This window comes from Hypanus sabinus, chromosome 27 (genome assembly GCF_030144855.1).
Source record: "Hypanus sabinus isolate sHypSab1 chromosome 27, sHypSab1.hap1, whole genome shotgun sequence".
In the NCBI taxonomy this organism is placed as follows: Eukaryota; Metazoa; Chordata; class Chondrichthyes; order Myliobatiformes; family Dasyatidae; genus Hypanus; species Hypanus sabinus.
The window spans coordinates 27,399,625-27,665,300 of record NC_082732.1 but is presented as its reverse complement, the minus strand read 5'-3'; the positions used below and the strand labels follow the sequence as shown (position 1 = coordinate 27,665,300).

The window sequence follows — 265,676 nt, the reverse complement described above, 5'->3', positions numbered from 1 at the left end:
GGGCAGCTTTTTGCCTCTCTCCACCCCACGGCACAAGGCTGTTGAAATCAGTCCCCCCAAAAGACCTACCCCTCAAAATGAAAGTGATCAAAGTCTTTCAAATCAGATAAAATTCTGGAAGTGCAGAACATCTTCATCAATACCTCCTAACAAATAAACAATGGTTCTGTGCACCTTTTCACCACCAACTGCCACCACCAATCGTCAAAGAGTTTAGAATGACAGGGTCATAGGCATGGGGAAGTTCCTTTGGCTTTCAGTGGCTTTTACATATAGCATGGTAACTTTTTTTTCCATTCTCCCCACATTTCTACCAATTTACTACTCACCCCACCCTCCTATCCACCAATCCTGCCAATCACTTGCACACTAGGACAAATTTACAATGGGATCGGTTGCATGCTGTTTTTAACTATTTAGCAAGCATATAGTTAGTATAGTGTTGTGGTTTTGAGATTTTTGGCAAAGCTCCTAGAATGCTGATGTGTACTCTAAAGCAGGATTGAGCCTCTGACTCGACAGAAATTTGAATGATGTTGTGCCATGCCACAGGGCTACAGATTATAGTTACCTACACTCCGCTGCTACAGACGATTTAGTAGCAGCCCGAGAATGTTCAGTTCTGAGCTGCCATATGCATTTTGAATTTATCCCATTTAGCATGATTGTGCATTGTCATAAAACAAGATGAACGTTTGTTTTCAGGAGTTGTGCAGTGGCAATTTCTACCAATACTGTTGTTGACAAATAACCTTTGCCAGAAATGAAATGCAGAGGATGAAATCAACATTATCCTTTGTCTTGGTTCATCTGGTTCCCCGGATGCTTTTAATGTATTATTTCAATTAACCAGAAACAGCCTTAAATTGATGAGTAAGTACAATAATTCAGGGCTTTGTTAACTGGTCTTGCTTGAATTAAAATAAGGTGAATGAGCAGACGAATAATTCAAAAATTATCTTTTGTTAAGGAATGCAAGACTCTTGTCAACTTGAAGACAGCACACAGACTTTAAAGGATTGGTATCTTTCCTAAATTGCCAAGATGTCAAGTGCTGGACTAGCAGCACAGGAGATCCGTAGTCCGCTGAGTAACTGCTTCATGCATAGTCCTCATGGTGTCATCGGCAACAAGAGCTGCTGGAATCAGTCAAGTACCTTGGACAAGTGAGTAGAGTAACGGTGTGCCACTTGGTTTGGGTGTTGGTATCTTCACTGATAGGGGAGGTAATATGGTCTAATTTTGCCAGCAAACATTTCTCAGAAAATAATGAGATGTTGGCAAACGAGTCATTATCAGCACAGGTAAAATCCCAGTGTGGTGGTGTGGGTTTATATTTAGGAATACATCTGGGTTGATTGAGAGAGGATGACATTCACTGCAGCCGTTATAAACGGTGTTATAAATGGGAAGCGAGACATTCCACAAAAAAAGGCAAAACTTAGCCATAGGGAAGATGGAGAGCTTGAGGGTTGATTCATCAATAATACAATAAACATGTCAGTTAAGTAATATTGTTATGGAAGTTGACCTGATATTATGAATGACCCTGGTCAGGGTTCAGACAGCTAAATTAAGATCTTGATACACCTGCACCAATATGAGATTTTCCTGTGCAGAGTAAGATCTGATCCCTGGGATTAAGTGGGATTAGCTGTGAAGGTGCTTTTGGATTTTCAAACCCCTGAAGTGTTTACTTAACATCCTGAGAGATAAACCTGATCAACACCATTAGATATCCCAGGACTCATTTGAGGAACGATTTGGATTTCATAATGGGAAGAGTGAGATGGGGTCTGCTGTCCTTGAAGGATGGGATCAGAAGAGATGGAAAGCCTTTGTGTTCTAGGGACAGACTCTTCACTCAAACAGTCTTGATAAATGTTTTTCTGTTGCTTGTGTTTTTAGCCTCTACTTTGCTGAAGCCACAGCCGTGACCTGTGCTTTGAATGCTGCTCCCCACAAACAGTCCTACATTGTACCTTCAACCAACAGTACGTATCTCACCTCAAAGGGACAAAAATGTCAAAGTTTTTACTTGTTTTGTAGATAAATTGATTTTGGTAAATTACTTGCTCATGGGGTGTGGGTGCCATTGGTAATGCCAACATTGATTGTCCACTTCCAAACATCACTGCAGTTGAGAGTCAACCTCATTGTTATAAAATCATAAATTTGTCTTGGGAGTTCCTGATTTTGAATCGGACACAAATTAGATTCCTTTACTACATTTTAAATTAGTTGGCTCTGAGCTGTGTTTTGAATGGCCCGATAAACCACTTTATCACAGTATAATACCACTGGTTGAAGAAGGCTCATTATGACAGCCAGGGATGGATAGGTTCGGGTTAGAAGTGCCTGATTTATGGGTACTCTGCACATATGAATAAGCATTTTAGATACTGGCAAGATGAATGGAGATGACTTACCAGCCTTTGTGGGGCTGCAGAAATCATTATTTCCATGTGCTTCCTCTTCCCATCAACACCACCTACTTTTCTATTTCCGCCCGCACCGCACGTTCAGGTCTGGGTTGAGCTGGGCATGCTGAGCAGACTTGGTCACTCATTGAGTCAGCAAGACTGCTCTTCACGTGGCCGCCTGTCATAACTACCTCTCTGGGTCCTCTCCCACACACTGCTTTTGTTCACATCTAACTTGGGAATGGAACCTGGGGGCTGCCTGTCTGATTTGTTACTCTGTGTATCAGTTTGGTAAACTCTTTCCCTATCTGTTCTAATTCTGTTTTCATGTAGTCTGATGCCATCTTAACTCTGTCCTGAGACAACTTATTTCCTTTAGGTAGGTCCGCTTGCTTATGGCTGTTGCCTAGTCCCTTGAATCTTGTTCAATTACAATCATTCTTAGTTGGTCTCATAGGCACCTTGAATGAGGTACTGAGGTGACCAATGGCTCGAGAGCAAGAGCTTGGCAAGAGACGAGGCTTTGGAAAGGGGAGGGAGAAAACTGAGATAGACATTTAACATTTGTTTTAAACAGAATACTCCTTCCCTCTCTTTGAACAGGACAAGAAGCAGGGCCACTTGGACTGAATAGAGACTGCTGTTTTGGAAGCTGCCTCAGATCATCCTTCCACAAGGTACAGCATCCACCTCTGAAAATGCAAAACTGCGAGGAGTCTTTAGTACAGTTGGAGAAGGGTCAGCTGTTGTCTCAGTTTAATAAACTCTCAGTGAACAGTAATATGCTGCCACAACCTCAGACACCAGTAAGGGGAGCAACTGCACCAATTAACATCGGATGCTCCAGTGACCGAAGCTCTAAGCCACTTCCGCCGCTGCCTTTCTCGGGCGATGTGTCCTTCGATGACGTGGACAGTGAGGTCGAGTCCATCACGAACTCAGAAACTGACTTGCTCCTGCAGGACTACAGACCACTAAGCTTCAGGTACGGGGCTCCAAGCAGAAGGAGCTTCCGTGGGTGCGGGCAAACCAACTATGCTTACTCTGAGAGCGTTGGTCAGAGTCGAGTGCCAGAGAGTTCCCACGTTATAAAGGACACTAAAATGGAAAATAAAGAGGTCACTGAACATCGTGCTCGCCCCCACCGCAAATTGCGACGTTCGCATTCGGGCCCAGCTGGATCCTACAACAAGCCCACCATATTGAAAAATGCAAACTGCCTATCAAGTTCCTCGCCAGATTCCACTGAAGTGAAGCCTGAGATCCCCCCTCGAGTGCCCATACCCCCACGCCCGGTGAATCATGACTACAGGAGATGGTCTGCTGAGGTGATGCACTGCGACGAGGACAAACCGCCAAAAGTTCCACCACGAGAGCCCTTGTCCAGAAGCAATTCGCGCACCCCAAGCCCCAAAAGTCTCCCAGCCTACCTCAATGGGGTGATGCCCCCAACACGAAGCTTTGCACCCGATCCCAAATACGTCAGCAACAAAGTCCTCCAGAGGCAGGCGAGTGACGGGGCAACCTTGCGGGTACCGTGCATTTTACCGATCATTGAAGATGGGAAGAAGGTGAGCTCCACGCATTACTACCTGCTTCCCGAGAGACAAATTTCAGAAGTAATTTGTGGAAGCCCAGGCCTCTGAGGGATCAACTGATTGCACAACGCAACGCTTCAAGACATTTGCAGTCACCAAACCGGAGATGGGAAAGCAGAAACTTGTTTCCAATGTAAACTCTTCTTAGTTGCAACAAAGAAAAAGTGGCAAAGAATAATCCCAGTCTTATTGAGGCTCCTGGCTTGCAGGATCCACAGGAAAAACTAACATCATTGCGGAATGTGATCCCAAAACCTCAGCTAAATTCCATACATTACATAAGTATATGTGGAATATGACTTAACTATTATCTATAAAATGGAAGACCTTGAACAATCCACAGTGAACAGGATGCCTACTTTGGTTTTTGCTTTTAGACTTTTGTGACCTTTTCATCAGGATGTCTCTGTTGTTTTTATTGCACTTTATCTACTTCTGGAACTTTGCAATGAACAGTGAACTAGACTTTGGGCATGGCCACAATGCCCTTTGATATTCTGGCAGGTGCATTGTCTGTATTGGCCCATCATTAACCAGGAACCTTGCAGAAAACTAATACAGAAAATATTAGTTTCTCTGGCCAAAACTTCTTTACATAACTGTTCGGAGACCCTTTTGGTTGAGAAACTGGCAATTGTTACAGGGCAGTGTACAAGCAATTATGCTTGGTGTCAATTCAGCTCAGGGATGCTTAATGAAGGTCACCTCTTACTTAATGGCTATTTAAGTGAAAAAGTATTATGTTCAAGTGAAGGGAAAGAATTAAAAGACTTCTTAAAAACACACAACTGCCACAAATTAATGTTTCTGCCTCTCTTTCCCCATCCATTCAGTGATTTGCAGCATTGTGTTAAATGATAGAGAATCCCAAAGTTCGGAACGAGGGGAGTGGGTATTCCATTTTTCCCAGAAGGTTAGCAATCTGCGTGCTGCTGTTTCTCCTCCGTTCCCTCCTAATTTTTTTTTAAAGTGACCTCAAATGAGGTTGGGGGAAGGAAGGAGGGTATGTTGAGGGTGGGGGCTGCTGGTGGGAAGGTTTTCTACACATCATTCATCATTCTCTGCATATCAACACTGGAAGCTTGCCTGTTCTACCACGTTCAAGTACAATGCACAATCTGATTTTTCACTTACTTTTTTAAAGTGTAGATGACCAATGGCAGTTAACAGGAGCTGTTGTAGTCAAGACCCTGTTGGCAATAAGACTACAGAGGTGTAGTTTTGACCAGCTCCCCTCTGATATCATGTATGAATACCCTTTCTTGGTGATGATGTAAAATTAATCATGAAAGGCATGAGTACTGCCCAAACCTGCCACTTTATACATCGTGTGTCTGTGTTCAAACACTGGATTTCAAGCCAGACCCTCAAAGGTCCATGACAGCCACCTTCCAGGGGCTCTTGCTACCCAAAATGTTTATGGAGAGACACAATTTCTATCAGTATGCCCCTTAGTGATTCAAGCCTTGGACCATTACAATCTGGTACTTCGCATCACTTTATCGCCTGGATTTGGGGGGTGGGGGGGGGGTGGGAGGATGAAGGAGAAGCAAGAAAACTCTCTGGCTGACAGAGCCTTCCTATCTCGACACACCTCCCTGCTGAAAACCAGTGAGAAGAAAGGAAACTTCAATTGGAGTTTAAAAGAACATTCTCCCTCCTCCCCATGTATGACTATGAGCATATTGAGGGAAATGGTGGCAAAAAAACAGCTTGTGTTTTAAACTTATAGACTGAGTAAAGGGAGGCATAGTAAGAGGTTCAGTACTAACCTACAAGCTAGTTTACATGGTTTTGGACTGGACTAGGAACCTATATGAAGAATCATGCAGGTACTCGTTTGGAAAGTTTTTTGTCAGAAATCAATTAACTGTATGTAACATAAATGAAGGTCTATATTTCTGCTCTTGTATATTCACTGGCTGTAACATATTTTGTTTCTATAATATTTGTTGGAAAGCTCCAGAACAATGTTTCTGTGGGTCTGTGCAGTATTATTATATATATTTAAACAAAAAAAAAATCTCAGCTGTCTTTATTTTAGAGTGTGTGGTTTGCTCATGGTTTTTGATTGGTACATCCGCTCTCTCGACAGAATTTGGTGATAAAGTTGCTACTGTGACAACCTAATGTAAATTCAGTCCACAATCAGCAGTGCACCTCCACATTTTTCAAACTCTGACTTTGACCTGTAAATGATTCATGAAAAGTATCTCCCTTAAGGCGTGTTAAAGACTTTCTGTTCTCTTGTAGTTTAATTGGAGGCAAGAGCTCTGAGAGCGATGAATTACAGATGTGCTAGGGTGGGCTTTTTAAAACAAGCCAGCTGCACAGGAGTCAATTGTTCCCTCTTGCTCGGTGTCTGCAGATGTACAGGAAATGAATCAAATGCGTACACGTGAGCTAAACGTTGTGAAAGAGAATAATTCATTCCTTCTAAGTGTGTATTGGGGCAGAAGAGAAAACACACTTGCAGAAACAGTGCTGTTCACTGTTCCAAAGTACTTTACAATCCATTTGAAATGTATTTGCTAGTTTATGGTGGAAGCAAATTTGTGCAGAGAAAATTCTTCACGACAGTAATGTGAAGAAGTGACTCGATAATTGCTCAAGGTTCTGGTCGCCCCACAAGAGGAAGGATGCTGAGGTTTTGGAGAGGGTGCAGAAGAGGTGTACCCAGATGCTGCCTGAGTTAGAGGGCTTGTGTTATCATGAGAGGCTGGATAAACTTGGGCTGTTTTCTCTGAAGCGCCGGAGGCTGAGGGGAGATCTGATAGAGGTTTACAAGAATATCAGAGGCATAGATAAGAGTAGACAGGGAGTATCTGTTTCCCTGGGTTGAAAGTTCTAATGTCAGAGGGCATGCATTGAAGGTGAGGGGGAGGGGTAGGTTCAAAGGGGGAGGTGAGGGGTAACTTTTTTATTCAGAGTTGTGAATGCCTGGTATGGTGGTAGAGGCAAATACATTGGAGGCTTTTAAAAGGTGTTTGGATAGGCACATGGACGTAAGGGAGATAGAGGGATAGGGACATTGTGTAGATAGGAGGAATTAGTGTTTGGGTGTTTTTGATCTGCTTTTCAGCTGGTTTGGTACAACATTGCAGGCTGAATGGCCTGTTCCTGTGCTGTGTGTTTTTTGATGCCCTCCCAGTGTCCAATTCCAGCTTTCATTCTCTTCCCATCTCACAATGGGATTTGGAAAGCTCCAGCAAGAGCTCAATGAGTTCTGAAAATGGCTTAATTCAGGAGGTCAGAACTCCCAGCTGAGTAGACCTCTTCTGATACATCATTCAACTCTAGTATCACAGCAGAACTGACTCTTCACCCAATAATTCATCAGAGATTACATCATGCCATTTGCTGATGTTCTCTAAGTATTGAATTTCCAATCTGGCAGTATGCTGGATCATAACTGTACTAAGCTCTGTGTACAACTTCAAGTGAATGTCCAAGTCAGGAATGTAGTGAGTACAATAAAATTCCAATGTTCCAGTTAAAGTCTGGCACCCATAGGACATTTGAAAGTGGACTGAAACATTTTTGGGACATTATTAACCAAACATATGTTTATTTCATTATTTTTAAATGATACACAGTAGCACAATAAATTTTCCAGTGAATCCAACCAATCTGAAGGAAATAGAAGACTAATGTGTGAGCCAGATGTTCATCTATACAGATGGATTTCTGAATAAGCAGATACCAGATTATCAGCGTTTTACCACGTGGACAGTTCTATTAGAAGCTGTTCTTTGCAACTACATTCGGAAAGCTGTGTTGCCTACCCAGCATCAGGGTGACGGTGATCATGTCAGGATTAAGGAAAGATTTGGAGAACCACTTGTTGATGCCTATATGGGTGACACAAAAAAAAAATTCTATGACAGATTTAAGTCCGTAAGCAGAGTTACAAAACATCTGTGGATCAATCTTACATCTACATGTAAAATGGTAGAGGAGTCAAACTAAACCAGTGTGAATGCACAGTTCAAAGGGTGATTTGGGGAAAAAGGAATTTCAGTTTCTGGGCACTGGTACCTATACTGAGAAAGAGGAAGCTGTCCTATTGGAACTGGCTTTACTTTGAGACCAGAGTTACGGTGAATAGAATCATGAAGCTGAACAGAATTGGGGGAGAAAAAGCCCCTCGACCCAACTTGACAATGCTGGCCAAGTTGTTTAACGGAGCTGTTCCCATTTGCCTGTGTTTGGCTCTTGTCCCTATTTATATACCTGCAGATATAATAATTGCCATATCTCTGGAGGTTCATTCTATATAGGGACTATGCTTAGAAAAAGTTGCCTTTTGGGTCTCTTTTCCCTTTCACTTCAAACCTATGCCCTTGTTTTGAATTCCCCCACCCAGGGGTAAAGATTGTGGTTATTCATCTTACCTACATCCCTCATGATTTTATAAGCTTCTCAACTTCTTTGCTCCAGGGAGAAATTCCTAACCAGCCTCTCCTTACAACTCAAAATCTCCAGTCTTGGTAACATGCTTGCAAATCTTTTTGGCACCCTTTTCCACTTTAGTAACATCCTTCCACTAGTGGGGCAATCAGAACTGTACACAATACTCCCAGTGTGGCCTTACCAATGTCTTGTCCAGCTGAAACATGGAATTCCAATTCCTATAGTCAATTTTCTCAACAATGAAGGCAAACATGCCTAATGCTTTCTTCACCATCCTGCCCAGCTCTGCCACTGCTTTCAAGGAACTATGTACCTGCACTCCTAGATTTGTTCTTCGATGCTCCCCAGGGTCCTACCATGTACTGTATAAATCCTGCCCTGCTGTGTTTTACCAAAATGCAACTCTTCACATTTGTCTGATTTGAATAACATATGCTGCAGATTGGGATTTAAATAGATCAGAATCAGATATATCATCACTGATTTAAGTGATGTGAAATGTGGGGCGTGGGAGGGTTAATTTGAGAAGGGGAAATTCTGAAAGTTAAACAGAAAGGGAGAAAGTGACAGCTGCATTGAAATGGGTACTAATAAACAGAGAATAACATGGAGGGGCAAAGCACAGGAAGATGAGTAGATAATCTACATCATGGCCTGGTGTGAAAACGCCAATGTCCTTGAATAGTGGATACTGTCTAGTCCATCACGGGTAAAGCCCTCCCCACCACTGAGCACATCTACATGAAATGTTGCAGCAGGAAAGCAGCATCCATCATCAGGGACTCCCACCACTCAGGACACGCTCTCTTCTCGCTGCTGCCATCAGGAAGGAAGTACAGGAGCCTCAGGATTCACACCACCGGGTTCAGGAACAGTTACTATCTCTCAACCATCGGGCTCTTGAACTAAAGGGGATAACTTCACTTACCCCATCATTGAAATGTTCCCACAAACTACAGACTCACTTTCAACGACTCTGCATTTCATGTTCTCAATATCGCTTGCTTGCTTATTTATTTATTTATTTATTTATTTATTTGTATTTCCACAGTCTATTGTCCTTTGTACACTGGTTGAATGCCCAAGTTGGTGCGGTCCTTCATTGTTTCTGTTATGGTTATTATTCTATAAATTACATTGAGAATGGCTGCAAGCTAATGAATCTCAGGGTTGTATATGGTGACATATATGTACTTCGATAATAAATTTGCTTTGAACTTTGAATTTATTTTGATATGCAGGTCCTTCCCAATTAATAAATATCTGACGTCTGTATAGCCCATCTTCTGCCTTGTGAGGTGAAGGTTTGAGGGCACGTTTCCAATGTTCAGGTTGCAACAGTTCACAGGAACGGAACTCCGCTGTAACCTGGGGAAGAGTTCGTGTCAAAGCAAAGAGAACTGGCAAAAAGTCAAAGTTCTTTTTTATTTTAGGTGACCAAGGCTGGGAATAGAGTATTCCAGGAAATCTGAAGCTACAATAATAACCCCAATTCTAACCAAATGCTCTGATAATAGAGGATGTTATTAGGATTATAGTAATAGATTGTCTTAGCTCAGAAAATGAGCATATAGTGTAGGTAATTAGTCTAACAAAGGAAAGAATTCACTAGTGGAAGTAATCTTAAATTACTTAAATCACCTTATTGGACACCAACCGTTTTAGAGATTTTGTTAAGAATTTTGACCAAATTACAATGTAGATTTACTTAATAAAATCTTGGTGAAATGACAGACTTTTAATCAAATAATGATGTCAGGGACAGTAACATAAAATCAATCAAGGGTTTTCAAAATAAAGATAATGCAAAACTTGTGAATGACTTTACACAAAAAACTATTCCCAAAATTGTAGAGCAGATTGCAACTGTGGGGTGAGTAGTGTTAACATTTCAGGGTTACTGACCTTTCAAAGGAAATGGGGAAGGTTAGAAAACCTCAGCTCTGCTGAATGAATTCTCTCTCTACAGTAGCTACCTGGCTTACCTGCGGAGTATTTCCAAATTCCTACAGATGCACCACGGAGAGTGTCCTAACTGGCTGCATCACAGTCTGGTAAGTGGGCTGGTGGTGACGGGGGGGACTGGAGAGGGCTACCGTACACGATCGAAGTGAGATGCAGAGAGCTGTGAACTTAGCTCTATCATGGGCACTAATCTCCGTAGTATCCAGGATATCTTCAAGGAGCGGTGCCTTAAAGAGGGGGCATCCATCATTAAGGACTCCCATAACCCAGGTCACACTTTGTTCTCATTGCTACCATCAGGAAGAAGCACGAAGGTGCACATTCAACAATTCAGGAGCAACTTCTTCCCCTCTGCCATCTGATTTCTGAATGGACATTGAAACCTGAACACTACCTCACTACTTTTTAACATCTTTATTTCTATTTTTGCACTACTTATTTTATTTAAGTATTTTATGTGTGTTTTTTCTCTTTTATTATGTGTTACAATGTACTGCTGTCACAAAGACAACTTTCACAATGCATGCCAGTGATACTAAACCTGATTCTGATTCTGATTATTTCTTTAGTTTTATTTCAGCATTCCAGCATCTAAAGTTTCTGATATTTTAATCTTCACATGTATTAGGAAGGGTAGTCTTGAGGTTGATTTCTTAAAACTCATTCAAGATAGTTTCCTAGAACAGTGCATTGTGGCTCCATACAGAGGACAGATTATTTTAGACTTGGTCATAGATCATGAGATGGGATGAAGTGATGATCTCATAGTAGTTTATGGGAAGAGGTTAAATTTGAAATATTATGTCTCATACTAGGATCTTCAGTTTAAATAAAGACAATTATCTAGGAAAATGGCAGACATTTGGCACCTGTCTTCCTGGTTCACAAAAAGCAAACAAAAAAATAATAAATAATGTGAAAAAAGAAGGAACCTAAAACAAAAAGGTCAGTAGTTAAATAGGTAAATTAGTGGGGAAAAGAGCACACATCTTGCAAGCTATGTTTTAGAAAGGACCCAGTCGATTGAGGAACTGAAAATGGCTATAATTTAGAAAAGAAAATGAGCGAGGAGCTTAATATGCTGTTATGAAAATACTAGTGTCCATTTTTAAGGAAATAGTAATTAGGAAACCCCCATTTCCTTCCTGCTCTGCCTTACCCTTCAACTGTAACCTGTTTCTGTATGTCATTGTGACTGTAGTCCTAAAGTATCCAGCCAGTATCACACGATTATAAATCATGTCACCCACAATCCTCTGTCAACCCCACCCCAACTTATCTATAAATAGATGAACCAAAGCTCCCTCTGGATGCCAGTAACCTTGCTCTACCCTTTCAATTTCAGTCATTTACAATGAACAGGAACCCTGACTGACAAGTGTTCCTTCAAGAAACAAGCAGATCTGGTGTGTAGATAGATTGTGGCTTGTTGCTTCCCCCAGTCATTTTGCTGAGTGATTTTCCTGCTGCTAAGCAAGTACTGCAAAGAGGTCACGTCATGCCAGCAAGGAGCTGCATAAGTATATCTGCGGACCCCAACGTATTTCACTTACATAAATATACCTGTGCTATGCTATCAGAATGTCACAGTTGCTGTTAATACTTCTCTGCGTCTTCAGGGAAAGGACCTTGTTTAATATGTAAAAGGTGTTACTATTGAATTCACCTTCAGTCTTTTTCACTCCAGAAATAGGTTTCAGTCTATCCGATCTCATTACTCTAGACGTCCAGTCCAGAATTTGATGAGTTTGATCCAACTGTTTCTCAGAAACCTGTTGACCAAGAATCAGAGTTAAGTATTTTGAGGTCATTGATGCTCTAAAAACAAAACAAAAACAAAAGAAATAGATACATTGGTTGAGAATGATTGAGGGTGGGAGGTGCGTAGGGTTCTGAGGTGGAGCCCAGAGTATAAAGGCTGGTGAAAGGGTGGTAATCAGCAATATCTTATTGTAATTGGACACCAAGCAGTGAAACTTTAAGGAGTAAAGATGCATTTACAGAAGCCACTGATACTAATGAACAAAGTAATCATCCAGAACAAATCTTGTCTTTGAATAGACCCCTATGCTCTAAATTCCTCACAACTTTTCCCATTCTTCCAACATCCAGTCCCTGTTTTCTTCACCACCTCTCTGCATCAGCATCAGTAGATGTGGAAAGGATGTTTCCCATGGTGTGAGAGTCTAGGGCAGGAGGGTACAGCCTCAGGACAGAGGGGCACCCTTTCAAAACAGAGATGTGGAAGAATTTCTTTAGCCAAAGAGTGGTGAAGTTGTGGAATTTGTTGCCACATGCAGCTGTGGAGGCCAGGTTGTTGGGTGTATTTAAGGCAGAGATTGATAGGTTCTTGATTGAACATGGCATCAAAGGAGAAGGCCGGGATCTGGAGTTGAGGAGGAGAGAAAAAAGAAGGATCAGCCATGATTGAAACGGAGCAGACTCGACGAGCCAGATGGCCTAATTCTGAATTCCGCTCCTATGTCTTACGGTCTAATTGTCCATTACCTGTACCGTGACATCCAAATAGAACCTAGTATCCATTAACTACATAGTAACCTAAGTCAGCATTCATTACTGCTGAGCAAGTCCATCTACTTAACTTTAAAGTGACTTCCAATTACCAAGCAGAAGAGTAACTAGCAAAAAAGGAGGGAAGTAACATTCAAACAGGGATATTAGGAAGGATTTTGTTTACATTTATTTGTTGGCAATGTGTGGGCGTTGGTGGTGGTGACCACATTTATTGCCTCTAAGAGGAATAAATCCCTTACTGCCTCTGAGAGGAAATAGTTGCGAGTCAATGTTTCCTGCATCCGCAGGCTAATTTACACCATGCTGGATTTCACAGATTTGCTCCCTGCAATGATCTTGGTGAGCCAGATGGCCTTTAACAACAATCTGAAAGCTCCATTGTTCCCATTTCTCAAGCTAACTCTTTACAATTCCAGGTGTGCTTAGTTACTTCAGCTACACTGAAATTCAAACTTATGCCTCTAAATCAGAAATCCATGAATCAAGTCTAGTAACTTGGGCATTAAGCTATTAAAATGACAAATGTATTTCAAAGTTCAAAATAAATTTATTATCAAGTATACATATGTCATCGTATACAACCCTCAGATACATTTCCTTGCAGGCATACTTAATAAATACAAGAAACACGACAGAATCAATGAAAAGCTACACCCAACAGGACGGACAAACAACTAATATGCAAAAGACAACAAATTTTGCAGATACAATAGAAAAATAAAGAGATAATAATAATAAATAAACAATAAATATTCGAGAACATGAGGTGAGAGGTCCTTAAGGGTGAGTGCACAAGTTGTGGGAACAGTTCAGTGATAGTGGGAGTGAAGTTGAGTGAAGTTATCCATTCTCATTCAGGAGCATGATGGTTAAGGGGTAATAACTGTTCCTGAACCTGATAGTGTGTCTCCTGAAGCCTGTGTGGCATGTGGCCAAGTGGTTAAGGCATTGGTCTAGTGATCTGAAGGTTGCTAGTTCAAGCCTCAGCTAAGGCAGTGTGTTGTGTCCTTGAGCAAGGCACTTAACCACACATTGCTCTGCGATGACACCAGCGCCAAGCCGTATCAGCCCTTGCCCTTCCCTTGGACAACATCAGTGGCGTGGAGAGGGGAGACTTGCAGCTTGGACAACTGCCAGTCTCCCATACAACCCTGCTTAGACCTGTGCCCTGGAAACTTTCCAAGGCGCGAATCCATGGTCTCTTGAGACTAATGGATGCCTATTTTGAGGCTCTGTACCTTCAGTGAGAAGAGAGCATGGCCTGGATGGCGGGGTTCCTCGATGATGGATTTTGCTTTCCTGTGACAGTGCTTCCTGTGGATGTGTGCAATGGTGGGAAGGACATAACCCCTGATGGATTGAACTGTGTCCATTACTTTTTGTAGGACTTTCTGTTCAAGGGTATTGATCCTCTGAAATGATAACACTGAGGAATTTAAAGTTGATGACCCCTTGATGAGGGTGGCTCATGGCACATGGATCTCTGGTTTCCCCCTCCTGAGGTCAATAATCTGCTCCTTGTTGGTCTTGCTGACATTGAATAAGAGGTTGTTGTTGGCACCACTCAGCCAGATTTTCAATCTCCCTCCTACATGCTGATTTGTCACCACCTTTGATTTAGCCAATGACAGCGGTGTCATCAGCAAACTTAAATATGGCATTGAAGCTATGCTTAAGTATAAAGCAAGTAGAGCTGGGCGCTAAGCACACAGCCTTGGGACGCACTTCTGCTGATGGTAATTGTGAAGGAGATGTTGGTGCCGGTCCGAATTGACTGGGGTCTGCAGGTATTAAAATCAAGGATCCAATTTCACAAGGAAGAATTGAAGACAAGGTTAGTTTTGAGAGGATGATAGTATTCAACACTGAGCTATCGTCAATGAAGAGCATCTTGATATATGCACCTTTGCTGTCCAGATGTTTCAGGCTTGAGTGAAGAACCAATGAGATGGCATCTGCTGTGGACTGTTTTGCCAATGGTAAATTGGAGTACATCCAAGTTGCTTCTCAGGCAGGAGTCAATACCTTTCAACACCAACCTCTCAAAGCGCTTCATCACGGTGGATGCAAGTGCTACCAGGTGATAGTCATTGAATTAGGTTACCATGTTCTTCTTAGACACCGGAATAATTGAAGCCTGCTTAAAGCAGGTGGGTTATCTCAGACTGCCAAAGCGAGAAGTTAAAGATATTGGTGAACATGCCAGCCAGTCAATCAACACAGTTCTTCAGCACTTGGCCAAGAATACTCTCACATCAGCCTCAGAGAGTGATATCACAGGGCCATTGCGGGCTGTGGGAGCTTGTGAAGGTCTTCCGTGTTTTGATGGTCAAAGCCAACATAGAAGACATTGAGCTCATCTGGGATCTTCACTGAAGTATTTGCAAAATACAAATCCGGATAGTTTCATAAAGGGAACTGTAGAGTATTTTCCCACTTTGTGATATTGCAGCATCCCCTAGTGTCCAGTATCTGAACCATGACCACAAGTGAAGACGCAAGAGAGGCTGCAGGCACTGAAAATCTGGAGCAAACACACAAAATGCTGAAGGAGCTCCAACGGGTCAGGCAGCATTTATGGAAGAAAATGGACAGTTGATATTTCAGGTCGACTCACTTCACCAAGACTCTGATGAAAGATCTCTACCCAAAATGTCAACAGTCCATTCCCCTCCATAGATGCTACCTAGCCCTCTGAGTTCCTACAGCATTTTTTTTGTGTGTTTGCTCTATGACCTCAACTGATATCTTTACAAAATCTTATTACATTAAAAGTATGCAGACACACTATACACAGTGAAAAATAAAAATAATTCGATCAAACATAGCTCCAATGCAATTGACTACAAAGCTAATTTTTACAACTCAAAACAAAGGCTATGTCCTCTTAGTCTGATTGTACAGCAATGGAAGCATGGAGTGTACTACACGGTGGAGATCAGACTCGCATGCAGACCAAGTTCCAGATTATTCCGGTTCCTGACACCAACTTTCAAATTCATGTACTAGGAGTTATTTGATCCAAGAACTTGAACTGTATTGTGATTGTGCACATAAAGCAGTTGGACCCAGCTGCAGATTCCCCAATGCTCCCAAAAGAGCCTATTTTGGTGAGCACATCTATCATATACTTGCATGCAAGGAATGCACGACAATGTTGCCAGAGATCCAGAGCAAATCTGTACCCACTGGTAATAATCTTAGAATCATAAGTCAGCAATTAAAAATAAGAATGGTCACTGATTTCTGAGAGCTCTCTCTCTGACCTTTCTACATCTTAATGAGAGAGATGATATGAGTCATATGCTACCCATTAGCATGCATTCAGATATGCTAAACATATCCCCTTACTCTTCAGCATGGCCCACACAGTCCAGTTCCCCACAGACAAGCCCAACTTCCTTTTGGTTGTCCTACACTTCTTAAATGACTGGGTGGTCTTTGTTACTTCTTCAGAGTTAACAACCAAACCACATGGTCCATTATGGGGGCCACTATGTGGAATGAAAGGACTGCAAAACTATTTAGTTTTTGAACTCCATGCTATACTACCTGGTATAAAGCATCCTCAATGTGCTCTTCTGTGTAGATGTCAATGAGGTGTTGTACCTATTGAGCAGAACATTATTATGGTGTTCTATGTTTAAATGATTAGAGGCCAAGTCTTACTCTTTTACATTAACAAGTTGCTCTCTCAGTAGCCACTGTGCTACTCTTAACATCCAGGTGTTGGTTGGCCCTCCTTATTTGTATTCCTTTCCCAGTTAACTGAAGTGGAGGTGCCTCTTCCCAAGAAAGAGATAGCATAGGCAAGATGGGCTGAACAGTCTTGCCTGGCACGTGCATGTATACACTAAAGTCACCAATTTATTGTGCACATACAGAGAATTTCTTTTGCAGTGGATTTGGACTTGGCTTATTGTTTGGGAGGTTTGAATGTTATACTGCACATGATGCACAATCGACCTTTCCTCTAGAACTCCTACCTTTGTAGCGAATGGATATCATTAAGGAAACACACCAGAAGCAAGGTTTGTGCATTAAAGGGTGCTTGCAAACGGTTTCATTAGAAGAGTGGACTGAGGGAGCAAGTTTGCTCTTGGAGGCAAAGGAGTCAAATGGGTGATCGAGAAGGAGCAAGATTTGGACAGCATTGATACATGTAATTAATACATTTAAAGACTTTTCACCAGAGTACAAAGAGATAACATGGAACTTTGAACATGTGGAATATCTAAGAAATTAAAAAATGGCCAAATATGTACATTGTTATCTGAAACAATGATGAAAAATGTTAAAACTTTAACTGGATACTTTGACATGAAATACTAAAGCACTGCATAAAAAAATGGTCTCCCACTTCACCAGCAGTTGAGATTATGACCACCATCAAATATAAGACTATCAGATCACATGGCATAGGAGCAGAATTAGGCCATTTGGCCTATCGAATATGCTCTACCATTTAACCATGGCTGAGTTGTTATTCCTTTCAACCTTTGACGCCCTTACTAATCAAGAATCTATCAATCTCTGCTTTAAATATACCCAGCAACCCGGGCTCCACAGCCATCTGTGGCAATGAATTCTGCAGGTTTACCACTCTCTGGCTAAAAAAATTCTTCCTCATTTCTCTCCTTTTTTTCTGAAGCTGTGCCCTCCGGTCCTAAACTCAATAGGTCCTATGTTCAATAGGTTTCAATGAGATCCACCCCCCACCATTCTTCTAAACTACAGTGAATACAGGCCCAGAGCCATCAAACGCATCTCATACATTAACCCTATCATTCCCAAAACCATTCTCCAGAACCTCCTCTGGACTCTTTCTAATTCCTTTAGATAATGGGCCCAAAATTGCTCACAATATTCCAAGTGCACTCTGATAAATGCCTTATAAAGCTTCAGTATTACATCTTTGCTTTTATATTCTAGTCCTCATGAAATTAATGTTAACATCGCATTTGTCTTCCTCACCACTGACTCAACCTGCAAGATAACTTTTAGGGAATCCTTTACAAGGACTCCCAAGTCCCTTTGTACCTTGATTCCTGAAATTTCGCCCCCATTTAGAAAATAGAATATGTCTTTATTCCTTCTATCAATATCCCAATTAATCCCACTTAGGATCATCAGAGTTGGCAGCATATATTAAGTCGATCAGATTCATGAAGAACCTTCTTTACAAAAATATAATTTACTCGTAAAATTTACATACTTAATATAATTCACATATTGTTACTCGCAGTGTAAGGCAAATAACACTTGTTTGTACATGATATGATAGAGTCGTAGATTCGTAGAGACATATGTCACAGAAATGAGCCTCCAGACCCACAATGTCCATGCTAATCTTATCCAGGAGAAGAAAAATGTAACAAAGCTTGCACAAATATGAACATGGTTCATTCTCCCCCTCTGTACTATGGTAACCAGGTTTATCTCTGTGACAAGAAAGTAAAAACTAACCTCAACTAGATACTTCAAATATCTTGTACATTGTGTTGAAAAGGGTAGGTATAACTTGCAACTTTTGTCAATGCAATTAAATTTCCGCAGTTGAAAAAAAGACTGCCAGCAATAAAGTGTCAATAATAATTGGGCTTTTATCACAATTTGAGGGATCGAAACAAGATTTTTATCGAATATTTGGACAGTGGATCGTAGCAATTGATATTACACTTAAAAAAAGTCAAAAATATGCTTTTTTGTGCATACTTTGCACTTCTCTAAAGTGCACCAAAGAAATTGATAGATTTACCTTACATCTAACTGACCCCAAATCAATTCTTACAGATTCACAGTCCTGTGCACCATGCTTCAATTTTTTTAGGTGTAATTGGGTTCTGCATATGTTCCCTCCATGTAAGTGGTTCCTAAATTAGGTCACGGAGTGCGAGCAATCTCTTCGTCTGGTTCTTTGATGCGTTTCCTTGACTCGGTTTCTCAGTTTAAATCAGGGGTGCATAAATTCAGGTCATGGGGGCAGATTATTTATTTCTGATGCTTATTCACAAGATACAGTTTACTTGTACAAGCCATTGAACAAAATATATAACAGGTTTTTTTTTCAAAGTCTAATTGTTCAGACGTTCTCCTTAGAAGGGAGACATTTTCCCATCCAACTAGATCAGGAAGCTGAACACATTGATCTGGATAGGTTACATGTTAAAATGGTAGATCAGCAAAAATCTCATAAGCTCGCAGCTAGTGAGGGAGGGAGATGAACTATCCTCAACTAATTTGGAAGTTAGGGATGGTGTCAAATTTAATGAATCATATACCTCTTTGTGTCCGTGCCAACATTTTGAAGGAGCTCTTTGAAACTACAGTTTATGCAACTAAGCATGTTCAATTTGATTCAATTCAAATTTAATTGTCATTCAACTATACATGAATACCCATGAATACAACCAAACAAGACAGTGTTACTCCAGGATCAAGGTGCAAACCACGGTACCAACAATCACACGCAGTAAGCACACACAAGATCACAATCGTGTAATAAGAGTCCCAAGCCTCCACTCCTCGTCTCCCCACCCCGTGGCTTGATGAATACATCTCCCCACCCAGCTACGTCAGGAAGCTGAACACATTGATCTGGATAGATTACATCTTAAAATGGGAGGTCAGCAAAAATCTCATAACTCTCAGCAATGGTAGTGAGGAAGGGAGATTTCAAAAGAAAGATGAACTATCCTCAGCTAATTAGGAAGTTAGGGATGGTATCAAATTGAATGGTTCATATACCACTTTGTGTCTGTGCCAACATGTTAAAAGAGCTCTTTGAAATTACAGTTTATGCAATGTTGTGTACAACACCACTGTATCCCTCTGCTAAAAAATGAAACAACCATGCACACACAAGTATTGTAATCAGTGTCAAGATGGCTGTATCACAGCCCAGCATTGCCCTGTGCTACAAGATTCACCATGATTCTTGAGCATTTGGTCTTTGGTCCAAGGCCTGATTTAGGTAGGCCCCGGACTCAGACCTGATAGTCGCCGAATCAATCGGGTGGTTGTGCTCTACCTCTGGTTTACAATTGCAGCCAAATCATTTGCTCCTGGCGGTTTGTTATTCATCACTGAGCTAGACTGACTAAGGCGCTCAGTGTAAGTGATCGTGATCTGGTTAAGATCCTTGCGGTCCTCACCACCTTATTGTAGGCCACTTCATTCAACAACTCTTGATTATTTTCTCACCTCTTTATTCCACCTCTGGTGCTTTTCCTATAGATCAAATTCTCCTTTACTGTATCCATAATCACTTGGAAGGCCAGCAACTTTGCTCATTCCTTATTTCCCTTTTAAAGGCAATGGTCAGCTGATTTCCTGAATCCCCCCCAATCTGTTTGTTGTTGCATAGGAATTTCCAGGATTTACATCCAGTTCACAAATAAGTGACGCTATCTTTCCAAGTCTGGATAGAGTGTGACCTGTTGGGAACTTAAAGCTGCTGGGCATGCGGAAGCACCTGCTGCTCTTTGCCCTTTTAAATGAAGATATCGTGGGGTTTGAAGGTCTAGTTGATGAGCAATAGGCATTTTCTGCAATACGTTTTGTAAATGTACATTTACGCCGTGTTGCGTTGGTGGGATTGAATGCATAGATTGCCAGTCTGAAAGGCTGTTACATCCTGGATGACTTCTTGAGATTGTTGGCATTGTTTTATCTGAAGATAAATATGACGTGCTTTATTTCAATCTTAATATACCATGTAAATAGTAGAAAGAATTCTGCTCTCAGGAAGCGATTCACTTTCCATTCTCTGCTTTTAAATATCATTAGAAGTTTGCTGTTGAGAATTTCCCAATAAATGGTGACTCCCCAGGATGCTGATTGGTGTCCATAAAACGGTGTTAAGACCAAGTGGTAAGATTCCTGGAGAAAGTCACTGATCTGCTTTGTAACTTCAGAAACTATGAAAGAAAAACACAGGCTCCGGGATATATTTTGTCTTTAGTTTTTCTTTAGTGAGGCACCCACATATGATGTGCTGGTGTGATGACATCTGCCAGACACATACTTCTTACATAGAACTCATAACGAATTATGTAAACAACAAAGAATAATTAATCAAACAATGTATTTACAATATTACTCAGATACTAAATATACTGCACTCCTTCCTGATTACCTATAAACTCCAACTCAATATAGAATGCATCTGAACTCAAATATGTAACACAATGTTCACAAGTTTTATATATAAACTCTGACAGTTCTATTCTTCTCTAACAATAGACTCTGCTCCTCTCCACTGTTCGATGTGTCGTCTCCAGACGATATCAGATGCAATCTCCACTGAATGTGAGAGTGTGTCCACTTTTGATCACTTCTGCAGACCCTTGCCATAACTGCTTGCCCAGGAATGAAACATCAAACCTCCTTGGTTGAGAAGCCCTCAATTTGTCTCAGCTGTTTGTCCTGCATACTCCTTCTGAGACTGGGTTTGAGGAGACCGAAGCAGGAGCACAAGGGACAACCCAGGAACAGGTGAGTTGTTGGTTGTGGAGTGTGCGGCATTCCGATATGCAAGGAGGAGATTGGCGAGCTTCTGATTCAGTGTCAGTGTGGTGCGTTCTTTAGACTCTGAACTGACCTTTCTGTTAAGCCATTTGTAGCTGGATGGCACAGTTCAGATGTTCCACAACAAACTATGGTCTGCTGTCATTGACTAAGTTTTGGGGAATACCAGTCCTTGAGAAGAGGCTTCTCAACATGTCAACAGTGCGCGAGGAGTGGAGGCCATTGGGAACACTTCTGGCCACTTGGCAGCTGCATCCACTACTAAGAAGAAACTTGTGCCCATGAACGGTCCAGCAAAGTCCACATGAATCCTCTGCCAAGGCAGTGCCCAGGGATGGGGAGGTGCTGCTCTTGGCATCTTCTTGAGGTGTTGGCATCCCGAATCGTGCATGGCAGGCTGCTCGATGTGCTGATCTATCCCAGGCCACCAGAGAAAACCTTGAGCCAACGCTTTCACTTTGACGCATGTAGATGACCGACTCCTCTAACTCTTTAGTTCTCAGCTTAGATGGTACAGCTCTCGATCCCCACATAAGGCAGCCTGGGTTAAGCACAAGATCATCCTGCTATTGGTAAAAATGGGGGAACTGGAGTTTCTACTGCACATTAAAGCCATTTTGAGTTGCTATGTAGATATGAGACAGTGTGGGTTTTCTCTGGTTTCTCTTTGTATCTCTATCTCTATCTCTACTGTAATAGGGAGACTTTCAATTTGCAATATGGACAGTACGTCAAGAGGAATGTCCTCTTTTGTAAGTTTTTCAGGTGTTTCCTTTTCCCAGGGTAAATGAGACAATCCATCAGCATTTCCATGATTAGTTGTCCTCTTGAATTTGATTTTGTAATTGTGTCCTCCAAGAAACAGAGCCCATTTCTGCATTTATGCTGCTGCTGTTAGTGGAACTAGTGGTTGATGATCAGTAATGAGGGTAAACTCTCTCCCATACAAATACTAGTTGAAACGCTTTACCTCAAACCAGACTCAAGGCCTCTGTGCATATTTTTCTCTGTAGCAGTAAGGGAGTATGTTACAAAGACTACACTTACATCGCTCATACCATGTGACATGACTCACCTGTACCATAAGGAGAGGCATCAGAGGCAGGTTACACTGCACGATGTGCATCACCATGTGTGAGTATAGTGCGAGTCACCATTTCCTTCATCTTTTGGAAAGCCACCTCACACTGCTTTGTCCGTTGTTATTTCTCCCCGATCTGTAGTTATGAGTTCAAGGAGTGGGACTCAGTAGCCAAGTTTGGCAGGAACCTGTTATAGTAATTGACAAACCCTAAAACGGACCACAGCTGTGACATGTCCTTTGGGGCATCCGCCACTGAATGAATTTTCTCAGCACACTTGTGTAAGCTGGTGCATCAGTGGTCAATTGTGTGACCACAGTAAGTGATGCTTGGATTAAAGAATTCACACTTGTTGCGACATGCTCTGAGGCCCTAATCTTCTAATCTTTTTAACACTGTCTTGAGATTTTGGAGATGTTCCTTCACATCCTCACCGATAACAACGATGCCATCCAGGTACACTGAGTACCTGGTCCATAGCTTTCTGCCAGAGTGCAGATGCAAAGGCTTTACAATAAAAAAAAACCCTATTATAGTGATAAAGCCCTTTATGAGCATTTATGACAGGAATCACTTTGGACTTTTCCTCCATCTCCATCCATAGGCAAGCCTCAGCAACCTCCGCTTTGCTGAACCATTTCTCTCCAGAAAGGTTTACAGAGATACCTTCTATCCTGGGTTGAGGGTATTGATCTACTTTCAGTGCTGGGTTGATGGTGACCTTAAAATCATCACAGATCCTGACAAACTCATTTTTTTCTTTGCTGCTGGACCACCGACACTGCCCATGGGCTCCACTCAACCCTGGAAATGATTCCTTTAGCCTCCATGTGATTTAGCTCACTGGCTATTTTATCACAGATGGTATGAGGTACCAAATGGGCTTTGCAAAACTTGGATGTGGCATTTTCACTTAATGCTGTCTTACCCTTGATATGTTGGAGTTTTCCAATGCCATCCTTAAACACTGCTGTGGCACACATCCAGTAGCTTTCTTAATTTGCTTTCTGTTGAATCTTTTGCACAGGATGTGGCATACAAATGGTGGATGGATCTCCAATGAAGTTGTAGTTGTCTCAGCCCATCTGTTTTTACCACATGCAGGCCCAGTGTGGCTTGTTGGTTGTTGTAATTCACTGTTAAAATTAACTTCCCATAGGAGTTATCTTTTCTCCAGTTTAAGTTCTTAGCTGGATACCTGCAGGCTTCAGTTCAATATTTTTGAAATGCTTTTCAAACTCATTTTATGTAATGACTGAAACAGCTGAGCCAACTTCCAAGTTCATTTTAATTACTGTTCACTTGTGGTGTAAGCCATATTGCTGGCCTCTTGTTAGTTTTCACATTGTATATCTCAAAGCTACTCAGTCATGCGTCCCTCTCATCATTATCAGATTTTTCATCAACGGCATGCAGATTAGCGCTATTTTTGAAACTGCATCTTGACTTTGCCCTGAGCAGTCCTTTTATTTTTGCCTGCCTGATGTGCTCTTTGTACGTGTGCTACTTCCTTACATTTTCTGCAAGTTTTGCCTTTAAACTTGCATTGGTCTGGTGTATGCCAGCCTTTGCCACATTGCTAACACAATTTATTTCACCAGGCAGGTTTCTGTTTTGACCTTGCAATTTTGTTCACACTCACTTTCATTTCAGACTGCAACTCAATTGTGTCTCTGGATGCTGTTTCCATTGATACAGCAATTTTAACTATTCTTTTGAATTTGAGTTTTGCTTCAGTTAGGCGTCATACTTGAATGCTTCCTTGTAAGATTCCACAAGCTAAATGATTTCTTAGTCTATCCTTAAGCCCATTATCGAACTGACATACTGTAGCTCAGGCAAATTCTTCAATTCAGCCACATAAACTGAAGTGGATGCTCCTTCCTTTTGACTCCACTTATGAAACCTAAAGTGTTCTACAATCAAGAATGGTTTTGGTTCTAAATATTCCTGCATTATATTCACAATATCAGCAAAGTTCATTTTGACCAATTTTAGTTGGAGCTGTCAGACTTCCGTGCAAACTTTCTTTTTCCACTGATTACATTCAGCAACACTGGCGCTCATTTCTTATCAGCTATTCCATTTGCTTTAAAATACTGTTCAATTCATTCAGTATACATCATCCAATTATCTGTCATGCAATTGAACACATTTACCTTTCTAATGTAGCCAGTCAGTTCTGTGTTTTAAAAACTCATTGTTTAGGAGCTCATGGGTATACCCACTGCTTATTAATTTTGTCTATTTTCTGCCTTTTTTAAAACTCAATTGTCTCTCTCCCCTTCTGAAGAAAATAACATATCGCGCTTCAACAGGTAAGTCGTCATCTTGGGTTGTTTTTAAAATTTCCTCATCGCCACTATTATGTTTTATAACTTCAGAAACTAGTAGTGGTGGAAAAACACAGGAGCCGGGTATGTTTTGTCTTCTTAGTTTCTCTTGGTGAGGCACTCACGTAGGACACGGTGGTGTCATGATATATGCCATTCATTACTTATTACCGGTAACCCATAATGAAATATGTAAACAACAAAGAATAATTAATCAAACAATATATTTACAATATTACTCAAATATTACTGAGACATTAAATACACTAGAGTCACTGCCCATAACTTAAGTATTGCAAACATTTCTTGTCACTTTCCAGCAAATGCCTAAATGTATCGATAAGTCAGCTCTGTCCTGTATTGACATCTAAATCTGGTTTAAAACGATACCTTTACATAGCATGAAGTTCAGCCCGTAGCGCAAATGAAACCTGGTACAGCCAGAAGCAGTTTAAAGCTCAGCCGTTATAATGCGAGAGGCCAAAAGGCAGGAAAAGCAGAGGCTGGGGTTGGACAACCAGTGATGGCGTGCATGAGTGCAGGATCAGCCGTCGAATCAAGGTGCATTTTATTGTCAAAGTATGCATTCTGATATCTGTCTTCTCCAGATAGCTATGAAATACATATGAAAAAGATGTATTTTCTCCCCGCAAAAAAAGAACGACAATAACAATCTCCAACCCCTCCTCTGCAGAAAAAAACATGAATCCAATCCAGAACCCCTCCCCACAGAAAATAAACAACAGCAATACAATCCCCAACCACCCTGCAGAAAAAACAGCAACAATAACAATCCCAACCCCCTCCCCCACAGAAGAAACAGCAACAGTACAATTTACGAACCCCTCACTTGCAGGAAGAAAGACAACGACAATAAGAACACGTCCCCACCCACAGAAACAAACAGCAACCAACCCATTCACTTGCAAAAAAAGTAGAGACAATAGCATCAAAAAACCCCTACCCCCCACCACTGACATATGAAGAACTTACAGATCACCCACCCACCAATCGGCCACAAGAACGAAAACACCGAAAAACTGAAGTAGACCAATATAAAGTTCAGTCAAATCACATAAACCTCAGAACATCGAACAGTTCTTCCATGACTCAAAACACACGCCCGATCTGAATGGTGGCCTCCATTGGGAGTGATCACTGACCCTCTGGCCCCGTTGGGAGTGATTGCTGATCGAGCTGAATGCCATCGTCCTGGTGGCCTCAGTCCGGTCACTCACTGACTGGGTTCAAACACCTTCACCTCAATGGTTCAATCTTCATCTCCGCTTCAAGATGCAGTTGCTCATGACCCTGCCTTTGTTTTTTTTTCCACAATCCAGCTTGTGTTCTCGGCCCTGATCTCTGATCTCCACGAGTCAGCTCTCCGGACAGAGCATAGCACTAGGTCCTTCAATTGAGATGCAAACTGTACATCACAGACACCAACACTTTACGTAACAAAAGCAATACAAAAAGAACAAGCAGAAGGTGTAGAAAAAGTGAAATAATTCAGAAGATTTCCCACCTGGAAGATGTCGCCGATTGGAATCATTAATCCAGCACAACACTGCGGCCTGGCCAATGGGATGGGCTGGGGTGGAATGGGCTGTCCTCAGACATGTTTCTATTCTCATCATATCTGGGCATCGCGTGTTTCTATTCGAGCATGTTTGACTAAGAATGGGCTGGTTTTGCCCATTCTTACTCATGATCATAATGTTTAAACAATCATTCCCTTACATACAATTAATCTCTTTGCTATTCTCATGGATGTTTTCTATAATGATTCTCTTTCCTGGAACCTGACGTGGGTGACAGTGTGGGGATGCACGTTACACTGCTGTGGCAGCTTACCCCCCCAATGATCCCGGTTTCTGTGACTGGAATTTGCACTTTCTTCCTGCGACTGCATGGGTTTTCCAGGGTTCTCTGGCTAACTCCCACAGTCCAGTGAAGTGCAGTAGGTCACCAAGCTGCTGTAAATGATCCTTTGTTTGGATAACTCATAGAAGAAGATCGGGAATGCAGGGACTGATGAACACGGAACACGAAAAGTTCTCAGTGCTTTCCGCATTGGTCGGGTCACAAGGGTGCCAGACATGAGTTTCAATCTGTACGGCAAAAATACTCTGCGCTGTTGGGGTCTCTCATAGATGAGTTAAATAACAGTTAGCTTCACAAACTTCAATAATTTTATTGCCACCACCTCTTCTTCCACCTTTTTATTCCACGTGAATAAGCCCTAAATTTTCAGTTTGCTGTTCAGATAGATGACTTCTCATTTCTAGTGTCATTTACATCGAGTTTCACTGTACTTTAAGAAGGTGCAGGCTGAGCTTTCCTCGCGGCCTCCTCCTCTGTGTAGAAAATTAGGAGCACCAAGTTTCTGGGAGTGCACACAATGGGCAATTTCGCCTGGTCCTTCAAACCACCTCTTTGGTCAAGCAAGCACAGCTGGGTCCCCATTTCCTGAGGAGATCAGGCAAGAGAGGTTCCCCCACACCCATTTTCTTTCTTTATCGATCTTTTTATTAGTTAAATAAAAAATACATATATATATATATATATAAACAAGAGGAGATATCTCACAAATATCTATATCAATAACAGTTCAAATAAAAGGAAAACTAAACATTATCAAGATCAAAGTATTCATCTAATAGTATATAACAAAGAGAAAGGTAATTGATTCTCCTCTTATACATAAAAAGAAAAAAAGATAAAGAAACTTTTATAATTGACATATACAGAAAAAAACCCAAAATACAAAAAAAAAGGAAAAAAGGAAAAAAGAACTGGGCAGCTCAAACTGACAGTGAAAGCCAAAAAAACAAGGGAAAACTTTCTGATCAAGTCGAAAACTTCAAAAAGGTAACTGGAAGGGCCACCACACCCATTTTAACCAATTTTTACAGGCGCACCCTTGAGAGCATCCTGATCAGCTGCAATACCATCTGGTACAGGAATTGCATGGCATCTGGTTACAAGCCCCTACAAAGGGTTGCAAGGATTTCTGAGAGAATCATTGGGGTCTCTCTTCTACCCATCAGAGATACTTACACAGAAAATTTAGCATTGTCAATGAACCCTCCCAACTGGCTAACAATCTCTTTGCCCCCACCCCCCCCCCCCACCACCACCAGGAAGGAAGTACCCTAGTGTTCCGACAAGAACAGCTTTTACCCCCAGGCTGTAAGTCAACTGAACTCCCTGTGACCACGTATGAATCTCATCATGTGGTCTCATCACGAATGAAGCACCAGTAGTGTTATACTGTTTACTTTTTAACCTGTATCATACATGTACTTTATTATTATTTATCACTAATAATGTGTATTATTTGTGGTAATAATACTTTATGTGTTATATGTGTGAGTTATAGGTACTGTGTTATGCACCTTGATCCAGAGGAACATTGTTTCATTTGACAGCATACATGTATACAATTGAATGACAATAAACTGAATTTGAACTTGAAGTTATAGGGAATCATGGAATTGCAGTGAGCTGGTTTAGTCTTGATGGGTTGAATGCCTTCCGAGGTTGAATGGAAACATGAGTAACTTGCCCTTGGACACAGCTGTGTAAAGTGCAATAAAGTTCCAGTGGTTAATTCCTGGGAAATAGAATTATGGTTAACATATCAATATATATTGCATGTGTTTATAGATACTGATTAACCACTGAGCAAACAAGGCCAAGTACATCTTCAGTGTTATGAGCAACTTACCACTTCTTAATTTGCAGCTAATTCCAGATAAAATTTAACACACAAATGATGACATTGTCACTAAACCTTAAAGCCTGAATGCCTGCCAGTCCTTTCCATTTCAGATCACACACTCATATTGATGGGTTCCTCGGTGGGCACTGACCCTTGCTGGGTTTCAGATTTCCTCTCCTGGTTGTCAATTCTCACTAGGATTGGTTTCTGTGGTGTTTGGTTATTCTCCAATATCCTCTCACTATGCTAGAGCTATAGACTTCTATTGCATCAAAACAGGCCATTTCTCTAAAGTTCCCTCTCATTTTTTACAGCTGCGCGGACCAACCATCACTCTGAGGAGGAAATTTTTACATGGCCTGAAAACTACATGGCAGTTTTTTTTGTAATATGCATGCCATGAATATTTAGAATTCAAAGATGACTTACCGTAATGTCAGAATATAGTGTTTTTTCACACCAAACACAAACCACAGTTTACAACACAAGGGAATGATATCAAGCAATCAAAACCAACTGACAGGCACAATGGCAAAAGTAAAATGCTTTGACTAGACGGTGTTGGTGTTGAGCAGGCCAGCAGTTTGTTAACAACGAGCCACCGACTTCCATTCTGTTACAACTAGTAACAGTATTGTAACTTGAAACACTGGCAATGTAAATACGTTGAAGCTCTAAAATGTTTCGAAGTAGATGTTTATTATTTATAAAAACGTATCGATTACATTCATTAACACATAATTAATTATAGGATATTTCACAATTATATTAGCCTATATTTCTGAATTGTACAGCATATAAATAATTACAAATTTATACTAACATTGTATGAAAGAAAACAAGCTGTATGGCAACAAAGGCTAGGTGTGCGGGGGCATTTCTGCTATTGTGCAGCTGTGCACCCCTGCAGATTAGAGGGAACAGTGCCTTCATCTCTCCAAGTCTATGCCAATCACATGACTTTCTATACTAATGCCATGCCTTCATTAATTCCATATCTTTCTATGCCTCGTTCTTTCACATGCCTTTCAAATGTCATTACTGTTCCTGCTGCCACCACCTTCTCATTCATAATACAAACTAAAAGTTCAAAGTACAAAGTAAATTTTATTATCAGAGTACATATATGTCATCACTTACAACCCTGAGATTCATTTATCTGCAGGCACACTCAGCAAATCTATAGAATAGTAACTGTAACAGGATTAATGAAAGATCAACCAGAGTGCAGAAGACAACAAACTGTGCAAATGCAAATATACATAAATAGCAATGAATAATAAGAACATAAAATAACAAGATAAAGAGTCCTTAAAGTGAGATCATTGGTTGTAGGACCATCTCAATGGATGGGCAGATGAGTGTAGTTATCCCCTTTTGTTCAAGAGCCTGACGGGTGAAGGATTGTCACTGTTCCTGATCCTGGTGGTGTGAGCCCTGAGGCTCTTGTACCTTCTACCTGATGACAGCAGTGAGAGAGGAGCACGGCCAGGATGGTGAGCATCTCTCACTGACAGGTGCTGCTTTCTTACTACAGCGTTTCATATAGATGCGCTCAATGGCGGACAGGGCTTTAACCTGTGATGTACTGGGCTGAATCCACTATCTTTTGTAGGAATTTTCCGTTCAAAGGCATTGATGTTTCCATACCCGGCTGTGATGCAGCCAGTCAATACACTCTCCACTACACATCCGTAGAAGTTTATCAAAGGTTTTGATGACAGGCCAAATCTCCGAAGACTCTGAAGGAAGTGGGGGCACTGTGTGCTTTCTTTGCAAATGCATACTCATTGTGTGAAAAATTTGCCCTTCAAATCACCTTTAAACCTATTCCCTCTCACCTTAAGGCTGTGGTCTCATGTTTTAGCTACATTTCTTATGGTAAAGAAACGCTGGCTATCTACCCTATCCATGCCTCTCATAGTTTTATACCCCTTTATCATTTCACCCCTTAGCCCCTTCTGCTCCAGCGAAAACAAACACTCTCTCCTGGGAACTCAAGTCATCCAGTTCAGGGGGTTCTTGTGTGAAACCTAGACGGTGAATAGAAGGAAGAGATTTATCGGCATATCCACAGTACCTATAATTTCAAAGCAGATTAGATACAGAGTAATGCTTGCTGTTTCCTGTTTGTTTTACTGTTTGCCGAGTATTTCTAGCAACTTTTAGCCAACAGATGTTGTAAATTGGTGATCCAGATTCAGGGTCGCGACATGGCCATTACTTTAGATAACTTAACTGAAATTCTGAAGGGAAGGCTGGGGAGTTCATTGATGCTTAGTACTTGTCAAATAAATGACTTCATTTCTTTCTCTTGACTTTGTGTACTTATTTAGTTCCACTGTGTACTTAATCTTTGACTTCTGCAAGTCAAAACTGAAGTAATTTAAGAGCTCAGAATGATAGGAGTCAGGGAGCGCTCACCATGTTGGATGATTCACCCACAGCCGGTGATAGACAGTTGATAGTACAATGGATTCTGGTTAATTGGGACACAACCAGACCAGTACATTTTGGCCCAACTAAGTATCTGCCCCAATTAGCCATAGTTGCTCAAAATAGTCAAATAGTTATTAAAATAGTTAAATAGGCATAAAAAAGACAAACTACTGTTTAACTGAGTAACAAATTATGTATTGAAATGAAGTTCAGAACAATTTAGAATACCAGCAATACTATAAAACTGAGCATTATTTCCAAATCGTTATAGATGGAGGGCTTCACCAGGTGTATGTCGCTGTGTTTTTTTATTTACACCTTGTGCAGATGGTTGTTCGTCGTATCTGTCAATGACAGGAGAGCTGGGCGACAGAGTTCTTTAAAGTGGAGAAGCCATTACACCGGGGCAGTTCCACTCTCTTGGACTCGGAAGTCTGAGCCAGCGTACAAGTAGTTGACACGACCTGGGGATTTCCTTAGTTGCGGTGGATGATCATGAATTCTGTGCCTTTCCATCCCTTCGCTCTCCCCAAAGCGGTGCAGAGTCTTCCTGTTGATCCCATCTGCCCTCTCGGCTGCAGTTGACACAGCGTGCTAGTTCAAGCATGTCCCTGTCTCACTGGCTTCCCCTTGCCTCGTTTAGCTTGCCTGCTGAAGGGCTGCACTGGGGAGTAGCTGCTGTTGCATGCAAACAGCTACTTGGACCCACAGGTCTGAGCTGTGCATCTGCTGGGGAGCAGATATGAGTGAACTGCCCCAGGGTGGACACTACGAGCCCCTTCACCAAAGGTGCTACCCCTCCCAGGACTGATAATAGGTTGTCTTCATACAATGTGTTTGATGTTTGCATCTGCAAATTCTTCATTTTCATTGTAACATTCAGTATGATTGTTAATACCTTCAAATTACTCATAGTTCCTAACTTATTGAAGTAGTGAAATCATTCCATTTTCACTCTTGTCTGTTTCTGGCATCTCCAAGCCAGAATGCATAAAACCAGTGCTTGTCTCCACTAACTATCAGTGACAAAAATCACTGCTTTTTGATCAGAAACACGTGCAACTGATGCTATTTAAAACTGGTCTGGTTTAAGCATGGTGTAATGTCTAACAGTCAAAACAAATGCACATGACTGACGCTAGTTAGAAACTGGCAATAGTCTTCTGCCCCAATTAAGCAGCATAGTGTCCCAAATAAACTTAGGGAATCCTGGCTATTTTCTCAATTAGTTTTTTTTTCTTTAAGAATTGTTCCAAATAAGTGGCTGCCCCAATAGCTGATGGCTCATTTAATTGGATTTCAGTGTATTACCATACCACCAAACTAAAAAAACTACTTTCCCCAAGCAGTAAAGCTGATCAACACCTCCACCACTTTATTATTTCTTGTCAATCTCTTTATATGCAGCCTAGTGTCATACAATCAATGTATATTATATATTTATATTTATTGTGTTTTTACTACTGTTGTGTTCGTTATCTTATTGTGTTTATTTTTGTGTTGCATCAAATCCAAAGTAACAATTATTTCATACTCCTTACACTTGTTTACAGGAAATTACCTTAAACAATCTTGAACCTTGAATCGTGAATAAACAGATCTCACTGATAACCTGTTTCCAAAATCATTGTAGGGTGGTTGGGGCATTCGATCTGAAATGGTAGGCTGACTGCAGTAACCAGATTCATAATGATTAGCAAGAATAACAAGCATCAATAAAGGAAGATTTTCTTAACAGAAATGTGGCAGAAGCAGCTTTAGTCGCAACTTTTAGAAGGAACTGGATAAACATATGAGAAGAAATCAGCAGCAGGGCAATGAACAAAAAATATGGGTTAATTGAATTTAACTTCAGTTAGTTCTGGGATAAGAACAAGACTGACCAGATCTGCATTTATACCACATTCCTAGCTGTTCTGAACTTGTGCTGCTGCATTGCATTTTGCCCTGATTGAGGAATTCCCACTTTGCTGCTAGGAGGTAGCTCCAGGTTATAGAGCCAGTGATGATGAAGGACTTTTGATACATTCCCAAGTCAGGTTAGTGTGCTACATGGATGGGAACTAGCGTTAGTGATGTTCCCTTAGGGAAGGGCATCACATCCCTTTAAAGTCTTGGTGGTAGAAGTCATATGTTCAGAAGCTGAAAATAAGGACTCCAGAACTATATAACCTTGAGACCCTACATCCCCATTGATCAGTTATTTTCGTGTGTGCTGCTTTCTTCAATCCAGAATGTTACAGAGCAGAAATTGATAGAAGTCACACTTGTTTTACAATGGGAGAATGGCCTATGCAAAGTACCTTAACTGGCACTGATGTTCATGAGGATCAGATTTAATTTGCCTTTAATTTGGAAATTAGAGAGCTTTTGTCTATTACACAAACAGCATCACAAATTGGACCCTCATCACCAGGGCAATTACTGAGCCAGGGTATTGTGGTTCTGTGACCCAAGATCTTGTCGGCTATGAATCAGTACATTGTAGAATTTTACTGGTGTGATTCTGCATCCTGAAAAACTGGAAATCCTGACACTACCCAAAGGCACGTAACCACTGAGACTGACACACCTAGGTACAAGTCAGCTCTGTCAACTCTGGCTTCAACCAAGGCATTGCCACAGCATCCTGTGGCAAAGGATTTTTCAAACCTGAAAGTGTGTTTGTTTTTGATGTCTGAAATTGATTTAGGCCTCAACATTCTTGGGAGTCCCAGTTTACTCCACCTTCTTAAAACGAGTTGCCATTTATCTCATCAGGCAAAATAGTTTGTGGACCAGGAAGAACACTCGAGTGTCCATGGCTGCAGACTTGAGGTACTAGGACTTGACATCTGCTACAGTCATTTGGTCTGTGGGGTCAGTAGTAAGACCTAGAACCCAGTGCCAGGTCCAGATCTGCAGAATCCAACTAGTGCTGTCAAATTCCCATCCAGTGCAGACCTCAGGTTCCACTTGAAGTAAGGCCTGGGGCTCACCCGATGGCGGGCATCGATCGGGAGCTCATTTGCAGCTGGGACCGGAGATCTGTCTGGGCCTAAGACTCGGACCCAGGAAAGGTAATACTCAAAGCTCAGAAGCTTATAGGGCTTGGCAGAGCCCAGCCTTTCTGGAGCTACTTACGAGAGAACCCCTTAGAACTTAAACCCTGTGAGATAATCCCTTGAGACAATACCCCGTAAAACTATATCTCGCGGCACCGTAGATGTGAGATTCTGTAAATACAGGATTTCATCTGTTCTGATTATTCTATTTGAAACCATGCCCTATAAGGGCCAAATGACTCCACTGGGTGGACTTACTTAACTTCATCCATACTGCAATGATGCAGGACTTGCTCAGGGCAATACATTTTAACTGCCTCTGTTCTCTGTTCTTTAGCATCCATTCCCCGGGTTCTGATTTCCAGAAAGAAACATAGAAACATAGAAAATAGGTGCAGGAGTAGGCCATTCAGCCCTTCGAGCCTGCACCACCATTCAGTATGATCATGTCTGATCATCCAACTCAGAATCCTGTACCTGCTTTCTCTCCATACCCCCGATCCCTTTAGCCACAAGGGCCATATCTAATTTCCTCTTAAATATAGCCAATGAACCGGCCTCAACTGTTTCCTGCGGCAGAGAATTCCCCAGATTCACCATTCTCTGTGTGAAGAAGTTTCTCCTCATCTTGGTCCTAAAAGGCTTCCCCTTTATCCTTAAACTGTGACCCCTCGTTCTGGACTTCCCCAACATTGGGAACAATCTTCCTGCATCTAGCCTGTCCAATCCCTTTAGAATTGTATACATTTCAATAAGATCCCCCCTCAATCTTCTAAATTACAGCGAGTATAAGCCCAGTCGATCCAGTCTTTCTTCATATGAAAGTCCTGCCATCCCAGGAATCAATCTGGTGAACCTTCTTTGTACTCCCTCTATGGCAAGAATGTCTTTCCTCAGATTAGGGGACCAAAACTGCACACAATACTCCAGGTGTGGTCTCACCAAGGCCTTGTACAACTGCAGTAGAACCTCCCTGCTCCTATACTCGAATCCTCTTGCTATAAATGCCAACATACCATTCGCCTTTTTCACTGCCTGCTGTACCTGCATGCCCACCTTCAATGACTGGTGTACAATGACACCCAGGTCTTGTTGCACCTCCCCTTTTCCTAATCGGCCACCATTCAGATAATAATCTGTTTTCCTTTTCTTGCCACCGAAGTGGATAATCTCACATTTATCCACATTAAATTGCATCTGCCATGAATTTGCCCACTCACCTACCCTATCCAAGTCACCCTGCATCCTCTTAACATCCTCCAAAGAAGTAGCATCCAAACAAGTAGCCCCTTATATGAGAAAATGCAATACAAATCCCATATCACGTATCTAGTTTTATTTTTGACATGTATTTTCCATACACCGCAGAGTTCCAACACAATGTGAAAGTATTGATCATTTTGAGAAGAGAAATCAGACTTCACTGCATGTGAGGCAAAGGAGAATCTAGGCAAGGTAACACAGAGGTGTAATCTGATTATCAAGGTATCACAAACATCCTTGGCAGGACAGTGCAGACCAGGATTTGAAGCCTATTTCCAGCAACCACATATCTTGCAATTGAACAACTGTTGAGCCAAAAAAAGAGAGCAAGGTATTTTACTTGAATTTTATCTGACAATTACAAATACTGGACAAATTATTTGATCAAACCAACAGGAACTTGGCTAAAGGGGTAGAATTTTAAGCATTGATTTAAAGAAGGGCATCCTCTCTGAGGACATATGAAATCTTTTGAGGAGATGACAAGGAGGTTGCTAAAGGTATTGCATTTAATGCAGCACACGTGGATTTTAGCAGGGTGCTCTACGTGGCAAATTAAGAAGATCCCAGTAGGATCCAAGGAAAAATGATATGTTGGGTTAAAAGTTTGTCCCTCGAGTAGAAAATTCTGTTTTCTCACTGAGATTCTCCTCCATTTAGTTGTGTGAAACATCTGTAATTTCATGTTTCAGCATATTGCTCATCCTACCATTGCTATCAAGGTGGTAGATCAGCTGTGTTTCAATAGGGGCCTGCCCAGCTCAGTATCAGCCATACACCAAATGAGGCTGAACCTGTAATACAGCACCAGAGCACACACTAGATGAAGCTAAATAGATAAAGCCCGCAACCAATAGATAGGATAATGGATGAATCTGCAGTTCTTCCAAATCTTGTCATGAGATGTTCTGAAAAATTAAACAACTAATAAGAGAAGCAGCAATAAGAACACCACCCACCCCCAGTCTACCACGTGAGTACTAAAGATGAAGCCAAAGTATTTGCAAATATATTCTTACAGAAATGCTCAACAGGTGATCAACTCTTCAACAAAGCCAGTCTTCAGCCACATTAATTCACCCTACGATATCAGTGGCTAAGAGCACTAGGTACAACAAAGACTGTGGGACCCAGCAAAGATCTGGGTTGTTATCATTGGAGTTGCACTCCAGGAACTGACCACATTGTCAGCATCTATCTCACATTGCAGACAAGTGCCCTGTTCACAAAAAAAAACAGGCAAATCTGTTCTGACTCCACACCACACAGTCAGCTTTCAATCATAGGTAATGTAATGAAAGGTGTCATAAATGGTGAAATTAAGCACCTACATGCCAATAACATGCTCACCAATGCATAGTTTGGGTTTCTCCAGGGCCACTTGGCCTCACATCTTATCATATTCTTGGTTCAAATATGAACTACAGAGGTGAATTGCAGAAGTGAGGCGAGGATGAATATCTTTGACATCAAGTCTGAAGTTGACTAACTGGTCATGAGTGCATTGTAGAAATACTATAACCAATGAGAGTCAAGGAGAAAACATTCCAGTGATTGGTGCTCTACCTCACATTAAGGAAGCACTTGTAGGAGGTCAACCACTCCAGCCACAGTCCATCACTGCTGGTGTCCCAGAGAGCATGATGTTCAATTACACTTGCTAATCCTCATCATTGGAAACAGTCCACCCCTGCTTGCAGTAAGATGTAGACAACATTCAAGTATGTGCTTTTAAGTCCCACGTAATGTTTTCATCACAGAGGTGGTTCATACTAATCTTGCCCAGTATGGGAGCCTTTCCTTGGCAGTCAGTACACTCACTATTGCCAAGTACCCATTATCAACATCCTCGGGATCACCATTGACCAGAACGTTAACTTTACCAGCCACAGAAATATCCTGGCTGCAAGATTGCATCCGACGTTGGGTATCCTGAAGTGATTAACTCACCTCCTGACACTGCAGAGTTGTAGAGTCAAGAAACCCGGGTAGGTAGGGAGGAGTGAGGCAATTGAGGCATTTGTCACTTTCAATTTTAGATACATCATCATATTTATTGTTGTGTAAAATAACTAGCATGATTTTAAGGAAAATAACACGATATTTCAAAATAAAGGAAGACAACCACCGAAGTCCTCTGACTCGTATTTATCACACCAACAACAATTAGGTGATCTCATCCTTGTTTCTTTTCAGCTTGTGGAAGCTTGCTGTGTATAAAGTTGCTGCTACATCGTCTACACTGCCAATGTAAGTCCTTTATAAGATTATACAAGGTAGCAAAAACTGCTATATAAATGCAAGACTTCTTTCTGCCACTCTGCAAACCTAAAAGATAAAGTATCATGTGAGCAAGGGGCTCAAGCAATCTAATTTGCTTCATTCTGCTTCTTTGTGTAATCCTGAATGCAAGATTGGAAATAGACCATGGTGTTATTCTGTGGCATAAACAAAATGATGTAGCATTTTGGAATAAAATATCCCAGAGCAATACTAAAGGCACTAGTGACAGTTAGAAAAGTCTGTATGAAAGAAATGTACCTCTCCTGATTGGGGGTGACCATTGATGTCATGAACAGGATGTAATATACAAAGCAGATCATCATACTGAAGGCGATGAACTTAGCCTCATTGTAGTTTTTTGGTAGGTCTCTTCCCATGTAAGCAAAGAGAAAACATGCTACAGTGAGAAAGACAGTGTAAAGTAAACTGAGAGAGAAGGCAACAATATTCCCAGTGTTGCAGTCTAGGACGATTGCTCCCTCGATGATGTGGCCGTGAGGTCTGGGTGGGTCTGTGATTAGCCACACAGTAGAAATGATGATTTGGATGAGAGTGCTTAAGAAGATGAATATGTACTGCCCATTATACTTAACCCAATATTCATGGGCCTTAGGCAGCTTGGCGGCCATCTTGAATATGCAGACAATTTGGAAAGACCTGACTAAAATACAGGACAGGCAGATGGTGAAGTTCACCGTGAAGAATGGCTGTCTTATTTGGCAGAAAACTTTACTTGGTTTATCAATGTAGAAAAACACACAGGAAAAGCTACAAAGCATTGATGTAAGCATGAGAAAACACATTCTACCACCAGAAGACCTGACAACTGGAGTATTGTAATTCAGTATAAAGATGATTGCTATGATAATAGTCAATACAAGCCCACCGTTTGTCAAAACTAATAGGAATATCGAGAAGGCGCTTTGCCATTCCAGATACTTCAAATCCCGTTCCAGGCAGCGATGGCTCTTTGGAGATGACCATTGGTGCCAGGGACAATCCACACAACAGTAGGGATCTGCAAAAAAAATGTTAAATGTGATTAAACCACTAGGAAAGCAAAAATAGCATATTAAAGAAACTGGACTGTACAAGTTGGATATGACAAAGAACTTACAATGAGTAGTGTGTTAATTAAGTTAAGTGTTATTAATGGTGGGGAATGCAGGAGCTTCCATTTCAGTCCCTAATTATCAATAACTGTCTTACCCAGGGCAGGTACTTCATGAGTAGATACAAAGCTCCCTTTATATCACTCCATCATACACTAGCAAGTACAATATTAGTTAGTTATAAAGTAAAGCTCTTCCACCAAGCAATTCTATTGCAAGTACAACCTGATCTAAATACCAAGTGAAGCAACTTCTATACTTTTTCAGCATACACTCCTAAGGGAGGTCCATCAGAGTTTAAAAATTGAGGAAATCTCTGATTTTTTTTATCAAAGACTCCTGAAGTTGATATAGCATGGATTAGATATGAAATCTCTCTCTACACTGGCCCATGATACACTCCAAGGATTAGCATAGGTTAGATACAGGATAAAGCTCCATCTACCCTGCCCATTGTGCACATCCAGGATACAGATATCATAAGTTAGCACCAAGAAAGAGGAGCAGGAGAACCATATGAGGCTTGATCCTACTCCACCATTTCAGAAGACCATGGCTGAACTCTAATTTTCCATGGAACATATTCAGATCCCCTAGGGTCAGGAATTTCAATGGGTTAAAATAAAACACTCTCCTGGTTCTCTAAGCTTGGAGTTACGTCCCTTAGTTCTAAACTCCCCAGTCTTGATAGGATCTACACTACCTAGATCTCAGACACTATTAGCATGTGAGATCTCTTTTCATCTGAACTCAGAGAATCTAATTTATTGAATTCTATCACGGGAATCAGTCTAGGGAGCCTTCTTTTGACAACCTCTAGAAGATAGGTCACTAGGTGTCAAGATATGGGGTAGAAATTGGATTGCACTAGAATATGTACACCGAGATTGCGGTACATAATTGCAAGGGATGCTGTAATCATTTGAAGCTAGCTCAAGTCGTTTGTTTTCTAAATAAAAGATAGTCATTGCCCGAAGCCACCAGTGGAATTTTAAGGTTGGAGGAAGCCTTGGCAGAGTGTGGACAAGAACAGGAACCCTGGTTTTATGACGTTCTGCTACAATCACAGATGAGATGGAGACAAGGAGAAATATATTCTACATGTATGGGTTCAAGATGCTTTTTAGGTTCAAATTGAAATAGAATTGAAAGGGAATCAAAGCATTATGTAGTTTCATTAAATAGAAATTCCTTTGCTTCAATAATGTTGATTCTGACTAATAATTTTATACATTACCAACTGCTCCAATCATAATAATAAATTTAAACTCTGTTCCTAGTATTGACTTCAGATTAATTTGCTAATTATTCCCTATTTAGCCCCATCCTTTTTGAAACAGTAGAATTATATTCGTTAATTTTCATTCAAAACAGATCAAATAGAATTTGAGGAATTCTGAAGAATTAATTCAAGGTGCCTTTGCATTCACCTTCATGTACTGAGCATGAGTTTTCCAGATTTTTTTGTTAATGTTAATTTCTTCAAGTTTGTCACTCTCATTAGTTTAGAGTTTAGATGAAAAGACATCCTGAATTTCCCACACTTTCTAGTAGAAAGTGTCCTTGAGTGTCTTCACCTATGTATATAATACACTTAGTATACTTTAATACACTCAATATACCTTTAGCGTTTCCATGTTCCTCATTAAATGTTCTTTTGTTCCTACTCTCTGAGGGGTCCAGGTTTATTTGTGGCATTTCCTTTCTATTTAGGTTTCTGACTAGCTTATTATTGTGTTCTGTTTTCTTTCATTTTCAAAATGCTTCCACTTCTAACCAATCTTTTAATAACATTGTTCATCCCTTTCTTTAAATTGAATACATTAATGATATTTCATTAATATGACAATAACAATGAGTAATATAATAATGATAATAATTAGTAATATCTATACAACTGGTATCATCCCAAAGGCATTACACAATAGCATTAAACATTTCGAGCTGTTCACAGTGTTCACAAATGTTCACAGTGTCTTCAACCAGCCAACCAGATCACAATGTCTAATCAATATCCACTTGGACCCTGGAGGAGTATAAAAGCAAGCGTTCTGAGGAGACAACATCCTCATCTGCGCACTGGTGAAGGCTTCTCGATTGGAGCCGGAGTATCTGCAAACATCTTGCCAAATTCGGAGAGCAACCAGACTTCCACAACTAGGGCTCCCCTGCAATATCTATGTAAATCTTCAGAAAGCCACAATACTAAACACCAGAACAATAAGTAAACTCTTCTCAGTCTTCCTGCCAGGTACAGGTATCGACTATAACAGACGTTTCGATGACAAACTCTGCCATCTTCTTCGGGGATGGTGCCTGGGCATGTCTAGCCTGCTGGTATTTAGACAGGCCCAGGCTTCTTCCCTGAAGAAGATGGTGGAGTTTGTCATAGAAACATAGAAAACCTACAGCACAATGCAGGCCCTTCGGCCAACAAAGTTGTGTCGAACATATCCCTACCTCAGAAATTACTAGGCTTACCCACAGCCCACTATTTTACTAAGCTCCATGTACCTATCCAAAAGTCTTTTAAAAGACCCTATCGTATCCACCTCCACCACCGTTGCCGGCAGCCCATTCCACGTACTCACCACTCTCTGAGTAAAAAACTTGCCCCAGACATCTCCTCTGTACCTACTCCCCAGCACCTTAAACCTGTGTCCTCTTGTGGCAACCATTTCAGCCCTGGGAAAAAGCCTCTGACTATCCACACGATCAATGCCTCTCATCATCTTGTACACCTCTATCAGGTCACCTCTCATCCTCCTTCACTCCAAGGAGAAAAGGCCGAGTTCACTCAACCTATTCTCATAAGGCATACTCCTCAATCCAGGCAACATCCTTGTAAGTCTCTGCACCCTTTCTATGGTTTCCACATCCTTCCTGTAGTGAGGTAACCAGAACTGAGCACAGTACTCCAAGTGGGGTCTGACCAGGGTCCTATATAGCTGCAACATTACCTCTCGGTTCCTAAATTCAATTCCACAATTGATGAAGACCAATACACCGTACACCATTGTCATGAAAACATTGGTTACAATCAGGAGGTGATGAAGGGCCTGGGCGCAAGCATCTTTTCCATGGATGCTGCCTGGCCTGCTGAGTTATTCCAGGGTGTGTGTGTGTGTGTGTGTGTGTGTGTGAGTGTGTGTGTGTGTGTGTGTGTGTGTGTGTGTGTGTGTGTGTGTGTGTGAGTGTATGTGTGTGTGAGTGTATGTGTGTGTGTGTGTGTGTGTGTGTGTGTGTGAGTGTGTGTGTGTGTGTGTGCATGTATGTGTGTGTGTGAGTGTATGTGTGTGTGTGTGTGTGTGTGTGTGTGAGTGTGTGTGTGTGTGTGTGCATGTATGTATGTGTGTGCGTGTATGTGTGAGTGTGTGTGTCTGTGAGTGTGTGTGTGTGTGTGTGTGTGTGCTGTGTGTGTGTGTGTGCGCGCGCGTATGTGTGTGTGTGCGTGTATGCGTGAGTGTGTGTGTGTCTGTGAGTGTGTGTGTGTGTGTGTGCTGTGTGTGTGTGTGTGTCTGTGAGTGTGTGTGTGTGTGTGTGTGAGTGTGTGTGTGTGTGTGTGCTGTATGTGTGAGTGTGTGTGTGTGTGTGAGTGTGTGTGTGTGTGTGAGTGTGTGTGTGTGTGTGCTGTGTGAGTGTGTGTGTGTGTGCTGTGTGTGTGTGAGTGTGTGTGTGTGTATGTGTGTGAGTGTGTGTGTGTGTGTGTGCTGTGTGTGTGTGTGTGTGTGTGTGCTGTGTGAGTGTGTGTGTGTGTGCTGTGTGTGTGTGAGTGTGTGTGTGTGTGTGCGCTGTGTGTGTGTGTGTGTGTGTGTGTGTGAGTGTGTGTGTCTGTGTGTGTGTGTGTGTGTGTGTGTGAGTGTGTGTGTGTGTGTGTGTGTGTCTGTGTGTGTGTGTGTGTGTGAGTGTGTGTGTGTGTGTGCTGTGTGTGTGTGTGTGTGTGTGTGTGTGTGTGTGTGTGTGTGTGTGTGTGTGTGTGTGTGTGTGCTGTGACTGCTCTGTCATCAGATGAGCATGTAGGCCTTCACTGAAGGTGGTCACTATACTTGGTGTTCACCATGGCTGCCCACAAAATACTTGAAAAATCAGTCAGTCCTGTGCCAGATCTCATATTTCCATATGTTCCTGGCCAACAAGATGGTTTGCAAACTCCCAATTGAGAGTGTGTTTGTATTTTTATGCAGTCATTTTGGGGACTTAATAAGCCACATGTCCACTGCTAAACAATGGAACATAAACCGTAATGTAGGCTTCGCAATTACAAATGAGTTATCTTTAACTTTCAGCTCGTGTAACGAAGCTGAAAGGGTGGTAATCTCTGGATTGCTGCCTGTGCCATGCACTGTGCAGGAGAGTACTCCAGTTACCCCTGTAGTCCCTCACTGGGACTGCTTGACCGGGAGTGAAACATAAACCTCCTTGTCTGAGGAGCCCTCAATTTGACTCAGCTGTTCCACCTGCGATTAGGTTTGAGGAAATCCGAGTGTGAACAGTAGGGGTGACCCAGGAGCAGCATAGCTGGGGAGTTGCTGTTTGTGGAGCATGTTGTATTGCAGAGTGCAAGGAGGAAATTGGTGAGCTTCTGATTCAGTGTTGGTGTAGTGTGTTCTGATGACAACCTTTCCACCAAGCTACTTGCAGCAGCGTGTTATGGTGCAGATGTAATAATGCATGTCTTATCCCATTCAGTTTTAGGAATGACTGAAACTTTTTGGCAACAAGCTCTGGTCCATTGTCACAGATTCAGTTTTCTGGAACACCAGTCCTTGAGAAGAGGGTTCTCAACACCTTAACAAGGTGGCAGGCTGCAGTGCAGATCATTGGGAACACTTCAGGCCTCTCTGTAGCTGCATCCACTTCTACCAAGAAATTTGTGCCCATGAATGGTCTGGCAAAGTCCACATCAATCCTGTGCCAGGGCATTGCAGGCCATTCCTGGGATGGAGAGGCACTGCTCTTGGCATCTTCTGGATGTGTTGGCATCCCGAACTGGGCATGGTAAGCTGCCTGGTTTGCTCGTCTATCCCAGGTCACCAGGTGGAGCTTTGAGCCAACGCTTTCGTTTTCATCACGCCAAGGTGACCAGCACGTAGAACACCTCAGCTCTCAGCCTGGGTAGTACAACAGTACTCAATCCTCACGTAAGGCAAACCCCTTCAAGGGTGAGTTCATCCCAGTGCTGGTAAAAATGAAGGAGCTGGTATTTCTGCTGCACATTCCAGCCATTTTGAGTGGAGCGTGGTCTTTTCTAGTTTTCTTTTAGATTACCTCTGTTATAAAAGGGAGACTTTTGATCTGCATTAGGTTAAAAACATCAAAAGGAATGTCCTCTTTCATAAATTTTTCAGGTATTTGCTTTTCCAAGGGCAAATGGCACAATTCATCAGCATTGCTATGATTAGTTGAATTTGATCTTGTCCTCCAAGAAGCAGAGTCCATCCCTGCATTTGTGCTGCTGCTATTAGTGGCAAGATATGTTTACAAGATTGCTCAAATATTAAATACACAGCGTTCCTTCTCTAGATTGAAAATGGACACTATTGGTTGACGGTAGGTAATGAGGTTAATCTGTCTCCCATACTATTTGAAATGTTTTACACCCCAAACCAGACTCAAGGCCTCTCTGACAACCTGTGTGTAATTTTTCTTTGCAGCAGGAAGGGCGCGTGATGCAAGGGCTGAGTGTTCACTTCTATCATTCATGGCATGTGACATGACTGCTCCTATACCACAAGGCGAGGTGTCACAGGCAAGCTTCACTGGACAATGTGGATCATTATGCGTGAGTACAGTGTGAGTCACCATTTCCTTTACCTTCTGGAAAGCCACCTCATACTTTGACAATTGTCATTCCTTCCCGATCTGAACTAATGAGTTCAAGGGGTGGAGCACAGTAGCCAGGTTGGGAAGGAACCTGTTATAGTAATTGACAAATCATACATAAAAAGACAACATAACAAGACAGCACTGGGCAAACCTGCAGCAACTGAACCATAGCTTTTTGCCAAAATGAAGATGCAGATGCTACTCCAAAAATAAGCCTATTATAATGATAATGTCCTGTGTGACTCTTCTTCCATCTCCATCTCTAGATAGGTATCAGCGAAGTCCACTTTGCATAAGTTTTCCCCCCAAGGAAGGTCTGCAAAGATGTCCTCTATCCTGGGCAGAGGATATTGATCTACTTTCAGTACTGGGTTGATGGTGACCTTCAGATTCCAGATCCTGACGGACACATTCTTCTTGGCTGCTGGGACACTGGCATTGCCCATTGGCTCCACTCAATCTTAGAAAGAATTCTTTCAGCCTCCATGCAATCTAGCTCACTGGCTGTTTTATCTTGGTTAGTATAAGGAACCGGATGGGCTTTGCTAAACTTAGGTGTGGCATTTTTATTTAACACTATTTTAAACTTGATATGTTTGAGTTTTCCAGTGTCATCCTTGAACACTGCTGAGGCATCGTCCAATAGCTTTCATATGTATCACTTCAGGTTGACTCAATTGCAGAGGATGTGGCTGGATATTGTCACTCCTGTTATGTTCTGTAACTCCAAAACATAAAACTAATTGAAAGGGAATATGGTGCTGGGAATTTGTGACTTTTTACTTTCAGTGAGGCATGCACGTATGCCATGGTGGCGTGATGACATATGCCATTCACATACTAATATAACCCATAATGAAATACTTAAATGAACAAGAAAAATTAATCAAACAATGTATTTACAATATTACTCAGATATTACTGAAATATTAAATACACCAGGGCAGCAAGTCCACAGAAGGACTTAGACAAATTGGGAGAATGGGCAAAGAAGTGGCAGATGGACTAGAGTGTAGGGAAGTGTATGGTAAGACACTTTGATTGAAGGAATAAAGGCATAGACTATTTTCTAAATGGGGAGAAATTTCAAAAATCAGAGGTGCAAAGCAACTTGGGAGACTCACATAGGATTCCCTTCAGGATTTACCAAGCACCTATGCTCCATCTACCAGAAGAAGCTGGACCTCCCTGTGGCCACCCATTCAATTCCACTTTTCCTTTCCCATTCCGATGTGTCAGCACATGGCTTTCTCTACTGCTACGATGAGACCTCACTCAGCTTGGAGGAGCAACACCTTATATTCCATCTGCGTAGCCTCCAACCTGAGGGCGTGAACATCGATTTCTCAAACTTCCAGTAATTGCCCCCACGTTCATCTTTCCCCATTCCTATTTCTCGCTCTCACCTTATCTCCTTACTTGCTCATCACCTCCCTCTGGTACTCTCCCCCTTCCCTTTCTTCCATTGTCTTCTAACTTCTCCTGTCTTATTCCTCCTCCTCCAGCCCTTTATCTCTTTCACCAATCAACTTCTCAGCTCTTAGCTTCACCCCTCCCAGTTTCACCTATCACCTATCAGCAACCACCTTGTACTGCTTCCTACCTATCCCACCTGCTTACTCTGACTTCTCCCCCCTTCCTTTCCAGTCCTGATGAAGTGTCCTGGCCTGAAGCGTCAACAGTTCACTCTTCTCCATAGATGCTGCCTGGCCTGCTGAGTTCCTCCAGCATTTTGTGTGTTGCTTTGGATTTCCAGCATCTGCAGATTTTCACCTGTTTGGGTTACCCTAAAGGATAACCTGCAGGTTAAGTTGGTGGTGCCAAAGGCAAATTCACTGTTAGCATTTATTTTGAGAAGACTAGAATATAAAAGCAAGGATGTAATGCTGAGGCTTTCTGAGACATTGGTCAGACCACATTTGTTTTGTGAGCACTTTCAGGCTCCTTATCTAAGAAAAGCTGCGATAGCATTGGAGAGGGTCAAGGAATGAAAGAATTAACATATCAGGAATGTTTGATGGCTCTGGGCCAGTACTCACTGCAGCTTAGAAGAATGAGGAGGGATCTCATTGAAACCTATTGAATATTGAAAAGCCTAGGTAGTGAGGAGGTGGGGAGGATGTTTCCTCTAGTGGGGGAGCATAGGACAAGAGTGCACAGCCTCAGAATAGAGGGATGTCCATTTAGAACTGAGATGAGGACAAATTTCTTTAGCCAGAGGGCAGTGAATCTGTGGAATTCATTGCCACAGGTGAGTCTGCAGGCCAAGTCGTTAGGAGCACTTAAAGCAGAGGTTGATAAGTCTTGCTTAGTCAGGACATCAAAGGTTATGGAGAAAAGCCAGGAGAATGGGATTGAGAGTTAACTGCCAAAGCAGATTGTTTGGCTGAATGGCCTAATTCTGCTCCTATTCCTTATGGTCTCATCCAGTTTCAGAATGTGAGGGAATCTCCTGCCAAACAGTTCTAAAATGCATTTCTCTCGGATTGCATTCCAGAGGTAGTTTTGTAACAATCTTTGCAAGTTTGGTGATGAATTGTTTTGACCCCAATTTAATATCTAACATCTCCCCTTGCCCCCTCTCCTCATATGCTGAGTTATTAAGGCAGGTCTTCTCCAGAAAGAAAAGGAATTCTCGCTGAATAAAGACCCCAGGCTTCTTTAGTTGACTGGTCCAATAAGATAAGAGTGGAAAAGCAATATATTTTTAACATATTTTCTCGTTAGATGTTTGGAACTGCAGATAGTGTGATACATCAAAATCCAATGAGATAAAAAAATAATAATAATCTGAGGGATATTGGGTGCTTACTTACCACTTTGATTTAGGTATGTTCCAGAGGGGCAATCTTCACAGCTGAAGCAGCAAGGAAAAATCCCTCTTGGGACCTTCTTCTGTCCTAGATCACATTTTGCTGAACAATTAGAAAATGGGATCTGTTGGAAGAAGAACACAAGATCTCATTATAAGCTTTGCAAGGGGACCTAGTTAATATCCTTAGGGATGAATTATACTGTGGGGTGTGGTGGGAAGGGATGGGAAAGATGGATTTAGTATTACGTTTGATTTTTGTAACTCAGCAGGACAACTGTTTGGAAAATAAGGCAAAAACTTTGTTGTTTTTGTGGAATTTCCACGTATCTCCACAAAAACAATTTGGAAATTCGCTCGCAACAGATTTCTCCCCTCAGCTTCTTGTTTTAGTGTGATGGTATTACTTACTGAGTGCTGGGAATCCCCTGGCATTCCCTCATACCGATAGTTTTCATTATCCAATCTAAAAATAAGCGTGAACTCTGAGCTACTTCCCACTGCAAATATGAAAGAGTTTTTGCCTAGAATTTGAGTGGCAATGATTTGATCTAGGTGCCATGCGCAGTGGGCAACTAAAGCATTGTTGGGTGCTCACATTGCAAAATTCAGAAATGTGTTTTGCCCAAGTCTTCATGTGTTACCGATTTGACCTTACTCATGGAACAATTTTTCAGGTAACTCCAGATGCCGATTGTAATTCAATTTGCAAGGGATAGAGGCTTGAGAAGGGGCTAAGGCTGGCAAATGATAGAAGAACAATCAGCAGTGCAAGAGTTAGTTAGGGTTTCGGGTGAAGAGTGAAAGAGGAGAACGAGAGAAGAGAGATTAGATGATGAAGGGACGGAGCAAAAGTCAGTGTGTGAGGCTGGGGTGAAGAGAGGAAATGGTAGGACATGGGGTGAAGTTAAGTCAGCCGGTAGTGTAATGGCATTTGCACTGGGCTTTGAGGCAAGTGGTCCTGGGTTCGAATCCGGTCAGCACCTTAGACACTTTACATCCGTGCTGGGTTGAGCATTGAGCTAGCAACTCGGTCTCGTAAAAAAACAAATGCTAAAGAAATGGCAAGGTTTCCACCCGTTGTACCACAAGGCACAGTGAGGAACATCATGGGGTGAAGTTAAGCTGTGTGGGGTGGCATGTTACTCCAGCAAAACACTTTACAGTGCCCCCAATCAGAAGATCAGGATTTAATTCCCACTGTTGTCTGTAAAGAGCTTGTGTGTTCTCCCCACGACTGTGTGGGTTTCTTCTGGGTGCTCCGGTTCCCTCCCACATTCCAAAGCTGGACAGGATTAGTAAACTGTGGGATTGCTATGTTGGCACTGGAAGCGTAGCAACACTTGCGAGCTGTCCCCAGCACATCCTCAGAATGTGTTGGTCATTAATGGAAACAACGCATTGCACAGTGTTATATATGTGACAGGTAAAGCTGATCTTTTATCTTGCAATGTGAGATGTGACCAGCAACGGCTGTGGTTGGGCTGCCAAGGTGGACCATCGTATTGGTAAGAATATTACTCAAAATGGGCCAAGCTGAATTGTGTTCCCAGCACCAGACTCCTCAGCCTGGGTTTTGTTCAGATAGGTCTCTATAAGCAATGACAAAAAAGGCTTTACAATTTGCTCATCGTGCACTACCCCTAAATGTATCTATATGGTTGTGTCTAAACGTACCTAAAAGGGTATACAGTATGTATCTAAATTTACCTAAATGTATCTAAATGGATGCCATTCAATTTCTAGACCACAACTTTTTTATATTCTTGGTGGAAGTAGCTCAGACTGGTAGTTACTTTTTAATTGGGTAATAAATACTACTCAGGCCTACTTCAGTATGACTTACATACTTGGATTTCTGAATACCAATCAATTCATTGTAGTGGAAAATCAAAAACTGCTCTGATCCTGGAAAAACAAAACAAAAATCACTACACACTGGAAACACTCAGCTGAACCTGGCAGCATCTGTAGAAAGAGAAATAAAGATGTTCCCTCTGTTCTATTCATCTTTCCTCCACCTCTCTGCAGCTTAAAGCTAATTTCTTTGCTTGCTTTCCCAGTTCTGTCGAAGGGCTGTCAGCCTGAAATGTTAACCTCCCATTTAAAGATCTTTCAAAGAGGTTGCCTGCTCTGCTTTCTCCAGCATTTTCTATTTTTCATATTGTAGTTCCTGCTTCCCTGCTCTTCAAATAGACTGCGTTTTCTGACAAATTGATCTTTGCTACACAATAAATAATTTTCTGTGAGTCATACACCCCAGGGTTTGATATAGTGTACTAAAACCTTCAGGATTCCTTACTGCCGAGGCAGTGCTTTCAAAGTCTTATCACTTGTTATATGGGAAAGTACAGCAGTACATTTTCAAAGAGCAAGGCTCTAAAACCGTTGGGAGGTACATGATCTGTTCATCTGTTATTCTGCTTTTGGCTAAAGGATGTAGTAACTCCATTGCACTTCTCTCAAGGGCACCCAAAGACTCACCAGAGAGGGCAGACAGCTCCTCACCTTCAGTGTAATACCATGCTATAAGTCTGAATTATATACTCAATTTCTTGAACCTTAGCTTGAATCCCTGCTGACTCAGAGGACTTCTGAGCCCATGTTAATGCATCTTATTAGTATACAAGTGCAAGCCTTTTTGACAAGCAAAAGAATGAATTTTTAACTGAATTCTCACCAAGTTATCTTCCCAATTCCAGTGGATCAAGGATGGATCGATGCTGATCTTTCTAGCAGATGGCATGTATGAACCAATAGACTTGAAGTGGACTCCTGCTCCTGTCCATTCCCATGAAACAATGTCATAGCCAGCTGGTGGGTCTCCATTCTCATCAAAGTAGAGAGTGTAATCGTGAAGCTTAAATTTCACTGTCTTTAATCTGCTGAGCAACTGACAGACAAATTTTAAACTGACTGAATGCAAGGAGATGACATCAAAATTGGACTTGGGAAGTTTAACCAAGATGATCGAAGTGGCCGAGTGGACTCGATGGGCTGAATGGCCTCATTCTGCTCCTATGTCTTAATGGTCTTATGATTGATAATGTTTGTAATTATGCTCTCTTCATTACTAGAACTGTAAACATCATCTCTTTTTGGTTCACATTCTTTAATTCTTCTTGCCCAGTTTTACTTACACAGTATCTGGTATTGTTTTCTGTCTTGTTTTTTTTCCCATGGGTTCTTTCTCTTTATGCTAAATTAGTTGCTGAAGGCTAAGGATTTGGAAGTTAAGTTTATTCGTTAGGATAAGGTTTTCAGGATAGCTTAAGGCAATATCTGAGGTTTAGTGATTTCTTTTTAAAAGCCAGATCTTACCTACCATCGAGCCAATTTTTAATCCAGTTGGCTACCTCATGCTGGATTCCATGTAACCAAACTTTCAGGTCTAGCCTACCATGCAGGAACTGATGGAAGGCTTTGCCAAAGTCCATGTAGACGATGGTGACTGCCCTCCCCTCAGCAATTGGACACGTCTTGATATGGAGGGTATTTGATTGTCAGTATTGACATGGTGAACCATTGTGTGCTGTATGACACAATGGTTCCATTATTGTTAGGTTAGGGTTAGACTTCGGGTGAGGAAGAAAACAGGCAATTAATTTTGTGTGAATAAGTGATTAGGTAAACTTTAGAATTTTTTCAGGGTTTATATATCAGTGTCACCCAGCTGATTAAGTACATCTTTTGATATCAAACTGAATTACTGCACCTCTGCTCAATGTTGAATTAACACAGAACCAAACGAGAGCACAGATTGTTTCATTTTTTCCAGGCTGGAAAGTAAGTAACCACAATCAGACTTTAATCCTGCCTGGTGAAGTGGTGATATACATTTATGATATCAGGCAGGGTTTGTGAAAACACATCCCTTAATGTTCAGTAGGCTGCTAGCAATCACATACGTAGGATCAGAGTTCTGATGAAGTGGGTTCACTGAAGGTCACACACTGGCTAGAATTAGCAAAGGAAGCAGTAATAAACCTTTACTGAGAGCACACTTAAAGCCAAGGAACTGTGAAAAGTTACTTGAAGATAGATTTTATATTGGTAAGATGATAGATGATAGGTAAGATGTTAAACTGATAATTCAGTGTGCATTTGAAAACTGGCATGAGATGGTATGGTAGAGGTTAAGCAAATGGAATGGAATTAAAGGATGCTTGAGGAAGCAGATAAATGAAATTGAGGAAGAAGGTGGATTGATAACTCCATCACTGATCAAGCTGGCTGAGTCTTTTAGTTCACCAGGAGGTTACGTGGATTGTCAGCCAGGTTGGCATTTCACGTCCACAAGTCAAGGCCGATACGAGCTTGAACTCTGGTTCTACTGAATTATTTAACCTTTCTTCATGAACTCTGCAGTCCTTGAGGCTGTGAGGTGTGGAGTTCTACAACTTTCCCTCAGAAGCAATGACAGAATGGTGAAATAGTCCCAAGGCAATATTATGTGTGACATGGAATTTAGAGCCGAGGCTGTTCCCATACACCAGCTTCCTTTGTCCCTCTGTGTAATGAGAGTTCTTGTTTTGGTGGGTGCTTCTAAAGAAGATTCAGTGTATTTTGCAGATGGTACATATCATAGCCAGAGTGAACAAGTTAACTATTCAGGGTTTTGGATGGGGTATAAATTTAAATGCTATTGACTGGAGGCTGGGAAAGATCGTCAAAGTGAGATACTAACCTAATGGCCTCATCCTTAACAATCTACCTACTGTCAATACATGACTATTTTGCTAGATGGGACACTGCCCAACTCCCATCCATATTTATGATACTCCAATGTCTTTCTGAGCCCAGCCGGTGGCGCAGTGACATCACCGCCAGACTCTGGAGCGTAGGTTCCCGAGCTCGAATCCAGTCGGGCCGCTCCCAGACACGCTTTCCGTCTGTGTCGGGTTGAGTGTCGAGCTCGCAACTCAGCCTCGTAAAAAAAAACACTGTGCTTTGAGAAAGACGTGGGGGACCACTCACAAAATCTTTCCTCCAAGACAACCACTTGAAAAAAATAAGTGGTGGCCGAGGCTCTGGCAGAGAATGGCACACAAAGAAAAAGTCTTTTCAAAACAGACAGATTCATGACAGACCTGGGAGATCAGAATTGAGTGCCAATAAGGCACAGTGGACTATTAGTAAAGGAACTGAGTTTTGTCACAGAACGGCGGGTCCTTGATTCTCCACTGCCACCAGACCAAGAGAACAAGAGAGTAAAAAGTGTGGAAGAGCATTGTAGGAGCAGCATTGGTAAAACAGTGAAGCTACAACATATAACTAGACAGCTGCTATATAGACAGTGGCAGCAGCATGATACAGACTGACACGCATACTCAGAAATAAAGGGCTAGAATCTCTAAAGTCCTGCCAGATCCAGGCGTGACTGGTGAATGAAAAGAACGCACAGAAATAGAAATAAGAACAGGAACAGGCCTCACGACCTCCACCTCATCAAAGTTACTCCTCCATTCAATACGATCATGGCTGATTGAAGCCGCCCTCAACTCCATTTCTGTGCCAAACCCCTGTAAACGTCAATACCCTGACCTTTCAGAAATGTATCTACCTCCACGTTAAACATGCCGAATACGCTAGCCTCTACAACTCTCTGGGTAGGGAATTCCATAGATTCACTGCCATCTGCAAGAAAAATCATTTCCTCTCTTAAAGAAACTTTAAAATGCTAGCTTCATTCTCTTGAGGTCCAACACCTACCTTACTCCTCTAAAGGTCCCAAACCTACTCTTTTCACTTTCTTTCTATTTTTATATCCATAGCAACACTTACTGATATTATGCACAGGCTTTCATGCAAAATCAATTTTCTTCCTTCTTCTGAGTTTTCTTTTACTCCTGGATCCTCAAAATTTCTCAGACCTCTGACCTGCCACCAGCCCTCGCCACTCAATTTAACCTTATTCTCAACTTCCTTTGTTAAGCACAGATTGTGCCTCTTTCTGACAGGGATAAGTTCCCGCATAGTGTTACAGACCAGCTGCTTGGATGCCTATGACTGTTCATCTCCTGACCTATTTTCTATTTTCCTAGTGCACTTTAAACAATTCTGCCTTCATGCCATTATAATTCCCCGTAGTTAAGCTGAAGAAGGTCGCCTTGATCCCCCAAAACACTTCCAATGTGCAACTATGGAGACCAAAAGGCTGCGGATTCCTGAACCTGGAGGAGCTGGAGGAACTCAACAACTCTCTAACTGCTGAGTTCCTCCAGCATCTTGCTTGCTGTTTCGATTTCTATCATACTGTAGTCACTATTTCCTAAGTGATCGTTAACCGCAATATCTCTTATTAATCCTTCCTAATTACTCATGACCAATCCCAAATAACTTGTTTTTGGATAGGTTCCATCACATACTGTTCAAAAAAAGGGATCCCAGAATTACTCCACAAAAATGCTTTTTCTACAAAAACCTTGCAGGTTTGGTTTGTCCAATCTAAGTAGATTAAATTTCCCATGACAGTTGCAGTTCCCTTCAAACATATCTGAGGTATTTCTCCATTTATGCTACACCAGATCAAGAGATCATGTTTTGGGAGGCCTATAGACTTCTCCCACCCTTGCCTTGTTTCCTTTGTTATTTAAGATTTTAGTTCATACTCATATGCTCAGTCTATGCTTTCGACTGCTCGAATTTGCAAATGCTGCATGCATTCAAATAAAAGCAGAAGCTTTGAATTTTTTACAGTGTTTGCTAATTCCGTGCTCCTACTTTCGATAACTTTTTCTGCCCCAGCTTTGACTCTCCCCCTCACTCTCCTATTCTTTGATTTCCTCTAGATTTAGTAAACGTCCTGCTCTTGGAACCCTGTCACCTCCTGTTTCGTTTGAAACTGTCTCCACAATACGACCGGTGCAATTTGCCAAGATACCTGTCCCAGCAGAATTCAGGTGAAGCCCATTCTAACAGAGTAGCTCTCCCCTTCCCCAGTGTCTGTGTCCCATAAATCCAAAACTATTTCCACCACACCACACTTTGAACAGTCCATCTACCTCTCTGATCTCATTTACCCTTTGCCAATTTACACATGCTTCAGGTAATAAGAGGGGTGATTGATAAGTTTGTGGCCTATGGTAGAAGGAGTCAACTTTAGAAAACCTAGCACATTTTTTTTCCATATAGTCCCCTCTTACATTTACACACTTAGTCCAGCGATCGTGGAGCATACAGATCCCTTCTTTGTAGGTCAGCATCTTGGACCTCCAGAAAGTGGTCCACAGCAGGGGTGATTAATAAATCCGTGGCCTAAGCTAAAAGGAGATGAGTTATACAGCTCTCATTACACACACTTGCAGTTCAACTCTGAGTGATTATGCAGAAAGTTTGAAGTTAATAACTTCTGTGGTATTTCTATTTCAGATCATTGAAAACTGCAAGTAAGCACTGTCTGAGAAAATGGACATCGGCCTTCGTGCTGTCGTCCGCTACCTCAGTCTCAAGGGCCTATCACCCAAGGAGGTCCACTAGGGGAGGGTGAAAAATTCACTCCTTCTACCTTAGGCCATAAACTTATCAATCACCCCCCCCCCCCCCGTATTCCAAAGATTATCACCCTCGTGGTTTTGCTTTTCAATTTTGCCCCAAAATCTTCATTATTGCTGAGTAGAACTTCCTTCCTTGTCCTAGCTATGAGGATAGTCCTATGTGGACCATGACAACTAGATCCTGCTCCCCACACCCCCACCATATCCCACACCATGTTCTTCTCCAGACTGAACAGATATCATTAATCCTAGCATCAGCCAGGCATACAGCATTTGGGACTCTCTGTGTTTGCAGCAGAGAACAATGTCTGTTCACCAATGCCATTTTCTATGACCATTATTCTCTTTTATCCTCCCATTTCAACAGCTCCCTGTACCTTGGCACCCTGAACTATTTACACTTCCTCTGTATGACCCCAACACTTGTCCAGACAGGGAGTGTGGGCCTTGTAACTACTGGACAAAATTAGGGGCTGAGTTTTCTCTGGAACTACCCCAGGGATCCCTTTGCCTCTTTCTTCTGCAGTTACACTGTTCTGTCCCTGACCATTCATCAATTTAGAGGTAAATAATCTAAGAGGTGTCATTCCCTCTCCTTCTGTCAAAGTGTCTGGAGCTTGGACTCCAGCTCATCAACTCTAAGCTGAAGGTCCTCAAACGGCCAACACTTGCTGTAGATATGGTCACTGTTTCATTGTTTACCAAAATAGAGTCTATTAGGTCATTTATGTTGCAACTACAATGGATTGCTTGCCCTGCCACCTGTGCTATTAATTCATTGAAACATTGGACCAATCAGAATAAGCAAGCTGAAAATAAAAGATAAATACCCATTAGTCACCTACATGGAGGCTCCTGGTAGGTGACTACTTGTTTGGGATACAGTACTTAAAATTTGCACGCCACAATTAACTTTGTCCAGCCAAGATATTTCAGCAATGGCCATAATACTGGCATCACTGTATCAGCTGAGTGATGGAAACCATTATCAACACTTCCAGCAACTGGCACACTTCTCAACAATAATTTGATCACCAATGCATAGCTCGGATTCCACCAGCTCTGGACTTCAGTGCATCTGAACGAGGACAGAAGTGCAGAATTCCAGTTAATTTATTTACTGAGATCCAGCTTTCCGCCTCTTCGAGCTGAACCACCCAGCATCCCCTGATTTAATCTTAGCCTAATCACGGGACAACTTACGGTGACCAATTATCCTATGTCTTTGGTTTCTGGGAGGAAACCAGAGCACCTGGAGGAAACCCATGTGGTTATGGGGGGAACAAATAACCTTTTTTACAGGCAGCAATGGGAACTGAACCCGGGTCGCCGGTGCAGTGAAGCATTGTGCTAACCACTACTCTACTGAGCCATTCCTTTCAGTTCACCCTTCATTTCAAGTCAGTGTTTAACAAAGTGTGGCATCAAGGAACTGAGCAGCAATCATGTCAATGGGGATTAATGGGAAAACCTTTCTACTGGTGAATCATTTGTCATTTCACAGACGATTGCTGTAGTTGTTGCTCTAGTGCACTGCCGAAGAGTCCCTCAGGACAGTGTTCAGTTCCAAATGACCTTTCATTGCTCCAGTAAAAGAATACACTATTATAACAGAAGTGTGTCATTTGCTGATGATTGTATGATTTTCTTTTCCACACCCAGCTCCTCAGATAATGTCATAATTAGCAATGCTGTGCAAAACGAACAAGAGGCTTGGGTTCCCATGTGTCAAACAAACACGCCTGCCACCAAAGTGCCCGATTTCCCCCATGTGAATGCCTAAACCACTGAGAGTTAACAGAATTGAATTCACCTCTGACCAGAGTTCTAAATGGAAATACTGTGACTACAAGCACGTTAGAAACAGGGCATTCCATCTGTATAATTCTTCTCCTGGTTCCCTGAAGCCTTTCCGCCATTTCAAGTCAAGAGTGTGATGGAATGCTCTGTACTTGCTTGGAAGGGGGCAGGTCCAATAATATTCAGGAAGTCTAGTATCATTCAGGACAAAGCAGACCACTTGAATAACACCAAATCTACCAACTTAAACATTCACCCTCTCCATGATCATGATCAATAAACCTGGCTTTGACTTAGACCGTTAAAAAAATGTGAGATTGAGAGGAATAAAGAATAATAGCAATCGACTACAGAATGAGAAATTGAGTTTGAAGGATATGACAAGGTTGGGCTGAATAATATAAAGGGCAAATGACATTGAAGGAGAAAGGAAATAGGTGCGATTTAGACAATAGACAATAGACAGTAGGTGCAGAAGTAGACCATTCGGCCCCTCGAGTCTGCACCGCCATTCTGAGATCATGGCTGATCATTCTCTATCAATACCCAGTCCCTACCTTGTCGCCATATCCCTTGATTCCCCTATCCATCAGATATCTATCTAGCTCCTTCTTGAAAACATCCAGAGAATTGGCCTCCACCGTCTTCCGAGGCAGTGCATTCCACACCTCCACAACTCTGTGGGAGAAGAAGTTTTTCCTCAACTCTGTTTTAAATAACTGACCTCTTATTCTCAATCCATGCCCTCTGGTACTGGAAGAATGTGACTTAGGGAAGAATGCTGGATTAAGAAGACTGAGAAGATTAAGAAGATTGAGAGCTAAGTTAAGAAAGTGGACGGTATTGAAGAATGGTTTCGTAGATAGAGTAAAGATATGTCAAATTTGACCGAACTCTTGCTCTGTAGAGAGCATTCTGATTAGTTGCATCCCAGCCTGGAATGGAGTCTGCAATGTACAAGGTCACAAGAGGCTGCAGAAAGTTGTCTACTCGGCCAACTTCATTCCAAGAGCAACGCTCCCCACCATCAACGAAATCCTTCCTGAGGCACGGTCATTAAGGAACCTCACCACATGGAACATGCCCTCTTCTCATTACTATTGCCATGGATAAGGTACAGGATCCTAAAGACCTACACTCAGTGATTCAGGGATAGCTTCTTTACTGCCGTCATTAGATTTCTGAATGGCCCACAAACCCATGAACACTACCTCCTTGCAACAGACACACAAAATGCTAAAGGAACTCAGCAGGCCAGGCAGCATCTATGGAAAAAAGTACAGCTGATGTTTTGGGCTCAACCCCTTCGGCAGGACTGCAGAGAAAAAGGCTGCCTACCCTGAAGAACTTAAAATCATTCCTTCAACGGGAGTTCAGTAAAACCCTCCCTCACTGCTCCCCCTCTATGATCCCTGCTGCTCTCTTTCTTCATAGATGCTGCCTGGCCTGCTGAGTTCCTCCAGCACTTTGCGTGTGTTGCTTGGATTTCCAGCATCTGCAGATTTTCTCTTGTGATTTGAACACTACCTCTTCATTCCTTTTTTAGAACTGTTTATTTAATTTATAATTTATAGTAATTTTAATTCTTTGCACTATGCTGCAGACACAGAATTCACCGTCATATAAGACCATGTTAACAAACGTGATTCTGATGTTGAAACAGATGGTGTTGGAGATTTAGGACAAGGACTAAGAGGAGGAGGTAAAATGGAGAGATATGATGTGAGGTTAAGGTGAGGAATGAGGTTGAGGGAACACTGAGTGTGGATGGGATCGAGGCCTCCATCGGTCAGATCGACCATGGATGCTGCATCCTATCTCAGTACGCTAGCCGGGGCAGTACAGTAGGGAGAGCAAGCTGTTGGCCATGCAGCAGGCTCCCCCTATCCCTGCAGTTGATGGTTCAAAAGGATTGGCAGAAACCAATACAAATTGGCATCAGTGGCTTCACGGGGGGTTGCAGTCACGTTGAACTCAACATTGGACTGTCTTCAGGACTCCAGCTTTGGATTTTCCTCGGGTTTATTCCTGAAGCCTTCATCACGAGTTTTGAGGCTGGAGTTTTCCTTCTCATAGATGAGCTGCCAACCCCTAAGCAATTGGTTTTAAGGTGCTAGGATCCTGCCTTTGCCCCTTCTCTTATCAGTAGAAATGGTTCCACCGGGCTTAGTCGCTAAGCCACCATTTCAAGGCCAGGAGCTGGACTTGAGTTGTCAGAGGCTACTCAAGACACACACCAATGGGAGCATTTAATAGGCTGTAGGAGCTTATCCCCACAGTACCCTCACCATTCCCCTCCTCCAGACCAACTTCAAGGAACTGTGGATGGGATGGATGTGTTAAAACTAGGACAGGTTTGTTGTATTTAACAAACTTCTCATGCTTCTAACAATGTTTGAGCTCTCATACCTCTGTGTAGGTGAGGACCACACCTTACCTGCCACGGGAGGACACTCTGAGTTTTATCGCAGTGTGTTGTGTTACATTGGAGCAGACTATGCAAACCATAGGCGACAGCATATACAGCTGAGTATACGTTGTATGAGATTCTCTTCTCCACATTGTACGATGAAGAGTTTAAGTACTTAGTCCACTGCCAATGACTTTCACTACATCCTTGGTCACAGGTGCTTCTGGTGCTGACACACTCCCCCAGCTCCAGGTCTGGCATGATCCATGAATTAATCTCGTTCCGAGGTTTGTCTAGGAACTCCTTAAAGTGTGTCATTTTCCCTTCCTGAACAGCAATGCCTATAACAGTCCCAATCGTCTCAATATTTGGTATGTTTGCTATCTCCTCCGATGATGAAATAGATTCACTTACGATCCATACTTTGGGAGTAAGTTTTCGAACCACAACAATACTGAAAAATACATGTGCTATTAAGCTACTGGAAAAGAGGATAGTAACGTTAACCGTGGTACTGATATTGTTGATGGCTTGGATGATGATCTCGGGGGAAGTGGTGATGATACCCTGATATGCAATGCAGATCCCCAGTGCTGAGGCCATTTCCACCACCTTGCTGACCCCTTTGTGACCATATTCATTATCGCTACCAATGACAGCAACCCAGTTCCAGCGGAATTCCTGGATCAGTAAAGTCATGGCTTCTGCTTGATTTTTGTCACTTGGAATGGTCCGCATAAATGATGGGAAACGTATTTTATCACTCAGAATCTCACCTGATGCCAGGTAACTAATCTGCAGAAGCAAAGAGAATACCTGTATTAATGCGGCATTTCACCAACAACGAAGCCTTCACTGTGTCAGCTTATCTTGCTGCAAGTCAGAAACAGAGAAGGCGCATAAATCTGTTTCATAAACACCAAAGATTCTGCAGATGCTGGAAATCCAGAGCAACACACACACAAAATACTGGAGGGTCTCAGCAGGTCAGGCAGCATCACGTCGACTGTTTACTCTTTTCCATAGGTGCTGCCTGGCCTATTGAGTTGCTCAGGCATTTTGGGTGTGTCACTTTGGATTTCCAGCATCTACAGACTTTCTTGTGTTTGACGTTTCAGAGGAACTTTACAGGCCAGGGAGCATCTATTGGAGAGGAGTAAGCAGTTGTTGTTTCAGGCTGAGACCATTCATCAGGACCAAATGGCCGGCCCAAGCAATCTTTTTTGGCAGCTGCTTAAGTTTTACACAATCTGGTTTACAGCAATAAGGCAACAAATGCTAAAGAGGATTGCCTAGCTCAGTCAAAGGCAGAAGCCATGAGATGGGTAGATGTAGCGGAGAAAGTATGAAATTTGTAATGAGGGTTGAAGACAATATCTTCAGTTTTATGAATGCTGGAAGGATTTACAAATTGTTCAAGATTAAATGTCGATAGAGTACTTTGACAGCATAGAAGAAGTGGTGGAATTATAAGAGGTGGTACAGGCTAGAAATTGGGTGTAATGTAGCAGAATGTATTGCACAGTACATTTCAGACATGCCAGCAGATGTCACTGTGAAGGGGCAATGTGTTTCATTTCTAGTCTGAGTTGTATTTGCTGAACTTCAGCTAGGTGGTGGGCACAGGAAAATCAATAATGTCTTGACCTAATGTCCTCCCCTCCAAAAGGACCACAACCTTGTCATTGGGTTTGGAGGCTTGCGTGCTTTAATGACCCAGGGAGCTATATTGGTTGGAGTCAAGGCTTTACACTTTAGCTCTTGGTAGGGTCACCCATGCCAAAAGGTCAAAGGGTAGAGGCCAGACTATGAGCGAGCCACTGGTCCTCCAGGTTCGGGGGTTCACCTCAGGGCTAACAACCCTGACTGGTCAAACAAAGTTGTTATAGAAACAGAAATAAAGGAACATTTTATATCTGAGTGCGATGGCATTTCTTAGTCTCCACCAGGACTTGCAAGATTGACAGTAGAGAAAACAGACAGAAAGCTACTGACATGATGAAGGAATCCCTGAACACCATCAGAGATGCAGAATCTTCAATTCTGCCCTGAACACCTGTGGTGTAACAGGCTGTAAACACCTAATGTTTTCCAAGGATGCTCATGGTCATCAAAAGCAATTGGGTAAAATGCTCCAACAAATATCTAATTTCTTTAACATAACTAATGGATGCTTGTGTGACAATACAGAGGGCTTAGACATCTTCAGGAAGAAAGGGTCTTGACCACTTGGGAAAAACGTCACCATAAATAGTTCAGAGGGCAAACTAAAGCAGGGACTTTAAATGAGGGAATGATTATACAGTTCATCCAAACTTCATGGTAATATTGGGGCTGCAAACTTTGACTACTGCAGTCCAAATATTAACAAGCATCATGCTTAAACTCACCTGAGGAATGAGGAAGAAGCCTAACACTCTAGCAATGATAATAGCTGTATCTGTCGTTGGTGGTCCAATAACAGCAATCACTCTGGGCTGATAAGATGTATAATTGTTTAATATCTCCACTTCAGTTCCTTCTTTGGCTGACAGGAATCTGAACATGGCTTGGACGTCCACAACCTCTAGGCAGCTGTCAGCAACATCGTAGCCCAGGGTAACACCTGGTAACAGTTCAGTTGAGTTATTAATTTCCTCAATGGCATATCTCATCGCTTGGAAAGAGACAAACATCTCTGCCTTGAAAGTAGACCTAAAAGGACATGATCCGTTTCAGTTAAGCTGTGATTGGTAGGAAACATGGAACAGAGAACAAACCTTTTGACCCACAATATCTGTGCCAACCATACCAATTTAACTAATCCTATCCTATGGTTTACATGTAGTACTGTCTGGGACTGAGCTATAGCTGGAATTATTCCATTGTCATAGTCTAATAAATTCACGGGAATTGGCAAAAAATTGCATGTTACAAACCAATGAATTCCACAGTGAGTCGTCCATGGTCTATCTCTCTCCATTCCTTGACTATTCATGTGCCTGTCTAAAAGCCTCTTAAATGTTATTATTGCACCTGCTTCCATGCCTTCCCTGGCAGATTCTGGGTACCTATTGTTCTCTGTGTAAAGAAACCTGCCTCCTAAATCTCCTTTGATCTATCCCCCTCTTAAAATAAGCTTCTAGTATTTGACTTTTCCACCTTGAGAGAAAGGATCTGACTATCTACCCCATCTGTGTCCCTCATTCTTTCACATATTTCTATTCGGTCACCACCTCAGCATCTGACACTCTAGAGAAAACAGTCCAAATTTGCCCAGTCTCTCTTTATATCTAATTGCTATCTGGTTCCTGGGAAATAATTTCCACAAGTGTCAGCCATTCGGTCAGGTACTGGGACATGAAAATTGCACGGCCCTAGTCTGTCCACCTATTGATCATAAACAAAAATGATGTGGGCAATTGATCACTACCAATGTGTCTAACAAACACAGGCTTGAGGGGAGAAAAACACCCAGCGTTGATGGGTTTTGGGAACCAAAGACCCAAAGTCACCTGCTTTTCATAGACACACAGCATTCACTACGTGTCTCAAGTTATCAAGCATTTTCCTGCGTTGCTAGAACAATGAGTATCTCCATAAAAAATCTGACCCAGTTTTAACCTGAGGTGCAAACCTCCAGCAGCTGGATAGTAATGTTACAACAGTCATTGAGATTTTATGGCAAGGATCCAAGGATATGTTCAGCTGCACAAAACAACATCATTCAGGTGGGCTGTAGCTGCTGTTATCACTGATCTAAGCAAACTCAGTGTTGTGAGTCTGCCACCTGCCTGGCTAATGTTCAACTTTGAAAAAAACCTGCCCGGTGATGTCGAAACATGACGAAACTCCAGGCTGCGATCGGAATGTTCTGTCTCCTGCTGGGGTCTTCAGCTCTGCCGTGGGAAACCGATACCAAGTTCAGGTAGAGTGGCGGAGACTCCGCAGGTGTCAAACCAAACGGTGAAATAAAGGCGCATGTTGCCTGAAGTGTTATTGCTACTAGAGTCAGCAACAGTTGGACAATTCATGGTGGAATTTATGGGTTTGAAACGTGCAACTTGTTGCCAATTCCCATTAATTTATTAAGACTGACAATGGAATAGTCCCAGAGAAAGCTCAGTCTTGGATAGTGCTACATGTAAACCATCCAGCTTTTCCAAATAGAATGCAATCGTTCGTAGATAATGTGTATCAAAATCTACCCACGCCCTTCACTTGGATTATAACTAAGTCTCTAACTTACTTGATTTCTGTTATGCATTCATGCCATTGCAGTTATAGTATCTTTCCAAAGATTAGTTCCACATTAGGATATAAATTTATTCAGCTGTTACTTACTTCCCACAGCTGGGCACAACTGGCTCCGATCGATCAACATCGTTAAATGGGAGTGTGTGAATCGGAAACAAGCCCCCAATCACATATTCTCCTGGTGCGGTTAATATCCTCGTGCATCCTTCTGGGATGACGCTGACGGGCCCCAGTGTTGTGGAGTAGACAAGCAGGGTAAGAAGGAGGTACATTTTTTCTGAGAGAGAGAAAGAGAGGAAGCTGACGTTTGCCATTTGAACTTTTAAAGAATACTGCACAATGGGTGGCGAGAGAGCCAGGTGATTGTTTGCATGGATTTGCCTAGTACTTGCTGTTTACTTAAGTTGGGTGCAATGCAGATGCGTCTCCGCCTCATCATTAACACCCCCATCACTGACCTTTAGCTGGCCCTATGGCTACTCAGGGTTGCCGTATTAATGTGGAGCACTCAGGCACAAATTAAAATCACACCCCCACTAGGCATCCCACTCCACTGATCTCCCACAAGACCATAACACATAGGAGCAGAATTAAGCCATTTTGGCCCATGAAGTCCGCTCTGCCATTTCATCATGGCCGATCCATTTCCCTCCCAACCCGATTCTCCTGCCTTCGCCCTGTTCAAGAACCTATCAATCTCCACCTTAAATAAACCCAATGGCCTGGCCTCCACAGCCGCCTGTGGCAATGAATTCCACAGATTCACCACCCTCTGGCTAAAGAAATTCCACCTCATTGCCGTTCTAAACGGTCATCCTTCTATTCTGATGCTATGTCCCCGATCATGAGTATTACAGAAATTTTGTTTAAAATATAGTATTAATAAAGGAATGATAAGGGTCTAGACACATTTAAAAGTGTTTTGTACATCCCTTTCTCCTGTAAGTTATGGGCTTGAATGATGGATGGACCAATGAGGACAAAGAATTCCCTGGAACAGTTGATTCAACCCATAACCTTCTAACTTGTCTACTGAAACCAGATTCAATTCATTTAGCTTCCAGAATCTAAAGCACCAAGGACAGCTGGCCACCTCACTTCTTTCCTTGGCCACTACAATTCCAGCTAAAGTCATGAAGTGGTGACATATTGGGAATGACAGAAGTCTATGTGAGAAATGACATTGTGCCAAAAGCTACAGATGTTCCAGAATTACAATCAAATCTAATCTTCCCCTCACTTCACACCCATCACCTGATAGTCAAAACAATGAGCAGGCAGCCTGGTTGTTTGAAATCCACACAACTCAATATCCGAATCCAACCAAAAATCAACAAGACTACACAGGTCTGCTCATTCAACACATACCTGATACATCTAATATATATGGATTTCAGCAAGGCATTTGATGAAGTACCCCGTGCAAGGCTTATTGAGAAAGTAAGGAGGCATGGGATCCAAGGGGACATTGCTTTCTGGATCCAGAACTAGCTTGCCCACAGAAGGCAAAGAGTGGTTGTAGATGAGTCATATTCTGCATGGAGGTTGGTCACCAGTGGTGTGCCTCAGGAATCTGTTCTGGGACCCTTATTCTTCATGATTTTTATAAATGACCTGGATGAGGAAGTGGAGGAATGGGTTAGTAAGTTTGCTGATGACACAAAGGTTGGGGGTGGTGTGGTTAGTGTGGGGCTGTCAGAGGTTACAGCGGGACATTGATAGGATGCAAAATGGGCTGAGAAGTGGCAGATGGAGTTCAACCCAGATAAGTGATTCATTTTGATGGCAGAGTATAGTATTAATGGTAAGACTCTTGGCAGTGTGGAGGATCAGAGAGATCTTGGGATCAGAGTCCATAGGACACTCAAAGCAGCTGCACAGGTTGACTCTGTGGTTAAAAAGACGTATGGTGTGTAAAGGGGGTTTCTTCTTTTTTCTTTGTTACTGTTGGGAAAGGGTTTCTTTGTTCTGTTAAAAGCAGGAATGTTTCTTTGTTGCAAGAGAGTGCTGGGAGAATTGTATTCCTTTGTAAACCAAATGGGGATTAATGTTCTTTCTTCTGAGTCTGTAAGCTTTTGTTGACGGGCTTTTGGACAGATCGGCGCGAGGGGGTCGAGAGAGAGGATGCAATGCTGTAAGCTGGGTGAGGAACGGACCCCAAGTGGGGGTCCAAGGCCCGGAGGTACTCCGAGGAGGGGGGATGAAGCTAGATGTGCTTGGTTGACCACTCGGAGGGTCCTGAGCTGTGAGTCGAGGAGTTCGGAGGGGATCGAATGGTGGCCAGAAGACTTCAGAAATTGAGCTCCAACAGTTGTGCACGAAGTGGTTTGGACTTTGATAAGTTTGGCGCCTTTTCTTTATTTTTTTCTCTTCATATATACTGTATCATTATTAATCACTTAGTTATAGTAACCTTTATAAATCGTACTCATTTAATCGCATATGGTGTACTGTCTGTTTTTGGGCGAGGTGGGGACATCACACAGCATCCACACCAGCTGATTACCCAGTTTGGTGGGGCCAAAGGCTGCTCCCCCTAGACGAGAACAAGTGTGAGTGAGCCTGAGGTGACCCAGGGGGTTACAGGTGGATTGGCCTTCATCAATCGTGGAATTGAATTTCGGAGCCGAGAGGTAATGTTGCAGCTATATAGGACACTGGTCAGACCCCACTTGGACCCCACTGTGCTCAGTTCTGGTCACCTCACTACATGAAGAATGTGGAACGCATAGAAAGGGTGCAGAGGAGATTTACAAATATGTTGCCTGGATTGGGGAACATACCTTTTGAGAATAGGTTGAGTGAACTCGGCCTTTTCTCTTTGGAGCGACGGAGGATGAGAGGTGACCTGATAGAGGTGTATAAGATGACGAGAGGCACTGATTTTGTGGATAGTCAGAGGCATTTTCCCAGGGCTGAAATGGTTGCCACAAGAGGAGACAGGTTTAAGGTGCTGGGGAGTAGGTACAGAGGAGATGTCAGGGGTAATTTTTTTTACTCAGAGAGTGGTGAGTGCGTGGAATGGGCTGCCGGCAATGGTGGTGGAGGCGGATACGATAGAGTCTTTTAAGAGTCTTTTAGATAGGTACATGGAGCTTAGTAAAATAGAGGGCTATAGGTAAGCCTAGTAATTTCTAAGGTAGGGACATGTTTGGCACAACTTTGTGGGCCGAAGGGCCTGTATTGTGCTGTAGGTTTTCTATGTTTCTATGAAATCCTTCCAGTAGAAGGCTAAAAGGAGAAGCCAAACCAGGCTGTAAAGCATGTAGATGATACAGACCAGCGTGTTAAACTGCAGAAAGGCACCAATCAGACTGAATAATACTGCCATTGCATCATATTAAGTATGGGACAATTAACACTGCATCTACAACAGACCATCCTCTACCTGTTTCTAAGTTGAAGCACGTTATTCCCCAGAAATTCAAAGTTCAAAGCACATTTATTATCCAATAATTTGCACTATACACAACTTTGAGATTTGTCTCCTTCCAGGCAGCCACAAAGCAAAGAAACCCAATAGAACCCATTCAAAAATTGTCAAATACCCAAAACATACCACATTGCATAAACAGTAGAAAGCAAATACCACTCAGAACAGAAGCTCACAAAAGTGAGTCCACAGCCATGAAGCCAATCATCACTGCAGCCGATTCAGGAGCCCACTTGTTGCAGGATGCAGCCTCAGCTCAGCCCAGAGACGAGTAACCCTCACAGAGCAGCCATCCCTTGCCTCCGGCCCCAAATTCCTGACCTTCTCGATCTGGCTCGGCGATAAGCCGTCCAAACCTCGTGTCATTCCTCGCCCTCAGACCCGGGCCCCGTTGCTTCGGTAGTCTCTCGGGTTCAGGCCCCACCGCCTTGACTCTGTCTCGCCTCAGTTCTGACACATCGAATTGGCTCCAAGCCTGCTCCAGCAATGGCCAAAGATTGGCTCCCTCCCCACTACTAAGAAGGCAACATTAGCAGCTAACTGTAATAATAGATTATCTTCTCCATTTGCAGAATGTGCCTGCAGTTATAGATTAAGTGTGAAAGTCTTTTTAACCTATCCCAAGGCACACTAAGACCCACAATTTTAAGTCCCCTTTGCTCCTTCCATATCAGGATTATGTTACCATTCTGTCTTCTGATGCAGCAAACCCATGGTTGATGTGAAACTACTGTACACTTTCGGCTGTTAACCCAAGGACTGACGTAATGCTCTTCAGCTCAGGCTAATTTTAAGAGCGACTATGCTTTGCCTTCAGCATCCCCCTCCCCTTCAAATGTTTGAGCTGACAAGAATGGGTATGGTATAGAATTAGCAAAATGATAGGTAACACTCACACAAAAATGGTGGAGAAACACAGCAGTCTTGATGAAGAGTCTCACCCAAAATGTTGACTGTTGATTCCCCTCTTTAGACGCTGCCTGACCTGCTCGGTTTCCCTGGCGTTTTGTGTGTGTTGATTAGGATTTCCAGCATTTGCAGACTTGCTTGTGTATATGGCTAAATATGTTTTTCTGATAACTTCAGTAGTTTCATGGCAACCATGACCAGTCATAAACTTCTTCGACAAAAACTACACATATTATTTTTTTTAAGTGTACCCACCAAGTGGGTTTCAAATTCATGTCTCTGGGCTCATAGATTCTACTCCTGTACTTTAAATACTCTCTCTCCGAAGCCCTCAATTAGACCAGCTCATCATTCTGAAGAAGACGTGTACAGGACAATAATAAAAGAGCCATGAGCAGGCCAAATTGTCAATAAGCATGAATGTATCTTTGGACAACTACCAGACGTGTAGACCTCCTGATGACCCATTGTCTTGGACCTGTGAATCAGCAGCGAATGAATGAAACCAACCAAAGCTTGAAGGTCAGCTTCTGATAAGAGTTTGCAGCCATGAGGGACTGAATAGTTGTTGGGAAATGTATGAAAATGCATTTTGGCAAAAGGAACAATAGTGCAAGATATTATCTAACTGGGGAGAAAATTCAAACATCGTAAGTGCAGAGGGACTTAGTGCACCTTGTGCAAGACTCCCAGAGGATTAATTCACAGGTTGAGTCTGTGGTCAAGAAGGCAAATGCAACGTAGGCATTTCTTTCAAAGGAAACAGAATATAAAAGCGAGGAGATAATGCTGAGGCTTTATAAGACATAAGTCAGGATGCACGGAGTATTGTCAATAGTTTGGGGCCCCATGTCAGAAAGGATGTATTGTCATTGGATAGAGTCCAGAGAAGGTTCATGTGGATGATTCTGGGAATGAAGGGGTTAACATATAAGGAGGATTTGGCAGCTTTAGGAATTTAGAAGAATGTGGGAGGGATCTCATTGAAACCTACTGAATTTTGAAAGTACTAGATAAGGTGGATGTGGAGAGAATGTTTCCTATGGTGGGGCTATCTAGAACTAGAGGGAACAGCCTCAAAACTGAGGGATGGCCTTTTAGAATGGAGATGAGGAGGAATTTTTTTTTAGACAGAGTAGTGAATCTCCGCTACAGACTGCAGTGGAGGCCAAGTCTGTGGGTATATTTAAAGCAGAAGTTAATAGTTTCTTGATTGGTCAGGGCAACAAGGGATATGGTGAGAAGGCAGGTTTTAATTCAATAAGCATCATGAACAAAGCAGATGACTTTAATGCAAGAAGCATCATGAACGAAGCAGATGAGCTTAGAGCATGGATCAGTACTTGGAGCTGTGATGTTGTGGCCATTACAGAGACTTGGATGGTGCAGGTACAGGAATAGTTACTTAGAGTGCCAGGCTTTAGATGTTTCAGAAAGGAGGCAAAAGAGGTGGAGGAGTGACACTGCCGATCAGAGATAGTGTCACAGCTGCAGAAAAGGAGGAGGTCATGGAGTGATTGTCTACTGAGTCTCTGTGGGTGGAAGTTAGGAACAGGAAGGGGTCAATAACTCTACTGGGTGTTTTTTATAGACCACCCAATAGTAATAGGGATATTGAGGAACAGATAGGGAGACAGATTCTGGAAAGGTGTAATAATAACAGGGTTGTCATGGTGGGAGATATTAATTTCCCAAATGTTGATTGGCATCTTCCTAGACCGAGGGGTTTAGATGGTGTGGAGTTTGTTAGGTATGTTCAGGAAGATCTCTTGACACAATATGTAGATAAGCCTACAAGAGGAGAGGCTGTACTTGATCTGGTATTGGGAATTGAACCTGGTCGGGTGTCAGGTCTCTCAGTGGGAGAGCATTTTGGAGATAGTGATCACAATTCTATCTTCTTTACCATAGCATTGGAGAGGGATAGGAACAGACAAGTTAGGGAAGTGTTTAATTGAAGTAAGGGGAAATATAAAGCTATCAGGCAGGAAATTAGAAATATAAATTGGGAACAGATGCTCTCAGGGAAATGTACAGCAGAAATATGGCAAATGCTCAGGGGATAATTGAATGGTGTTCTGCATAGGTATGTTCCAATGAGACAGGAAAAGTATAGGAACCATGGTGTACAAAGGCTGTTGAAGATCTAGTCAAGAAGAAAAGAGAAGTTTATGAAAGGCTTATTGAGAAAGTAAGGAGGCATGGGATCCAAGGGGAGCTTGCTTTGTGGATCCAGAATTTGCTTGCTCACAGAAGACAAAGAGTGGTTGTAGACGAGTCATATTCAGCATGGAGGTTGGTGACCAGTGGTGTGCCTCAGGGATCTGTTCATGGACCCCTTCTCTTTGTGATTTTTATAAATGACCTGGATGAGGAAGTGGAGGGATGGATTAGTAAATTTGCTGATGACACAAAGGTTGCAGGTGTTGTGGATAGTGTGGAGAGCTGTCAGAGGTTACAGTGGGACATCGATAGGATGCAAAATGGGGCTGAAAGGTGGCAGATGAAGTTCAACCCAGATAAGTGTGAAGTGTTTCATTTTGGTAGGTCAAATATAATGGCAGAATATAGTATTAATAGTCAGACTCTTGGCAGTGTGGAGGATCAGCGGAATCTTGGGGTCCGAGTTCATAGGACACTCAAAGCTGCTGCGCAGGTTGACTCTGTGGTTAAGAAAGCATACGGTGCATTGGCCTTCATCAATCATGGGATTGAACTTAAGAGCTGAGAGGTAATGTTGCAGCTATATAGGACCCTGGTCAGACCCAACTTAGAGTACTGAGCTCATTTCTGGTCACCTCACTACAGGAAGGTGACCTGTAGTGTATAGAAAGGGTGCAAAGGAGACTTACAAGGATATTGCCTGGATTGGGGAGCATACCTTATGAGAATAGGTTGAATGAACTCGGCCTTTTCTCCTTGGAGCATCAGAGGATGAGAGGTGACCGGATAGAGGTGTACAAGATGATTGTGTGGATAGACAGAGGCTTTTTCCCAGGGCTAAAATGGCTAACACGAGAGGCCACAATTTTAAGGTGCTTGGAAGCAGGTACAGAGGAGATGTCAGTGGTAAGTTTTTTACTCAGAGAGTGGTGAGTGCGTGGAATGGGCTGCCAGCAACAGTGCTGAAGGCAGATATGATAGGGTCTTTTAAGAGACTCCTGGATAGGTGCATGGAGCTTGGAAAAACAGAGGGCAATGGGTAACCCTAGGTAATTTCTAAAGTAAATGCATGTTTGGCACAGCATTGTGGGCCAAAGGGCCTGTATTGTGCTGTAGAATTTCTATGTTTCTGTGTCTCTGGGGTTGAGTGGGATCCGCGATCAGCCATGATGGAATGGCGGAGCAGACTCGATGGGCTGAATGGCTTAATTCAGCTCTTATGTCTTATGGTCTCCTCAAGGTTCTATGATTTTTATTCATTCACTATGTTTCTCCTGTTACCTGCCATCTTTTACTATTTTTTGCTTCCATTCCTGGTTCCTCAGTGTGTACATCACATGCCTATGAGTTATCATCAAGAAGTCCTCAGACCTAACTCATTAACTCACTGAGGTGATTGGAGTCAATATAAAATTGCCTATTTTTTTTTAACAAAGTTAAGGTAGCATTTCAATGGCAAGAAGCTGATCTTCAAGCGTTGGTCTATTTTCACTCATTTGCTCCCGATTCACAGGTCCAAGTTAATGAGTCTTCAGGAGGTCTACATGTCTGGTACTTGTCCAAAGATACATTTACACTTAATGAAGGCTTGATTTTTAGCCTGTTTATCAAACACAGATTTGCCTGACTTGTTGAGGGAAACTTTCAAAGCTCACTTTAGGGAAATGATAAGATGGACAAGTAGATTAAATGGATTTGGTGATTAGGTTGAAGGATTAGATGTTAAGGTGATAGTTGGGATATGTGGGTTTAATCTTTGCCAAAGGGACCATTTTGACTATTTGTTCCTATGTTTGTATCAAACAGAAGACTTTGAAAACAATCTGAAGTACACAACAATTGGCTTTCCCCTTTGTTTGAACTAGGTTCATACAAAACACTGACCTTGAATTATTTTTAACCAGAAATATCATCCCATGGCTAGCTCACTTTGAAATGTCATTCAGCATGTCTAAGAAATGCAAATATCCTCAAATAAGCTAACCTAGTTATTTGATTACAAAGAAAACAGATTAAAATGTTCACAAATAAATCAGTAGATTTTTTAGCTGCACAGCAGTAAAAATCCTATTAATGCGGAGACAATTATTGTGGATTGAAATGACTAGCTACATTGTGCAATTGGTTTTCTATTTATTGCTGGGCTTGGCTTCTGTAACTCAGGCACCAGGACCTCAAGGAATCAATACACAGTACATGCAGCCCGGAGACTACATCATTGGAGCTCTGTTCCCTTTCCATGAGTTCACTACTGGCCTGGCTCATCGATTGAAGCCTGAGGGGGTGACTTGTGACAGGTAAGAGATTGTAATCTTTGAATTCTCTGAAGATGCTGACACCCGCTGAGGTGAATGAAGGTCTATATGTGCTCTGAAGGTGCTTTCCAGAAAAGTCCCCCTCACCACTGTAACCACGCCCAAAGCTATTGTTTCCCTGATTTTGCTGACACTCCAAGTGGCTAGACATGTGTAATTTCTTTTCCTTTCAAACACTCATCCTGTTCCCTTTTGTTACGAACCCCGTAACTGGGTCACTTACCAGCAAAGATAGAGAGGCCCATTGAAGTCTGATGGTACAATTTTTAAAAGTATTTATTGAAAAAGGGGCACAAAAGTAAGATTAATGCAAACATACAGATAATATACGTCGTCAATACTAAATCTAAAAGCGCGGGTATAATAACAATCAATAAGAAATAGCTCTATCATTGTCTAGGGGATAATGTATTGTCCGATGGAAATATAAAAGTCACGGTTAGTTCGTTCAAGCTGCAGCATTTTGGGTTTAAGAGAGAGACGGTTTAAACTTGCCCAGTTCTTTTATGATGCCAATCCGTTGAGTCGGGGGAGTTGGTTTCCCCGTTGTTAGCTAAAAGCCGTTTTCCGTGTTCCAAGCCACCAGTCCCAGGCAACGGAACTGAACGCACGTGGCCTCCTTCAAAATGGCTTCCCCGATTATGGGAGCACTAACGTTTCTTCTGGTGCGTCTGAGGGGCTGTTCCCACTCTTTTATCCTGACTTGCAGGGTCGCAGATGTCAATCAGGTTGGGGGTGATGCAATCCCTCCCTCAACCAGCCCATTTTGCCTGAGGGCGTCCACGTAGCACAGTATCTTCAATCCACAAATTCATCTTCCAGGGACAATGGCCGTGTCCCGTAGCTTTACATCGCCGGGGGAACGAGACATTCCGCACGTCTCTCTCTCATTTCCTGGGCCCCCTGACCCAACCCAACAGTGATCTTGTGATTCTCACAAAGGAGGGGGCTGCAGGCATAACACTTTCCAAATCCAATCTGAATCGACCTCCACTACTGCCCCCCCCAGCTTTCCATTACAGTCCCTAACCACTCACTATATTAAAAATGGGCTTCTTTTTATATCACGTTTGGTTTCTTTGACAATCCTATTTGTTCTCTGATTGGTATCGTGGTGAAATGATTATGTTTCTGGACTAGCAGCCAGAAGTCTGGACCTTTGATCCAGAAGAATTGATTCCCAACATGGCACCCAGGACATTAAGTTAAAATTATTTAATAAATCTGGCATTTTTTAAAAGCCAGATTTATTGTGGTTACTTGGTTACAGTGACCACAAAAGTAACGGATTCTCCTGTAAACCAATTAGGTTTACTAATGCAGCACTGACAAAATGCTGGAGGATCTCTGCAAGTCGGGCAGCATCTGTGGAGGGGAATTAACATCAACATTTTGGGCCAAGACCCTTCATTGGGACTGGAAATGAAGGGGGCAGAACAAAGAGGTGGAGGGAGGGGAACAATTATGAACTGGCAGATGATAGGTGAGATCAGATGAGGGGAAAGGTGGGTGAGTGGTAGATGAAGTAAGAAGCTGGGAGGTGATAGGTTGAAGAGGGAGAGGGCTGAAGAAGGCAGCAGCTTATAGGAGAGGAGAATGGATCATGCAAGAAGGGTTGGAGGTCAGGAGCCAGAGGGAGGTGATGGGCAGGTGAGGAGAAGAGGAGGGCTGAGAGGGGGAACCAGAAAGGGGACTGGAAAAAAAGCGAGAAAAGTTAAAGAAATCAATATTCATGCTATCAGGTTGGAAGCTACCCAGATGAAATTTGGGATGTTGCATCTCCAACTTGAGCATGGCATTTACTCATATCTGTCCTTACCTGGCCTGGCCTACATGTGGCTCCTGAACCATCGATAAGGTTGATGCCTAGCAACTTGCTCAATTCAGGGATGGATAAGGATGCTGGATAAATACTGGCACTGGCTGTGATGTCCACATCCCGTGAATAAATAAATTAAAAGTCGTCTAGTCCATGATCTTCCTGTCATGACCTGCAGATGAGATGCAAAACACCATCAAATATTCAGAAACAGCAAGTCAACAAAACACGACAACTTTATACAATAATCAGTATGCTTACTGATGGAGACCCATCAGTAGCTGGGGGGGGGGGGGGCAATAGTGGCGGTTGATTCTGATTGGACTTGGAAAGGGAACAGGATGAGTGTTTGAAAGGAAAAGAAATTACACATGTCTAACCACATGGAGTGTCAGCAAAATCAGGGAAACAATAGCTTTGGGCGTGGTTACAGTGGTGAGGGGGACTTTTCTGGAAAGGTCCTTCAGAGCACATATAGACCTTCATTCACCTCAGCGGAGACCCATGAAGCATAACTGTTGAGTGAGGTCACCCCAGCCCTGGGGAGCGGGCTCAGGAACTATTCCTTCCACTTCGCCGGATCCTCTTAATTTTGCTTTGCTTCTCCCCTCTCTTTCCCACTGCCAAGGTTTTTGGGGCTGTTATCCACAGAGCATTAAACTTTGTTTTCTCTGTTTAAGCTTTTACCCTCAAGGTTACGGACTGTTTCTGGCAATGACATTTGCGATTGACGAAATAAATAACTCCACCTCACTTTTGCCGGGAATACGCCTGGGTTATGAAGTCCACGACGACTGTTTCGAGACTGTGGCCTCCATCCTGCCGAGCCTTCTCTTCTTGTCTAACAGCAAAGGGAGTGGGGTCGACGTGCTCTGCAACTACACCGAGTACAGGAGCCGGGCAATCGCTCTGCTGGGACCATGGACATCAGAACAGGCAATAATCATAGCCAAGTTGTTCGGGTTGTTTTTGTTTCCACAGGTAAGTCCCTTGCGGTCTTCTATTTGCTATGGTTGGAGCCAAAGCAAGCAGCGGTGAATTGGCATTCAATTTTGTATTCTGCTGGAATCCGGGGAAAAGGAAGCCAGGCCCTGTCTAAAATCTGCTGCCAAACTATAATCACACATCTTGCACTGTCGCCGAGCCGAATTTCTGTCACTCAGTTCCTTACTGATGAGCTCAGTCCAAGGATTTGCATCAATTGCTGCTGAGGTGGTTGATTTCAACTGGCAGTCAAGCTTCAGTTAACAAAAATGATTGAGTGATCGCCACTCACACTCATAGGGTGGAGAGCAGGGAAGTTAGTCCGTTTTTCAACCACCCAATCTCTGCCAAATGCCCTGTCCTGACTGAAAGCAGGTTTGATTTAATGACAGGGGAATTGGCAGCAATATCTTCGGCTTCAGTCGATAGAAGTTCTGAATGAAGGTGTAGACTCTCAAGGCATACACAAGATCTATGATAACAGTGGTCACCAGGAAGTCTTCAGTTTTCCCCAAGGATCTAGGGACAGACACATAGTGCAGGGTTTGCTCAGTGCCCACACAATGACATTAGAACAGAGAGCAGAAGTAGTCAAGAAGAAAAGGATTTGCCCTTCATGCCTCAGTTTCATTAGGAATAAATCCCAGAAATCACAGAGCGAAGTCACAAACTTAAATTTAACCATTCTAGTTTCCTTCTATTCTGAGGAACTAAATGTTCCCTGGGAACAAGGGATAGGAAGATGCTCCCTAGTACCTCATACCAAGCTTCACAGGTGCATGAATTACTGGAGAAAGTATGCAGCCACATTGGTTTAGGCATCAGCAGTCTGTGGAGAACCGTACAAGTAGATGGTCAATTAGTCACTTTGTTTTTGCTTTGCTCTTCCACGTTGAAAGATCAAATATTGGGCCAAGCCTGAAAGTACAAAGTAAACAAAAAACAAAAATTAAAACCGAGGAAACTGTAAACTCTCCAGATTACAAAAGGAGGGCAATAAGAAATGATCCAACAATCTTCACTTCAAAAGCAGAGACAGGACTATTGTGCAAAATGGTGTATTTATTGGAAAAGGGAGATTGGCGTTTGGGTAAGATTTAATGTGTGAAGATACAATTACGGATTCTCTCCCTTTCTTAGGTTAGTTATGGATCCTCCAGTGCCAAACTAAGCAACAAGAAGGTCTTTCCGTCATTCCTGAGGACAATGCCAAGTGACAATAACCAAGCAATAGCCATTGTCTCTATTATCAGGAAGTTCAAATGGAACTGGATTGCTGGCATTGGGAGTGATGATGAATATGGGCGACAGGGGATAGAACTGGTCCAGAGGTATGCTTCACTCCAAGGTATCTGTGTAGGCTTCATTGAGATAATCCCCATCCACCTCAGCCTGTCCAGTACCAAGCAAAAAATCTCAGAGATCATCGACCATATCAGCCAAGTGAACGTTAACATTATCATCCTCTTCTCCAGTGAAGGACCTGTTCAGGAACTGATGAAAGAGGTGATTCAGAGAAATATCACCAGGAAGGTCTGGATTGCAAGCGAAGCTTGGGTTAAATCCGGCGTTGTTATTAACATACCAGGTATTGAGCGCATTGGCACAGTGATTGGTACAGTCATTAACAGTGGCAGCATGCCAGGGTTTGAGGATTACATTTTAAACCATCTTACCAACATCAGGAGTTCAAAGCGACAGCGATGTGATGCAGAGTACTGCGGTAACCATATCTTTCCTTTTTGGCCGTATCCCACCTCACAGCAGCTCCTCAGCGACGTTCAACTTCTGTCACCTGAAAACCTGTCCGTTGTGTTGGACCAGCCAGTGAGACGGGACACGTTCAGTGTGTACACAGCTGTGTACAGTATCGCATACGCACTACATACCCTGCTAAAGTGCCACACTGGGGGATGTGAAACCGCAACAGTATGGTACAACTGGCAGGTACAAAAAAGTTTCAATGTTTACACCCAGAGTCAAAAGTTGCATGCAGATCTAATTTATGTTTCTGGATTGTGCACCATCTGACTATAGGTTCCAGCTACTAGATTCCTGTGACCAGGTCCTATGATCTTAGGAGTTATTAAGGGGTGGCATGGTAGTGCAGTGATTAGCACACTTTGCGCTATATGCGACCTGGGTTCAATTCCCACCGCTGCCTGCAAGGAGTTTGTACATTCTCCCCGTGACCGCGTGGGGTTGCTCTGGTGCTCTGGCTAAATCCCACACTCCAAAGATGTACCATTAATTAGTCATTGTAAATTGTCCCGTGATTAGATTGGGATTAAATAGGTGGGGTTGGCGGGCGGCAAGGCTCAAAGGGGCAGAAGGGCCGATTCCGCGCTGTACCTCAATAAATAAAAAGATAATAAAAAATCAATGGTGATCATCCCCTTGATCTTCATCTGCGGTGGAAATAATTAATCTCTAGCACCAGACTGCCGTGTCCCTCTTGAGCTTTAGATCAGTGACAAATGTTGTTTAATTCTCTGCACTGAATTTAGTCCTGGGCTCAGTGAGAAAGAGTTGGGGGTGTCCATGATGCATAAGAGCTCGTAACCAGAGATGGCTGACTCCATTAGAGCAGGACAGCTAGTGAGGTGGACACTTAGTGCTCCAAGTTTAAGAATCATAAATCTCACAGCTCATTCATCTGTCGCTGATGCTGGGGTCCACAGGAATACAGTAAAGGGAAGTTTATGGACTACCAGTAAAAACATTTGCTGGAAGAATGCCCCCGAATGAAAAGGTCGAAAATACCTCTGCTACATATAGATGCTCAAAGAGAATGCTTTCTGCTGAGAATGTGAAAAATAACCACCAAATGCATTTATTTTCCGGAGAATTAATGAGCTGCTGCTTGTCTTCAATAGATCTGGCAGGAAAGAGAAATGCGGGAGCAGGGTCAAAAGACTTAAATGAGAAAGGTCAAAGAGTGAAAGCACAGCTGGGTGCCCATTTCTACTTAAATCTCACTTCACACTCTGTCACGTTCACGAGGTGGGAATTAGGCCCTAAGTACCTTTCAATCTCTTCCTGCTGCTCTTAAACTACTTAAAGCCCTGAGGCACATTCCTTGCTGTGCTAAAACTGGAATTTTCCAGCTGTATCAGTGAATCTCCGGAACTCCCAGTATGGCAGGCAGGAAATGCGTGCAGAATTCTGGTTTGAACTGAAACGGTCTAATCTGTGGGCAGCACAAGCAAAGCAGCTGCCCACAGATAACATGATAAGAGGTGCTTTGCGTCACTGAAGTGTGCCTTCTTACAATGATTGGATTAATACTGTATGTTGTTGGATCCTGGTGATTCTTCAGAAGTCAAGAATGAGGCACAACACGTGGTGGTTACGGGCGTTTGTTATGTGTAATAAGAGCTAAGAACAAAACAATGAAAAAATACAAAGGAAAAAGAAGTCTAGCAGGTCTTATACTAAAACCTAACTCAAACTATAAAGATAACAAAACATTTCAAAGTAGCAAATCACCTATTAAGGAAACAGATTTCAAATGATGTGACACCTGCTGCAGAGAAACTGTTAGAAAAATACAAGATCAACTATACTACGATGAATGAAAAGTTCACTGAAAAATTAAACACGAGTTTTATATAAGAATACAAGAAAGCATAGGAAAGGTTAAACTATGGGAGAAATAACGATTTTACGCTCTAATCCAACAAGGCCAACAATCCTTGCCGTCTCTAACCTTGACTGAATTTCCTTTGACAGCTGCTGGAAGTGTTAAAACAAGTTAAGTTCACTGTCAACGGCATTGGCGTTTCCTTCGATGCTGAAGGAAACCCACAGCAAGGTTACGACATCATTACCTGGACGCAGCATGCAGGACAACTCCAGCTTCCAGTGATTGGCAGCTACAAAGATCACTTGACCATCGATGCTTCTCTGATTCAGTGGAAGACAGACAATAATGAGGTAAATTATGATGACATTTATACTTAATGCTCTCCATTCACCTTTCTCTGTAGTCCCACAGCAGCCTGGGCCCTATGCTTTGAAATTACTTCCTAAAATCTCTCCATTTTATCTTAAAGACCCTCCTTAATACAAAGTTATTAGTTATCTGTACTAATGACTCTTTTTAGGCTCAGTGTTAATGTTTTTCTTTAATTATGTTGCTGTAAATACACTAGAATGCTTTATTACTGTTATTAAACTATTACATAAATGCAAACAATTATCCATCATACACTGGTCATTATTCTTGATCCCCAGGTTTTGTTGCCTTAAGTGCACATGTGTACCAGATGTCTGATTTACCAGTCGCTGCCTGATCTGGCTGAGCAACAACTGAATCCTGTTCTAATCAAGAGAAAGTCTGCAGACGCTGGAAATCCGAGCAAAACACACAAAATGCTGGAGGAACTCAGCAGGCCAGGCAGCATCGATGGAAATTAGTACAGTTGTTGTTTCGCAAGGGTCTCAGCCCAAAACGTCGACTGTACTCTTTTCCGTCGATGCTGCCTGGCCTGCTGAGTTCCTCCAGCATTTTGTGTGTGTTGCTCCTCTACTTCCCAGCCAATTCTTCCCACTCCTTTTTGGATTGGACCTTTATTCATCTTTCTTGAATTTTCTCCTCTGTCACTTCCACTCTCACCTCCAACGACAAATATGAAGGATTCATGAAATTCTTTGCTATTGAGACATTGAAATATTCCCTCACGAAATCCCTTTGGGCTTTGTCTTGTCCTAGTCCTGAACACATATTTTTTTTTTAAAAATCGCCTCCATAACCTCCTCTGTCTATTGTCTAAAGGCACTTAAGCATAGTCTAAGTCAGAGGATTGTGAGAGTGTGCAACGAGCTGCCAGCTCAAATTTACTGTTTAAGTGAAGTTTGGATAGGTACATGTATAGTAGGGGTATGGAGGACTATGGTCCCGGTGCAGATCAATGGAAGTAGTTTAAATGGATCAGCACGGACTAGGTGGGCTGAAGAGCCTGTTTCTGTGCTGTATATTTCTATGACTATTCCACGAACCATTCTAAAATGCTTCTCTATCTACAAAATGTTACACATTGGAAGTTAGTGTATTGTTGCATTAGTCATAATGTATTTATTTTCCAAGTAACAGGTTGCTTTCTAGCTCCAGCAGGAGCTTGTTAGCTGAAACATAATTATTACTCCGACAGCAGTGATCAGGGATATCATCTTTTACTGATGCACAAGTGTTTATGATACCCACAGCCCATACCAACAAATTACTTGTATGATAACACAGATCTTCGAGCCAGGGTTCAATAGCTCCTTGCTTCAAGTTTTATTTCGATTTCTTGAATTCTGAAACGTGAATGGTGAAATATTTTCAACTTGGAATTTAAACATTTGCATTAATTTAGACTCCAGTCAATAACTTATGGTTGGGAATTTGTATTCCATTTCTACACCACTAGAACAGCCCAGTTAGAATCCAAGTACAGACTGGAATTTTTTCAAAGTGTTCAGGGCTTCCTATAGAATACAGACATATCGAAATGTAGATATTGATCAGAGCAGGCTTCAGGGACCAACCAGCCTGCTCCTGCTCCTATCACTTTGTATCAAAGTGTTGATTACATGCAGACATCCAATCCAGAATTTTGGAAGGTTTCCACAGGGTTGTTTGATGTTGGATGCAGATCCTGCATTCTAACTCCCTAACAAGAACATTACCCACGGGATCAAAGACCCACTTCAGTTTCTGAGTTAATTTCAGCAGCCCTTTTAACCATTGTTTGGTTCTTGGACCCAAACTGTCCAATCAGCGAAGCAGATCCATGACAGATGTCACTTAAACAGCTGACAGAGCCATTCGCTATTGGTCCTCAGTTCCCTGTCCACTGAGAACCCATCAGCCCAGGAGCATCCTCCCGCTCGTTAGGGTCAGCAACTCACAAGTATGTTACTGCATTCACAGGTACCTCTGTCCCACTGTTCCAAGAGCTGTGGCCTGGGCCAAAAGAAACTTGTCATCAGTCTTTACTCCTGCTGCTTTGAATGTGAAGACTGCCCAAGTGGAACCTTCCAGAACTCAACTGGTGAGCCTGAATATTTCTATTTCAAAATGTATCTGACCACATTAGGATAGAGGAATTGGAACAGATTGTTCTCTGAAACATCTTACTGACAGCAACTTATCTATTTTGTAGCTATAGAGTACAAATATAGAATAAAAAAAGTTATAGGCCTGTGTCCAGTTGAGAAATTTGGACAGATATTAATAAACATTCAAATTCTAGACATATAACATGACTGACACCTGAGAGTGAATTGTAGCTGGAATATAATTTAGGGCTTTGAGACCTGATTAATGGAGTAAGATTTACCAAGAGTGAGTTACAAGCTGGAATTCAATCAAGGAGTTTAGAGATTCATATGCAAGGTAAGACATTCCTGGCAGTAAAGTTTAGGCTAGAATATAACTCAAGTTTTTTATAAATGGAATAGCACAGAACTGGTTTTGGTTTAATTAATAAAATATCTGGATTATGCATTAGAAGTTCAGGTGGTTTCATGTTACAGAAAATGGGAGTATTGTAAGGAAGGAAAGTAAGGAAGATGAGGCCTCATTTGGAGAATTTTGAGCAGTTTAGGGACCCTAATCTAAGGAAGGATGTGCCGACGTTTGAGAGGGTTCAAAGATTCACAAAGATGATTCTGGGATCGAAAGGCTTGAGATATGAGGAGTGTTTGATGGTTCTGTACCTCTGTTGGCTGGAATTCAGAGAATGAGGGTGACCTCATTGAAACCTATCGACTGTTGAAAGGCCTCAACAGAGTGAATATGGAGAGGATGTTTTCTATGATGGGAAAGTCTAAGACCAGAGGACACAGCCTCAGGACAGAGGGGCGTCCTTTTAGAACTGAGATGAAGAGGATTGTTTTTTTAGCCAGAGAGTGGTAAATCTGTAGAATATCATTGCTATAGGCAGCTGTGGAGGCCAAGTTATTGGGTACTGGGTATATTTAAAGCAGAGGTTGATAGATCTTTGATTGCTCAGGGCATGAAGGGATACAGGGAGAAGGCAGGAGATTGGGGCTGAGAGGGAAAATGGACCGGCCATGATGAAATGGAGGAGCAGACTTGATGAGCCAAAAGGCCTAATTCTGCTGCTTTATCTTATGGTCTTATCAGCTAAAGGGCTCAGGTGATTTGACTACAGGATGATAGACTGTCAGGCTAGAGTCTAATTAAGTATAGCAATTTATAAACAGACAAATTGGAATGTGCTTAAGGTTGAAATATCATTTGTTGTAATATGTGCAGAACTGTGTCATTCAAATGCTTCATAAGCATTATTAGATGTTTTGTACGTGACAATTTAATTTTGCTGTTCCAGATGGGTTTTCCTGTTATCTTTGCCAACCAGATGAATGGTCTCTGCCAAAAAGCTCTTCCTGCTTCAAGAGAACTCTGCAGTACCTGTCTGTGTCCTCACCTCTTGGCGTGACTCTGCTGCTGTTCATGGTGCTTGAGCTCACACTAATATTGGCTGTCATAGTCATCTTCCTGGTGAACTCTGGTGCTCCGATTGTGGAAGGTACCGGTGGGAAAATGAACATAGTCATCCTAACCTCACTGGCTCTGTTATGCTGCAGCTCATTGCTTTTCCTTGGAGAACCTACTGAACTTACCTGCAAGTTACGCCAGCCGGTAACTACTCTCAGCCTCACCATCTGCACATCAATTCTGCTTATCAATTCAGTACAGATACTGCTCACCATAGAGTTCACCAGTTTAAGCAAGCCTTTCCTCTGCAAATACCAATGCTGTGGAAGGTACGCTATCCTCTGTGCCAGTCTTGGGGGCCAAGGAGCCATTTGTTACCTGTGGCTGAAGACCCACGGTGACTTTCTGATGATGACCACGGGCGATTCTGAAGGTGCCCTTTCCCTCTTCTGCAAGAGTGATTCAGAGCTAGTGTTCTGGCTGATGTTGGGATATAGTGGTCTCCTGGCACTGGCCTGCTTCATGTCTACCTTTCTGATCCAAACACCGGCTCAAACATACAATCTAGCCCGGGAGATTACTGTTTCCATGCTCTTCTTTATATCTGTCTGGATTTGCTTCATCCCAACCTACACAGCTGTAAAAAAGAGGTACACACCCGCTGTACAGATCACAGCCATGCTCCTCAGTTCCATGGCAATACTTGGTGCCTATTTTATCCCCAAATGTTTTGTGCTTTGGTTTAAGCCACAATACAACACCAGAGATTACTTCCAAGTTTATAATCTTAAAATTTCAGGAAAGAAGGAGCATCAATGATATAAAGTGTCTGAATCTGCTTAAGAGATAATTCAGATAGTTAGAGGAAGGAATTCACATAGATGGAAAATCACAGATAGAGAGCGTGTCGAGGGGGGGAAGGGGGAGGAAAATGGATTGTAAAAAGCATTTGGCTAGAGGGACGGGGTCAATTGGGGAAGGACATGGATTAATGAACAGATATAACAAGGAAAATGTCACATCAAAACAAATTCATGATCTCACTGATCATTTCTCATTTGGGTGCCCTGGTCCTCATTCTTAGCTACATTCTATCTGTGTCCTCTGGTCTTCGGCTCTCCCATCGTAGGAAACATCCTCTCCACATCCACTCTATCAAGGCCTTTCACCATTTTATAGGTCTCAACGAGGTCACCCCTCATTCTTCTGAATTCTAGTGAAAACAGTCCCAGAGCCATCAAATGCTCTTCACATGACAAGCCATTCAAACCTGGAATAATTTTCATGAACCTCCTTTGCACCCTCTGCAGTTTCAGCACATCCTTTCTAAGATAAAGTGCCCAAACCTGCCCACAATACTTCAAGTGATGCCTCACCAGTGCTTTATAAAGTTTCAACATTACATCCTTGCTTTTATATTCTAGTCCTCTTGAAATAAATGCCAACATTGCAGTTGCCTTCCTCACCACAGACTCAACCCTTAGGGAATCCTGCATAAGGACTCCCAAGTCCCTTTGCACCTCACAAAATAATTAACCCTTTAATTTCTTCTACCAAAATGCATGACCATACACTTCCAACACTGTACAGTATTCCATCTGCCATTTCTTTGCCCATTCTCCCAATCTGTCTGTCCTTCTGTGCCTACTCTGCTTCCTCAAAACTACCTGTCCCTCACCTATCATTTGCAAACTTTGCAACAAAGCCATCAATTCCATCATCCAAATTATTGACACATAACGTAAAAAGAATCAGTCCCAACACAGACTCCTGTGGAACACCACTAGTCACTGGCAGTCAACCAGAAAACGCTCCCTTTTGTTTCACTGTTTGTCTCCTGCCAATCAGCCTCTGCTTTATCCATGCTAGAAACTTCCTGTAATATTATTTTTTACTTACAGAGCACAGCCACCCCCTCTGCCTTTCTGCCTGTCCCTTCAATACAATGTGTATCCTTGGACATTATGCTCCCAGCTATAATCTTCCAGCCATGAATCAGTGGTGGCTATAACATCAAACCTGCCAATCTGGAACTGTGCTGCAAGTTCATCTGCTTTATTCCGTATACTGTGCACACTCAGATACACCTTCAGTCCTGTGTTCACCCTTTTTGTATTTTCTCGCTCCACGCTCAACCTTTTGATTCCTAAATTTGTCTGAGGTCTTACCAACATTTGCCTCCACAATCTCTCCACTAACTGTTCTGGCTCTCTGTTTCCCATCCCCCTGCAACTTTAGTTTATATCTCACCGTGCAGCATTAACAAACCTTCCCTCTAGGATATTAGTCCCCCTCCAGTTCAGGGGCAAACCGTCCCTTCTTCCCTGGAAGAGAGCCCAATGATCCAGAACTCTTATGCCCTCCCTCCTTTGTCACATATTGAACTGTATAGTCTTCCTAGTTCTGGCCTCACTAACACGTGGCACAGGTAGCAATCCTGAGATCACAACCCTGGAAGTCCAGCCTTTTAACTTAGCACCTAATTCCCTGATCTCACTTTGCAGAACCTCGTCACTCATCCTACTCATTGGTACCTACATGGACCACAACTTCTGTCTGTTCATCCTCCCACTTAAGAATGTTGTGTACTCGATCCGAGATATCCCAGACCTTGACAGCCCAGAGGCATCATACCATCTGGGAATCTTATTCTCACCCACAGAACCTTCTCTCTGTTTCCCTGACTAATTAATCCCTGATCACCACAGCATGCCTCTTCTTCTCCCTTCCCTTCTGAGTCACAGAGACAGAGTCAGTGCCAGAGACTTGACCACAGCGACTTTTCTTTGTTATGTCTTCCACCCTGACAGTATCCAAAGTGATATACCTGTTGTTGAGGGGAATGGCTACAGGGGTACTCTGCACTGACTCCTTAACCCCTTTCCCTTTCCTGACTGTCACCCAGTTTCCAGTGTCCTGCACCCTGGGTTTAACTGCCTCCCTATATGTCTTCTCTATCATTCCTTCAGCCTCCCAAATGATCTGGAGTTCATTCAGTTCCAGGTCCATCTCCTTAACGTGATTGTTAGAAGCTGCAGCTGGATGCACTTCTTGCGGTTGTTGTCATGGTCAGGGATACTGGACGCCTCCCTGCCTTCCCACATCCTGCAAGAGGAGCATTGTATTATCCTGCTTGGCATCTCTACTGTCCTAATTGAGCAGATATAAAGAAGAGAAGGGGAAAAGATTAGCTTTTTTCCCCTCTGCTTTCTCTGAATGAAGCCTCAAAGAGCTAAAGCCTTAAGATCACCACTCTGACTACGTCCACTCAGTTGATGGCCGCTGCACTTGTCCCTGCCTTCCTTTAGTTTGCTCTTACTAATCAATCCCAAATACCGATTGGCCGCAGGTCAAAGCTCTATTATACTGCTGCCAAATGCTGCCTTTTATCCTCAGCAAGTGGACCTGCTTGAAGTCCCCTTCTCTCCAAACCTCCAAAGTCCAATTGGTGGCTGGTCAAAGTTCCCTCGTTTTTATGTTGACTCTGACTTCCTTTGTCAGTCATTGTTGTGTCATCCTGCCTTTAGAATACGACTTTTTCTTCGGGATGTAACTATCTGGCATCTTCTGAATTTCTCCCGGAAACTTCAGCATTTGCTGCTCTGCTAGTGTCCCTTCCAATCAACTTTGGCCAGCTGCTCTCTCATGCCTCTGTAATTTCCTTTACTCCACAGTAATACTCATATACTTGACATTAGCTTTTCCCTTTCAAGTTGCAGGGTGAATTCTATCATAGTATCATCACTGTCTCCAAGGGGGTTCCTTTACTGAGCCACAACTCAGTGATGCCCACAATGTCCTACCTGCCAATCTCCAACTGTGCTAAAAAAATTATCTAACTTATTCTGTACATTTCTGCGTGCATTCAAATATAATACTTTCGTTCCTGTATTCATCATCCTTTTTGATTTTGTCCCCCTTTTACCCTGCAACTCATCCCACTGACTGAATTTTACCCTATCATCTGCCTGTCCTTCCTGACAATCTCACTACACTCTGCCTCTGCTTGTAAACCAACTGCCCCATCTCCAGCCTGTCAGTCAGTTTTCCATTCTCCTGCAAAACTAGCTTAAACCCTCTCCAACAGCTATAGCAAATCTGCCCGAAGGGATGTTGATTCCCCTTGGTTCCCAGGTAGACTGTCCCTTTTGTACAGGTCATATAGTGGTGCTAGAAAGTTTGTGAACCCTGTAGAATTTTTCTATTTCTGCATAAATATGACCTAAAATGTGATCAGATCTTCACATGATCTTCACTGGATAAGGAGAATCCAATTAAATAAATAACACAAAAACATTATACTTGTTCATTAATTTATTGAGAAAAATCATCCAGTATTATACGTAAGAAACACACACAAAATGCTGGAGGAACTCGGCAGGCTGGGCAGCATCTATGGAAAAGAGTACAGTCAACAGTTCAGGCCGAGACCCTTCATCAGGACCGGAGAAAAAAGGTGAGGAGTCAGAATTAGAAGGCGGGGGAGGGGTGGGGGGAAACACGGGGTGATGGGTGAAACCGGGAGGAGGGGAAGGGTGAAGTAAAGAGCTGGGATGTTGATTGGTGAAAGAAGGCAGGAGAAGGGGAATCTGATAGGAGAGGACTGAAGGCCATCCAAGAAAGAAAAGACAGGAGGAGCACCAGAGGGAGGCGATGGGCAGGTAAGGAGATAAGGTGAGAGAGGGGAAAGGCAATGGGGAATGGTGAAGGAGGAGGGGTGTAATTATCAGAAGTTCGAGAAATTGATGTTCATGCCAAAAAGTTGGAGGATGCCCAGACAGAACATGAGGTGTTGCTCATCCAATCTGAGTGTGGCCTCATCACAGCAGTAGAGGAAACCATGGATTGACATGTCGAGATGGGAATGGGAAGTGCAATTAAAACAGGTGGCCATGGGGAGATCCCACTTTTCCTGGCAGGCTGAGCGTAGGTGCTTGGCAAAGTTGTTTCCCAGTCTACCGATATACAGGAGGCCACACTGGGAGCACTGGCTGCAGTAGATGACCCCACAGACTCGCAGGTGAAGTGTCACCTCACCCGGAAGGGCAGTTCGTGGCCCTGAATGGTAGTGAGGGAGGAGGTGTAGGGGTTGGTGTAGCACTTGCTGCGCTTGCAAGGGTAAGTGCCAGGGGGGAGATCAGTGGGGACGGACGAATGGACAAGGGAGTCACGTAGGGAGTGATCCCTGCAGAAAGCAGAAAGTGGGGGGCAGGGGAGGGAAAGATGTGCTGGGTGGTGGGATCCCATTGGAGATGGCAGAAATAACAGAGAATTATGTGCTGGATGCGGAGGCTGGTAGGGTGGTAGGTGAGGATAAGAGGAACTCTATCCCTGGTGGGGTGGTAGGAGGATAGGATGAGGGCAGATGTGCATGTATTTGTTGGAAAAAGTATGTGAACCTTGGGGTTATACCTTCTACAAAAGCTATTTGGAGTCCGGTGTCCCAATCAATGAAATGAGAGTGGAGGTGTGGGTTGTAGAGGTGCCCTGCCCTATAAAAAAGACATACAAAGTTAGGTTACTGTTAAAGCCTGCTTTTCTCAAGAAAGATCTGTTTATGTGCACCATGCCTCAATCAAAACAACTTTCAGGGGATCTTAGTAGAACTACGGAGATGCATGAAGCTGGGAAAGGCTACAAAAGCATTTCTAAACACCTGAGTGTTCATCAGTCCACAGGTGGAGAAATTGTCTACAAATGGAGGAAACTCAGTACTATTGCTATTCTCCCTAGGACTGGGCATCCTGCAAAGATCACACCAAAAGCATAATGTGCAATGCTGAAGGAGGTGAATAAAAATCCACGGGTAACAGCAAGAGACCTGCAGAAATCTGTAGAACTTGCTAAAGACTCTGTTCATGTGTCCACTATAAGAAAGACATTGAACAAGAATGGTGTTCATGAAAGGACACCATAGAGGAAACCACAGCTCTCCAAAAAAAAAAACATTGCTGCACATCTCAAGTTTGCAGACCACCTGGATGTTCTACAACACTTCTGGGACAATGTTCTATGGGCAGATGAGACAAAAGTTGAACTTTTTGGCAGAAATGCACATTGCTATATTTGAAGGAAAAAGGGCACTGCACACCAACACTAAAACCTCAACCCAACTGTGAAGCATGGTGGAAGGAGCATCATGGTTTGGGCTGCTTTGCTGCCTCAGAGCCTGGACAGCTTGCAATCATTGAGAGAACAATGAATTCAAAATTGTATCAAGACATTTTACAGGAGAATGTCAGGGTTGCAGTCCATCACCAGAAGCTTAATAAAATTTGGATAATGCCACAAGGCAATGATCCAAAAGTCAAAAGTAAATCAACAACAGAATGGTTTAAAAAAGAAAATTTGTGTTTTGGAATGGCTGAGTCAAAGTCATGACCTTAATCCTATAGAAATGTTGTGGAAGGATCTGAAGTAAACAGTTCATGCAAGGAAACCCACCAACATCCCAGAGTTGATGCAGTTTTGTAAGGAAGAATGGCCTAAAATTCCTCCAAGCTGATATGTAGGACTGATCAACAGTTACCGGAAATGCCCGGTTGAAGTTATTGCTGTTCAGGGAGGTCACACCAGTTACTGAAAGCAAAGCTTCACGTACTTTTTCCAATAAATACATGTAATATTGGATCATTTTTCTCAATAAACAAATGAACAAGTGTAACGTTTAATTTAATTGGCTTCTTTTTATCAAGTTTTAGGGCTTAAGTGAAGACCTGATCACATGGTAGGTCAAATTTATGCAGAAATAGAGAAAATTCTACAGGGTCCACAAACTTTCTAGCACCACTGTACCTTCCCCAGAAGAGTTCCCAGTGATCCAGAAATCTGAAACTTGCCCCCCACCTCCTGCCGCACAGGGTCCTCAGCCACACATTCACTTGCCAAATCATCCTATTCTTACACTCACTGCTGCATGGTGCAGGCAGCAATCCAGAGATTACTCTCCCAGAGGTCCTGCTTTTCAGCATTCTACCTAGCTCCCTAAATTCTCTCTTCAGGATCTTCTCTCTTTTGCTTGTCTATGTCTTTGGTGCAAGAATGTGCCAAAACTTCTGGCTACTCACCCTCCCCTTTTACCCAATCTGAGACATCCCCAACCCTGACAACTGAGAGGCTACATACCATTCACGTGTCTCCATCGCATCCACAGAATCTCATGTCTACTCCTCTAGCTGTGGAATCCCCTGTCACTACTGCAGTCCCCTTTTCTCCTCTTCCTTTCTGAGCCACAGCACCAGACACCCAGTCACTATGGCTCCCCCTGGTAGGTCGTCCCCCTCAACAGTATCCAAAGCAGCACTCTTATTACTGAGGAGAACCGCCACAGGTGTACTCTGCACTGGCTGCCCATTTCCTTTCCCTTTCCTGACGGTCAAGGTACCTGCTTCCTGCAATGTTGGGGTGACTACCTCTGTGTAGTTCCCATCTATCACCTCCTCAGTTTCCCGTATGAGCCAAAGGTCATCAAGCTGCAGCTCCAGTTCCTTGACATGTTCTCTGAGGAAATGCAGCTTGCTGCGCTTGGTGAAGATGTGGTTATCCAGGAAGCTGGAGATCTCCCAGAATTCCTATAATTCTCACAAAGAACACAATACTGTCCTTGGAGCCATAATTGGTGCTCTAACTATGTACTAGTGAAGAAGAAACTTACCACATATGTACTTTGCCCAAGCCTGATGAGCCAAAGCCTCCCCACTCTAACACTGGACCCCTCACACAATGGCCACTCCTCATTTCCCTGCCTTATTTTTATTTGCCCTTGCTAACAAATCACTATTTGACGGGGCTGCTGGAAAATGCAGAAAACCCACAAATGCTCCTTTTTAAATCTCACTCATGGACCTGTGAGTTGCTTCCTTTCTCATTCCCGATTAGATTGGACCGCCAGAAGAATGGCGAAAGCCTGCGAATGCTCCTTTTTAAATTTTCACTCGTGGACCCATGTGTTGTCTCCTCTCTTGCTCTCGATTCGACTGGGCTGCTGAAATATGACAGCAGAAAAATCTGAAATTGAAAGACTGTGAAAGCATCAACTTTAACCACTCAAACTTTGGACCAGAGGATTAAATTACTTCTCTTAACCAATTATTTTCCAAGACCCTCCTATATCTAATTATTACTTAACTATCCTGTTTTAATAGCACTTTCTGCATGCTTTGTATCAATAGATAGGAATTCTCACCATTTTGTTGCAAACTCCTGTGTGAATATCTGAACGATTCCCTTCATTTTGAGGAACTGTTTTACAATGGAAGTAACTGTCAAATATGATTACAACATTTTGTTTGAACTAGCTATAATGTTCGCTTGGGGAAATATTTAAATAACTTTACAAATGTAAACTTTGAGCTCAAAATAAAATGAATTATTCTAAGCATTCAATAAATGATTTATTCTTTAAACATGCTGGGGCAATGGCATCAAGTCTGGTGATCCCAACAGGCTCAATAAACTGATTAAAAAGGCTGGCTCTGTCATAGGAGTGAAACTAGACACCGTGGAGGCTGGGGTAGAACAAAGGACCCCATGGAAAATCCTGGCAATTCTGGACAACTTTTCTCACCTTCTGCGTGCAACCTTGGCTGAACAGAGGAGCTCTTTTAGTAATAGACTAAGACAACAATGTTGCTCCAAAGAGGTCATTCTTACCCTTGGCCATTAGGCTCTATAATGAGTCAACCTATAGCCGGGGAAAGGTTGAACAAGTTAAGTCTTTAGGAGCGTAGAAGGTTGAAGGGGGACTTGATAGAGGTATTTAAAATAATGAGGGAGATAGATAGAGTTGACGTGGATAGGCTTTTTCCATTGAGAGTAGGGGAGATTCAAACAAGAGGACATGAGTTGAGAGTTAGGGGGCAAAAGTTTAAGGGTAACATGAGGGGGAATGTCTTTACTCAGAGAGTGGTAGCTGTGTGGAACGAGCTTCCAGTAGAAGTGGTAGAGGCAGGTTCGGTATTGTCATTTAAAGTAAAATTGGATAGTTACATGGACAGGAAAGGAATGGAGGGTTATGGCCTGAGTGCAGGCCAGTGGGACTAGGTGAGAGTAAACGCTCGGCATGGACTAGAAGGGCCGAGATGACCTGCTTCCGTGCTGTAATTGTTATATGGTTACATGGAAGTGATGACCCTCTCCCGTTAGACGTCTGAGGTAACTGTTTTTTTTAATTCTTATTTACTTTTCTTCTAATATTTGTATATTTGTGCACTTGTAATGCTACTGTAACTCTGTAATTTCCTTTGGGATCAAAAAAGTATCATCTGTCTATTGCTCAGTTTACTTATTTATATCTTTGAATTTTGAGTGAAGATTCTTTGTTTATTTGCGAAAAGATACATTTAATGTGATTCATGCTCCTTTGCTTTCCTGCATGTAGGCTCCCACTGGTGGAGTTCTCAGACACCCTGCTCATGTACGGGTATAGGTCTGAGCCTGGATAATACATTAATAGTGTAAAAGTCTTGTGAGTCTTCACTCTCTCTAAGATAGATCACTTCCGCCCAGAGGCTGGTATCGGAGGTTTCCGAAAGATCTTAAGTTCAAAGAGACAAAATAGCATATTTATTTTGACTGCCTGCTTATCTGGGTTTCTGAATTGGGCAAGGTTAAAATTGACCCCAGTCTTTTCTGTGATATGAACTTGAACCTGCAGAGAGAAGACATTTAAATTGATGCTCAGCTAAGATCAAGTACGCTGCGTTCTCAAGAACGCAGTGTTGCTTCCTGCCACTCCCTCAAGCTGTGAACTGGTGTTAATTACTGACATAGTGATGAGTTCTCAGTTGCTGATCGGGGACCAGTCAAACACCTTAATCCAGCAACAGTGGCTTTTCTGTCAAAGCAGCTAAATGAGGTTTTCCGTGGCCTTCAAGGGTGAAAGGGAGTGAAGCACCACAGTTATTTCTGACAGCAGAGGCTTTGTGACACGTAGGGACCAGACTGCAATGGTGTACATGTACACTGCTCACGTTCTGATTGAGGGTCACCCAATCTTCCTTAACAGATATGCTGAAACAGCAAAATCGACATCTGTGAGATCACTTTCAGAATCCTGGAATGAAAAGTTGACAAGGATCGAAAAGAAGAGACATTTCAGATCCATCAAACAACACAGAAGGTGGTACTTCAAGTGGAAAGGAAGCCATCATCAGCCACAATCCAGTTTCACAAATGGAAGAACCTGTGGCTACCTGGTGCACACTAGACAACCCAAGGGCTACAACACCTCCAACAAATCTGGACACACTGCACTAAATGCCAATTCAAAGGCCATCAGGCTAGAGAACGTGTGTTGCAGCCTGTTTAGGGGAGGTGGACCTCCTCCACAGAGTGTGTTCCGAATGCCCCTTCAACCATGTGCAAGCATCTGGCAGTAAGTCCTCTGCTGGGGACAACCTCCCAAAATGACGTGGCTGCAGTGAATTGTCCAGCCCCAGCTGTTAGTCCCCGGCTTGGAGAAGGCAGCTGGAGGGGAGGAGCAAGGTGTTACAGAGGAGAAGAGCAGCTGACAAAGGTGAAAATTAATTTTAAAAAAGTCTCTGAAAGGTAGCATAGCAGCTCATGACGTGCGAGAAAAACCAACAAGGAAGTGCTGACAGCTGTTCTCCACCCGATGGCAAAGCAACAAAGACATCAGCACAACCAGCAAGATGGAAGAGGCACTCAGGCTACAAATCTCGTCAGGGGGAGCAAAGAGCCTGGTGGCCCTCATCTCTGGAAAGCTCCGCGCAATGGGATTTCTTTGCACCCCCACCGAACATTGAAGCACCTCGAAGTCTGATCCACAGCAGTCCGAGAACATAGGAACAGCAATCTGGAAGAGTAGAATGGTAAGATGATGGCAGATCAGATCAAGGACTGAACAAGTGTTCCACTCAAGTGATTGATTTGATCAGGATTGCCACTCCTCCAACGCTGGGGATCTGCTGCAGGGAGACACCTTTACCATCAGTTATGTCAAAGACGTAGCTGGTGACAGTCTCCAGATGGCAGATGCTGTTTTATGCCCCAGCTCTGAAGAATAAAGGGCTGGCCACAATACAGGAGCCCCCACTACTGCTCGTAACATCCCAGCTATGGTTCCGGGTGGTGACTTCAGTTGTATCCAGTGGAGCTGACAGATTTACCAGGCACATCCAGACCCCTGATTGAAGCAGTAAAATCTTCAGCACCCAGCAGATGAAGCATTGAAGATGGGAGCAGATCTGTCAGCCCAGTCCTGGGTGGATGTCCTGCCCGTGCACCAAAGCCCATGGTCAGATAATAACACACTGTTGTTATTCTTGTCCCTCACCTCAAGGAAGACCAAAAGACTATCAGGGGATGTGGAAGATGAAGCTGAAACTGGTTACCCCAGAAATTTTAAATTTTAAAGTGATTTGAAGGACTCGAGAACCTTCTTTGATACCTTAATGCACTGGTGGCAAACAGTGACCAAATTTGATTCAGCTTCAAAATTATCCAGAAGGTGAGGCAGTTAGAGGTAAATGTGTCAATGAAAGGAAAGTAGAATCAACTCCTACTGTACTCGGTGAGGAGGACGTTGAGGAGCTCAAAGAAGTGAAGGGCCAATATGCTGTGTTTCATGCCTTGGAGCCCACCAAGAGCATCTTCCAGTCCGGAGACCACTCTATGAAGCAGGATGAGAGACATTTATACTTATTTTTCTGAAAGTATCCCTGAGGAAGTTCTGTGAACAGAAGCCTCAAGGAAGATTGCAGATCGTAACAAGTTCGTGGCCTGGCTCATCAGAAATCTGCAAATTCTTGTGCAGCAGACATTATGAGTTAGAGGCCACAGGCAGCAGAGTTTCTCAAATCTTCCTATCCTCCGCCTTCAGATGTGATGAAATGACTGGGTCTGTCGAGATGAATAAAGCAGCTTAACAGCACTATGCTTGTGCCTAGCATCAGTTTGGAGAGGGGATTCACAATTGGATAAAACTGCTCTACACAGACCCATGGAATAGTTCTCTCCAAAGATTGATAAATGGAGAGCGACCTGATCAAATCTAGAATTGGGTAAGTTGTTTGTGTGTTTTATCAAGACTTTAGCCAAGTTCATCAGGCAGGATGTGGGGTGGAAGTATAATTCTAGGCAGTGGAGGCATTCCAGCCACAATTTCCCTATACATGGATAACTTCTCAACTGTTCTCCCTCTTACATACATAATATAAATAGCCTGTTTGCTGGCAAGGGTAGGTCAGTTATTGATACCAGTGCCAGTGACATATCTAAGGTATGGCAGGTATGGCACGTGCCCTGGGCGCCACTTGAAGGGGGATGCCACTGAGCAGTTTCTATTAAAGTCAGACAAGCCATCCTCCAAGAGTGAAAAAAGAATTTTCTTCAGATGTATGATCTGTCTTTGATTACCAGGGGTGAGAAGCGCTAGGGTGGCCTTATTTCAGAGCATTGTGTAAGAAGACCATGAAACGTTTCTTCACAAAGAAGAAGGAAAGTGGAGCTGAAAGATGGTAGAGACGAAAGTTGGAGTCGGAAGAGGCCAAGAAGTGGAGCAAGTTCTTCATCCCTTTCTTTGAAAAGCCCGGAACAAGTAGTTGGACACGTTCCATGGAGTCGCCTGCACCTGCTACAAGTTTGTTAGAATCCGAAGGTGGATCAAGCACAAAAGCGTCACAAGCAGAGGAGGAAGTCAAGTCAGATAAATCCGAGTCTGACGAGATTAAGAGTGAGGCTGCCACAGAGAACGTGGATGTGACAGGAGGGGAAGACGATGGTGGTGGTGGGGATATTAAGTTTATTGACGAGATTGAACCTGACCGTACGACACTGAACCTGGTGAACTGGATGGTGTCAAAGAGCCTCGAACTGTCATACCAGAAGTGTTTGAACAGCATGACACTGGACTTCTGAAGTTCGACAAGGATACTGGAAAAGCAATTCTGCCTAACATGTTGAGAACAGAAATAATAAAGCTGGGTTTTCCAGAACAGTGAGGGGCCTTTCCTACCAACAAATAAACATTCAATGAACAAAATTTGGTTCAAGAGGAAATTGGAAAATGGTCGTGGTGAGGGAAATGACTCGCTCATGGCTGGTCTATTCCCCTACTAAAAAGACCGCATTTTGTATCTGTTGTCTTCTCTATTCCCAGTCAGACCATCAATCCTCATTGGAGCAGGAAAGTGGATTCAACCAGAGGAAGGCACCTGAAAGGATTAGTGTTTATGAAAATGCCAAGAATCATCGGGAATGCTTCACACAGTGGAAAGAAATGGAAAGGAATTTAGCTGGAAACAGAGGAGTTATTGACGTGGTACTTCAGTCACAGATTGAGAAGGAAAAACAGAAGTGGCATGATATCTTGACGAGAATCCTTCACTGCATAAAATTCCTTGCGACTCAGAACCTGGCTTTGCTAGGACACAGGGAGTCACTTCAGCTAGACGATGACTCCAATGTGGGAAATTTCTTTGGCTTAGTGAAACTACTGGCCATCTTTGACCCTGTCATAAAAGAACACCTCACTCATTTGTAAAGTCATCCTGAATCCATGTCTTATCTTTCACCAGGTGTCCAGAACGAATTCATCCACATGATGGCATCCACTGTTCACCAGAGTTTACTGAGAAGCATTCGTAAAGCCAAGTACTATGGTCTCATGTTTGACTCAACTCATGATCAAGCACACCGTGAACAGACGTCAGAAGTAGTGAGGTATGTGGAAGTTGATTTTGAGAGGAAAACAGCCCGTGTGAAAATCCTTCCTTGGTTTTATTCAGATAAGCCAGAAGAATACTGAGAGCTTGGTTGAAGACAACTTAAAACAGCTAGAGAAGGACAAAATGGAGCTACAAGATTGTCGGTCACAGTGCTATGACAATGCTCCTGTGATGGCTGGACACAGAAGTGGTGTTCATCAAAGAATAAGCGAGGAAAACAAACTGGTAGTGTTTGTGACAATCACTCACTCAACTTGGTGGGTGTACATGCAGCCAAGCAGGATACAATGATGGTCACGTTATTTGGAACCATCAAAATTCTCTACGTGTTTTTCTCTCGTTCAATACAGTGCTGGGAAAAACTCAAAAATCGCTGTGCCTGTGGTTGTTAAGTCAGAGTCTGAAACCAGCTGAAGTGCAAGGACAGAAGCAGTGAAGCCCCTCAACAAGTACCTTGAGGAGATAATTCAAGTTCTCCAGGACATGATAGACAATGAAAACGAGACCAGTGAAACGAGAAGTGATGCAAGTACAATGGCATGTTGAGTTACAATTTTCTGATTTAGCTAGGATTTGGAACAAAGTACTCATTCGCATTGACTGTATTCAAAAGAGGCTGCAGGATCCTAGCATGAACTCCCACAATGCTGCCCTGGATTTGAAAGCCCTCCAAGATAATTTTTATGATGGAAGAGAAGTGTTGGTCAGTGAGTCACTCGAAGAAGGAGTCGGTCTCTGTCAAGAATGGAATATTGATGTCGAAAGATGTTAAAGACGAAAGAAACGAATGGCTGATGAGAACTCGAGAGACGCTGTGTTAACAGCTAAGGAGGAAATGGAAAGAGTCATGAAGGGAACGCTCGATCATCTTCACAGAGAAATGGACGAAAGGATTGTTCATTTGCACGATACTGATGCCAAGTTTGGGTTCCTTCTTGATGTCAAGGGATTGTGTTATGGTGCCGATAGTAACAACCTAAAGAAGACGTGTGAAAATTTGGGTGAATTGTACAGCTCTGATGTTGATGGACAGTAGCTATATGAAGAAATTTTGGATTGCAGAATGTTGCCATCAAGGTAGGTCCACACGAAAATATCAAGACCTGAAGAGCTTCTTGAATTTATTGTTCAGTATGGAGATGAGAGCAGTCTGGACATTCCCCAGTCTTCACATTACTATTCAGATATTGCTAACCATCGCAGTTTCCATCGCCAGCTGTGAGAGATCATTCAGCAAATTAAAACTAATACTGTACCTTCGAATTTGAGAGCCTCCATGGGTCAAGGCAGACTCTGTGATCTTGCTCTGCTGAGTGTAGAAAGAGAAGAAACTGAAAAAACTGACTTTGATCATATCATAGACCAATTTGCATCAGTGAAAGCAAGGAAGGTGCAGTTATAATTTTCTTGTAGTGCCATAATTTGTTAATTAAAAGATTAATGAGTTTGACGTATTTTTGAGCTGATATTATGGTAACTTTATCTAAAAGATGAGTGTCAGATGTTTGGACAAGGGTGCAATTTCAGTGCTTGCCATAGGTGCTATTTTCTGTGCCCCTGACAGGTGTCCATGTCCACAAACATATTGCATTGCCGGCCCCCTGACAATGCTGTTGTGTACACCGGCAGATCACCAGGCTGGCAGTGGGGGCCGCTGCCACATCTTTTTCTGACCTAGAAGCCATCTTCACCAGCTCTATGATCTGATCAACAGACAGATTGGTCAGAATGGGTGCTGATGGGGTGAGAGATTGCCTGTCTGCAGTGACTTTCATCTGTTCTCCTTTCCTCTTTTTTGGACACAGCCTCCAACCATGTCCCAAATAGCCACACCTGCAGCATATCGAAGAATGCTGTCGCATCTATTCCAGCAGTCCCTGGCCGCCGGCAATAAAACAAACTCTCTGGAACATCACAGCAGCTGCATCCACTACAGCCACTTTACGATTTCTCTTGCACTTTCTGCAGTCTATCTCACTGGCCCATGAAACTATTGCGGAGTAGTTCGACCCCACCGTTATCTCTAAATCTAAAACTTCCTGGTGGGCTGAGTTCAGGCCTTCCTTCAGCAGTTTCAGGAAAGCTTGGTCGTCTTGTCCCTGGTTTATCCAACCCGGAATACTCCTCATACGCTCGATATTTACGTTCTGCATACTCCATGGCTGTCTCATCAGCTCCTTGAATCACTGACATTTTCGCTCCCCAGTGACTCTCACCTCCTCCCAGTCGCTGCCTCACTTCCCCTTTAAAAGAGCAATATCCTTTATTGCTGGCATTCCCGGTAGTGCCCAGGTACCATCCCGCACCCCCGGGACATACTGTCCCCACAGTCTCAGGGCACTTTGCTTTTTCCAACTCATGTATATATATCTTTAGGGTGTATCCGGCGAATTTCAACCATTTCATCGAGCTTGCGCCAGAATTCTGAATTCCCACATGCAACTTTAAGTAAGGGCAACTCTGACAAAATGCTCTGTCTCTCCTTTTGGGGGTGAAGGGTTTATAAATGTATATTTATAAGCTGACCCTGTAATCAGAGTCACGGGCTGGCTCAGATCATCAGGATTCTCGGCCTGACGTTGCCTGACCTCAATAGGTGCCACCCTGACAGATATATCTGGATAAAACCACTCCCTGAAATATCTCCACACTAATTCCTACACTACACAAAATATAAATGATGGGTACCAGTTAAACAGCACATACTTAAAAATCGCAGAGTATGTACTCCACAATCTGCCACTTTTGAGCACCTAAACTCATGATTCCTTTGTATCACACTCGCAAAATGTGCATGCAGAACGAGTATACAGGACCCCACTATGGCATCCTGAACCGTCGGTAACCACCCTTTGCAACTGGTGGCTCCATTTCACCAAATTGACGGCTTTGTCTTTTACATAAACACACATGCACACGTACCCACCACTTTCATATCCACCAGCTCAGCTCTCCGCGTTCGTGATGCCTCACATTCCCGTGAACTACCAACCTGAGCAGATCCAAGTGTGGGTGCTGTTTTTATAAAATACTCACCCAGTTAGACTGCTAAGATCGCTGGCCACATGATGGGTCACGAAGGGATCCCTCTCCTGACACCAACTGTTGTATGAATGAAGTCACCGGAGAAAATTACTGGTAGATACAAAGCAGCTTCTTTATTCGACCAAACGTGGTACAGCAGGCATCATATGGAGATGCTTTTGGTGGAAGGGTCTCACTGGCCCAACGTTGTGCTCAGTATTTTATGTGGTAAATATCAAATGAAAACTCCATATTTACAACGCATCTATAATGCTTTCTTTGAAACTACACACAGAGATCACACATCCCAACTTGCACGCACACCACAGACATTCAAATGAATTTTAATCAGCATTGTCTGGTCTGGGAATTGCTGTTAGGAACCCATTGTTCAGAGCTGCACTCCAAATTAAATCCATAATACATATTCAGACATGAAGACTGGTAGCAAAATTAATTTGCTAAATGTAAATGTGCTAAGCCAAAAAAATTGTTCTAATGCCATCAATTCCATCATCCAAACATTGACATATAACGTAAAAAGAATCAGTCCCAACACAGACTCCTGTGGAACACCACAAGTCACTGGTAGTCAGCCAGACAAGGCTCTCTTTATTCCCACTCTTTGCAGCCTCATGTGTGGCATCTTGTCAAAAGCCTTCTGAAAATCCAAGTACACAACATCAACTGATTCTCCTTTGTCTATTCTATTTCTTATTTCTTCAAAGAATTTCAACAGATTTGTCAGGCAAGATTTTCACTTGAAGAAACCATGCTGTCTATGGCCTGTTTTATCCTATGGCTCCAAGAGACCTTATCCTTAATAATCGACTCCAACATCTTCCCAACAACTGAGGTCAGACTAACTAGCCTATAGTTTCCATTCTTCTGCCTCTCTTTCTTCTTGAAGAGTGGAGTGACATTTGCAATTTTCCAGTATTCAGGCCTCATTTCAGAATCTAGTGATTCTTGAAAGATCATTACTAATGTCTCCACGATCTATTCAGCCACCTCTTTCAGAACTCTGGGGTGTACACCATCTGATCTTCAGACCTTCCAGTTTCCCAAGAACTTTCTCTTTAGTGATGGCAACTTCACACACTTCATGATCCCAGACACCTAGAACTTCCACCATACTGTTAGTGTCTTCCACAGGGGAGACTGATGCAAAATACTTAATCAGTTCATCCACCATTTCATTGCCCCTAATATGACCACTCCAGCACCGTTTTCGAGCAGTTCGATATCCACTCTCACCTCTCTTTTGCACTTTATGTATCTGAAGAAACTTTTGGTATCCTCTTTAATATTATTGGCTTGCTGACTTTCATATTTCATCTTTACCTTCTTAATGATGTTTTAGTTGTCTTCATTTGGTTTTTAAAAGCTTCCCAATCCTCTAACTAATTTTTGTTGCATTATATGCCCTCTCTTTGGCTTTTTTGTTGGCTTTGACTTCTATGTTAGCCACAGTTGTGTCATCTTTCCTTCGAATACTTCTTCTTCATTGGGACGTATGTATCCTTTGCCTTCTGAATTGCTTCCAGAAATTCCAGCCATTGCTGCTCTGCTGTCATCCCTGCCAGTGTTCTTTTCCAATCAATACTGGCCAACTCCTCTCCCATGCTTCTGTAATTCCCTTTACTCCATTGTAATACTGATACAGTATTTTTGGCTTTCACTTCTCCTCACACTTCAGGGTGAATTTGATTATTATAACCCTCCCTCGAGGGTTCTTTTTACCATAAGCTCTCTAATCAATTCTGGTTCATTGCACAACTCCCAATCCAGAATAGCTGATCCTCTGATCCTGTAGTGGGCTCAACCACAAGCTACTCAAATAAACCATCTCAAAAAAGTAGGCGCTCTAGAAGTTCCCCCTCCTGTAATTCAGCACCAACATGATTTTCCCAATCTACCTGTATATTGAAGTCCTCTGTGACTATTGTAACATTCCCCCTTTGGCATGCATTTTCTAAGCCCCATTGTAATTTGTAGGCCACATCATTAATACTGTTTGGAGGTCTGTATACAACTCCCAACAGTCTTCTCACCCTTGCAGTTCCTTTGCTCTATCCACAATAATTCAACGTCTTCCAACCATATGTCACCTCTTTCTAATGATTTGATTTAATTTTTTACCAACAGAGCAAGCCTTGTTGCCTATCCCTTCAATACAATGTGTGTTCTTGGACATTAAGCTCACAGCTATAATTATTCAGCCATGATTCAGTGATGCCTACAACATCATATCTGCCAACCTGCAAATGTGCTGCAAGTTCATCTACCTTATTCCGTATACTGTGTGCATTCGGATACAATACCTTCAGACCTGTATTCACCCTTTTTGATTTTGTCCGCCTTTTATGTTGCGACTCATCTTGTTGACTGCAATTTTGCCCTATCAACAACCTCTGCCTCTGTTTGTAAACCAGCTGCCTCATCTTCAGCACTATTGTCCATCTTTCCTACAATACTTCTCACATTGATATATTGGCAGCTCAAGACACTAGTCGCTCCACGCTCAACCTTCTGATTCCTAACTTTGTCTGAGGTCTTACCAACATTAGCCTCTACAATCTCTCCACTAAATGTTCTGGCAATCTGGTTCCCAGCCCCCCCCCCTCCCCCCACTCTCCGCAACTCTAGTTTAAAGCCCACTGTGCAGCATTAACAAATTTTCCTGCTAGGATATTAGACCCCCTCCAGTTCAGGTGCAAACCAACTCTTCTGTACAGGTCTTACTTTCCCTAGAAGAGAACCCAATGATCCAAAACCCTTATGCCCTCCCTCCTACACCTGCTCCTTAGCCACATATTAAAGTGTAGAATCTTCCTGGTTCTAGCCTCACTAGCATGTAGCATGGGTAGGAATCCTGAGATTATAACCCTGGAGGCCCTGCCCTTTAACTTAGTACCTAACTCCCTGAACTCCCTACGCAGAACCTTGTCACTCATACTACCCACATCACTGGTACCTACATGGACCACAACTTCTGGTTGTTCACCCTTCCATTTAAGAATGTTGTGTACTCGATCCGAGATATCCCAGACCTTGGCAGCCCTGAGGCATCATACCATCTGGGAAACTTATTCTCATCCGCAGAACTTTCTGTCTGTTCCCCTAATTGATGAATCCCCTGTCACCATAGCGTGTTTCTTCTTTTCCCTTCCCTTCTGAGTCACAGAGGAAGACTCAGTACCAGAGACCTGACCACTGTGACTTTCCTCTGTTAGGTCATTCCCCCCATCACTATCCAAAGTGATATACCTGTTGTGGAGGAGATGGCTACAGGGGTACTCTGCACTGACTCCTTAACCCCTTTCCCCTTCCTGACTGTCACCCAGTTTCCTGTGTCTTGCACCTTGGGTGTCACTACCCCTCCACACATCCTGCCAAACACCCCTCCAGCCTGCCGAGTGATTCAGAGTCCATCCAGTTTCAGCTTAAAGCGACTTGTTAGGAGCTGCAGCCGGATGCACTTCTCGTGGTTGTAGTTGTCGGGGATGCTGGAGGCCTCTCTGCCTTCCCACATCCCACAAGAAGAGCATTTCACTATCCTGCCTGTCTTCCCTACTGTCCATAGCCGAGCAGATATGAAGAGAACGAAAAAGCTTAAGCTTTTTCCTCAGATGTCCTTGGTTCTGATCATCTGCCAAGTGGCAGAGGAGACTCAATGAGCTGAATAGCCTAATTCTGTTCCTACGCTTTATGGCCTTATTTAATCTATATGACTTCCTTTATCTTTCAGCCAAAACATATACTTTCATCTTCCCCATTAATTTTAGTTACATTTTCTGCCAGCCTCTATGTGGTGCTGTGGTCTTAGACACTACCCCAACCCCCACCAACCCCCACAGAAGAACACTACTATCCTGCACCCTCCAGTCTGAAAAGCAACCAGTCCTTCGGTCAATTTCTTATCCGTGTTGCCTTTAACTCTTTATTCCATGGGCCTGGGTTCGTTAACTAGCCTTTTATGTGAGACTTTGTCAAACAAGTGTGTCCTGAAAATCCATAGAGACGGCATCCACTGCATTAAGCTCCTCATTAAAAAATTCAATCAGATTAGTCAAATGCTGCATATTCTTTAACAAATTTGAACAAACCACACTAAACGTAATGTGTCTGAAGGCTCTCTCAAATACTACAAAGAATCGAGGTACATAATGTGTTGCTCTCCGTGAAGGAGTCAGTGCTATCACAAGATACATTACAGAGGGAGTGCACAGAATATAAGGTATTATCCAGAGATTCTGTAAGGTACAGAATACAACCTGTCAAGTAGCAAAAGATTATTTCTTTATCTGTGCTCTCACTGTATCACATCCCATCTGGAGGTGCCAGATTACATTGACTAACTACTCCCTGTTAAACAATACAAATATTCCTTTGACTGTTCAGTCAATCAAAAATTTATTAATATAAATGTCAGAGATGAATCAATTTGTAGAAATTATTAACGTCGGGAAGAAAACAATCAAGTCTGTAATTCTAGATAAGATATTTCTCACAGTTTCCAGCTAATTGAGATACAAAATATAAAATTACTGAAAATTACCGTTTGAGGTCCTGAATTGTGTCTTGCTATTAAGCCTGTGATTATCATGTGCTCTTTGTGTAACGTTCCCAGTAGATGGCAGTATTGTATTGCATTCTCTCTACTCCTATTGGCTCAAGGGTGTCACTCATGGGGCCTGTAACATATTGTTCCAATTTAGCAGAACAGCAGCAATAGTCATGACAAGTTAATTCCAAACTGGCAACTATTATTACAGGAACCTTTTGATTCTTTTTAAATTGCATTAAATTGACATCTTCTGCTTACTTAGTAATTCTGCAGAATCCTAACCTAATCCAAGCCATCTCAACATTGACATCTGTCCTATTATTTTATGATTACAATGTACAATTTTTCCCTAGCTGCCAAGACCCAGTTGATAACCATAAGAATAAACCCACCATCTCTGCGCTAGAGTTCACCCATGATGAATATTCACTTAGGTAAGAATTGTGTCTCATAAATGTTCGCACCTCACCTGTCTGTGGAACCACTCTGAATTTTTTTTTGTTGAAATAAGGAGTGGAATAGGCTAATCCAGCCCTTCGAACCAGGCTGTCCAGCAATTCCCTGATTTAACTCTAGCCTCATCACAGGACAATTTACAATGACCAACTGGTACGTCTTTGGACAGTGGGAGGAAAGCGGAGCACCTGGAGGAAACCCACATGGTTACAGGGAGAGCATACAAACTCAAACCCGGGTCGCCTGTACTGTAAGGCTGTGCTGATCACAATTTATTTTAAATAGGGTATATATCAGGCATTTAAATCTGATATTACCATCTTTGTTAGGTTTCATTTTCAACTTACTTGATATAAATTATGATTTAGAGATAAATCTAAAGATCGGTATGATCTGTGTGCTAAAATCTTACACCCAACAATCATAATAATTGGAATTTATTTATATCTTTTAGGACGACAATGTAAGTGTAGAGTGTAACAAATTGTTTCCAAGAACAGTCTCTGCCCAGCAGCCCTTTCTGTGTTAAGAGAAATCCGATGCTCATTTTCAGTGCTCAAGCTCGCTGACTCTCATTGTAATCTTTCTGGTGAATTCTGGTGTTTTGATTGTGGTAGGCACTCAAGGGAAGATGAACATAGTCATCTTAGTCTCATTAGGTCTCTTGTACTGCATCTCATTGTCATTTCTTAGAGAACCCACTAAACTGACCAGTAAATGACACTGGCCAGTCATTATCCACAGCCTCACCATCTACATCCCTAAAAAGAAACAAAATATCTCATGAACATTAGGTCTATATACTGTCAGACAGAAGGCAAGATAGGGTTAACCTAATTCAGTTTGATTTGCAAAGCAAATATGCATTTTTAATATTCTTTAGCTTGCACAAAAACAGGATGACATACATGCAAATAGAGCAACTTGGTACAGGGCCAATGTTCACAGGTGTTCAAAATAAATTTGTCTTCTTTTATGCTATGGTTCATTGAAGAATGGTGGGTCTGAAAATAAACTATTCTTTCATAACTACTTCTGCTTACGGGGGACCCTCAACATCCATGGATTGTTGGTCTTCATCCAAAGACAATTGGAATAAGTTTTGTAGACTCCATTTGATTTCTCTCCACATGTTCAGTTTTAGGCAGTGAGCCTGAAAGAGGATATATCATTCTTGTTCCTGATGAGGCTCACAGTCACCCTATTTTACCAGAGACTTATATACTATGTGATGTAGGAATTTGGATAGTATTCTCTTGAGATCAGAAGGCTGAATTGACTGTTAAAAGATATCCGAAATTATAAGAGAAAGAGCTGGAAACGTTCAGTAGATCCAGTGTCTGAATGGGGAAAGCAGAGAACAAGTTATAGAGAAAGTTGAAGGTTATGTCTAGGACAAAGAGAATATCTCTGATTTGTTGGGGCCAAGATTGCTGTGTGTATAAACCTGAAGATGAAGGTGTTAGGCTAATGGGGAGAAATGAAGAGAAGGACTGAAGGCAGATAGAAGAATCATAGGGAGCACCCAGCAGATCAAACCATGTTAGTGAAGAGAATAAAAATAAAACTAAGTGAATATTATAAATGGAAAACTTAAAATCAATTGGCCATTTCTGATTGCAACAGAGTAAGCAAGTTACTTGAAACTGTAGAATCTAGAAGGCTGCAATATGCCCAAATCAAGCTTAGCTTGTGTCACATTATAATCAACTAGAAGGTTGCAGATAGATAGAACAGAGGAAATGGGATGAAGAAGGAAGGTGGCAGTCCAGAGCAAATTCAGGTCAGCCACATGAGCTCCATTTGTGTGCAACACAACCATCCAGTAAATATCTCCCTTCTCCAAGGTAGAGGACATCACATTGTGAGTACCAGATGCAGTACCCAAGGTTGGAAGAAGTGCAAGTGATTCTTTGCTTCATCTGGAAGGACCTTTGGTTCCCTGGGTGGTGAGAAAGGGGGAGGTAGAGGCATAGGAGCTGTATCTTCTGTAATTGCATGGAACATGTATTGGAAAAGAGCATCACTGGTGGGGATGGAAGAGCAGATGAAGGATCGTGAAGGGAATCGTTTCCTTGAGAATAGCGAGTGGGATGTAGAGAAACACCTACTTGGTAATGGAAGTTCATTGAAGCTAGCAGAAATTTAAACAGAGGACCCATTAAATGTTGATGATGGTGGGGTGGAAAGATACTCTGTTCAAGAGATTAAAAGCAGAGGTGTGGGAGATAAACAAGATTGTAGCCAAGAGCTCTGTCAACTACAGGAGAAAAATTCCCTGGCCTTCAGCAAGCTACTGGCTTGAGTTCATTTATGTCTTTCCATACGATCAATTGGTTAAACAACTCACCTGGGAGATTTGATGGCTGCTGATACTGTAATTCAGCAGTCCCTCACTACCACTTTAAACGATCAGTCTGGAATACAACTCCAATCACTGCAGCGCAACTCAAATCAAGCCCTATCTGTCCGAGGTGAGAGTGCCACTGACTGCTGACACTAACCTTGGCCACACTTGCACAATTCGCTGCTGGGTTTAACTGGCCGTTTCTGTTCACAGGACACATTTGCAGCTCTGAAACATGATGAAGCATAGTCAGAAATTTATGAATTATACTCATTTGTTCTTGATTTATTGTAAACAAAAATTAATTTTTAATCAACGCTTTAAAGAAGGTCAAACCAGAAAAATTTCAAAAGCACTGAATGTGTTATTAAATATTGAAAGGCCGAGATAGAGTGGACTTCTATAATAGGAACATCTAGGACCAGAAAGGAGACTCAGAATAGAGGGATGTTCACTTAGAACAGAGATAAGGAGGGATTTCTTTAGCCAGGTGGTGAATCTGTGGAATTCATTGCCGCAGATGGCTGTGGAGGCCATGTGACTATTTAAAGCAGAGGAGATTGATAGGTTTTTGATTAATTAGGGTGTCAAAGGTTACAGGGAGAAAGCAGGACAAGGAGGTGAGAGGAATAATAGATCAGCCATGATGGAATGGCAGAGCACTCCATGGATTGAATGGTCTAATTCTGCTCACATGTCTTATGGTTTTATGGTACTAGTAATCAGCTGCCTCTTAGAAGTTCTAATCTGCCTCTGGAGAAAATTTTACAAGAAACCCATTATAACCACCCTACGTCCCACTAATTAATTTTGGTATACCAATCATATTTACATTTTTTATAACCCCTTTAAACTTCCTTACCAAATCCATTGTAATCTTGAACTTTGTTGCAGATCTATCACAAACAAAATCTCCCAACTCTGTGTAAAGTATGGAGTTGTATTAATCAGGTTCTACTATCTTCAATAGACTATTTCTGGTCATTCATTCTAGACGCTCAACTCTGTAAGCAGTAATTTGTAACAAAATGAGTTGAAGAATTTTAAGTCATGAGGACATCTGCAGATGCTTGAAATCCAAAACAACACACACACAAAATGCTGGAGGAACTCAGCAAGTCAGGCAGCATCTATGGAAAAGAGTAAACAGTTGACTTTACAGGCTGAGACCCTTCTTCAGGACGGGGAAGGAAGGGGAGAAGTCGGAGTAAGAAGGTGGGGAAGAGGGGAGGAAGAAGAACAAGCTGGCAAGTGATAGGTGAAATCAGGAGATGGGTGGGGTGAAGTAAAGAGCTGAGCAGTTGATTGGTGGAATAGATAAAGGACTGGAGAAGGGGAGAGCTGAAAGGAGAGGGTAGAAGACCATGGAAGAAAGAAGAGCACCAGGGGGAGCTGATGGGGTGGTAAGGAGATGAGGTGAGAGGGGATCAGGAATGAGGAATGGTGAAGGAGAAGAGGTGGGGTCTGCCACAAAAAGCGGAATATTGCAGTGGCCATCCATTTCGGTTCTACTTCCCATTCCCATTCTGACATGTCAACCCATGACCTCCTCTACTGCCAGAACGAGGCCACGCTCAGGTTGGTGGAGAAACCTGAAGGCATAAACATCGATCTCTTGAAGCTGCAGTAATGTTCCCCCACCTCCTGTCTTCACCATTCTCCATTCCTTTTTCCCTCTCTCACCTTATCACCTCATCACCTCCCTCTGGTACTGCTCCACTTCTCTTTCTTTCATGATCTTCTGAACTCTTCTGTCAGGTTCCTCCTTCTCCAGCTCTTTCTCTCTTTCACCAATCAAAATCAACTTCCCAGCTCTTTACTTCACCCCCTCACCCTCTCCTGGTGGTACCTATTACCTGCCATCTCGTATTTCTTTCTTCCCGCCCCCACCTTCTTTCTCTGGACTTCTCTCCTTCCTTTCTGGTTCTGAAGAAGGGTCTCTGTATGAAATATTGACTGTTTACTCTTTTCCATATAAGTTACCTGACCTGCTGAGTTTCTCCAGAACTTTGTGTGTGTTGCTAGGAATTTCAAGTCTTCCTTTAGGAAAGCCTATTTTATGATATCATGCGGTATCCCAATGAAACTGTGATGAACACATCACAATTGTCTCTGCATCCTAATAGTATTGTGGAACTAAAGCCTTATTATACCCATTCACTGCCCCAACTTGATGTGTATTTCTTGTGATAAAATCTATAGCCAGATTGAGCTTTGCCCATCTTGGGCTTCTATGAAATAAAGCCTCTGCATGAGTTCTATGCCATCCCTGAAGTCCACAAATTACAATTTCACAGGAAAAGGCCTCCCACTATTGAGTACATCCACCGAGAGCACTGCAACAAGAAAGCAGCACCTATCAGGGACCCCCCACCATCCAGTCTATGTTCTCTTCTCCTTATTGCCGTCAGGAAGGAGGTACAGGAGCCTCAGGACCCACATCACCAGGTTCAGAAAGTTCCATGGTGAATATCCAATGTGGATAGCCAAAGTTACCCAATGTGGATAACTTCACTCACCTCAACACTAAACTAATTGCACAACCTGTGGACTCACATTCAAGGACTCTACAACTCATGGTTCTCGATCTTTATTGCTTATTCATTATTATTTACTTATTCATTTACTTATTGTTATTATTTGTTTTTGTATTTGTACAGTTTGTTGTCTTTTGCACATTAGTTGCACTTTGTGTGTAGTTTATGGTGACCTAGACGTACTTTGATAATAAATTTACTTTTAATGATTCTTGAAAGACGCAAGATGTGGGATGAGTGTAACAGAAGAGAAGTTGGGATGATGGGGGGAGGTGGGGAGAGAGGGAATGGGGAATAGACTGAGGAATAAGGACATAATAAATGCCGATTGACAATGGGATTGTAAGTGGAAAGGATGTAACATTATGTACCGGTAATCAGTAAACCTACAACACTAGCTCAGACATCAGTATACTCATAACATTCCTTAGTCATACATACCCAAGCCATTTCTGATTAAATAATGTGCAAGGATCACATATAAGGTTCAAAATATTGGAGATTTTTGAGAATAAAAGAGATCACAAATAGACTCAGAGACTGGTATTTGGATAGGAACTGTAAATCAGATATGCAACCTGCCACACAGGTATTTAATGCCCCTATAATTCATACACAGTGGTGGTGACTTCTGATGCAAATACTGAGTGCTGAGTGAGTGAAATCTGCAGCTTGTGCCTGCATCATTGACACTGAAAGTGTTGGATTTATATTCTGATTTGTTCCATTTTCTCAGCTACTCTTTAACATGCTTTTCTTTCACTGCTGGCCAGTTTTCTTTTTCTTGATGAACGTCCCTTGTGGTACTGTGGTGTCTGGAGACCTGGGAGAGACACTGAACCAGTTTCAGGCTGATGGGGATTATATCCTTGGAGGTCTCTTTCCACTTTACTCTGCTAACATGAATAGAGCTAAGAGAGCAAGTTCAGAATCTCACAAGTGTGAAAGGTAAGACATACTATTTGTTTTGTATTTCAGTTTGATACTCCAGTCTGTTGTGGGAATGGCTCACACAGTATGCATTTCCAGCCTCGTTCCCTGAAGAGTTTGTTTTGCAACGATACATGCTTATGGAGATTTTCAGAATAATAAAGGTTCTATAGCAATTCATGGAAGCATTATCAGAAAAAAAATTGTCCAAGGAGCCACATACGGAGGTATTAGCTCAGTTGAAGGAAAGCTTTCTCCCAAGGAATAGGATTTAAGGAGTGCTTTAAAGACCAGTGAGAAATAGAGGTAAAATTTAAAGAAACTGCAGTCAAATTCTAAGACTGCCCATGAGCGTGACGAAAATCATAAACGTTCAACGTATAAACCATCTTGCAGGGTTAAACCTGGAGGAGATTACTGGCCTCAGGAAGGGTGATATAATAAAAGGTTTGATTTGAACAGTGGAAGGAAAATATTAAAATCAGTGCATTAATGGCTGGGAACAAGAGAGCCTGTGATGGATAATGCAGTACTTGATGGGGGATGGAATACAAATTTGGGATAAGCTCCTCTCTGGAGTTTAAAGCTTGAAATGATTAGGAGGCAATGAGAAACCAATGCCTAGTGTATTAAAATTTGAGCTAGAACAATTAAAAGAGCAGCAGAGCTGGTGAACAGAGGTAGATGTCTGCTGATAGGTATGACATTTATCCACCATGCTTGTAAAATTGTTAATAATAGGAAGAGCAACTCCTGGTCCCAACACCTCACGTCATTGACTGATCCTTTACTGCAGTTAATACTTCACTGCCCCCTCAGTAACCCTTCCTTTCTGAATGGAAGCCTCTCTGCTCAGACTGAATTCAACTAGTGGTTTTGTTTGACATTTACTCTAACTCTTCTTCACACAGAATCCAACTTGATGGTTTCCTCTGGGCTCAAGCAATGATATTTGCTATTGAAGAAATCAATAACTCTAGCACTCTCCTACCAAATGTGATGCTGGGATATGACATCCGGGACACCTGTCTCATGCCCTCAGTTGCAATGCGCTCGGCCATTTCCTTCTTAACCGTGGAAGGTGGAACTACATTTGAAGTTAAGTGTGATTACACAAATCATAGCTCCCGAGTGCTTGCCACCCTTGGTCCTTCTACATCCGAACTCTCCAGAATCACTGCTCGACTTTTCAGCTTCCTCCTCATTCCACAGGTATGACGTAGGGACCCAGCACAGATGGGAATAGATACACTAATTTAGCACGCAGTGCTTAACAGAATACAATCTAAGCACAATGTTCAGTTTCTGACTGCATTTCTTACTTGGCAAGCAGTGCAGTGGGGAGATACTGCACTGTATAACACCTACAGATCAAGTCAGATAATAGTAAGAGGACAACACGTATCTGAAGTGATGGGTCAGTGCAGGGAATATTAACCAATGCCCTTGCTCCCGATTACTATCTGCAGACTTTTTCTCAGAAGTGCAGGATGTGTTAAGACCATTAAACTCTACAACAAAAAAAATAACCTGTATGTTCCATGGCGACTGTGTCAGTTTTTAAAAGTCTTTCCATGACAGTCAGTCCATGCTCTTAACCCTGCAAAGGTTCCTTATCCAATCCTCTTTCTGAAGTTGAATACAGTTCCATTGCCCTTTCAGAAAGAACATTGTTGATTACACCAATTCCCTGAATAATAATACTTTGCTTCATTTTGCTCTTTTGGTAGTGAAGGAATATTTGGGCTCAGTTGAAGTTATCTCTATGATCAAATAGCCCAGTAACACTCAGAGTCAAATCAGGAAAAGCAGCGTGTGATTATCCTGTCCCTCAGTGAGAGTCAGGAACCTCTGAGGAACAGAGGATACTGCAAATAGGAGTTTTCCTTACTTAAATGCTGAAATTCATTTTAGCATTTTAATGACAAATATATTAGGTCAGGCAAACGCATCTTGTAACAAATTAATTTTCATGGGGGAAATTGCTAAAACACCTGAATTTAACTCTATATTAATTAATTTCCTCACCCATTACTCAGTAACTCATCCCACAGCTGTTCATATTACTGACTGAATCATGACTTAAGCTAATTAAACTTCCCTAGTCTATCACTCAGTGAACAGGCTGGGAACTTTTGCTTTTAGAAAAACACAAAACACTTGAGACATGGGCCACAGCTGCATCAACAACTACTTACATTGTTACAGTACCTTCATAACCTCAGGGTAAATCTGGAGAGTTGCTAGATTAAGTTGACTGTGATTAACAAATGATAGTGCTCACAAACATAATTGATGTGATTTTAGCACACATACCTGGAATTATGATTTCACCTCCTCAGTATTCTGATAAAATCTAGCTTTGCATAAGGAATGTTACAACCAAGAGATAATAAGGAAAATATTGCTGTTAATCATCATACATAAGAATATCGGCCTCTGCCTGCACTCATCTCTGTACGGTTGATTCCATTTGAATTTGATGCCTTGCCCACCTGAAGTGTTTTTAAGGATTTAAAGGTTTACAGGTAAATCTGAAAGAGGTATTGCTTTTAAAGGGAAATGTGAAACCTGAACAACTTGCATCAGAACAGAGAAATCTGCAAGTTGCTGTTAGTAGATCCTGAATTGGAAGTGGGGGGGGGGGGGGGGGTTAGTGGGATGGAGGGGTTGGGAAGTGTGTTGTACGTGCTGGGAAGTTGCACAGAATCTCATCACTTGCAGTGGGGAGCAAGTTGGAGATGGCACCGAGAGTGCTTCCTATTCAAATTTAATGATGGAAAAAAACTGCAAAGGGCTTTGATAAGGTTTTGTTAATTAAAAAGCATTTGTACACATTTTAACAATCATTTTATTTTTTAACCCATTTTACTATTGTTAATGATCTTTGATTATTTTTAATGCAAAATGAATTGAAAAATATTGCCCTTCTGGCTGTCGGGGCTTTGCTTTTTGTGAAATTTTCTTTTTTGTTGGGGTGAGGGGGCAACACTTTATTTGCCTCACATGACACTTTACAAGGCTGAAGATTCTGTCACCATGATTTGCCATAAAGACCAAGTCCTTGCATATTGCACATTCAGATGGAGACCGAACATAAAGCTTTTTACTCAAGTAGAAGGATGTAAAAAATAAAGTCAATTTAATTCTAGATTTTCCTTGCAGTTTCCTGTGTATAGTGTGTACTTACTTGGCAAGTCAGTGCAAAGTATTAAGGGTCTTTGCTGACTGCAAGTTCTATTTTATTTACTATTAAAATATTTATGAAATATACTAACAGTATAATAACAGAGACTTAGAAGTAAAATCAAGAACATGCAGGAAACAGCCTTCACTGTTGCTTTTCACAAGGTCCAATGAGGGGTGGCTGAAGTCCTACATAAAGGCAGGTATTGTGACAAACGTCTCTCACTGCCTCAGAACCTGTGTGGCCCTACAGCTGAGAAGGGCAACCCCCCCCCCAGACACGGAGTTCACCCAGCAGTCCCGCAGCTTTTCACCAACTGCCGGAGACTTGAGGTTAAATCTAATGAAATTTTTGTGCACCCACTTCTCCCACATGACATAGAAATGGACTATTTTTCATGTTCAAATCCACTTCACTCATACTATAACACAATAAATGCTCCCCCTGGACTGCACGTTATCAACATTGTTCTTATTGGTATATCCTGTCTGTATAAACATTTATTTTTGTTACAGATTAGCTATTTTGCTTCAAGCAATTTATTTAATGATAAAAATAACTTCCCATCGTTCTTCCGGACAATTCCCACGGATGAAGTCCAGGCTGCAGCTGTGGTATCAATTGTGGAAACATTTCACTGGAACTGGATAGCAGTGATCGGGACAGACAACACATATGGTCGAAGAGCAATGCAGCATTTCATAAAACTCGTCTCCAAAACTGAGATTTGCATCGCATTTGAGGAACTGATTCCTGTGCATCTACGTGACCTTAAACTGCAGAAGAAAATGGCATCGATCATCTCATACATTGTTCTCTCACAGGCTAATGTCACAGTAGTGTTTGCGGAGGATGTTTATGCTGAGGTATTGCTGACGGTGGCCCTGGAGCAGAATATGACAGAGAAGGTATGGATTGCCAGTGAGAGTTGGGTTACCTCTGAAGCAGTTGCCAGCATCCCAAATATCTCAAGCATTGGGACCATCCTGGGTGCAAGCATTAAAAATGTTAAAATCCCTGGGTTTGAATGTTATGTTTCCACTGCACTGGCTCTCAACCACATGCCCAAACTGAAATCTGAAAGCTGTAACAGGAATGAGCGCCATCCGGAGATGAAAAATGAAGAAGCATCTGTGGTTATTGGTGAAGACTTAGAACGTATTTCATTCAGTGTTTACTCGGCAGCTTACACAGTAGCTCATGCTCTCCATAGCCTGCTCCGCTGTGATAGAGGACCCTGCAACAAGGGCAACATTTACCCATGGCAGGTGAGAGTTGGAGGCACTGGAATTAGATAAGGGAGGCAGGCTCCTAATTGATAATTAAATACTAGAAAAAAGTTTGCATTTGAAATTAAGCTTGGGGAAGTATCTTATGACAGCATTGCGGTTGGTGTAAAGTTATCACAGCACTAACAATCCAGGTTCAATTCTGCTGCTATCTGTAAAGAACTTGTATGTTCTTATCTTCATGCAGGTTTCCTCTTGGTGCTCTGGTTTCCTCCCAAATTCCAAAAACATATGGGTCACATGGGTGGCATAGGCTTGTTGGGCCAGAAGGACCTGTTACTGTGCTGTATCTCAAAACCGAATAAAAGTAATAAATGTGCAAGATTTTCCGCAATAATAACCAATTCATAAGTTTTCTGTGCTGTTGACTTAGGGTTAACTATTGGCCATGATGGTACCAAGAAATTCTGTGCTTATCAACTGGTGTAATTTAACATGGGTAAGAGGAGAAATAAATCTCATTTGAAATGTTTTACGCCATTATTCCCTTGAAGCATTCCTTTACAAATGCAACTATCAATCTAAAATTTCTCAACTCCCTGGGACAGGACATAAATCCACAGCTTCCTGAGTTTCCTCCTGAAGGGGTTGACTTCCACTGAGTTTCATGTCCCTCCTCTTGCTCATTTTTTTTTGTGATTTGGTTTTCCTCACTGAATATAATTCTCAATTTTCATCCAGCTACTTATAGCAGTCAGAGAAGTTAACTTCACCCTCCACAACCAAGCTATTTTCTTTGATGAAGAAGGAAACCCGCCAACAGGATACGACATCATTAACTGGCAATGGAAAGGCGGGAATCTGATTCCAGAATTCAGAGTGATTGGTGAATACAGAGCTCAGGATAAAGAACTTATAATAAATGCATCCCTGATTGACTGGAACACCCTGCAGAATAAGGTAAGGGGCCTTGAACCTCATTCTCCTTCCATGCACCCTCACCCCTCCATCAATATAGATGCATTAAGAATCCTTCTCAAAGATGCAATGGTCTGTGTCTCTTTCATTCCACAACAAGCTATTCCATGAGACAACAACTATTTGGTAAAGAGAAATCTCTTCAAATTTGGATCAATTCCATTCTCAGGAACAATTTTACCTTGGCGGCTCCTTGCACAACTCCCTTTCTCCAAATTAAAATGAATAGCTTGTCCCTGCCCCATTAAGTCTGAGTTACAAAGCATCTTACTTCTACTTTTAAACATGAGGAAGTCTGCAGATGCTGGAAATCCAAAGCAACACACACAAAATGCTGGAGGAACACAGCAGGTCAGGCAGCATCTATGTAAATAAATAATAATTGACGCTTTGGACAAGGAGTCCTGAAGAGGGTCTAGACCCGAAACATCAACCATCTATTCACTTCCATGGATGCTGCCTGACCTGCTGAGTTCTTCCAGCATTTTGTGTGTGTTAATTTTACTTTTGTATTTTTCTGCTCCATTGTGAATAATCTAACTCATTTCTCAATCTCAATTACAACTCCTCATTCACATCCCCATGTCTCACTCCTGTTAATCTACACACAAAACTTTCTGTTGTTTTATTTTACTGGATCTTTTACATTATCACATTTAACACCTTGAACAGTAGGAGTAAGAAGTAGCAGAAGGTGAACACTGAAAATGTTATAGGTGTCACACACATACACAGATCCAGGCCAGATCTGTTAACTGCTAAAAGACAGACAGACATACTTTATTGATCCCGAGGGAAATTGGGTTTCGTTAAAGCATGAGCAGAAGAAGATTAAGATTGAAAATTGTAATGATGGAATTCTGGATAAGATGGAGCAAGCAGAAATTGACCTACTGAATACATAGGATTCCATAAAGGTAACAGTAGAATGGCAGGTTGGAAAGGATCTCAACTTTTTCTTATCTGGACCACTCCAGTCCACATGGCTTAACATAGACTGCCTGTTTCCTTAACTTCTGCTTTAACTTCTCTAGTAAATTATTTTTTTGTTTCATATTCCAGCATCTGCAGTCTCATGTCTTCTGTGTGTTCATCTTCTTTTGCCCAAATTTGTTCAACAACAAAATAAACTTATCCTTAAAAAGTAATGTTAATACTTCTCTTACTTTTAGATTCCTGACTCCAACTGCTCAACTTCCTGTGAATCTGGGCAAGTGAAAATAGTGAAGGGGCATCTTTCTTGCTGTTACCAGTGTGTGGACTGTCCAGCAGGAACGTTTCTGAGTGATGGTAAGCACAGGTGCTTTCTCTGCTTCCAAACACAAGAACAGGCAACTCAGCGACCATCACCAAAATCCTAATAGACACCGTGTCCGTGCTTTGGCAGTCAACCCTAAGAGACCTCAATCTTTATACCCACAACATACCCAGTCAATCAACACACGATTCAAGTGTCCAAGAAACACTTTGGGAACTTTGTACTGGGTTGATTGGCTTAGCTTTGCCTGGGGAGCATAAACTGATGTAAATATTGTAGATGATTTGAGGAATTTGCTGCCATGCAATATCACTGAGCAGTGTCAAACTGGCTTTCAAGGCCTGACCATCCAGGGTCTAATCTTTAAGTGCTTGGCCATTCAGCAACTGAGTGTTCAGGATCAAAATGCCCATTACCTTCCAGCCCCACGGGCTGACCCCCCCCCCCCACCCAGCTGATGACAGATCAGAGCCAGGTCACTCAGACCCAGACTGGTAACTGCAGTTGACTATTCTGGCTTTTATAAACCTGACCATCCAACTCTAAATCAAGTGACCCGATTTCCAGATCATCCAAACACAGAGAATTTCCTGGGCTGGAGGTATAAGCTTGGGAATAACTAACTCATTATAAAGTTGTGAACTAAGAGGGAAGAATGGATTGTTTCACACACAAATCTCTCCACTATTTAAAAAAAAATTCCCCTCCTCCACAGACGAACAGTGCATTCCGTGCCAGAAAGATGAGTGGTCTCCACCAAGAAGTGTGAAATGTGAAAAGAAAGTGATCGAGTTCTTCCGATGGACGGACACTCTGGCTGGCTTGCTAGCCACACTGGCGGCTGTAGGCCTCTCCATCATCATGGCAGTGATTATCATTTTCATCCCCAATCTCAACAGCCCCTTGGTCCAGCTGGCAGGAGGGACAACCTGCCTGGCGATGCTGATATTCACTGCCACAACGTGCTGCAGCATTTACTTTTTCCTGGGGAGGCCAAACTGGTTTCTATGTAGAGTTCGGCAGCCCCTTTTCTCAATTGGCTTTGCTGGTTGTTTATCAGCCATGCTGGTGAAGTCATTTCAAGTGAGTGGCCTGCCTAGGGTAACCAGATGCATCCCACAATGTTTCCCTGCTTTCCTATGGCACAATGGCAAGTGGCTGATCATCTCTTTCTTCCTCTTGATTCAGTGTGCTCTGTGTGCAACCTGGCAGTCCAGGTCTCCGCCATTTGTCTTTGCAAACTACAATATCTCTGTCACAGAAATATTCATGGAATGTAATGAGGGCTCTTTAACTGGCTTTGGGTTACTTCTGATCTATAATAACCTGCTTGCCCTTGCGTGTTTTCTGTGTACTTTCATGGGCCGAAGTACAGACAAAACCTACAATCTAGGCCGGCACATTACCTTTGCTATGCTCATTTACCTCACCGTTTGGGTCTTCTTCATCCCAGCCTACACTACTACCAAGGGCAAGTTTGTCTCCTTCTTGGAACCATTTGCAGGATTGGTGAGTGTGTATGGAATCATCATAGTCTACTTTCTACCCAAATGCTACATCATTCTCTTTAAACCAGAGTACAACACCCAGTCTTACTGTCAGGAGCCTACAGACAATCCTCCGTCCAACATGGAAGGCCAGTGACATGCCATCCTAGTTCATCGGTAGAACTCCCTAGCGACAGCATTTATTAATCTGACTCCTTCGCTATCATGTTCGGAGCCTTTGCCTGTGTGCCTATACTTTATATGAACTCCAAAATGTTTGCATTTGGCTCCATCAGAGTGAGTTGGGAAAGGAAAGGGGGTGGTGTGGTTTGGGAACTGATCTCAGCAAATGTTCATTTTCATTCTTTTGCTCCCCATGACTCTATCTCGGTCTACCCAGGTATCTCCTTTTTTTCCAGTACACTATTGACTGAATCACACTCAATCCTGTTCACACCTGAATTGGAAAATGCCACACCCCTTGTTACCAATTTCCAACAACTTTCATATGGCCTGATTCTATACTTCTTGATTTCCATAACCAAAGCTACCTTAAGTACACTTACTCCAATCCGTCTTCTCTAAATTTGCTGCATCTGTTCTGGCACTGACAACATAATTAGGGACTCAGATGCCAGTCCTTTCTTAATCCACTGAAGCCCATTTCCTGTCTGATGTAAATACCATCAAGATGATGAGTAAATTTTTATTTCCCCACACAACTTCAAAAGCTAAACGGTACTGTACCCAAATATTGGGATAACCTTAAGTGCAACCACTTTGCATTTTTGGGTGTTTTTATGCCCATCAGAAAATAGAATTATAAAGTAATACAGGATGGAAGCAGGCCCTTCTCCAACCTCAATCCATGCCACTCATTAAATATCTATTTACTCTAATCCTACAATAAATCCATTTACTTTATCCAATTAAGCTGCTCCTTATCCTTATCATTTTTCCTCAGTCCTGCCGAAGGGTCTCGGCCCGAAATGTGGACTGTACTCTTTTCCATAGATGCTGCCTGGCCTGTTGAATTCCTCCAACATTTTGTGTGTATTGCTTGGATTTCCAGCATTTGCAGATTTTCTCCTGCTTGTGATTTGATCCCAGCCCATTCCCATCTGTTCACTGACAACACCTGGTGGCTGGAAAGGTGCTGCCTACACTGGGATCCCCTTTTAAAAGCTGTCTGCAAAGATCACACACCCAATACTACATTGTAACTTCTGAGAAAACATGCAAAACTGATGGCAAACACCGCTGAAAGTAACAATTTAGTGTGGCATCACAGAAACTTAAAACATTTTCTCTGAACCTCATCTTTCAAATTTTGGTCTTTTTGTGACTTTCACAAATACAGTTAGGATGGTGTACAACAGTTTTAATGTCAAAATAGTGCACAGTAATTTCCAGGCCAATGTTTACATAGCTCTGAACTTTCCAAATAAACAACATTAATGAGCCATGTTGATTATTAAGTTACCCACGCCACTCATTAACGGATCAGAATGCAGAATGACAGAGTATGCATGTACTTCCAAATAAATGCCATTGCTGAAACAAGAGAATGCCTTGTTTTCGTTGCTAGTAACAAATCAAAGCTAACCTATAGTTACCAGGCAGGTAATCAGGAGACACAAGTTCAAATTGCAACGTAACTCCAAAGAAAATCAAATTCCATTTAAAAACCCTGAAACAATCTCCTCTTCAGTAAATCTGGAGACTTATTCCAAAAATTGGAAAAACTATTACATGGAAAAGTCAGGTTTAACTAGAATCCTTAAAAACATCCAAGCAGGATAGGAAAAGATTGGCTAACAGAGCCACCGTCTCAGAGTGCCAGTTTCAGTTCTGACCTTGGGTGCTGTCTGTGTGGAGTCAGCACGCTCTCTGTGACTGCATGGATTTCCTCCAGTTTCCTCCTACATCCTAAAGTAGTCCGATTGGCCATTGTAAATTTCCCCGTGTATTGATGAAGTAGTGGAATCTGGGGGATGTTTTGAAATGGTAGAAAATATACACGTTGGAGAATCCGGTGGATAAAAATTCCGCAGCCCACCTCCAGCAGCACTGTAGAAAAACCCTTAACACGTAGATTGAAATGCTGCAGTCAACCTTTGTGAGAGCAGTTAAAGATGGGCACTAGATGTTGGTTTTGGCAGTGACACATTTCATGAAAGAATACTAAAACATAACTTAGTTATCCAACCTATAACCTAACCTTTGGCTATTTGGCTTTAATTGATAGCATCTGTTATTTTCTCCTCCCAGCCTCCTGGCGAAGAGCAGACGAGAAACCAGTTCCAACAATAACTATGGCAGGATGCTCATCCCTAATTGCTCGCACTCTTACACATGCCAGCCAGGCTGCCAGAATACTTTATTAAACTGCAGGTGCTTTATTTCCATTTAACTATGGAGCATAACTTATTCAAATGGATGCACTTCAGTGCCCTGAAGAGTGTAATTGCTCTAGGTGACATGCAGTTCAGTGACCGTGAAGTTTACATTAATACACAAGATGGATGCAAAGAGAAATTAGTCAACAATACAAATAATATCAAAATTGAATAATCAAGAAGATAACAATGTGTCTGTTCAATTTGCCCCGAGCTCCTCCACAGGTGTCATAGGACAGTGTGTGTTTTGTTCTTAACCTGGTTAATAGTGTACCTAACTAGGAAATATTTGAAGGAAGTGTTTATAAGGAGCTGTATTCGGTATCCAGTCCATTCTGTCCCTACTCTCAGCATATATAACAGAACAGTGCAAAAAGAAACTACTCCAAACATAATGCATTGTGTATCAATATTAACATAATCAACACCTCCATTATCATCCACCCCTTGACAATATGATCCCAAGGGTGAGATAAACTGTCATTAACATGGAATACTGCTGTTGAGTTTGCAAGATAGGTTTCAATCTCACGGAGCTGGACTCTCATGATCCTATCAAATATTCTTTCCAAAAGCAGTAAAATAAAACTGACAACACAACAACTGAGGGAAAAAAACACAAAAACAAAGTAAGACAAGAAAAATGTGATTTTTAGTGTTTAAAATAGCTTTACACCAAGGCAGTGATATATTAACTATTGAGACACAGGAACTGAATACAGTATCTACAACACTGGTACACATAATGACAGCTTCCAAAAACTGAAAGGTTGGGCAGAACCTTTCATTGAGTTGGAGCTACAGAATAGTTACAATAATTAATTTAATAAAATTTAATCTTCTACTGTACATTTTTTACATTTCCTCACTTAATTTTGATTACTATTCTTGAACTCTTCAATATATCTGCATCATTTTCATTATTACAATCCAAAGTCTAAGTGCTGGATCAACTTGTGCCAATGTTCAAAGACTGGGCTTTGTTTTCTGCCGACCTTGCTTGATCTTTCATTCCTCCGAGCTCTTGCCTCGAGATGCCCACAGGATGGCCTTAAATGAAGCAATGCTTGAAGCTGCTTCTGTGTGACTAGATGCTAAGATTGAAATCTTAACAAGCTTTGATATATTTATTTTCTTCAAAGAATGTTTCAGAGTCCTGGAATGTTGCTGTTTGTGCAAATGTAACAGCATTCACACTCACCTGTGCACTGATGTGTGCCAAGGAATAGGGCTACAACCAGAATATAAGATTAATCCAGTTCCCTTCACACTTTGATGCTCTGACTGAGGCTGTATTTAGACCTGATGGAATTGAATATGACTCTCTGCACTGCACCATTTCCTCATTCTCTGAAATAAAAGGAAACTATCATTACACACAAAACCCCTGGCTTTTATGCCTGTTTTTTCAGGTTTCCCATTCTAGTATTATTCCCTTAGAAAGAGGGATACATTCCCCAGTGTAGTGCATTTGCATGCATTCTCGCTTTAAGAAGAGGTATTGAGAAAGCTGGGCAGGTTAGGGAGAGGGTGTTATGGCAGGATTGGCAAAGAATGGCAGAATTGTAGAATATAAAAATTCATTGTATAGACTGATGACTACTTGGTTAATAGAGGTGCAGCAGAGATCTGTGTTAGAGCCTCAGCTTTTTGTGTTTACAGTTTATATAAATGACTTAGATGAAGGCACCAAAGGTACATGTTAAATTTGCTGATGACACAAAGATAAGGAGGAAAGTAAGCGAGAGAAGGCATAAGGAGGCTGCCAGTATAGATAGGTTAAGCGAGTCAATAAGGATTTGGCAAATGGAATATAATGTGCAAAAATATGAAACTATCCTTTAGAGTCAGAGTTCTACAGCATAGGATAGGCCCTTAGGCCTATTGTGTATATGCCGAGCATCTGTACCAATCCCATTTGCTCCTATCTCCGCCACAACCTTCTCTAGCAGCTCTTTCCAGATACCAAACTACTTTTTTTGTCTTAAAGCTGTTTTCTAGTTTTGAATATCCCCACTATAGAAAACAGATACTTGGCTCCTAGCCCATTGATGCCTCTCACAGACCTTTTATACTTCTTTGTTCCAGAGAGAACAGACCAAGCTTATTCTGTTATTCCTTACAACTCCAACCCTCCAGTCCAGGCAATATCCTTATGAAGCTTAATTACATCCTCTTAATAGGAAAAATCAAACAAAATTGTCATTGGAGACTCTATAGTCAGGGGAGCAGACAGGAGATTTTGTGGACGTGAGAAGGAAACCTGTATGGTTTGTTGCCTCCCGGGTGCCAGGGTCTGGGATATCTCTGACCGGGTGCATGACATCCTGGTCCGAGAGGGAAAGCAACCAGAAGTTGTGATACATGTTGGGACCAACGACGTAGGCAGGAAGAGGGATGAGGTCCTGAAGTGTGAGTTTCGGGAACTAGGTAGAAGGCTGAAGACCAGGACCTCAAGGGTGGCGTTCTCAGGATTGCTGCCAGTACTACGTGATAGTGATAGTAAGAATTGGAGGAGATGGCAGTTGAATGTGTGGCTGAGGAGTTGGTGCAGGGGGCAAGGTTTTAGATTTTTGGACCATTGGGATGTCTTCTGGGGAAGGTGGGACCTGTACAGATTAGATGGGTTGCACCTGAACTCGAGGGGGAGCAATATCCTTGCTGGTAGGTTTGCTAGCATGGTTCGGGAGGGTTTAAACTAATTTGCAAGTGGGATGGGACCCAGAGTGATAGAGCAGTGAAAGAAGTGCATGGAGTAAAGCCAGATCCAATAAATAGAGAGGCTTTGAGGAAAGAGAAGCAGAATAAAGAGTGTAAAGGTAGTAAGGCAGAAGGGCTAAAGTGTGTGTACTTCAATGCAAGAAGCATCAGGAACAAAGGTGATGAACTGAGAGCTTGGATACATACATGGAATTATGATGTAGTGGCCATTACGGAGACTTGGCTGGCACCAGGGCAGGAATGGATTCTCAATATTCCTGGATTTCAGTGCTTTAAAAGGGATAGAGAGGGGGGAAAAAGGGGAGGAGGGGTGGCATTACTGGTCAGGGATACTATTACAGCTGCAGAAAGGGTGGGTAATGTAGCAGGATCCTCTTTTGAGTCAGTATGGATGGAAGTCAGGAACAGGAAGGGAGCAGTTACTCTACTGGGGGTATTCTATAGGCCCCCTGGTAGCGGCACAGATACCGAGGAGCAGATTGGGAGGCAGATTTTGGAAAGGTGCAAAAATAACAGGGTTGTTACCATGGGTAACTTTAACTTCCCTGCTATTGATTGGCACTTGATTAGTTCCAAGGGTTTAGATGGGGCAGAGTTTATTAAGTGTGTCCAGGATGGATTCCTGTCATAGTATGTTGACAGGCCGACTAGGAGGAATGCCATACTAGATCTAGTATTAGGTAACGAACCGGGTCAGGTCACAGATTAGTCAGTGGGTGAGCATCTGGGAGACAGTGATCACCGCTCCCTGGCCTTTAGCATTATCGTGAAAAAGGATAGAATCAGAGAGGACAGGAAAATTTTTAATTGGGGAAGGGCAAATTATGAGGCTATAAGGCTAGAACTTGCAGGTGTGAATTGGGATGATGTTTTTGCAGGGAAATGTACTATGGACATGTGGTTGATGTTTAGGGATATCTTGCAGGATGTTAGGGATAAATTTGTCCCAGTGAGGAAGATAAAGAATGGTAGGGTGAAGGAACCATGGGTGACAAGTGAGGTGGAAAATCTAGTCAGGTGGAAGAAGGCAGCATACACGAGGTTTAGGAAGCAAGGATCAGATGGGTCTATTGAGGAATATAGGGTAGTAAGAAAGGAGCTTAAGAAGGGGCTGAGAAAAGCAAGAAGGGGGCATGAGAAGGCCTTGGCGAGTAGGGTAAAGGAAAACCCCTTCTTCAATTATGTGAAGAACAAAAGGATGACAGGAGTGGACGTAGGACCGATTGAGATAAAAGTGGGAAGATATGGCTGGAGGCTGTGGAAGTGAGTGAGGTCCTCAATGAATACTTCTCTTTGGTATTCACCACTGAGAGGGAACTTGATGACGGTGAGGACAATATGAGTGAGGTTGATGTTCTGGAGCATGTTAATATTAAGGGAGAGGAGGGGTTGGAGTTGTTAAAATACATTAGGACCGATAAGTCCCCGAGGCCTGACGGAATATTCCCCAGGCTGCTCCACGAGGCAAGCAAAGAGATTGCTGAACCTCTGGCTAGGATCTTTATGTCCTTGTTGTCCACGGGAATGGTACCGGAGGATTGGAGGGAGGCAAATGTGGTCCCCTTGTTCAAAAAAGGTAGTAGGATAGTCCAGGTAATTATAGACCAGTGAGCCTTACGTCTGTGGTGGGAAAGCTGTTGGTAAAGATTCTTAGAGATAGGATCTATGAGCATTTAGAGAATCATGGTCAGATCAGGGACAGTCAGCATGGCTTTGTGAAGGGCAGATCATGCCTAACAAGCCTCAGAGTTCTTTGAGGAGGTGACCAGGCATATAAATGAGGGTAGTGCAGTGGATGTGATCTACATGGATTTTACTAAGGCATTTGACAAGGTTCCACATGGTAGGCTTATTCAGAAAGTCAGAGAGCATGGGATCCAGGGAAGTTTGGCCAGGTGGATTCAGAATTGGCTTGCCTGCAGAAGGCAGAGGGTCATGGTGGAGGGAGTACGTTCAGATTGGAGGGTTGTGACTAGTGGTGTCCCACAAGGATCTGTTCTGGGACCTCTACTTTTTGTGATTTTTATTAACGACCTGGATGTGGGGGTAGAAGGGTGGGTTGACAAGTTTGCAGACGACACAAAGGTTGGTGGTGTTGTAGATAGTGTAGAGGATTGTCGAAGATTGCAGAGAGACATTGATAGGATGCAGAAGTGGGCTGAGAAGTGGCAGATGGAGTTCAACCCAGAGAAGTGTGAGGTGGTACACTTTGGAAGGACAAACTCCAAGGCAGAGTACAAAGTAAATGGCAGGATACCTGGTAGTGTGGAGGAGCAGAGGGATCGGGGGGTACATGTCCACAGATCCCTGAAAGTTGCCTCACAGGTAGATAGGGTAGTTAAGAAAGCTTATGGGGTGTTAGCTTTCATAAGTCGAGGGATAGAGTTTAAGCGTCGTGATGTAATGATGCAGCTGTATAAAACTCTAGTTAGGCCACACTTGGAGTACTGTGTCCACTTCTGGTCGCCTCACTATAGGAAGGATGTGGAAGCATTGGAAAGGGTACAGAGGAGATTTATCAGGATGCTGCCTGGTTTAGAGAGTATGGATTATGATCAGAGATTAAGGGAGCTAGGGCTTTACTCTTTGGAGAGAAGAAGGATGAAAGGAGACATGATAGAGGTGTACAAGATATTAAGAGGAATAGACAGAATGGACAGCCAGTGCCTCTTCCCCAGGGCAACACTGCTCAGTACAAGAGGACATGGCTTTAAGGTAAGGGGAGGGAAGTTCAAGGGGGATATTAGAGGAAGGTTTTTCACTCAGAGAGTGGTTGGTGCGTGGAATGCACTGCCTGAGTCAGTGGTGGAAGCAGATACACTAGTGAAGTTTAAGAGACTACTAGACAGGTATATAGAGGAATTTAAGGTGGGGGGGGATTATATGGGAGGCAGGGTTTGAAGATCGGCACAACATTGTGGGCCAAAGGGCCTGTAATGTGCTGTACTATTCTATGTTCTATAAAATCTAATTGGTGAGGGGCTACATGTGTCCTTGTACATGATGTGCAAAGACAAGTATGAAAGGGTAACAAACAATTAGGAAAGCTAACAACACAATGCTATTGCTTAAGGGTAGAGAAATTGAATACTAAAGTAAGGAGGTTATACCTCAGTAAAACAAAGGCATTGATAAAACCACAAATGTCTCCCTGTTAAAGGAAAGATGTGAATTTGTTGGAAGGAGTTCATTAAAAAATGTGACCATTCACATCATTAGGGAAGGATTATTAGACCTTGAGTGGGCAAGTTTTCTTATAAAGAAAGATTCAGGAGAGATGTTTGGGTCTGAGTAAAGGTCAGCATTTTCAAAAGAGAAGGGAAGGTCAGTATTTAGAAATGTGAGAGCAGACTTGATTGAAACAGAGTGCAAGTGAAGAGGATTTTTCCTTTTGTGAGATGATTTAAATGATGGATCATTGTTTAAAGAGAGTCACTAATTTACAACAGAGTTAGGGGAAAAACATTTCTAGTCCTATTCCTAATCTGCATGTTCGTATGTTCACATGTAAAATGCCAAGAGCAAGATTTTGAAACTTATCTCGCTAGCCATGCTGGTGGGGGTGGGAGGTGTCTAGCAATTGGAGAGCAGGAATGTGATTCTTCCTTTAAAGAATCCGCTGACACTCTCTGTACCTGAAGGATAGTCACATAAAAGGCAGATGTGCACATCAGGAACAGCCAGTCTCTGAGAGAAAATGAGGGCCATAATCCAGCATGAGTCACCAGGAGAAGAAATGACTGAATCTCAGTAAGAACAACATTTTCAAAGGAGAAGGGGAATTTGGAGGTGGGGGGAGGGAAGAAACAACCAAAACATCTCACAATTGCAGTTTGGTTTCTGACAGTCTCATTGTTGGGAGTGGCAAACCCCCCCCCCCCAAAAAAAAGAATCATTTATAATAAGCAGCTGTTCTGGACAGAACATAAATCTTTCAAAAACCGATTAAATGGCAATGAGACCATGTGTAATTCAGGATCAAAATTCCAAAGTCTGTGAAACAATCTGGAGATGTCCAAAATACATCACATGCACAAGGTATATTAGCTCAGGGGGGACAGTTTCCCTTAAAACTGCAGCAGAAATAGTTGCAGAGTGCAAGGGCTGCTTAAACGTCAAGTCCTGCATTTTAATCTGTTTGAAATTTCTCATGGCACTTTTTGAAAGGCTGCTATCTTGTGCACCACGAAGCTGGAAAAGGAGACATGCGCGTATGTGCTGTGTCGTTTCTTTACAATGAAAAAGTGCTTGCTAAAGGGATAAGACAAAGTACATTGAGAAGCCAGGGAGCACATTAACATGGAGTACCTGTCACTAAAGAGATGAGTGGGTGGTGAGAACCTATGTGAGAGAGGGGCCAAAATAGTCCTATTAACATCTGTCTAGATCAGGAGAACCTCATCATCTCTTTACAGTGTACAGAGAAGCTGATGACGGAACACACCAACGTGGAACACACCAACACAAAGCAGTGCTTGGCACCATTATCTGCCAAAACCAACAAATTCAAACTTCTATTAACAAGGACAGATGAGAAATTGAATCATGGTGAGAAATAGAAGCCTGGGATTCCTGAAACATTAGAGATGAGTCACAAACAGTGCTGTGTGCAAAAGATTTCAGTGTTGTTTTGTGCGAGAAGACGGTGCTGTCACATGATGTCAATGAAGAACTCACATGGATTACCCATGGCCTTTTGGAAGGACTGCCTGCTACCGATTAGCTCAGGGGGGACAGATGCTAGATCCCGGACAGGAGGTGCTCCGGGAGGCCCAGTTGATTTTTGGATTGTGGGCTGGTAGATTGGTGGGACACCTGGAGGTCCATGAGAGCAGTGGCTGTGGTGACTGAGCTGGCTTGCTGGCCGCTCACAGAGCACGATGCTTCCAGTGATGCGGTCTGGTTCGCTCTCAACCCCCACCATCTTGGACTCGGTTTTCTGCTCCTTTTCCTTCCCCATTGAGCCTCTTCTCTCACCTACTGCCCGACTGGATCCACTGCTTTTGCTGCCTGCAAAAATTACAAAAAAAATACCAATAACCTCACATGGTAAATGTTACAAGTTAAGAAGTTGTGGGCAGTGCTACTTTCTCTGGGTTGTTGAATAGCCAGCAGTTAAATCTCATCACAATTAGGACCCTCTTGCTGTTGCAAGTAGAAGAAAATGAAAAAGATCCAATTAACAACAAATTCAGAAAAACAAAGAATGTCTACAGATGTCTGTTTACTTTGGTCGGTTTCACTGGTTTCTGAGGACTTGGTGAACAGGGGTGTAACATTTTATGAAGATTAACTTGTCAACTTTACTTATTTCCTTTTGAAGCAAACTCGTTTTTCCAAAGGTTTTTTTCCTGACCATGTTCAGTAAGACGTTTGCTGTCTCTCTCTCTCTCCCTACAGGGTCTGGGAGTCAATGTCCACACAGGGTCAGTGAAGGGAGGATTTTATGATCATTGGAAATTTGAAAACTTGACAGAAGCAAACTGATAATAATTTTCAATAACTGATAAGCACTTGAAAACCTGCTTAATAATTTTTTAAAAAACCTTTATTGTGTGGTTGTTAATTAGGCCACTCAGCCCATTAGTCTGCTCTGCCATTCTGTCATGGCTGATTCACTATTCCTCTCAACTCCACTGTCCTGCCTGACTTAGCCTCCTCACCCATCTGTGGCAATGAATTCCACAGATTCACCCCCCACCCCCCCGCCCCGGCTAAAGAAATTTCTCTTCACCTCCATTTTAAATGGACATCCCTCTATTCTGAGGCTGTGCCCTCTAGTCCTAGACTCTCCCACTTCAGGAAACATTCCCTCCACTTCCACTCTATGTCGGCCTTTCAATAATCAATAGGTTTCAATCATGCGTGCTGTTACCAAAATAGTGGGATTCCTCCCTCCTTCCTTTGTCACCGCATTTTGTTCTTCCACCCCATCAGTCACACACCCTACACTTCCCATCCCCTCAAAACCCCTCAGCACCAACCTACTGACCCCTCCTGCCATCCCCCACCTCCTCCATTGTCGTCCTCTTCTGTGATTTTGTGCAGAGGTTTTCTATGTTCAAGGGTGCTGACAAACAGTATTAATCATTGGTATTTCTCACTCCTTCCAAATCTTATTATGACTGCAGAATGGAAGTGTTACTGGAACTGAAATCTATGTAAAATTGCTCAATCTATCAAATTACGAGCATCAGTCACATGGAGCAACACAGTCACCAGTTGGTTCATGAGAGGGAAAAGTTCATACAGTAACAATCTCTGAACCTTCTTGTGGAATGATATTTAGCAGTGGTTAAGTCTGCGTCAACCCTACCTTCACTCTGCTGGCTTCCAGCGCTGCCATTTCCAAAGCTCAGGGAAGAGTCTTGGCAGGTGGGAGGATAATATGACTGAGGCAGTGGATACTGATATGGGAATCCCTGAGCCAGCTGCCAGGGACAAGCTGGATGTGGGAGAGGTGCAAGAGTGTCATGCTCTGATGTTCCACTGGAACCTTCATTTAAGCTCAAGCCAGCCATATCTACCAACAAAGGAAAAGATTACAGAGAAATTAGACAAATTCCTTCATAAGTCATAAAATTTTGACACTGATATCAACACACCCAGATTCTAACCGCTGTCATTTTTTAAAGGAGGAAATGAAGAGGCAATGGGTCTAAGGGTCTGTTTCCCTGCTTATTGATTCTATATAATGATGGAAGCAGATTTGTTTTGCCACATTTTGTTTCTTCACTTATTTCAACGGCATTCATTTTAGCCATCTCTTCTGATTTTACATTTACATTTAGAAATATAGGCCCTTCTAGCCCAACGAGCCCACATCACCCAATTACACCCATTTGACCAACTGACCTCTTAACCCTTATGTCTGTGGATACTTTATGAATATTAGACTCCTGTGGAAGTTTAAGGTTTTTACTGGGGGTGGGGATGGGGCTTACTCTTTGGTTAAATGACAAAGCTTTTTCAATGACTTCATCTCACACTGTAGCAACATTAAATTCCAACGAGGCAGACTTCTTTTATGCATTACAAGCACTGTAGAGGGAGTGCAGCAAAGATTCATTCAATAAATTCTGCAACCGGCAAATTTGCCCTACATGAAGAGATTGAGTAGATTGGATTCTATACTTGAATTCTGAAGGGTGAGAGGAAATTTTATCAAAATATAAAAAGTATCTTAAGGGGTCTGACAAGCTAGATGCTTCTCCTGACTGAGGAACTAGAACTGGGGGTAGGCAAAGGGGTTAGGATGTGTAGGAATGGCATGCAGCAATTGTTTCCCCACTAAGAGGCTTTGGTGAAATTTTGAAATTCTCCACCTTGAGGGCTGTGAAGGCTCAGTCGAAATATTGTTGGATAGATTACTGGATATTAACAAATCAAGGGCCATAAGGATAGTGCGAGAACATGGGAATTAAGCAGAAGTTCAGTCATGAATGTAATGAAGGCTAGAGCAGGTCTGAAGGGCTGGATGCCCTGCTCTTAGTCCTATTTCTTTTGCATAGGGCTTGATCCTGCTGTTCAGATCATATTTCCCAGATTATGGTATATATTCATAATTGTGTAGCTGCGGATTAATTTAACAAGGGAGCTGTCAAATGAACAAACCATGACAGATGAAGCACACCCTGCAAGCTTCCACCTTGTGCAAACTACTCAAGTGTAAATGTATGATCCACTGTTTCATCTTGTATAAGTAAGTCTGTAAGCTACCAATCATAAAATGTGATTGACATGAGTTATGCCTCCCTTTAGTACCATAGTATTTAAAAAATATCCTGCTTCACAAATAAATTCCCAGTCTCTTTGCTTTCAAGTTCACAGGTTCAATAGTATCAGAGTTAATTGCTTCTATTTCTTCACATAGTGCCAATAATGATTTTGCCGTTGCCGTTACACCTGGCCTGGATTTGTGCTTTGTTTGTTTACTTGTTCCAGTTACCATATCTATTACCTTACACCATCATCCTCTTTGTCGTTTCATTTCTCTTGCAAAGACCCCTCATTTAGTTCTTCTTCTCTCTCCTTTTCCTAGTGTTTCACTTGCTTAAAATCTATTACACCTCTAGATTTTTTAAAGCAACCAGTCTGAAACATGCACAGTGCTTCAGCATGACTGAGTACACATGCTGTTTAAAACAAGCGTCAATGGGAATTCTATTTTAACTCTTGCTGCATCTGTCTTTTATGGTCAAAACACCATTCCCCTGGAAAACTTATGGACACAGATCGAACTTACTGGCACTGAGGTCTCCAAAGACATAGTAACATTGCTCAGAGAATGTAATTTTATTGACTGTATGCCTAAGGTAGCCATGCTTCAGCATACTGCTTGCGTATTTCCTTGCTTCGCGGCGATCTTTAAATCCCTGCACACGTGAGTAAAGCCAGTCAACCACATCAGCTCCTGAAGGAAAACAAGAGATGTCCATTGGAAGCAGGGGAGGAGATTTTATCATATCATACAAAATTATGAAGACGTCTGACAGACTGGACACATGCACGAGGGTCCTGCTGAAGGGTCTCAGGCTGAAGAGTCAACTGCACTCTTTTCCATATATGCCTCCTGGCCTGCTGAGTTCCTCCAGCATTTTGTGTGTGTTGCTTGGACACATGTATGCTGTTTCCCCTGGCTGAAGATTGCGAGACAGGTGGTAGGCGTAGAGGGGCCGTGGAGGAAAAGAGATCAAGAGTTTCAGAATAAGGGGTAGACCATTTAGGAAAGAAATGAGAAGTTTCTTCACTTAGGGGCTGAAGAAGCTTTTGAATTCTCTATCTTGGAGGGCTGTGCATGCTTAATCATGTTTATTTAACAGGTAAATAGATATTTGGATAAATCCAACCAAAAGCAAAGGACATAACATCCTGTGTGCAGGACATGAGTCAGCTTGACTAGAGAGGCCTTCAAAGAACCAATTGCTGTGGCTGTCAGTACAAACCAAGCCAAGGACTGCAGATCACAACTTCCATCCTGAGCAAGTGGTAGCTGTGCTTGTGTTAGCCTACTAGATATTCTTGAAAAACAAAATAAGGACTAGAAATATGCAAGGAAGACAGGTTTCTTTCACTAAAATATCTTAGTAAACTGGTTGGGTTTTGACCTCAATGCATTAATTGTTTGGGCTTCTGAAATAATGTAAACACTGCACAAGACACAGGTAGGTTAAGCGAACAGAGATCTGGCATGTGACATATGATTTCTGAATATGCAAAATTGCCTATCTTGGCAAGAAAAAGAAGACAGCATGTCATGAAAATTCTGAGAGAGCCCAGAGCTCTGAGATGCAGTAGGATCTGGGTGCCCAATAATGTGCTTTACAAAAGATGTCCTGTGGGTGTAATATGGAAGTAGGAAAATTAACAGAACATCATTGTTCATTGCTAGAGAAATTGAATACAAAATTAGAATCGTTATGCTTCAGCTATACAGATAGTATAACTGATGCAACCAATCTAGAGTATTGTGTACAGGATTAGTTTCCTTGTTTGAGTAAAAATACTTTATTAATACATTAGAAACAATTTAAAATTAGTTTAGTCTAATCCCTTGAATGAGGAACGACTAGCTTGTATTCTCTGCAACTCAGATGTCTAACAGAACTTGACTGAAACACGAGACCCTGAGGTGGAAATGATGCTGTTCTTGTGAGAGGATCTAAAATGAGATGCCACTGTTTAAGAACTAAGGGCTGCCCACTTTAAACAGGGATGAAGTAATTTTTTTTTTAAGTCATTAGATTTTAATTTCTTTCTTGAAAGGCGGTTAAAGCAGGATGTTTGAGTAACTTCAAGGCAGCGATAGAGAGATACATGGTAAGTATGGAAGTAAATGATTATCACAAGTAGACCAGAACACAAACCTGATTATTAGGCTTCAGGGGCTGAGTAGCCCTATTCATGCTTCTAATTCATAATAGCAAACCCTTTAGATACTAAATGAATTATAGTTAGTAGGATTAGAAAGGGTAGAATTCCTAACAGAATAGGCGAGCAAGAAATAGGATTCATGAGAAGAAATATAGGGAATGAATAATTCTAATTTGATTAGAAAATTCTTAGAACTACAGAAAACTCAGTAAAGACAAAGACACACAATTCCTTAGGAATGATTATTGAAATCAAGATCCTTCAAATTGTAAAGAGTGGGAATGGCCCCACAGGTGGTGACACTCACCAATGACTGCATTTGAAATTGTGATCTTCAACCATAGCCTGTTACGGATCTCCAGTCCCGAGTCAGATAACTGCATTGCCTTGACAATGACTGGCATTTCACTTTTAACTGTTAGTGGCCAATCTTCAAACTCTAAACAAACAAACAGGTAATAAAGGATTAATCAACAAAATACCAAGATACCTGCTCTAGTCTAGCCTATGCTTTCTGAGCAGCAAGAGTAGTGGAATGTAGGGAGAAAGAAATGGGTTTAAAGATGACAAGGAGTTACTATGTATATTCTCACTTTAAGAACTTTTTGTTCTGTCTTTGAATTAGATCACGGTTGATCTTTATCTTGACTTCATCTCCTGATATTGATTCTTGCCTAAAATGAGGACTATTGTACATGGAAAAGTAATGATCTGACAACCCACTTTGGCATGAAATCTAGGACAAGCTACATGGAGCCAAACCAAAGGAAGGCAAGGTGACTAAAAGTCCAAGTAAAACTTTAACTTTTATACATTTTTGAATAAAATTTATACATTATTGAATATATTTTTATGAACTATGAACTGCTCTGGAGCCCCAGGTATCGATAGGCTCTCTTGCATTCCTGCTTCCTTTAATGCAGAAGTCAGCTTCTTTGGGTCCCTTTGTCAAACAAAGCTGTCAATGTATTTCCTAAAACAAACCTGTTTTCTTGCCCTCTGTTTTTTTAATATATTATCCTCACCTGTTCTGTGTACAAACAGTGCAAACTGTGGTTCCAAAATGATCTAAAGTTCAAAGCAAATTTATTATTAAAGTACATATATGTCACCATATACAACCCTGAGATTTGTTTTCTTCCAGGCCCGAGGCTCATGGAAGCACACACAAAAAGCAGGAGGAACTCAGCAGGTCAGGCAGCATCTATGGAGAGGAATAAAGAGTTGATGTTTCAGGCCAAGAATCTTGCGATGGACTGGCGTCCTATCCAGGGGGCGGGGGGGGGGGGGTGGAGGGGGAAGTCTTGTACTCCAGTCGCTTCACGACACGGAAACCAGCATAAGCACTGACCTGATGAGCCTATAAGGCTTGGGACAGACTTTAACTATCTTTCAGGCCAAGACCCTTCATCAGGACTCATCCTCTCCATAGTTGCTGCCTGACCTGCTGAGTTCCTCCTGCATTTTGTGTGTGTTACTCTGGATTTTCAGCATCTGTAAAATCACTTATATTTATACTGAAGCTCAGGGAAGTGCCTTACCTCCCAGAGTGAAAAACAAGTCTTTAGGAAAATGTACAAAGGCAGGACAAGAGGGTTCGACAATCCCATAACAATGTTACCTTGATACACTGCGTCAAAAACCTTCACACTCAACTTCCTACAATATCTATCGTACCAACATAAGACTTAGCAAATCCTCCCCTCTACCTTGAGCAGCCTCACACCTCTGCTCAGCTCACCCTGCAACTCCTGAACATAGAATGAGCTAGCTTGAGATTTAAGGGATACACAAGATGCAACTTACTTTCTGAGTCTGGAATGGAGCTGGTTAGTGAAGAGCTGGTGGAGGTGATGGCACTGGTGGTGGGACTCATACCATAGCGGGGGAATGTTCCCGTCATGGCAGTGGTATGGGTAATCCAGGCTGCTGGGTCAATAGGTCTCACGGGTTCTGCTACAAGTACAAGTGGAAGAGAAGAGAGACAAAATCAAATACTTGAGGACTTGCAAGTGTCAGAGAAAGGCTTAATGAGAGAAAAGTTGGGGCTCCCTTCTAAACTTGTCTGGCTTTTCTTACCTACCGTGTATTACTGCAGTCACCGTTTTAGTTGCAGAAAGGAGAGGTGGATATTTGTGAAAGACAAATGCCAGTCTCCAGTCATCATTTGGACAATTTTTGCATTCAGGCACAAACATTTGCATCAAGCAGAAGATTACAATTTGACAAAACTATGAGCAGAGTAGATTCTTGTGCAACAGGGCCTGAAGGAAAATTCAGCAGAGCTTGAAATGCTCATTTCTAATGACACTTTTCAGCTACTGTTCAGATTCCAGAGTTCAAATTACAAGTCAGGGCCATGATGCAAGGATAAATGTCATTGCATTGCTTCAGCTCCAGGGGAAGCTGTTGGGATAGTCAGAGGCAGGTGGCTTATTGCTTTTCCTAAATAGTTACACATTTCATATATCTTGGGAAATAGGCAGTATTGCCATCCCATTGCTATTCATTGCTGCTGTAGTATAGAAGCAAGGGCGGAGGCTAAGGGAGGCAAGGACAGAAGGTAAGGGAGGCAAGAATGGAGGTGCATGGGAGGGAAGAAAAGAAAATGAAAATGGGAAGGATTGGCATGCACAAACAAACTTGCATTGAAAAGAAAGGGAGTATAGAATGCAAATCAAATTTCAATATTTTTATGTTAAATGAAAAGTGGTATCTTTATAAAATTTAGATACTTCTTAAAATAAAAATAACAAAATAGAAGTTAAAAGCTAATTCTACCTCACTGTGAGCACAGTCAAAGACCCAGAGAAAGTGGAATAAATGCAGATCTGAGACACATCCAACAGTATGACTCGGGTCAATAAATACTCCATAATGATGAAGGCGATACTTACTTCTTGGAATAGTGAAATAATTCCTGGGGGTGGGGTCCCAGCACTTGGCTACTGTTAAGCTGATGGGTCTGGAAAGGCAAACATAATGGAACAATTACCAGGCAATGCCAAAATTAGGCAAACAAAGGGTAACCAACAATGGCCCAGAAACTGAGTTAGTAATTTCAAAATCCCTTCTAGATCAGGGTAGAGAAAGAACAAACAGAACAGCGAGCACTGACAGGGCTTTTCACAGAATTCTACATGGAACCAGGAAAATGTGGGACTGAGCTTAGATGTCAACTACAGTAACATATTTAGATGAATCTGCTGTATCCACGGTGGGAACTTGTCAGCCATTAGCTCTCTGTCCTATATTGGCTTGTTCTATACTTTTCTCTGAAGTATACACTCATACACACAGAGGGCACACATAGAAATAGCAACATGCACGTCCATACAGATAAGAAGAGTGTACTCATGGACATAGAAGCATGTTTGCACATACATGGAGAAGCATTCTTTTTACTAGGCGGCACTAGATTATGAATTGCAATCATATTCTTGGTTAATTTTCTCTTACAAGGATCACTTGCAGCCTTTATACCAATATTCTTCAAATTAGTCAATTTAATACAGACTCATGTTGCTTTCATCCAAAACCCTGGATCAGGCTTTAATCAAAACTTCACCAAAAGCTAATCGCTCTTTTGCTAATCAAAACTTCCTATGTATTCTGTCTTGAGTCAGTGGCACAGAAGGCAAATGCAATGTTGGTTGAGTCGGTTGTGAAGAAGGCGAATGCAATGTTGGCATTAATTTCTAGAGGTACAGAATGTAAGAGCAGGGATGTGATGTTGAAGCTCTATAAGGCGCTCGTGAGCCCATACTTGGAGTATTGTGTGCAGTTTTGGGCTCCTTATTTTAGAAAGGATACACCGACATTGAGAGGATTCAGAGAAGATTCACGAGAAGGATTCCAGGAATGAAGGGTTGCTGTATGAGGAATGCCTGGCAGCTCTTGGGCTGTATTCCCTGGAGTTCAGGAGAATGGGGGGGTGGGGGGGGAGGGAATCTCATAAACATTCCATATGTTAAAAGGCCTGAACAGATTAGATATGGCAAAGTTATTTCCCATGGTAGGGGAATCTAGGACAAGAGGGCACGACTTCAGGATCGAAGGACGTCCATTTAGAACAAAGATGTGGAAAAATTACTTTAGTTAGAGGGTGGTAAATCAGTGGAATTTGTTGCTCGAGTGGCTGTGGAGGCCAAGTCACTGGGCGTATTTAAGAAAGAGATAGATAGGTTCTTGATAAGCCAGGGCATCAAAGGGTATGGGGAGAAGGCAGGGGAGTGGGGATGACTGGAAGAATTGGATCAGCCCATGACTGAACGGCAGAGCAGACTTGGTGGGCTGAACGGCCTTCTTCTGCTCCTATATCTTATGGTCTTCTCTCACAATCGTACAGTATCCATAACTTCCTGTCTACATGCTCTGCTTTCTCTCACTATGATTAAAAAACCCATAATTCCTTCCCCAATTCTTGGTCAGAATCCACACAGGATTATGTCCTGGTGCCAGGATACACAGTGATGGGCAATGAGCTGGCAGATGCTCACTCAGTCCCAATCTGAGATGATGAGGCATTAAGCAGGAACAAAACCTCATAAATCAAAGTTTGTCCATTTCCCACTTGCATAAAAGTACAGACATACAGTGGAGACCATTCTGACTGGTTACATCACCGTCTGGTATGGAGGGGCCAATGCACAGGATTGGAGAAAAAGCTGCAGAGGGTTGCAAAATTAGCCAGTTCCATCGTGGGCACCAGTCTCCTCAGCATTGAGGACATCTTCAAAAGGCGATGTTTCAAAAAGGCGATATCCATCATTATGGAACATCTCCCAGGCTATGCTCGCTTCTCATTACTACCATCAGAAAAAGTACAGCAGACTGATGGCACACACTCAAGATTTTACCCACCTAACTAATTAGCTTGCTTATTTTGGCTTTTTTCTTAAAGATGTGCTGGGTGCATTCCGGCTACCGCTGTCATCAGAGTTCATGAACGGACAATGAACCAAAACATAAACACTATCAAACCATGTTTGCACTATTAATTTAATTTAATTTTTAGTATATACTATATATCTTATCGTAATTTATAGGTTTTTTATGTAGTGCACTGTACCACTGCCACAAAACAACAAATTTCACAACATACATCAGTAATAATAAACCTGATTCTGAAGTAAACCATGGGGCTTACTCTTCAGCTAGGGTGGTGCTGATTCACCAACATGAGTGAGCTCCAGGCAGATACTATAAGTGTGCTACTCAGGGAGAATTGCACTGTTGAAGTATCAGTGCTGAAATTAGCTTTCCAGTAGAAACACTGGTATCGTAGACAAGCTGTACTATTAAAGTGAAATGCAAGGCATTGAGAAACACAGTCAGAGGTGTAGAACTACAGAACCTCAGTTTTCCTGGAGTGGGTAAGCAACAGTGTTCTCTTTAGATCCTGTGCCACTATATGAAACTGCTGATTGCAATACGCCAGTTGTTTTGCTGGGTTTTCTACATTACAAGTACGGTTCTGCTTTATTGGATGTAAAGCACCATAGAACATCTAAATAACACAACTATGTAAATCCAATTACTTTTTGTCTCTGAGACACAAGTTGGTTAAATATCTCACATACCCAGGCTTTGAGACGATTTCCCGGAGAATCCTTACAGCGTCATCATTACTCATGTTTTCAAAGTTGACATCATTGACCTAGAGAGTGGAGCAGAATGAAAGGTCAAGGAAAGGATCCAGCACTAGCGAAGGAATGTGGGACTGATACAATTAACTGGGAGAAATGTGGGGCAGGCAGGTTTCAGATAATGTCACAATCAAGATTAAAATAAGCCAGCTTAATCATCAGATGTGAAAGCTGCCTTGAAGTCACCTCCCCAGACTATCTCATCTCAAGCTGATCTTTTAGTAAACTTTTTTTTTAAATGAACAGCTGATGCTGTACTCCATGCCACCAATCTTTCACAGTTACACTGAGGAAACATTGGCTGTATCATCACAAGTGCAAGGTTATTGGACATCTGTAACCAAATAATGAAAAGAGAGCCAGAGGAGATATATTCTGGTTCTGTCTAACAGAAAGTGGTGAGAATAGATGTTCAGGCCGCAGTTGATCGTCATGTTATAGGAAGAATGTGACTGTAATGGAGAGGGTATTGGCAATGAATTATGCGACAGAGAACTTCTGCTGTGAGGGGAGACCGGATAAGTTCCATGTGTTTTCTTAAGAGCAGAAAAGGTTGCAAAATGACCTGACCGATTTAAACAAATTAAGAGGGGTGTAGAAATGGAAGATAGTGAGAAGCTTTGACCAGCAGCCAATCTGGACATTGGAAGTTTGGCGAGGAGGGGACTTCAAACAGGTCAATTGCACAAGGATAAAAGGCAAGGGCAGTTCGCAGCAGCATAATAGAGCTTTGACCAGCGGCCAATCGGTATTTGGGATTGATTAGTAAGAGCAAATTAAAGGAAGGCAGGGACAAGCCATCAATTGAGTGGACGTAATCAGAGTTGTGATCTTAAGGCTTTAGCTCTTTGAGGCTTCAGCGGAGAGAGGTTTCACTCAGAGAAAGCAAAGAAAAGAAAAGCTCGTTTTCCTTTCCTTCTTTATCTGCTCAGCTAGGACAGTGGAAACGCCAGGCAGAATAGTACAATGCTCCTCTTGCGGGATGTGTGAAGGCAGGGAGACCTCCAGTATCCCCGACCATGACAACAACCGCGAGAAGTGCATCCAGCTGTGGCTTCTAACAAACCGCGTTAAGGAGTTGGAGCTGGAACAGGATGAACTCCAGGTCATTCAGGAGTCTGAAGGGTTATTAGATAAGATATATAGAGAGTTAGTTATACCCAAAGTGCAGGACACAGGAAACTGGGTGACGGTCAGGAAAGGGAAAAGGGTTAAGGAGTCAGTGCAGAGTACCCCTGTGGCCATTCCACTCAACAACAGGTATATCACTTTGGATACTGTCGGGGGAGGGGGGAGGAATGACCTGACAGAGGGAAGTCACAGTGGTTGGGTCTCCTTTCTGAGTCTGCCACTGTGACTGAGAAGGGAATGGGGGAGAAAAGGCATGCTGTAGTGATTAGGGATTCATTAGCTAGGGGAATGGATAGGAGGTTCTGTGGGCGAGAACGAGGTTCCTGGATGGTATGTTGCCTCCTGAACTTCAGGGTCCAGGTATCTCGGATCGAGTCCTCAGCATTCTTAAATGGGAGGGTGAGCAGCCAGTTGTGGTCCATGTAGGTACTAATTATATGGGTAAGATGAATGACGAGGTTCTGCGTAGGGAGTTCTGGGAGTTAGGTGCTAAGTTAAATGGCAGGACCTCCAGGGTTGTGATCTCAGGATTGCTACCCATGTCATGAGCTAGTATGCTAGAACTAGGAAGACTATACAGATAATATGTGGCAAAGGAGTTGGTGTTGGAGGGATAGTATAACATTTTTGGATCATTGGGCTCTCTTTCAGGGAAGGTGGGACTTGTACAGAAGGGAAAGTTTGCCCCTGAACTGTAGGGGAACTAATATCCTAGTGGGAAGGTTTGTAAATGCTGCATGGTGGGGTTTAAACTAGAATTGCAGGGGGATGGGAACCAGATTGCCAGAACAGTTAGTGGAGAGGTTGTGGAGACAAATGTTGGTAAGACCTCAGACAAAGTTAAAATTCAAAAGGTGTGATGAAATTGAAAAGGGTGAATACAGGACCAAAAGTGTTGTATCCGAATGCACACAGCACATGGAATAAGGTAGATGAACTTGCAGCACAGTTGCGGATTGGCAGGTATGATGTTGTAGGCATCACTGAATCATGACTGAAATAGCTGCGAGCTTAATATCCAAGGATACACATTGTATTGAAGGGATAGGCAGGAAAGCAGAGAGGGTGATGTTGCTTTGTTGGTAAAAATTGAAACCAAATCATTAGAAAGACGTGACATAGGGTCAGAAGATGTTGAATCATTGTGGATCGAGCTAAGGAACTGCAAGGGTAACAAGACCCTGATGGGAAGGAGTTGTATACAGACCCCCTAAAAAGTAGTACGCATGTGGCCTACAAATCACAATGGGTGATAGAACTTTGCATGCCAAAAGGGCAATGATAGAGTAGTCATGGGGGAATTCAATATGTGGGTAGATTGGGAAAATCATGTTGATGCTGGACTTCAGAAGGCAGAATTTCTAGAGTGCTTATGAGATGGCTTTTTAGAGCAGCTCATGGCTGAAGGCGTATTAATAGAGCAAAAATTAGTGGGAAGCTAGAGTATGGGGAAGCTTTTAAAAACTAACAGAAGGCAACTAAAAAAGTCATTAGGAAGGTAAAGATAGAAAACGAAAGTAAGTTAGCCAATGATATACCAAAAGATATCTTTAGATGCATAAGGTGAGAGGTGAGAGTGGATATTGGACTGCTAGATGATGATGCTGGAGAGTTAGTAATGGGGGATAATGAAATAGCAGACAAACTGAATAAGTATTTTGCATCAGTCTTCCCTATGGAAGACACTAGCAGTATGCTGGAAGTTCCAGGTGTCAGGGGGCTTGAAGTGTGTGAAGTTACCATAACTAGTTAGAAGGTTCTTGGGAAACTGAAAGGTCTGAAGGTAGGTAAGTCACCTGGATCAGATGGTGCACAACCCAGAGTTCTGAAAGAGGTGTCTGAAGAGATCCTGCAGGCATTAGTGATCTTTCAAGAATTACTGCATTCTGGAATGGTTCCTTAAGACTAGAAAATTGCAGAAGTCACTCCACTCTTCAAGAAGGGAGAGAAGCCGAAGAAAAGAAACTATAGTCTGACCTCAGTGGTTGCGGAGATGTTGGAGTAGATTATTAAGGATAAAGTCTCAGGGTACTTGGAGACACATGATAAAATAGGTCATAGTCAGCATGATTTCCTTAAGGGAAAATCTTGCCTGACAAATCTGTTGGAATTCTTTGAAGAAATTACAAGCAGGATAAACAAAGGAGAATCACTTGATGTTGTGTACTTGGATTTTCAGAAGGCCTTTGACAATGTGCGACACGAGGCTGCTTAACAAGCTATCAGCCCATGGTATTACAGGAAAGATTCTAGCATGGATAAAACAGTGGCTGACTGGCAGGAGGCAAAGAGTGGGAATGAAGGGAGCCTTTTTCTGGCTGGCTGCCAGTGACTCATGGTGTTCCACAATGGTCTGTGTTGGGATCGATTCTTTTTATGTTAAATGTTAATGATTTAGATGATGGAACTGATGGTTTTGTTGCAAAGTTTGCAGACAATATGAAGACAGGTGGAGGGACAGGTAGCTTTGAAGAATTAGAGAGGCTATAGAAAGACTTAGACAGATTAGGAGAATGGGCAAAGAAAGGGCAGATGGAAAACAGTGTTAGGAAATATATGGTTATTCACTTGGTAGGAGAAATGACAGGGTTGACTATTTTCTAAAAGGAGAGAAAATACAAAAAAAACTGAGGTGCAAAGCAACTTGGGAGTCCTTGTGCAGGATTCCCTAAAGGTTCATTTGCAGCTTGAGTCTGTGGTGAGGAAGGTAAATGCAATGTTAGCATTCATTTTAAGAGGACGAGAATATAAAAGCAAGGATGTAGTGTTGAGACTTTATAAAGCACTGGTGAGGCCTAAGTTGGAGTACTGAGAGTAGTTTTGGGCCCTTTATCTTAGAATGGATGTGAAGAAACTTGAGATGGTTCAAACGAGGTTCACAAAAATGATTCCACAGTTGAATGGCTTGTCATATGAAGAGCACTTGATGGCTCTGGGCCCTTATTCTCTAGAATTCAGAAAAATGAGGGGTGACTCATTAAAACCTATCAAATAAGTGAAAGGCCTTGATGTAGTGGATGTGGAGAGGACACTGGTTCAGAACAGAGGGTCGTCCTCTTAGAATGCCAATGAGGAGGAATTCCTTTAGCCAGAGAGAGTTGAATCTCTGGAATTCTTTGCCACAGACAGCTGTGAAGGCCAAGTTATGTATATTTAAGGCAGAGGTTGATAGATTCTTGATTGGTCAAGGCATGAAGGGATACAGAGTGAAGGCAGAAGATTGGGGCTGACACAAAAAATGGATCAACTATGATAAAACTGCCGTGCAGATGCAGTGGGCCAAATGGCCCAATTCTGCTGCTACATTTTATTTCCCCTAGTAAAGGTGTTCCTAACCGGAGAATGTGAATTTGATCTAAGGGACAGGAGACGTATAGGGGTTTTGAGGAATTCTTCCACTCTGAGGGTGGTTCAGATCTCAAACACATTGCTTGAGGGGATGGAGGGGATAGATACTGTCACAAGATTTAAGCTGCATTTACAGGAGCACTTGAACTGGCATGGTATAGAAGGCTGCAAGAGAAGTTCTGAAATCTAAGATTTATGCAAATAGGTACTTGCTGCCCAGTATGGACATGGTGAGGGTGTGTTGAGAGGGGTGGAAAGGTCAATTACTGTGCTGCATGACTCTAAGATTTACCAGAATGCTTCAAACACTGTCTATAACAGTGGTCCCCAACCTCTGGGCCGTGGACCGATACCGGGCCGCGGAGCATGCAGGGGTGCAGCGGTAGTCGGTGCACACTCAGCACATCTTTAAGAAAAATGCTGAAATAAACAAGCTAATTAATTAGGTGCCGCCCGGATCAAATCAGATCTGGGCCAACATTTACATGCCGGGCAGCACCTAACTAATTAGCTTGCTTATTTTGGCTTTTTTCTTAAAGATGTGCTGGGTGCGTTCCGGCTACCGCTGCAACCCTGCATGCTTTGCAGCCCGGTATTGGTCCGCGGCCCGGAGGTTGGGGACCACTGATCTATAATATAACCTTAATGCCTTTGTAGATAGAGGCAGAAACTTGCTGTTGCACCACATAAATTAAAACAATACCGATATTCCTCTTATAATACATTATCTATAGACGACATGTGAAATAAAAATAGTATTTTTATTAATGATGCTTTACAGTATACAACCTGGAAACTATATGCACTCAGAGAAAATTATTCACCTTTTTATGGACTGGCTGAAGACTGACTTTTGTGATGCTAAGGATCTGAAGAGGAGCCAAGATTTGTTATCTATTCTAGCTGAAGAGCTATCATCATTCCCCCGAAGAGGAATGTGTGTTCATTAGCTCATCAGCTTTTTCTGTGTCACTGCTGATGCCATGAGAATTCATGGAAACTTAATGAATGGTTGAGGACTTCTAGTGCAATTCTCTACTGCTTATCTAATCTGGTGGTCCTTTCTTGCCAATGGAACAATGTCCAGGTATTAAGAACCACATTGTACATAGGATGTGATTCCGTAAGCAATTGAATGCTATTGCTTGGCCATTCAATGACACAGCTCTCTTGGGTTAGATAATAGCTCATCAGAAGAACTATGCAACGTCAACTGAGCTGAGTGACTTTGCAGCAACTGAGTAACTTTGCCTGAATTCAGTGTTTAGGTTAATGCTGAATGATCTATCTGGTTTTATTTCTCCTCTGTTTCAATGTAGGCAAAATGGACAACAGAGTGTTTTGCTGAGCCATTGGACAAGAGAGATCTAAGAGTTAAAACACATTGGTGGGTCTGAAGTCACAACAAGGGCGTATTGTGTACACTCAGTGGCCAGTTTATTAGGTACGTCTTGTACGTCTTCATGGTCTCCTGCTACCACAGCCCTTCTGCTTCAAGGTTTGATACATTGTGCATTCAGAGATGCTCTTCTGCGCACAACTGTTGTAATGCACAGTTATTTGACTTACTGTCGCCTTCCTGTCAGCTTGAACCAATCTGGCCATTCATCTCTGACCTCTCTCATTAACAAGATGTTTTTGACCACAGTACTGCTGCTCACTGGATATATACTTTTTTTTGGTTTTTGCACCATTCTCTATAAACTCCAGAGACTGTTGTGTGCAAAATTCCAGGAGATCAGCAGTTTCTGAGGTACTCCGTCTGGCCAAGTTGAAAGTGGCGACAAATCAGCATATAGGAGGGAGATGGAAAACCTGGCTGAGTGGAGTCACAACAACAACCTCTCACTCCATGTCAGCAAGAGCAAGGAACTGATTATTGACTTCAGGAAGAGGAAATCAGATGTCCATGAGCCAATCCTCATCAGGGGATCAGAGGTGGAGAGGGTCAGCAACTTTAAATTAACTGGTGTTATCATTTCAGAGAATATGCCTTAGTCTAGCACATATGTGCCATCACAAAGAAAGCATGGCAGCACCTTTACTTTCTTAGAAGTTTGTGAAGATTCGGCACGTTATCTAAAACTGTGACAAATTTCTATAGGTGTGGTGGAAAATATATTGACTGGTTGCATCAAAGCCTGGTATGGAAACACCAATGTCTTTGAATGAAAAAGCCTACAAAAAGAAGTGGATATGATCCAGTCTATCACAGATAAAGCCCTCCCACCGTTGAGCACATCTACATGGAGTGCTGTCGCAAGAAAGCAGCATCTATTGTCAAGGACCACCACCATCCATGTTCATCTCATGTTCTTGATATTTATTGCTTAATTATTTAGTATTATTTTGCTTGCTTTTCTTGTTGTTTCTTTGTATTCACTGTGAATGCCCACAAGAAAATGAATCTCAGGGTTGCATATGGTGACATATATACTTTGATAAGTGTTGGCACGTGGCCAAGTGGTTAAGGCATTCGTCTAGTTATCTGAAGGTTGCTAGTTTGAGCCTTGGCTGAGGCTGCGTGTGTGTCCTTGAGCAAGGCACTTAACCACACATTGCTCTGTGATGACACTGGTGCCAAGCTGTATGGGTCCTAATGCCCTTCCCTTGGACAATATTGGTGGCATGGAGAGGGGAGACTTGCAGCTTGGGCAACTGCTGGTCTTCCAGTAAAAAAAACCTTGCCCAGGCTTGTACCCTGGAAACTTTCCGAGGTGCAAATCCATGGTCTATCGAGACTAACAGAGGCCTACCTACTTTGATAATAAATTTACTTTGAACTTTGGCACTGACATTCATTCCACTGTCAAAGTCACTTAGATCACATTTCTTCCCCATTGTTTGGTCTAAACAATAACTGAATGTTTTGGCTATGTCCACATGCGTTTACGCTTCAAGTTGCTGCCTTATGATTGGCTGATTATTTGTATTAACAAACAGGTGTATAGGTGCACCCAATAAAGTATCTGGTGAGTGGTATATGCCAGGTCTTCTCTCATGCTGAGTACCAGTGATCACGCTGGACTCTAATGACAATCTAGTAATTTCTGTTATCCTCATATCTAATGGTTTAAAGAAAAGACTCCAGTTTAATTGAATGAAACTTCCACAACCATGGTGGGATTTAAACTTCAGCCTCCAGATTTCTAGTTCAGTATCTTAACTATTACACTACCATCATACCCACAGGATGCACAAAGCATGCTGTTCAAACACCACCCATAAACAATGTGTCTCAACCTGGATTTGATGAAAAGATGGCAGGCCCATGGCATTCCACAAGAAGAAACAATATTCATTCAAAGTGATTGCTCTCTGTAAATGCTAGAGATAGAATCAGCATGGTCCTGGCATCCTTCACTTTTGCAACACAAAACATACTGAGTTATGTAACATGGTTTCCAGGGCTGGAGACCTGGAGCTTGTGTACATCAACTACAGGAACCAGCTCTTGGCCAAAGGTTTCATTTGGAAATGATTCGAGCACTGACCTGCAGAAGCATATCACCGGGCTCAATTCTGCCATCAGCTGCCACTGCTCCCCCCTTCATTATTGACCCAATGTATATCCCGCCATCTCCCCGGTCATTACTCTGACCTACGATGCTAATGCCCAGGAAATTGTACTTCTCTGAAATAAAGAAGGAGTTGGTTAGAATTGGTTTAGGTTTAACATCACTGACAAAGGCTATTAAAATGCAAAAGGATAAGATCTCAACTTGAGAATAATGCCTACTGGTGAGGTAACAGCAATTAAAACATTAAATACAGTAGACAGAGAGGCAAATATTCACGTGCTCAAAATGATACCCTATAATACTGTATATGCAGCATGGTCTATTTCACAAATTCAAGTGACTTTATAATTATAGATCTATTTTTTAAATCTTTGACTAAATTAATATTGTAATCACATTTATAAACCAAGATGGTTACCTAAACTTTTGGAAACTTTGGATTTCTGGCTTTGCACATACATACAGTGAGATGCTCTTTACCCAGCAAGTAATGACCCATCTGCACTCAGATTTAACAGAACATGTCAATTCCATTTTAAATAGCTACTTAGATTAACTTGATGCACTGAAATCAACCCAAACCTCTCGAAGTGAAAATTTGAAAAGGAGCAAAAGAAACTTTTCAGTCAACCTTATTACTGTCTGTACAACATCAAACAAGCTCCAAACAAACATGCTCCAACTAAGCCACAAGTAAATATGTTCCGATGAAGCCCAGATTTTGGTGCAGAATAAATGATAATTTGTATTCTGCTAGTAATATATACTAAAACCTTTAAACACTATTTACAAATATGCTTTCCGCTGACACCAACTTCAACTCACTTCAGCAAATACTGAGATTTCAACCTTGCCTTTACATAGTCAAAAACAGCACTCACCCATGTTTAACGTCACAGTGATAATATTGAGCGACATGGTGGAGTCTGTGATGCTGCTCAGTGATGAGGACTGTACGAAACAAACATTTATTCAGCTGTTTAACAGAACTGAAGATAGATAGAAAACCATTTTTGATTTGTTTAATTGCTTGAAACATTTCTAATGGAGAAAAAAACAGCTACATAATTTTTAATCACTCACAATCTTAAGACATGCTCAAGCAATTTGTCTACAACAGAAAACAAAGTGATAATTGCACAGACCATCTGTCTTATTGGTGTTAGTCGATGGATAATTACTGGCAAGAACACTACGGGGGGGAGGGGAAGTCGAGAAGTATACTGAGGATTCCGGATGAGTAATTGGAATTGAGGATTATGATTAAATGAACTGGAGGTTATAGGAGAAGGTGGGTTTAAGAAATGTAGTGAGGAAAGTGAATACATTGGTAGAGTTGCACAGTTACATGGTGATGTTGAGGGATACGTAGAGAAGATGAAGTTGCTCTCTGACAAAGGGGTTTAATCTTGCACATCCTACATTTCACTTGAAGACAAGATGTTGAGTTAGGGTGGCATTTATTAGAAAAAAGGGATCTATCAATTCTACTTCCTGTTGTTTCACCATTTGCCACTGTGCCTTTAGCTGCCAAGAACGTAAGCTCATTAATTCTCTTTGATAGTCTCTCAGGCACTCTGCTTTTTTCTTCTTTTGAGATGCTCCTTAAAAACCTGTCTCTTTGATGGTACTTTTGGCCAAGTGCCCTGATATTTTGTCGTGCAGCTCAGTGGCAGATTTTGTTTGATGATAGTCCTGTGAACTGCAATGAACTTTTTACTATGATAAACTCCATTATCAATGCACCATGGTATTGAAATTTGCTGCTGTTGCCAATGGCACTTTGCTGTAAATCACAATTTTCACAGCCCCGTATTCTGCCTAGGAAACTTGCCGTCGGAGATAACAGAGTAAGACTTATTTTCATTTATAATGAAATTTATTAAGCATTTTCGTCCTTATTCACAGGCTTTAACTTTGCATGAGCTTACTAAGCAATTTTGAATGTTTAAGGAATAATTCAGAAAAAAATGATTCAATTTTTCACACTGATAGTGCTCTGATATATCTGTGTATTTAGGATGGCTGGCAGCTCTCTCCTCTCCCAATCCATCCTCCTTCATGTCAGATGCCATTCTCAATCTCACCCTGTCCATCTGTCTCATACGTTGCCTCCGTCTCCTGCGTTTGTGTCTCCTCATGAGCCGAGAGGAAGCACTCTGCTCCATTGAGCTGCTTAATCTAAGGAACCAGAGACAGTGTAAATCAGCACATTAAATTTCAAATTTCAGATTTATTTTCCACATGTACAGTACATCAAAACATACAATGTGTCATTTGTCTTAACAACCAATACACCCAAGGATGTGCAGGGGGTGGCCTGTAAGTGTTGCACCCATTCCAATGCCAACATAGCATGCCCATACTGTTCAGTAGAACAACACAAGCAGTAAGAAAAGGCAGTAACAGCCAAACAAACTTATTTCCCACTCAAAGCTCAAAATAAATTTATTATCAAAGTACAGTGTGTTGTAAAAGTATTCAGCCCCAACTCTTTGTTCACATAAATGAATATTATAACCAGGGATTTTGACTAATTTAACTGAGAATTAATCACATGCTAGCTACGTTTTTCACAATACAGCCTAAAAAAAAGGTACAATTGTGAAGCATGGAAAACTAAAAATTCAAAAAGTGAGAAGTCAGCACTTCAAAAATATTCATCCCCATTTGCTCAGTACTTGGTTCAACCACTTTTCGCAGCTATTACAGCCGGTATCTATTAGCTCTGTATTAGCTTTGCACAACGTTATAGAGCAAAATTTTCCCATTCCTTCATGCAAAGTCACTTAAGCTGTGCCAGGTTAGTTGTGGAGTGGCAGTGGACAGCAATCTTCGGGTCTTGCCAGAGATGTTTGGGTTAGGGTCAGGTCTCTTACTGGGCCACTCAAGGACATCAAGCTTCTTCACTTGAAGCTATTCCACTGTTGGTCTGGAAGTGTGCCTTGGGTCGTTGTCCTGCTGAAAGACGAACTTTGTACCCAGTTTAAGCTTCCTGGCAGTGGCTAGCATGTTTTTATTCAGATAAATCTTGTTATTAATCCTGATAAGATTTCCAGTTCCTGTCGCTAAAAAGCATCTCCATAGAATGATGGTGTTACCTAGCTGATGAGCAGTATTACATCTACAGCACACGTACCACTTAGTGTTGAGGCCAAAAAATGTCTCATCTAACCACAGGACCTTCTTCCATGTCTTTACACTATCTTCTAAGTGACACTTTGCAAAGACTTTACGGGCAAGGATATGCTTTTTTATGAAGCCAGGGCTCCTTCCTTGCCACTCTTCCATAAATACCCTTTTTGCCAAGGCCTTAGAGATTACGGAGCCATGAACTTCATCTCCAGTTGTAGCTCACTCAGAGTGACTGTTGGCAACAAGGTAGCCTCTATTACATGTGCCATTCTTCTCTGACAACTATGTTTGGGGTTGACCTTGTAATGTGGGTATGGTTTCATATTTTTTCCACTTTTTCGTGATGGGCTGCACTGAGCTCCGAGGTATGTTCAGAGACTTTGAGATGGTCTTGTACCCTTCCCGAAAGTTGTGCTTCTCCATCGTTAATTCCCTGACTTGACTTAAATACTATTTTGTCCGGAGGTTGGAGGCCTGAAGGTCAAGTCTGAGTCCAGGCTAGGGGCTGGAGTACGGAGCTACGACATCAAAGTACATTACTAACATCACTAACATTAAAGCTATAGAGCAGTCCTACAAACAGCCCTCAAGTGAAAGTCACAGGTGAATACAACTAGAAGCAAGAAGAGCAGGAGGACACTTCACCCTTCAATCCTGCTCTACTATTCAATGAGATCCTGGCTGCTCCAGCCTTGAACTACTTTCATGCACTCCGACCACTTCTCTTTATTCTACCTCCACAGCTCGCCAGGGTACAGAATTCCAACGTGTCATAACCCTCTGAGAGAGGGAAGTCCTCTGCTTCACCTTTTTAAATGGGTAACTCCTTATTCTGAAACACTGCCCCCACCCCTCTGATTCCTTCATTATCCTGTTGTATCGCTCAGAACCTTACATATTTCAATAAGATCACCTCTTATTCTCCTGAACTTAGAACAAAATTAGAAGCAGGAGTAGGCTATTTGGCCCTTTTGAAACTACTCTGCCACCCAATATGATCACGGCTGATCATCTAGTTTAATACCATATTCTTTCTCTTTCACCATGTTCCTTGATTGCTTTTGTGTATAAAAAACCACCTCATCTCCTTTGTAAACACATCCAGCAACTTGGCTCCCAAACATCTTCTGTGGTAAGGAATTTACAGTGTTTGCCACCAGCAGCAAATAAATTTCTCCTTGCCTCATTTTACCCCATAACCTCAGACTCCGTTCTAGGCACCCAAGCCAGCAAAATCATCCTTCCCTACACTTTGCAGCCCTGTTCAATGAGATTACACCTTACTGTCATAAACTGCACTGAATACAGGCATAATTAACCCAATCTCTCTCACATGACAACCCTGCTATTCCTGGAATCAGTTTGGTGTGACTTCACTCTCTCCTCGGCAAGTTTAACCTTCCTCTGGCAAAGAGGCAAAAACTGCAGAGAATACTCCGGATGTGGTTTCATTAAGACCCTCTACAAATATACCCTTTCAGTAAAAGTCAACATAACATGTGCCTTTGCAACTTCTTGCTTCACCTGTGCACTTGCTTTCAGTGACTCTCGTACTAGGAAACCCCGATCCATTTGTACATCAATATTTTCCATTTTCTCACCATCTAAATCATATTTTGCCTTTGTTTTCTCTACTGGAGTGGATATCCTCACATTAATTGTTGGTATAGTGGAAAACTGCTATATATTTACCCATTCCTTCACTCGCTCAAGCTCAGATCCATGCAGTATCCACCTAGTCACCACTTGCAACCCCAAGAAAGTAGTAGGTAGAGGAGTTTTAAAATATGGTGGAGGAATTACTACTACACTGGGACTTCAATGACCTGTTCAGAATCTACATGCACCACATCCACTGGTTCTTCCTTACTGAATTTATCAATTATATCTCAAATCTCATCAAGAAGATGAGAGTGGGATTTATCCACAATACAACTTCCCTGATTCACTGTTGCCAGAAATTAATTTCATACACACAAAAATGTGGCTGATAAAGATAGGCATCAAACTGGAAACGGCATCTGTGAACTGAAGACCACTGAGGGTTAGATTTGTTTTCAGGAGTGGAAGAGTCAAAATTGGGGAGATCACAGCCAATGAGCAGATACCAGTTGAAACATGATGGATCGTAGAAGAATGAGAGGTGATATCATCAGAGTTTATAAAATCATGAGGGGTATGGATAAGGAGGATGGTCAGTCTTCCCCCCTGGAATGGCAAATCCAAAAAAAAAGGCACACATACAAGGTAAGAGGGGAGAGATTTAAACCAAACCTGAGATACAACTTCTTTACACAGAGGCTTGTGAGTATCTAGAATGAGCTGCCAGAGGAAGTTGTTTGAGGTGGGTACCATAACAACATTTAAGAGGGATTTTGATGGAGTGGAAGGGCTTGAAGGGTTATAAACTGAACAAAGGCAACAAGACCTAGCAAGGAGGATGCTGTGGTTGGCATGGACCAGTTGGGACAAAAAATTCCTGTTTCCATGTATTACTCTATGAGTTCATGACTAAGTCTGGGCTCTCATTACCTGAATTTCGGTGAAAAAACTGAGTGAAAAAGGGCAGCAAATCAAATTATAATTTAGTTCTTGGGCCTTGGGTGGAGAATCGGATTTTGTTCTGGTGATGTGTTTGAGAAAGGATTAATGCCTTCAAAAGGGTGCAGAGAAAAATTACTAGAATGGTACAATGGATGCATGCCTTCAATTATGCGAAGACTATTGAAATTAAGGGACATTCTCCATGGAGTAGAGAATTGTAAAAAGATGTCTTAAGAGTAAGAGAGTAGAACATTCCATTGCAATACAGCTGGTAACCAGAAGATACTGGCTTGTCAAAAGATGAGGAAGAGAGAATTTTATTTATGTAGAAAGTTGGTATCAGCTGGAATGCTTTGCTTGCAAAGGCTGAAAGCAGATTAACATTTCAAAAGGAATTAGACAAATATTTAAAACTGAAAAACTTACAAGGCTATGGGAAGGGATGAGGAAGTAGGACCAACTTAAACAATCCTTTTAAAAAGCTGCTCTGGATGTTAAGCAGAATGGTTGTTTTGGTGCACATCTTTATATTGTACAGCAGAACCAATAAAATGCTGGATCCTCCCTACATTAAGCATTATTCCCCTTAATCACTGATTACAACATCCAAATTCCATAGTTTATAAACTTGAACTCCACAGTTCAACAGACTGGTCAGTTACTGTCTCGGACATCACTTGGATGAGATGCTGCAGGATCATTGGCTAGCCTGCAAGAAAATCTCAGCAAGAAAGCAACACCTCATGTGGTGGTGGGAATTTCAACTTCACCAAAGAACTGCAAACCCCATAAGACCAGCCCCTAAAGGCTTAACTCCAGTGCTTTCAAAGGGCAATTGGCAGTTTGAATCTACATGTCGAGGAAGAGACAAAATTGTGTATTTTTTCATTTACAAAACGGTTAAGAATCATTAATGGATCCTATAAATTATTTGACATAAATGGGCAAAATTCCAGTGAAGGAATGTCTTCCTACTACACTAGAGGTCACCACACCCTTCCACTGAATTAGTTTAATAACATTCACCTCTGCAGATCTAAAAATACATTTGAATTCTACAAGAGCATGCCTGAACTTATAAAGAATCCTTACCATCACTGAATTAATTTGCCCCTCGTTCACTGAATTAATTTTAACTGTCATCACTTATTTAGAGCTCATAGAGAGGAAAGTGATGGAAATGCTCAGCTAAACTGCTTTTCTGGCTGTAGTCCAGTCAACAAATCATCCATTACAAGCTCTTTAACACACAACATCTTAATGTCTTACCCAAAATATCTCCCTTCGCATTGTCCATTATGCCTCACCATTGTCAGTTCAGAAAGGAGGAATTGTGAAGTCTCATTGCAGCAACTGAAGCAACAGATAAGCAACACAACTAACTGCCCTCCAAAAAGTTGCTCCAATAGTCACTTAAAGTCTGCAGATACTGGAAATCCAAAGCAACACACACACAAATGCTGAAGGAACTCAGTAGGTCAGGTAGTCCATATTTTGGGCTGAGACCCTTCTTCAGGACTGAGAAGTAAGGGGGAAAATGCCAGAATAAAAAGGTGGGGGAGGGGAAAGAGGCTGGCTGGAAGGTGAAAGGTGAAGCCAGGTGGGTGGAAAAGGTCAAGGCTGGAGAAGAAGCAGATAGGAGAGGAGACTGGACCATGGGAAAAAAGGGAGGGAGGAGGGGACCCAGGGGGAAGTGATAGACAGGTGAGAAGAGGTAAAAGGTCAGAGTGGGGAATAGAGGAAGAGGGGAGGGGAAAATTAATTCACTGGAAGGAGAAATTGATATTCATGCCATCAGGTTGAGGTTTATCCAGCCAGAATAGGTGTTGCTCCTCCGTTCTGATAGCTGGCCTCATCTTAGCACAGGAGGAGGCCATGGACTGACACATCAGAACGGGAGTGGGAATAGGAATTAAAATGTTTGGCCACTGGCAAGTCTTGCTTATGGTGAACGGTGCTCGATGAAACGGTCCCCCAATTTACGATGGGCCTCACCAATGTAGAGGAAGCTGCAACAAAAGCACCAGACACAATAGACAAGTGAAGTGCTGCCTTGCAGGGAAGAGCTGCCTGGGGCTCTGAATGGAGGTAAGGGTGGAGGTGCACGGGCAGGTGCTTAGGACACGTGCCGGGATAAGTTCCAGGAGGGAGAGAAGTGGGGAGGGACAAATCAACAAGGGAATTACAGAGGGAGCGATCCTTGCGGAAAGTGGAGGAGGTGCAAAGTAATGACATGTTTAACAGTTGGGCAATTAGTCTGATTTATTGGCACCCTTCCCCTACAATGTGTCCTGTTATACTAAGTTAGTGGAGGTTTGTAGGAATTTCCATCAACCAAGAATCTAGTGCTTAAAGTCTCCATGGTGCAGTGCTGGAAATGAACAGAGAAAAGAATTGGGGTCTTTTCAGTCAAACTTAGGAATTTTTGAGAAATTTGGGAGTGTGTTCAAAAACAGATTTTGTTAAATAAGGTGAATGAGGAAAAACTTTTCCAGTGTTTACTGAGTCATAGTCTAGAGGACTTAAACATGAACAGAAGGATTAAGAGGAATGTATTTTTGCAGATGGTGTATTAATGTACGAGATATTTGACCACAACTGAGGCAAAATCCAGAATAACTTATAAAAAGGAGTGTACCTAGATATTTGAAAATTGTAGATGTAAAAAGGTAACATGAAGAGATATCCCAGTCAGAAGATTAGAGAAAGAATGAGGGATCAGATATGTAGAATTCGTAAAATGGGAGAAAGCAGGGAACCTTTCAAAAAGCCAGCAAATATTCAGCACACAGCAAGGCTTCCATCAGGGTTGTAGAATTCCATGGATTACAGAACTAGTATGGGCTCTGATACCTGAGAGTTGGAGGTTGCTGCTGGATCTACCAGTGCTTTTGGCATCTTTGAGCCAGTAAAAAACTACATCAACCATGAGTCCATCCTGATTTTTATCCAGTAATCTCTCATTAGGATAGAATTAGCCTTGCCTTGTTGGGTACAGTCATGATCACCCTGTCAATACACACACTCTTCATGCACACATGCAGACAAGTACTTAAAACATGTTCAAAACTATTGTAAGGATCTATGTAGGTGTATTTAGCTGAATCATCATGAGGATTCAATAGTTTCAAGACTGGAGGGACATGAATCCCAACAGAGACCAAGTCTTCTGGAGGATATCCCCAAATCCTCAGAGAGAACCTTCAGATTCAGAAGAGAGGGGATTTCTCTTTAGAAGAGGAGGGACAAAAAGATTTTGTTTTAAATTTTTGATTTTGTATACATGACACAAAATAAAATGCAAAACTACTGTAGACACATGATGCTCAACATTTCAGATTGGAACCCTCCACATAATCCTCCTGTATATTCAATCCTAATAAGAGAGCTAACATTAGCAGTCAACGTATTATCTCACATTACTCTGAGAAAGCACCTATTGAACATCCTCCTCCTGTATACCAAATCACTTGCCCTATTATCTGCCTGACCTACTCACTGATTCTAAGTCTGGGTTTCACCAGGACTACTCAGCATTTGACCTCATCACAGGCATGCTCCAAACATGACAATACATCAAGGGCATAAAATAATTACTGCTTCTCTTTGCACAGATGCTAAGCTTTCCTCATAGGTTTTTGATTTTTTAGTACAGCACATTGCATGTTCTACCAAAGTCCTTAAGTAATTCCTTCCAGGAGTTACCCTTTTAGCGTATCGGTTATCCCAATACCCGTTTAATCTGGCTATTCCAGTCCCTATGCAATGTGTCAGCCATCTTCTTATTCATCTGATACATCAACTATCCCATTTCCCCATCTATTACAAAAGCTAGTTCATCCCTTTTTTCAATACCTCATCAATTCAATTACCAGCCTGATAGATCAGTTCTACCATTATCCATCCAATGCATTAGACATTCCATCCCTTGTCCAATAAACAGCCACCTTATTACCTGTACATTCCATACCCTTTCCTCCTACCTGCTGGTATTGTCATCATCGGATTCGATAAAGCTGCTTGAGTCCAATTCACTGCTCATCACAGTGGAGGCGCTATCATAACCACCTGGATTACGATGCCGGTCTGGTTTTGTGTGTCCATTTACTCGTGCAACTGGGGGAGAAATGCAGTGCCATTAGGTGATGCTCAATGGCTCCCACAAGAAATCTGCACTTATTTTAAAAACAAAATATTGTAAGCACTCAAAATTGTGAAAAGAAAGAAAATACTGAAAATGAGTCAGTATTAGGCAGCATCTGTTGAGAGGGAAAGAGGATTAGTATTCCAGGTTGATGATCTTTCATCAGAAATGGGAAAAGTTAGAAAATTAAACAAGTTGCTATCAAAAAGGGTAAATCAGAGGAGAATGGAATAAACTAAATGCTAGAAGCGTGAAATACATGCTGAAATGGGTTATTATTTGAAATTCTTGAATTGTTGAGCATTGTAGGATTCAATGTGCTTAGATGAACTCCTCAGGAGTCCAACAATGTAGGAGACCATGTACCATTGCCTTCCCTGTTGGCACATAACTGTAAAGGGGAAAAAAGGGTGTCAGGGTACAGAATATAGCTCTGGATAACTACCAGACAAAGCTTGGAGCAAAACAAAAACACAGATGCTAGAAATCAGAAATAAAAATAGAATGTTGGAAGTACTCAGCAGATCATGGTAGTATAAACAGAGTCAATGACTCATGGCATGGTCCTCCATCAAAATGGGAAGAGTGAGAACCTCTGTGATAGGGTGCATGCCAAATTTGTAAAATTTTTAAAAATGGCAGTCAGATTCAGAAGGAAAATAACAATTTTTTTTAAAAAGTGGAGCTAATTCTGTGGGATGAAAAAAAATGAATACCTAACATTGTTAAATATCACATCTTAAAGATTGCAATGTAAAGATGAGGCGTTGTTCTATGAGCTTATGTTGAACATCCTTGGTGCAATGTTAAAATCTCAATACAGAAAGAGTGGAAGTGAGACAGAGAATTAGAGTGGAAGAATTTTTTTCTCAACTCATTCCTAAGTTGCAAATTTGTTTGAGACTTATAAAACCTAGTTCTTGACAACAAAGCCAAGGGAAACACCATCTTTGCACTTACTGTCATACCCCAAAAGAATTTTATATATATTTCAATTAAAATAGATCTCATTTATTCAGTAAGTAGGTTACAGAGTGTCTACTTAATTTCTCTTCACTGAACAATATTTAAGTATTAATGATGGTAATCGCTGCACTCCCTCCATCGCAAGTATATCCTTACCAGATAAGTACACAATATTTCACATCTGCAAATAATACCCAGTCTCATTAAGGTCCTATAATAATTGCACTAAAACCTTTCTCTTCTTGCATGTTAGTCTACATACCAGATGAATTCCTTATTGCTTGCTGTACCAGCACATTAATTTTTCTTGTGATTCTTGTGCAAAGAATGAAGAGAATCTTATTCTTGTTTCGGGTGGGAAGGAATGACGCGAACTCATAAATGCAGCACAACTCTGAGGAAGTGCAGTTTTGACAAATAGATTGCAGATTTCAGTCCTGAGAAAACCAAAAGTAGATGGGGAACTGTCTTACAGGAAACCTCCTTTCAGTCTGAGCTTACAGTTCCCTTTCACTTTTTTTGGACATTTTATAAAGGAGTCAGCTTCCAGTGACTGGTTTCAAGTGCAGAAGCTCCATAGGGGGTCGGGAACAAGCCAGACCAGGTCACTTCATTAGCTGAAGCATTTTTCCTCCAAAAGCTACGTGCAACATTGAATTCAAGTGAACTTACAGCTATCAAAAAGTCCACAATGTCATTCCAACTAATGTTAAAATTAATAAAAGACAATATTTACAGTTCGCCAAAATTTGATGTTATAACACTTGTGGATACAATCAGTTTGCAGTGAATTATATGACTGGCAAAGATGAAGTTCCACACCGCTAGTAGGATGGATGAAAATGTTCACATTGCGCTGTGGAGCAAAATGGGCAATGGTGAAACATGTCTTTGCCAAATTATATGCCAGAGCCTCATTAATTTAAAAAGAGAAAAGAGGAAAAGAAAATAGTGGCATGTCTTTTCATTCTACACACAACCTGCTACGGTATGCTACCCACCTCATCCAGCACCCTTCCTTCCCACTGGTGTCCCATCCATAAAGTATTAGTTCAATATCCAAGTAGAATGATTTTGCTGTCAGAGAAGTGATACTTCTCTATTTGAATATTAGATAAACCAGGTAATGATGTGGCATAGCGTTCCTTAGCAGAAACGAAACAGTAACGAGCACAGATTATTGTCTCGAGGTGAGACATCATTATTTATGACATACGTCTACAAACCCAAGCATAGGAATCAGGTACAGGAAATACAGATCAACATTGACCTAGTCAAGGAGGACCGTTCCCATCCTGCATCCTGAATCGAACAGTCACATGCCAGCTCAGGCGTTTCTTCTAAGTTATGCAGAACAAACTCTTTCACGGTCTCACAAGCAGCACGTATGACCGAACGTGGTGACAGCTGTAACTCGAAACAAAATCACCACAAAATAATTCAAACCACTCATATGTAATTCAGGAGCCAGCTGCTTCAATATCAACACTTAATCCACCCCAGTTTAGTTTTCCTATCATACTGTTCATTGGCTGAATGGCTGGCCTCTGGTGTGAAGCTGCTCAAAGCCCCAGCAGCACAACAAGTGCCAATTAGCGAAAGCAAGCCTATCATCAACTCTGGACTTTCCACAGGTCACAGCTCTCCGATTAATGCTCATCAAATCAATTATATCTTGTTTTCTTTTTTGCTACCATGACTGAAGTGCATAAAAGGTCCACGCACAACAATTCAGATTGTGCTTGTCCTGTGGATGCACAGGTAAGCACTTAGGGAGCAATTAAATAATTTTTAAAAAGCTAACTGTCTGGAAACCCAATTAGATGCCAAACTTCAACTGCAACTCACCCCTAGTATGTGCATATACAGTACAAATCACTTAAACCCTTCATTAAAAATGAGTTCTTAACACATCCAAACTATACTCCTCAGTATTATGTTCGCTACTACTTGTTAACCCTCAATTACTTGTTAAGCTGTAGCATTTACACTCCAACCCTTTGATTGAAATGCATCCTGCAAGTTGCACCTGAAATTTTCTCATTTGATGTTCTCTATGTACATATTGTGTGTGTGTGTGTGTGCGCGCGCGTGCGCGCGCACGTGCACACACACACGCACGCGCGTGGGGGGGGGGGTGGAGACGATATCTTGTCTGTTAATTTTAAAAATGAGTTCTCTAGATATGGGCTTCATTAACATCCATTGGCATTAGTCAATGGGAGAAGATCAATACGATCAGATAAGAGGAAAAGCACCAAAACAAAGGAGGAGAGAAATGGGAAAAATGCACAAGGGAGGTGTGAGATAGGGAACAGATGGGGAATTACTTTTACACTAACGTGGTTAATGACTGGGAGCTCAGGTTTCCCACTCAAATCACCGTCATGTGCTCCACCATCCCCTACAATGTGCTGTAGATCAATGGGTGCTCACTGAATGGATTGTTATTTCCGTGAGCTTGCTTGAAGTGGGTCTCAGGACCTGCTTGAAGTTTGATCTTGTATGGTGCTGAAAAAGGACATACTATATTAGGAAGAACAAAAAAATGATTGTTGCAAGGTTCTCTAGTACACAACAGAACAGAAAGGTTTTTGTAGGCAGGGGCATAGGGTATTTAGTTTTTCAGCCACTTCCTCAAACCAACCTGATGAAGCTTTGAAAACATTGGCAGCTCAGCATGCACTCTCCTGCTTTCCATATACATCATTTAGCTGGCAAATAAAAGGTCTTTTGTTTCTGTTTGGCAATTATACTTCCCTCTTACTGAATTCTACTGCAGCTAACCATGGTAAAGGTGGTTACTGAGCAACAGCACCGAATCCTTCTGATCCAATTTGTCTGCTTTGCAGACAAAAAACATCAGAAAAGAGCATCAATACCAGTTATCACAACTGGGTCCCATGAGCTAAAATACATCTCAACTGGCAATATCTGCACACAACTGCATCCCCCCTCCTCCCCCCGAGTACTCACATGCCAAAAATCACACCTCCAGAGTACATGCTTTCTGGAGATAGGAATTCAGCCTTTAACACCAATTTTCACCAAGATTTTTTCTGCTGCAGATCTCTTGGTTCACTCCATCATGAAGCGAATGTGAGCTGGAGAAGAACTGCCATTGGAACATAATTTTTAGGTCGTGTTTTCTTGGCTGATGGGAGTCAAAGGCTTTTGTGATTGGTGCTGCTCCCTACCTTTATTCTGAAACTGTCATGCACTGAGGATCAGGTCATAAAACACCAGGTCTGTATTACCTCTAGATTAGGGGTTTCTAACCTTGTTTATGCCATGGACCAACACCATTAAGCAAGGACTTTTAGAGGCATTTAGACAGAAACTCAAGCACAAAGAATTCTAATATAGGCAAATGAAATTAGTGTAAATCAGTATAATACTTCACATGGGCATGGTGGGCCTCCACATTTATGCCTGCTTCTTTTCAGAGTCTGGCATATATTTTATCTAGGGCTCTATGATTTACCTACATAGTTTTAGAAGGTGCCATGGTAGCCTAATGAATTCCAAAACTGTTTGTAAGGAGTTTGTACATTCTCCCTGTGAACATGTGTGTTTCCTCTGGGTGCTCTAGTCTCCTCCCTCAGACCAGAGTTAGTTGGTTACTTGGTCACTGTAAATTGTTCTGTGATTAGGCTAGTGTTGAATAGATGGGTTACTGGATGGTGCGGTTTGTTGGGCCAGAAGGGCCTGTTCTGCACTGTATCTTTAAATTAGATATAAATAGAAGGTGACAGCTGATGGGAATTGGTGTGATTTTAACACAGGAGCAGCAGAGTTTTGGATGAACGGGTTCATGGAAAATTGGAGAGCCAACATCGTCAAGTTTGGAGGCAAGACGGAAGGATACGGGTTTCAGTAGCGGAGGAGCTGTGGTGGAACTGAGACAGGCAGAAGTTGTATTTAAGGGAGTTGTGGTCTGAGTTCATTGCAGGGTCACACATGACTCTAGGGTTTGCTTCAGTTACCAGTGAGACAAATCACTTGTAAGACAGACAGCTGTAGAAACCAATAAAAAAAGATTACCTTCCTAACACAGAATCAGCTCGTCAATTGTGTGCACATTCAAGCGGTTTTGGAAACTGATTTCGCAATATCTGCCCACAGCAATTTCCAAACTGCATGTGAAATTGAATGACTTGCCACAGCCCCCACCCCCCTGAGGGTCTTGCCCCCATTTCTGCTTCTTCACTAACTTGCACACTGTGCTTCCACATCACTAAAGCTAATCATTCATTGTCGGCTGCACTAATACCATGTCTCATTTATGAAAGAAAGGACATAGCCGTTTGCTAAATGTAAGCTTTCATGGTTAACTGGCTCTTAATATTGCACTCTCCAGCTGAGACAGACCAAACACTAGATGGAGATTCCATTCCCAGGTTGGACAGAACTTGCTGATCCCAGGATTTCAAAATTCCTGGTTCGAGAGGTAGTCAAATAAATCTGGATTTCTGCTCCTGACTATGAGTAAATGGAAAATGCTTGTGAGACAAATGATCTTGCCTGGCTACAATGATCCTTCTTATTCAATAGCCTGACAACAATCTAGTGCAAAAACTGTCACATGAGGATTGGTCACTGAGTGTGTGCGCCAAGATGTAGGTTGGCAGAGCCTGTGAAGCCTCGTTTTGAATTAATGCTTGCAGGAAATCAGAAAAAAAAACGAACATGGAATTCAAACCAGGCTGCAAAAAAAAATGGACAATTTAGTGGTGGTGTAGAATGGGATCCCAAAGATGTGCTGATAAGTTAACCAGTGACTTAAATTGCCTCTTGGTGTATGTTAATGGAAAAAAAAGCAGTCAAGGAGGATTGGAGTCAGGTTTAAGAGAGGATACTGGAGAAAAAAAAGGAGAGGGAGGATGAGATCAATGGGTTTGCTTTCCTAAGTGCTGTTATAGACCAGTGGACCAACTGCCTTTCTTTTGAATTGTGCAGCCCTGAGTCTGTACAGATACCAATAGCTGCAAACTGATTAAATCCCTGCTGTGATGAGCACAAATATTGATGCCAAATGCCAGCAGGCAACAGATTAGTTTGGTGTTGTACACTTCAGGCAGAATCCCATTTGAAGAGTAGAAGGGAAAGTGCCACATTTCTTCAGTAGTTTATACCCACACTGATAAACCTGGGGTGGTGCTTCAGGATAGCACCTCACTGGCTGCAGTGGTCGCAGGAAGAAATGCGTAGACTGGAGGCCTTGATTTGACTGAGCCGGGCGCCGTGTAGACCCTGTTCTCTGTCTGTTCCTTCCAAAGCACTGCCAAAGCCCTGATGTAACCATCGCTGATGTCCACCACACAGTTAGTGTTGAGTGCGCACGTGATCTACAGTAAATTATCTATTTCAAGTGCAGAGAGGTCAGCTGTAATCCCACAGAGGCAGTGCAAAAGTGTTTACTACTGTACAGCAGAAGGCCCAACAGATCCAAGGAAGCCCCAAGAGCACAGTGGTAAATCCACCACTCCTTCCACAGGTTCTCTTGGTATCACTGTTTGTGCTGTTGTCGGCTCTTGAATGGTGGCTGACACAATCTGCAGGAAAGTGACAATGTTACTTAAATGTACAACCATTATGATCCTCCTTTCCAATATTACTACATCATACTTTGTTGCATGGCAAATTATGATTTTGTACAAACATCCCATGCTCGCAGTCTGTGATTAGAATGAGCTCTAGAATCAACTGCAACATCAGATCTGCTGTTCAGGATGAGGTTACATAGCACAGCACATATTGTGACAAAACGTGTCACGGGAGTAAATATTCTCACTGGGGTAAATGCAGTAGTATTGAGGGGCCAAATAGTCTACTCTGATTTATATTCTTCACTAACTTAAGGTAACAAAACTTTGCTGGTCTGCATGGCGTAAGTAACCTCTGCACATGGTGCATTACTGAGTATTTTGCAACAGGTCTCTGTACATGGTCCACATGAACTACTGGGAGCTGAAAAAAGAATGGTATGATTTCAAAAAGCAGCCTCAACATCAGTTGGCCAATGTGTGTGTGGAGACATCAAAGCAATTATAAGACTGGTACTATTACTCCCCTCAACCCCCACCAATGCCCGGGCGTCTCACAGGTAAGGACATCTGTAAGTCTCATCATACCAATACTCACAAGCATCCAGGTTTGTTATTGAAAGGATTTAAATAACCTAGCCCCAGGAAAGACACTAAACTGCTCTTTACTAAATAGTATTACTGTACTGGATGTGATTGCCAATTATTTTGCCTCCCTGGAACTGAAAAGACCTAAGTAATTCAGTTTTATATTAAGTTTTTCAATTAAATCATAACAGATAGATAACAAGGCTGCAACACATACAATAGCTTATACTGTACAATTTGATCTCAAACATTCTGGGAAAGCAGACTATTTAGCTAGTTGAATCCTCTATTTCTTTACAGCTTGTAAGCATTTATGCCATTCTGCTATGAGCTTGCTTTTCTCCTAATGTTTTATTCCTCAGAACACTGTTTTGCAGAGAATACTTAGCAATTCTGCATCATCAGAATAAAATAGTCTGGTTTTTTTCCAGTTACAGAAAAATAGTGATCAATTCAATACATCTTTAACCGACTCAATTCACATTATCTTAAAGATAGCTGGGGCAGGAGAGGTTGGCATTACAAATCAGAACCTCAATTTAAGATTTTAAATCTGTTATCTAGTAATTCATTTGAAATAATCCTCCCACTTTTGTAGACATACTGCAGGATATTAACCCTTAAACTCTCCCCAACCTCAAAAACATCCAAAAATTTTACAAAACAACATTGTTCAAGTAGAATTAGACTTGGGCTATTCCTGGAAACCTTAATGTGCTTTCTGTTGGGACAATTGATTCAATATTAAGATACTAATTTGTATAATATCTGCCTGATTAACTAGGCAAGAGTGGAAGCAATATGGACCTGCTGGGCGCAAATACACAGCTTGGCAGCCAACTGCCTGCTGATGAGAATACCCAAACATTATAGTCACTAATAAAAGAAATGCTTCACCGGAACAGCAAACGAAACACATTACCAATGACTAAAAGTCTAGCTTGCTCTGTCTGCTGCATTATATACATCAAGCAACACTTACTGTAAAGCAGGCTAACTTCCCAGAAAGCAGGGCGAGAGGTAAGCATGCCAATTTCTACACATCAGTCTTTCCAAGAATGATTGCATCGGCAGCTCCTGTACCTATGACACAATGAGATTAATCTACTGGCAGAGATCTCCTGCTCTTCAGGCAGAGGGGCAGATGCATCATCTGACAAGAATCCAATAGCAACAGTTTATGCAAATCATTTCTCTTCCCTGAGCTCTCTCTCTCTCTCTCTCTCTCTCTCTCTAAGCCCATCAGTGCCTGCCTTAGGCATCCTGCTATTATGAAAAAGTGCTGAATAAATTCCACCTAAGAGTGAAGCACTGTCTTGTATCGACAGGTATTGGACTGCTCAGCTGAAGGTTTAACTCTTTCTCTGCTATATACCAGATATTTTTATTTATTTGACTAGCACACTCTAGTTCCCTCACTCACCATTCCTTTCTGTATTGATTCTAGGTGAAATTCAGGTTCTTTGCTCCCCCTGAAGGCGCTGTTTCTCACTGATAGTACAGCTTGCTCTGTGAGCCCATATGGTACAGGCAGGCTATTCAATTGTAAGCTATCACACTTCTAGTCCATACCTAGAGTCCCAGAACTGTACAACATGGGAACAGGCCTTTTGGCACAAATTGTCTGTGCCAAAGTGCATCCTGAACTTGTTCCATATTCCTCTAAATCTTTCCTACCACGTACTTGCCAAATGTCTTTTAAACATTGTAATTGTTCCTGCTTCTGGTAGCTCTTTCCATATAGTCATTGCACTCTGGGTGAGCAATTTACCCATTTAGATCCCCACTCATCTTAAATCCACGTCCTCTAGCTTTACACTCCCTTACCCCAGGAAATTGACTTGGATCATCCACCTTATCTACACAATGGCCACTTTATTAGATACTTCTTGTGCCTAATGTCCTGCTTGGTGGCGCAATAATATCAGCACAGGACTCCGGAGCAAAGGTTCCCGAGTTCAAATCCAAGTTGGGTTGAGCATTGAGCGAGCAACTTGGCCTTGTAAAAACAAGAATAGCTTGCTACTGAAACACCATCACGACGGTGCCCCGAAAATTCTACTGCTGAGTTAAGGGCTATTCTTATTCTTCTTGTGCCTAATGAAGTGGCCATTGAGTGTATGGCTATGGTCTTCTGCTGCTGTAGCCCATCCACTTCAAGGTTTGATGTGTCGTGCATTCAGTGTTTTTTTGCACACCACTGCTGTTGGTATGGTTATTTGAGTTACCTTAGGCTTAAATCAGTCTGCTCATTCTCCTCCTACCTGTCTCATTAGCGAGTTTTCACCCACAGAACTGCTGCACGATAGATTTTTTTCTTGTTTTTCACACCATTCTCTGTAAACTCTAGAGACTATTGTGCATGAAAATCCCAGGAAATCAGCAGTTTCTGAGATACCCAAACCACCCCGTCTGGCACTAACAGTTGTTCAACAGTCAAAGTCACATAGATCACATTTCTTCCCCAATCTGATGTTTGATCTGAACAACTGAACCTCTCGACTATGTCTGCATGCTTTTATGTGTTGAATTGCTGCTACATAATTGGCTGATTAGATATTTGCATTTACAAGCAGGTATACAGGTGTACCTAATAAAGTGGCCTGAGTGTACATCCTGGATGATATCTCTACAAGTTCACCCCTCAGCCTCCTTCGGTCCTAGTCTATCCAATCTTCCTTTTAACTCAAAATGCGAGCTCTCTTGATCACGAGCAATCTGCTTACTTCTCTTTAATCAATTCCTACATCACAGCTTTGCAGGGCAACTGATAGGGACTTTCACCTTTCTGATCCAAGAATATCCAGACCATCTAAAGGCACCAATGTTCAATATGCTCAGAACAAAGACACACACTTATGTCACAAAGCATTGCCAGCTATCAAAGCAGTCTTTGCGATGTGGTTATAACACAAACGAAGAAAAGAAAAGCAGAATGTCAATCCATAAAATAATTCTGGGTGCTCACCTTAGCAACCCCTTCCCCACCTGTCGCTGTATAAAAGATTAAGCAGAGTTGTCTATTCTGTACAGTTCACTAGATCCAGCATTCCAAGATAAATCATTTCATATTTGTCAGACAGCTGCTTTGTTGCAATTAGCCGCCCTTTTTAAAAGGAAGAAACCCTTCACATAATCTCTCACCAGGCATTCTTTCTCCTTTAAATATTCTTTTATGCCAGATTGTCGATGGTACCCAGTCTCCACCTGAATTTCAATTCCCAGGTCTTAACATTTTCGTTTTGCATTTTAAAACATTTCATGTCAAAACACCTCCTGTCACATTCCTCACACAACAGCATGTTGTACTATTCACAGGAGAGAATCACAATCCTCTAAATCAAGGCAGATAAACATCACATTTTATATTAGAAATTCCCTTGGATGCCCAGTTTAATTTTTTCTTTATTTATTCTCAGGTTGTGGGTGATGCTTACAGGATTTAAATCCTAATCTGAACTACACTTGAATCAAATGATGTACTGGAGCATGTCAGAGGGCAGTTAGGCATCAGCCACATTGCTGTGGGCAAGACGTCACTGGTAAGCACAGCAGACTTTCTTTCAGAGATAGCTGATTTTCTAGTAGATGTCACAACTTCTGATATTAATTTTTATTTAAATATCAGAACTGAAATGCCCCAGTTGCTATAGTCTGTTATCCTGAAGCAACAGTCCAAGCCTCCGGATTGCTAGATTGCTAGTCCATTAACACATGTGCAATGTCACTGAACCCTATATAGTTTAATGCAAACACTAAATTTTAATTCAGTCCCATTGCCTCATTGGAATTGATTTTGGGTGTCATCTTAATTGGTGAGAAAAACAAATTGATGGTTATAAAGTACTTGTTTGAGTTCCGTCATCTTAATTCACATTACATTACTACCCCTAGCAGTTGCTAGGGCCCAGTATTGGCTTATTATAGAAATCCATATTTATTGTACAGGTGACATTCACGTGCTGCTATTTCATGGGGTCAAGAATCACAGTGTCATCCTGAATGCTCCTTTTCTACTTTCAAGAGCAAGTTTCTCCCTGAAGGTTCTTCCTTCAACTTCCTCTGTCAGAGCACTGAACAGAGATTTTGCTTCAGGAGTCCAATGCATGGCGTGCAAATGACATGGTCTACCCAACAGAACTGGCTTTGGTGAGGACATCTGTAAACTATGACAGGTCACTTCTGAGAGTACAATCGTTCAAAGTATCATAGGCACAAGTTAATCACAAAACTGGGCAGCGTCCAAATAATTTAACTTAATAAAAAGTAGCAGTAAACCATGAGTGATTAATTCATAAAAATTAATGTCAAATGGGCAACATCTAATTTCAAAATATCCACCATTAAACTCAGCAACATTTAACTCAACAATATGTACAACATCTTCATGTGCTGTACGCAGATGTCTCAGCATTCATGACTCTACAACTCCTAATCTCAGTACTGTAATTATTACTTATTTATTATTATTTTGGGTTTTTTCTTTGTATTCGCAAAATGTGTTGCTTTTATCACATAGGTTGTTTGTCCTTCTTTGCATGCAGTTTCTCATTGATTCTATTGTGTTTCTTTCTATTTACTCTGAATGCCCGCAAGAAAATGAATCTCAGAGTAGCATATGGAGACTCATATGTACTTTGATAATAAATTTATTTTGGATGTCAAATTTCAGGTAGCCATGCTCTTTGTTTAACAGGACACCAGAACATTGCTCTTGCCTTGATATATTTGAAAGTGATGCACAAGTAAAGTAGGCGTTGCCTTTTTGTGTCTTTCATACGAATCCCATACAGGTTGAGTAACCCTTACCTGAAATGCTTCGGGCCAGAAGTTTTTGAATTTTGCAACATACAATAAGGATAGCTTAGGATGATCGTCATTTCTAACTCTGAATTTATGCACCTCCAGTAAAGAGTGTTTGTCTTACACTTAGTCATAGATTTTCATCAGCAACGAGCTTGGCAGACTCAACAATGAATTTCTCTGCTTAACATCACAAATCTTTAAAATTCTAATGTACATTTCATTACATACGTGAGGTCACTTCTCAGAACTGCCTCTGGTGTGCAGAGACTTGTGCATCGCCTGGGAAGTTTCTCAGTGCTCTGTGCAATCTTCCATTTGTGAATGTCACCTTAGTGCTCATAAAAGGTTTTTGGATTTTGGAGGTTTGAGTTTTGGATAAGGGGTACTCAAGGGTCCACTAATGAACAAGCACCATCTCAGAGAAGTAATTACTTCTGAAGCCAGGATATAAATTTACCTTTCCAAAATGGGCGATTCATACTAAACACAGAACTTCAGCAACTGTTAAATACTCACTACAGGGTGTTATTTTACTGAACTTGGCCTATAATACTAGTATTTGTTACTTAATGATGGAGACTCAGGCAGCATTTGTGGAGGCAAATGGTTGACATTTCAGGCTCAGACCCTGTATCAGGACTGACATCTCTGCTCACCTCAGCCTTGATACAAGGTTTCAAAATGTCTACCATGTCCCTGCCTCCACAGATACTGCCTGGCCCACTGATTACTAGGGATTCCTGCTGGACAACCTGTATGTGAATACTTGCCATGATAAGATCCACTAAGGATCCAGTCAACAGGGAGCAAGAGGTTGGGAGGGCAGAATAAGGGCAATGGGGGAAGAGAGGTGCAGAAGGAAGGAGAGAGGCAGTCAAGGCTGACTGAAATACAAAGTCTGCATCATACACCCGAAAGTGAACTTTGTGCAAAACCCAAGTGCACTCAACCCCCTGGACACTGGCTCTGATTAGCATTAGGCTTGGATCAATTACCATGGTACTGGGACAGATGGCAACCTGTTCAAATCTGTTGCACTTGGGGTTGTATTACCCTCAAACTGACTCAGTAATAGTCACAACACTTCAGGTATATGGAGAGCAAATTGTGGTCTAATCTAGACTCCTCGTGAGTCTCCCCTGGCTTCTTGCTCTTCACTCACTTGCATCTCATTCAAAAACATTCTTTGTATGTTATCTTAGCTCTTGTATGATGAGCCACATAGTTGCCATTTGTGGTGTAAAGGAAGCTGAGTTTTTTCAAAAGGCAGAAACTGGAACACCACAAGGCTGTGTGAGGGGCAAAGCTATGATGGCACTTAACAGCAACTCCTTTGAACTCATCTAGGTAAACAGCTTAATTTCCACCTTTGTTGTCTCTCTTTTTCCTTTTCAAAGTGGATGGGGTTCTGTCAGAGACCTTGACCTAGAGTTACACTCAGACGTCGGTTCTTTGCGGTGGTGGGCCCCGCTCCTGGGGGCTCACAACCAGCCGCTTTTCAATATCCCACGGACATGGCTTAGAAAATGAGTGCGCCTTCGGGATTCCAAGGCTTCATGGCCCTGTGGACAAGTTGACTCTATGCTGGTGCTGCCGACTGAATTGCTGCAGCAGAAAATGGAACATCAGGAACAGTGGGTCGGAGAAGGGGGGGAGAGAAGGGGAGAGAGGGGATTCGTAGTACATTGAATTGATAGGTGAACAATTAGTTTTCATTGTACTGCAGACTGTGATCTTTCTTGGGGGCTTTGTTGTTATTTGCTTGGTGGGTGGAGGATGCTGATGCTTTTTTTGCTCGTGGGAGAGGCGGAGGGTCATTGCTTTTCTGCTGGGTGGGGAGTAGGGAGGGCTTTGGGGTTCTAATACTTTTACTATCACTCATTCCTTGGAGCACTCTTCTGTTTTTGTGGATGTCTGCAAAGAATAAGAATTTCAGCTTGTATATTGCATACATTTCACTGAACTATTGAACCCAGATCTGTGGGTTATAATACTTGAGGAAGTTATGAAGGTATGGGGGGAAAGACCCAGAGAGTGATGTAAGCAAGATGAGAATTTTAAATTATGCCATTAGAGATGGTAAATGTTACTTATTGTATATTCTACCATTCAAGAGTACTGGCATTTATTATTGTTTAACACTGCATTTTAAACTATAATTAATTCTACTACCAAGATTGACTATCATTCCATTTTTAAAATCACTCATGAATAATAATAATTTATCTCAACAGATTAATCAATGACTAAGCACAGATATCTTCAGGACACCACGAGATAACAACTGAAACACAAACAGATATTTCACCTTCATCCCATCAGTATCCATTGGTTTGTAAACAAGTGTATCTAGGCTCCACTAAAAATGGTCATGATATCACTATACACACAGATGAATAGCCTTGAGCAAATTTCTCCTTTCATCTCTAAAATCCTGAAGCTATAGTGTATTAACAATAAGCCACTAATTACAGAGCAAGTAAAGGACAGTTAGCCACTCTCTTAGAAATTATTCCTGCAGGGTGCACTGCAGTCACCAATGCACCGGACAACACTTCAAACAACTTGCATGATGGAGGCAGCTGTTGTAACGAAACACCCACAGGCAATCAAGCCAGAAGAAGAAAGGCTCAAGTGTCTGACTTTGCTTAGATATGTGGAGGTCCATATCTCAGCAATAGGTCACGTAAGAAGATCTTTTGAGTGAAAGAACATTCAAAAGTTAGCAGGGGCAAACTGTTCAAAACCTGAAATGGGATTTGTTGTAGAGAACAGTCACAAAAACAAAGCGCTATAAGCTTGGTGCATCCAGCAGCACCCGAACTCTCACATTTGCAACTGCCATTTTCACCATGAATATCTTAAAACCTTTCAATAGCTCCTCTTATGTCAGCCATTTCCAGACTGCAAGTTGACTCAAGCCTATGAATCTCCACCATCTCCGGAAGGCTTTTTGTGTTGTATACCATGAAGACAGATGTAAAATATTTGTTTAACTTCCTTATTCTCAAATATTTGTCCCATTCTGTATGGGACTTGTATCATTTTTTAAAAATTACTATCTTTCAAATAATTACCTTGTGCCTGATCCACATTCACAACTTTGTGCATTCATCTCTCCAGTCTGATGATTACTAAAGGGTGTCCATCACTGAGTTAATGACCTTCATTTGGTGTGTGTGTGTGTGTGTGTGTGTGTGTGTGTGTGTGTGTGTGTGTGTGTGCGTGCGTGTGTGTGGTGCCCCCGTACATCCAAGGGAATAGTCAGTTCATGAGTGTCTTCTATTACACAGCTGCCGGGGATGAACCAGGACACAGACCCTTGCATCTGCCTCCATATCCTTTAAGAAATCCACAGTGTGCAAAGAGGTGGGTGACTGTTTCTTCCCCATTGCAGCTGCTCTGAGGCAGCATACACTGGAGGTGATATGTCACTGTAGAGGAAATCTCTGACTGGGAGACAATGTCTCAGCCAAGCAAGGTCTTGGTGCTTGTTGGCCAGATCAGACAATGAGACATTGATTTGGACCATTTGGAACAAACTCACTGAATCTAGTGTCCCTGTGCTGCAGTGTACGCAGTAGATTTCGCACTGACCACTGTCTAATTTTCACACAGCCCCAACTTTGTTTTTGTGGTCAAAGGCAATAACTTGGAAGTATTCTTCCACAATGGACATGTAGTGCAGAAATGTCCAGCTGCTGGTCTGATCTTTCATAACACCAAGGACAGACATGACCATAACACATCATGGTACTTAATTTCCATGTACTTTTGGATCCACATACCATCTGATACAGCCACAACCAAAGGTGATTAAAAGAATGAGGACAATGTTGGGGACACTTTTGCCCCCATTCTCTGGAGATTTGTGTGGGTGACCTGTCGGATTCGCTCCATCCTGGACTGCCAGGTAAACTAGATTTCCTAGGCGATTACTGATGCAGAGGACAGGGAAGAAGACACCCCTGCACCAAGGACAGCAGACCTACGAGCGCATTACATCAGATAACCAAGTTCTTTCCGATTAATGACAAATAACGCTGTTTTCACAGATTCAATTATCATTTTACCTTTCCAATCTGCTCCAGCCAATTTTTATTACACACTGCAGCCACACTGAACCTGACCCCAACATGTTCAGGGACAGTGAAAGGGACATTTAAGTGCAAGATGCCATTCCATTGCAACACTTCAGTTCAAGCACAGGTACTTGTCAAATAACATCAATTCTGAGCAAGGAATTGCAACAAAGTCTGTACACCAATCCAGGCACCAATGACTGCTGGTCTAAACACTTCCTAATCCATTTTATTACCTCCATCAACATCAGTAGAAGAGTTGCAGCAAGAAAATTGCAAGGAACTCAATGCTGGCTCTTCCCAAGGAGGGGCTTGCCAACACAGGACATTAGGCTGTGTTTTTATGCTAACAAAATAAAAATGCAATGAATTGATAATTAAGCAGGATATTCAGTGTTCTTCCACTGTATTTAGTGAACTCCATTGAATTAAACACTTGCAGGGAAAGGGACTCATTTACAGTATTTTGTTTTTAACAAGTTGGTAAATAGGATGTGATATTTCCAATTTACACCCCCCCCCCCCCCACCTTTGAGGACATCTTTCAGAGCCAACACCTCAAGAAGGTGGAACCATCATTACGAACCTTCATCAGCCTGGACATGTCCACTTTGTGTTCCTATATCAGGGAGGAGGTACAAGAGCCTGATGACCCACTTTAAACACTTTAGTACCAACTTTGTCCCCTCTGCTATCAGAGTTATGAAAGTTTTCATAGATTCATGGGCCAATCTCATTCTTTTTTATACGATTTATTTTTTAATTTTTAGCAATTTTATCTTTGCTGCTGCTGCTAAACAATGACGTTAAGACAGTGATCGTAAATCTATTTGATTCAATGATTCCTTAGACCACTAAGCAGAAATGAAGTGATTCCAGCAACTGCACTTTTTTGTGTGTCTGTTCATGTACTTTCTCCTTTGATTTTCAAGAACAACAGATATGCTTAAAAAAAATAGGATTCATGAATAATCAAAATCTGCTTGCAATGCTAATACAGCTAATTCTACCAGACTTCCTATGTTTTATAGTTTTGTAGAAATGGGACTGAGGGGGATAAAATATCAGCCATGATAGAATGGCAGAACAAATTCAAAAGGCCGAATGGCCTAATTCTGCTCTTTTTGTCCAATGACCAAACCCCATTCCAGGTCTCATTATACAGAATTTCAAACTAAAGCATAACATTCCAATACAAAACCCTGATCCCAAAATCAATACATTTCATTTCTTTTTTAAAAACTCTTCCCTGAATAACATCAATTCTGGCCACAAGAGATTTCAAAACTGTTTAGTTTTATCCTCCACCTTGAAGACACTGAATTTTCCTTGCCCCACAATCTAGCTCTTCAAGCCTTTGTCAAGGCAACCATCCATTCATTTTAAACACCATAAACAAGTTACCTTTTAATCTCCCTGTTCTCTTGAAACTGATCTATTTTCCAAATCTTTTTTTGTACTTGTACTTCCTCAGACAAGAAAGATCATCAAGAAATGGTGGTTTCCTCTCCTGGTAAACCCAATATTAGTTCTTTATGCTGGAACAAAACATCTCAAAAGCTATCTCCATCAGCCAAGTCTTTTATAAGTAATACCCTGCTTTTTATACTTTGGCCTTATCCACTCAGGGAGCTGCTTTTCAAATTTACAGCATGGGGAGTTGATCTCAAACTCTGATTTCAAACAGCTGCTGCTACTCATGGGAGTAAACCCCAAGGGAAAAATCCAGAGCTGGGGTCATTAAAACATTCCTACGTTGAGTTCAACACTGACTGACAACTCCCACAATGCTGCCGGAACCAAACTGTACCGGTATCTGCCGTTCTTTTGGGTTCATCAGATGCATAGAGAGGGGGAGCTTGCTCTCCGGGCATCAGCTTGCTCTCCATATTGTACTATACAGGCTTGCGTACCCAGACAGCTAGGACGCAATATCCATGGTCAACTCTGTCCGACAGAGGCCATCGCATCACATCACAGAGTGGAGAAGGCCCTTCCAGCCCTTTGAGCCAGACTGCCCCAACAAATCTGTTTAGCCCAAACCTAATCACCAGACAATTTACAATGACCAATTAACCTACCTGGTGTGTCTTTCGACCTCCAAGAGGACCACAACCTTGCTGTAGGGCTGGAGACTTGCGTGCCTCAATGACCTGGAGAGCTATGTTGGCTAGAGTCAGGGCCTTGTGCTATGGCTCTTGCTAGGGTCACTCATGCCAAACAGGTCAAAGGGTAAAGTCTAGATGAAGAGTGGTCTATCAGTCCTCCAGGGTTGGGGATTCAGCTCAGGGCTAACAATCCCGACAGGTTAAGACAATTTGTTACAGAAACAGCAATGACGAATCCTTCTTTACCTGTGTGATAGTATGGACGGACAGAGTTGGAGGACCTTCCCTGATGCATGAAATGCCAGCGGCGTAATGGGCAGTAAGTAAGTAGGCTTTTGGACCATGGGATGAAACTGGAGGACCCAGAGAAAACCCATGCATTCCACAGGACTCAAAGACCTACAGAACGGTGTCAGGATTGAACTCAGAACTCCAGAACACCTCTGAGCTGTAATAGTGTCGTGCTGACTACCAAACTACCGTGGCATCCCTTGAGTTCTTGTGAACGCCAACCTCCATTCTTTTGCATCCTCTAGCTTTTCTCAAATGTGTAATCACAGACACAGAATTCCACTTATTTGCACTAATTCCACCATCAGAGCATCCATGTGTGTACCTTCCTTTGGCCCTCAAGTACTACTCATTATCATAACGATGCCACTTCATCAAGTCGGAAAAGAGATCCAGAGCCCCTTAAATAACTGAGCTATTAGCTGAGCCAATCTGCCACCCCTGGATGCATCCGCACTGCAGTATAAACTGAACGAATTGGGTACCACATAAATTAATATCAAGCACTTTCAAAGCAGTCTTCAGTAAGCAGTCAGGAAACATCCAGTAAAGCGTTAAAATCCTCATTAATTTTAGGTTTTTGCTTGTCACAACAGCGCTAAGAGGGGTGAGAATGGAATTGGTGGAGCACAATGTGAGAGAAGAATAGCAGCTCTGATTAAATGGTCTCACCTGGCTCCTCTCACATTCCTCAGATCCTCGCCCTGCATTTCACCACAGTATTCATCTGTCAGACTGCAGAACTGAGGGGGCTTGTTGCAGTCAGTCTCTCATCTGATAACACCAAGAACATTCAGTCATCTATAGCGAAAGAATAAAAATAAAAATATGCTTTGTAGAGATGGAGAGACACACCAGGAACTCACTGCCAATAACATCAGAGAGCCAGAATACTGCACCCTGCTGCTCTATCCTACATCACCCTCACAACTCAATCTCTGTATTCTCCTCCAACCCCAGTTCTGGCCTTCTGCGAATACCCCATTTTCAAATCCAAGTTTATTGCCATTTCAACCTCATTCAGATATCCTGCCAAACAAAACAACGTGAATTTTAATCGATCCATTGTTGGTGACTGTATTTCCTTGCTATTGACTTGCTGCTCAAAATTTAACTGTTTAAATCATCTCATACCCACTACTCAGTCAACAGCCCTTCAGAGCACATACAAATCCAGTTCTCAGTGAGGTATTTTTTGCATCTCCACCACTCTTTTGGGCAGCTGTTAATTTTTTGGTGGTATTCTTTACGATTATGAGCACCCCCTCAATGATGGGTATGTATGTATGTTTAGCACTCAACATAACATTGGATAATTTTGCTTCATTAAAGAAACTAGGTAAGTGGAAGCTGTTGTGACACATCATGCTCTTCCTTTACAAATTGTCCCAAGGTCATTTTACTCCACATCCTAAATGTAATTTCTCTCTTTCAAACACATTTCATTTTATTTGACTTGATTTAAACTGTCCATTTTCAGATTCTATCCTAGTAACCCATCTCCAAAATCAATCCCTTTTGATGGTAATGTTCCATTAACTCCCCTTTCACCCTGTGAATAAACACTTAACTGTGTTTAATTATTTGTGATCCTGAGGCTTCACCAATTACCCTGAATCCTCTGAGTCTGCCTTTGTGGAATGACTGCCAGAAGTGGGTGTCTCCAGGTCTAGCACAATCTGTTCACTAGAATTAGAAACAAACATTAAGTAAGAGAGGAAAAATGTTTTAAGGACACAGATGGTGGATAAAGAAGAAAACTGAAAGAAACAAGGCATAATTTGCAGAAAAATATTTTCCGTTCCAGCAAGAAATTCAATCCACCCATGGCTGATAGAAATTCAAAGATGGTATTAACTTCAAGGAAGAGGCCTGAAATTGCAGCAGGTTAAATACCAGACGTAATTTATAACCCAGCAGAGAATGAAAGAAATTGAAAAAGAGAAACAAGAAACTAGCAAGAAACATAAAAGAGATAGAGCTTCTATCGGTGTGTGTGTAAAAAAAAAATGGAGAGCAAATGTGAGTCCCTTAGAAAGACAGAAGAATTATAACAGGGGTTGTGGAAATTGCGAGGGACTTTAAGGAAGAAGACATAAATAACCTCTAAGAAATACCAGAGAACCAGCAATCTTGTGAGAATGAAGAAATCAAGAAAATGGTTAAGTCAAAAGTAGATAAACTTCAAGAAGCTGATCATCACTTTGAAAACACTGGAATGTACATTATCTAGTGTCTGGCTAGCATCTTCCAAAATTCTATTGACTCTGGAATTGTTCCTGTGAATCAGGAAGTACCAAATGTGTCCCTACCATTTAAAAAGGAGGAGCAGCGAAACTATTGAATTGTTGGTCTAATACCTCGTGCAGATAAAATGGTGGAACCTATAACAAAGGTTGTTGTTACGGAATGTCATATAAAGAGTAATAAGATTGAGAAAGTTATGATGGATTTATGTAAGGAAACTGCGTTTGATCTCCTGGGATTTGTTGAAGATGTGGCTCACAGAAAAGATAAGGAAATGGAGTATTTGGCTTGTCAGAAGGTATTCAACAAGGTGCCAGATAGAGAAGTTGGACAATAAGGTTAGAGGATCTGAAATTTGAAAAAAACTGTAGATGCTGCAAATCTTAAAGGGATATTAGAATTGAACAGCAGGTCAGGCAGAACATGTGGGGAAAAGAAACAGACAACATTTTAAATCAAAGACTCTCCGAATGGAGAAGTGAGTTATCAAAGTCACTTTTATGTTGCAGAAGGGTGGGAGGGGTGAGTAAAACAAGCTGAATTCTTTGGATTGGGTAAGGGCAGATTGCCATGAGGATAAACTGTTGGTAAAGCCATTTGGTCAGAAGGTAAGTGACAGCAGTTAGAGAGAAAAAAATGCAAACACAGGGACATGTGAAATACTGAACTGAGCGAAATGCACAGCAGGGCAGGCTGTGTTAGTGCAGGGGTTCCCAAACTTTTTAATGCCATGGACCCCTATTATTAACTTAGGGGTTTGTGGGCCCAGGTTGGGAATCCCTAGAGGGAAAAGGAAAATGGAGTCAGTATAAATATTCATCCATAATATTAACTTGATTATGGGACTAATGCAGCAATGATCCTGAATTACAAGATCAGTCATGAACTTGATGTTTTAGCCCAGCAACCCTGTAGGGCCAACTTGCCTACTCTTCTCTTATTTCTAAAAGCAAAATTTAATCTGCATTAGAGATGCATGTAGAGAGAGAAACACTAAAGGCGAGGAGAAAGAATTAAAATGATAATGAGGCACACACAATCACTGTGATTGAATGTTGAGATATCTTCCTTTGCTCTTAATAATGAGAAAGCACGAGAGACAAGGCAGACAGGGAAACACACTTATGCAATCACTATAATGGAATATTAAAATGTCAGTGTTATTGAGAGGGGGGGGAGAGAGAGAGAGAGAGAGAGACAGACAGGCAGACAGACCAAAAGTAGCAGTGTGGTACCAGTTAACTCGAAAGTGGTAGTGTACTGAACAGGTTGAGAGGCTTGGCTTGTTGCATTTTCATGTATCTGTGTTTGTGTGCTTCTGGGTCAACTATCCCACATGTGCTTTTACAACTCATTTGTAATATGAGCTTTAGTTGGCTGAATTATCACTGAGGCAAAACTCTAAATATTACTAAACAAACTTTGCTGAATGCACTTCCACAGAAATATACTCAGGCAAGAGGGTGTATCAGGCTTTCAGAAACCACATCCCTTCCAGCATCTCAGACATTTTGGCTATAATTGCATCACACCCAAGTCTAATCCTCTCCACACATTAATTGTCCAATAAGTGTTGGACACAATGGGAGAAGGAACTGATCTTCAAAAGCTACCATCATCTAGCCTGATCCAGACTATGAAATGTTAAGTTCCAATCAACTAAGTAGGGAAGAGCTCAAATATTAGTTACTTCTGATGCTTTAAGGAATGCCCTAAAAAAGTAACATTTCTCTCTTCAAGAATAAATACTTCATTCTTGTTAGCTCAGATGGATGGCATAGCTGCTAATTACAGCAAAGTGCATAGTATGCACAAGCATATAGAATAGGCATCCCACACACTCACACCTACATGTAAAACTGTAGTAATCCACCTATGCATAAATATCCACTCCTCCCAAGTGCCACATGCACACTAAACTTGTGCACACACAGATCACCAACACAAACAAGCAATGGTATGTTGGGGTATTGTTCTATAATTAATTTTCCCAGCTGTCTCATTTTTAATCTAGTATTTGCTCACTGTGCTTTCTTAAATCTCATGAGCTTTCTGGCAGACCTTTGTGTCCAATCTGTTTAGTGAAAAGCTTTGGAGAGATTCGTTCTTCCTGTGTAGATGTGCCCACCAGCCACCGTCACCTTTAATATAGGAAACTGCCGTTCAGAGCTGACAGTTACAGAGCCTTTCAACTCCATTCAAAGAATCTTTCTTTGCCCGAACTGCAAGCAGAGTTCAACTACATCGAGACAACGATCGTAATTCAAACACTTCCTTGCACTTCAGTATTGAGATAACGTTTCCAGAGATGTAACAAACTAATATGGAAACACTGAGACACAATAAAGACTATTGATGCTGGAAATCTGGAGCAACACACAAAATGCTGGAGGAGCAAGCAGCATTTACGTAGGGAAATGTAGAGTCAGCATTTTTGGTGGTTACTCTTCATCAGGACTGGTAAGGGGAGAAGTCAGTATAAAAGGGTGGGAGAAGAGGTGGAGAGAGAGCTAGCAGCCAACAGGCGAACTTAGGTAACACGAGTGAATCTGCAGATGCTGGAAATAAATAAAAAACACAAAATACTGGCAGAACTCAGCAGGCCAGACAGCATCTATGGGAGGAAGTAATAAAGACGTTTCGGGCCGAAACCCTTCATCAGGAGTGAAGTAACATGGGATGGTCGAGGGGGGATAAGAAGTGGGGGGAGGGATAAAGTAGAGAGCTGGGAAGTGATAGGCTGGAGGGAAATGGGCTAGGGGAAGGTGGAGAATTATGGGAAATAAAAGAGAAAGAAAGATAGGGCTGGGGGGAGAGATTATAATGAGGGGGGAAAAAGAGAGAGAAAGAGAGCCAGACTAAAACAATAGATAGGGATGGGGGTAAGGGTGGGGGGCAGGGGTATCAACGGGGGTCAGTGAGTTGGATGTTCATGCCGGCAGGAAGGAGGCTACCTAGGTGGGAGATAAGGTATTGCTCCATCGACTTGCATGTGGCCTCATCTTGATGGTAGAGGAGGCCATGGACAGACATGTCGGAGTGGGAGTGGTCTGTGGAATTGAAGTGTGTGGCCACGGGGAGATCCCGCCACTGCTGGAGGACCGAGCGCCGGTGTTCGGTGAAATGGTCTCCCAGTCTGCGGCAGGTCTCCCCAATGTATAAATGGCCACATTGGGAGCACTGGATACAGTATATCACCCCAGTTGACTAGCAGGTGAAGTGGTGCCTCACCTGAAAGGATTGTCTGGGGCCTGGGATGGTGGTGAGGGAAGAAGTGTGGGGGCAGGTGTAGCACTTCTTCCGTTTGCAGGGATGAGTGCCCAAAGGGAGGTCGGTGGGGAAGGATGGGGGGGGGGGATGAATGGACAAGGGAGTCGCGTAGGGAGCGATCCCTGCGGAAAGCCGAGAGTGAGTGGGGAGGGGAAGATGTGGTTGGTGATGGGATCACGTAGGAGGTGGCAGAAGTTACAGAGGATTATACGTTGGACATATCAGAGAGACATTCTGTAATGATCAGTAAACCAATTGTTTGGAATCAACCGACTTTGCCTGGTGTCTCAGGGCTGGGTGCATGTGCACCTGTGCCATCCCCTGCTCCTGGCACACCTTTTCTGTCACCTGTCCCACACCCTTCCCACACTGCCCCCCTTCATCAATCCTAACATCCTTTGCCCCTGCCAGATTTACACACTTGCTCTCCACTCCACATTGACATATAGTACTGTGCAAAAGTCTTAAACACCCTAACTATACAAATATATATATATATTCCTAAGACTTGTGCACAGTACTGTATAGTTGATAACAGACTCTCACCCTCATGCACAGGGATCTTGGCCTCCTTGATCATCCCATTTTATGCCCAGGTTCGGGGTCATTGTAGTCCCTCTGGACATGAATCTTGCTTCTCTGGGTAATGACAGCATTTGTGAGCTACTTGCTGTACTTTGCCAAGAGTGCGACTGTGACAGGATTGGATGCACAATCATCATCTGTTTTCCAAAAACCAAAGAGAGATGACAACACACTTACTTTCTGTCTCTAAAGGCATGTTGTGCCGATAAGTAGGTGCAAGAGTTAAAACGTGACAAAACAACACCCACAAAATTCCATAATTTATGATCAATTCTCACTAGAGGTCATGAAAAGTCATGGAGTTAGAGAGTTCGCAAGACACAAAACTGAGCAGAACATAGTTTTCCGGCCGATGGTGCATTCATGGGAGCCGGGAGAAAACGCAGCACTTTCACAGCATCTGCACTGCTTGAAAACATAATTTTAACATCCTCCATCATCAAGGTTTAAGGGTAGCCTCTCAGACTGGCATAAACCTGGTGGGGCAGATACTTTACTGCTATACTCTCTTTATGAATTCAACTGACTGAAACTTGGAATTTATCCACATTAAACTTCACTACAGTGATTCAAGCTCTAAAATCCAGGTGGATAACCTCAGTGCAGTATTAAGGGAATGCTGGAGTGTTAAATCTACTATTGTCCAGTTAAGACAATAAACTAGGGCTCTATATGTCTCAGGACTTCCTGTTTGAACCCCAAGTCTCCCTATTCATTCACAATCCCAGAACACTGTTTCATAACAGAGTAGAACAATACACTCTAGAAAACTGATTAACATCCCTTTCTCAAAAATAAAGGTTCAGACTCAAACACCTATTCTTCCTATTTATCAACATTCATATAGTATACCATAACAAGTTAATGTGATTTCCTCTCCCTCATCCTGTGATTTCTAGCCCTAACTTATCAATCTAGTGTGATCCAGCTACTTGCATGTGTACCACATGGTGTGATTCTCACCCCGTCATTTTTGCTGAGGACCTACTCATTGTTTATATTCCACATTACTTTTGATTTTTAAGACATCTCCTACAGTTAATGCATCACCAAGTCAGTGTTCAATGAAGGACGAGAGCAAAAGACGCAACACTAAGTGATTACTGTCTATCAGAGATCGTGTATTTTTGATATTTAAAGTGGTTTAAAATGTTGGTGTCATTCAGGCTTCTGACTGAGAAATTTAAAGAGTTGCAGTGGTTACCAAACCTTCAAGATTCAATCCTGATCCTCAGTAACATTTTATTTATTTATTGACATACAACGCAGAGTAGGCCCTTCCAGCCCTCTGAGTCACACAACCTAGTGATTCCCCAATTTAATCCTAGCCCGATCAGGGGACAATTTACAATGACCAATTAACCTACCAACTGGTACTTCTTTGGACAGTGAGCATCTGGAGGAATACCAGACAGTCACAGGGGAGAACTCCTTGCAGGCAGCAGGGGGAAAAGAACCCGGTTTGCCTTTACTGTAAAATGTTGTGCTAACCACTACTCTACTGTGCTGCACCATCTAAAAACATCTAAAAACTCACTTGTAAAGAACTACTTTGCAACAAACCCTTCTCAGGCTTCCAGCCAGGTACAGGTGTCAAATTTATCCAAAACTTCAATGAGAAATTCCACCACCTTCATCTCTGATGAAGATGGCAGAGTTTGTCATCAAAACATTGGTTAAAATTGACACCTACACCCGCTACGCTGGGAAAGCATCAGATCCTTTTTCAATTACTTTGTCACTTGCCAGATTGCCAAACAGATGAAAAGACAAAGGTAGTTTACCTGACAAGGTGGCTAGGTGGTAGAGTAGATTGGGAGAGAAAAGGTAAGAAACAAAATAAATGGAAGGATGCTGAAGGATAGAGGGTGAACAGAGAAACTAGTGTTCAAGAGGGAAGAGATACTTAATATAAATGCTTTAAAATGCAACACAGTGTACAAGAGTAAACAAATAATAAATTTATTTTGGAGCCCTTTAGTTTGGAGCCCTATAACCTAAGTAAGCTGTGTACAAAGTACGCTTAAAGGTTGATAGTCCTCTCCCCCTTTTAAGTTAAAAGGTTGAAAGTCCAAGGCCCATTATGTGGATTCAAACCCCAAATCCTGGATGACACTCTTGGTGTAGAACCCAAATAAATCATAAATAGTCTGATTAGCATTAAGTGCTCAATATATTACCTCAGATGGCTGAGTATGGGAGGAATCCTACTTTCTTATTAGGATGCAGGAGAAAGCCATTCAGCCCATTGGGTTTATACTGCCAGAAGAGTAAGCCCATCAGCCGCTTGCCCTCCATTATTCCCTTTAATCATACAACATATACTCTCTCAAATGACCATCAACTCTGATGCCATTTAACTAAAGAAGAAGAAAAATGCCCTTAACTCTTGAGTCAAGTCATTGGGATGCCGTATTTTTATGAGGCCGAGTTGCTAGCTTGACGCTCAACCCAGCATGGATGGAAAGCGTGCAAGGGAGCTAGCTGGATTCGAACCCGGAAGCCTTTGTTCCAAGTTCGGCGCTGATGCCACTACACCACCAGCCAGCTCATTTAATTATACCATGGTTAATTTACCAGAGCTTATTCTTATTTATTTGGAGATACAGCATGGAACAGGCCCTCTGGCCCATCGAGTTGCATTGCCCAGCAACCCACCCAATCACAGCGCAATTTACAATAACTAATTAATCTACTAACCAGTGTCTTTGGAATGTGGGAGGAAACCAGAGGGCCCAGAGGAAACCTATGCATTCACAGGGAGAGTGCATAAACTCCTTACAAAGGACACTGTAATTGAACTCTGATGCCCGAACTGTAATAGCATAGTGCTAACCGCTATGCCTCCATGGTGCCCCCTTCTACCAGCATATTTCTGTGACATGGGAGGAAAACAGCAGACCCAGAGGAAACCCCAGGATCTTGTTTAGTGAAAGCCGGTTCACGGCAACACAGACTACACTTCCAAACTTCTTATTTAGCCATAAGATATTCTCGGACATCAAGAAATCTTTGATCTAGATGAGGCAGGCTCAATTAAAAACTCCCCCCAAGGATTGCTGGGTAAATATAATAGTGGTGCTTTTTAGTGCTGAAAATCCTTTTGAGCACATTGCCATTTTTTAATAGAGCTTTGATCAGTTCTTTAGCTGGCAGGTAACCTTTGGCTCCTGGGAGATGCTCGATTGTCTTGCAGTATTTGGAAGAATGTTCTAAGTCACTATCCGACTTCTGATTCCTTTTATGTAGCCAGAATTACTGAAAGGCTACCCTTTTAGTGGAGAAGGTTTGTGTAGATCACTTAGTTATTTTGTAAGTTCAATTTCTGCTGCATCTTCTCACAGTATCTGGCACCTTGTGTGTTTAGATAATGCATCACTGAAGAAGGCTCAGCTTGTATTTGTTATGTAATCTTTATGTTTGCTTAGACATGCACTAATAATAGCGACATCATGAGGCAGGAGTGATCACATACCAGAGGAAAGTGAGCTACTACTGGATTTGGTCATCTAATGGGGTCTCACATTTTTGGGATACCCATCCAAAGCTGTGTTTGGGCATTTCACCTGAGATATCCACTTCTAACATGAATTTGATAATAAAAAGTAACACTTATTGGGCCAAATATAAAATATTATTTGATGGCACATTGGCATGGCTACGAAAAGATTGATTGGTATTTATTGGCAATTTTTTGTCAGAATATACCATATATTGTTGACTTAAATTTAGCAAATCTGACAACTCAATGCTCATTCAACCAGTTACAACTTTTTGATCTTTGGTTGTGGTGCTCTTTGGAGGTGTGAAACTAAAGGGATATGTCAGACGTAAGACTTAATGAAGGGTCTCAGTCTGAAATGTCAATTGATTATTTGTCTCCATAGGTGCTGCCTGATCTGCTGAGTTCTTCCAGCGTTTTGTGCATATTGCTTGGATTCCCAGCATCTGCAAAATCTCTTGTATTAAGACTTAAAATTATACAGCTAGACTAGCCAGCAATAGCACCAACATCCTAGTTTGAGATTTCTGTGATTATATGGCAAAATGTGTTTAATTATAGTCTTCAGAGAGTTAATACTTTCTCTAAATAATATACAATTTTCATCGGACACACAAGCTGTCAGGGTGGGAATGCACTAAATAAACATCACAGGCAGTAATAATACAGCAAAAAAATGTTACTGTGCTTGTTGACAGCTCCCTTCTCACTCTCTTTGCTCACTGATTAGCATCATCAAAATTCTCACACAGTGCCAGGATTAATGACTTGTAACCAGGCTACAGAACAAACAAATTAATTTGCCCAGGGCTCCTAAACCTCGCAGATTACGATGTGGTAATCGCGTTTCTCAAACAGCAGTGAGTGAAAGTGACAGGCTGGCAATAGCTGCAGCTCGTTCTCTATTTATGTCAACATCAGGAAGGAGATGGCACTTCCTGTTGTTTCACTGATGCAAGACTTTCTGGACTTCTGCTCCGGCTAAATAAACTGGCACTTTTAATAAACTGGACAGCACTAGAAGGACTCCAGTGGGATTTTTCTAATCTGCACTTTGTGTGTGAACTCCATCCTATCTCCCGGCATTGCCTTTTGCAGCATTAACTGGCTTGCTGGGCTGCAGCTATGTGATCAAAAAGCCAAACATAAAGAGACTACAAGTGTGATCGAGTGACCAAGAAAATGTCATAGGCGCAGACTCAACTGTTGAATTCTACAGGTCTAATTATAGCCTCGAATCACTAAACATCACCATCCATCATTGAGCAACTTCTCACTGCATGGACCATTGTCACACCTCATGCCTACATCATCAAACTGTATCGTCAGCCCTGCAGTAAAGCATAAACATCAATGTTCCTAAATCTCAGAACCTGCAGATCATTACCTGCTGGACTTCCCATTGTTTCACAGAGTCTTGTTGAAATGCTAGGTTTTACTCACCGTCATCGTGTATCTCTCGCTCTCTATTTCTTCGCCGATGCCTGTCCCGCTCCCGTCTGATGCTCAGGATCGATTCTGTTCCGGTATCATTGTCCAAACCGTCCCGACTGCCAGCAATGTTTGCGCTGTAATTAAGCACAAAATAGCAAAGATGAACAGCAAGCACATGGAAGGCACAGACATTAGAAGTGGTGCACCACTGCCTAAAGACGAGAGGTATTGCTTGATCATACTTATCGACAATCCACCAGGAAAAGGTATGGACTTATTAGTGAGGAAGCACGTGTAGCCAGCAGTGTATGCCTGGGAACAGGAGGGAATAAAGAATGGAGCAGAGTGGAAAGTAAGGCAGGAGAGCATACAGTGAGTGGAACTGACAAACAAGAACACCAATCTGACAAAGAATCAAACAGCATGTCACAATCTCAAGACGTCCCCACAATATCTAATAAAGAACTCCACAGCCAATCAAGACCTTCTTGAGAATTGTCACTGTTGCAGTGTTTGAAAAACAGTAAAACAGTTTCCCTTTACAATATTCTACAAAAAGTAAAGTTGTAGTGACCACAGCCTACTTTTATACATACTGGATTGATGAATATTAGCCTGGATACCATATGCCGGGGAGAACTGACTGACCGGGATTTGATGCAATGTCTCATTTGAAAGGTGGCACATCACGTTGTGTAGTATCCCTCAATCTAGACTATACAGTTTGTCTATTTATGCTCTGGTGTCTGTAACGTGACTTAGATTAATTTTTGCATTCCTATGGGTCCCATCACTTTTTGCATACCCAAGTAGCACTGACTACACAACATCGACAGATTGACAATATTTTGACAATGTTTTATCCAGTAGGAGCATCCTCGGCAATCAACTTACATTCTTCACAACTGTTGAGCATTTAACTGGACATAAACCAATAGAAATTAAATGGTAAATCGCCACTAATGACGTTACTTTCAGGTATAGTTAGTTCAGTATGACTGAGAGGTTTTAATCACTAGGTAGCTGGAAACTGCTTGGCAGACAAGCCTGAGGCAGCATAGGCCAACAGGATTCTTTCAACTCCAGTTTTTTTTTCTTGCCGTCACCATGTTTTTTCTGTTGCTTAAATTTCCACCATTCTAATGAATAAACAGTCGACATTTCAAGCCAAGAAATGTTGTTTGTTTATTCACTTCCATAGATGCTGCCTGACCTGCCGAGTTCCTCCAGCATTTTCTGTGTGTTGCTCTGGATTTCCAGCATCAGCAGAATCTCTTGTGTTTACAACTGAACAATGCCTTCTTTGATGCATTTGTGTTCATAGCCTAATAAGCAGGTAGCCATGACAACTCTGGCCTTCAGTGCCTACGTGATCTTAGCCGTGGAGTGAAATTCAGAAAATCTATCTATCCACTCTCAAATCAGTGCACCACAACTGAACAATTTGAAGAAATTTAGAACAAACAATATGCATACAGCAAAAACACAAGAGATTCTGCAGATGTTGGAAATTCAGTAACACACACAAAATGCTAGAGAAACTCAGCAAGTCAGGCAGCATCTATGGAAGGGAATAAATAGTCAATGTTTCAGGCTGAGAGCCCTCATCTCTTCCTTTCAAGTCCCGATGAAGAGTCTTGGGCAGAAAAGTCAAATGTTTATTCCCCTCTTCCCAATGAAATAACCAAATCTGCAGACCATTATCTGAAAAACATACTTGTTGTAAATCTGTATCCAAGCTTTTCTACAGTGCGTTGAATGGTGCTGCTGATTCACATACTCAATTCACTTGAAATGGCAGTCTACCAATGCCAGTAAGTCGTCTACATTTCTCACCCACATAATAGACTGGTCTTGTGGGCCACTTCTACATTTGGACGCAAGCTTACAGTAGTTTATTGCCTGGCAGAATATGTGTCAGTCAGCTAGCCTTGTTTATGTGAAGTTACTGACAAAACTAGGAGCTAATGTTTTCACATTAAAAGCCTCCCAGCGTTGCAGTGAAGTTTTTCCATTGTTTGACTTCATTATCATTTTCTGCATATACAAGCATAAGCATTATAAACAGGAATCAGCCATTCAGCCTGTTTAAATCTATTCCGCCTTTCAATGAGATCGTGACTAGTGTGATGTAACCTCAACTTTCTATATAGACAATAGATTCCAGTTAATTAGGCAACTGGTTAATCGGGGCAGCTGCAGCTGCTTATTTGGGACAACTCTTAAAGAACAAAATCTAATCGAGAAAATAGCCAAGATTCCCTTAATTCATTTGGAACACTTTGCCGCTTAATTGGGACAGGAGACTATTGCTGAACAGTTTCTAACTAGCATCAGCCATGTGTACATGCATCACTGTTAGATGCAATGGAGCTTCAAACAGCTTCAGTTGCACGTGTTTGTGCTCAAAATGCAGTGATTTTTGTCACTGATAGATGGCGAGAAATAAAGAGCAAGACAATTCAGAACGGTTTTGCTTACTGCAGTTTCAAGCGTTCAGGCTTGGAGATGTCACAAACAGCCAGGAGTGAAAATGAAACAATTACACAACTTCAACAAATTTGAAACTACAAAGAATTTGAAATCATCTTGAATGTTACAATGAAAATGAAGATGTGGAGGATGCAATCATAAACCGCACAGTATAAATGCAGTCCATCATCTGCACTAGGTGTTTATGCTGATTTTGTTCATTTACAGTTAAAAGAACATGGATGAAAACCTCAATCGATAAGTATTAGCAACCACTACAGTTTTGTGGTACTGCAGTAGCATTGGTAGTGTTATAATTTGTTCTGTATTTAATTTAAATACATAACTTGTTACTCAGTTAAATGGTAGTTTGTCTTTTTTTTATATAATTTGTTAACTATTTCAGTAAAACTACAGATAATTGAGCCAAAATGTACTGGTCCCAAAGTGCCCCAATTTCACCATTGTGTGTACATGTGTATACAGTATATGTATCATCCCTCTTAAATAGGTCCTGTAATAACTTCCAGTTTAAGATGGAACCACTGAAGTTGGGTGACAACTTACTGGTAGTTCAAAAGCCAAAAAATACCACTAAATACTTCATTAATAACATTGTGGTAATTGTGGTAAACCATCACCGCAAACAATGAAAAGATGAGCGAAGGCGAAGCTGACTAAAGGGTCGAGCCATGTGGGTGCGGTACAAAGTCGGAGCTTGGCATGGTCAAGGAGAATCTAGGTCGAGGCATTGTTGAGACGGTATCTGAGTTGGAGTTAGAGTTGGAGTTGAAGTGAGAGGAGTCAAAGCAGAGGAGTTTTGGAGCCCATCCATTTAAGCATAGAGCGAGGTTGGACTCACCTAAGCAGCAAGCCAATTTGGAAAGGTCGAGAGTGGCCTCGGGCTGGGCAGTGGGATCCAGGCCCAGTGCGCATCACTGTGCAGGGCCTACGTCCTAGTGTGTGGCACAATCCGGTGCTTGGACAATTTAAATGCTGGCCCAGATAGACTGAAAAGGCAGAGGCAAGGCTCAGGTTGATTCCACTCGCTCTTCTGCAATGTGTGCTCTTCTCTCTGTGGCTCTGAGGCGGTGAGACTGCTCTGGCTGTGACATGCTTCCTGTCTGCAAGCTTCACAGTGATTTGTTCCGCTGTGTGATGAACTGAGCCTGAGGCTATGGACCTACTCCGGCTGCTTCAGGCTATGGACGAGAAAAATCTGCAGTTGCTGAAACCAAGCAACATACTCAAAATGCTGGAGGAACTCAGCATCTATGGAGAAGAGTAAACAGTCGACATTTCAGGCAGAGAACCTTCATCAGGACAAATGTCCAGGTCTATGGACTCAATTTGGTTTAGAATGCTGTTGCTTGCTTTTATTATTTGCAGGATTTTTGTTTTTCTCTGCACTTCAGGTGTGGTCTTTTTTCATTGGGTCTTTCAGGTTTCTTGCTTTGTGGCTGCCTGTAAGCTGTTTAATATATACTGTACATCCATATTATTAAATTGTGACCTTGTTTTAAAATCTCACTCAAAAGGACACATCTTTTCTATATCCAGCCTATCAGGATCTTTCAAGATCTCTTTTGTTTCAATCACATCTCTTTTGAACTTCAGCAACCTTTCCTCATAAAAGGGCCTGTTTTAGATAATAGTCTTGCAAACCTCCAAATTATGTATTGTTAAATAAGGAGTCTGATTTTGAACACAGTACCCCAGATGGCCTATAAAACTGATGCAATAATGTCTTGTTACGTTTCCTAGTTATTTGCTTTTTTAGATTCTAGTTTACAGCCAATTATTTAAGTCACACAAATCCTTTTCATCTCAGAGTTCAGCAATTTTTCACTATTTATATTTTTCTCTGCCAGAATAACCAATCTCACTTTTTCCCCACATTATATCACATTTTCAGATTTTAACTCGCTCTCTATATTCCTATATGGACTTTCTTTGGCAAGTTACTTGCCCTAGAAGTTCAGTTAAATGCAATGCAAAGTACTAACACTATATACATCCTGTCAATTGACCTATAATCATGAGGCCAATGTTTCCCTAACTCTCTTTTAATATGGTTATGTGGCGACCCACTTCCTAGCGCACTCGAACCGGCTCACAAATAGCCAGCGCGCCGGCATAAAGGTCAGTCCCAAAAGGGCGCCAGGTCTGCTTCACCAACAAAGGGAAAAGCCCGCGCGGGACTGTGAGTACGTGCCCCCTACAGCATCCGCGTGCGGGACAGGACTGTGAATACGTGCCCCCTACAGCATCTGCACCCAGGAAGGGTGGGATCAGGGAGGCTTTAAAGCGAGGCCATGAAGTTCGAATAAAATCTTTTTTATCTGCAGTTTACCAACTCCGTGTCGTTATTTCAGCATTGCGTGTAGCACACCGCTACAATTGGTGACCCCGATGGCCCAAACGATATTTGAGCCAAAGATGAACGACGCCGCATCTGTTCATGCAGTTTCGTTGAAACTGCCAAGCTTCTGGACGCTGCGACCTCACCTATGGTTCCAGCAAGCAGAAGCCCAATTCCACGTTCGGCAGATAACCTCAGAGGACACACGTTACTACTACGTGGTGAGCTCCCTCGACCAGGACACAGTGGCCCAGGTTGAGGAGTTCATACAGTCTCCCCCAGCGGACGGCAAATACACGGACTTCAAAACCCTGCTCATAAGGACTTTCGGACTCTCACGGCGCGAGCGAGCTGCCCACTTGCTGCACCCGGATGGTTTGGGGGACAGACCTCCATCGGCTTTAATGAATGAGATGTTGTCTCTGGCCGGAGGACACAAGCCCTGCCTCATGTTTGAGCAGGCATTCCTGGAGCAGCTGCCCAAGGACATACGCCTGCTGCTGTCCGACGCTGATTTCAGTGACCCCCGGAAGGTGGCAGCCCAGGCGGGCTTGCTGTGGAACGCCAAGGAGGAGAGTGGGGCGTCCATCGCACAGATCACCAGGCCACACTCCCAGCAGCAAACCAGACCAGACCTGACCACAGAGCCTGCTAACCCCAGAGGCAGGGGTGAGGAGACCAACGAACAATGGCGCTTATACCACCAGCAGTGGGGCGCAGAAGCCCGCCGCTGTCGCCCGCCCTGCAAGTTCCCAGGAAACGCCAGGGCCAGCCATCGCTGATGGCTACGGCGGCTGGCCATCGGGATAGCCTCCTGTATGTGTGGGACAAGCGGTCGGGATGCCGTTTTTTGGTCGACAACGGTGCCAAGATCAGCGTCTTACCTCCGACGAGTTACGACACCCATAACAGGGCACCAGGTCCCACCCTGAGGGCCGTGAACGGCAGCACAGTAAGGACCTACGGCACCCGTACGGTGCAGCTACAGTTCGGCTCCAGCCGGTTCACGTGGGACTTCACACTGGCTGCCGTAGCCCAACCACTTCTGGGTGCGGATTTTTTGCAGTCTCACAGCCTGCTGGTTGACCTGCTGAGGCAGAGACTGGTCCACACTGAGACCTTTCAAACATTCTCCCTGGGAGAAGCCCAGTTGCCAGCCCCACACCTCGACTCCATCACGCTGTCCGACAATGACTTCACCAGAGTACTGGCGGATTTCCCATCGGTTCTGGCACCGCAGTTCATGGCAGCCATGCCCTGACACGGCGTACAGCACCACATCCCGACCCAGCGACCACCCCTCCACGCCCGTGCTCGAAGGCTTCCCCCAGACAAGCTTCGACTGGCGAAGGAGGAGTTCAAGAGGATGGAGGAATTGGGGATCATCCGGCGGTCCGACAGCCCATGGGCCTCCCCCCTGCACATGGTGCCCAAAGCGACAGCGGGCTGGAGACCATGCGGCGACTACCGCAGGCTGAACGAGGCTACAACACCGGACCACTACCCTGTGCCGCATATTCAGGACTTTGCAGCAAACCTGCATGGCGCACGGATCTGCTCCAAGGTAGACCTCGTCCGGGGGTACCATCACATCCCGATGCATCCGGACGACATCCCCAAAATGGCACTCATCACCCTTTTCGGCCTTTTCGAGTTCCTCCGCATGGCATTCGGCCTGAAGAATGCTGCACAGACATTCCAGCAGTTAATGGACGCGGTGAATCATGGAAAACCCTGAACATCCTCTGCACAGCACCATCCAGAGATAGAGAAGCAGCTTCAGCGGCAGGTTGCTGTCAATGCAATGCTCCTCAGACAGGATGAAGAGATCATTACTCCTCAATGCCATTCGGCTCTACAATTCAACCACCAGGGGCAAGACATGTTAAAGTGCCGGGGTTAGGACTGAGCTTAAGTTACCACTCAATGCACTTCAGTAAACTATTTAAGAACTTTTTAAAAGCTATTTATTAATGCTTTTTGGGAGGGTGATTTTAGATGCATATCATATTTATACTGAGTTAAATACTGTATGTAATTAGTTTTGCTACAATAAGTGTATGGGACACTGGAAAAATGTTGAATTTCCCCTTGGGGATGAATAAAGTATCTATCTATCTATCTATTTGGACGACATCCTCATAGCCAGCAGCAGTCGTCAAGAGCATGTGTCCCACCTCCGTCATCTCTACGCCCGACTGAGTGAATACGGTCTAACAATCAACCCGGCCAAATGCCAGTTCGGGTTCGACACCATCGACTTCCTGGGCCACAGGATTACTAAAGACTGGGCAACCCCTCTGCCCACTAAGGTAGATGCAGTCTGCCATTTTCCCCGACCCACCACGATCAAAGGCCTTCAGGAATTCGTGGGTATGGTAAATTTCTACCACCGCTTCCTCCCTTCAGCTGCCCGAATCATGCGCCCCTGTTCACCCTGATGTCAGGTCCGGGCAGGGACGTTACCTGGGGCGAGGAGTCCGCCGCCGTTTTCATTAAAACGAAAGAAGCCTTGGCAAACGCCGTGATGCTAGTGCACCCCAGAATGGACGTCCCTACCACCCTTACAGTGGACGCATCTAACACGGCAGTCGGTGGGGTACTGGAGCAACTCATCACGGGTCGCTGGCAACCCCTGGCGTTTTTCAGCAAACACCTGCGACCACCCGAGCTCAAATACAGTGCTTTTGACCGGGAACTGTTGGCGCTATACCTGGCAATCTGGCATTTCAGGTACTTCTTAGAAGGTAGGCCCTTCACCGCATTCACGGACCACAAGCCGCTTACCTTTACGTTCACGAAGGTGTCCGATCCCTGGTCGTCCCGCCAGCAGCGCCATCTGTCCTACATCTCTGAACACACGACGGATGTCCGGCACGTCTTGGGTAAGGACAATGTCGTGGTGGACGTGCTCTCTCACCCTAACATTCATGCCCTTTCCCAAGGGGTAGACTTTGAGGCGCTGGCAGAGGCACAGCAGGCAGACGAGGAGATCCCTAGTTACAGAACCGCAGTCTCCCGTTTGCAGCTCCAGGACCTCCCCGTAGGCCCAGGTGAGGGGACCCTACTCTGTGACGTCACCACCGGCCAACCCCCTCCCATTGTCCCGACAAACTGGCGGCAACGTGTTTTCGACTCCATTCATAACTTGGCGCACCCCTCCATCAGGACAACCATCCGGATGGTCTCCAGCAGGTTCGTTTGGCACGGTCTCTGCAAGCAGGTCAGTGAATGGGCCAAAATGTGCATGCACTGCCAGACGGCCAAGGTGCAGCGGCACACCAAAGTTCTGCCGCAGCAGTTCCACCCCACCCACCGGTGTTTCGACCACATTCATGTGGATATCGTGGGCCCCCTGCCAGTGTCACGTGGAGCGCGGCACCTCCTCACTATCGTGGACCGGTTCACCAGATGGCCAGAGACAATCCCACTCACCGGCACCACCTCCGAATCTTGCACCCGGGCCCTGATCACCACCTGGATATCCCGCTTTGGTGTACCAGCCCACATTACCTCCGACAGAGGCGCCCAATTCACCTCCAGCCTGTGGTCAGCTATGGCCAGCCTTTTGGGGACATAGCTACACCACACAACTGCCTACAACCCACAGTCGAACGGCCTGGCAGAGCGTTTCCACCGTCACCTAAAGTCGGCTGTCATGGCCCGCCTGCGAGGAGCTAACTGGGTGGACGAGCTTCCCTGGGTCCTACTCGGCATCCGCACGGCGCCCAAAGACGATCTGCACACCTCCTCGGCCAAGTTGGTGTACGGCGCACCCCTGGTCATCCCAGGGGAGTTCATACCAGCCCCAAGGGGGCACGAGGAAGAACCCGCAGCAGTCCTGGGCCGACTACGCGAGAGGCTCAGCAACCTGGCCCCCATACCCACTTCGCAGCATGGGCAGAACCCGACCTGCGTACCCAAAGACCTGCAGAACTGTAAGTTTGTGTTTGTACGAAGGGGCGGGCATTGGCCACCGCTGCAACGGTCCTACGAGGGGCCGTTTACGGCGCTCAGGAACAACGGGTCCACGTTCGTGCTGGACGCTGGGGGGAGAGAGGAGGTTTTCACAGTGGACCGACTCAAACCGGCCCATGTGGACATGGCGCAACCGGTCAAGTTCATGGCACCGCGGCGCAGAGGCCGAACTCCCAAACAGGGTCCGGCCCAGACTGTGGACATTGGGGGGAGTATCGCCGGTTCTGGGGGGGGAGGGGGGGGGTTATGTGGCGACCCACTTCCAAGCGCACTCGAACCGGCTCACAAATAGCCAGTGCGCTGGCATAAAGGCCAGTCCCAAAAGGGCGCCAGGTCTGCTTCACCAACAAAGGGAAAAGCCCACGCGGGACTGTGAGTATGTGCCCCCTATAGCATCCGCGCGCGGGACAGGACTGTGAATACGTGCCCCCTACAGCATCCTCGCCCGGGAAGGGCGGGATCAGGGAGGCTTTAAAGCGAGGCTGTGAAGTTCGAATAAAATCTTTTTTAACTGCAGTTTACCGACTCCGTGTCGTTATTTCAGCGTTGCGTGTAGCACACCGCTACAGTTATCTACTTCTATTGGCAGCTTCACTCTTTCATGGTTATAAAGGAAGTATATCACATTTGACCAAGAATTTGTTACCTTACAAAATATGTATCATATTCAGCACACTTTAAACAAAAGACATTTTGCTGAACCCCTTGATGATTAATTGAGCCACCTTCCACAGTATCAGTGCTCACATTGATAAAAACTGGTCATCAGCTTCAATGTTTACACAGATTTTGACTCCACTTTGTTATCAGTTCTTCCCTGCTTGATAGATGTTATTCTGCCTTGTCACTTTGATTCTACTCTTACACACTGAAGTCACCTCCCTTTCTTTTAATCAGATAAGATACTTGTACTGCTCTAAACTGGCTTGTTGCCTTGCATTAGTAGCAGTTTCCCCCCAACCCCCATCTCATTTCATACTTAACACGGAAGCTGCCACCCTTTGCTGCTGCCATATGATCACTCTGTGCAGTAATACTCACAGCATGCAGAGCACAGTATTTTTGAAGACAGTCCCATTAACGTATACATATCTACACAAATATCAAATATCATATCTGACATATTCAATAAATTAAATTAATTTTGTTCAGCTGTTATACACAAAACTTGGCCACCAGCACAAAAGGCATCAAAATTACAATGTGTTAACAAATTCTTTGACATCACTATATAATGACAATCTGATCTTTGGTTTCTATTCCTGAATATGTAATTTTCTATGATCTCCAAGCATTCTGGATTAAAGTAATTTACAACCTCTCCAGCACTTCATCAAATTAAATATCTTTCATCTTGCATGGTGCCAGGCAGTCTGCTGAAATAGCAGGCCTTTCTGAGCCTCTGTCTATTTTGTTTTCTAATAACCTCAAATATTTCATTTTGAACAGGTACCATTCATCTTCATCTTCCATTTGAGTAATATTATTTGCCCCAAAAGGCATCTCCATCCATAAGAATCAAAGGTTTCCCACAAACATTAAAACCATAAGAAACCTGTGAGTCCACAATTTATCATTTTAAGTTTCCCAGAATAGGTCTCAGCTGCCGTACTTTGATAGTGACAAGGCTTAACTGAACAATCCACTCACCAGTTGTTAATTCTTATTGTTTCTAGTCTGTACATTAAACTGACTGTGACTCATCCTCCAACCACAAGTACATGGCCACTCCATGCTTTCAAGGACTACTCGAGGCAGCTCCAATTTTATTTTTCTGCCAAAGTAATTGAATAGATGCTGAAAACATTACAAGGCCACAGTACTTGTTTGCGGAACATGGCTAAATCTGGTTTGCATGCAGGGAAGACAGTAACTCTGTCTGACAAATTTCTGGAGTTGTCTTGGGAAGGAGAAACCTAAGCAGCACAAATTGGTTTAGGTCAAGAATTAGGAAGGTCTGCATTCATTTTTCAACAAGGCTGACACTCCTTTACGTCACTATCTTGTGTTACCCGTCTTGGGTGAGAGTTGAAGCATCCTATCCAGATTCATCATGGCTTGGCATGCCTACTGCTCTGCCTGTGACCACAAAAACACCAAGGTGCTGGAGATCTAGTTCAGCAGGACGGAAGTGTGTAACAGGAATTGGCTGGAACAGTTTGGGAAGGTAAAATAAAAACTGGGTCTCTGGAAATAGTGCTCTTTGTCAACAATTGCATGCTCTGTCAATAACTGCAAAGAACTTGGTCATCAGGTATGATATGGTCTCAAGGCTGTTGTAGTAGGCTCAGGTATGGCCTTTCCTCACTCCTCTGCCCTCGTAATCACCTGTAGCATTGTTTTTCTTGGGGGCCAAGATGGAATGAGTCTGATGGCCAATGGGCATGTCCCATGAAAAAAGGGGCAAAAGTGCACCCAACATTGCCCTCATCCTTTGTATGTGGCTGTATCAGTTGGTGTACAGACCCAAAGTATGTGAGCACCAATTGTCAATAGGTTCGGTAGATTTGTTCCAAGCATCTGGTCCAAACTATGTGGCAGGACTCTTCATTGCCAGATCTGATTAACAATCACCAAGACCTCATTTGGCTGGCAGTGAGAGGTGCCCTTCCAGTTAGAACTTGCCTTTACAGATGAGATATCACCCCTTTGAGACGGCAATGATGGGGAAAAGATAGTTAACCACCTCTTTGCAAATTGGGGATTTGATTAGAAGGTGTGGAGATGAATATAAAGCTCCCAGTTTATCCCCAGCACCTGTGTAACAAAGGACTCTTTACCTACAGGCAGTTTCCTGGGACACACACTAAGACAGATATCAACCACTACGGGATGGTCATTGCTTCAGTGAAAGACATTCATCGATCTTCCCAAAACTTGTTGGCCTTCCTGCACAGTGAGATGTCCATATGAAAATACTTCAGACAGGCTCAGTCCAGGCTGCAGAACTACAATGTTAAGGCTCTGTGGGCAAGAACCACAGTAAAGGCTCTTTCCACTACTGCACATAGAGCGGCGGATTTGGGTGAGGAAGCCCTTTAATAATGAAAATGGCATCACCTCAGGGAGCCATATAAATAGCAATTGAGCTATGTTTGTTTGTGTTATTTTTAAAAAAAGAGTTGACACCACTGGATGTAATTATAATGAATGTACAAGATTTTTGCTTTACTTCCTTGCATATATTTTTTTATCATGAACTAAGTATATTTTTGAAATAGAAAACACTTTGACAGCAAAAAGCTTCAGAGAATTGTAGACAGAGCTCAGCATGTCACGGAAACCTACCACATCTCTGTGTACTGTTTAGATCATAAGACCCTAAGACAAAGGAGCAGAATTAGGCCACCTGGCCCAAGTCTGCTCTGTCATTTGATCCTGGCTGATCCTACTTTTTCTCTCCTCCTCAACCGCAGTTCCCGGCCTTCTCCCTGTAACCTTTGATGCCATGTCCAATCAAGCTTTGCCTTAAATACACCCAACGACCTGGCCTCTACAGCTGCCCGTGGCAACAAATTCCACAAATTCACCACCCTTTGGCTAAAGAAATTTCTCCGCGTCTGTTTTGAAAGGACACCCCTCTTGTCCTAGACTCTCCCACCATGGGAAACTTCCTTTCTACATCTACTCTGTCTAGGCCTTTCAACATTCGAAAGGTTTCAATGAGATTCCCCCCTCAACCTTCTGAGTTCCATTGAGTACAGACCCAGAGCCACCAAATGTTTCTCATATGATAACCCTTTCATTCCTGGAATTGAAATTGAAATTTTAATTTTAATTTTCGGTCAGTACAAACATAACAAAAAACATCATTTTGAACAATGATTTTATGACAAAATTAAATAATAAAAAATCTTAAAAACAGACCAAAAGGGTGTAGGCTGAAGCTGCAGCTTATCACACCTACCCCTCTTATACAAAAACATCTTTGGCATCAATCATTACATCAAAACAATTCATAATCTTTTAACACAAAATCCAATTCCTAGTATCATTTATTTACATTACTCCCATTCATTTTAAATCATGTATTCTATATTTGCTCATTAAATTATTTTTAAATAATTTTTTAAACTTGTTAAGTGTGGTGCATGTTTTTAAATTCTCACTACAACTGTTCCATAGATTCACCCCTCTGACTGAAATACAATCGTGTTTTACATTTGTTCTTATCCTTTGTTTTTGAAATATACATGTTCCTCTCAAATCATGTTGACTTTCTCTCATTTTAAACAATCTTTGGATACTTTGTGGTAACTGTCCATTTTTTACTTTATACATAATTTGCATTATTTTAAAATCTATAAAATCTCTGAATTTTAAAGTGTTTAGTTGAATATATAGTGGATTGGTTGGCTCATAATAACTTGTCTTTATGGCTTTCTTTTGAAGTAGTAAAATTGAATTTGTATTTGTTTTGTGTGTATTTCCCCATACCTCTACACAGTAAATCATGTCTGGGACTATAAGTGAACAGTATAATGTATACAAAGATTCCTGATTTAAGAAATCTTGCGCTTTGTACAGTATTGCAATAGATTTTGACATTTTTGCTTTGACATAATATATGTGGTTTCCAGCTTAATTTATTATCTATTACCACTCCTAAACATTTTCAGATACTTTATCAATTTCAACATCATTTATTCTAAGATTACTATATGGGTTTGGTACATGGTTTCCAAATATTAGGAATTTAGTTTTACTTAGATTCAGATATAATTTCTTAGTATCAAACCATTTCTTCATAATCTTTAGTTCTTTCTCCACTGTATCCAAAAGTTGTTTCAGATGTTCCCCACTACAAAATATAGTTGTATCATCAGCAAATAATATACATTTTAATGTCTGAGAAACCATACATATATAATTTATATAGAAAATGAACAGCAATGGACCAAGTACTGAACCTTGTGGAACCCCACAAGTTCCCCTCAAAAGTTTTGAATTCGAGTTGTTTATATGTACTACTTAACCAGTCATATGCCACCCCTCTAATTCCATATCTTAGTAATTTTGTTAATAATAATTTATGGTCAATGATGTCAAATGCTTTTTTTAGATCAAGGAATATTCCCACTGTGTATTCATTCCTGTGACCGTCCTCTGGACCCTCTCCAATGCCAAGCCAGTACATCTCTTCTAAGATGAGGGGCCTAAAATTATTCACAATAGGCCTCCCCAGTGCCTTAGAAAGTCTCAGCATCACATCTTTGCTCTTGTATTCTATACCTCATGAAATGAATGCTAACATGGCATTTGCCTTCCTCACCACCAACTCAACCTGCAAGTTAACCTTCAGGGTGTTCTGCACAAGGACTCCCAAGTCCTGTCACATCTCAGATTTTTGGATTTTGTCCCCATTTACAAAATAGTCCGTACATTTATTTCTACTACAAAAGTGCATGACCATGCATTTTCCAAAGTTATATTTCACTTGCCACTTTCTTGTCCATTCTCCTAATCTGTCTAAGTCCTTCTGCATCCTACCTGTTTCCTCAACACTACCTGCCCCTCCACCAATCTTCGTATCACCTGTAAATGTGGCAACAAAGCCATCTATTCCATCATCTAAATCATTTATATACAGCATAAAAAGAAATGGTCCCAATATCGACCCCTGCGGAATGCCACTAGTCACTGGCAGCCAACCAGAAAAGGATCCTTTTATTCTCACGCGTTGCCTCCTACCAATCAACCAATGCTCTAACCATGTTAGTAACTTTCCTGCAATACCATGGGCTCTTAACTTGATAAGCAGCCTCATGTGTGGCACCTTGTCAAAGGCATCCTGAAGTCCAAATATACAACATCCACTGTATCCCCTTTATCTATCCTACTTGTAATCTCCTCAAAGAATTCATAGACATAGAATAGTACAGCACATTACAGGCCTTTCGGCCCACAATGTTGTGCCAACCCTCAAACCCTGCCTCCCATATAACCCCCCACCTTAAATTCCTCCATATACCTGTCTAGTAGTTTCTTAAACTTCACTAGTGTATCTGCTTCCACCACTGACTCAGGCAGTGCATTCCACGCACCAACCACTCTCTGATATCCCCCTTGAACTTCCCTCCCCTTACTTTAAAGCCATGTCCTCTTGAAATGAGCAGTGGTGCTCTGGGGAAGAGGCGCTGGATGTCCACTCTGTCTATTCCTCTTAATATCTTGTACACCTCTATCATGTCTCCTCTCATCCTCCTTCTCTCCAAAGAGTAAAGCCCTAGCTCCCTTAATCTCTGATCATAATCCATACTCTCTAAACCAGGCAGCATCCTAGTAAATCTCCTCTGTACCCTTTTCAATGCTTCCACATCCTTCCTATACTGAGGCAACCAGAACTGGACACAGTATTCCAAGTGTGGCCTAAATAGAGGTTAATTCCAACAGATTCTTCAGACAGGATTTTCCCTGAAGGAAACCTTGCTGACTTTGTACTATCTTGTCCTGTGTCACCGAGTACCCTATCACCTCATCCTTAATAATTGACTCTAACATCTTCCCAACCACTGAGGTCAGGCTAACTGGTCTATAATTTCTTTTCTGCTGCCTTCCTCCTTTCTTAAAGTGTGGAGTAACATTTGCAATTTTCCAGTCCTCTGACACCATGCCAGAATCCAAAGATTTTTGAAAAGTCATTTCTAATGCCACCACAATCTCTACTGCTACCTCTTTCAGAACTCTTGGGTGCAGTTCATCTGGTCCAGGTGACTTATGTACCTTTAGGTCTTTCAGCTTTTTGAGTACCTTCACTTGTAACAGTAACTGCATCCACTTCTCTTCCTTCACACACTACAACATCAGGCATACTACTAGTGTCTTCCACAGTGAAGACTGATGCAAAATACTCATTTAGTTCATCAGCCTTGACCCCGTTATCATTTCTCCTGCCTCATTTTCTAGCAGTCATATATCCACTCTCATTTCTCTTAAATTTTTAACATACTTGAAAAAACTTTTACTAGCCACTTTGATATTATTTGCTAGCTTGCTTTCATATTTCATCTTTTCCTTTCTAATGATTTTTAGTTGCTCTCTGTAGGTTTTTAAAAACTTCCCAATCCTCTATCTTCCCGCTAATTTGTGCTTTGTTGTATGCCTTTTCTTTTGCTTTTACAATAGCTTTGGCTTCCCTTGTCAGTCACAGTTGTACTATTTTAACATTTGAGTATTTCTTCATTTTTGGAATACACTTGTCCTGTACCTACCTCAGTTTTCCCAGAAACACGTGTCATTGCTGCTCTGCTGAAATCTCTGTCAGCAGCTCCTTCCAATTTACTTTAGCTAACTCCTCTCTCATACCACTATAATCTCCTTTACTCCACCGAAATATTGCTACATCAGATTTTACTTTCTCCCTGTCAAATTTCAAGTTGAACACAATCATATTGTGATCACTGGTTCCTCAGGGCTCTTTTACCTTAAGCTCCCTAATCACCTCCGGTTCATCACATAACACCCAATCCAGTATAGCTGATCGCCTAGTAGGCTCAATGACAAACTGCTCTAAAAAGCCATCTTGAAGGCATTCAACAAACGCCCCCTCGAGATCCCCTACCAACCATATTTTCCCAAATCGACCTGCATGTTAAAATGACCCATGACTACCATAACATTGCCTTTTTGACTCGCCTTTTCCATTTCCTGTTGTAACCTGTGGTCCACCTCCCAGCAACTGTTGGGAGGCCTGTATATAACTGCCATCAGGGTCCTTTTACCCTTGTAGTTTCTTAACTCAACCCACAAGGATTCAACATCTTCTGATCCTATGTCACATCTTTCTACTGATTTGATGCCATTCTTTACCAGTAGAGCCACGCCAACCCCTCTGCCTACCTTCTCATCACTCCGATATATCATGTAACCTTGGACGTTCAGCTCCCAACTACAACCATCCTTCCGCCACGATTCAGTGATGGCCACAACATCATACCTGGCAATCTGTAATATTGCAACCAGATCATCTACCTTATTTCTTATACTAAGTGCATTTAGATACAACACCTTGAGTACCGTATTTGTTATCCTTTCTGACTCTGTATCCCTAATGATTTGATTCTCAGCCTGTTAGCTGCAACCAAGTCCCATCAGCTGCCTGCCCTTTCTGACTGCACGCTGACTTTACTTTTTTACCATCCATCCATTCCTGAGTCCCTTCACTCTGTTTCCCACCCTCCTACCAAGTTAGTTTAAACCCTCCCCAACAGCTCTAACAAACCTACCTGCGAGAATGTTGGTCCCCCTTGGGTTCAGGTGTAACCTGTCACTTTTGAACAGGTTGTACCTCCCCCAGAAGAGATCCCAATTATCCAAGAACCTGAAGCCCTGCCCCCGTACCAGCTTCTCAGCCACACATTTATCTGCCAAATCTTCCTGTTTCTACCCTCATTGGTGCGTGGCACAGGCAGCAATCCAGAAATTACTACTCAGGTGGTCCTGCTTCTCAGTTTTCTACCTAGCTCTCTAAATTCTCTTTTCAGAACCTCATTGCTTTTCCTTCCTATGTCATTGGTACCAATATGTGCCAAGACATCTGGCTGCTCCCCCTCCCTCTCCAAAATGTGGTGGACATGATATGGGACATCCCTGAGCCTGGCACCTGAGGGGCAACATATCATCTGGATTTCCTGTTCACGTCCACAGAATCTGCAGTGTGTTCCCCTCACTATCGAGTCTGAAACCTGGAATCTGAAATCGAGTCCCCTATAACTACCACTCCCGCCTTCGCTTTCTTTCCCTTCTGCACCACAGACTCATGCTCAGTGCCTGTAACTTGGTCGCTACGGCATTCTCCCGGGAGGTCATCCCCCACAAAAGTACCCAGAGTGTCCTGACGAAGGGTCTCGGCCCAAAACGTCGACAGTGCTTCTCTTTATAGATGCTGCCTGGCCTGCTGTGTTCCACCAGCATTTTGTGTGTGTTGTTTGAATTTCCAGCATCTGTAGATTTCCTTGTGTTTGCTCCAGAGTGGTATACTTGTTTTTGAGGGGAATGGCCACAGGGGGCTCTGCTCTAACTGGCCATTTCCATTTCTCCCTTCAGTCACCCAGCTACTCGCCTCCTACAACCTCAGGGTGACATCATCCCTGTAACTTTGTTCAATTATATCCTCGCTCTCCCATACGGTCATCCAGTTGCTGCTCCAGATCCCTAACACAGTCTTCAAGGAGCTGCAGCCAGATGCACTTCACGTAGATGTAGTTCTCCAGGACACTCTAGGTCTCCCGTGACTCCAACATCTGGCACAAAGAGCACACCACAGCTATTTAAATGGTACAGTAAGAGAGGAAAAAAACCAAAAAGAAAACCTTAACAGTCGCTCTACACAGAGCCAACATCTCTTCTGAGCCGAAGCCTCTTTTGAGCCAAAGCCTGTCACTTCCACTCTCGCCACTGGCCTATTCCTGACAATGGCCGCTCCGCTTATCCCTTCTGTACTTTTATTTAGCTCGTAGAGCTCTGCTGACGCCACTGATAGACTTACACTTCTTACATAATCAAAGACCTCACCCACCACTTTCACACTCGCTTCTCCCCTATCTCACTGGGCAGAAGATTCAAAAGCCTGAGAGCATGTACCATGAGGCAAGGACAGCTTCTTAGACTATTGTTATTAGACTATTAAATGCTTCCCTAGGACAATGAGATAGACTCTTAACCTCACAATCTACCTTGTTATCGGTGCATGTTATCGGTCTTCCTGCACTTTCTCTGCAACTGTAATAACTGACACTATTTTGCATGCTGTTATTGCTTTATCTTGTACTACCTCAATAAATGTAATGAATTGAACTGTGAACAGTATGCAAGATAAGTTTTCCATTATACCCCAGAACACGTGACAATAATAAACCAAAGTATTTACCAAAGATAAACCAGGCATTTTAGAAGATCTGAAAAACATACACAAAATGCTAGAGGAATTCAGCAGGCCAAACAAAATCTATGGAAAAGACTAGAGTCGACATTTCGGGCCCAGACCCTTTGGCAAGGTTTCAGTCCTGATGGGAATGACTGAGAAGTCAAAGTTACATTTGTCCAAGTTTGGGTACATAAACATGCAATGCCTAATTATATTTGAATTAAAGCAAGGAACTTATCACACTCTAGTCCTGACGAAGGGTCTCGACCCGAAACATCGACAGTGCTTCTCCCTATAGATGCTGCCTGGCCTTCTGTGTTCCACCAGCATTTTGTGTGTGTTGCTTGAACTTATCACACTACCTTAATGAGTTTGAGGACATTGTAATATGCTATAATGCTTTTTACATTGCATTTCATAATCCCCAGAATACACATCTTACATGTATAGATTTTATGACAAGTGTGTTTAACTGGAAGGAGCATAGACTTGATCAATGACTCAGCTCTGAATACATGAAGCAGAACACTGCAAGTCCTGGGGTCAGTGATTCAGTGTTCCCACATCGCCCTCCTATGGCCTCACCTGGAATTTCCTTCATGCAATTTTGCCTCTGCTGCACAAGCAGAAAGCTGTCAGCAAAATCTGACAGAAAGCTCAGCATCAACTGAGGCATGCCAAGACTGAGGATCAAGTGGCCAGAAACAAAGACATGTTTGAAGCAGGATCCCAGATTTAGCCATGCAGGAGGAAGACTGAAAAAAAGAGCAAGAGATCGTCTCTTTAATCCCTCAGAAATGCTTATAAATTGTACGGGTTAAACTAGATACTATTTTTACTGGTGAAAAACTGAAGAGGTCCTGCATGTAACAGCACCGGAGGCAATGACCGGTAGATAGATTAAGTTGGAGGCTGCAATGTGGCCTGCAATCAATGAGGGCAAGATCACCTGAAAGAGAATGCAGCTCATGGTAACTATTACATAAATTGAGCTTAACCACCCCAAGGACACCAGCAAAGTGGAGATGATGTCATGATTCAGAAAGTATGGCAGAGAAGACAGTTGACAGATAACTAAAGATTAGGAGAATATTTTCACTACTTTAGATGTTGGCAATCTGAGCAAAAATAAAAATAAGGAACTGAGATTGTGGGGAGCAGCATTGAGAGTGAAACAAGGTACCAGTAACTAATCTGAACATTAATTTATGGTAGGAAGGCTCAGACCTAATAAATGTTCCTCTTGTGCTTTGTGGGAAACTAGTCATTTTCCAATGTCCATGGAAACTGGTCAACCATACTAAGGAGCTAGAGCTGCCGACAGATTGATCAGAGGGTGATTGCAGAGATTTCATACACAATCATTTCAATGACACAAGTTAAAACAAAGAAATGAAATCCTACAAGCTATATTGAACTAGGAAGTAGGACCCTAAATGTAGTAATTTCAGGATAACTCTCAGCACAATGTTCTAGATCAGGCATGGGCAAACTACGGCCCGCGGGCCATATGCGGCCCTTTAAGCTTTTTAATCCGGCCCGCAGAACTTGATGAAATTATATTAATAAACCTTGTTAACGTTTTTTCCCCGCAATTCTGGCATTTTCCCAATAGATGACGCACTCTATATACATTTGTGGCGACCCATTTCCTGGCACATCTGAACTGGCTCACAATTAGCCAGCGTTCCGGCTAAGGGAGATAGCCTGCGGGGATTTGCGAGCACAGAGCTTTGGAGCCTCTGCGCCACGGGGGGCAGGTTGAGGGAGGCTTAAAAGTGAGGCTGGGGATTTCGAATAAAGTTTTTTTCTTCGACTGCAGTTACCGACTCCGTGTCGTAATTTTAGCACTGCATGTAGCACACCGCTACACATTGAGGTGCAGCGTATTACTCCACATTTGCGCTTTACTCTTTGTTCGGCTCGACCTATTTGTGTGAACAGGCGTTCAGCGTCATGAACATCAACAAAGCCAGCCACAGATCCAAGTTAACTGACCAACACCTCAGATCCATCCTGAGAATCGTCACAACAAAACTAAATCCAGACTTTGATGCGCTGGCTAAAAAGGGAGACCAACAACACTGTTCCCACTGAAATTAAAAATAAGTTTCTTCGTTGTGTTATGTAAAAAATGCATTTGAAAATATTTTTTTCAATAAGCCTTACATGTTACATGTCATTTCTGTCAAGTGATGGACATGAGTAGTGCGCAGGTGCACATACGTTCTCAAAATAAAAAAAGCGCTCCAGATCAAATAACGCGCTCCGCATACTGGCGCGCTGTCACTGTTCTGTCCTTGTGCTGGTCATTGTTGAGTTTTGGCACAGGGGACAATTGAATAAGAAGGAGCAGGACAAGTAGACCTGCATCTCCTACCGTTTTTGAAATAAAGACAGTCAGGAGGAGAGTGATGATGATAATATCTTGAAGGATAACAGAATTTTCAGTGCTTTAAAATAATAACTGTTACTATTAAAAAAAGCTGTATTTTATTCATTTAATTTTCAGTGTTTTAAAAGTCATTTCAATAAATAGCTAAATACCATGGGACTTCAAAGACAGATATTTTGTTGTAATGCATTTGTTCATTTTCAATTGAAATTAAAGCACATGTTTTCTACATACCCCATGATATTTTATTTTCTCTTATGAGGTGTATTACCAAAACACTCCTTCCATCTGCTCCTGGTCCGGCCCCCCTGTCAAATTTTAGAACCCTTTGTGGCCCACAAGTCAAAAAGTTTGCCCACCCCTGTTCTAGAGAGAGTAAAAGTAGGAAGATACATTAAATGAATAAGTGGCTTGAACTGGTGTGAAAGAAGGGAATTAAATTGCTGAGACACTGAGACTAATTCTGGCAAGGTGGGAGGAGTACAAACTGGTCAGGCACTTCTGAGCTAGGATACTCTTGCTATTCTAGACAGCAGGACCATCAATATGAAGAGAACGGATTTATTAGACCAATATCTGCTGGAGCTTAGTAGACTGAGAATGGATCTCATGGAAATCTTTATATTTCTAATAGGGTTAGGCAGACCAGATGCAAAAAGGGAATTCCAGAATTTTAGGTAAACTCGAACTAGAGTCACAACCTCAAGAAATGGTGCATATGCCACCTACAGTAATCTGAGATGAAGAGAAATTTCTTAACTAAAGAGTGGTGAATCAATCTAATTCTCTACCACAGAAGGCAGTGGAGACCAAATACAGAACACAAAACAAAACAGCACAGGAACTGGCCCTTCAGCCCACAATGTTGTGCCAAACTAATAAAATTAGTAATCAACTGCCCAACCTAACTAATCCCTTCTGCCTACACAATGTCCATGTCCTTCTATTTCTTACACAGTCACATGCCTACCTTAGAACCTCCGAGGTGTAAACGCACCTCTGTCATGTTTGCCTCCATCACCACTGTAGGCAGCATATTCCAGGCACCCACCACTGTGTTTTTAAAATCTTGCCCAATACTTTTTCTTTGAGCTTATCCATCTCATTTTAAATACATGTCCTCTGGTATTTGACATTTCAACCCTGGGAAAAAGATACTGGCTGGCTCTCTATGCCAATACACCAAAAGCAAGACTTTATCAAATTTGATTCTCTTTAATCCTACTTGCCAATGACTTTTCAAGGCCCATGATGGCTTTCCTAATATGCTTGAGTTCTTTTCTAGATTCTTTATAATTCTCAAAGGTTACGGCTGATTTTAGATTCTGAAGCCTTTCATACGCTTCTCTTTCTTCTTGACTAAATTTACCACCTATGTCAACTCAACTTATCTTGCCATTCTTTTCCTTTCTTTTTACTGGAACATACCTCTGTACAATTGGTCTTTAAGTACCCTCCACATGTCAGACGTGGACTTGCCCAAGATCAGCTGTTCTAAATGATTTGTCCCTGGTTACTGACTCAGTCTCGCAATTTGTCCTGCTCCAGTTTAATACTCTCCCATAACGTCCATACCTATCCTTATCAAAGCTACCTTGAAACTTAAGGAGATGGGAACACTGCTCCCCTTTGGCTATCCCACTGAAAGATCAGTCATCTAGCCAGGCTCTTAACCCAATACCAGATCTAATATGACTCCTCCTCTTGTTGGATCATCTAGATATTGATTTAAGAAACCCTCTTGGATGCATCTAACACATTCTGCTCTATCTAAACCACATGCACTGAGGTCCCAATTGATATTAAAGAAGTTGAAGTCACTCAGTACTACTTATTTTTGCACCTTTCAGATTTTACACATTTCATATATTCATGGAAGCATACATATAGTATTTCTGCATACAAAATGGATCAAGGAATATAGGGAGAAGGTAGGAACAGGTTACTCAAATGCTCAACCAGAATCATATTGAACAGAAGCTGGCCCAATCAGCTGAATAGCCTAGATCTGCCCTTAATTTCTATATTTCTGTGCCATTATCTGGATTTAATTTTTGCAATAACTTTTGCCTTTCTGTAAGTAAACCAAAACTGGTAACTGGTAAACATTAATGGACACTGTATTCTTTTAATATTTCCTAGCCTTTACCAATAAAATAGAAAGTAAGATGTGCACTTGAAGTGTTTTTGTGTCACAAAACGCTGTGCAGCCACTGAAGTCCTTTAGAAAAGTAGACATTGTTGAGTTGCTGGAAACAAGGTAACACGATTCCATTGTAAAGAATGGTGCCAGTGGTTGTTACCAGACTGATCTCTTGATCCAGAGTTGGGAGTTCAATTCCCACCACAGCAGCTGTGGAATTTAAATTCAGTTAATTAACTAAATCTGGAATGCCTTTACATAAGAAAGATAGCATCAGCAATGCTGCCAATGAACAACAATATGATTCACTAATAGTCTTCTGGAAAATAAGTCTATTGCCCTATTCAGTCTGGCTAAATATGACCCCAGACTCCAGCAATATGTTTCACACACAAATAAAAGCTATCCCAGCCCCAAAGTTTGACCTGTGATTTAATAAATCATGGCCAATTCCTACTACCCTCATCACCCCTTCTATACCTATCTTCCAAAACCTTTAATTCCCCGATCTTTCTAATATTTATCTATCTATCTCCATCTTAAATATCTCATTTTTGACCTTTACAACCCTGGGGACAGAAAATTCCAAAGATTTACTACCCTCCTGTCTGACTCCTAAAATGGCAAGTACACAAAAGCATTAGCAGAAAGAAAACTAAAAGTGAATGCAGACAACGCCAGATCAAACAATTTGGCCCTGTTGGCTCTCCCAACCCTACTCATTAATATCTGGGAACATACTGCAGTTGGAAGAAGTTTTACAGAGCAGTCAAGCAATATCTCACCTCAAAGACTTCTCAAGCAACATCCTGGGATGCAGCTGGCCCACCAGCAGAACAGAATGATTGGAGTTAGTGGCACTGTTGCAGGGAGTAACCCAGAAGTACATGCAGACTTACACCAAACATGCGTAGAAAACCAACCTATTACTGCTTAATTTCCTCCAGTTGCTTCACTTCTTGACATTGAATAACACTACAAACAAATGCTATGTAATGCAGGAGCACAGAGCACACACTGGGGAGAAGGCTACCCTGTCCATCAGCTGCCCTGGGTGAGTTCTGAAGGACTAAATTGTCTGAACCAACACAAAGGAATGTGACTTTCTCTGCCTTGCCTTCAATAATCATCCAGTCAAAGTGCTTGTCTTCTTGACACCACTGAAGTAAACAAAATTCACAATTTGTGAAGACAAGTTTTGACTAAAGACACCCTCCATCATCTTACATAGCATTATAACAGTAGGAAATGATTCAACTTGGGTCAGAAGTGGGGCACCATCAACTGCTTATGGATCATCAACAATGACTTAATGCAACTCACAAAAACCTGTTAGAGCCTGCCACATCCTTTGTTTTAACATTACCAGCATACCAGGAGGCCATGACCTGAAAGATAGTGTCATTATCTATGGATCCTGAAGATCTGAATAAGTGTAGTAAAAATGCTACATAATGATATACAGAAGGTAAATGTTCGGAGATCCTATTACAAAGAAGGCATGGGAAGCTGAATTTGAAAATTATGCCTCAGATAATGTACAATCATGTGGTTCCTGTTATTGAATAAGTGACAGACGGATCCTCTCCTCCTCCACAAGGAGGAAGGGCAGGTGTTCACTTAACGGTTTGGTTTTCACACTGTACGTAACAAAAACGTGATGGAGGCTAAATTTCAGCATATAATATACACTGTAAGTGCTCCATTCACAGAGCAGATATTTTCCTGTACATGAAAACAAATCTGCTCTGTGAATGGAGCACTTACAGTGTATATTATACTGAAAGTTAGCCTCCATCACGTTTTTGTTATGTACAGTGTGAATGCAATGCATTGAAGGTGTTTTTTGTTCTGTATAACTAAGTATCTGGAAAGGTTACTAAGGTAATTAATGGGAAACCTTACTGTGGGTGAACACAGAAAGCAGAAGGATCCAAACTGAAACCAGGTATTGACCTTTCCAATTGTTGACCATGGCAGAAAGATGCATTGATTGGATGTGACACAGCTGAGTGGGGAAAGCAGCCTGTATTTAGTCTTATCTCTGAATAATTCCAGAGACAGGCTCACAAAACACATATCAATTCTCTAAGTCGTTGCTGTAGCAACCCACAAAAAGGAAAGGAGAAAACAAGAGCGCAAAGCCGAGGATTTATAAAGCAGCATTTGAAGCAGCTCTCAGAGCAGCTGATTTCCATTAGTAGAAAACCCAGGGGTCAGTGTGTTGTGCATAATTTGTCAATGTTTAAAACTTCAATTTAACATGACGTGCTGTCATTGCCAGAAAACAAAGCTGAGATCTCACAGTGAAACTTTACAGAAAAACACAGGACTGAGACAAAGCAATATCTATTAGTGACAGCACAGAAGAGGGACTGTTACACAAATATGCACTATTAAAGAAACATTCGAGAAAAACAGGTGTTCTATCTTTCATTCAGCACTTCACTGTGAATTGAATTCAGGTCAGAGGGTCTTCATCAGGGTCTGAGCATCCTTCCATTCTTGTACTTACTACACTCTTTAACTTCCCAAACCTTTGCCCTTAGTTCTTTCATTGGAAGCCAAATCTTCACCTCCTTTAGTCTCATTGGAGACACTTTCTGAATCCTTCTTTGTGACATCACCAATCATTGCTGGCTTTCTTCCCATTTTAAATCCCTTCAAGCCCAATTTTCCCAGTTCAAGCCCATTTCGTGAGAAGATGGCGGCGCGACGGCAGGGCGCAGCGGCCACTCCAGGAATAAATATCTGTTATCTGTAAGTAGGGGCCGTGCACAATCCTGATTTGATGGAGACAGACGTGAGAAGCATGGAGGAACATCTGGTGAAATTTCTGACATGCCTATTTTGCTGCCGCTGGTACTGTACGATCGAAAAATCTCCAGAGAGGAAGGCCCCGAATCCTCGGCTTTGCCTGTTGCTTGGCGGCCGGGGCCGGGGTCGAAGCACTCGGCAGAGATGGTGCTCGGTGTCGGAGGGCTGGTCGGAGGCTCGAAGTTTTCGGACGGACTCAGAGTTAGCTGTGGTCAGGTGCTTCCAAAGGCTGCATCGGGAAGTTTTGCCGCATTGGAGGTTCATGGCAGGAAGAGTTTTTCTTCCTTCTGCCAACTGCGTGAAATGATGGGCTATTGGGGACTTTGAGACTTTTTTTTACCGTGCCCATGGTCTGCTCTTATCAAATTACGGTATTGCTTTGCACTGTTGTAACTGTATGTTATAATTATGTGGTTTTTGTCAGTTAGTCTTGGTCTGTCTTGTGTTTATGTGATATCATACTGGAGGAACATTGTATCATTTCTTAATGCATGCATTACTAAATGACAATAAAAGAGGACTGAGTGTCCTCATAATCTAATCTAAATCTAAATCTAGTTCTAATTTTCTCCCTTAATCCAGGGATGGGGTACCTATTTTTCTCTGTTAAACATCTGGTGACTTATATAACTGCATCACAAGGTAATAGACACAGTTCAGGCTTGAAAAAGAGCACAGCTAAGGAAGTGGATTGTACCAGATAACTATAGAATATATAGAATATAGAAGATAGTAGCATTTGGATAAGCAGAGATACAAAATATTCTGCAGATTATCGACATGTTAAGCAACATACACAAATGCCAGAGAAACTCAGCAGCTGAGGCAGCATCTATGGAGGGACATAAACAGTTAACATTTTAGGCAGTGACCCTTCATCAGGACTGGAAAGAAAGTGGGCAAAAGCCAGAATAAAAAAAAAGGTGGGGTGGGGGGGAAGGGAGAGGATGACAGGTGATAGGTGAGTCCAGGTGAAGGGGAGATAGGTAGGTGGGGAAGGAGAATAAAAGGAGCTTGGAATTGATAGGAGGAAAAAGTAAAGGGCTGAAGAAGGGAGGTGATTGTTGTGTATTTAATATTTCAGTAATATGTGAGCAACATTGTAAATATGTTGTTTGATTAAGCATTCTTTGTTGCTTATGTAATGCATTGCAGGTTATATGTAAAAGTACGTAAATGGCAAACATATTTATGCACCACATCATATGTGTGCACCTTGATTAAAGTAAACTTGAAGCTGGATTTACATTCTGGACTCTTGGTGTTTCCTTCCAATCAGTTTTCGTGTTTTGGAGTTATAAAATATAACAATGGTAAAGAGGTTTTTCAAAAAATGAACTCAAGATCACTACCTACCTGTTGAAGCCCAGTGGGATGTTAGAGTTTTTAAAAAAGTGCAGTGAGAAGTTTGAGCTAAAAAAGGGCAGCACGTCCTTTTCTTCAGAGTAGCACATTTTCTTTGCAAAAGGCAATAGTTAAAAGAGGCAGAAAAAATAATTCATAGGTTCATAAACAGTGAGTACTGGTGATAATAATCATACAAAAAAGAGCAGAAATGGCTGGATACATTGGAAAGATTGACATCTTTGATGACACAACAGATAACTGGATATTGTTCACTCAGCAAAAGGAACAATGTTTTAAAGCAAACAAAATAGCAGATGAGAAGAGGGTGCCAATTTTGCTGAGTGTGTTGGGTTCAAAGGAATACAGTTTGTTTAGAAAATTGACTGCTCTAACCAAACCAGCAGAAATGAGCTTTGCTGATATCATAAAAGTAACGTAGGAACATTTAGAATCAAAACCACTGTTGATTGCAGAACACTTTAGGTTTCATAAGTGAGATGGGATCAGATATATCAGAAATAGTGGGGAAAAGAGTTAAGTTGCAGTATCTGATGGTTTGGTCATCAAACCTTATAATCATTGTTCTCTTTGTTGGAAATATATCAGAGTGTGAAGAGGCAATGCTGGCATGTTTCGTCACTCAGTGACGTTGGAACTCAAACAAAGAAATTCTTACTGAAAGGATGGTGGCCTTGAGTCGCCGATGCCTCCCGTCCTCTCGATGGGGGGAGGTAGCTCTGATTGACTCTCTGCACACTGTGAGCCTCCGTCAGAAGCCGAGCCTTCAGCCAGCACCAACTGTGGAAAGAGACAAAGACAGCCTGAGGAGTGTGAGGCTACTAAAGAAACAATGAGAGAGCAGCAAGCCTGGTCTTGGGTGCAAGGAGAATAGGTGGGGTGGGGAATAAAGGGAGGCAACTTTCTTGGAGACTGAAAGTGAAATAGGAAACAATTAATGCTCAATGAAACTGCAGCACACATTCCATTAAATTTTGTCTCACTGAAAACAGCAGCAACCAAAACTTTATTCTACAAGAATCTCACATATTACATGGTGAAGGGTAAAACTGTGACCTAACTAACTGAACTCTTTGACAACCAGACCTGACAATCCGAGTTTGTGTATGGTGCATATCCAATCTGGATGACTATGGGGAACATTAGGGTTTAAATTTCAACTTCAACCAAATGATAGAGAAGAATTAAGAGAAGGAGAAAACTTTACAAATCTAACCCAACTCTTTTCCCCCAGAATGATTACTATCTAATCATTAAAATAATGAAATATGCATAAATTTTAGAAGAATTTAAAGGGACAAGATAATTCAGATAAGAAATTAATTCTGATACTGAGAAGAGAAAAGTGTAACAACTAAATCACAATGGTTGTTATAACATGGGAAAAGCAACACAATTTAAACACCACAAGCTACACACACAGTATGATGACTCTGGTTGATGGACAGGCATCAGCTCAGATCCTGGAAGAAGTTCTCTATGTTCTAAAGAATTCCATAGAATCTTTTACTTCTTTGGTTTAATGTCTCATCTGAAAGCTTACACCTTCCTTTAGCCCAACACTTGAAATGGCAGAGTAATTTTGGGATTAAGTCTTTTGAATGGGACTCTCCTGGAAATATTACCACCCAACCAATGCTGACATCGTCTTAGAGGCTTGGTGGTAGACTTTCCATCCTACTGTTAAGATTAAACAAATCAGCATCGCACACTTCAACACAAGAGATTCTGCAGATTCTGGAAATCCCGATCAATACACACAAAGTGCTGAAGGAACTCCTATCAGGCAGCATCCATAGAGAGAAATAAACAAGTTGACGTTTCAAGCTGCAACCCTTCATTAGGACTGGAAAGGAAGGGGGAAGTGGCCAGAATACCTTGGGGGTGGGAAGGAGTACAAGTTGGCAGGTGATAGGTGAAACCAAGTGAGAGGAAGATGGGTGGGTGGGGGAAGGAGGTGATAGGTGGAAGAGCTAAAGGACTGAAGAAGGAATCTGATGGGAGAGCACAGAGGACTGTGGGAGAAAGAGAAGGAGGGGAGGCAACAGAGGGAGATGGGCAGGTGAGGAGAAAAGAAGGGGTAACAAGGAAGCCGGAATGGTGAATGGAAGAGAGAAGGGAGAGGGGAGGTTACCAGAAGTTAGAGAAATCGATCTTCTTGCTATCCTGTTGAGGTTACCCAGACTGAATATGAGGTGTTGCCCCTCCACTCCGAGTGTGAGAGTGGAGGTTGCCATGGATTGACATTTAGGAATAGACAGGGGAAGTTGAATTCAAATGGGTGGCCACCAGAAAATCCTACTTCTTATGGTGGACAGAGCAAAGCTGCTCGACGAAATAGTCCTCCAACCTACATCGGGTCCCATCCTAGAGCAGGCCACATCAGCATCATCAGATACAGTAGATGACTCCGGCCGACTCACAGATGAAGCATCGCCTCACTTGGATGGACTATTGGGAGCTTTTAATGGTGTTGAGGGAAAAGGTGAAGGGCAGGAGTAGCACTTGTTCCTCTTGCAGGGATAAGTGCAGGGGTGGGCAAACATTTTGACTTGTGGGCCACAAAGGGTTCTAAAATTTGACAGGGGGGCTGGACCAGGAGCAGATGGACGGAGTGTTTTGGTAATACACCTCATAAGAGAAAATAAAATATCATGGGATATGTAGAAAACACGTGCTTTAATTTCAATTGAAAATGAACAAATGCATTACAACAAAATATCTGTCTTTGAAGTCCCATGGTATTTAGCTATTTATTGAAAAGACTTTTAAAACACTGAAAATTAAATGAATAAAATACAGCTTTTTTTAATAGTAACAGTTAATATTTTAAAGCACTGAAAATTCTGTTATCCTTCAAGATATTATCATCATCACTCTCCTCCTGACTGTATTTCAAAAACGGTAGGAGATGCAGGTCTACTTGTTCTGCTCCTTCTTATTCAATTGTCCCCTGTGCCAAAACTCAACAACGACCAGCACAAGGAGAGAACAGTGACAGCGCGCCAGTATGCGGAGCGCGTTATTTGATCTGAAGCGCATTTTTTATTTTGAGAACGTACGTGCACCTGCGCACTACTCATGTCCATCACTTGACAGAAATGACATGTAACATGTAAGGCTTATTGAAAAAAATATTTTCAAATGCATTTTTTACATAACACAACGAAGAAACTTACTTTTAATTTCAGTGGGAACAGTGTTGTTGGTCTCCCTTTTTAGCCAGCGCATCAAAGTCTGGATTTAGTTTTGTTGTGGCGATTCTCAGGATGGATCTGAGGTGTTGGTCAGTTAACTTGGATTTGTGGCTGGCTTTGTTGATGTTCATGACGCTGAACGCCTGTTCACACAAATAGGTCGAGCCGAACAAAGAGTAAAGCGCAAATGTGGAGTAATACGCTGCACCTCAATGTGTAGCAGTGTGCTACATGCAGCGCTAAAATTATGACACGGAGTCAGTAACTGCAGTCGAAGAAAAAAACTTTATTCGAAATCCCCAGCCTCACTTTTAAGCCTCCCTCAACCTGCCCCCCGTGGCGCAGAGGCTCCAAAGCTCTGTGCTCGCAAATCCCCGCAGGCTATCTCCCTTAGCCGGAACGCTGGCTAATTGTGAGCCGGTTCGGATGTGCCAGGAAATGGGTCGCCACAAATGTATATAGAGTGCGTCATCTATTGGGAAAACGCCAGAATTGCGGGGAAAAAACGTTAACAAGGTTTATTAATGTAATTTCATCAAGTTCTGCGGGCCGGATTAAAAAGCTTAAAGGGCCGCATATGGCCCGTGGGCCATAGTTTGCCCATGCCTGGATAAGTGCTAAGAGGGAGACAAGTAGGGAGGGACATGTGAACAAGGGAATCATGTAGACAGCGATCCCTGCAGAAAGTGGAGTTGGGGGGGGGGGGGCGGAGGTAAGGGGAAATATGCTTAGTGATGTCACTTTTAGTTCTCAGATTCTCAAACTGCAAACAGAAGGATCTGCGCACTAAGCCTTAACCCAGGAATGAATTTCATATTTGTGGTTACCTCCATAAAACCTCAAAACAGTTACAGCAACAAAACACCAAACTTTGTAAGTGGGGAATTCTCTTTGGCGCCAAAACCAAATAATCTTCAATCCACTACACAAATAAGGCACAATGTGGCAGAGAGAGGTGTTGGGAGAGTGGATGCAAATGAAGCACGGTGTGAATAAAGAGCAAGAGATGATGATAGATGTTATTGTTTCGGACAGTATACTGGAGACACAAGATGTGGAGTCAATATTGTGGCAATGGGGTTAGAGGAGAAATACTTTGAAGGGGCATCTGGAGGAGACACAGTGAGGACGGCAAGTTGTAAAGGGGTGGTACTATGCAGCGAAGCCAGCCAAACTCCAATTCTCACTACAGCGTGCATGCCACTGGACCCAGAAGGAAGATGCAAGGTCAAAAACAGCAATCAGTGAACAGAGATCGGAAATGGGAATTCTGGTTGATTTATCCTGTTATGAATGTACCACAGCTCTGAGGGGCCGAAGGGTGCGGGGTAGCCCCCTCCTTTGTGAGAATCGCAAGATCACAATTGATTTGGGTCAGGAGACCCAGGAAATGAGAGAGAGAGACGTGCGGAATGTCTTGTTACACCCGGCGATATAAAGCTACGGGAAACGGCCATTGTCTCTTGGAGACGGACTTGTGTATTACAATACTGTGCTACGTGGAAGCCCTCAGGCAAAGTGGGCTGGTTGAGGGAGGGATTGCCTCACCCCAACCTGATTGACATCTGAGACCCTGTGAGTCAGGATAAAACAGGGTCTGTGGGAACAGCCCCTTCGGACGCACCAGAAGAAACACTAGCGATCCCGTAATAGCGGAAGCCGATGGGAGGAGGCCACGTGCGTTCGGTTCCATTTTGCCCCGGAACCGGTGGCTTTTACCACGGAAGAACGGCTTTTAGCTAACAACGGGGAAACCAACTCCCAACGCCTCTCGAAGGGTTGACATCATAAAAGGGACTGGGCAAGTTTTAACCCGTCTTTCTCTCAAACCAAAACGCTGCAGCGTGAATGAACTAACAGTGACTTTTATATTTCCATCGGACAATACATTATCCCCTAGACAACAATAGAGCTATTTTTTATTGATTATTATTATACCCACGCATTTAGATTTAGCATTGACGACGTATATTATCTGTATGGTTGCATTGATATTATTTTGTGTATTTTTATCAATAAATACTGTTAAAAATAGTACCATCAGACTTCACCGGACCTCTCTATCTTTGCTGGTAAGTGACCCAGTTACGGGGTACGTAACAATCCAAACATACAACCCCTATTATTCTCAATGAGAAAAGTTAACTCAAAACCATGCTCTCAGACTGAGGCCTCAGACCTAGTCCAGAACCACCAAACTTGGGTTCCACTCTTTCTGGTGCTCTTCCATACCATGAAGCCCAGATTTACTCAGATTGCTCTTTGGCCTTCATTTCTAACCTGGCTGTTGCTCTCCCACTTTTTGACCTTCTTGTCCTTGAGCTCCTATCTTCCATTCCATTTTAATGTCAAAAGTCCTATGGAAGAAAAGCAGTTGTCTAGTGTCCTTGTCAATGTTTATCCCTCAATGACTGCTCTAAAAGTTAACTAAAAGATCCTTCATCTTTCTGCTGTTTCAAAAGTCATGCTGTATGAAATTAAAATCAACATGCATTCAGCCTGGAAAGCTATAACAACACATGGCAGGAAGCAAAAGCATTCAGACCAGGGTCACACCCATACTGAAAGAATTAATTATACCATAACTAACTTGGTAAATCATTAAACTTTATTGACTACATAAAGAATTTAACCTATTGACTTTTCTATGCTGTTCTTTTCTAGCGACAATAGGTGCAGGAGTAGGCCATTTAGCCCTTTGAGCCAGCACGGCCATTCAGCCCTTTGAGCCAGCACCACCATTCACTGTGATCATGGCTGATCATCCAAAATCAGTACCCCGTTCCTGCCTTCTCCCCACATCCCTTGACCCCGCTATCTTTAAGAGCTCTATCTAATTCTTTCTTGAAAGCATCCAGAGAATTGGCCTCCACTGCCTTCTGAGGCAGAGCATTCCACAGATTCATAACTCTCTAGGTGAAAAAGTTTTTCCTCAACTCCATTCTAAATGGCCTACCCCTTATTCTTAAACTATGGCCTCTGATTCTGGACTCCCCCAACATCGGGAACATGCTTCCTGCCTCTAGCGTGTCCAATCCTTTAATAATCTTATATGTTTCAATCACATCCCCTCACAACCTTCTAAATTCCAGTGTATACAAGCCCAGTCGCTCCAATCTTTCGACATATGACAGTCCCGCCATCCCGGGAATTAACTTTGTGAATCTATGCTACACTCCTTCAATAGCAAGAATGTCCTTCCTCAAATTTGTAGACCAAAACTGCACACAATACTCCAGGTGTGGTCTCACCGGGGCCCTGTACAACTGCAGAAGGACCTCTTTGCTCCTATACGCAACTCCCCTTGTTATGAAGGCCAACATGTCATTAGCTTTCTTAGAGTAATCCAAATAACCCAGTTATATTATACAATAATGATAAATATAACAAAATATCTCTCCCCTTTTGGGATCTTCCTCCCTGGTAAGTGGAAGGCCTCAGGTTCACAGCCACAAGTTACAGTGTTTACATGAGCTAGGAAAATGAACAGCAACTAGTCAACTGAGACAGAAAAACTTGAACATCTGTGCACCAGTCTCCCGTCTACCTCTCTCTCACTATGTTCGATTTACCAAGCTTTGTTAGTCCTATCTCCTGGTATAGCTTAACTTCAAAAGAACATTTGGCACTTTGGAGGTGAAAATTGATTTGGTTTTACACTACTGCTTTGTTTTAAAACTATAGTATGTAATGGACCTAGCAGTCATACTAAGAACATAAGAAATAGCAGCAGGAGTCGGCCATCTAGCCTATCTTGGTTGCCCTGTCATTCAATAAGATCATGGCTGATCTGGCCATGGACTCATCTCTACCTACCTGCCTTTTCCCAATTACCCTTAATCTACCCAACCTTGTCTTAAGTGTATTTACTGAGGTGGCCTCCACTGCTTCAGTAGGCAGAGAATTACACAGATTCACCACTCTCCGGGAAAAGCAGTTTCTCCTCATCTCCATCCCAAATCTACTCCTAAATCACGAGGCTATATCCCCTAGTTCTAGTCTCATCTACCAGTGGAAATAACTGTACTGCCTTTATCTTATCTATCCCTTTCATAAATTTATATTTATATTCTAACAGATGAGATCAAATTTACAGAGCAAAAAAGGAAATCTAGCCAGGAAAATAAAAGGCTTGGGTGAGAATTAACAGAACAGAACAGAGATAAAGCTAGGTGATACTCCTTTCTGTGAGATGCCTGACTTTGCCCTGCATGCAAAGGTTTCTTCCAAGAGTTTTGCTTGCTCCATGAGAGAATGTACAAAAGTCTGCCCAGCTACAAGTACTGAGGCCCACTGTTGGTCAGTGTCATCCATGGATGTTGCATCCCAGCTGTCTATGTGACACGCAAATCAGGACAGTGCAATATGGAGTGCAAACTGCTGCCTGTGTGGAGCAGACTTGCCCTCGCTATGCGGCTGATAACCCAAAGGAATGGGAGAGACCGATACGGTCTGCCATCCGCAGTGTTGCAGGAGTTACCAGTCAGCTTTGAACTCAATGTAAGCTACCTTAGGGACTCCAGCTCAGGATTTTTGTTGTGGGATTTACACAGTGGGTGCAGCTGCAAGGCAGCAGAGGTTTGAGATCAGAGTTTTCATTCTCCTAGATGAGCTGCCGACAAGGAGAGGCCGATGGTAGGGCAAAATTGCAGTCAACTGGATGAGTTACAATGTAAAAGATGGACAAAATCGAAAAGGGTGAAAACAGGACTGAATGTGCTATATTTGACTGTGGCAGTATACAGAATAAGATAGATGAACTTATAGCAGAGTTACATATTGGCATGTATGACGTTGTGGGCATCACTGAATTGTGGCTGAAAGAAGATTATAGCTGGGAGCTTAATGCCCAAGGATACACACTGTATCAAAAGTACAAGCAGGTAGGCAGAAGGTTTTCGTGGCTCTGGTGATTTAAAAAAAATAAAATCAAATCATTAGAAAGTGGTGACATAGGAGCAAAAGATGTTGAGTCATCACCTCCCTCCCAAATAGTAGTAAAGATGTGGTCTACACATTACAACTGGAGACAGAAAATACTTGTCAAAAGGGCAACATTACAATAGTCATGGGGAATTCAATATGCAGGTAGATTGCGTAAATCAAGTTGGTGATTTACCCAAGATACACATTTCAGAAAGATAGCTGAGCACCAGCAGAAATAAGAAGAGTAAGTAGTTAGTGTAGCATTCCCACTGTCCATTCCCCTTACTAACAAGCACATATCTTTTTGGATATATATGCGGGGATATTCTTTCGGGGGCTAACAGCAGTAGTCAGGTCTTTCTCATTGTGACCAGGACAGGGTGCAATGAGACAGGGCAATAAATATAGGAGATGCAATAGTGAGGAAAACAGACAGGAGATTCTGTGGCCACAGATTGATGCCACAATGCTTTTTTACTTCCCAGATGCCAGTGTCAAGGCAATTGCAGGGCAGCTGCAGAATTTTCTGATGAGTAAATCAAAAAGCAAGAGATTATTTTGCACATTAGCACAAAATGACATAGGTTATATAAGGGATGATTATAGTGAGTCAGGTAAGAAATTAAAATGCAGGACCTTGAGGGCGGTGATCTCTGGATCACTCACAAAGCCACAGTGAGTCATGGAATAGAACGATAGGCCAGATGAATGCATAGCTGAAGAGCTGGTGCGGGGGGCATGAATTCAGGTTCTTGGATCATTGAGATGTCCTCTGGGGTTCAGGTGATCTGTACAAGAGAGGCAGATTGCCCTTGAATGGGAGAAGTCCAATATCCTAGTGCAGAAATTTACTTTTGGAGGGTTTAAACTAGATCGGTGAGGGATGGAACTTGAGAGTGTGAAGTCAGTGAGAAGACAAGGGTATGTGCAGCAACCAAAGGGTGTAGGCCTAGTAATCAGTATAGCCATGTTTTCAGTAAAAGGACTGCAGCTGTATATTGCATCTCTTTCAATGCATGTAGCTTAATTGAGAATGTGGATTGCCTCAAGGAATGGGATATTGAGGTCATGACAGAAATGTGGCTGAAAGGCAGCACAGGCAGGGCAATGTTCTGACATACTGAACTTTTAGGTGTTGCAGAGCAACAGGTAAGAAGGAATGTGGTGTTGCTTACTTGAAAGAGTAGACATAAGAAGTTGATGGTCGCCTCGGTAGGGCTGTTTAATAGACCACCCCAACACTTAGCAGGGACTTGAGGAGCAGATATCTTGAGAAATTGCACATTTTGATAAGGGTAGACATAATGTGATGGTCACTTCAGTAGGGCTGTTTTAAAGACCACCCTACTGTCAGCAGGATACATGAGGAGCAGATGTGCTGAGAATTTGCATGTAATTGTAAGTATAAGTAGCATTGTGCTAGTGGGAAATCTCAATTATCCCAGTACTGTCTGAGTACAAAGGCCTGGATAGGGTGTAATTTGTATCCAAGGCCATTTCCTCATGCTCAGGTTCAATTTATTGTCATAACAGACTACAGGGAGTTGGGAAGGAAGCTGAGAAGCAGGACGTCAAAAGTAGTAATCTCGGGATTGCTGCCTGTGCCACGTGACATTGAGGATGGGAATAGATGAGGTGGCTGAAGAATTGGATCAAGGAGCAGGGATTCAGATTCCTGGATAATTGGGACCTCTTCTGGGGCAGGTGTGACCTGTACAAAAGGAGTGGGTTGACAAATCTAAGGGGGAACCAATATTCTTGTGGGCAGGTTTCCTAGAGCTGTTAGAAATAGTTTAAACTAATATGGTGGGGGATGGGAACAAGTATGATAGAGCTGAGGACCAGCCGGTTTACAAGTAGATGATGGGTGTATCATGAATGGAAAGAAGGACAGGCCAATGATTGTGTATAAAGGCAGACTGAGCAAAGAATTAAATTGTACCACAGAAGCAAACTTCAAAAGAACAAAGAATGCAGGACTGAAGGTGCAGTATTTAAATGTGTGTAGCATTCAGAATAAGGTGGACGAAATTGTGGCACAATTAGAGATTGTTTGGTATGACATTCTGGGCATCACTGAGTTGTGGCTGAAAGGTGGCCATAGTTGGGAGCTTAACATCAAAGGATATATTTTGTATTGAAAGGACAGGAAGAAAGGCATAGGTGGTGGTGTGGCTCTATTGATAAGAGATGGAATTACATCTTTAGAAAGAGGAGACAAAGGGTCAGAGAATGTTGAATATTTGCAGGAGGATTTAAGAAACCGCAAATGTTTTAAAAAAAACTTTATGGGAATCATATGTAGGCCTCAAAATAGTAGCGAGATGTGGGATTGAGATTGCAAAGGGAGCTGGAAAAGGCATGTAATAAAAGTAATGCCTTAATTGTAATGGGGAACTTCAATATGCAAGGAGATAGAGAAAATCAGGTTGGTGTTGAATTGCAAGAGAGGGAATTTGTTGAATGCCTATGAGATGGCTTTTTAGAATAGCTTGTGCGTGAGCCTACTCAAGGAAAGGTTATCTTAGATTGGGTGTTGTGTAATAACTCAGCTCTTAATAGGGAGCTTAATGTAAAGGAACCTTTAGGAGACAGTGATCATAATATGATTGAATTCATACTGCAATTTGAGAGAGAGAAGCATAAGTCACTTGCATCACTATCACAATGGAATAAAGGGAATCAGAGGCTTGAGAGAAGAGCTTGCCCAGGTGAACTGGAGAAGGATACTGGTCAGGATGACAGCATAGCAGAGGTGGCAGAAGTTTCTGGGAATAGTTCACAAGTGACAGGATAGATATGTCCCACAGAGGAAGTAGTTCTCAAATGGCAGGAGTAGGCAACCGTGGCTGACAAGGGAAGTTAAAGACTGCATAAAAGCCAAGGAAAGGGCATATAAGGTAGCAAAAGTGATGGGTGGTTGGATGACTAGGAAGCTTTTTAAGAAAGGAAAAGATTGAATATGGGGGCAAACTAGCCAATAATATGAAGTTTTTTCAGTTGTATGAAGAGTAAAAGGGAGGTGAGAGTTGATATTGGACCACTAGAGGATGATGCTGGTGAGGTAGTAATGGGGGACAAAGAAATGGCAGATGAACTTAATGGGAACTTTGCATCAGTCTTCACTATGGAAGACACTAGCAGTGTGCCAGAGATCCCTGAGTGTCAGGGAGCAGAAGTGAGTGCCATTGCTATTACAAAGGAAAAAGTGCTAAGCAAACACAACTCTAACCGTACATCTTTGGACCGTGGGAGGAAACCGAAGCACCCAGACAAAACCCATGCAGTGACAGGGAGAATATACAAACTCATTACAGACAGCAGTGGGAATTGAACACCAATCAGTGATTGATGATACAATAAATCAATCATGCCAACCACTGTGCTACCACTGATGCAGAGGAGCTGCTAAGTGCATTTAGAATTGGCTAGATGACAGGAATAGATGGTAATGGTTGTTGAATGTCAATTCCCTGTTACTAGTGGGGTGCACCAGGGTTCTGTTTGCTCATTATGTATGTGCATGATTTGGATATGAATGTACATAGCATGATGAGCAAGTTTGCTAATAATACGAAATTAGGATTCTTGTTGATAGTGTTACAATGAATGACAAGGAGATCTTGAACAGTTAGGGAGCCGGGATGAGGAATAGCAAATAGTTATTAACTTAGATAAGTGTGAGGGGATATATTTTGGACTGTCAAATGACGGTAGCACTTATACAGTGAATCAGAGGACACCGATGAGTGTTGTGCAACAGAGTTCTGGGAGTACAAGTGCACAGTTCACTAAAAAGGGTCACAAAGTAGACAAGATAGTGAAGAAAGGGCTTAGCATGCTGGCATTAATCAGTCAGGGCGTTGAGTTTAGGAGTATGGACATTACATCGGTGAGGCTGTTGGTGAGTACTGTGTACAGTTTTGGTCACCCTGTCATAGGAAAGACATAGTGAAGCTGGAGAGAATGCAGAAGAGATTTACAGAGATGCTGCTTGGACGGAAGAGAATGAGTTATGGTGCCATGTTGGATATTTACTCCATGGAGTGCAGGAGAATGAGCAGTGACATCACAGAATTTTATAAAATTATGAGGGGCAAGGATAAGTTGGACGTTCATAGACTCCCCCCCCCCCCCCGCCCCAGGGCTTGGAAATCCAAAACAGGTGAACACTGATACAAGATGAGAGCGAATTAAGAAACCCGAGTTGTAACCTCTTTATATGGAGGGAGTGAGTACCTAGAATGAGTAGAAGTGGTAAAGGCAGGCACAATTGCATCATTTTTAGAGGCATTTGGATAGGTACATGAAGGGTGGAACTTTAAGTGTTATGATATGAACCACAGGCAACTGGAACTAGCAGGGATGACGCCGTGCTTGGCATCGGCTGGGCCAAAGGGCCTGTTTCTGTGCAGTATTGCTCTGTGACTCGATAAATGGCATGGAGGTGGAGAGTAGGAGCTAGAGCAAGGACAATCTTCAAAAAAACTGCCAAGGAGCTTTTGTTGGAGGTAACTAAAATAAATGTTTTGCCACAAGATGTCTGGAGATGAAGAGCTTCATCTTTATAAAGAACAATACATGGCTGGAATCTAAGTCAAAGCATTGTGTGAATTACAACCAGCTTTATTCAAGGTTAAACATTTTTAAGTGCAATAGATCTTATTCCAGTGAAATAATGAAATAATAATTGGTGTATAAAGTGCTGTACTTTGATCAGATTTGCATGACTAACCAGATACAATATTCATTATCTAATTTGTATCCACTTTTCACTGGTTCCATCATCCCCTTTATTCCACTGCACATTAACTCAAATATTCTCACTTCATAAATAGCACTGAGAATTTTATCCACTGTTTCAATTAATTAAATCATAGCTGATTTTCCGGGGTGAGGCTGATCCCCAACTCTACCCACCAACTCCACCACTAGTTGATTATTTCCTGTCAGTCACCTTATGTACAGCCTAGTGTCACTTTATGGCCATACAATCAATGTATATAAGCTGTCTTATGTATTTATATTTATTGTGCATTTTATGATTATTGTGTTCTTTATCTTTTTGTGTGCCGCATTACGTGTGTACAGGAAATAACATTAAACAATCTTGAAAAGCCCAGCAAGGAAATACACCGTGTTCTGTTCTGCCAACCACCAAGTTCCTCCTCCTCCTCCATCAGTGGCGAAGTTTATGCATCCCAGTCAGCTGCCTCAACCCAGGAGTGAAAGCAATCATCTGTAACCCTGAGGGAGTGCTAAAAAGGTAGTCATCCAGGACCAATTTGTGAATCAGTAGCTGAAGAGGACTTGTGTAAGCTGCCAATGTCTGCACTTTGCATTGTTAAAGACAGTCTCCAAAGCAACCCAAAAGTTGCCCTGGTCTCCTCTCAATCACCCAAGGACATAAACATTTCTTGTTTACCACCTAGTCATTACTACTACTTATTGTGATAGGAAAAGATGGTACAGACTTATTTCATACTCCATAAAGCTCACACACAATGCCGAAGTCCAAATTTAGATCCTCGATCACAAAATGTTAGACCAATGGTCCAATGGAATTGAGGTAAAAGTGCCGTCTAAAATGCCAGCTTTCAGATGAAAAATGTTAAACCAAAGTTTCATTCGGTTCTCTCTCAGACCATAAAAGATCTCATGGCATTTATCACAATAGTTATATCAAGTGGTTATCCCTGATGATTTGTCCTTTATTTCAACATTATAATTCAGGTAACTGATTATTATCACATTGTTGTTTGTGGGAGTTTGTTATGGGCATATTAGCTGCTAGATTTCCTATATAACTACACCTCAATTATTTCTTTCGCTTTAAAACACTTGGATACATCCTGAAAGGGAAAGACTGTTTGCCTATGTAAATCTATATTTGGGCTTCTCAGCCCCACCAGTTTATCTTCCATTCTGAGTGGTATGCAGTGAAATTGGGTCAGTATTGCTGAACTTTTAACATAAAAAAAGCAGCTGCCAGGGAGAGCAATGCATAAGATGGCTAAGGAATATTGTGATGGAAACAATAGGCCAACATTTCAACCCACTGAATTCTTGGTTAGAAACTGGAGTAAATAATTGGTCCTTGGGCATTCTAATAAAACCCTTCACAATTTAAATAAAATCACCATTTTTCCTACTGATCATAAGCTATATTTCCCTCATGGGTAGTGAGCAGTATATAAAATCTCTGACCACTACTCATTGTAGCTTGCCCCACCCAAAGGAAGCAAGGTCGATCAAAACCCTCTTAGTTTACACCTGTTTATCCCCACTTTCCAAACATAATAATAATCCAATAGTGGACAAAAAGTAATAGGAAATAAAACATGACAATTGAAATGACTCCATAATATCCCATACCACGCATCACAGACAACAAATGCTGTGCCCTCTTTGTGGCTAAGATGACTTTTCCATATTGGAAAAGCCTAAGGAACAGTCAGTTTCTATTAAAATCAAAGATGGCAGATGTTTGAAATCAAAAGTAAAACAAATGCCACGTCAATGATGAAACAATAACTCAACTTCTCTTTCCATAGATGCTGTCTTACTTGCTGAGAATTCCAGTAATTCCTGTTTATATTACATCAAGCCTTCAACTGTGACCCAACTAGTATTTTGCATGAATTCATCAGTTGTCATCTTCTGTTTACTCCACAAGGCAATGTTCTAGTACATTCCAAATCCTGGAAGAAATCTGGAGCTCTGTGAGAATCCAGCTGCCCCCTCTCCAATTGCATAGCCCTCAAATATCAACAACTCTTTCAATTAAAATCACTTACCCATGAAACCACTCTTCCATTGAAGCAAGGTAACTTGGCATTGTCATCAGAAATCTCTTCCTTTACAACTCTGCAAATCAAAGTGATAACATCATTAACCAAGTTTCAGTTTGCATTTAAAAAGCAGCCCAGAAGAGACCAGCAAATACAAGCTGAAAACTAGATACATATTAAAACTACAGCACAATACCGGCCCTTCTGCCCACAATGCTGTGCCGAACATGTACTTACTTTAGAACATAGGTGTCAAACTCAAGGCCCGCGGGCCATATCCGGCCCAGCGTACAATTATATCCGGCACGCGAGATCATTTTAGATAGATCTATTATTTTAATTATTAATGGCCCGGCGATACGAAGCCTATGATTGTAAGTTAATACCAATCATAAAAATAATGCTTGCTCAGCAGTCTTCTTCATAAGAAACGGAATTTGTGAAGTGAAATACTTTGTAGTTATAGCAGAGACTGAGACACATGAGAACAGGCTGAAAAAACGGAGGCAATGAAAGCTGCGTTCGCAAGCGCCCGACTGATCCGGCCCGCATGAAGCTGCATTTTGCCCAATCCGGCCCGTGACCTAAAATGAGTTTGACACCCCTGCTTTAGAAATTACCTAGGGTTACCCATAGCCCTCCATTTTTCTAACTCAATGTACCTATCCAGACCCTACTGTATCCTCCTCCACCACCATTGCTGGCAGCCCATTCCACACACTCACCACTCGCTGCGTTTTAAAAACAAACAACTTAACCCTGACATCTCCTCTGTATCTACTTCCAAGCACCTTAAAACTGTTCCCTCTCATGATAGCCATTTCAGTCCTGGGATAAAGCCTCTGACTATCCACATAATCAATGCCTCTCATCTTAGACACCTCTATCAGGTCACCTCTCATCCTCTGTCGCTCCAAGGAGAAAAGGCTGAGTTCACTCAACCTATTCTCATAAGGCATGCCCCCCAATCCATGCAACATCCTTGTAAGTTTCCTCTGCACCCTTTCTATAATTTCCACATCCTTCCTGTAGTGAGGTGACCAGAACTGAGCACAGTACTCCAAGTGGGGTCTGACCAGGGTCCTATATAGCTGTAACATTACCTCTTGATCTGGTTGCTTAAATGTTGGCAGTAATAATTTCACTTTTTAATTTTAATTAATGATGTCTTTCTTACAATAGATATAGACAGATTCTAACAGATGCCCAGATCCTTATCCACAGGCATGATTTTAAAAGATTCAGAGGTTCATTTTATTGTCAAATTATACCAATGCACAACACAACTCTGATATTTGTCTTCTGCAGATAGCCATGTAACACAGAGACTATGGTAGTTGTTGAAAGAAATTACATCAGCTCCCCCCAGCACAAAAAAGAAACAAAAACTTGCAAACCCCAAAATCCCCCAGACCCTTCCCCACAGAAAAAAAGTGACAATAGCAACAAATCTCCAAAATCTCCCTGCAGAAAAAAAAAACAGCGACAATAACAATTCCCAACCCCTTCACTCACAGAAAAGAACAGCGGAGGTGGTGTTAAAACCCCCAACCACCCCCCACACAGGGAAAAAATTAACAGATCACCCACCCACCAATCGGCCACAAGAAAGAATACACCGAAAAACTGAAGGAGACCAATATATAGTCCAATAATCACACAAATCTCAGAATATCAAAAACAGCTTCTCGTCAGCATACAAGCAGACAGACTACATGAACTCTGTGTAGAGTGACAGCCGACCCAGGTCCAAACACCACTGATGTGAGTCCAAGTGGTGCGATCCGGGTGCTAACCGCTGTCGACCTGGTAACCTCCGTTGGGAGTGAACGCTGACCCCTTCCCCATTCATCTCGATGCTCCGATCTTCCTCGCCACTTGGGGATGGAGTCATTCTTGACCCCGCACCCAGCTCTGGTATTTTTCACGAGATGGCTCGTGCTCTCAGTCCTTCTCGGGTCCTCGTTTCTGATCTCCACGAGGCAGCTTTCCGGACACAGAAGAACGCTAGATTAATTGATTGAGTTCCAGACTGCATGTCACAGGCTCCAATGGTTTCCGTAATGCAAACAAGACAAAAAGAACAAGCAGAAAGTGTAGAAAAAGCAAAATAATTGAAGACATTTGTTGTCTGGAAGATGTCGCCCTAGGAATGCTGGTGCCATCTTGATTGGAACAAGCTTCATGCTTTGAATAAGCTTCCCACATTGCAGAATTTTAGCTATGAGAAATCTCTTGGTGTGCTCTTTAATTAATTGTACTTGCAAACAAAATACTGTTGGATCCAACAGAAGAGTACCAATCTCACCAAACAATTTCTGCTAGGGTCCCACTTATTCAGTTTCCCCTTAAAATTTCTATTACCCCAGAAAGTACAGACTACAGTGCCATCCATTGCCAGAAACTTCATCACTGACACAGGCTTATTAAAGACTACAGCAAACAAACATCCAGCACAGAAATAGACCCTGCAACCCAGCATATCCATGCTGATCTTATTCCCTATCAATACTAATCCCACTTACCTTGTTTATCCAATCTTTCCCAATAATTAAAGTCCTCCACTGCCAGCTGCATCCTGTTTAATACTCTTTGAACTCTTTCCAGCACAATCACATCCAAGTGGTTCACAATACTCCAAGTATGATCGAACCAGTGTTTTGTAAAGTTACATGTAACAGCCCAACTCTTACATATGTTATGCCGCAACCTATCATATTCCTTTTTCAACAGCCTATCTACCTGGGAACTATGAACTTAATCATAAAGGTTCTATTCATCTACATTCCTCAGCACACTACCATTTACTGTGTATGTCCTACCCCTATTTGACTTCTCACATTTAATGGGACTAAACCCTACCTGTCAATGCTCTGCCAAATGTCCATTATGTTCTATAGCTTGTTTACTCATAGATAAACTTACCCACTATCCATAAGACCACCAGCTTCTTTGCCTTCTACTAACTTACAAATCACTATTTCCTATGTTCACATCCAAGTCATTAACATATCTCACTGGTCACAGACTTCTAACTAGAAAAGCATCCTTCCTCCACTATCCTCTGCATTCTACCACCATGCCAATTTTGGATCCAAAAACCTTGGATGCCATATGCCTTAACCTTCTGGACCAACCTAACGTGTGGGACTTGCCAAATGCCTTGTAAAATCATTAGAAACAACATCTACCCTCTCTATCTTTATCAGTCTTCTTAGAGATAGCATACACATTTTGAAATGTAGTCTCGTGTTGGCTCACCAACCAATTATAAACTGGGAAGAAGCTTCAAGTTAAATAGTCAACAAAATACATGTCCCTCCCCAGAACACTCTGCACATGCTATCCCAACCCTGCCCTCCAAAGGACGGTTGATCTTTTTCATTGTGAAACATTTAGTCACATTGCAAGTGACATGCTAATTCCTTTCTCTACAAGCATGAACTTAATGTGACCAAGGTCCAGGTTGAATAGACACCACCAACACTATCCACAGCACTAACGATTTGCACTTTATGCTGAGCTTTGCAATGAGAACACAACAAACAGCCTTTTATTTGCTTCCTTAGCAACATGACTTCTGATCAGCTTAGTGAAACCCACACAGAAATCCTAACTTGTAGACAAACATACCCTGTATTCAAAAAATATAGCCAGTCATGATTATGCTCAAGGATTTTTGGATCCATATAGAAAGCTGTGCTCCCAATAGGGTCTAACTGAACCTAAGGCATCATTTCCTCTCTTTTGCATTCCAGCCTCCAAAATTACGTAAGCCTTTTTAATGATCTATTTATTTTATCAGAATACCTTACACTTCAACTCAAAACAATTTCTTTCAAAGCAGATTACCAGCAACTTCACGTTAGGTTAACAAATAAGTCTTTATAGAATTCTCAAATCATTACCAAAAGTTTATCAAATTGCTTTTATGAAAGTTCAGTGGAAGACAAAAACAAACTTTTTTTTTCTTGGCAGATGTGCAGATGATATGGTTTCATGTTACAGCAAATTGTAATATGGATTGTTTTCTAGGAAAGCAATGCAACAACCCCTGTGATGCAGGATAACTAATATACAGTGCAAATACTCTATTGATTTAAAGATTAAAAGCATCAAGCCATATAGGCTATGCCTCCCATAATCAATGTACAAAGACTGGATCAACCCTCAGCTTCTCACTGTTTTTAACTAGTTCTCCAGCAGAGCTATTTTATGGCTTTCCATGTGTTCTATTTATCGTGATTTTCAGCAGTAATAGGGGCAGGCTGAAATTAATTTTTGCACTTCTAGATCTCAGAGAAACTGTAGGAATCAGCAAAGCATACAGTCTTGGTACCCATGAGGTGAGAAATAGTAAAATGTTTATTCAGGCATTATGCCCATTCTTGATCACCCTGGAAAAGTGTAACAATGGTTGGGAACACTAAGACTTTTCTGCCTAAAAGAGGACAGCGGGAGTCTGTCTGTGCTTTCAACTGAAACTCAGGAGAATGCATGTAAAACAACTAGCACACGCAGTACCCTCATAAAATGTAACTTCATGTTGATATAATTAGCCAAATAATTTCTTTTCATATTAAAATGGCCTGCTTCCAGGAGCAGAGCAGAATCTGCAGGTAGAACTAATATTCCCTCAAAATGGGAACAGATTCAGAACATAAAGGCCTGTCCAGAAAAATTAGAACTTCAAGCAGTTTCAGTAGTCTGGTTCTTTTCATTCCTTGTTCATCTCTCCTCATGCTAATTATCAGCAAGACCCATGAAACACAGCAGGATCCTATGCTGGGCAAGAGCAAAAAGTTGTTCAAAGTACTCCCATTACTGCTGATAATCACAATAAGTGAAACACATAGAAACCTATTAAAATGGTCAGGCAGGATAATCAATTGCCTCTTAAAATCCAACCCTACATCCCCATTGTGAGAGATGGAAACGGGCAAGGCCATCCAACAGGGCTCTGGTGAAGCTGTATAGGCCAATCCCCTGTCCAGTGGATGCAATGGATTGCAGAAATGTTGATGAACTCTAACCATATTTATGGTATTGGAGACACAAGAAACTGCAGAAACTGGAATCTGTATCTGAAGAAATAAAAAACAAACTGCTGGAGGAACTTATCAGGTCAAGCAGCTTCTGTGAAAATAAAAGGATGGCTTGCACTGAACATCTCTCATGGCTGCAGAGGTTCCTACAGAAATTATATGTAATCCAGGGGTATAGCATTTTACTTTAAGCTTGGAGAGTAGGTGCTTCGTGATGCAAATAGGCTTATCCAAAATGCCGCTGTCTTTAAGGTGTTGTACATTCTCCCAGTGACCATGTGGGTTTCCTACCACGTTCCAAAGTTGTATGGTTTAGTAAGTTAATTGGTCACACAGGTGCAGTACAGGCTCATTGGGCTGGAAGGGCCTGTTACCATGCTGTATCTTTAGATAAAATAATACCAACAGAAATATCGCCAGAAGCTATAAATATGGAAAAAGTCATCTAAGATCACAAACGTGCGGGAAATGGGATGTTCTGCTTAATACGGTTACCCTGTGTAGAATATCTTACTCATGCCATACTTGTTCAAACAGCAAAGGGAAGTTACTTGACCCTATGCACCAGCAAGGAGAAAACTTTACTTGCATCTAAAGTTTCAAACCTCCTGTGACTGGGAGTGTGCTGAAGCAAATTTTGGTCTCTATCCAACACTGCTCCTACAATTGCAAAGTGAGCTGTGACAGTAAGGAAAGAGCCATATTAGTATCACACTACCTCAAAATGTTAGCCAGATTGCAATACGTTCCTTCTACTCCTTAGTTGATGTTCTGCTGGCTCCATTTGTGATTACTTGGCCTTATGCGAAACCACATTATACTGTACAGCAAGGTTTACCTCTAACACAGAGTGACTGGAGAAAGGACGAAGGCCATTTTACTTTTCAGATCTGCCTTAGCTATCCAGCAACCACCACTATCTTGATTTTTCATAGTTCTTTAAATGGTTCCCTTGCAGATACTTATCCAACTCCATTTTGAATGCTCTAATTGAATCTGCCTCCACCATTACACCTGACCCTAGTCACTCACTATAAATAAAACTAATTTTGATGTCATCCTGTGACCTCAAGTTTCTGAACCTTTACTAACAGAGCAGCTTCTCTTACCTGCTCTGTCTACATCCTTCACAATTATGCCCTCGCTTTACTGAGGTCAGAGTAAGCGTGATTGACTTGGAATCATTCACCTGAGCATTACTCAGTGATTCTAATTGTAAGCACTTTCCAGAAAAAAAAAGGGCTCAAGTATGGTCACCCCACATTGTCAAAACTTTCATCAGGACCCAGTATCTCACCTTCCAAACTAGTGCCCTTGCCCAGCTCATTGTGGCCTTATGGATAAAGAACCAAGTGGTGATTCCTCATAGCAAGGAGTGGTACATTTAGCAGATTCCCTTTCCTGGTTCTGAAGATAAACAATACCAGAGGTTAAAGCTTTAGTTGGACAGTGATTTGGGAAGCTTGTCCCCTTAAAATTGCCAACAGGAAATTTTGGTTCTTCAGATCACAATTTGACTAAATAATAAAAGAGAACCAGGAACAGCCTAGTGATCTAAAGATTCAGAGATAATAATTAAAATTCCACTATGAGAACCATGGAATTCAAATTCAGTTAGTTAGTAAACTGAAATGAAGAGTATGTGAATGCAGATCAGGTAAATGTCAAGTCTGAAAGATTTCTGAGTCAGATATACTAATCTATTTAAAGGCACAGAGCCATATTCAGAGTGAGACAAGATCTGTCAAAAAGTGAGGCAACGAAGTTGGATCCTGTCCTATTCACTCTGCTCATTAATGTTTGGCAAAATGTGAAAAGACTTGTGGGTTTAAGAAATCTTTGCTCAGGCCCTACCTCACTTTCCACGTGCTCCACAACAATAGCCAGCTGTAAGTCAACAATACACAACTTATTTGTTGACAGAGCCAGATTGGTCATCTGAACCTTTTCAGTGGGCCACTCAGTCAAAAATTCAGAACTTCTTGGCACGTGTTCATTGCTGTCATTCTAACTGCAGTCTTCATGAAATCCAGAAGCACGGTGCCAACTTGCTGCAGTTTCCCAGCAATTATGCTGCCTGCTCAAATACGCCAAGTCAAACCTGGCCCCAGTTCAAAAATACCATTCATTTCAAAAGAGAAGATGGTGATAAGAAATACAAACAAGTTCAAATATCTTATTTTCAATTTGACAGTTGAATTTATTTAAATGAGTGCAAGTACACTTATTTATTAATTTTTTTATGATTGCTTTATTTCAACGAATGTAACAAATTATAAACTATTAAAGGATGTTCAGAGTACTAATTTTCAATGATTTTAGTACCAGTGCTTCAAAATGTCAAATACATGCAAAATCTTTGGTTAACAGTAGTACATTTGCAAGCATGGTTGAATGGTGCAGAAATTTTAAAAAGAGAAAATACTGGAATACTTAGCAGGTCAAGCAGCATTGTCAGAGGGAGAAACAGCATTAACATTTCAAGTCCATTAACTTTCTTCAGACTAGGGAAAAGTGAGGGGAAAAAAGGCTGTTTAATATTGCAGAGAAGGCAACAGGGTAAAGAGTGCATGAGGAATGTTTTATGATAGGGTGGAGGCTAATTGAAGGTAGAGTTTACTTTGGTATCAACTAAGAGAAGGTCGCTGAAGAATTGCTAATGGCAGCTAAGCATTCCAGAGGAAACGTAAACAGAAGGTGTGAGAGAGGGAGAGGGAGAGAAAACAGAAACTACTGGAATTGTGGGAGATACAGCACAGCAGTCGCTGAAAATATGAAACAAAGGAGAATGTTAGGAAAGCCCAGCGGGTTTGGCGGTATCACTGGAGAAAGAAAAAAAATGAGTTTCATGTAACACGAGTACCAAGCAATGAATACTCTCCAGGACAAAAAGCTTACATAATCGTGCAGTCAACAACAAATCCCCTGTTCAAAAAGACACAGGCCTATAAATCACTGTGGCTGCAACTGGAGGTCAGACTCTGGACTCTGGACATTGCAAATAATGTTTTTCTCTGCAGATGCTGGGAATACAGCTGAGCACATAACAGAAACCAGACTACCTTACAAGTACTCTGTATACACTTCTCACTGTCTTGGTAAAGTGGTTGACATACTCTACCCACCCCAGATATTCTCTTTTCTTCCATCCTGCTAATCCAATGAGGTAAAAGATACAATAAAGCCTGAAAGCAAGGTACCATCAGCCTCAAGGACAGTTTCTATCCCATTGTTATACGGCTATTGAATGGTCAACCCCCTAGGATAATAAAATTGCCTCAACCTCACAAGCTATCTTGTTATGGCTGTGCACCTTATTGTTTGACTGCGCTGGACTATCTCTGTAACTGTGGCACTTTATTCTGCTTTCTGTTATTTTTCCACATACTGAAATGATCTGCATTTATATATAGTGAAGATTTTCACTGTGCATGCCACTGTAACAAACAAATTTATTAAATCATATTTCACGTACTTTAAGTGAGATCTGAAGGTCTTAAATCATTTCAGACAATAGGCCAAGACCACGTAAATACCGCTGGCAGATACACGGAAAGCTTGAAATAGTGAAATATACTTAAGGAATTCAGCGGTTGAGCAGCAGCTGTGGGAGGAAAGAAATTGTCTACGTTCCTTTCCTCCTACGATGCTGCTCGACCCACTTAGCCCCCTCTAGCAGATTGTGTGTTGCTTCAGATTCCAACATCTGCAGTCTTCTGTGTCTCCATGTTCCTTCCACCCCTCCACAATTCATCTCCAGGCTATCAAACATCACTTCCTCCTGCCATACTGTAGACTCTACAAACATTACAATGCTATAATCTACAACAGAGAAAAGCAAAGCAGTAAAACAAACTTCCTAGCGATTGCTTTATCACAACAAAGTTCAAGCAAAAATCACACCACTGGCTTTTCAAGGTAACTAGAGTTGGGAGAGCCAAAATGTTTCCACTAGTCATTCATTCTACTGTTTTATTGCAAACACAGTTATGGGAGAGAAAAGATGCACTAACTCAACATTACATCAGTACAAACTGTGCTTTGCCTCTCTCAAATTTAGCACAACGCTCCTTAGATAGTCAAAGAATTGCATAACCTCAAAGACAATGAATATGACAAACAAGAGAAAATCTGCAGATGCTGAAAATCCAAGCAACACACACAAAACTGTGGAGGAACTCAGCAGGCCTGGCAGCATCTATGGAAAAGAGTAAACAGTCGATGTTTCAGGCCAAGACCCTTCATCAGGACACATGAAGGATCTCTGCCCAAATTACACAAAGACAGGCCAAACACTTCAGCAATCCTCTTTAGTCTATTGGAATCTGGTAATTGTGCTGCGGAATAAAACAAATTCACTTGAAGCATCAACTGTGGCAGTCAACTCTCCCAGGGGTTTCCAACCTTTTTTAAATGCCATCAAGCCTTACCATTAACCAAGAGGTCTGTGCACTCCAGGTTGGGAAACCCTGCGAGTCTAAGCTAAAAGTACAGTAATACTCTGTAGCCAAATAAGCATTAAGCTTAAAGTGACAAATCTTAAGATAATAGCACCTTACTAATCTTAAAATAACAATCATGCCCAACAGCTGGTAAACAAGTGCTGGAAAATAAAATAATATGCATACACCACATTATGTCTTCTTCAAAAGAACAGACAACTCCACTCATGTTAATGCATGAGCGACAGTTCAATAAAAAGTGCGCAAGTCCTAATTACATCAAGAACTTGCATAAAATATCTAATTTCAAGGCACTGCAGATTTCTTAAACATCTCATGCCACCTCTTTGCCCTGTATCACAACAGTTCCTGGGCTTGTCTGTTTTTAAGAGCACACTTTCAAGATCTACCTGCAGTTTGTATGCAGTTCAAACTTGCCTTGGATCCCACAGGCTCTAACCTTTTGAACCAATCTCCTATGCCAAAACCCTATCCAAGGCCAGTTCCACTTACAACTGAAACATCCTAGTACATTTTCAATCGTTGACCCTTCTTTGTTACAAGTCTCAATAAAAATCCAGCAGTGGCTAGAAATACAAGTAGCAATTTGGCTAACTTTGATACAAATGTTTTATTCCAATGACCATTTAAGACTGCTGTATGACTACAGTTAGATCGAACAGGCCCCATGTGTATTTGTTCCAAGCTGGTAAAACCAGACCATTCCCAGTTGAGTTGAAGCCTCCTCCTCACCTACCTTTCATGACAAAGGAAGATTAAAAAAATACCAGTCTAACCATCAGAAGTAAGATCACCACTCCTCAGAGACAACAAGATCACTGTTCAACTCATGGTCCCAAGTTAGATTTCCTGACTGAGACTTTCTACCAATTTTAAGGCCTTCCACCAAGCTTTCATAGGCACGCTCTCATAATTTTGGTTAATGCCTTGGTCATATGTGCCAGTTTTTCATTATAATTATACTCAAGTACCTCCTCTCTATGCTGCCTTGTCTTCTCATTCTTATATCTTGAACTTTCTTCATGTTATACAGTAACCTGCACTTCATCTACTTTGCTGGCCCTACAGTAATTTTTCAGTTTCAATGCTGCACAGCATACTTCCCACAATATCCTTTCCAATCAGATACTTTTTTCTCTATTAAAACACATTTTGTTTTTTGACCTCTGCACTGAGCTACTTTCTTTCTCATTGTTTCTTTTGGCAGGATGCCACTTTTCTCCATGATCTGAATCAGAGGAGGAAGAAATGATTTAAACAGGTGCTCCTCACCTTCCAATCCAAAGAATAGAAGCAAAGTAGAATGTGTTAATCTACTTCCTACAACTACTGCTGGCTTCTGAGTGTAGACATCAACGAATATTAGTTGCTCAATTTCCTCTGTCATCTTTGCATCAGATCTAGTATTTTTAACAATGCTTCAGAACGTGGTCACAGTAGAACATTTCTCTTAGTTTATGATATTTAAAGTTGTGCACATGTGTCTCTCCTGTTAATGAGGCATCTGCTGTACTATCAATATTCATTATAATGCCATGATTGTTAAAATTACTATTAAAATGGAATTAATGGTAATTAAAAACCACTACAGTGCTCTCTGTCACCACTAGAGATACATACAGTATTTAACCTTCTTAGTTTTTTTTATCACTATGGTATTCTGATAGGTTCTGAATATTTGTTTCCCTGACTACAAAAAATCCAGAGCTTGTAGCTGTCAATATTTGCAATAATTTACCTGCTTATGCAAGATATTTAACTGCAATTTTATTGGTGGGCTGTTTGAAATGCATGTACCAAAGTGGCATGAATTCTTTGGTATTGAAAGCAGACCTGCAGCCTTTTGTAATGATGGGTCTACCAGGTTTCTCAAGTTCCTGGTATGACATGGCTTGCTGGTTTCCATAGAAACCACCTTTCAATCTCATGTGACCGTGTCTCAATGAAGGCAGTCAGCATCGACAATATGCACTGTAACGCAATGCACTCAGGTCTGCACCCTGAAGTAAACAAAACTTCCTCTCCCTCTCTCTCTCGTTATTCAGTACCACTTCCATCGTAATGCCAATTTTACCAGTCTTTTCAAATGGAATGTATGGATGATTAATAACTTTGTCCTGCATTTACTTTATCAGCTAATCTGCATTCTAATTGGTAACTTGATGCACAACTGAAGAACTTCCTGAAATTGGACCTCCAAAAATAATTAGAGCAATATGACACGTTGCCTCCTCTAAACATATATAAAGAATTTGAGACTTGGATACATTCCTGATAGTGTTGAGAATCAGAATTAGGTTTAATACCACAGACATATGTCATGAAATTTGTTAACTTTGCAGCAGCAGTACAATGCAATACATAATATAAGGGAACAAACTGAATTAAAGTATATGTATTTCAAGTAGTTAAATTAAGTAAATAGTGCAAAAACATAAATTTAAAAATAGTTATTACTGCAATTTTTGGTTTACCAATGGTGGATAATAGTCGTTTATCCTCCATCTCGACGAATGGTTGCATTTGTTACATTAATGGCTAGAAGATCTATTTTATTGAATTGGAAAGAAATTAATCCTCCAACTATATTTCAGTGGTTTTCTCAAACTATCTCTTATTTGAGCTTAGAAAAAATTAGAAATGTTGTTTTTGATCCTTCAGTTAAATTTGAAGAAACTTGGAGACCATTTATTCAACATTTTCATACAAGTTAAATTGTCTTTTCCTAAACCTCACTTTTATTATCCTTAATTATTTGGATGGAGGTTCGGAGTTATTGGCACTACTGTATGTATCTAACATTATGCAATGGCCCATGTTGGTTAGTGTTTTTTTTTCTTCTCTTTTTTTGGGTTTTTTTTTTCTTTTTGTTTCTTTTGTTCATAAATACTATGAGTTTGGGAGGCTATATATATTGATTATTATACATTTGAATGTCTACTTAAACTATCAACTATGTACTCTCAAACACTTTGTATTCATGTTTCATTTATGTTTGCTTAAAAATTAATAAAAAGATTTAAAAAGAAAAGAAAGAAAAAATAGTGATGTAATGTTCATGGCAATGTCTACTCAAAAATCAGTTGGCAGAGGGGAAGAAGCTGTTCCTGAATCACTGAGTGTGTGCCTTCAGGCTTCTGCACCACTTTCCCAATGATAACAGTGAGAAGAGGGCAAGTCCTGGGTGATTGGGGTCCTTAATGATGAACACCGCCTTTTTGAGGCATCGCTCCTTGAAGATGTTTTGGATATTACAGGCCATGATGGAGCTGACCAATTTTACCACTCTGCAGTTTTACTTCAATCCTGTGCAGTAACCTCCTTTCCCTCCCCCCATACCAGACGGTGATTCAGCCAGTCAGAATGCTCTCTATGGTACACCGGAAGAAGTTTTTGAGTGTTTTTTGGTGAAAAAAGCTCCTCAAACTCCTATTGAAATATAGCTGTGTTGCCTTCTTCATAGCTGCATTGATTTGCTGTGACCAGGTTAGATCCTAAGGGATCTTGACACCCAGGAACTTGAAATTGCTCACTCTCTCCACTTATGCTCCCTCCATAAGGATTGTTGTATGTTCCCTATTCTTTCCCTTTCTGAAGTCCACAATCAGCTAAGCTGAAGCATTATTTAAAATTTTCGACCACCTTGTTAAATGGACACCAACTGCAAACAAATTGGATGGTGTCACACCTCCTTTTAACAGTAGGGCTCTCTTTTGTTCAGATGACCAACTGCAACTTTCTCTTCAAAATTTCTGCTGAAAGTATCTATGACCTCACTGGTCTGTGCCACTTCAGCCATCTCAGATGCTTAACATCTGCTGTCTGACCATTCAGAAATCCTAATTGTTCATCATAAGGTTCACAGGTGATATTTCTGTTGCTGCCCTGCAAAACCAAAGGCCCAATTTCTGTGCTCCTAAAACACACTGGGGATCAGATGCTTGTATTCCCCCAAAACTGAGAGCCCCACCTTCTGCACGCTCTTGAAACTCACGAGATTCACTTTAAAAATTAAAATACCGTGTAACAGCCAAAAAGTGTTTGGGGAATGGCAACCAGTATTCCAACAAATCTGTCAGCCACGCTCTGATGCCCCAGTGGGGCTGGACAATCAGAGTTGTGCACACAAAATGCTGGAGGAACTCAGGAGACCAGGCAGCATCCATGGACATTTTGGGCAGATACCCTTCATCAGGACACGAGAAAAAGATGAGTTCTCTCATTCTCTCTGGCAATACAGTGCATTTGTTTCTTTTTATGACTGTGCTGTAAAATATAACAAACTTACCTGGACTTGGATCAATAAAGTACATCCTTTTTCATAATCTCCAAAATTCAAACTTAACTAACTGCAACTTTAAAATAATAACTGCATATAACACTAGATGAAATCAGGCTACTTGTCAGAATTAGAATCAGGTTTATTATCACTGGCATGTGACCTGAAATTTGTTAACTTAGCAGCAGCAGTTCAATGCAATACATAATCTAACAGAGAGGAAAAATAATAATAATAAATAAAATAAAATACAACATAATAATACTTAATGTGAAAATACCACGGCACTCAGTACATGAACAAAAGAGATCTTGTTTGCTGGTGCGATGCAGGAAATCTGTCACAGGACATCATCCTCTTTCCATCAGATTAAGAGTTTAAAGATCGAGGCCAAAAGCCATTGAGGTGTTTCACGGTATTATCATCTTTACTTGGACAGAAGAAAGAATGCCGCTAGACATAGGACATTTGGCAGACATTCAAACAATGTAAGCATCGAAGCTGACCTCAAAAGCTATGAATTTATTTCATTTCTCTGTGTAGCAAAGAATTCTACTAAACAGACACTTTCGAAGTCAGTCCAAGCAAAATCTGCCAAAAGCACAGTATGGTTTTCGATTAATGACTTGAGGCAGGTCTGAGAAGAATGCTTGAAGATGAATGCAGGTTAGCATGCATTCTTCAGTGACTTGACCAAATAGTCAACAGTCACTTCGCTTTTCCAGATTAACTGGGCTGACAATAATGTACAGTATTATTACATTTCAGTACTAAACATGTACAGTACTGTGTAAAAGTCTTAAGTACATATTTATAGCTAGGGTGCCTAAGACTTTTGCACAGTACTTTAGTAATTTTATGTATTGCACTGTACAGCTGCCACAAAAAAAATAATGACATATGTGAGTGATGATAAACCTGATTCTGATATGGGTCTCTATTGTGGACTGAGAGTGGGAAGGGGACAGGGAGAGGCAAACCATGGTGAGGGGAGGGAGCGAGAACCACTAGAGAGACTTTCTATATTGATCAATAAACCAATTGTTTGGAATCAAGTGAACTCTCAGGGCTGGGTGTGTCTGCACCCATGTCACCCCTTGTCCCTGGCACTCCTCTACCACCTCTCCCACAACCCTCCCATGGCGCTCCACTCTCACCATTCCTGACATCCTTTGCTCCCATCAGATTTATAAACTCTCTCTCCGCTCCACATAGACAAATACAGTACTGTACAAACATCTTAGGCACCCTAGCTCTATATATATGAGCCTAAGATTTTGCACAGTACTGTATCTGTCCTAAACCACATGGCCAGGCACAGTCTCTTAGTAGTTCTTTTGAGACTCAACAATTTCACATGAACTCCCTCCTCCCAATAATGACCATTTGCTGGAAGCCTCCTGTGGGCCAAAATCAATGTCAAAGAAAGTATGCAAATAACTCAGCACGAGCAGTCTATAACAGTATTGACATACAACCACTTTGAACAACATCAACACATTTTCTCCAGTTTTCATACGAAAGGCACTTTAGAAATGCAGTAGAAGACATCATGGTAATAGACTCCTAGAGCAGAGACTATGCAAACTTAAGAGTCACATGCACATAGGTGAGATGTGTTCACTGTCATCTGCAATTTTGTTGTCTGTGAGCTGCTTATAAAATAATAGTTAGTTTTTTTCTTTTATATTAAGTTAACAGACTTCAGAATAATCCACTGAATTAACGTCCGGAGATATAACCATAAATTCCATCCTTCAACCTTTCTTCTTTATTCCAAATCCAAGGGAACCCCCACAATTAATAACAAATCAGCATCCCTGAATTAGCTGAATTTAGCAAACAATTGAACATCAAAGTGCATATTTCAAGGCATGAGATTATAAACTCCTCAAAAGCTGTGGCTAACCATTTTTGACTGTGAAACACCAATACAACCTGTGCAATTTTTTTCTTTATTTTGCTTGTTAAACCACAATCACAAGGCTCACTAAATAGAAGTGGACACAGTACAAGGAATAACCTTAAATGCAGCTCAGATTAATTACGCATATTAAGGAACATTCATTTCAGTTCCACAGTAGCATAAAAATTGCAGCATAGCTCCACAAGTAACATTCAACTGATATTCTCAGGGGAGGGGAAATGGAAAGATCAGGTTAACGCTGCAAAAATGTTTGCTGGGCATGATATGCAGAGAATCTAGATTGTGCCAAACCAGAACTGACTGGAACCATCCATTTTTCTAAATTTCTTTAATCCCTACATTATTTAACCAAGACAACCAGAAAGGTAGTTCAAGAAAGGAGAAAGGGTGATTTTTAAAAATTAAAATGTCTTTCATTTCCCCATGATAGGCAGCCTTTCTTCATTTGAATGAAGTGAACAGTTGGAGAACTTCCATTACTCATAACTTGGCCAAACAGAGTTGTGAAACTTGCTGTTATTTTTCCGCTATGGGTCCACTTCAACTGAAATACTCTTATTTTGTTAGAAACAAAGGTGATATGAGGTCATGGCATGATAGGAAACAGCTTAAAGTACAGCAAGGCAACTAACCCATTTCTTTACCCTATTGATCAGAGAGACTCCAATTTATATTAAAGGCTGTTAGAATGCCTAACCCCAAATTTCCTGACTAGTCTTTAAATATATAGATCCAAGAGGTCTGACATCATCTGGGTTAATTTGATAATCTTTCTCAAATTCTACCATTGCATACTTTTGACATATTTCAAAAGACCACAATACCATATGACCATAAGACACAGGAGCAGAATTAGGCCATTTGGCCCAATGAATCTGTTCCTCAGATAATCAGTTTAGAAAAGCATAACAATTAAAAAGGCAGCACCGCACATTTTACAAATCCACTCTGCCATTTTAAAACATACCTTTTTTTACTGTCACAATAACACAGCAGTTATTGGCATTTGAGCAGATGATAACAAGTCTTCTTCAAGTCCTGCAATTATGATGGAAAGGTCACATCCAAAACATTAACCTGATTTAAAACATGTGCCAATATAATTACCATGTAAATGCAGAAGTTCTAGTTTTTATTTCAGGTGTACCTCCTTTTAACTTTGCCCTACAATATAGGTTGCAAGACTGATCCTTGTTCTGAAGTGTTCTGAGCTTCTGTTCTGCTGTGCAAAGTTTGGACAGTGACAACCACGAGGAGCTGTTGTACATTCTACCAACAGTTCCTTCAGGCAGATGCTTCTGAGTGGGATTGGCAAACATCCATCCTCCTTATTCTACGCTCACTGACATGCACCTCCACCAATTCAGCAATCTACAACTTTAAAGTTCTCAGGATTTGAAACTCTGACCCGCAGAGCTCCTCCAGCATGTTGTGTGTGTTATTCTGTATTTCCATCACCTGCAGAATAGCTTGTGTTTAAAATTCTCATTTTTGATTTCACAATTTTTCCATGAACCTGCCTCACTCTATCAGTGTATCTTCTCCAAACATACAACCTTAACAATCCATCAATTTCCCCATTTTCATCCCTCCAGACAAACAGCCATGCCTTTAGATGCCATGTTCATGCTTGCTCTTTAAAACAATCCTTACTAATTCAAGATTCAAAAACTTTTTTGTCATTCTAACCGTACATCAGCTCTGTAGGGCAGAATGAGACAGTGTTTCCCAGGAGCAGTGCAATCATAACAAACGCAACACTAAATAATAAACATAACAATAAATAGTAAAACGCAACAACCACATGTCAGTTAAAAACAATTTATAAGTGTCTAGTGCAAGTTAAAAGTGTCCAAAGCAGAGTCAAGTAGAGAAGCTATTTAGCAGTCTGACTGCCTGTGGGAGGAAGCTGTTTAGTAGCCTTGTGGTTTTAGTTTTGATGCTCCTGTAACATTTACCTGATGGCAGAAGAACAAACAGTTCATGGAGAGAGTGTGAGGGGTCTTTAATGATGTACCATGTCTTCTGGAGGCATTGACTCTGAAAGAGGTCTTGGACAGAAGGTAGGGAGACACCAATAACCTTCTCTGCTCCCCTAACCACCCTTTGCAAGGCTTTTTTGTCTGCAGCACTGCAGCTGGAGTACCAGGTTGTGATGCAAAAGGTCAGCATACTCTCAACTACATTCTACAGAGGCGTGGTTAAGATGTTAGTGGGGAATGATGCTTGTTTAAGCTTCCTCAGAAAGTGCAATCTCTGCTGGGCTCGTTTCACAATCCCAGTGGTGTTCCTGGACCAGGTGAGATTGTCTGAGATCTGCACCCCAAGGAACTCTATGTTTTCCACTCTCTCCACTGTGGAGCCGCTGATGCTGAGGGGTGTGTGCTCAGGCTGAGACCTTCTAAAATCAACGATCACTCCTTGGTTTTGGTGACATTAAGCATCAAGTTGTTGTCACTGCACCAGCACTCTAGGTGCTCTATTGCTTTTTAAGTAAGCCTTTGATCATTTGAGCTTTATCACCATAACCTGGAATCAGATTTTCTTTGATAACTTTAGCTACAAGGCTCCTTAGGATGCCTTTTTATTTCAATGAAAGATTCTACTGCGTCCCAGTGTCTTGGAGGAATAGCTTTTCAGCTGTCTCCCTGTGATTGAATCGTTATTTGCTGGATGCTTTACAAGGTGTTTCTGAGCACCATTAGGCAGGAATGGTCAGTGGAAAAAGTGGTATTATTCTGCAAGAAGAAATACTATGTGTGCTTTTATAGCTTGAAAAGGTGTGATATGTTGGTGAAGGATAAACTGTGACTCTGAAATTATTGCAAAAGGTATAGGAAAGGTCAACATTCAGAATCTGGAGCTGGAATTGAGGTAAAAGGTTACCTCAGAATCAAAGGGGTTAATTATAAAAGGTAGTTAGGTCAGCTTTAGTGATGCTTGTTTGATTCTGATATTAGTGTTGCCTGTGTAGAGTTTTGTTACTTGGTACTTGGTTTAGCTGGGTACTCCAGAGTTCTCCCACAACCTAAAGATGTTCAAGTTGACAGGTGAACTGATCACTGTAAATTATCTCTAGTTTCAGGAGAACAGATGTGTGAGAGGGAAAATAGAAACAAGGAAAATAACTAGAGAAATACAACTGATTGGCCTGTGCCAAAAGCCAGCACAGGTGTAAACGAAAAAAAGAGCTTTATTTGTCACAGCTACAGTACATAGAAACATGGAGTGAAATATGTCACCTCCATCAATAACTAGCACAGTTCGAGGTGTGCTAGGCAGCCTACAAATGTGACATGCTTCTGGCACCAACATAGCATTCCCACAACTTACTAACCCAAACCCATTTGTATTTGGAATGTGGCAGGAAACTGGAACATCCGAAGGAAACTGCAGGGACACAGCGAGAATGTACCAGTGCCTTGGACGCAGCAGCAGGCACTGAACCCCGATCACGATCGCCGGCACTGTACAGCATGAAGCTAAGCACTGTGCTAACATGCTGGTCTCATTAGACTCGGCCTCCTCATAAATAGCATGGAAATACGAGATCCTTTCAGCATGCCACACCCCAACTAACTGAATAACCAGATGAATCTGGTCTGATGCACAAAGAATTACCATTTGGGTCAAGTGCCAGACAGCACAGCAAATGCACAGACTCAATCCTAAATCTCACTCATCAGGGCCACACCTCAGCATCCTATCTCAAGCCACATGGCAAAAATCAGAGTAAGTGGGTAGAGTAAAATACCAAAATTAAAGATAAATTCTTCTTTATTACCATATTTTCCTAACTAGATCTACCCGTTTACATTAAATCTGTCAGTAATTCTGTGGCTGAAGTACTCAGATCCCTACCCACAGTCTTCCTCTAAAAAGCATTTCTCCATCTTATTACAACACAGCATTTTATGAATTTGCCTTATTATTATGCACACATTAATTTAAAATGTCAAGGCTGTCCTCTTATTCTCTCAGAACCATCTCTTTGCACTTCTGTAGATCCTTCATTTTCAGTGAAATATTTCACCAAAATGATGAAATAGCTCACTAACCACTCCACCTCCTCTGCACCAGCATACAGTCCTTCACAGCAGGATCCGCTAATTAGATTTTCATTCACAGGAAGCTAGTTTCAGAATTTTAACTGAATCTCAAACAAACAGAACACAGCTTCAATGTGAAAGTATTTGTGCCCCCTTCACCTTCACTTACTGCTCTCACTCCTTCAGTCTTAAACAATAGAAAAAAATCAAAGAATCTGTTGTCAGTACAGGGTTGTATGTCGTTAAGACACTGCACTAAAACCATTAATACAGTGGACTCTGGTTAATTGGGGCAGCTGCTTATTTGGGACAACTCTTAAAGAACTAAACCAAACTGAGAAAATAGCCAGGATTCCCTTCATTTATTTGGGACTCCAGGCCACTTAATTGGGGCAGGAAACTGTTGCTGAACAGTTTCTAACTAGCATCAGACATGTGCATTTGTGTGGCCATTAGACACTACACCATAGTTAGAGTGAACAGTTTTAAATAGCATCAGTTGAGAATGCTTGTGTTCAAAAACCATATGACCATATAACAACTACAGCTCGGAAACAGGCCATCTCGGCCCTTCTAGTCCGTGCCAACGCTTACACTCACCTAGTCCCACTGGCCTGCACTCAGCCCATAACCCTCCATTATCATTCCATGATAAAGCAGTGATCTTTATCACTGAGCATTGGTGAGAAATAGGTAGTAAGACAATTCAGAACTGTTTTGCTCATGGCAGTTTCAAGCATTCAGTCTTGGAGATACCAGAAATGGCACTAGTGAAAATGAAACAACTTCAGCACTTCAACAAGTTAGGAACCACAGAGAATTTGAAGGTATTGACAATCATCTTGAATGTTACAATGAGAATGAAGATTTGGAAGATGCAATCGTCAATAGCATTGTATGAAGGCAGTCCATTATCTACACTAGGTGTCTGGACTGATTTTGCTCATTTACAGTAAATCAAAAGGATGTGCAGCATACATGGCATTTATGAATTCCTCCATCGAAAACTATTAGGAGCTAATAACACAGTTTTATAGTACTGCAATAGCATTGATAGTGTTCTCATTTGTTCTGTATTTCAATTTGTTACACAGTTAAATGGCAGTTTGTCTTTTTTATACCTTTCCAACTATTCCCATGAAACTTCGGCTAATTGGGGCAGCCGCTTAATTGTCCCAATGTGCCCCAATTAACCGGAATCCACTGTATTTGCCTAAACATCAATGACAGCCAGCCCTACCACATCACCGACTTTTGACCTTTCTATCGTCTCTGGGTTGTCATCTAGTATTCGATGGCCAGGAATGCCTTCCAATACACAGTGGGAAAATTAAAGCTAAACTCTTCAGCCTGTCATACATTGTTTATTATCATACCATCAACTCCGTCCTCTCCATAGCAACTGCCTGAGACTAAACCAGATTGTTTACAACTTGCATCAAATTCGACAGCAAAGTGAGCCACAGTCCATCAACTCACCCTATTAATTATTTCCACCTCTGCAGTATCATCCCATTATGCCATTGCCTCAACTCATCTACAGTAACTCCCAATCATGCCAATTTTAAAACACCTACATTGACTACCTTGTTTAACTATCTAAACATCCTCCAAGCTAGTTTTATCCATTTTACTTTATGTCAAACTGGAGATTATCCAAACTCCCATAGACTACATCCTTAGTTGTTTCAGATCCCAGTCTTTCATTGCTTCCATGCTCGTATCATACTGCCTCCAAGTAAGTAATACCTCAGTCTTTATATTCTCACTTTCGAATCCCATCAGTTTACCGCTTTCTAATTTTATTGCATTCAAACTCTATACCTATTAAGATATCTGCATTCTTGTTCTGACCTCATGACCACTACAGATTTCAACTACACTGATATGAGTGACTGACATCAACTGCCAAGTCACCGAGCTCTAAAATTCACTAAACTCCTTCAGTTTGGGAAGTGATAAATGACTGGAACTGGTAGAAGCTGAGAGGAGAGGAAGGTAGAGCATAGAATAACACGAGGGAGAAGGGGACAGAAACACCCTGGGAAGAGGGTGTGGGTGATGGGCAGATATCGGGGTTGGAGTCTGGAAAGAAGATAGGGTGATGAGGCCTTGTAGATCAGGGGAGAGAGAAGAGAGAAAAGGATCAGAGGATTCTTCTTCTACCAGTCCATTATCACTTCCACTATCACCTCCCAGCTTCTGAAACCATTCCCTCTCTCCCCGTCCCTTCATTCACCCCCTTGCTCCATCCCTTCCCACTACTTTTTGTTTTAAATATACTAACTACCTTCCTTCCCTCTTTCAGTCCAAATGAAGGGTGTCGACCTGAAACATAACAAGAGAAATCCAAGCGACACATACACAATGCTGATGGAACTCAGCAGACCAGGCAGCATTTATGAAAAAGAGCACAGTCGATATTTTGGGCCGAGACCCCTCAGCACGACCTGAAGCATTGTTCACTTTCACCACAGATGCTGCCTGACCTGCTGAATTTCTCCTGTGCTGTGTGCTGTTTCAGATTATAGCATCTGCAGACTCTAGTGTCATCAGTACAGCTGAACCAGCAAGTCCACCAATGCCCTCATTGCCTGACTGTGCTATTAGAACAAGTGCCAGAGAAAATCTACAAAACTCAGTACAATCTTCTGTATTACTCTCCAATAATTAGCCAAAGTGTTATTGAAAATACAGTGGACAGGCACTGTTTCAATGAGGTTAACACATTCCTTCATGCAGCGATTTACCAACATTATTAATAAATCAGATGCCACAGGCTAGAGAATTATTCTCAAGACAACATACACACAACAAATATACTCGGGCCACACAGTCAACAAATATTAAAAAGACGACAATAGAGAACCAAAACAGTTTTCCAACAAAATTATGGTATCACCTACAGATGTGATCTCTTATTAGCCATAAGAATACCAATACTCACCAACTAGCTTCTCGCTTGAAAATAGCTGTTTAATCAAAACAGTGAGTATTGCAAGCAGTGTGATATGTGGCACTGCCTTTTGGATAATGTTCTAAATTAAAGTTCCCATGCAGTCCCAATGGAAACAGCATCACATTATGCTCCAGACTGTTATCCTTCCATATCATATGTAATTCATTGTTACACATGCCTCCCTGAGTGCTGCGAATTCAGTTTATATATTATTAAGTTTGTTGCCAAGTTAATTGTCAAGTTCACTGATGACACAACAGTGTTGGGGTTCATCACTGACGATAATGAGACAGCCTACAGGGTGGAGATGGAAGAGCTCAAGGCCTGGTGCCTGGCAAATAACCTCTTCCTTAATGTTAACAAGACAAAGGAGATGGATATTGACTTCAGGAGAACTCTCACTGCTCACATCCTCCTTTACATGGGCAGTACAGCAGTGGAAACTGCAAGTAGTTTCTAATTCATGGGAGAGCACATCTCAAATAACCTCTTCTGATCCCTGAACACATCCTACAGTCAGGAAAACTCCCTAATGCCTCTACTTTCTGAGGAAGCTGGACTTTGCACAACCATACTCAGGGCATCGTAACAAGCTGTGTCACTATTTGGTACGGAAACTGCACTGTGGTGGACGGGAAGGCACTACAACAGGTTGTCAAAACTGCCCAGTACATCACTGACACCAAACAGACCTTTTCAAATAGATATTTGAGACCAGGTTATTAAATTTTAATACTTTACTGAACTTCTAATGTACTCAGATTTGAAAGGGGTTCTTTAAAAGGTACAAGGTCAGGAAAGGTTAAAGAGAACTCCAGATTCATAAATCTGGCAAAAGTCAGCACCACCACAAATGCTGGGAATTATATTTGGGATGACTTAAAACGGAAACTAAGAGTTTGCTAACTCAAGGGTTTATAGAAATGAAGGGGATTTACAGAGATAGGAAGGAATTATAACTGGTTTCAGTCTCTCAGTGTCTAGCAGAAGCAGGACTTTAAACTGCACTCAGACTAAGGCTGACAGTGAAACCTAGAAGAAGTGCACCACTGCCCACAATTTGAGAGCCAACAAGCAGTAAAGACAGATGTTGTTGATAAATTTAAACAGTGCTTCAATGCATGAGAATGGATGTTGGTCTATTAAGGAAAAGGATATCAGAAGATCAAGTGAATTTGAGTTTCTAGGCTCAATTCATGTCTCTTCTTTCTCCTAATCTGAAAAGTATATCCATTGCTTTCTTCCCTTCTTCCTAATTTGCTTATCTAGCTTCTCTTTAATACTCCTATTTGTAAGGGCTCTAATTCAAGAGGCTGTAGTTTTAGTCTCGGTGATCTGTCTTGTAGTTCTTCCTCAACTAAATATAAATGAAACAAAATATTATCTGGTCATTACTACTCTTGCTGTTTGTGAGAAATGGCCATCTGTAAGTTGGCAAACACACCAACTACAATTTTTGAGTATTACATTAGCTGCAATAGCAATCCGGTGGTGTAGTGGCATCCTCACCAGAGTGGTCCCAGGTTTGAATCCGGCCGGTTCCTTGGACGCTTTCCATCCGTGCTGGGTTGAGCATTGAGCTAGCAACTCAGGCTCGTATAAAACAGACAAAAATGCTAAAGAAATGGCCAGGCTGCCGCCCAATGTGCCACAAGGCACAGAAAAGGACAACAAACAACAAAATTGGCTGCAAAGTTCCTGTGGCCTTGAAAGGTGTTATCTTGTTGTAACTACTGCTCATAGTTGCGACTCTTCAGGTGAAGACACTTCTACGAAATTCCCCAATTACATTAATTAGAGATTGTCTCATATTTATGACCTAGTTTACATTTTACTAACGTGCTTGTGTCTTTATCACATCTTCCCTGTCCAAGTCATTCTGTAAATCAGGAGAAAAGATGCTAGTAACAAGAAAATGCAAGATTTTTATTTTATTTAAGAGGTTTTGTGAGAGTGTGTGGCTGTATGTGTGCATCTATGTGACAAGTGATTGTGAATTCAATTGGAGTGATAGCCTGTGCACCTCACTACAAGTTAAAGCCACTCAGTTATTGTATCCAATAGCCTAGATAGTCTATGCACTGCACTAATCCCATTACACTGTGAGTCAGAATGATATAATAGAGAAACAGGCCATTTGACTCACCGGATCTGTGCCAACCATCAAACACCTACCTCACATTTATTCCATTACTGATCCCATATACTGTACCTGTAAATGTTGGGAGGCCAAACAGCCAGTCTTGCCTTCCTGCAAGCAAGGTTATACAGCTTCCCAACCGAAAATTCTTCCAGTCATTCTTTTACGACTTTCTGCTTACTATGAGGTTACGCATAATGTGCTTGCATGAATCTTCAATCCATGCCACCACATTACAGCCAATCTCATGTACTTTTATTTTGAAATAACTTTAGGATGCACCTTGTTAAAAGCAGTCTCAAAATCCAATGAGCCACATCCACCTGTTCCTCATTATCAACGCTGCCAATTACAGCCTCAAAGAAACAACTCTAGTAGATTTGAAACAAACAACACCCCTCTCAGGCATCCATACCAATTCTACCATTTTATGTCTAAAAGTCCTATTCATCGTCATCATGTGCTGTGTTGTATGATGTGGGTGATCACGGCCTCCATGACCATGATTGTGCTCGGCAATCTTTTTCTACAGAAGTGGTTTGCCATTGCCTTCTTTCCAAGACGGGTGATCCCAGCCATTGTTAATACTCCAGAGATCATCTGCCTGGCGTCACTGGTCGCAGAACCAGGACTGTGATATGCACCAGCTGCTCATACAACCATCACCTGCCCCCATGGCTTCACACGACCATGATCTGGGTTGGGGGGGGGGGGTAAGCAGGTGCTATGCCTTGTCCAAGGGTGACCTGCAGGCTAGCAGAGCACCTTACACCTCCTTTGCAGAGACGTATCTCCACCCCACCACCCAGATAAGTCCTATTATCATTTCCTAAGTGATAGATTCCAGCATTGCTGTGGATCACCTTTGCAAAATACTACGCTTAGACATGCTAGAAGAAAAACCATGGTCCAAGGAGAAACAAGTAGTGATAATCATGGACCAGTGGGAAATCTGTCCTCTTAAATTCAACTCCATTATAGTTCAGATGAAATGTATTCTAACTTTGATAGTTATTGACTCACTTTTACCTCATGCCCCCAGTTTTTGAACCTTTGCCACAGAGATCAATTTCCTGGATACGCTGTGTCACTTAAAGAATGTTAAAAGGATAATTTTTTTGTAGTCTATGAAATAAATAACAGAAATGAACAAGCAGAAAATGCGGTGTGCACATAGACTTCCCAGTTGAGCAGCATGGTCAATTCCAATTTCCAGCCTCAAGGCAACATGGCGAGACCTTTAAGTGGCACAGAAAGAAGTGCTAAAATGCACCAGATACAAAGTACATCAGTTACATCGACAGGCAAGTGAAACTAGGATTGCTTTTCTTATAGTAGGAAAAGTCACATTTATATTTTCCCAGAGAAGCATACCACAAAATGGCTTGGTAGAAGTATAGTACAATAACTCAACAATATTATCCAGACAGTTGACCATCAATCTGGAGACACAAGATTGAATTGTACTGTGGCACTTGGGGAAATTTAAATCAAAGTAGTCAAGATTTGGATTTAAAAGATAGACTCAGTAAGTGACAAATAAGTTACAGAGTTGTTGTAAAAATCATCTGGTTCACTATTTCCCCCAAGGGAAGTAATTCTGCCCAATCTGCTCTGTGCTTGACTGCAAACTTTCAGAATGGAAGTACACTTCTCAAGCATAGCATGCTCCTTGCAACTTGCTTTAAGAAAGGATAAATTGCTTCTAATGGCAGAAAACAGTACAGTAAATATCAGAGGCAACATGCAGCCTGCACATAGATTCAATAAAGTGAAGAAAAATGTTGCCCATTATCATGCCACTGGGACTCCAGAGCAATATACGGAATGCACTTCAGTAATTTCATTCATGGGAGCCAGTTTAAAAGGAAGTTTTAGTCCATACACAGAAGAACCCTCACAATGATATTTTCACTCAGTCTGTAAAATGTACATTTTCACATATAAATTAGTCATGCACAAGAATATTTTACTGCATAACATTGTTATAAGAGTCAAACTAATTTTAAATATAAAAAAAGGTGTTGCCACTGGTTCTGCTCCTGCTCATCCACAAGGACACCCATGTTGAAAGAATGCCCTGAAATCTACAGGGGAGAAGTTTCTAGATGATTTTGCATGTGCATAGACCTCTCAAAATTAAAAACACCTTGCCTACTTTGACAATGAACAATCAACAAGCAGTTAGAAATGTACAATAATCCAAATTAAAGGCAGCAAAGTTACATTTCTGGGAGGAAAACTACAGTTAAGTAAAAGAAAAAGCCCTGAGGGTTGTGGAAGAAATAGCAAACTGCAGTTCAAGTCAAACACTGAAAATTGAGTATGCTGTGTGCACAATGGGCTTGAAAAGTGGGACTCTCTGTAAAGACGCAGTAATAATTTTATATAATATACTGCCCAGGACACTATTAGAATAACGTACAGTTTTGGTGTCTCATAATATGAAGGACATTGAAATTCCGATCCACACACACTGTAAGGTATAATTTAGTACACAACATTCTCCCAAATCAGCTGGTGTGAATTTTAGTCCCACTTCATGGACTTTGACCAATTTCTATTCCTGAATTAAAATCAGTAGAGATAAATTATGCGGCGTTTATCAAACTATGGAATCTTGCAGTGCACGAACTGGCGTAATGTTTCCGACTTTACCACAGGGATACCATTTCAGTGCTCACTCCAAAGCTCTGCAGGTAGTCAGCTGTCTTTCCTCCTCCTTTAAGGTAACCAGATTATGCCAGAAATGGTGATAAGAGGAGATTTGAGATACTGGGATTCCTTAAGCAAAAAAGACCAAAGGCACACTTAACGGTGCTCTTGACATTTGTGCTAAGGTGCACCCCCTGGACTTGCAGACGTTACTTCAAAATTTACCAGCAAGGAAATTTCTTTCACACCAAGTGTTGTAACGTGGAGTATTTTGTCACAAAAGATAACAATCACAAGGGAAAATATTAGATACCAAGAGTAAACAAGGCAAAACAATAGGGCTATGTATGGAATTTCACCCCTCCAGTAATAGATTATAGAAACATGGAAAACCTACAGCACAATACAGACCCTTCAGCCCAACATGTACAATACTTAGTTAGAATTTATCTAGGGTTACCCATAGCCTTCTATTTTCCTAAGCTCCGTGTACTTATCCAGGAGTCTCTTAAAACACCCTACTGTATCTGCCTCCACCACCGTGATGGCAGCCCATTCCATGCACTCACCACTTTCTGCATAAAAAACTTACCCACGAGATCCCCCCTGTACCTACTTCCAAGCACCTTAAAACTGTGCCCTCTCGTGTTAGCCATTTCAGCCCTGGGAAAAAGTCTCTGACTATCCACACGATTATAGCCCAGCTGTAATCTAACCTCCGGCATAAAAAATCATTACAGAAGCACAGGCCAGTGGCATATGGACCCTCACCAGCTCTCTATGAAACAAATCCATCCAGTTCCACTTCTCGGTTCCTTCCCCAATATTTTTCCCCTTAAAGGCTCTATTCAAATCCCGTTTAAAAGGCATGATTGAAACTGCTTCCATCGCCTTTTAGGCAGTGAAATCTTGATCATGGGTCCCAGCTTCGTCAGGTCAGCATTGGTTTGTTTCACTGGCAAACATTTGAAATCTATGCCGCCGCCTTCTCAGTCATTCCACCATTATTCACCTTGCATTTACCCCTGAAGGTTTTGAATATTTTTACTTTATTCATGCTGAAACTTCTTAGCTCCAATAACAACACTCCAAGTTTCTCTAATCTAACCACATAATTGAAATCCCGAATTCCCAGGGATATTTATTTCCTTATTGAGATACAGTGCGGAATAGGCCTTTCCGCTGCGTCGGCTTCAGCTGCGTCGGTCAGAAACCCTGATTAACTCTAACCTAATCACTGGACAATCAATGACCAATTAACCTACCAACCAGTACACCTTTGGACTGTGGGAGGAAACCCACTCATTCCACGGAGAGGATGCACAGACTCCTTACAGACAGTGTCAGAACTGAACTGTGAACACCCACCCCCTGAGCAGTAACAGTGTTGTGCTAACGACTACATGGCGCCCAATCTACTTAATCTTTTCTGCCTGTACTTTTAGATCCTTCCAAAAATGCAGTGACCCAGAACTGCATTCACTGTAATGGTGACTTTTGAACATTAATAAAGCACCAAGATTTTGTATGTTATTTAATAAAACCTTCTACTACCTACCCCTCTCACTTTCAAAAATCTGTGCACCAAGATGTCTCCCACAGTGCCCCCTCCCAAATCTCTTTAGAATTGTATCTTTCTTTTACTGAAATTTGGAACTTCCTAGCCAATTATTAGCCATATTTTTATACCTTTTAAACAATCATCAACCAACTTGAAACCCATTTCAGAAGGTCAATCCAAATTTTCAACACCCTTTGGATGTACAAGTATTTCTAACCACTCATGAAAGGTCTGGCCATAATTTTTAAATGTTTGTGCCCCAGTTCTAGGTTTCACCTATATCAGATCCCCCGTTCATTTTGATAATGATAAAATCTCTTAACATAATAGATTAGTACAATCTTAGTTTGCATAATATGCGCCTGGATCACTCTGATTAAATGAGGCTGCAAAGGTCAACCATGCACATTCTTCCCAAAGTACAGAGTCCAGTATAGCTCTCGGTTCTCCTGCTGAGGTCCAAGCAGGAGTTTCAGAAACAGTGGGCGAAATGGTCTCCCGTGGAGGCACCAGCCTCCGCAGCTCCAGACCCCACGGGGTTGTTATGTAAACAAGTGATCAGCAATCACGACTAGAATACGATACCGGGGAGCAATAAATAAGGAGGGGTAATGTTTTAGGAGGATTATCGTTTTCTGGAAAGATAGGGGACCGCGGGCAAGGTGTTTTCCCAACTAACTGGCCGGCAGCGTCAACTCAACCACCCCCACTCCCCCGATCGGCGCGGGCAGACGAACAAATCACAGCCCCTTTCCAGAGGCAACCCGCAGCCGCCCCGCCTCGGACCCCCCACCCACGCCGCCCCGCCCCGCCCCCAGCCCGAGCCTGGAACCCGCGGCAGCCGCGCTCGCCCTGCAGGGAAGCCGACGCGGGCCCGGGGGAGCGGCCGGCCTCGCGACTCACCCGAAGTCAAGGTCCATGGACTTGAAGAAGAATTTGAAGCTGCTGGTCGGCCTGTTATTGAGGACCTGCTTGAAGTGACCGAGGGTGACCAGATCCGGCGGCACCGCCACTTTCACCAAGTACGGCGTCTCCTCTTCGTCCATGTGGTAAATTATCTTGGTCTCCGCCATCGGGGATCGGAACCGCGACGGGAGGCAAAGCCCCACTCCCGGCCGCACTCCCTCAGTCCTACCGGCTCATGGATGTGGGAGAAACGAGACCTGTCAAACTCGACAGCGCGGCCTGGTGGACAGCATCCCGCCGCCTGCGCGCCAGCCCGGGTCAGCCCCGCCCACCGGGCCAGCTCCACCCACCAGTAACCCCGCCCACCGGGCCAGCTCCGCCCACCAGTAACCCCACCCACCGGGCCAGCTCCGCCCACCGCAGTAACCCCGCCCACCGGGCCAGCTCCGCCCACCAGTAACCCCACCCACCGGGCCAGCTCCACCCACCAGTAACCCCACCCACCGGGCCAGCTCCACCCACCAGTAACCCCGCCCACCGGGCCAGCTCCACCCACCAGTAACCCCACCCACCGGGCCAGCTCCTCCCACCAGTAACCCCACCCACCGGGCCAGCTCCTCCCACCAGTAACCCCACCCACCAGGCCAGCTCCTCCCACAGCAGTAACCCCACCCACCATAGTAACCCCGCCCATCAGGCCAGCTCCTCCCACCAGTAACCCCACCCACCGGGCCAGCTCCTCCCACCAGTAACCCCACCCACCACAGTAACCCAGCCCACCAGGCCAGCTCCTCCGACCACAGTAACCCCACCCACCAGGCCAGCTCCTCCTACCAGTAACCCCACCCACCGGGTCAGCTCCTCCCACCAGTAACCCCGCCCACCGGGTCAGCTCCTCCCACCAGTAACCCCACCCACCGGGCCAGCTCCTCCCACAGCAGTAACCCCACCCACTGGGTCAGCTCCTCCCACCAGTAACCCCACCCACCGGGCCAGCTCCTCCCACAGCAGTAAACCCACCCACCACAGTAACCCAGCCCACCAGGCCAGCTCCTCCGACCACAGTAACCCCACCCACCAGGCCAGCTCCTCCTACCAGTAACCCCACCCACCGGGTCAGCTCCTCCCACCAGTAACCCCGCCCACCGGGTCAGCTCCTCCCACCAGTAACCCAACCCACTGGGCCAGCTCCTCCCACAGCAGTAACCCCACCCACTGGGTCAGCTCCTCCCACCAGTAACCCCACCCACCAGGCCAGCTCCTCCTACCAGTAACCCCACCCACCGGGTCAGCTCCTCCCACCAGTAACCCCGCCCACCGGGTCAGCTCCTCCCACCAGTAACCCCACCCACTGGGCCAGCTCCTCCCACAGCAGTAACCCCACCCACTGGGTCAGCTCCTCCCACCAGTAACCCCACCCACCGGGCCAGCTCCTCCCACAGCAGTAACCCCACCCACCGGGTCAGCTCCTCCCACCAGTAACCCCACCCACCGGGCCAGCTCCTCCCACAGCAGTAAACCCACCCACCGGGCCTGCTCCTCCCACCGTAGTAACCCCGCTCACTGGGCCAGCTCCTCCCACCAGTAACCCCACCCACCGGACCAGCTCCTCCCACCACAGTAACCCCACCCACCACAGTAACCCAGCCCACCAGGCCAGCTCCTCCCACCACTGTAACCCCACCTACTGGTTCAGCTCCTCCCACCACTAACCCCACCTACTGGTTCAGCTCCTCCCACCACTGTAACCCCACCTACTGGTTCAGCTCCTGCCACCACTAACCCCACCTACTGGTTCAGCTCCTCCCACCACAGTAACCCCGCCCACCGAGCCAGCTCCTCCCACCACAGTAACCCCACCCACCAGGCCAGCTCCACCCACCACAGTAACCCCTCCCACCGGGCCAGTTCCGCCCACCACTGTAACCCCAGCCACTGGGCCAGCTCCTCTCACCACAGTTACCCCGCCCACCTGGCCAGCTCCTCCCACCACAGTAACTCTGCCTACATGGTCATCTCCTTCCACTGCAGTAACCCCACCTACTTGGTCAGCTCCTTCCACCAAAGTAAGCCTCCCTCCCCACGCACAAATCCATTTCCACACACTGCAGTAAAACCATCTACTGGGTCAGCACAGCCCCCCCGCTGAAGTAACCCTGCCCACTGAGTCAGCTCCTCCCACCACACCAACCCCACTCACTGGTTCAACTCATCCCACCACAGTAACTCCGCCCTCTGGGCCACCTCCTCCAACCGCAGTAACTCCACCCGCTGGGTCAGCTCTCCCCCACTGAAATAACTAACCCCGCCCACTAGGTGAGCTTCTCCTACTACAGTAACGCCAACAACTGAAGTTACCCCACCCACTAGCACAGCCCTTCCTATTGTGGTAAACCTGTCCATTGTGTCAGCTCCTCCCTCTGTGGTAACCCTGCCTACTGGTTCGGCCCTGCCCACTCCTCCTCTGCGGAAACTCATGCCCCCCCCAACTGAGTCAATGCCTCTCACCCTGGATAACTCCGCCGACTGCATTCAATTCCACTTTACTGAATAATCCCGCCTGCCACCTGCATTAGTTCTGCCTACCCAGGACAGTTGCCCCCACTTCTGGATAACCCCAGCCATCCAGTGACCCTGGATAACTTCTCCTGCCACAGAAACCCGACCGATGCTTGTTCAGCTTTTCCCACCACTCAGTAACCCTGCCCACCTTGGAACACTCCTCCCATCCTGGATAATCCTACACACCAGGTCAGCACCTCCCAATCTTGTTCAACCCCACCTGTCTGTATCCCTTCCTCCCATCCCCGGTCAATTCCTCAGTCACAGGTCAACTACACCCACGTGCAACAACATTGTTGTCTCTAGCATTCATAATCAATACCTGATTTTACAATGGAACCAAATGTATTATATACAAGTTTTCTGAAGATACAAAGCTGGGTGGACTGTAAGGTGGATGCAGGGAGGCTTCAGAAGATTTAGACAGGCTAAGTGAAGGCATACCAGATGAAATAAACCAGCATGAGATATGAACCTATTTCTCACAAACCATGAACAGCAGATTCATCTGTCTATCACAGCATTGGCAGAGTAATCAAAGTACAGTCCTTCTGGACATAAGCTCACATTTTCATATTAAGGTTTCATAGATAGATAGATAGATACTTTATTCATCCCCAAGGGGAAATTCAACATTTTTCCAGTGTCCCATACACTTATTGTAGCAAAACTAATTACATACAGCATTTAACTCAGTATAAATATGATATGCATCTAAAATCACCCTCCCAAAAAGCATTAATAAATAGCTTTTAAAAAGTTCTTAAATAGTTTACTAAAGTGCATTGAGTGGTAACTTAAGCTCAGTCCTAACCCCGGCACTTTAACATGTCTTGCCCCTGGTGGTTGAATTGTAGAGCCGAATGGCGTTGGGGAGTAATGATCTCTTCATCCTGTCTGAGGAGCATTGCATTGACAGCAACCTGCCGCTGAAGCTGCTTCTCCATCTCTGGATGGTGCTGTGCAGAGGATGTTCAGGGTTTTCCATGATTGACTGTAGCCTACTCAGCGCCCTCCGCTCTGCCACCGATGTCATACTCTCCATAGCTGTCACGTTACATGGCAATACGAATGTGAACTGCTGTGGACCATCGGAAAAGTTCATAAGAATAATCAGTTATCTTATGCCTGGGTCCCACCATCATCATTAAACCAGGGGATCAACCCTGAATGAGTGACATGCATACTGAAATGACCACAGGGCATGTGTGAAAACTTAGAGATGCCAACCATGTCAAGCTAAAATGAAGACTACTTGCTTGCTGAATGACAAAAGCAATATGCAAAAGACAGAGCTACCAATGGAGCAAATTGAAGATCATAAGACCATAAAAGTGGAATTAGGCCATTCAGCCCATTGAATCTGCTTGGCCCTTTCACCATGGCCAATTTACTATCCTTCTCAACCCCATCTTCCTAACCTTTGACACTCTTACTAATCAAGAGCCTATCAACCTCTGCTTTAAATATACCCAATGACTTGACCTCCACCACTGTCCACGGCAAGGATTCACTAGCCTCTGCCTAAAGAAATTCCTCTTCATCTCTGTTCTCAAGCAATGTCCTGTATTTGGAGGCGGTTCTCTCTGGTCCTAGGCTCCCCCATTAAAGGAAACATCCTCTCCAAGTCTACTTTAAATATTCAATAAGTTTCAATGAGACCCCCCCCCCCCGCCCAACAATTCTTCTAAACCAGAGGAAATACAGGTCTAGAACCGTCAAATGCTTCTCCTAAGTTAACCTTTTCACTCCCAGAATCATTGTGATGAACCTTCCCTGAACCATCTCAGGCACCAGCACACCCTAAGGGGACCAGAACTGCTCGCCATATTCCAAGTGCCATATTCAGTTATATAGGTGGTGGGCAATTAAGCAGCCAATGGGCGCAGAAGGCTCCAGAAACATCTGCACCCTCGGCGATGGCAAGGTCTAGTGCTAGAGAAAAGGCTGAAGTAGTTGTCAGATGGTGGAGCCAGCTCAGCGTCCTTCAGAGATCTCCACCATCACAGGAGCCAGTCTCCAGCCAACTTGATTTGCTCTTTGTGATATTAAAATGTGGCTTAGAGTGCTGGTTGTAGCAAAGACTACAAAACTAGGGAATATCCCTGCTGTAGCACAGAAGACTTGTGCCCAAAACTAACTGTGTCTTTAGCTAACCTGAACTACTTACAGTCCTCCACCCAACAATCTGGAAAATTGCCCAGCTGTGTTCTGTCACAAAAAGCAAGACAAATCCATCTTGATAGATCACCATCCAATCAGACTACTCTCAGTCATCAACTCATTGATGGAAGGTATTGTCGGCAGTACATTGGGGTCAGGATGGTGTTTGAGAATTTTCCACTTGCCTGAATGCAGTACCAACAGGAAGCATGACAGCCCACAGGACAAATCCAGCCCGCTTGATTTTCACCCCATCAATCAACCTGAATCCCCAATCTACACTGCTGACTGTCAGCGACTGTATGTGCATCACCTATAAAATGTCTGTAGTTAGTCACCCGGACTACTCCTCCAACATCTCCCAAACCTACAAACTCTTAACACCAAAAAAAGGCAAGGGGAGCTGGAAATGACAAATTTCCACCCCCACCAACCAAGCTGTACACAGTCCTGGCTTGGAAATATATTACTAGCCTCTTATCATCAATATCCTGGAATTCCCTACCAAACATGTCTTAACTAGAAGGAACGGTCAAGTCAAGTCACTTTTTATTGTCATTTCGACCATAACTGCTGGTACAGTACACAGTAAAAACAAAACAGTGTTTTTCAGGACCAAGGTGCTACATGAAACAGTACAAAAACTACACTGAACTACGTAAAAACAACACAGGAAAAAAACCACACTAGACTACAGACCTACCCAGGACTGCATAAAGTGTACAAAACAGTGCAGGCAATACAATAAATGATAAACAAGACAATAGGCACAGCAGGGGGAAGTAAGTTGGTGTCAGTCCAGACTCTGGGTATTGAGGAGCTTGGGGGGAAGAAACTGTTTCATAGTCTGATCGTGGGAGCCTGAATGCTTCGGTGCCTCTTCCCAGACAGCAGGAGGGAGAAGAGTTTGTGTGAGGGGTGCGTGGGGTCCTTCATAATGCTGTTTGCTTTGCAGATGCAGCATGTAGTGTAAATGTCTGTAATGGCAGGAAGAGAGACCACGATGATCTTCACAGCTGACCTCACTATCCGCTGCAGGGTCTTGCGATCCGAGATGGTGCAATTTCCGAACCAGGCAGTGATGCAGCTGCTCAGGATGCTCTCAATACAACCCCTGTAGAATGTGGTGAGGATTGGGGGGTGGGGTGGGAGATGGACTTCCCTCAGCCTTCGCAGAAAGTAGAGACACTGCTGGGCTTTCTTTGCTATGGAGCTGGTGTTGAGGGACCAGGTGAGATTCTCCACCAGGTGAACATCAAGAAATTTGGTGCTCTTAACGATCTCTGCCGAGGAGCCGTCAACATTCAGTGGGGAGTGGTCGCTCCGTGCCCTCCTGAAGTCAACATTCAGAGACAGGTTGTTGGCTCTGCACCAGTCCGTTAGCCACTGCACCTCCTCTCTGTAAGCTGACTCGTCATTCTTGCTGATGAGACCCACCACGGTGATAGGTGCAGACATTCCTCTACCATTTCCATTTCTTGAACAACTGCCCTCACTCCATATTTCTGCCCCCATAACATGATAGAACTCCTCTTGTCCTTACCTACCGCCTTAGCCCCTGTATCTGGAATGCCATTCTCTGTAACTTTTGCCATCATCATCCGAATCCTTTCACAAAACACATCTTTCCCTCCCTCCCCACTCACCTTCCACAGGGATTTCTCTCGACATAACTCCCTTGTCTACTTATCTCTCCCCACTGACCTCTCTCTGGGGACTTCTCACTGCAAATGCGACACTTGCCCCTTCACCTCCTCCCTCACTATGATTCACAGCCCCAAATAGTCCTTGTAGGTGAGGCAATACTTCACTTGCAAGTCTATTGGGGTCACCTACTCTATCCGGTGCGGCCTCCTCTACATCAGTGAGATGGAACTTCGTTGAGAACCTTCACTCCAATTGATACAACAGATGGGAATTTCCTGTGGCCACCCATTTTAATTATACTTCCCATTCCCATTCTGGTATGTCGCTCCTTTACTACCCTGATGAGCCTGGCGGAGCGGCAACTCATATTCTGTCTGGACAGCATGAACATCGATTTCTCTAACTTCTGGTAGTTTCTCCAACACCTTCCCCCCTCCAATTCCCCTTCTGGCTCCCTTCCATTTTCCATTCTCCATTCTGGCTCCCATCTTACCTCTTCTCTTCTCCTCACCTCCCTCTGGTATCCCTACGCTTTCCCTTTCTCCCCTGCTCCACTCTCCAGTCCTTTCAAATTCCTTCTTCGGCCCTTTACCTAATCCACCTGTTCCCTCCTGGCTTCATACTTCACCCCCTCCTCCCCCACCCACCCACCCACTCATCTTCCCCCCCTCCAGCTTGTACTCTTTCCCCTCCCACCTTCTTATTCCGGCTTTGAACATCATAAAGGACTCCTTCCATCCTGCGCACGGACTGTTTGAACTGCTTCCGTCTGGTAGGCGCTTCAGATCCCTCCAGACTAAGACTAATAGGCACTGGAGAAGTTTTTTCCCTACTGCGGTCACTTTGCTGAACAGATAACTGCCGGTTAACTGTCAGCTAACTATTACTTGGATTGCACTACCTGTATGTATAATCTATATTTTCATTTATATTTATCAGTATTATTGTTAAGAGCAGAGAGACAACATATGCCGGAAGTAAATTCCTTGTATGTGCACAGGTACTTGGTGATGAAAGTCTGATTCTGATTCCT

At 42.3% G+C, this 265,676-nt stretch overlaps 5 protein-coding genes across 8 annotated transcripts in view; 3 read left to right on the top strand and 2 right to left on the bottom strand.

Annotated features, from left to right (window-relative positions):
* Positions 1 to 6,034, top strand: part of LOC132382160 (ERBB receptor feedback inhibitor 1-like) — an 11,821-nt gene extending 5,787 nt beyond the window's left edge. The window contains exons 2-4 of the mRNA XM_059952082.1: positions 971 to 1,166; positions 1,909 to 1,994; positions 3,027 to 6,034. Of these exons, the coding sequence (XP_059808065.1) occupies positions 1,045 to 1,166; positions 1,909 to 1,994; positions 3,027 to 4,069 (1,251 nt within the window). The 5' untranslated portion in view covers positions 971 to 1,044 and the 3' untranslated portion in view covers positions 4,070 to 6,034. The remainder of the gene's footprint in view (positions 1 to 970; positions 1,167 to 1,908; positions 1,995 to 3,026) is intronic.
* Positions 6,035 to 37,717: 31,683 nt separating this feature from the next.
* Positions 37,718 to 67,122, bottom strand: LOC132381907 (taste receptor type 1 member 2-like). The gene is made up of 6 exons (XM_059951620.1): positions 66,990 to 67,122; positions 63,411 to 63,600; positions 61,478 to 61,781; positions 59,115 to 59,882; positions 47,386 to 47,506; positions 37,718 to 38,649 (listed from the first exon to the last, which is right to left on the bottom strand). The coding sequence occupies exons 1-6, from the start codon at positions 67,120 to 67,122 to the stop codon at positions 37,718 to 37,720; spliced, it is 2,448 nt and encodes an 815-aa protein (XP_059807603.1).
* A 7,325-nt stretch (positions 67,123 to 74,447) lies between these two features.
* On the top strand, positions 74,448 to 90,823 carry LOC132381906 (taste receptor type 1 member 3-like). The gene is made up of 5 exons (XM_059951619.1): positions 74,448 to 74,996; positions 76,092 to 76,968; positions 78,679 to 78,882; positions 80,864 to 80,984; positions 82,287 to 90,823. Exons 1-5 carry the CDS (start codon positions 74,677 to 74,679, stop codon positions 83,213 to 83,215), a joined length of 2,451 nt encoding a protein of 816 aa, XP_059807602.1. The 5' UTR covers positions 74,448 to 74,676; the 3' UTR covers positions 83,216 to 90,823.
* Positions 90,824 to 106,169: 15,346 nt separating this feature from the next.
* LOC132381905 (extracellular calcium-sensing receptor-like) lies at positions 106,170 to 118,244 on the top strand. The gene is made up of 7 exons (XM_059951618.1): positions 106,170 to 106,248; positions 109,792 to 109,966; positions 110,860 to 111,046; positions 113,651 to 114,403; positions 115,106 to 115,324; positions 116,515 to 116,632; positions 117,316 to 118,244. The coding sequence occupies exons 1-7, from the start codon at positions 106,170 to 106,172 to the stop codon at positions 118,242 to 118,244; spliced, it is 2,460 nt and encodes an 819-aa protein (XP_059807601.1).
* A 2,875-nt stretch (positions 118,245 to 121,119) lies between these two features.
* LOC132382159 (segment polarity protein dishevelled homolog DVL-1-like) lies at positions 121,120 to 258,663 on the bottom strand. 4 transcript variants are annotated; one of them, XM_059952078.1, is made up of 16 exons: positions 258,269 to 258,663; positions 228,294 to 228,363; positions 214,032 to 214,153; positions 185,986 to 186,110; positions 156,391 to 156,523; positions 148,816 to 148,909; positions 147,610 to 147,679; positions 146,702 to 146,841; positions 138,663 to 138,739; positions 135,978 to 136,045; positions 134,887 to 135,036; positions 133,388 to 133,519; positions 131,453 to 131,620; positions 129,524 to 129,730; positions 127,894 to 128,217; positions 121,120 to 121,836 (listed from the first exon to the last, which is right to left on the bottom strand). In XM_059952078.1, exons 1-16 carry the CDS (start codon positions 258,436 to 258,438, stop codon positions 121,718 to 121,720), a joined length of 2,169 nt encoding a protein of 722 aa, XP_059808061.1. In that variant the 5' UTR covers positions 258,439 to 258,663; the 3' UTR covers positions 121,120 to 121,717. The 4 variants fall into 4 exon arrangements, with proteins under 4 accessions (XP_059808061.1, XP_059808063.1, XP_059808062.1 ...); XM_059952080.1 differs by having other exon boundaries at positions 127,885 to 128,217; positions 258,269 to 258,659; XM_059952079.1 differs by having other exon boundaries at positions 121,120 to 128,217.
* Between the last annotated feature and the right edge of the window lie 7,013 nt (positions 258,664 to 265,676).

Bases quoted from the DNA above. Each gene is read 5' to 3' on its own strand.
- LOC132381907 (XM_059951620.1), bottom strand. From the start codon at position 67,122: ATGACACGAGGTTTGGACGGCTTATCGCCGAGCCAGATCGAGAAGGTC. The intron at 63,601-66,989 runs GTGGGCTCCTGA...TCTCTCTCTCAG, and splicing joins GAGGCTGCATCCTGCAACAA to AAAAAATGTACCTCCTTCTT. The intron at 47,507-59,114 runs GTAAGGTGTGGT...TTCTTCCAACAG, and splicing joins AGAGTGTCCTCCCGTGGCAG to ATCCCATTTTCTAATTGTTC.
- LOC132381906 (XM_059951619.1), top strand. From the start codon at position 74,677: ATGACATTTGCGATTGACGAAATAAATAACTCCACCTCACTTTTGCCG. The intron at 74,997-76,091 runs GTGAATTGGCAT...TTCTTAGGTTAG, and splicing joins TGGAGCCAAAGCAAGCAGCG to TTATGGATCCTCCAGTGCCA. The intron at 76,969-78,678 runs ACCATCTGACTA...TTCCTTTGACAG, and splicing joins TTTATGTTTCTGGATTGTGC to CTGCTGGAAGTGTTAAAACA.
- LOC132381905 (XM_059951618.1), top strand. From the start codon at position 106,170: ATGGAAGAGCAGATGAAGGATCGTGAAGGGAATCGTTTCCTTGAGAAT. The intron at 114,404-115,105 runs GTGAGAGTTGGA...ATTTTCATCCAG, and splicing joins GCAACATTTACCCATGGCAG to CTACTTATAGCAGTCAGAGA. The intron at 115,325-116,514 runs GTAAGGGGCCTT...TCTTACTTTTAG, and splicing joins GGAACACCCTGCAGAATAAG to ATTCCTGACTCCAACTGCTC.
- LOC132382159 (XM_059952078.1), bottom strand. From the start codon at position 258,438: ATGGCGGAGACCAAGATAATTTACCACATGGACGAAGAGGAGACGCCG. The intron at 228,364-258,268 runs GTGAGTCGCGAG...TTTGATTTGCAG, and splicing joins TCCATGGACCTTGACTTCGG to AGTTGTAAAGGAAGAGATTT. The intron at 135,037-135,977 runs GTAAGTATCGCC...TTGTACTTGTAG, and splicing joins TTATTTCACTATTCCAAGAA to CAGAACCCGTGAGACCTATT.